The 261,056-nt window shown below is 37.3% G+C and overlaps 2 protein-coding genes, 1 long non-coding RNA gene and 1 pseudogene across 8 annotated transcripts; 1 reads left to right on the top strand and 3 right to left on the bottom strand.

Annotated features, from left to right (window-relative positions):
* Positions 1-40,855: 40,855 nt before the first annotated feature.
* LOC115512297 lies at positions 40,856-69,559 on the bottom strand. Its single transcript, XR_003968360.1, has 3 exons — positions 69,395-69,559; positions 64,281-64,385; positions 40,856-40,879 (listed from the first exon to the last, which is right to left on the bottom strand). It is a non-coding gene; the product is annotated as an uncharacterized LOC115512297 (long non-coding RNA).
* A 78-nt stretch (positions 69,560-69,637) lies between these two features.
* Positions 69,638-95,507, top strand: METTL14 (methyltransferase like 14). Of its 2 annotated transcripts, XM_030313171.1 has the most exons (11): positions 69,638-69,836; positions 74,112-74,200; positions 75,123-75,210; positions 78,006-78,086; positions 78,439-78,526; positions 82,685-82,775; positions 83,975-84,116; positions 89,308-89,400; positions 91,448-91,564; positions 92,742-92,952; positions 94,316-95,507. In XM_030313171.1, exons 1-11 carry the CDS (start codon positions 69,771-69,773, stop codon positions 94,618-94,620), a joined length of 1,371 nt encoding a protein of 456 aa, XP_030169031.1. In that variant the 5' UTR covers positions 69,638-69,770; the 3' UTR covers positions 94,621-95,507. The 2 variants fall into 2 exon arrangements, with proteins under 2 accessions (XP_030169031.1, XP_030169032.1); XM_030313172.1 differs by lacking the exon at positions 74,112-74,200 and having other exon boundaries at positions 69,758-69,836.
* Positions 95,508-105,731: 10,224 nt separating this feature from the next.
* Positions 105,732-213,087, bottom strand: SEC24D (SEC24 homolog D, COPII coat complex component). 5 transcript variants are annotated; one of them, XM_030313168.2, is made up of 23 exons: positions 212,863-213,087; positions 210,531-210,689; positions 199,597-199,726; positions 193,184-193,332; positions 191,675-191,950; positions 191,274-191,401; positions 182,633-182,744; positions 176,435-176,562; positions 152,347-152,485; positions 148,631-148,746; positions 140,883-141,007; positions 135,534-135,725; positions 134,853-134,946; positions 127,302-127,418; positions 126,298-126,468; positions 124,956-125,052; positions 124,681-124,826; positions 123,551-123,689; positions 122,616-122,734; positions 117,933-118,112; positions 115,424-115,615; positions 112,589-112,678; positions 105,732-106,571 (listed from the first exon to the last, which is right to left on the bottom strand). In XM_030313168.2, exons 2-23 carry the CDS (start codon positions 210,646-210,648, stop codon positions 106,431-106,433), a joined length of 3,099 nt encoding a protein of 1,032 aa, XP_030169028.1. In that variant the 5' UTR covers positions 210,649-210,689; positions 212,863-213,087; the 3' UTR covers positions 105,732-106,430. The 5 variants fall into 5 exon arrangements, with proteins under 5 accessions (XP_030169028.1, XP_030169025.1, XP_032448800.1 ...); XM_030313165.1 differs by having other exon boundaries at positions 191,274-191,404; positions 212,863-213,067; XM_032592909.1 differs by lacking the exon at positions 212,863-213,087 and adding an exon at positions 211,830-211,979.
* A 34,691-nt stretch (positions 213,088-247,778) lies between these two features.
* Positions 247,779-252,710, bottom strand: LOC115513017 (annotated as a pseudogene).
* Between the last annotated feature and the right edge of the window lie 8,346 nt (positions 252,711-261,056).

Genomic DNA, 261,056 nt, shown 5'->3' with positions numbered 1-261,056 from the left:
AAGAGCCGCATGCTCCACTGACTGAGCCAGCCAGGCACCCCAAAATTTTTATTTATTTTTTTAATGTTTATTTATTTTGAGAGAGAGAGAGAGCCCGAGTGAAGCAGGGGCAGGGAGAGAGAAGAATCCCTTCATGCTATCAGTGCAAAGCCCAACTCGGGGCTTGATCTCACGAACCATGAGATCATGAGCTGAACTGAAATCAAGAGTTGTAAGCTTAACCAACTGAGCCATTCAGGCGCCTCTGATTTATTTTTTAAAATTTATCTAACCTTGGTATAAAATTTATCTAACCTTGGTATAAAAACCCTATATGGAAACTAATTCTATAGATTCATTTTCAGGACTACTCAAATAATACACACTAGTAGATAAGGAATATATATATATATATATATATATATATATATATATATAGCATGAATTTCATATATATCTCAAAAAAATAGTTCCTTCAGCCTTGGAATCAAACTGATGCTCAGTCTGGCTCTAGCTCTAACTGGAGGATCTTAGATGAGTTCCCTTACTTCCCTAAGCCAAAGGCTTGACAAAAGGGACAGTAATGGTACTTGCATGATAAATCCCTGTGTGGAATAATTGAGATAATGCACATCAACTGTTGAACACAGTACTCAATAAATGCCAACTATAGTATGGTAGTATATTATCAGTAACTGCCTTTGAATTCTTAACCCCTCAAATTTAGCCACCCCATGAAAAGCTGTGAACAAAGCAGGAAAATTTGTTCAGAGCTCCCGTCCCACCAAGCTTGTGTCTCTTAGTATACCTCAGTAATTCCTCTCTTGGATCAGGGACAATCACGAGGCTGCTCTAAGCTCCACTCGAGAGTTTGTCCTCTCAGAGGTCTCTCTACCTCTCAACAAGTTTGATCCCCAAAAGTCAATGAAACACAAAGTATTTTGGGTTAAAACACTTTTCCTGAGGAGTTTGCCAAAGTACGAGTGATTTTCAATTCCTCAGTTGCAAGTGGGAATAAACAGATTGGAAGAAAAGCAACACTAGAACTGCTCGTGAGTGATCTGGGAATCACAAAACACAGTGCTGAAAAAGACTTAGAGCTCCAATTTTCTGTCAAATGCAGAAATCTTTGCCCAAAACCTCCTGATGAGTGGACTTCCAGCTATTTCTTGAAACTACTGATTGAAACTATTTCTGATTGAAACTGATTGAAACTATTTACTATCTTGAAACTATTTCTTGAAACTACTGATGGGGCAAATTCTTACTTGGGAGCCAGCATACTCCATCTGTAGAAAGTCCAAATTGTTGGAAAAATCTCTGCTATTGAGCCAGAAACCTACTTTACCTAGCTGTGATTCTGTTTCTGTTCTCCTACTGATTTAGTATTAGACCTGGGTTCAAGTCCCTATTAAGTTTTTTGTTTCTTGGCCTCCAGGGGGCACTAAAGACTCTCCCCCACTTCTCTTAAAGGACCTTCAAGATAGAGATTTGCTGGAGGGGCAGATCCAAGAATAGTAGTTAGTATACACTACTAGAGTCCTATTATCATTTAAGATGTAAATACTTCTGTATTCACATAAATAATCAATGCCCTATTTTCCTTCCTTATGCTTAGTGATTTTCCTCACTTCATCTTTGGATTCTTAACCATAATGTTGAGATTTGATTATGGGTTGAGGTTGAAAGGGAGAGACCGAAACTGGTTACCTGTTTGGCCTAGCTACTAGGAAAATATTTTGGGGTTTGGGGTCAAACCCCAGCTAATTGTAAAGGGCCTGCATTTGCCTGGTTTGTCCTCAATGCAAAAATGTCCTCTGGGGAATGAACTGCCTGAGGCAATGCATGTGGGTAGGGGTGGAGATAGGAAAAAGGGATCCTGGCTCCTAGTCATCCATCATTCACTACTAACCTTTCTAAATACAGTTTGCTTCTCTGTGATATAGAGAGAACAATTCCACTTAACAAAGTTGTGAGAATTAGAAACAGTTTGTTAAGTGCTGGACAATGAGCAAATGACTAACATTTGAGTGTGTGAAGACAATTATCAGGACCCTCCTCTTTCTTCTAGCAGCCAAAATGGCAGGCAATAAACAGTCACTGAACAAATGAGACCTTCAGATAAAATGCAAATGAGCTTATAATTTTTTTTATAATATGGTAGCATGGTGACTACAAGAGAGATCACAAACCAGCAGCCAGCAAGATGGATGTGCCATCCAGATATATTTTATTTGGTACAGAATCATTTTTAAATTAATTTTCATGCATTTTAAAAATCAGTCATTTGGGGTGCCTGGGTGGCTCAGTTGGTTAAGCATCCGACTTCGGCTCAGGTCATGATCTTGCGGTCTGTGAGTTCGAGCCCCACGTCGGGCTCTGTGCTGACAGCTCAGAGCCTGGAGCCTGTTTCAGATTCTGTGTCTCCCTCTCTCTGACCCTCCCCCGTTCATGCTCTGTCTCTCTCTGTCTCAAAAATAAATAAACGTTAAAAAATAATTTTTTTAAATAAATAAACGTTAAAACAAAATGTTTAAAAATCAGTCGTTTATCCATAAAATTATGGATCACCAGCTTCCCTAGTGTATCTGTTAGAATGCTTTTGGCTTCAAGTAAAAGAAACCTCAAATCCAACTGCCATAAAAGAAGGCATTTTAACAGATTTTATGACATCTTACAATAGGAAATACCAATTTCTCCAGGGTTGATGGCTTCAGTGCCTTACTGTGTCCTTGAAGCCCTAGGCTCTTTATCTCTCTGCTTGTTCATCTTCATGTTGGCTGCATCTTAAACTCTCAACAAATAACAAGATGTTACAACTAGATAGAAAGAGAAAAGGCTTGTTCTTTCTGTGCCTCTTTTCCTGAAGCAAAGAAATCTTTCCCAGAAGCTTCCTAAGAGATTTCTCCTCACACTCTTTTTATTACTAGATCACATGCCCATTCTTGAGCTGGCAGATAAGATAAACTTACTGTGATTAGCCTGGTCAAATTATCTGGAGTGTAATGGGTGCTTGGGAAGAGACTGAGCTATATATACTATACCTTGAAAAATGAAAAGATCTAGCAACATGGCAACCTAAATTCCCACAATTCCCAACAAATATCTATAGCTGTCTCCATCCTTAGGCCTTGGGAACAGTCTTCAGTTTGTCATGGCCACGACCTGCCCGGATTTTCTAAGCATTTATGTTTATTACATTTAGTTTATACTTTGTTATTTGGCAGAAATTTCATGCTATAAACTATGATGTTTCACAGGCATTTCAGCTGACAGATTCTGGTGACTAATGAATGGGCAATTGTTCAGTATCTATAGCAAGGTAACACATTTTTTGTCCCATAATTTAGCAGCTTAAAAACAATAAGCATTTATTATTATCTCGCAGAGTTTCTGAAAATCAGGAATCTGAGATTGGGTAAGCAGGGTGGTTCTGGTTCAAGGTCTCTCATGAAGTTACAGGCAAGATGTGGATGGGACTATAATCATCTGAAGGCTTACTAGCCTAGAGGATTGGCTTCCAAGCTCACTCATGAAACTGTTGGCTGAAGGCCTCAGTTCCTTACATATGAACTTCTCCATAGGGCCACTCACAACATGGCACTGGCTTACCCTAGTGCCAGTGACCCAAGAGAGCAAGAAAATGACCAAGACAGAGGCTGCAAAGACTTTTATGATCTAATCTCAGAAGTGACACATATTCTATCATTCACGTAGTAAACTAACCCCAGTACAGTGCAGGAGGCAACTACACAAGAGTGTGAATTCTGGGAGGTGGGGTCATTGGGTGTCATCTCTAAGGCTGGTTACCATAGTTATATTCTGCAAAATTGCTCTAACAGAAAATTTAAACCGATACTGTATTTGTAGGGTGGCTCTATGTATTTTACAAGTACTAAATATCTTAGGGAGTGCATTGTCGATTAAACAAATGTTTTACATAAAATACAGGGTCAGCTGCAAACAAAAGTGTCTGAGTTTCCCCACAATTGCATCTCCCATGCTACTTTATGAGCAGATTCATTCTCGTTCCTCGTCTGGTTGCAAGAAAATAAAAGATTTTATCAATGAGTTCAAGTATCCAGCCTCCTAGTAAAAAGACTCCCAAGTGTACTAGCTACCTGATTAAGACTACCTGTGTCAACCAGTCTGGAGTTATTAACATTTTAATGGGACAAAAGAATGCATGGAATGGACAAAGGAATTATGGGATTTCAGATATCCCTGAACGAAGTCCAGGAGAGCAGTAATTTGGATAAGGAAGATGCCTTTTGAAACTGTGTCATTTGTAAGGCTGTCCATATTAGAATACATACAAAGAAACATAAAGCAAAACACAAATAGCCATGGTTTAATTTGATGAGAAGACTATAATCCTTTTCAGTTAAATTGTATTCACTATCTATAAAACAAACAAATCCCAGCTTTAGTAATGCAATAAAGTTTCTTGTTCAAGAAATTAAGCTACATGGGGGTGCCTGGGTGGCTCAGTTGGTTAAGCGTCCGATTTCAGCTCAGGTCATGATCTCACAGTCTGTGAGTTCGAGCCCCGCATCAGGCCCTGTGCTGACAGCTTGGAGCCTGGAGCCTGCTTCTGATTCTGTGTCTCCCTCTTTCTCTGCCCCTCCCCTGCTTATGCTCTGTCTCTCTCACTCTCAAAAATGAATAAATGTTAAAAAAAAAAAAAATTTTTTTTAAAGAAATTAAGCTACACGCATTTCTGTTGTTTTCTATACACCCTCATCTGAACAAAAAACTCAAGGCATCAATAGGCCTATATTTATGCATAATGCTGCTGTAACAACTAGAAACAAAATTTGCTGGTAGAGATGAAACTGAAATCAGAAAGAATTTTTTTCCCTCTCCTTTCATAAAACAGTTATATTGTGAAGGACATATGCCTTCATTTTTGTACTGAAAGATAGATACAGTTTTGAAACAGAGACTCATTGGCAGTATTTATAGCTAAGTTATGTAATAAAACCAACTCAGGGCATTAAAAATATGACGTTACTCCAGACTTGTCTTTATTTTTAGAAGGCTTAGAAACTTCTACCCAGTGTAGAAAGGCTCTACATATGACTCAATGTTCTTTGCTATCAAATGGTCATTAGAAAGATGAAATGTGGCCCGTCAGTCAACACGCAAAACAATACTTGGCACGTAGCATCACTTATGTTGGACCTCACAGCTGAGTCTAAGCAGAGACAACTTTATGAAGATCTAAGATCCTAAAATAAGAAATATTAACTAGGAAGGTTTTGTTCTGTGATAGAATGGCTGTTAATGCAATGCGTATGTCTTGTGGAATGCCTGTCTTCAGAAATATTTTAAGTAAATTATTTCAAAAAATCAAAAATAACTTTGAATGATGTTAACCTTTGGAACATAACTAGCTCAACAGGGCATATAATGATTAAAGCAGAAGGAGGAAACCTTCCAGAAACAGACCTTTTGAAGTGAAGAGTTTAAAATGTTTAAACATTGAAAACCAACAAAAAAACCTGCACAATAAAATCAGTTTTAAGAAGATAAACAATGCCATGATTTCCAGTTTTTATCGTAATATGTAATAGTTTTTGAAAGCTATGATTTTGTACCTTATAGTTTTCCATAGTCTTTTTATTCTCAAAAGGTGTTTGATAAAGATTCAGAAAGAGAGCACAAAGAGTAAAAAATACCTTTAATGTACACTCATTTAGTAACATCCGATCAATCACTTAAAGATATATTGACTGCTTCATAATGAAGGATAATTCTTCTCCAGTGGTTGGATGAATTTGTGTTGGTTGTAAGTAGCACCTTGAGTGAGGTATTAGATATTATTCATTTCTGGATCTTCACTATCTAGTACAAGCTTCTCAATAAATATTTTCCACTGACTACCTCCAGTCTCTTACCTAGTTCTCTTAGTGGTCAATGGCTTACCTTTGTGATATGGCTGGTTGGAGTTAAATATATGAAACACAGTGGAATGCAGAGGGTTTTGTGGTTTTTCCCCCCACAAATTTGATGATTTTTATGAGAAATGTTAATAAAAACAAAGAAAATTTACTTTGTTTAGAATATTTTATTTTGCTACAAATATGCATTTTCCTGTTACATTTTAACTCCCTCACAAGATGAAATGGAACAATAATCCTACAGGGATTATAACCTATACAATTTAAAATTGTCTGGAGGGGCACCTGGGTGGCTCAGTCAGTTCAGCATTGGACTCTTGATTTTTGCTCAGGTCATCATCTCACATTTATGAGATAAGGTCCCACATCAGGCTCTGTGCTGGCAGTGCAGGGCCTGCTTGGGATTCTCTCTCCCCCTCTCTGTGCCCCTCCCCCACTCTGTCTCTCGCTCAAAACAAATAAATAACCATTAAAAAAATAAAATTGTCTGGAGATGCATTTGGGGCAACTTCAACACTTTTTTAAAAAGTGCTTTTTGTGAGGAGAATAAGTCATACAAATGGAAAATCATCAGGGAACTTATACAATCACAATGCATTTCTCTCTTATGAATGTAGAGAATTCTGAGATTTCACTATTTTTATTTTTGTTTTTATTATTCTTTTTAATATTTACTTATTCTTGAGGGAGAGAGACAGAGTGCAAGCAAGGGAGAGGCAGAGAGAGGGAGACACAGAATCTGAAACAAGCTCCAGGCTCCGAGCTGTCAGCACAGAGCCCAACATGGGGCTTGAACTCATGAGCCATGAGATCATGACCTGAACCAAAGTCAGATGCCTAACCAACTGAGCCACCCAGGCACCTCAAGATTTCACTGTCTTTATACAGCTTCACTATAGCCCACTGTAGCTCATGAAGCTGCGAGATTGTAAATAGTCTTACAAATAATTTTGAATGAAAAGTAAATTATTATGTTTAAATCAGCAAAAATGAACAAATGCTATGTTCAGGAAAAACAAATAAATCGATCCAAGATTTTTGGAAGTTATAAAGTTGAAAAAAGACGTTATTAACAACATTGCTATATTTAAAAAAGAAAGAAATGGCATTAATAATGGAAAACCTCTCATTCTACCTCTCAAAGGAAAACCCTCATTCTCTACACTTGATTATTCATAAACCTAGGTAACTTTAAAGGGGTTGAGAATTTTTATGGTTGCTTGCTTTTTATTTGCCAGTAATGGAGCCATGACTTTTCTCTTTTTGTTTACCTCCTTATCTACCATGATGTGCTCTAAACTGAACAATGTTGCAAGTGCCAAATCAAACTTTAGATAACCTAACACAAGAGTTATAAATAATAAACCTGATATGTAAATATCAGATTTTAAAATACATCTTTATTTTTTCTGATTTGTCAGCTAGTTGAACTCTAGCTCATTTTCAAAGCTTACTTTAGCAGCGTAAAACATTTTTTTTTAATTAAAAAAATTATTTTTTACATTTATTTACTGTCGAGAGACAGAGTGAGACAAAGCACAAGCGGGGGAGGGACAGAGAAAGAAGGAGACACAGAATCTGAAGCAGGCTTCAGGCTCTGAGCAAGCATTCAGCACAGAGCCCGACGCGGGGCTAGAACCCATGAACCGTGATATCATGGCCTGAGCCTAAGTCGGTCACTTAACCAACTGAGCCACTCAGGCACCCCAGCAGCATAAAATTTATAACAGGGGAAGAGTCAAAGTACTATCTTGACAATTTAGGCAATAATAAGGGTTGATATTTATTGAACACATTCTGTTCAAGTTCCTGCACTAACCACATTATCAATCATTTATTTTATATATATTAACGCTTTCCATATTCTGTAGTATAGCTGTTATTATCCTACTGAAAAAAGAAAAGAAAAGAAAATGGAGGCATAGAGGGTTTCATCACCTTGCCCAAATCTACACAGGCACTAAGTGACTAGCATGAGACGCCTCGGCAGGCCTGTAACCACTACATTATAGAACAGAAAATAAGTTTTATTTTTAAGTGACTTCTCCTAATTGTTATCATCAACTATAAGTTTCAGTACATACATTCAATTCACCATTTCGCAAAGGCAAAGGCAAAGATCCTGGTAGGCCTCACTAACCTACGAAGCTGTGTAAAGCTGACAGAGACAATCAGGCTCTAGTGACTGCAGCTATGCAGCCATACAACTCAGAAAAGCAGATCTGAGGGACTTGAATTCTTCGGGCCTAGTGACTGAGTTTATCAGGCAGGTTTCCACACTTGAGCACCAGCTGAATATATATACGGTATATGGCCTGTTGAAAAGAGGGACCACTACCTGCCACTGAGCTGAACACCTGACCTGGTTATGATTTTTATCACATAGTTCCAATGGCTAGTTCTAATGGCAGAAGTTGGCACTTATCAACGCAGCCTCTGGCCTCAGGATAGCTTGGGTTCAAATTCATCTCAGCAGCCTGATATCAATTTGATCATTTGGGCAAGTTACATAACCTCTCTAAGTGTCCTAAAATTATTATGAGAATTAAGTGGGATAATTTTTGTACAGCACTTACTTGGGACCTGGCTTGTTTGTTTGTTTGTTTGTTTGTTTCAGGGGGGATCAAAACAGTATTAATTAAAGAGAAATTGAGGAGGGTTTAGTTCATAAATTATTATTATTGAAAATAATAAATGGCTATTTGAAAACTGCTGGCCACTAACAGAAACACTTTCAAAGAAATTCTGCATTTATTATGCCATATTATGCAATGCAGTTATTAAGGGTTAAGCTGTTGACCCTGACTCTGCTTCTTACTACTCAAGTGGCATCAGGCAAGTTGCTTACTTGTAACTTTTAGCTCGGTTTACTCATGTATAAAATGAGGATAATTCTAATACCTATCTCAGAGATGATCATCGTTTGATGATTAAATAAACTAACACAATAACAACATGGTACCTGGCATATAGTAAGTTCTGGATAAATGATGGCTATTGGCATTATTTACTATTATTATTATTATTAAAAAAACAAGTACAGAATAAGAAATCTCAAGTTCTGGTGAGGGGAGATGAAAAGAATATTGGCTTTTCTTTACCACTTTTAACTGAATATGGCCACTCACTAGGTCACTAGGCTGTCTTTTAAGAAAGGGGCAGGAGATGTTCTGGATGTGGTTTATGAAACCACAAGTTCACTAACAAACTTGGCCTGCTTAGGAGCTGGGTGAACACTAGGTTCTCTGGCCTCAACTCATTGATATGCTCATTAAGAGCAAGCATAACAATTTTCTGCCAAAGGAAAATATTGATCCATTAACGTAAATGTTACCTGAAAGAGCTCCAATCTATCTGTGCTTACTTTCTTGTTAAGAAAGGAAAAACAAAGATTGCTTGTTTCTGAACATTTTAAGATACTCACTCTAGGCTTCTGCATGAATTCCTGGGTATTAACACCAAAGGAATTAAACTCCCTTTGCTCAACCCTGGATGGATAACGCTTTCAATGCTTCCTTGCAGGGTATAGTTAGCTGCAAACTATTTTATTTCCACCCCCCCCCCTTCCTGGGCCTCCTTCATCACAAACACTCTTTGAAAAGCATCTCTATCCTAGTTTCTACTAGTTAAATTTATCAATGGAAGAAGGGAGTGTTACAATTAATGTGACCATTGATAAGCTGAATTACTAATTTTTTCCTAACATTAGTAATTAAAATTGTTCTTTGTATTGTCACCATTTCATCTAAATAAGGGGATACTATGCTGTCTGGTGGACAGCACATAGATTGATGACCAATGGTCATTATGTCCAATTCTATGCAGCCATGTGACAGCTCAGATCTTTGCTAGCTCCTCTCTGAGTTACAACTGTGGTAACAACATCACCTCAGAGTGATATTGTGCAGAGACATGAAAAGTGCTGCGTGGACTATTTCATTGGCACTCTACAGATGGTATGTCTTATGCTCCACTTTTTTTCACCTTTGTAAATTTTGGGGTTTCTTTTTTAATGTTTAATTATTTTTGAGAGAGAGACAGAGCATGAGTAGGGGAGAGGCAAAGAGAGAAGGAGACACAGAATCTGAAGCAGGCTCCAGGCTCTGAGCTCCAGCCCCCTGACGCAGGGCTCAAACCCAAGGACCGTGAGATCATGACCTGAGACGAAGTCTGATGCTTAACCAACTAAGCCACCCAGGCACCCCCATTTTTTCCCCTTTGTATAAGCTCAATTTTTGCTCAATATTATTAGAAGTCTCATGGTTTTTTCCCTACCAAATCACGTGTCAAGAAACATTTTCATAAACAGTTCAGGAAAAGTCGTTTGAAGCCCCTTGAGAACACACTAACTTAAAAACAAACAAACAAAACCAAAAAACAAAAACAAAAACAAAAACCCCTCACCCAGTGTGTTTTTGGAGTTCTGAAGTTTAGTAAATACTATGTACTTAACTAAAATCTTAGATTCTTTGGGAAAGAAATGAACTTTGTCTTTTAGATTGGTAGACAAAGGAATTAAAATTTTTTTAATGCTTATTTATTTATTTTGAGAGAGAGCATGAGCAGGAGAGGGGCAGAGAGAGAGGGAGAGAGAGAATCCCAAGCAGGCACCACACTGTCAGTGCAGAGCGTGACACAGGGTTCAAGCTCATGAACCTGAGAACTGAGCTGAGACCAGATCAAGTCTGACATTTAACTGACAGAGCCACCCAGATACCCCTGGACAAAAGAATTTAGACCAAATTAAAATGTTACAAAGCCTTTGAAACATAAAACAAATAAAGTATTTGTAAGTGGTAAGTTCTATGAAGAAAAAAGAAAAGTTTAAAGGGACAGATAGTGACTTGGCGGGGGGGGGGGAGGGGGGGGTAGGTTTGATGATGAGTGTTTTAGGTAAGGAATGGAAAAGACCTATCTGTGGAGGTGTTATTTGATTGAAGTCTAAGACAGGAAGAGCTGGCCTTGTGAAGACCCATGCAAGGGCATTCTTAGAAGAGGGAGCAGCAAGTGTAAGAGGCCTGAAATAGCAATGAACTTGATGAATTTAGTCCTCTAAGGACTAAATTACGCATTGGTACTTTTTTTGCTTCCCACACAGGAATTTTACATTTTTAAAAAATTTATTAAAAATATAAAACACTGGGGCGCCTGGGTGGCGCAGTCGGTTAAGCGTCCGACTTCAGCCAGGTCACGATCTCGCGGTCCGTGAGTTCGAGCCCCGCGTCGGGCTCTGGGCTGATGGCTCAGAGCCTGGAGCCTGTTTCCGATTCTGTGTCTCCCTCTCTCTCTGCCCCTCCCCCCTTCATGCTCTGTCTCTCTCTGTCCCAAAAATAAATAAACGTTGAAAAAAAAATTTAAAAAAAAAAAAAAAGAAAAAAAAAATATAAAACAGGCCATTGAATTTTATATTAGGTAGTGTGTGTGTGTATGTTTGTGTATATGTGTGTGTGTGTGTGTGTGTGTGTATACACACAATGAATATTGTATACATGAATACAATGAATATATACATATGTATGTATATGTATACATATGTGTGTGTGTGTGTGTGTGTGTGTGTGTATACACACACACACACACACAATGAAGAAATCAGTGGTCATCATCTCCATTTCCCTCTGGATTTCAAGTACTAACTGTGGCAAGTACAACATCATAGTTGGGGTGGATCACTGGGATTCCTAACCTACTGGCAAGAGCAGCAGTGAGGGTTTTGTTTTGTTTTTTTTTCTGGGGCACAAATCTCTAAATCGAACTTTACTGACATTGGGTGTCACCCAGGTTTTAGCTCTTATTTTCACTGTTATATGGGCTCTATACCCCAGCTACCCTCTTTTCTCCATATCAGCATAGAATAATGCTAGTTTAAGGGACTTTGGCCTTTTCTGATTCTTCCCCGGGCCACAGCTGTCCTCTACTTTAATTTTCCCTTTAAATTCTTTGTGATTAAAAGAAACTGTTTCTGTGTGGCCTACCATGATGACTTTGTCTTAGACATTTTGTCCTTTGTTTACTTTCTTTGGCTATGCTGTGTTTTTACTGTTGCTGTTTTTGTTGATTTTGTCCTTCAAATTCATCAAGTTCATTGCTATTTCAGGCCTCTTACACTTGATGCTCCCTCTTCTAAGAATGCCCTTGCATGGGTCTTCACAGGGTCAACTCTTCATATCTTAGACCTCAATCAAATATCACCTCCACAGATAGGTCTCTCCATTCCTTACCTAAAACACCCATCATCAAACCTCCCCCCAAGTCACTCTCTGTCCCTTTAGACTTTTCTATTTTCTTCATAGTACTTACCACTATCTGAAATAATGTTTGCCTTTTACTATGTTTAATATCTGACTCCACACTCTGGATGGTAAGCTCCATGAGGGCAGGGATCTTGTCACTTTTGCTCTTTACAGAATCTCTGTTGTTTGGTACAAGGGCCATAGATATTTCACAAATGTTTCTCAAAGGAATAAATGAATGAATGAATCAATAACTGTCTTCTACCTCTTCTCTATCTATCTTTATCTTACCAATAAGTCAAAGTCCATTTTTCCCCCTATAAATATCCTTCCAGAGGATTCTAGCACACAATGTTGATTGAAACAGTGGCTATCATTTAAAAAAAATTTTGTTAATGTTCATTTATTTTTTTTTTTTTAATTTTTTTTTTCAACGTTTATTTATTTTTGGGACAGAGAGAGACAGAGCATGAACGGGGGAGGGGCAGAGAGAGAGGGAGACACAGAATCAGAAACAGGCTCCAGGCTCTGAGCCATCAGCCCAGAGCCCGACGCGGGGCTCGAACTCCCGGACCGCGAGATCGTGATCTGGCTGAAGTCGGACGCTTAACCGACTGCGCCACCCAGGCGCACCAATGTTCATTTATTTTTGACAGAGAGAGACAGACAGAGCATGAGTGGGGGAGGGGTAGAGAGAGAGAGAGAGAGAGAGACAGTATCTGAAACAGGCTCCAAGCTGTCCGCACAGAGCCTGATGTGGGGCTTGAACTCATGGACAGCAAGATCATGACCTGAGCTGAAGTCAGATGCTCAGCCGACTGAGCCACCCAGGCACCCCTCTCATTTTTAAGAGTACTAGATTACCTGTTAGAAATCCTCACCACTCTGCCCCAAGTTTTAGTTGCTGGTCAACTCTGACCCAAATGACCCCCTTGGTTTAGGTTGGAACCAATCAGTTATGATCCCCATCAGTTCTCAGAGACTATTCAGCAAGTATGTAATCCTTCAAGGCATTTTGCCCCACAATGTAGCTCAGAACTCTCAAGAATGCCACCAGCCTATTCTAGACAAGTGACTCTGAAGAACAAGAGCAGTATAATTAATCTCTAACTTTGTTTGTTTTTTAAGTAATCTCTACACCCAACGGGAGGCTTGAACTCACAACCCTGAGATCAAGAGTCACATGCTTTATCAACTGAGGCAGCCAGACTCCCCTAATCTCTAACTTTTCAACCAGCCTGCTCAAGATAGTGAGGAACCCCATCCAGGCCCATTCTAGTCTTGGCTATCAACAGGCATCAAACCAAGTATGTAAAATAGGTAAGTTAAAAAAAAAAAAACAAAACCTCTATACTTCTTGCTTTTCCACATTCTTCACTTTGGGTACCCTCTGGATCCCAGGTTTGCTTTCTTAGGTCTGGTGCTTTCCTGCTATTTAGAAGGTAGCTTCAGTACAACCATTAGGCTATAAGCTTTCCTCTCGGGCAATTCCCTAAGCACTTTTTGATGAACAATATCAAACGCTTAGTTTGCAAGTGGTTAATTTGATAAATTCCTTTGTGCTAGACTAAAAGAACCCTCAGGGCCTCTTCTCCATTTCCAACAGTCTTAATTGTAGCTTTTTAAGATAACCATCCACTTTGGTATGTCACCCAAAGGAATGAGAAAAGAGGTTAAAATTCTAGACCAGGTAAGAGGTGAAGGCAAAAAACAGGTTGAGACAGCTACTTCTGATGAGTAGCTTGTTGAGTAGCTCAAATTCTTCTGGGTATACAGCCAACAACTTTCACAGATTTCCAGAACTTCAAAAAGAATCGACTCGAACATGTTCTTTGGGGGAAAAAATAAAGTTATCCACTTAATGCTTTTGATTTTTATGGTGATTTCTAAACATCTTTATTCCCAATTGTTTTCTCCTAATTTCTTCAGCATTTTTTCCCCCTGAATGCTTTTGTTGTCTCTTCCCACGCCCATTTCAGTGATATTTTTTCTACGCAGATTACTCAGCCTGAAATTGTTCTCCCTCTGCACCGTCTGTATTTTCTCCTTTCACATAAATGCCCTTCATTTATAAAAATCCCTCTTTTGAAATCTGTTACTTGTATATTGGACACACCAGCTCTGAAATTTTCCCCTCAGGAATGAAATAAAGAGAAATACAGGAAGAATAAAGATGAAAGAAGCATTGGATCTGTTTCTCATCTTCCTCTATGGAGCTAAGGGAAAGGCAGAAATAGAAACCAGGCCCTCCCACTCTATGAAAAACCTACTAACCTTTCTTCATCCCTCTTGATGGACTGGAACCTTAATTATCTGTCTCAAGTCATTAGACTATTAAAGAAATAATTTGCCTTTTATTTATGCTCTACTCTATTAATATTAACATTACTGATTGATCGTAATAAAGAAAAATAATGAAATCACCTATATTCTTTGCCATTTACTTTCTTTAATCTGGTCATCATTTTTTGCTATCATAAAAACAGGGTAGTATAAAATATCAACAACATTAAAATAAGAAAACTATTGCCTCTTTTAGTTAGGCATGCAATGAATATTTTCACATATTAACATATCAATAAAACTATTTCCTACAACATAACTTTTCACATAAACTTAAAATGAAATTTATAAGTTCAGCTTTTTTTGACTGAGACAAAACCACTTTGAGATTTAAATTATAAAATATGTGTGGTGTGATTGTGAGATGTTATCTCAACTTTTCTAGAAAGCATGAAAAATGCAGCTGCATTTTTACCACAGTGACATTACAATTACTTGGTCTGCTCAAATTACAATCAAGAAGAGCCTTTTGTCTCTGTCTATAAACAGCTCTGTAGGACAGCAGTGTATTTCTTCAAGCTATTGAGGATGGGCTTGTTACTAAAGAGATTTAGGTTGCTATCTAGTGAGGCTTAGTTAGTGTGATAATGAGGGCACAAGGGAATTTTCAAACACCAGTTGGTTTTAAATAGACAGTGAGAATTTAGCTGGGAAGAGGCATAGACTGCAAACATCAAAAGACAAGAGGTGTATTTTAATAGCACAGTGGCCAAAGGTAGTAGTAAGTGAATAATGAACACCAATGTGAACAAATTCAATGCAGAGTGCCAAAAGAGTACTCAAATTTCTCCATTTAATTATGGTGTCAAATACAAAGATAAGAAATCACTTGTTTTTTAGAAAAATACTGACTATAAATACATTAATAAATAAATTTTAGTGGAGAAATGATATAAGCACTATTCTGGCCAACAGCACTATTTTTTTATTTATTTTATTTTATTTTTTATTAATTTTTTTTTTTTTTAATTTTACAGAGAGAACAGGAAAGCAGGGAGAGGGGTGGAGGGAGGGAGAGAGAGAATCTTAAGCAGGCTCCATGCTCAGCATGAAGCCTGATGCAGGGCTGGATCCCACAACCCCTGGGATCATGACCTGAGCTGAAACCAAGAGTGGGAAGCTCAACCAACTGAGGCACCCAGGAACCCCCTAAAGATTTTATTTTTAAGTAATCTTTACACCCAAGGTGGGGCTCGAACTTACAACCCCCAAGATCAAGCAAGAGTTGCATGCTCTACTGACTGCACCAGCCAGGTGCCCCAATAAGCACTATTTTGCCTAACAATCTTAAAAGTCTGCTTTACGTGTTGTGCTATTTAAATAATAAGTCCTGATCACTTTATTAATTCCTGGTAATGATAAATATATATTATCTTATTTAATCAACTCTGCAACCCTTTCAAGACAGACATTTTGTATGAGGATACTGAGGTTTAGTGAGATTAAATAATGTACTTAGACCTTAAGAGGTGAAACTGGGACACAAAGCCAGGCCTTATTAGATGCTGAAGCACTTGCACTTCACCGCTGCCCTGTGTTGCCCTGCCCCATATGTGGGTAGCTTGCAGGCAGCTTACAGGCAGTAAGAAGGGTACAGGATTTCTTCTTTTGAACAGATATGTTCAGGGGCGGCTGAGTGGCTCAGTAGGTTAAGTGTCCGACTTTGGCTCAGGTCAAGATCTCATGGCTCGTGAGTTCAAGGCTTGTGTGGAGCTCTGTGCTGATAGCTCAGAGCCTGGGGTCTGCTTTGGATTCTGTGTGTCCTTCTTTCTCTGCCCCTCCCCTGCGCTTGCTCTATCTCTCTTTCAAAAAAAAAATAAAAATAAAAATGTGAAAAAACAAAACAAAACAGATATGCACAGCACTTTGTGGGCTCACCAGTAAAAAACTAACCAAAGCAAAGTATAAAGCATTAAAGTTTAAAAAAAAAAAAAAAAAAAACTAAACAAAGCCAATGGATTTCAGAGTCTGAGCTTCGTCTGGTTTCTCTGGTGATGAAATATAGTTGCACTTGTGAGCCTCATGGAAAAATGGAGACATTCATGGGAGAAGGTATGCAAAACATGATAATCCTTAGATGGTTGTGCTTATAAAATATAGCCATCTCTTTCAGACAGCAACATTAGTTGTAACTTATACATTCTTTTTAAAATATATCACTAAGTCCATTTAAAGTTCCAAGATGTATTACTCAGCACAGAAATAGAGTAACAGTTGTTATAACCAAATTAAAGGCTCCCTTCAGATATCTTTTATTGACATTATGTTGGTACACAGGAATGTTAAAAAGCCTTTACATAAAGTGGTGCATTCTCAACCTAGAGGATTTGTGAGAAATAACTGATGTTTCAGTTTCAGTTATTCAATTCAAATGAATGTCTCACGCAAGTGGTTTTCTAGTTAATGAATATATTTATACATACTTTAGTTCTTGCTTAATGCGGTGTTTGTACTCTATTCTAGAATTTATTACAGTCCTGCAATTATTTGCTTCTCTATCATTCCCTCACTAAACTGTAAGCCATAGTGGTGCAAGAGCTGTGTGTGTGATCCCTCTTTGTGCAGCCATGGTCTTGGCAATGCCTACTAACTAGTAGGCACTTAAATTCTTATTTTTTCGAATATGTATATAGAATAGTTTCTCAACCTCAGCTTTGTTGGCATTTTGTACATTGTAGGTACATAGCAGCATCCCTGACATTTACTCACTTAATGCCAATAGTTCCTATCCACTCAACCCAAAATATCTCCAGACACTGCCAAATGTTCCCTGGGGGAAAAACCACCCCCACTTGAGAGCCATTGACATAAAAGGATGCAAACACAGAGAAATCAAAACACAAATAAAGTCTATAGGATCAATAGTGATGTCCCCTCTTTAAAAAGAAAAATAATAAAGTCTATAGGATCAATAGTGATGTCCCCTCTTTAAAAAACAAAACAGGGGGCACCTGGGTGGCTCAGTGGGTTAAGGGTCTGACTCTTGGTTTCGGCTCAGGTCATGATCTCACAGTTCATGAGATGTGAGGATCGAGCCTCACATCTGGCTCTGAGCTAAAAGCACAAAGCCTGCATGGAGCCTGCTTGGGATTCTCTCCTCCCCTCTCTTTACCTCTCCCTGCTCGTGCTCTCTCTCTCACTCAAAACTAAATAAATAAACATTAAATTTTTTTTTAAACAAAACAGGGGCACCTGGGTGGCTCATTTGGTTAAGCATCTGACTCTTGGTTTCAGCTCAGGTACTGATCTCATGGTTCCTGAATTCAAGCCCCACGTTGGGCTCTATGCTGACAGTACAGAGCCTGCTTGGGATCCTCTCTCCCCCTCTTTCTCTGCCCCTCCCCTGCTCTCTCTCAAAAAAAAAAAAAAAAAAAAAAAAAAAAAAACTTAAAAAACACAAAAACAAAAACAAAAACAAAAAAACCCAAAGTACAAAAAATATTTGGTAAAAGTAAAACTCTCCCTCCCTTGTCTCCTAAGCAGCTTCATGTATATTATTCTAGACCTGAGATATTCAACACAGTTGCCACTAGCTATACATGTGGCTATTGTGCACTTGAGATGTAGTCTGTTCTGAGATGTGCTAAGTATAAAATACACAATGAATTTTGAAGACTTAAATGAAATAGAGACTTAATGAAATAAAGAGACTTAAATGAAATAAAATATATCATTAATAATTGCTTTACATTTACATGTAAGAATGATAGTTTTTGATAATATTTTGGATATTTGGATAAAATAAAATATACAATTAAAATTAATTTCACCTTTAAAAAATCATTTTACTATGGCTACTAAAAAATTTAAAATTACATACGTGACTTACATTATATTACTATTATAAAGCACCTTTTTCGGGAAATTTTCTTTGGGGTTATAAACATACGAATATGTGCATTTAATGTTGTTAATATTTTTATATACATTTATATGTATGTTTTATTTTTTGTTTTATTTTATATTTAGCATAAACATAGCATATGGTACTTAGTAGATACTTAATAGATGTTTGTTGATCAAGTCAGTAAACAATTGAATGACTACATGTATACATACATAAATATGTGCATACCTATTCATACACATGTATAGCGTTTTTTTTTTACATAGGACTTTCACATACTTCATTTTGATTCCTATAACCTTGAATATAAATATTTTATTATCACCCTCATTTATCTTGTGTGTAAACTGGGTATAATAACAATATTGTTGTGAAGATTATATGTGTATTAATATAAGTACTCAGTTTTTTTTGTTTTTTTTTGTTTTTTAAGTAGATTCCACATCCAATGTGGGGCTCAAACTCATGCATGAGCCTGAGATCTAGAGTTGCATGCTCTATCAACTGAGCCAGCCAGGCGCCCGTAAGTACCACCTTACAAAAACTATGTATCATCATCCTTCTCTTCTTTGTTTATTGCTTTTTTTTTAAGTTTATTCATTTTGAGAAAGGGAGAAAGCAGGGGAGGGGAAGAGAGCAAGGGAGAGAGAGAGAGAATCCCAAGCAGGTTCTGCATTGTTAGCACAGAGCCCTACACCAGGCTAGAACCCACGAACTGTGAGATCATGACCTGAGACAAAATCAAGAGTTGGTCACTTAGCCGACTGAGCCACCCAGGCGCCCCTCATTACTGTATTTCTGTAAACTACTTTTTTCAAATGATGACACCATGCTGTCACCCTCATCCTTGTACCCTCATCTTGGACTTTCTAGCTTTCAGAACTGTGAGTAATAAATTTCTGCTGTTCAGTCTACGGTAGTTCATTACAGCAGCCCAAATGAACTAAAACACATGTTCTTATTCTTACAGTTTTCAAAACATACATAGGGAACTTTTAATTGTTCTTGGGAGACAGATAACGATATAGATAATATTAAGGTCCACTGATTTACACAAAAGCTTGAATCCCCTCACTCATTTAAGATTTTATTAAATCTTTTAAGAAATAGCAAAATGATGGACAATGTGATCCTCTGCTTTACTATCCCCAAACCACTCTTGGCAGATGTGCTAATGATTAGTGAAATGGCTGAACAGTCAGCAAAAGTAAGGCAGAGTAGAAACAAAATGCTTGTATAATTCCCAAACAGGATAATCAGCCACTAAATAATTAAGGTTTGACTATGTAATAGATGTAAATTATGTTTAACAAATCCCTTCTGCTCAGCCCTTTCATTACAACATGCAAAATGGATTGTATAGGGCAAGTCTTCCCACAAATGGTTCACAGTGGAGGATGTGCTGGGGTTTCAATGGGGACTCTATATGAATTAAATGACCTAACTACAGAGAAGAGAAAAAAGATAATGTGAAATGTGTGAAATGATTAGCCAGTACTGAAATCTCTAATACCTCTTCAGAGATTGCCTTTATGTTAATATCATTCTTATAAGGAAATGATAACAAATCAAATAGATTAATTACATCCACAGAAGGCATTTTACAATCACACAAGTGTCCTTAAATGGCAACTTAAATGAAATAAATCAAGGCTTTTTACCTCAGAGAGTCACAACCCACGGTTTTCTTAATGAGCAGAACTGCTATTGGGTCTTTACAGCTAGTCTTCCCACTTTGAATCTCTAAAGACATGAATGTGTATTGTTAGGCCAGTAACAATTTCCTAATACATTTCCTAATTTTTTTACTTAAAATATATCTAAAATATGTTCACTTGTCTGTGTGTGTGTGTGTGTGTGTGTGTGTGTGTGTGTGTATTGCATGTATATCTCAAAAGAGGTGTGACAGTCCAGAGATAGGTCAGGAAGTTGAGAAAATAAAGTTATCTTCTAAGATCTATTTCCTCTAATGAATAACAGTTGTTTACATTCAAGATCCCAAAAGTTTATGAGAAGAAATCAACATTGACCTTTTGATGTTACTCTCTCTATATATCTGGATCCATGTCTTTTTTGTTTAAATGCAATTACCAATCTAGATAAAATTTATTTTGTAAATATCATAGGGTCTGAAAGCATTTTCTTTTCTCCTTAAGCTATTATGTAATTTATGATTTTAGCTGTAATTTTAATGTGAGACCTCTTGATTTAAAGTGTTATATACTTTTGGAATGTAACCAATTACATCCAAACTATGCGCAGCAGCAGGATTATTGACAACATTCAGCACAATGAGGCTGATTTATAGATTTAGACATTTGGTTTACTTCTAATTGAATATAGCAGTTTTAAATTTACCAAATTATTTACCTTTGAAAATATTTTCCTTTTACTCTACTAGATCTAGTTCTATTCATTTTTTTAGTATTGGTCATTGCTATATTATCTTTCCTTTCCCTTAAGGTGATGCATTAAAAATTAAGCAAACATTTAATAAGAGTCAACTACACAACTTGCTTAGGGTAGGAAAAGTCCATATGATTGAGTTCTGGAAACTTCATTATAAAGTGGAAATCTTGTAAAGGAATCTGCATGTTCAAATTTGGAGGTATAATATTACAAGTGAATTAAAGAGTATGTCATTTTAAAAAGTATAGAAAAATATATTATGAATATCTAGCAATTAAAAACATCCTGGGGTACCGGGGTGGCTCAGTCGGTTAAGCTTCCAACTTCAGCTCAGGTCATGATCTCACAGTTCATGAGGTCGGGGTCCCACGTCAGGCTCTGTGCTGACAGCTCAGAGCCTGGAATCTGCTTTAGATTCTATGTCTCCATCTCTCTCTTTCCCTACCCCACTCACACTCTGTCTCTCTCTCAAAAATAAATAAACATTAAAAAGAATAAAAACATCCCAAACCAGGGGTGCCTGGATGGCTTAGTCAGTTGGGCACCTGACTCAGTCTCAGCTCAGGTCTTGATCTCAGGGTCATGGGTTCGACCCTGTGTTGGGCTCCACATCAGGCATAAAGCCTACTCAAGAAAAAAAAAAAAAAAATCTAAAACCAGCAAAATTGGGCTCTAAATTTATGAAATTATAGATTTGATGCTAGAGGAACTTTGTTAACCTATCTAATTTAATCCCCTCATTTTACAAATGAAGAAACTGAAGTGCAAATACGTGATTTTTTGCAAAGCTATACAATTACATTGTAGTGAAGATGGGACTAGAAACCAAGACACCAGACTCCCAGTTTGATGCTCATTTTAGTGCCACTTACTGACTCCCTGGTATCAGTAGTGTATATTTATATACCAAAAATCCATTAGGCTCAAAAGTAAATGTAATAATAAGTAAATAGATGCTGATATGTTATATTATAAAGATAGCACTTACAAAAACATAATTATTTATGTAGTCAAACAAAATATATTAAGAAAGTATATAATAACTTTAGTAATGGCTATCTTAAAAATAACTACTTTATGCATTTCTCAACTCTCAATAATCTTTCAGGAGCAAGATAAACTTTTCAGTCAATCATTCCTTTTCAAAAGACTAGACTTTGCAATATCTTAGAGGAATCAATAATATGTATTGAGCATCTATTATTGGGCCAGAGACTATTCTAGGCAGTGGTTAGACAAGGCAAAGAGGGTTCTTGTTCTTATGGAGCTTGTATTCTAATAAGTGTGTGTGTGTGTGTGTGTGTGTGTGTGTGTGTGTGTGTGTGTAAGCAAGCATGTGTGTATTGGGGGGAGAGTCAAACAAACAAAAAATAAGTATCACAGAGTGCATTTCACAGAGGGCTGTGAAGAATAAAGAATGCATAACAGAGAATAGCGATAGGCTACTTAGATTGAGTGGTCAATAAGGTTTCCAGAGAAATTAAGACCTAAAAACAAGAAAGGGCTAGTCAGGAAATACTGGGTAAAGAGTATCCTAACCAAAAGGAAAAGCTAGAGCAAAGGATTTAAACTCGGGATAAGGTTGATCCACTCAAGAAACAGTGAAAGAAGTAAATTCTAAAGATTAAATAAAATAGAGAATAGGAAAACAATAGAGAAAATCAGCAAAACCAAAAGTTGGTTCTTTGAAAAGAACAAAATTGACAATGTGAGTCTTCTCTCTTCTTTCCCATTGTCAATCTAGTTAAAGATTAAGACTCACATACTAAAATCAGAAATAAAAATGGGAACATTACAACCAAGTCTGCAGAAATAAGAATTCTGAGAGTACTATAAACAATTGTATGCCAACAAATTGGATAACCTATACAAAAAAAAAAAAAAAAAAACACAAAAAACAACATAATAACATAAAACCTACAAAGACTGAAATACAAAGAAATAGAAAATCTGAATAGACCCACAATAATTAAGGAGATTGAATTAGTAATCAAAAACATCCTGACAAAGAAAAGCCCTGGACCTAATGGCTTCACTGGAGAATTCTACAAAGTATTTAAAGAAGAGGGGCACCTGGGCGGCTCAGTCGGTTAAGCATCCGACTTCGGCTGAGGTCATGATCTCACAGTCAGTGAGTTCAAGCCCCACATCAGGCTCTGTGCTGACAGCTCAGAGCGTTGAGCCTGCTTCAGATTCTGTGTCTCCCTTTCTCTCTGCCCCTCCCCTGCTTGCACTCTGTCTCTCTCTCAAAAATAAAATAAAAACCTTAAAAAAAATTTTTTTAATGAAGAAATAACATCCAATCTTTTTCAAACTTCAAGACAATTGAAGTAGAGGAAATACTTCCTAACTCCTTCCATGAGGCCAAAATGGCCCTGCTACTAAAGTCAAAGATGTTATAAGAAAAAACTACGTACCAATATCCCTTAGGAAAACTGATGCAAAAATCCTCAACAAAATATAAGCAAACATAATTCAGCAGCATATGAAAAGGATTACACACCATGACCAAGTGGGACTTATTCCTAGAATGCAAGGCTGATTCAACATATGGAAATTGATCAATGTAATATACCACATTAACAAAATGAAGGAAAAACACCACATGATCATCTCAATTGATGCGGAAAAAGCATTGACAAAATTCAATACTCTTTCATGACAAAAACACCCAACAAACTAGAAATAGAAGGAGACTACCTCAGCATAAAAGCCATATATTAAAAACCCATAGTTATTATCATACTCGGTGATAAAAGACTGAAAGCTTTTCCTCTAGGAGCAGGAATAAAACAAGGATGCCCACTTTTACCACTTCTATTCAACATAGTACTGGAAGTTCTAGGTAGAGCAATTAGGCAAGAAAAAGAAATAAATTCATTCAAACTGTAAAGAAATAAAATTATGTTTGTAGATGACATGATCTTATATGTACATAACCCTACAGATTCCACACAAAACCTGTTAGAACTAATAAACAAATTTAACACAATGGTAGGATACAAAATCAACATGTAAAAATCAGTTGCATTTCTATTAAAAATGAAGAATTGAAAAAGAAATTGAGAAAACAATTTCATTTACAATAATATAAAAAGGAATATTTAAGAGGCACCTGGCTGGCTCAGTTGGTGGAGCATGCAATTCTTGATCTCAGGGTTGTTGAGTTTGAGCCCCATATTGGGTGTAGAGATTATTTAAAAATAAAATCTTAAAAAAAAAAAAGAATACTTAAAAGTTAACCATGGAGGTAAAAGACTTGTATAGTGAAAACTACAAAACTGCTGAAAGAAATTAAAGACAGAAATGGAAAGATATCCCATTTTCATGGATTGGAGGACTTAATATTGTTAAGATGTTGTTATCACCCAAACTGATCTATAGCTTCAATGCGATCTCTATCAAAATCCCAAGGACATTCTTTGCAGAAATAGAAAAAGCCATCCTAAAACTCAGATGGAATCTCAAGGGACCCCAGATAGTCAAAACAATTTTGATAAATAAGAACAAGTTGGAAGACTCACACTTCCTGATTTCAAAACTTACTGCAAAGCTACAGTGATCAAAACAGTGTGGTGCTGGAATAAAGACAGATATATAGACCTATGGGACTGAATGAAAATACTGAATATAAACCCTCATATATATGTTCAAATGATTTTCAACAACAAGTATGCCAAGATCATGCAATGGTGGCAGCATAGTCTCTTCAACATGTAGTATTGGAAAAACTGGATATCCACATGCAAAAGAATGAAATTGGACCCTTACTTAACACTGTATACAAAAATTAGTTAAAAGTGTATCAAAGACCTAAAAATAAGGACTAAAACTACAAATTCTTAGGAGAAAATTTAGGGGGAAAGCTTGATGACATTAGATTTGGTAATGATTTCTTGGATATGACACCAAAATCACAGGCAACAGTAGAAAAAATAGACAAATTAGACTTCATCAAAACCAAAAACTCTTGTGCATCAAAGGATACTATCAACAGAGTGAAAAAAGCAACCCCCCAAAATATTTGGAAGTCACATTACCTGGTGAAAGATCAATAGTCACAATACATAGAGAATTCCTAAAACTCAACAGAAAAAAAATTTTTTTACATGGATAAAGGACTAGAATAGACATTTCCCAAAGAAGATATTCAAATGGTCAATTACCACATGAAAATATACTCAACATCACTAATCATTAAAGAAATGCAAATCAAAACCACAATGAGATACTACCTCATGCCCATTAGGATGGTCACCATCAGAAAAACAGCAACAAAAAGAAATACATGTGCCAATGAGAATGTGAAAAACTGGAACCCATGTGCATAGCTCGTGGTTAAATGGTACAGCTCCTATGGAAAACAACATAGTGGATTCTCCCAAAATTAAAGATAGAATTACCATATGATCCAACAATTCCACTTCTTTATATATGCCCAAAATAATGGAAAGCAAGATCTTGAATAGATAGATATTTGTACACCCATGGTCAAAGTATTATTCATAATAGGCAAAAAGTGGAACTAACCCAAGTGTCCATCAGTGGATGAATGAATACACAAAATAAACAAAGAAATCCCGCTACAATATCGATGAATCCTAAGGACATTATATTAAGTGAAATAAGCCAGTCACAAAAAGACAAATACTATATATGATTCCATTTATCTGAGGTACCCAGAGTAGTCAAATACATAGAGACAGAACTAAAATGATGACTGCCAGAGGCTACAAGGGGAGAAGTGAATAGGGTATAGAATTTCAGTTCTGCAAGATAAAAAGAGTTTTAGAGACAGGGTGCAGAACAATGTGAATGTACATAATGTTATGTAACTGTACACTTAAAAATGGTTAAGATAGTAAATTTTATATTATATGCTTTTACCAAATTTTTTTAAATTTGTATTTTTAAATTTTTTAAGTAACCTCTATGCCCAACATGGAGCTCGAACTCACGACCCTGAGATCAAGAGTTGCATGCTCCACTTACTGAGCCAGCAGGTGTCCCACCAAATTTTCTTTTAAGAGACTATACATACTTTTAAGAAAAGAGACATCAGATAAATATTCTAAGTTATTTTTTGTTATTACCAAGTCTGATGACTTTGTGCATATTATTTACTCACTTTGCTCTCCATTTCTTCATGTGTAAAATGAGGGAGTTAGATTCAATTATTGGTAAGACCCTGAAACTTGTCTAATTCTGGCCCTAGTTGTATGATATGATTCTCTTGTTCGTCTTCTTTTTTGAGTTCAAGAAATATATAGAGAAGACATAATACAAGATACTCAAGAGATACAAAGATGAATATGAGTGGGTTCCTACCTTCAAGGAGCTTTCAATCTAGTATGGTTGGAGGAGGTAGGACCATAAAAGACACACTTGGTTTTTGTATTAAACATTTGTTTCCTAATCTCCACTAGGCCAGTCCAAAATCAAACTCTTTTGTCCTGTTCCCCACGCAATTTCTAAATCCTAATTAACATGTTTTTCTTATGCACAGCAATTTAGAATCCTCAAGGCAAGCTCAATAGTAAATCTCAGGGGACCCACAGGTCAGGGAGATGCCATCTCAGATGAGATTTACAAAGCATTCAGCCATCAGTGGGTATCTTATTATAGGGGGACTCATACGACCTGTTAAAGCAAGTAAGATTTTTCCAATATTGTTCTACATAAAAGAAGTAACAATGGAGTGCAGAATGAGTTAAGTGCAAAATAAAGACATAAAAAACATGCTATAAAAATGTAGATAAAAAATGTTTGAATCCTGGCTGGGGAATTAAGAAACGTTAGGTAGAAATGTGGCATTACCGGGGCTTGAGTAGCTGTAAATTTATTGAAAGCAGTTTTATTTCATCTTTACATCTCTGGAACCCTACTGAGTGACTGGTACATTGTACATAAAAAAACTCCATAAATAAAAGATATGTAAGATATCAAGAGTTGGAAAAGAGAAAAGACATCGTAGGCAGAGGGTTCAGCATGAAAAGTAGAACAATCTCCTACGCATGGCATTTTTGGAGCAGTAAATAGTCTAGGACCCCCTTAGTATGGAGATATTTAGTAGATCAGGCTAGAAAAGGAAGGCCAGACATTTATACCATAAGCTCTTAGAGAGGAGAGAGAACTTAATCTCCCACCTACTGCAGAGACTACCATGTGTCAGGTACTTAACAGAACTATTAAATCAATGAGTAAAGATTATGGAGCGAAATTTCCATATCCACTAACATGTCACACTATAACCACAGAACCTTCACATTACAAAAATTAAGACAACCTGGATAAAATATAATAAATGCCCTTTTAATACACAGATGAGCTCAGAAGAAAAAAAATCTCCAAGGATCAAAAATTACAGAAGAAATTGCAAACCAGAAGAATAAACACATGAATTTTTGAAACTGCTGTTCTGAAAGTTTTGCTGGATTCAGTAATGAAGGGGGTTGAGTTTTAACACTAAAGTAGGATCATAAGACAAGATTTTAGGTAGGTGCTGCAATTCCTGTCCAAAGCTGAGGCTTCATCTCAATAAAAGGATAAATTAGGAAAAGCTACCCTGCCAGCTCAGGAAGAACAAAATCTACCCTGGGAATTCATAAAAGCTCATGAAAAGGGAATCTGAGATTGTGTGAAAAAAGTGGAGAAGGAAAACAACTACCCCTTTTTGTCCTGATAATGGTCAGCATGATTACAGGGTAACTTCATGAGAATAGCTTCAGTGTTAGGGTTATAAAATATTCCTGCAAGGAAATGTGGGGTAATTTATTTAAACAATTTATTACCCCTATTTAGGTTGCTTCTACTTTCTTGTTAGGATAAGTAATATAGCAATGAATAACTGTGTTAATTAACTATTGCTGCCTAATACACCACCCCAAAATTTATTGGTGAAACAACCATTTAACACAAGTCTATTGATCAGCTAGGTCATTCTTTTTTTTTTTTTTTTTTTTTTTTTTTTTTTTAAGATTTTATTTTTAAGCAATCTCTCCTCTCCCAACGTGGAACACAAACCCACAAGCCCAAGATCAAGATTTGTATCCTCTACCAACTGAGCCAGCCAGACACCCCTAGCTGGGTCATTCTTTTGGCTCAGGCCAGATTGAACTGATTTTAGCTGGACATATTCATGAGTCTACCCTCATGAAAGCTGTTGGGCAAACAGCTTTGCTGATATCTCTCATATCACATGAGCAAACTAGCCTCTGGTCCATGGGGTCGTTCACTTTGTAGCAGGCTCGCCCATTTGTTTACATGGCACCTAGAGAGGATTCCCACAGCCAGCACAGACATGTGCAAATGCTCTTGAGGCCTAGGCTCAGAACCGGTTAGCACACCCTCACTTTCCTTGCATTCTGTTTAAAACTTATCATAAATACAATCTTAATTCAAGGAGAGGTTAAAATAGATTCCACCTCTTACTGGAGGGAGTTGCAAATTTACATGAAAAAGAACGAGGATATAGGGGTACAAAAAGCTGTGAGAATTTTGCAATGTATTGTAGCCATCTTCATGTTTGTAAGGAACATTTATCTTTTTCCGGTCAGCTACTGCATATTTGTTCTACTTTGACCAATAATATTCTACTTTCTTTTAGGTAAATATTTCCTGCCCAATGTGTGTACTCTTGGTAGGACTGTAAATTAAGTTGTCCTATGCTCCTATATAATTTAACTAGGTGTGACAGAGACTACTAATTATCCCCAGCATGGCCAGAACTAGGTACAAAATTTAAGGAACACATGCATCTGCACAACACTGAGTGTCTCTTTACATTTTGCACCTAGGGCAACTTACTTGCCTCTTCCTACTCTGTATTCTGGTCCCCAGCATCCATTCTCTTCTTCCTTCTTTAAGTAAGAGAGTATTTCCAAGTTTTAGTGTGGCACAAGGGACCACATTTCTTAACCTCACTTCCAATTCTGTGTATTTGTGGCTAACTTCCAATAAATGGTGGGAGATGAACAGAATCATTATATATAATTTCTGGGTCATATCTTTTAGAAAACGAAGCTTCTTGTCCCCATCCTTTCTATCCACCTTTCTGCAGGCTTGGATGCAAGGGTGTGACCAACCTATGACCCTGTGGATAACGTCAATTCTTCCTAGGGATGGTGGAACAATAAAACACAAGGAACTGGAGTCCTTGACTGATGTGAAACAGACTGCTAATCTGCCTTGAACTGTTACATCAGAGATTTCTTTCAATTTCCAACCCATTATATTTTGGGGTGTTGACTGCTCTAGTACACAAAGACAATGAGATGCCCTTCCCACCCACCTCCCCCTCCTTCCATGGATTTTGATCTTAAGTCCACTGAAACCAAGATAGGAAAAGCAGTTGGAATTTGCTAATTCTAGCAGTAACACACTGGAAATTCTTGTAGCTTGGACCACCTACCCTAAAGCTGTTTTTTTGCTTTTGTTTTTGTTTTTTTAGCTCCTGTCCATTCCTGAACTGATTTTACAAAATTTCCATTAACTTTGTCACTTTCCTGTTACCTTTAAAATAAATTTTCCTATTTGCTTAATTTTGCCAGAACTTATTTTGTTATTTGCAGCAATGCTTTCCATATTTTGGAAATATTTTTTAGGATAGATTTGTTACCATTGGGATTATTGAGTAAAAGTTCTTGATGGTTTTTGGCCTTTGATGTAGATAACTATCTATGTGATTTCAGGGGCTAGACTGAACAGAAAAATTATTCTTTCTACTCCTGCAGTAATATGAATGGTATGATACCTGTAGGAAATGACAAAAGCAATTGCTGTCTTCACTAGGTAGGCATTTTATAATAAGAAAAGAGAATTACTTTTTTATTCATATGCCTTTCTGTGGTAATGAGCAGTTATTGCAACTGTTCTAATAAAGTAATTGTGACTAGGTCCTTCACTAAAGATAACCTGCCAACAATAAACTTAAGACAATAGCTTTATACCAAAGGCACACTAGTGCATGTGTATGAGTATGTGATGTGCTGTGTTGGGAGAGGTAAGAAGGGATCTAAAAAGGGAAGGCTAGAGTGGAAAAGAGAGAGAAAAAAGAGATGTAATGGAAATGTGCAGGGCATTGGTATATGAATTGGTTTACCTCTCAAGGATGCATAAAGCAAAGACTTTGTTTATAAGACTTATTGATGTTGATGAATCTTTTTCTATTATTTCCAACCTAACTTGTAGTTCCTTTTATAAGTTACAATGAAAAGTTATTCCTGCTATTGTGTATTTAAATTAATTACTCTGGGGGTGTCTGGGTGGCTCAGTTGGTTGACTGTCCAACTTCAGCTCAGGTCATGATCTCACAGTCTGTGAGTTCAAGCCCCACGTCAGGCTCTGTGCTGACAGCTCAGAGCCTGGAGCCTGCTTCAGATTCTGTGTCTCTCTTTCTGTCTGCCCCCTGCCCTGCTCACACTCTGTCTCTCAAAAAGTGAATAAACATTAAAAAAAAAGAAAATTTAAATTAATTACTCTGCTTTGGAGGTCCAGTTACCGCAATGAATACAGTTGTGGATTTTAATAAACATTTGTTTAATAAACATTTGTTTAATAAACATTTAATAAACTGTTTAATAAGCATTTATTCAACAGTTGTTTAATATAATTAAATTTTAATAAACATTTGTTTAAACATTCCACTTCCTCATTTAACTTTGGGAACTTCTGGTAAACACTGTGACCAATGCATTCCTATGACTAACAGTTGTGGGAAAATAAAACCAGAGTAGGTTTGGCCCTGGCTATCTTATTATTTCTTTGTAGCTTTGTCTCTCCAAAAAAAGACCAAAGAGTTTATTTTTGAATTAAGAATTCTTACTTTCAGAAGATTTGAGTTATATATCACTCATTTATAAGGGCAATTTTTTAAGGTGTTAGAGGTTTAACTTATTTATTAGGAATATAGCAAATGAGGTCTGTAATAAATGAAAAACATATTTATGACTTTTCCACGAAGGTCAAGGAAACCACATTCTACAACCATTAACAATGCTGCTTGGTTGAAAGAGTTATGTCTTGAGGCGCCTGGGTGGCTCAGTTGGTTAAGCATCTGACTTTGGCTCCAGTCATGATCTCAGGGTTTGTGGGTTTGAGCCCCGCGTTGGGCTCTGTGCTGACAGTTTAGAGCCGGAGCCTTCTTTGGATTATGGGTCTTCCTCTCTCACTGACCTTCTCCCACTTGTGCTCTATCCCTCTCTGTCTCTCAAAGATAATAAACATTAAAAAAAAAAATAAAGAGTTATGTCTCTGTCATATCTTTTTTGAAGTAAGCATTATGCCCAAGGGCATAATTCACAACTCCGAGATCAAGGGTTGCATGTTCTATTGACTGAGCCAGCCAGGCACCCCTCTCTGTCATATTTTTAAGGCAAAATTCTTTAATTTACTTAGAAAGAAAAAAAAAAAAAAACATGTCATATGAGGCTTTGAAATTCACATTTCTTTCCTCTACAGATTTAGCCAAGATTTGGCTAACAAACACTTGGAAGTGTTTTTAAAAGTTGGGTTTATTTACAGAATTTTCAATATCTTATTATATATTATTTCTATTATATCAAATCTAAAAACAAAGAATCTTCACTGTTTATTCACTCAATTTTCATTCATTCAAGTAAGACATTTATTGAGCATCTATTCTGTACTAAATGGTAAATAAAGCAGAGAATAAAAGAAATGTCCGGGGCACCTGGGTGGCTCAGTCGGTTGAGCATCCGACTTCGGCTCAGGTCATGATCGCATGGTCTGTGAGTTCGAGTGCCGCATCAGGCTATGTGCTGACAGCTCAGAGCCTGAAGCCTGTTTCCAATTCTGTGTCTCCCCCTCTCTCTACCCCTCCCCCACTCGTGCTCTGTCTGTCTCTCTCAAAAACTAAATAAACATAAAAAAGAAAAAGAAAGAAATGTCATTTTCTCATGGTGTTTAAAGTCTAGTGAAGGATGGCATACAATAAATATAAAAACATTTAAATATATTATAAGCCAGATGGTGATAAATGTCATAAAAAATTAAATAAGGAGACAGTCACAACAGAGCTGACAACACTATTTTATATAGTTTGCTCACAATCTTCATTGTTATGATTTATAATCTTTTTTGAAGATCAACATAATTTAAGGGTTTTACTAATTCCAATGCTCAGGTCCTTCAAAGAATCTGCCATATCTAATACCTGATGTGCACACACACACATACACACACATCTCTTAGAAAGATAATATGAATTGTATATCTAAGCCCAATGTTATCCAGTAATATATGGATTATCAATATGAGGTTAACTAAGTATAGTTTACTTTTTAAACTTGAAGTCCTTTAATTATAAGCAAATTGTGTTGTTAAAAGTTCACTTGTAAGTACACATTTAGATCTTTGAAGTTTCCCCACAGAAAACAATATTAAGTATAAGAATATCTAGCCAAGTTTGTTATTTAGCTGAAATGCAATTTATTAAAATTAAAGATGTAGAAAATAATATTACCTCAGAATACAGTATTAAATAAAGTGGAACATTTATACAAAAGAATCAGATTTTCTTCTTGAAGGATGATATTCATGAAAACTGGGTTCATTGAAAGGAGAACAGAAAATGAAGAAGGGGCATTTTCAAGGTCTTCAGAGGTTGCTCAAATTGACTGTACTTTAATATTACAAAATAATTACATTTTAGGGAGGTTATAAAAAGGGTTTCTTAATGAAATATAAAAGAAAACATCACACTGTTTAGGTAAATATAGCTCTGTGAATTTTTTTCAGTTAGATATGTGTTTGTATTTGATTATTATTTTAAATTCCAGTACAACTAATTTTTTTTTAATATTTATTTTTGAGAGAGAGCACGAGCAGGGGAGGGGCAAAGAGGAAGAGGCACAGAATCCAAAACAGGCTCCAGGCTCTGAGCTGTCAGCACAGAGCCTGACACGTGGGGCTTGAACCCACAAACCATGAGATCATGACCTGGGCTGAAGTTGGATGCTTAACAAACTGAGCCACCCAGGGGCCCCTAAATTCCAGTATAATTAACATAGTGTTATATTATTCAGGTGTACAATATAATGATTCAGCAATTCTGATACATTTCTCAGTGCTCATCAAGATTAAGTGTACTCTTAATTCCCTTTATTTCACCCATCTCCCTAACAACTACCCTCTAGCAACAACTACCAGTTTGTTCTCTGTATTTAAGAATCTGTTTTTTGTTGTTGTTTTTGTTTCATTTTGTTTATTCACTTGTTTTGTTTCTTAAATTCTACATATGAGTAAAATCATATGGTATTTGTCTTTCTTTGAGTGACTTACTGCACTTAGCATTATACCCTCTATGTCCATTCATGTTGTTGCAAATGGCAAGATTTCATTCATTTCAAATAACTGTATTTTAAAGTTCTAGTTTTCCATTATTTTTAAGAAGCCATGTCTTTAGCACTACTCATATTAAGTCATGCTTAAAACTGATCCCCGCCCCCCCCCCCCCCCCCCCCAGCCAACCAATCTAATTAAGTAAGTAGAGACAAAAAGGGGGTAAGAAGACTTTGCTTGAGTTTGGAAACAAAGAGGCAGGAAAAGCTTATTTACAAAACTTAACATTTATTTGAAATAGCAGAGTTGGTACAGACTCAATGTCCAATAGTACATAAATGGGAAAGAAATTTAGACTTGAAAAACATTAAAACCACCAAAGGGATAGTTTCTTAAGAATATTTAATGAACTATGAAGAAAACAAAATATGTTCAATGGTAATAAAACAAAACAAAATTATTGACAAGACTATGAACCCATACAGGTTTTTCTGTAAGCTTTTCAACTAAAAATCGAAAGAATTATTTCTGGCTGGTAGAATAAATCATATTTTAAAGTTTTCTCTTTGTGTTCTTTATTTCTAAAATGTGCAATGTTAATTTTATTACTTAAGGTTGTTCTCTTTTTTTGTTTTTTTTCTTAGTATGCCTTGCCTAATAGGAAAAGTAAATAAGAGTTTTACTGTATCACACACATCTTAAATAATGTAGGTGGGATATAATATTCTTAAGAAAGAAGCAACTGTCAAAGACCTGTTTACTTCATTATTCCCTAAATGAAAGAAACAGCTTGATGATAAAGACACTATGGACAGGGGCACCTGGGTGGCTCAGTTGGTTAAGATCCGACTTTGGGTCAGTTCATGATCTCATGGATAGTGGGTTCGGCCCGCATGGGGCTCTGTGCAGGGCCTGGAGCCTGCTTCAGATTCTGTGTTTCCCTCTCTCTCTGCCCCTCCCCAGCTCGTGCTCTCTCTCTCTCTCTCTCTCAAAAATAAATAAACATTAAAGAAAAAAAAAAAAGACACTATGGACAGGAACTAGTGGCGGCCCCAGATTTCAGGACCTTTGTAGCAAATTCCTATATTAAATTCCATCTATTGTACTACCTCCTGTGGGTACTATTTACCTGACTGGATCCTAATAGGGGTACTTTTTTTCTAAAAAGCAGTACTCCCTCAATAACAAAACTGAGATGTGCAAACATCCACAATTGTATATTGAGCATTTGTCTGTCTCTCTTCCCCTGTACACACCCTGTACTCTCCTTTGTGCAATGTGTCTTTAAAGCATCTGCCACCTGCTGTCTTCAGCCAGCAACCAGTGACCCTGGACCAAAAGTAAAATCTGGAGTGGAATCAAAAAGAGTTTCAATCTAACTCAGAAAGAAGATTATGGAGGAAGGGGGCGCCTGGGTGGCGCAGTCGGTTAAGTCCGACTTCAGCCAGGTCACAATCTCGCGGTCCGTGAGTTCGAGCCCCGCATTGGGCTCTGGGCTGATGGCTCAGAGCCTGGAGCCTGTTTCCGATTCTGTGTCTCCCTCTCTCTCTCTGCCCCTCCCCCGTTCATGCTCTGTCTCTCTCTGTCCCAAAAATAAATAAACGTTGAAAAAAAAATTTTTTTAAAGAAGATTATGGAGGAAGAACCCTCACTTAAAAGTTGTCCAAAAACTCAAAATGGGAGCAGCAGTTTCCAGAATGCAGTTCCTATACTGTTGCCAGTATAATAGGTCATCAGGACCAGCTGATCTAGGCTCATGTTTCTGTTTGGCAAAATTTTCTCTGGCACCCTCACCTTAAATGAGTCCCCCAAATTTTAGGAATCATAAGATAACTGTCATATATTTCCTTGTATTTTGAAGTTTCTTTCAATGCATCTTAAGAAGCAGTAAACTTTTTTTTTAATTCATGTCAGTGGTTTCTTTAAAAAAAATTTTTTTTTAATATTTATTTTTGAGACAGAGAGAGAGAGAGAGAGAGAGAGAGAGAGAGAGAGAGAGAGAGAGAGAGAGAGAGAGAGACAGACAGACAGAGCACAAGCAGGGGAGGGGCAAAGAGAGAGGAAGACACAGAATCTGAAGCAGGCTCCAGGCTCTGAGCTGTCGGCACAGAGCCTGACATAGGGCTTAAACCCATGGAGCTCAAGACCATGACCTGGACCTAAGTCAGACGCTTAACCAACCGAGCCACCCAGGAGCCCCCATCTGGATGGTTCCTAAAACATGTCAAAGCCTCAATAGATTTCTTTGTTCAAAATATTGAAATAGAAATATAGTTTCCTCTGTAATTTTTTTTTCTTTCTAAACTGAAAAGAAAGGCAATACAATAGTAAAAATCAGTTACATTAAAGATAAAAGTTTTAAAGCACTGTCCTCCATTTTGTTCCATCAATACACAGAAAACTAAATGTTTCACTTGGTGAACTAATGTAAGAGAGGTGGGATCAAAAACCACTCTTCAAAAAAAAAAAAAAAATTAAAAAAAAAAAAAAGGGGCGCCTGGGTGGCGCAGTCGGTTAAGCGTCCGACTTCAGCCAGGTCACGATCTCGCGGTCCGGGAGCTCGAGCCCCGCATCAGGCTCTGGGCTGATGGCTCAGAGCCTGGAGCCTGTTTCCGATTCTGTGTCTCCCTCTCTCTCTGCCCCTCCCCCGTTCATGCTCTGTCTCTCTCTGTCCCAAAAATAAATAAATGTTGAAAAAAAAAATTCAAAAACCACTCTTCCATCTAAAATATTGCTGCCTCAATGCTGTGTATTTCTTTTTACACTCCTGGTAGTGGAACTTAGAAACTACACCAACATTAAAATGGTGTAGAAGCAGAATAATTTCTAGAACCAAAAACCAAAAAAGCAGCATGCATAGCAGCCTTGCATCTTTGAACTAAAGTGGAACAACAGTAGGCCTTGTCTCTGCGGATGCAACCTCATCGCCACAGTCACAGACTGTTGTTGATCTATGTAAAATGCAGATAGATGTTAGAAAGAGACAGATTGGACATCCATCATCTCATCAGAGCTGCTCTAGATTCTTAGAATTTTCACTCTTTACAATTTCTTTCAAGTTTCCCAAATTTTAATTCACTGAAAAGTGATCAGTTGTGTCACTGCTTTATTACATACATATGTGTGTGTGTGTGTGTGTGTGTGTGTGTGTGTGTAATTTATTATAATTACATTATAAATTTGGGGGTTTCAAAGAATTTTAGTTTTTGTAGAGAAAGTCACATCTTGAGCCATTCAGAAAGCAGCATTTCCTTATTTTAAATTCCTGTGAGGTAGGCCCGTTCCCATTCTAATTTTGCAGAAGTTTGGAGTGGGCCAGTGTTAACAACCCATGATGAAGTGAAAGAGACAGGATCTGGCCCAGAACTGACTCCAGGACTCTTGGAGTCTTAACACCTATAATTTGCTGCCTCACTTTGGAGGCTTATAATTTTTTACCACACAATCCAGATTGTAATAAAAATATTTTTAGAAATATATTTGATTATGTACCCTTGGAATAAATTCATAAAATGACAAATATAATTCAGAGGGCTCTTTGTCTACAGCCGTACTACCCTGAATAGGTCCAATCTCATCAGAGAGTTCTTACCTCTTACTACACACAGAGATCAATGTAGGGGTTGCAAGCCTGGCCTCCAAAGCTAAACTACCTGCATTTAAAGACTGCACTGCTACTCACGGCTGTATGTTCTTGGATGAGTTACTTCATCTCAACAGTCCCCATCTGTATGATGAAGTTAAAATTAGGACCTAACTCAGGACTATTGAGAGAAGCAAAGGAATTAATTCTTTTAAGTCCTGGCACATAGTTGGTTGTTAGCACATTACCAAATTACCCTCAAAACAGTGCATATGAATTTGCACTCCCTAGCAGCAAATATTCTTAGTATATTAAGCCACTAGAATTTTGGGTTTGAATTTAGTTCTCTGACTCATACAACCTCATGAGTGCATACCCAATTCCTGACCACTTTTGGTTCTCAAGTTCCTTATTGTCCCTGTCCTCTCCTTTTAATGTTCTCACAGTAAATCACCACCCACCTTTCCAAAACTGCCACCTTCACTATAGCATTCTATCACACTTGTACAGATTGTTTATACTAAGGATGCAAATGATTTGCAAGCTTTTGATCAGCTCCCACCCTTTGAAGACAGCTTCAAGCAGTCCTCAGGATCTCTTTACTTTTAGCCCTGTCATGGAGAGTTTACTGATTTCCCAAATCAGCAATGCCTTCTGAGTGTTCCATATATAACCGCATGGACAAGGCTTCACTTGGCATTTATTCAGCATGTGTTTACTGAGCACCACTATGTTTACTGAGCAGCACTATGCTGAGATAGGGATGGAAAATGAGGCAGGCATAGTCCCAGCCTTCCAGAAGCTTGCAATGCAGTCTTCTAATCATGTCCCACCACTGTCTCCAATTTATCAATTAATTCTAGGGAGGAAGTTGTATTTGGAGTGCATAACAATGCACTAGGATATCACAGTCCTTCACGAGCCTCCAAGATGGACCTAGATTCCTTCAAGCGGTTCCAGTCTGGAAGTAGAAGGACAGGTTCACAATATTCCTCTATCCTTGAAGGTGAGGACTGCCATTCCCCTTTCAAAAGGCCCTGAACAGGGGCGCCTGGGTGGCGCAGTCGGTTAAGCGTCCGACTTCAGCCAGGTCACGATCTCGCGGTCCGTGAGTTCGAGCCCCGCGTCGGGCTCTGGGCTGATGGCTCAGAGCCTGGAGACTGTTTCCGATTCTGTGTCTCCCTCTCTCTCTGCCCCTCCCCCGTTCATGCTCTGTCTCTCTCTGTCCCAAAAATAAATAAAAAACCTTGAAAAAAAAAATTAAAAAAAAACAAACAAACAAAAAAAAAAAAACAAAAGGCCCTGAACACTTCTGCACATTCTCAGAGGTCATCTCATGTGTGCTCAAGAATTTAATCATCGCACTGATCATTTCATGCCCTTTGTTGTTCTTTCTTTCCTGTGTTACTACCCTAGGAGGCTGTGCCCAAGCCAAATGGAGGGGTCCCACCACATTCACTGCTGACATTGTGAGAATCACTCCTCTCACTTTAACAATAAATTCTGGTATCTAGGTCTCAAACAGTAATGAAATAGGGTTTTTCTTTGCCAGTTGGTTGGTTGGTTGGTTGGTAGGTTGGTTGGTTGGTGAGAAGGGTTTTTGATATCTAGTCACCGTCCTCTCTCCCTAGAATTCATCTGTGGGTGAGTGGGACTGGAGGGAATCCCACCTGAGAGTCCCACCTTATGATTCTCTCTCCTAGCAGCTTCAGCAGGACCTAGAGATGTGCCCTGACATGTCTGAGTTCTGTTGTACTCACAGATTACTCTGAAATTGGAAGTTTTGCTCTACATGCTTATAAAAACAACTACATACACAAAACTTGATAGGAACAATTATATCAAATGTCTTAAGAAGACTGAATTAGGGTAATGGTATTGTGTATAAAATGTGTCATTATTCCCTAAATCTTCTAAGGTTCTATCGTGTAATTATATGGCTTTTATAATGAAAAAAAAAAAAAAAGGTATAGCTATATTGAGGAAAGGCATGGTAGTTCTAGAAAATTGTACCCTCCATGGCATGGCTTCAGCTGTCCTGGACATGTCTGATTCAGTGTTCTAGGGTTGGTGCTGGTATAGGGTTGCTGATCCAGCCCATTTGTGATAGACTGAGGTTCTGGGTAGAACTCTAATTATAGTTGGGAAAGGAGTGTTAAATACAAAAAATTGAGGCAGAAAATGAATTTTCAGGTCCTGGGAACATATCCCTAGCATGCTAAGTTCCAGACCAATTGTCAGAAGAACTAATCCCAAGTGTCACCAGCCAGTGAGGTATATTTCTTGCTGGGTTAGGAGCGGCTCAGCACTTGCAGGTGGGGCCTTTCAGTGACCCTAGCCCACAAGCAGAAGCGGAATGGAGCACCTTGAAAAGCTCTGCTGGCTACCTCCCAATCCCTTCACAACTCAACCCAGTAGAGACAGAAGTACAAGGAAGATTGGTGTTTGCTGAGTTTTATTCCCATCCTCTGAACATATTTTAAGCTCTTTCATCAATTTCTTTATCAAAAGAAATAATTCTTATTTACTATTTTTTTAAAACCTATTTTGATGCCTTTTTATGATACAATTACTAGTATTAGAAATTCAGAAAAGAAATAGGATGCTACTAATAACTCATGCCAAGTGTAATGGGATGACTTGATAATTTTACCCTATTTTAAAATGTGACCCAGAATTACAGTGTGGCTAGTTTATTTATTAGCTTACTTATGTCGAGTTTGTGGTCATTATGTATATTTAGACTTTGTCATTTATATCAACTTTATATGTATGATTTCACTTATTTCTTTTCTGTTTATAACTGTCACAGTCTATGGAGATTGCTTGGAAATTTTGAAAACTTAATTATTTTTATTATAAAAGCAAAACCTGCTTATTGCAGGAAACTTAACAAGTAGCACAACATGAAGAAGAAAATTTAAATAATCCATAATCTTACCACAAGAGATAATCATATTAATATAGTCATGCATCTTTCAATTTAGTGGTATTTTTAAAAATCACAATGCAATTTCTAGATTTACTAGATAAGCAAGACTCAGCATGCTTGCTGTGTTTATAACATCCTTCTAACTGGTTTCTTTCACCTAAATTACTCTGGTGCTACCAAATAACCTTGACCCCTAGCTAGGTCTGATTGATCAGAATGGGCACTGCTCTAAAGGGCAGTATGCTATGCATAACAAGCCCCCTCCCCTCAAATATGTCCACATCCTAGTCTCTGGAACCTGCTGGTACATGTTACATGGCAAACGGGAATTAAGGTTGCAGACAGAATTAAGGTTGCTAATCCCCTGACTGATTATCCTACATTATCCAGATGGGCCAAATTTCACAATTCCAAATATAAATCACAGATGCTGCTGCTGCTGCTACTACTACTACTAAGTCATGAGAAAAATCTCCAGAGATCTTCTGAGTTATCTCCACTCTTTGAAGGACTATACTACTTTACCATCTTTTATTCCTTCTAAATCCTTTAGAAAAGAGGAAATCTCACTATGTTCTAGAACTAATCTTCCTCTAGGGGCTAGAAAAGTTCTGTCTTTCAAAAAATCCCAGAGAATTAAATCAGAGCTTCCCAATTGGGTTGCTGGAGCACATATAGTTGTCAAAAGTGTGTGTGTAGGAGGTACCCCCTTCAACCGCAGAGGGGCAGGACCACAGGGCAGGTGGTTGCCTTGGCTACAGCATTTTCACAGGGTTTTCCATGGGTGCCCTACAATATTACCATATTTTATATTGCCAGGACGTGAAAAACACTGGAAAGAAGAACATTAGTATTCTCAAAATACTCATATACTGGCCCTTTTCCATGGGATAGAAAAGAATATGAACTTTGAATAAAGAAATCACATTAAAAAACACTAACATATATATAACATTTTTAGAAACATTTTTGACAAGCTGTCAGATATTTTAGTAGAGATATTTAACTATGATTAAAGGATATTATTTAAAATATTAATAGTGAAAATCATATTATTCCTAAAATATTAATGGGTCATAGAAAAAGGTGATTATATTGAACACTTACTTTCTTTTTAAACCAAGAGAAACATCCATGAAAACTTCTAAATGAGATTGGGCTATTGAAAAGTAATGCCCTGGGGCACCTGGGTGGCTCAGTCGGTTAAGTGTGTCGACTTCAGCTCAGGTCACGATCCTTGAGTTCGAGCCCCGCGTCAGGCTCTGGGCTAATGGCTCAGAGCCTGGAGCCTGCTTCCGATTCTGTGTCTTCCTCTCTCTCTGCCCTCCCCCGTTCATGCTCTGTCTCTCTCTGTCTCAAAAATAAATAAACATTAAAAAAAAAAAAAAGAAAAGTAATGCCCTTTGAGTATTTCAGTCCACTGACTTCAATCTTTGTTTGATTAATTCAAACTATTAATTAATCAATTAATTATTCACACTATTGATTAATTAAGTATGGTATTGATAGAAATGACATAACACATAAGAGACATTACTAAAGAGCCTAAGATTAATACCAAAAACACCAAAGCTATTGAATAACGCAGTGTGTTAAGCATGACAGAGCAGAGTCTGCAAGCTATAATTTGTAGTATATTGTTCACACAAGAAGTAATGATGGGGGGGGGATTTTATTGATGAATAACTGTCTTAGTCAGATGAATAACTGACCTAGTCAGAAGTCATGTGCAATGAGGTAATACTATAAGAACAAAACAAACTGATGCATTTTAAACTATTGCCTGATAAATTACATGGAAACCTAACAGAAGGCAAACTTTTGACAGAGTATCTTTGTATTTTCTAGATTTACAGAGCAATTCTCTTTGAATATTAAATAACCACATTTTTCAAAGTTGTACTGCTTTCTTAGACTGATTGCTGGAGGCAAATTTCAGATTACTTTCTAACACTTCTGCTGGAGGAATGTATTTAAAGCAAAGAATTTATACTAATCAAATATCCATCTGTCTTCTACATAAGGTCATTCAAACCCTCCAGAATCTGTTTTAAAACATGTACATCCTTTTACTGGGAACATTAATTATTCCTCCTCCAAATTAGGACAAACATGCTAATTATCCAGGAGTCAAATGGGTCTCAAATACACAGATTTCATATTCCACTATCATTAAAAGCCCATGAAATGTCCCTCTCATTTTATTTCATTATTCTTTCCCCTTTGTCTTACTCATTCTCATTTACATTGTCCTTCCCATCAGAGCTGTTCACACCAGCATATTCAGTATATGGCCTTAGGCATCTGAAAATATATCCCTGAGAAATCATAGATGGTTTTCTATGTGTATATGTGTTTTGAATGTACATAAATTGTTTTTCCCTACAGAATTCATAATTGTCTTTCTAAGATCTATTCCCTTTGCTATATATAAAGATGGTTAATTACTTTTTATGGCTGTATTGTATTCCATTGCATGTACACACAACACATCGTGATTATCCATTTCTCTAGGGACAGAGAGTAAGGCTTCCTGTAACTTCTTGCTAATACAAATAATGCTCTGCTTTTATCCTCATAAATATCCCCTTAAAGACTTGTACACAGTATAAACCCAGATGGGGGAATGATACATATATAGAAAATACTGATAATTAATTTCACTAAATAGTAAAAGTTTATTCTCCCACAAATAGTGAATGAGATTTCTCATTTCGGCTCCTTCTAGTCAGCACTTGGTATTAGCTGACTTTTTAAATTTTTACCATTTCTATGTTGCTTTATTTTGAATTTCTCTGATTTCAAGTGAAGTTAAGCATTTCTTCACATACATATTGGCTATTTAGGGTTCCTCTTCCATGAATTATCTATTTTTATTCCTTGTCCAATTTTTGTTTATTTCCTTGCAGATGTGAATGGGTCCTTGGTATATTCTATCTGTTAATCACTTTTCAGTTTTACATTTTGAAAACATCTTCTAATCTGCCACCAGTCTGTTATGTTTATCTATCATGTTTTCTTTGTATAGAAATAACTAATATGATCACATCCATTGATCACCACCACCTACCCTTAAGTTCTGTACTTTTTAAATCTTATTTGGGGTGCCTGGGTGGCTCAGGCAGTTGAGTGTCTGACTTCGACTCAGGTCATAATCTCACGGTTCATGAGTTTGAGCCCCATGTTGGGCTCTGTGCTGACAGCTCGGAGCCCAAAGCCTGCTTCAGATTCTGTGCTTCCCTCTCTCTCTTCCCTTCCCCTGCTCGTGCTCTGTTTCTGTCTCTCTTTCTTTCAAAATAATATAGGGGTGCCTGGGTGGCTCAGTTGGTTAAGCATCTGACTTCAGCTCCGGTCATGATTTCATGATCTCATGGTTCATGGGTTCGAGCCCCATGTCAGCCTCTGTGCTGACAGCTCAGAGCCTGGAGCCCACTTTGGATTCTGTGTCTCCCTTCTCTCTCTCTCTCTCTCTCTCTCTCTCTCTGCCCCTCCCCCCATTCATGCTCTGTCTCTCTCTCTCCTTAAAAATAAACACTAAAAATAACAAACATTAAAAAAATTTTTAAATGTTTTAAATTTTATTTAAACATCCTTTCCCACCCCAAGTTCACAAAGATAGTTCACAAAGATATATTTTAATAACTTTATATGTTACCTCTTATAGTTTGGTTTTTAATCTATTTGGAGTTCATTTTTGAATTTGTTGTGAGGGTGGAATGTAAATTTACTTTCCCTATCTACTGAACCATATACTAAATAATCCCTCTTTCCCCCTCTGATTTGTAATGCTAATTTCTGCTACATTACACATTCTCATATATAACATGGGCTTGTTCATTTTTGTTTTTGTTTTTTTATTGTTGCATCAATTTTTATCTGTGCCTATACCAGAACCATCCTGTTTTCACTGCTGTGCTCTTATAAAATGTCTTAATACATCCAATAGGACAATTTCTCTTTGTTTGGCCCATTATCCTTCCAGTTCCTATTGGTCCAGTTCCTGAAATTTTCACTAAAACTGCATTGAATTTATAGATGAACTTATGGAGAATGGTATTTTCACAGTGTTAATTTTTTCCTACCCAAGAACTTGGTATTCTTCTCTTTTTACCTAGATCTTGTTTTATGTCACTTAATACAGCTTGAAAAGGTCTTTGCGAAGTGCATTCTTTATTAGGTTATATCCTATGTACTTAGCCGTTTTTGTTGCGATTGTGAGTGAAGTCATTTTCCATACTAATTTCTAGGTCGTTGCTGCTGACATTAAACAATGTTTGAACGCTTACATGAAACTTAAATATATATAAAATATTTATAAAGTTTCTTATCTAGTACTTAGTATTCACTATTATTATAGTTGTTGTTGCCTATTATTGGTCTTGCATCTCCACAGTATTTCTGAACTCTCCTATTAGTTCTAGTAGTTTGTCTACTGATTCAACAGGGTCTTCTCATAGAAGATCTAATAATCTGCAAACAGGGATCGTTATCCATTCCATTCAATGCTTATACCTCCTATTTTTTCTTTTCTTGTTTTATTAAGAACCCCTTACTAAACTGAATGGCATCTGTGCTAACAAGGCTTTCTTTCCTGTTCCTAATCATAATGTGTCACATATTTGCCCCACTACATTTGCCAGGAGCTTTTTGCTAAAAGCTTTTATCAAATTAAAGAAATCATCTTTTCTTTCTATTTTTTCTAACACTTTAAAAATGTCATAAATGGATGTTAAACTTTATCAAATGCCTTTTCTGTATATATTCAGGTAATTTTGTTCCTCTTTAGGGCATTAATGTGCTAAAAGATATCTTTTCTGGTGATGACCTTCCTTACATTTCTGAAGTGAAACTTATATTACCATGTTTTGTTTATTAAAACATCATTGAACTCAGCTAATATGTATTCAGGATCTCACATTGTATGCATAAGGGAAACGGGCTAATAATATATTTCTTGTATTGTCCTCACCACTGTTGGTCTGAAGATTATAATTAATGAAATAATTAATTTGAATTGAGATTCAAAATGAGTTGCACAGCTTTTCCATGTTTTTTTTTCTGGAATACTTCATATCAGCTGGAATTATCTTTACCTTGAGAGTTTTAAAGAACTCAAAACTTTAAAACTATCTGAGCCTGTGGAATAATTTTTTCAAACTCATTCTAACCCCTTTGTAACATGTAGAAACTGAAAGTAAAATCTACATATTTCAGATTCCCTGGCAGTTAGGATTTCTCAATGTGATTTAAGTTCTGACAGTAAGATTCATGTGGGAAGTTCTGATTCAAGATTGGGTCATGTGAAAACAGGGTACAGTGCATTCATTTTTATGGTACAGATTGTGGAGGTAGAGGTGTTAGACTAAAGCCAGTAGTGCTGGCAGCAAATTTCTGATCAGAGTAGTCATCATGGTTCTTTTAGTTACCAAGTTCTGCTGGGTTTTTGAGATCATTCTTGAAAGTTCAGCCAGAGTCTATTATGTCACTCTTTCCAATAATTCTGTGGTTTATATAAACCTTAATAAACCCTTTTCAGATTATATTAGTGTGGATTTGCTTAGCTAAAATTAAGAACCTTAACCATAATTTAAAAAAAAGAAACTTGACCATAAAAATTGCACTTAGACTGGAGGCCTGGTGAATGATTAAAAATCTCTTTCATGGTTAATGGGTGATCCAAGTTTTCTATTTCTTCTCAGGCAAAGTTTTCTGGGAAATTAATTTTTTTCATTTAGATTTTCTTTCTTTTTGTTTTTTTTTTAAATATTTTATATTTAAGTAATCTCCACATCCAACATGGGGGCTCAAACTCATAACCCCAGGATCAAAAGTCACAGGTTCCACCAACTGAGTCAGCCAGGTGCCACTCATTTAGATTTTCAATATTATTGCTATACAGTTCATAGTTTTTGCTATTTCTAAAATCTCTATTTTTCTACAGTTGATTTTCTTTTTTGGAGTTAAGTTTTAACTTACAGTTGCTTTCCCCTTCCCCTTCCCCTTCCCCTTACCTTGCCCCTTCCCCTTCCCCTTCCCTTTCCTTTCCAAGTTTATTTATTTGGGGGGTGGGCAGAGTGAGGGAGAGAGAGAGAATCCCAAGCAGGCTCCACACTGTCAGCACAGAGCTCAACATGGGGAATCTATCTCACAAACTATGAGATCACAACCTAAGCAGAAATCAAGAGTCAGACGCTTAACCAACTGAGACACCCAGGCACCCTTAACTTACAGTCTCTTTTATTTCATTAATCACCTTTATCAGATATTTTATTTTTTTGTTTGTGTTTTGTAAAAAATTTTTTTGAGTAAACTCTACCCCCAACATGGAGCTTGAACTCATGACCCCAAATTCAAGAGTCCTATGCTCTCCTGACTAAGCCAGTCAGTCACCCTGATGTTTTACTTTTTAAAATCTCTTTAAAGAAATAAGGTTTTGATTGTTAATCATCTCTATTGATTTCTTTCTTTCCTACTGACTTTCCCTTATTTGTATTATCTTTTCCCTTCTGACTTGTATATGTTCATTCCACTGTTTCCTTTTCTAGTTCTTTGGGTTTAATGCATGCTTTATTTTCCTCAATCTTTCTTTTTTTCTGATAAGTGTATTTAAAGTCAGTCATTCAGCTTAAAGAATTTCCTGATTTCCCTTACAATTTTTTCCTCTTCTTTTTAATCCAAGGGTTGTTAGTTATTTTTAGTTTCTAGACTTATGGGATTTTTTATCCAGCCACTTTTTTTAGTGTTTAGTTTTAAATTGTTAAATGATGAAAGAACATAATCTACATTACATGGATTTTTTTAAATACATAGAGCTTTCTTTATGACTTAATTTTTGGTTAATTTTTGTGGATATTCTACCTGTGTTTGAAAACGCAGCTGATCCTTGAACAATGCAGGGGTTAGAAGCATTGACCCTTCATGCAATCAAAAATCTGCATTTAGGGGCACCTGGCTGGCTCAATAAAAAGAGCATGTGACTTCTGATCTCAGGGTCATGAGTTCAAACCCCATGTAGAGATTACTAAAAATAATAAATAAATAAACTTTTAAAAATCCATATACAAATTCTGACTCCCTAAAAACTCAATAGCCTACTATTGTCCTGAAGTCTGACTGATAACAGTCAATAAACACATTTTATATATTTATTATATATTGTACTCTTACAATAAAAGCTATAAAAAAAGTTACTAAGAAAATCATAAGGAAAATAAAATATATAGTACTATACATGTTGTTTTGAAAAATTCACTTATAAGTGGAACTGTGCAGGTCAGACCTGTGTTGCATGGGTCAACTGTAATATATGTTGTCTGTTGAGTGTAAGATTCTATATCTTCATTACTTCATTTCAATTTATTAATGTTATAATTTTATATAATTTTGATTTCATTGTTGGCTTGTTCTATTAGTTTTTAGAGGGATGACTCAAAACCTCCAGCTTCAATTGACTTACTGATTTCTCCCATACTTTTTTATATATTTCAAACGTACATTGTTCCTAATACATTCATATCATTATTTTATTGGTATATTGCTGTTTAAGGGGAGCCTGAGTGGCTCAGTTGGTTAAGCATCCAACTCTTGATTTCAGTTCAGGTCATGAGATTGAGCCCTGCGTCGGGCTCTACACTGACAGCATGGACCCTGCTTGGAATTCTCTCTCTCTCACTCTCTCTCTCTTTCTCTGCCCCTCCTCTACCTCTCTCTCTCACAGTAAATAAATACGCTTTAAAAATTTATTTTTAACTTTAATTTTATCTTTTTGTTTTACAGAGAGGGAGAGCACAAGCTGGGGAGAGGGGCAGAGGGAGAGAGAAAGAATATTAAGCAGGCTCCATGCTCGGTGCAAAACCTGACATGGGGACTTGATTCCACAACCCCAGGATCATGACCTCAGCCAAAATCAAGAGTCAGAGGCTCAACTGAGCCACCCAGGCACCCCCAAAAATTATTTTTAACTTCAAATTCTATTTTGCTATCATGGATTTTTTTTTTTAATTTTTTTTTTCAACGTTTATTTATTTTTGGGACAGAGAGAGACAGAGCATGAACAGGGGAGGGGCAGAGAGAGAGGGAGACACAGAATCGGAAACAGGCTCCAGGCTCTGAGCCATCAGCCCAGAGCCCGACGTGGGGCTCAAACTCACGGACCGCGAGATCGTGACCTGGCCGAAGTCGGATGCTTAACCGACTGCGCCACCCAGGCGCCCCTCATGGATTTTTTTTAAAGGGGATTGGTTCTTATATGTCTGCTACATCTTTTTCTATCCTTTAACACATGATCTTCATAAATATATTTGAGGTAGGTTACTGAAATTTTTCCCCCCACATAAAATCACAGGGTGGCTCAGTCAGTTGAGCATATAACGTCAGTCTAGGTCATGATCTCGTGGTTTGTGGGTTCGAGCTCCATGTTGGGCTTTGTGCTGACAGTGCAGAGTCTGCTTCCAATTCTCTGTCGCCCTCCCTCTCTGCCCATCCCCTGCTCACATGTGCATGCGCTCTCTCTCTCTCTCTCTCTCTCAAAAAAATAATAATAACAATAATAAAATAAATGTTAAAAAAAAAAAAAAAGGACAGACGCCTGGGTGGATCAGTCAGTTAAGCATCTGACTTCAGCTCAGGTCTTATCTCATGGTTTGTGTGTTTGAGCCCCATATCAGGCTCTGTGCTGACAGCTCAGAGCCTGGAGCCTACTTCATATTCTTTGTCTCCCTCTCTCTCTGCCTCTCCCTCGCTCTCGCTCTCCCACTCTCTCTCAAAAATAAACATTAAAAAAAAAAAAAAAGAAAAGGTAAATGGGCAAAAGGGGTAGTTAATAGTATCTTGGGCTGTGGCCAACTAATCTTTGACAAAGCAGGAAAGAATATCCAATGGAATAAAGACAGTCTCTTCAGCAAGTGTTGCTGGGAAAACTGGACAGCAACATGCAGAAAAATGAACCTGGATCACTTTATTACACCATACACAAAAATAAACTCAAAATGGAAGAGAGACCTAAATGTAAGACAGGAAGCCATCAAAATCCTCAAGGAGAAAACAGGCAAAAACCTCTTTGACCTTGGCCACAGCAACTCTTACTCAACACTTCCCGAAGGCAAGGGAAACAAAAGCAAAAATGAACTATTGGGACCTCATCAAAATAAAAAGCTTCTGTACAGAGAAGGAAATAATCAGCAAAACTAAAAGGCAACCAACAGAATGGGAGAAGATATTTGCAAATTACATAACAGATACAGGGTTAGTATCCAAAATCTATAAAGAATTTATCAAACTCAACACCCAAAACACAATTCAGTGAAGAAATGAGCAAAAGACATGAATAGACACTTCTCCAAGAAGATATCCAGATGGCCAACCGACACATGAAAAAATGTTCAACATCACTCATCATCAGTGAAATACAAATCAAAACCACAATGAGATACCACCTTCACCTGTCAGAATGGCTAACATTAACAACTCAGGCAACAACAGATGTTGGCGAGGATGCAGAGAGAGAGGATCTCTTTTTCACTGCTGGTGGAAATGCAAACTGGTGCAGCCACTCTGGAAAACAGTATGGAGGTTCCTCAAAAAACTAAAAATAGAACTACCCTACGACCCAGCAATTGCACTACTAGGCATTTATCCAAGGGATACCGGTGTGTTGTTTCAAAGGGGCACATGCACCCCAATGTTTATAGCAGCACTATCAACAATAGCCAAAGTATGGAAAGAGCCCACATGTCCATTGACAGGTGAATAGATAAAGAAGATATGGAGTATTACTCGGCAATCAAAAAGAATGGAGTCTTGCCATTTGCAACTATATGGATAGAACTAGAGGGTATTATGTTAAGCAAAATTAGTCAGAGCAAATATATTACTTCACTCATATGAGGACTTCAAGATACAAAACAGATGAACATAAGGGAAGGGAAGCAAAAAGAACATAAAAACAGGGAGGGGGACAAAACATGAGACCCTCAAATATAGAGAACAAACAGAGGGTTGCTGGAGGGGCTGTAGGAGGGGGGATAGGCTAAATGGGTAAGGGGCATTAAGGAATCTATGCCTGAAATCATTGTTGCATTATATGCTAACTAACTTGGATGTAAATTAAAAAATAAGTTAATTAAGAAAAATAGTACCTTGGGCTGTCTGTTTTTAGAACACTTACATAGGTCTTACTCAGCTCAATAATGCTTTGTCTAGGGAATTTTTGGTTTCTTTCTTTTCCAGTTGTACTTGGCCAAGCACTAAGATTGGAACAGAAAACATCTCGTTTTGTCCATGTTGACAATGATATCTCAGTATCTACAGAATAATGGGAAACCATTAGAACTCTCCTTTTGGACTGAACCAAATAACACACCTAAAAGGACTCAGTCACAAAGCTGATCTGGTTCACTATGAGCAGAAGGTAAGGGCATAATTTCTCATCACAGCTTTGGAAATTTGCTTAAGAGTTGGTCACTGTGACCAACTTCTACCATCAACTCCTATCATCTGGAAACTGTATTCTGGGGAACTTCTTTCAAGTTTCCCAGTCATCTTCATCAAAAGGATGTTAAACAGACAACTATGCCACTGAGCCAATCTTAATGAAAAACTTAAGCAGGTCTGAAAGCTAGTCAGATGTCATATATCAACTGGAGTTAACAGAGGCATTGTAATCCAGGTCATATGTCCAACCCTGGAAGAATTAGAGGTACTTTCATCTATGTCAGCAATGTTATCTATGTACACAGTCTTTCTAATGATATTCCTTGGCAGCTTGAGACTTCATTATTCCCTAGGATATTTAGATGAAAGTCCCTCATGCTCCTATTGATAGCATCTTTCCTTATTCCTCTTGATGACATTCTTTTGATTTTGTTAGACTTTGGCTCTAGTGCATGTGGCTTCCCTGAAGTCTGCAGCACTGATAGGGAAGGATTGGAAATGGTGCATAGTGAGCTGGAGTTATCAACTGGAGTTAACAGAGGCATTGTAATCCAGGTCATATGTCCAACCCTGGAAGAATTAGAGGTACTTTCATCTATGTCAGCAATGTTATCTATGTACACAGTCTTTCTAATGATATTCCTTGGCAGCTTGAGACTTCATTATTCCCTAGGATATTTAGATGAAAGTCCCTCATGCTCCTATTGATAGCATCTTTCCTTATTCCTCTTGATGACATTCTTTTGATTTTGTTAGACTTTGGCTCTAGTGCATGTGGCTTCCCTGAAGTCTGCAGCACTGATAGGGAAGGATTGGAAATGGTGCATAGTGAGCTTGTTGCTGTTGTAAGATCTATCCTTGATCACACTGAGAACTGGAATTAGCTAGAAGACCTCTGAATGGCCAGTCAGTAATGAGATGGGAGGGGGAGCTCTCCTTTTAGCAGTTTTGGCTTTGACAGCAAGGGGCATGCTCGGTCTGACAATTACTGTATTTAAATTCCTTCTCAGTGCCAATTTGTCATCAGCTTGCAATCTCCTATTTTTGTGTTTTTTTTTTTTTTTGTTTTTATTCTTTTTGTTTTGTTCTTTTTGAATGCATACATGCATGTGCTCTGGAGGGGGAGGGGGCAGAGGGACAAGGAGAGAGAATCTTAAGCAGGCTCCATGCTCAGTGCAGAGTCTGATTCGGGGTTTGATCTCACAACTGTGAGATCATAACCTGAACTGAAATCAAGAGTTGGAAGCTTAACCAACCGAGCCACCTAGGCACCCTGTCAATCTCTTGTTCATAACACTGTCTCTTTTTATTCAGGCAGTCCCAATAGTTTTATTGATGTGTTCAACAGACTTTGAGGCACTTTTCCATGTAAATCATTGTTTCTCAGAGTTTGAGGGCCTTATATATACCAATTGATGTGCTTCTAGGAGTGGGAGCTCTGAAGAGAACTTTTCTGATGTAGAGTTCAACCTCAATATTGAGGTTTCCAGAAAGCTTTGGTAATCATCTTGACAACAAATATGGTTAAATTGAGCTTGACAGCAAATACAGTTAAATCGAGCTGTAGGTTCCAAATGCTCAGTAAAGGTGCAGAGAAGTGCTGTGTACTCTAGTGGGGATAAAAAGCTCACCCATGTACCTCTCTGGGAAAGAAAAGAGTCTCTTTTAGGAAATGTGTTTCATAAATTGTTGTATTTTTTAATCCAATTTGAGAATTTGTCTTATAATCTGTGCATTTAACCCACTGATATTAATTGAAATTACTGTAATTGAAATCTTTTCTGACACACCTTATTTACTGTTTTGCAATTACCATATTCTTTTCTTCCTTTTCTACTTCCCATAAGATAATGCAAAGATTATCTTATCTTTCCATAGGATAATGCAAAGATTATTATCTTCTGCTGATTGGAAAGTTACATATTGTGTTATTTTTGTTTCTTTTATCTCTTCCTAAAACCCACATGGTTAGACTCAATTTTCCCTACCAGTTAAGCTTACCAATATGTATGTCTTGTCTCAAACAAGATGAAACCTTAAATTAGCATATGCCCATTTCTTTCTGTTCTGCCTCAGCCCTTCACTTGGCCACATTGGTGTCATCTAGGATTTTTGTTCAAAATTGATATGGATATATTTAAAATTTTTCTTTCCCATTCTTTTTTCTTGAATCAACGCTTAATTAACTGTTCACCTTTTAAAAAAGTATTTTGCTGTTGGGGCATGTGGGTGGCTCAGTTGGTTAAGCAGCAGACACTTGATTTTGGCTCAGGTCACACATCATGGGATTGAGCCTCACAATTCTCTCTTCCTCTCTCTCTGCCCCTCCCCCACGTGCTCTCATTCTCTCTTTCTCTCAAAATAAATATTAAGAAAATATTTTGTTGTTTTCTTTAGGATTTATTTCTCTCTTGATTCCTCCAGGAGTACTTTCAAGAAAGATTTTTGAGTGATGAACTGTTTGTCTCCTGGTACTGTTAAGCTCTCACATGTGAATGTAGTTTATCTAGAAGTAAAAATCTAGGTTAAAAGTTATCTTGCTAAAATCCTTTGAAATTAGTACTCCATTATTTTCTTGCATCAAGGTCCTGGGCAGTACTCTTTCCTGAAACTGTTTCCTTCAGCTTCAATTATCTAGCCAAAGAGTTGAGGTGAAGGGAATGGAGGGGAAGAATAAATGCTCAGAACATGGCCACCCTGCCTGCATTTGTTGCTATATGCTACCATGTCATTGCCCTGGCTGGCACTGAGCTGATGCCACTGTTTTTCTGCCCTGCAGAGGCACTGAGATGGGAAATGATTGGCCAGAACAATGTAGGAGAGGGAAAAGGGCAACTCTTCCTCCAACCAAACCTCTATTCCTGATGCCTAGCCCTTTTCACCTATAAGCTGTCATTCCTTGCTATCACTTCCTTCCTTTCACTCCCCTCTCCCCTCTCCCAGACACACACATGCTTTTGTATTTCAAAACAGGTACATACAGCCTTAGAATAAATTTTTTTTTTTTTAATATCCTCAGATGATTCTGAGACACTGAGAGGTATTTAAATGTTTGGAGCACAGATTAAGTTTATTTGCTCATGACTGAGCAGGCAATAATTGGACAAGAGAAAATGAGACAAAGCAGCCACAGGAATATCTGAGACTGAGAAAGAATGAAATAAACAGCGAGAACAAGGCGGACCAAAGATCTGAGTAGGAAGCTTGCCAGAATGAGGTCCAAAGCATGTACCTGTTGTGCATTCACCATTTATCTTTATTATGAAAGTAGGTGGACTTGCTGGGTCTATGTCCATGAAGAACTGTAAAATCAACTGGATGGTCTAGCTATTTTTGATAGCTATTCTCTGGCTCAAATATAAGGTCTTTAAATCATCAGAGAACATGATCCAATCTTTAACCCTTTAACTAGATTTTAACTAGATTACTAGATTGAAAAGATGGATTGAAACTAGATTGAAACTCTCAACATGGAGAATGGAATACAGCCTTTTTGAGGAGTATGTCTGTCCTAATGGCATAGATGGATGAGGAGCAAGGTGTGTCTTTAAATCAAGGAAGAACAAATGATCAGAGATTTTGTAATAGAGGACCCAGGAAGCCATTATTATCAGGAACAGAGGAGGGAGGCTGCTAAGAGGGGACTAATAAGACTTAGAAGGTGAAAAGATCTACAAGATATACTGGGTGCTTCTTGGTTCTGAAAAATCTAGAAGCTAGGTTCCCATGATTCTGCTGATAGGATTTAATCAGAGCATTATTCCATTTTTACTATTACTGTGACTGTATCTAACCACCGTCATTGTTCTACTCTCTCCCTTCCCCCACCAATCTCCTTATATCTTTCAGTTTGGAGATACTTACAGAATTTCACAGACTAAATTAGTTACCATTTTACGATGATATCTAACTATCTATTTATCCAAGTTTCTATCTACATAGAGACTGTCTTATTATTTTTTCTACCCTTGAGAAAATTTACCAAAAATAAATATTTTTATTTATTTATTTTGAGACAGAAAGAAAGGAAGGAAGGGGCAGAGAGGGAGAAAGAGAATCCCAAACAGGCTTTGTGCCATCAGCATAGAGCCCAACATGGGGCTGGATTTCATGAACTGTGAGATTATGACCTGAGACAAAAACAAGAGTGGAACACCCAACTGACTGAGCCACCTAGGCACCCCCTAAATAAATATCTCTTAAAAGTAAAAGAATATTCAGTGATGAAAAGTAGCTAAATAAAGATAAAGGGGAAAAAATGTCCTTATCACATCACACTGCAGTGGTATACTGAAGGTGGCACAATCTCTGTAAGTTTTTTCAAGCCACTCCCCATTTTCTTTAATGTGAAAAATTCATTACTATGGTTTTAGATTTCACATAGCAACTGGGCTTTGAGAAATTACCCATGTCAAGTTTCCATGTAATACAAAGAACATCCATTATTATCTGAAAAGAATATTAAAGTTTTAAAGGCTTAAATTTCTTTCCAAATATCTGCATGAGGCCCGATTTTCTTCATATAATTCAACTAAAACAAACACACCACAGCAAAATGGATGCAGAAAAAATATGAGAATCCAACCAACCTTTAATCCAGACATTAAGCAGATTTGGAAAAAATGTAAACAATGCCACTCTTCAAATTTTTTTTTTGTTTTGGAAAATAGTTATTTTTCATAAAAATTACTTACGCTAATATAAAATGGGATAGTTATTTTTAGATGAGTAAGTAAATATCTTAAATTTTTCTCAGTTTTACTTTCTAATGTTGTAAATAATGATTAATATAATCTTCACAAACATATATTGGGCTCTTTGAGGTCCCCAGTTTTTAAGAATGTAAAGGGGTCCTTGACCAAAATGTTTGAAAACTACTTAATTATTTCATTCCTTTTGAATTGCAATTGAGGAACCTGGAATACAAAATGGTTAGATGACTTGATCCAAGTCACAGAGCTAGGTCATTTACATGGTTTTAAATACTTGTTAACATTTATATGTGTACGTGTGTGTATATATATATATGTGTGTGTGTGTGTGTTTGTATATATACATTTTTTAACTGTTTATTTATTTACTTAGAGTGTGTGCACAAGCTGGGGAGAGGCAGAGAGGGAGGGAGAGACTCCCAACAGGCCCCACTCAGAGCAGAGCCTAAAGCCGGACTTGATCCCACAACCCTGAGATTGTGACCTGAGCCAAAATCAAGAGTCAGACACCTAACTGACTGAGTCACCCAGGCACCCCTAAAATTTTTTGTATTTTTATATTTTTATAAATATTTTTACAACTATTTCACAAAATACATTTTTTATTTAGCTTAATTCTCTCTTCCACAATAGTGCTCCTAGTTATAGTAAGATAAGTATAAGGCTCTTCCGACATTTTTTAACTCTTTAAAAAATTCCATAAAGGCACCTTATGAAACTATGTATTTGAAGTTCCAGTTTCTTTGAAGAAGATTAATAGTATCATATTTTCAGAATCAGAGTTACATCTTGGAAAAGTTGACAATTCTTTTTCCAGTTCTATTATTTTGCTGAGTTCCACAGGATCTCAAGTAAATGAGTACTAAAAATATCAGGAAGTTTTTTAAATTTCAAATAAGGAATGTGTCTGCAAAGTTCTATTTATATATTCATATACATACAAAACCATATATAAGTTTATGAGGCATATTTCATTGATTTTTCTACTAAAGTTTTGAGCCTATCCTGAGTTATCTAAGAGTCCTATTCTAAAAACACAATTAAAAATTATTTGAGACAATTTTTCAGTCTAGCTAAATTCCAAATTTATCTTCATTTTAACCACAACACAATCCCCAAAATTAATTTGTCACATGCAGTATAATCCCTCTAGTATCTCTAAGAATGTGGCATCCTTCATGGCATGGTCTTTTGATACCATCAAATAATAAATGTGTGCTCCACACTAATAGAGACACAAAATCACACAGTACTTGCAATAAATAGAAACTGTAACATAGCATCTTGATGAGGTAAGCTTGTGTTATATTCTTCTAACAGAACAAGAAACTAAGCTATAAAGGCCTGTTCAGACTTGCCTAGGGTAAATCATAGAATTACTGGTGAAGCCAAAGGATAGGAATTTCTACAGTTTTTGGAGCTTGAGACAACACAATGATGGTATCCTCTCTTATAGTTAGAATCAAGATATAGTTGAGATAATATTTTGCTCTACGTTATATCTGTGCACTTCACTCAACAACAAATAAAGGACATGACTTGGTGGCAGCATGAGTTGGATTTATCAGAAATCAGAACTCACTTTTCTTTATTCCCCTAATTAATTAGCAATATTATAAATAGTCCCTTCTGAGGACATATTGACTTTACTAGCAGTTGAATAGTCCAAAGGCAATTTGCTTTTTGGAAAAGAAATGGAAGTGCTCAACATTTAATAAATATTAATTGAGTGATCCCTATGTGTTAGGTATTTGAGATGTGATGAATATGATAGGCAAGGCCTCTGCTCTGGTAGATTACCTCTAATGGGGAAAAAGTAAACACATAACTTCAGCCAGTAAAGTACAAGATAATAAAACAGAGTGATGACACAAAATGACAAGAGAAAAGCAAACTTCTTTATATAGGGCCATCAGTGAAGGCGTCTTATAGCAGCTAACCTCTGAACTGTGGAGTGACTTGAATGAGGAGAAGCAAGGCCTACAAACAGTGGTGGAGGCAAGGCCAAAAGTGTGAAGGAGCTTGTTGGTGTTTGAGAGGCACACAAAAGGGAGCATGTGTGTAGTTTACAGCACCAAGGTGAGATGAAGGGAGGTCAGAAGTTAGTGCCCAGGATGAGGTCAGAGAGGCTAGGCAGGCCAGATGTGGCAGGTTCTCATAGGCTGTGGTAGAGTTCAGATTTTGTTCTTTGTTCTAAGCCTAATGGAAAACTTTGAAGGATTTTAAGTTAACGAGCTACATACTATAATTTATAGTTTTAAATTAAGGGCAGGGGAGCACCTGGCTGGCTCAGTCAGTGGAGTGTGTGACTCTGGATCTCGGGATTGTGAGTTTGAGCCCCATATTGGGTGTAGAGGTTATTTAAAAAAATAAAATCTTTTAAATAAGTAAATAAATAAATAAATAAATAAATGGGAGGAAGAAGGAAGGGGAACCAGTTAAGTGAATGATGATGGTGATCTGAACCTGAGAGACAGCTGTAAAAATGGAGAAAAGTAGACACATTTAGGTTCTATTTTAGAAGTGCTTCTTACAGGAAATAATGTTTGGACACGGGAGGTGAAGGAAAGAGTGAATGTATTTATTTCTACACATAAAATGTTAACTACTACTTTACACCAAAAGTACAACCTATAAAAACAAAACTTAGATTTTATCAAAATTAAAACCTTCACTCTGTAAAAGGCTCTGTTAAGAGAGGAAAAACAAAGTATAAATTGGTAAAAAATATTTGAAAGCCATATATCTAACAAAAGACTGATACCTAGAATAGATACAGAACTCCCAAAACTGAACAGTAAAAAAGAAACAATCCAGTTAGTACATGGGCAAGAGACATGAGGAGACATTTCACCAAAAAAGATACACAGATGGCAAATAATCATGTGACGTTCAACATCATTATTCACAAAGGAAATGCAAATTAAAACCACTGTATGTGTATGTGTGTGGGTGTCTTGGAATGGGTAAAATAATAAATAGTGACACTGTCAAATGCCAGCAAGGATGTGGAGAAACTGGAGTACTCACACAATTCTGGTGGGAATATAAACTGATACAGATGCTCTGGAAAACAGTTTGGCAGTTTCTTTAAAAATTAAACATGCTGGCACAAAAACAGACACACAGACCAATGGAATAGAATAGAAACCCCAGAACTAGACCCACAAACGTATGGCCAACTCATCTTTGACAAAGCAGGAAAGAACATCCAATGGAAAAAAGACAGCCTCTTTAACAAATGGTGCTGGGAGAACTGGACAGCAACATGCAGAAGGTTGAAACTAGACCACTTTCTCACACCATTTACAAAAATAAACTCAAAATGGATAAAGGACCTAAATGTGAGACAGGAAACCATCAAAACCTTAGAGGAGAAAGCAGGAAAAGATCTCTCTGACCTCAGCCGTAGCAATCTCTTACTCGACACATCCCCAAAGGCAAGGGAATTAAAAGCAAAAGTGAATTACTGGGACCTTATGAAGATAAAAAGCTTCTGCACAGCAAAGGAAACAACCAACAAAACTAAAAGGCAACCAACGGAATGGGAAAAGATATTTGCAAATGACATATCGGACAAAGGGCTAGTATCTAAAATCTATAAAGAGCTCACCAAACTCCACACCCGAAAAACAAATAACCCAGTGAAGAAATGGGCAGAAAACATGAATAGACACTTCTCTAAAGAAGACATCCAGATGGCCAACAGGCACATGAAAAGATGTTCAGCGTCGCTCCTTATCAGGGAAATACAAATCAAAACCACACTCAGGTATCACCTCACGCCAGTCAGAGTGGCCAAAATGAACAAATCAGGAGACTATAGATGCTGGAGAGGATGTGGAGAAACGGGAACCCTCTTGCACTGTTGGTGGGAATGCAAATTGGTGCAGCCGCTCTGGAAAGCAGTGTGGAGGTTCCTCAGAAAATTAAAAATAGACCTACCCTATGACCCAGCAATAGCATTGCTAGGAATTTATCCAAGGGATACAGGAGTACTGATGCATAGGGGCACTTGTACCCCAATGTTCATAGCAGCACTCTCAACAATAGCCAAATTATGGAAAGAGCCTAAATGTCCATCAACTGATGAATGGATAAAGAAATTGTGGTTTATATACACAATGGAATACTATGTGGCAATGAGAAAAAATGAAATATGGCCCTTTGTAGCAACGTGGATGGAACTGGAGAGTGTAATGCTAAGTGAAATAAGCCATACAGAGAAAGACAGATACCATATGGTTTCACTCTTATGTGGATCCTGAGAAACTTAACAGGAACCCATGGGGGAGGGGAAGGAAAAAAAAAAAAAAAAAAGAGGTTAGAGTGGGAGAGAGCCAAAGCATAAGAGACTGTTAAAAACTGAGAACAAACTGAGGGTTGATGGGGGGTGGGAGGGAGGGGAGGGTGGGTGATGGGTATTGAGGAGGGCACCTTTTGGGATGAGCACTGGGTGTTGTATGGAAACCAATTTGTCAATAAATTTCATAAAAAATAAATAAATAAATAAACCAGCAACATCTCTGAAAAAAAAAAAAAAAATTAAACATGCAACTACCATACAATGCAGTAACTGCACTCCAGGCATTTATCACAAAGAAATGAAGACATGCATTCATATAAAAACCTCCTATGAATGTTTACAGTCACTTTTTCTTTTAAAGTTTACTTATTATTTATTTTTGAAAGAGAGAAATCATGTGTGCGCAAGCAGGAGAGGGACAGAGAGAAAGAGAATCCCAAGTAGGCTCCACACTGTCAGCATGGAGCCCGATGTGGGGCTCAAACTCACAAACCATGAGATCATGACCTAAGCCGAAATCAAAAGTCAGACGCTTAACCAACTGAGCCATCCGGGTGCACCCCCTCATTATCGTTTTAATGCACAATAACAAAAACTGGAAACAAACTATATGTCCTTCATCAATCATATCATCAGACATGTTACCACACATGAATGATTGAACAGATTATGGTACATCCAATTCATGGAATACTGCTCAGCAATAAAAAAGGAACACACTATTGACACACACAACAATCTGGATGAATCTCCAGAGAATCATGTTGAGTGTAAAAAGATAACCTCAAAAGGTTACACACTGTACTATTCCACTTATATAATATTCTTGAAATGACAAAATGATAGAAATGGATAACAGATTAGTGGTTTCCAGGGGTTGAGGAGAAGGTGTGAGTGGGAGAGAAGTGAGTATTGCTATAAAGGAACAACATGAGGGGCCCTGTGATGATGGAAATGCTCTATCAATGTCAACATCCTGGTTGTGATACTATATTACAGTTTTGAAAAATGTTATCACTGGGGGGAAATGGATAAAGGATCACTGGATCTCTCTGTATTATTTCTTACAACTGCATGAGAATCTATAACTATCTCAAAAACAAAGTGTTTAATATATATAAAAAGTTTAATTTAGATACACAGAAGGACATCTTCCACTTAATGTAAAACAGGACTTGTGGAAGTTTTGGCTAAGACCCCAAAAGAGTAAATACTACATTCCAAAGTGAAGATCATAAGCACCCTGTAAAGATTTGTACGAAAAAGTTGAGGATAATTGGATGTAAGACTCTGAATGACTTCACCCACTTCAAAGGTCTCAAATGACTAAGAATTAAAGATTGGAGGAGAAGGTTTTCAAGAATCACTGTTGTTATGCTGTGATAGCATCCTTCCTCTCAAGAAGAGAAGTAGATGGTAGTCCCTCTTCATCCTAAATGAAGAGAGAAGCTTTAAGGAGGCCATTAGCAGAACTTAAGGTCTGGGGGACATGGGTGTGTTTACTTCCCATTTTGAAAATCCAGAAAGCTAGAGAATGGCTGGGTAGTCCTCAGAGGCCAGAGACACGCAGGGGTAACATGGCTGTTGTCGAGTGGTAACTCTGTAACAGGATTTCTGCTTTTCCTGAATTCCAGTAATAAAATCCTATTCCCAGAGTTTGTTGGGGCAAACAATGTGATTTCCCAGTGAACCAAATGTGTACCACTCACTTAAGAAAGCCAGCATGGAGTTTTCTTAGGTCCTGCCCACACATGGCTAAGATGGGTAAATAGTTCTCTGCAAAAAGGGGGAGCCTGGGTGGCTCAGTCAATTAAGCATCCGACTCTTGATCTCAGCTCAGGTCATGATCTCACGGGTTTGTGAGTTCCAGCCCCACATTGAGCTACACGCTGTCAGTGCAGAGCCTGCTTGGGATTCTCTCTCTCTCTCTCTCTCTCTCTCTCTGTCCCTCCCTTGATCACTCTCTCTCTCAGAATAAATAAACTTAAAAAAAGAACAGTCTTCTGCAAAAAGAAGCTAAGTAAATAAATAAAGCCAAGGACCAGAAGGACAACATGCATTAGCTCTTGTTATCAGAACCCACAGGGAGAGTGGAGTGGGTCTTGGAAGAACCCATGAAAATGCTCATGAGAACAAGAGTCTATTTTAAACATCTGCCAAGTCCAGAAAGTGGCAATGCTAGATCAAGAAGACAGTACTAGTTTAGTAGGAAATTTTCCTGTAAGCTGCTTCCAATAAAACTCCTCTGTCCCCACACTCCAAACTTCGGAGGGCCTGTAGGCCTAACCAACATGGAGTTGGAGTATCCTTGTGGAGAAAGAGAAGCAGCAGACTATACTTTCCTTTCTCTACCTCATGGACTGATAGCTTTAGGCCTGCAACTCGCCTGGAGGCGGGCAAGGAGAGAAGCCTTAAACTCAAAAGCCAGAATTAAATTTTGACCTTATACTGTTATTGTTAAATGGAGACTGAAGCTTTAACATATAACTCTTCCTAATACCTAAGAATGACCAGAAAAAAACATGAAAACTGCTTAAATTTTCATCCAGGGATAGGGGAAGAACAAGCCTTCCAGAAAGGCTAGCAGAAGAAAATAATTAATTAGTTTGATGAATGAATCCTTATTCAGTATTCTAAATACAAAAGTACTGTTCCTATACATTTTAACAATTTTTCTTCCAAATTGTCCTATTACCACATATACATATGTGCATATATGTGTATACACATGAGTACAGAATTATGTACTTTTTCCTCCTACTATGAATATCTGTTTTCAGCAAAAACCAATCTAAACTTAGAAATAGATGTGGGAGAGTTGCTTCTTCATAATATGATTTCCAGTTTTTCTGAATTATTTGACTTACTGAACAGTAAATACAGTACTACAAAAGTGAAACGGTACATTTTGGCTTGAGATAAGTCTTACCATATGCAAGGTTCAGTTTTTAGAAGAATAGCAAACCATTTTAGTTGGAAATTTAAGTTAGAAAATAGCTACTATCCAGGGTGAGAAAATGTCCATGTTTTTCCCCTGAGTAAAGATTTTCAAATTTTTGTGGCCAATGGCCAAAGCTGTATTTCTTTGCTAAATTTCACCAGGATCAACATGCTTTGATTTATTGTACATGTGACCCATAAATGGATGGGAGAAAAACATTAGAGATAATTCAAATCAGAGTGAATTCTGAATAACCAATGACTGGCCAGTAAACACTAATTCTGCACATTCCTAGGTCATCTGACATAAATGCCCAGAGGAGAATCCTGGGAATGGAGAATGAAGGGTGACTCTAACAATTTCTTTTTGATGCACTCCTTTATAATACGAAACAGATTTAGCATGTTAGCCATAATTTGCTTTCAATATCTTCATTAGGATTGCCTTTTAATATTCATTTGAAACAATTCTTTGCAATTCAGAAATTTAATTCTAAATATTATAAAAACTACAGTATTTGCATTGGCTACAAAAATATGTCACATGCTTTAAAGAATGTATACCATTGAGGCGCCTGGGTGGCGCAGTCGGTTAAGCGTCCGACTTCAGCCAGGTCATGATCTCGCGGTCCGTGAGTTCGAGCCCCGCATCAGGCTCTGGGTTGATGGCTCAGAGCCTGGAGCCTGTTTCGGATTCTGTGTCTCCCTCTCTCTCTGCCCCTCCCCCGTTCGTGCTCTGTCTCTCTCTGTCCCAAAAATAAATAAACGTTGAAAAAAAAATAAATAAAGAAAGAATGTATACCACTAAATCTATTTTTACGGTAGTTTAGTATAAAGTTACAAAAATAATTTTTAGTATTTTTCTAATCCAAATTTCTACACTAGTACCTTTCTTTATAATAATAATTTTTTTAACATTTATTTATTATTGAAAGACAGAGAGACACAGAGCGTGAGCAGGGGAGGGGTAGAGAAAGGGGGAGACACAGAATCTGAAGCAGGCTCCAGGTTCTGAGCTGTCCGCACAGAGCCCGACGTGGGGCTTGAACTCACAAACTGCAAGATCATGACCTGAGCCGAAGTCGGTCGCTCAACCAACTGAGCCACCCAGGCGCCCCAATAATTTTCTTTAATGGTATAAAGTTCAATAGTACTTTGTAAATTCTGAGAAGAGATCTTCTACCTTTTCTTTTTTTAGTTATAAAATAATAGAAATATCTTAAATCCCAAATAGATCATGAAAAATATAATCAGTATTTCATGATGATATTATACCATTAATCTCTCTTTATATGTGGGTATTATTTTTGATTCATCACAGAGTACACTTTCATTTTCTAATTGTTTTTACCATTTCAAATTCTGGAGGGAGAGAATACTCAATTTCAAAGTAAGAATTAAGTTGTAAAAACAAACAAATTAAAAACAGCATAAGGCTATTAATTTGAATGAGCTACATCACAAAATTTCATATTCTTTTAAGAACCACAGAATAAGAATATGATGTGTTTGTTTCATAAACAATTTCATCTATGTAAATAATTTTATAGTAATCTTCTTAGAGAAAAACTGTACATGCTCTTATATATATTTCACTTAGACAAGTTTTTAACTCAACATTTTCTATAATACTAACAGATACAGCGACCTATTAAAGAAAATAAATTATAAAAGAGATAAATTAGGAAAAAACTACTTTAATTACAAAGGGATATTTACTTACTTAGTCTTCTATCTCACAGATCTTTAAAATAGTTGTAATTTTAGTGTATTTAAATAAGAATTGATTTACAGGAAATGTTTCAGAAAATGTGCACAAATAATAAAAACTTTTATAGAAAGTAGTGTTCTATATGCATTCCTTCCTAATTATAAGTAGTTTTAAAGCCTCTTTCTTTTCTTGATACTTTAAATGCTTTAAAATGTAATGAGCATTAAAAAAAACCTATTGCAATACTATGTAGAGTGAATTAAAAAGAATTTCTAGGATTAGTCCACTTGTTGGAAGAGCATTTCCCTTCATTTGGATTTTGTTGTGTTTACCTCTGATACAGTTATTTTGGTCACAGCAATAAATAAAGTATAATTGGTATCAAAGATATATATGCAACACTGTCAAAACTCTGAGTCTTTCCTTTATCTTGTCTTTTTCCCTTTTCCATTAATCAATTTAGAGAAAAAGAAATATTTTCCACATTTTACCTTTTGGTTTGCTCTTTACTTGCCTATTTTTGTCTTTTAGTATCTAATGGATACAATTTATGACTGCCTTCCTTTCCCCTTCTCATACAACATTAGCTTATGCTCTACAGTTCTATGTTGTTATTTTTCTAAGTTTCTCCTAGTTGTCATGGGGAATTACCTTGATGCAACGGTGGCCTCCAAGTACACTGCAAGCCAAGCTATCCCAGGGGTCACAGAACAGACAGGCTCAAAGACCAAATGGAGATTCTCAAATCACGCATCCCTTTAAAGCAAAGAGGAAAGAGATGGGGTAAGTTACCACACTTAGGTTGCAAGTGGGAAGGACTACACTCCATGAATCCCAAGTTATGCAATGTTTATATGTGTACGCTCTCCCTGTGTGTGTGTGCATGCATGCTATATCAGCCTTCCTCACTGATGAGCTGGGGACAGACTGACATTTAGGCAGGGAGGTCAACAGAGAGAAGGTGCGTGGGGCCAGTGATAGACACTTGTTCTGTAGAGAAGCAGTGACAAATATTCTTGTCCATAGCTGCAGTTTGCCAGTTAGCCTGCCAACAGTTATTGGTATCATTAGCAATTCTTAGGCAGAGTACATTTGGGTCCAGAATATAACCATGGATGGACCACATAAGGGTAACACTGATGAGGGACAGAAGCAGAAAAATGTTCACCTTTAGCCCAGATGGCTAACCTATAGCCTGCATAATTTCAATAAGGATCAAATACATGCTGGTTGATACATCCTTAAAGAGTCTCATGACTACCTGTAAATCTTACCCATAGTTAATATTGAACTGAATGATAAGTACCACAGAAATCTTGCAAGAGCAATTTTATGATTCAAAATTTGAAGACATTTTATGATACAATATGCTCTGCACGTGCCCCCACCCTTTGAGCACTAAGCATATAACCACCAGCTTCATATAGCAAAAATGCAGCTCTTTCTGCCCACAGGTCCTATCCCAAAGCTACTTAAATTAGAGACTGTAAAACATCTTAAAAATTCTTTCTGGACCATCATGCTCAACGATCCTACAACAACATGGCTGTCAGCCTAGAGATGGCATGATCATAATTTGGTCTTTCCATCCCTTTCTATCTATAAATAACACTTTTGCTTGTTCCATCATATAGTCTTTTAGTCTATCTAGCTTTACATCTATCAGTTACTTAATATCTATTTTTAGCACATCTTATGAATCCTGCCTATGTCTCACGACTACTTGCTTATTATCTATACTTACCACATCCTATGGGATTCATCCATTCCATTCTGTGCTCTCTAGAACTGATTTTCTCCAATAACACAGCAAATTAACATTACAATAACCAAAATTTAAGTAGTTTTCTTCATCTATTCAGTGAAATGTATTGACATTATAAAGTCTGTATTATTTTTACTCTTTTCACCTTGCCTTTTCTCACTTTCCTGTCAGTTTTGGTCATTTTGACCAAACAATTGGGTGTTTTGTGCAAATTCCCCAAATAAATCAAGCTTATTCAATTCTCCATACATTTCCATTTGATAATGACATATAGTTTCTGAAATGTATCTCTTCTTACTTTATACTCCAGGAAATCAATGCTTTAAGATGTTTTTATGTAATCACAATACTCTTTAAAAAAATCTATTGACAAGTGATAAGAAAAACAATCTTCACTCCTGTTTCTTACGTAGTCCATGTATTTGACAAACAAGGCTTGTAAAATATTCTCTTGTGCCACAGATGCACTGGATCTTAGCAACTGAGCACAAAAAAATACACAGACTTGGAAAGTTTCTGCACCTAATGGCAATAAATGAATTTCCAACAATGATGTAGACACAGAATGCTAACTGGCAGTCTCCTATCCCTCCCTAACACAGCTACTCACAACCAATCTATCCAACAAAGCTCAGGTAAGTTAGAGAGAGTTAGCCCTAATCAACAGGTTCATCAATAAGCATCTATTGAGTGTGTTCTTTACAAGGCACCGGGAGAAAGCAGAAGTTATCACCAGATTCTGACATTCATTTTACCGTTAGTGCTTTTCTAAGAAGTTCTACTTACCAAATATTGTAGTTTTTAAAAAGTCATTTTGGAGCCTCTCTCTTTAATTTAGGAGAATTTTTCTCTTATTCAATTATAAATTCATAAAAAGGACAAGAAAGAGGCATGTTTGGGGAAAAAAGACAAAACTTTAATATGCCTGAAAGACTGGGTTCATACAGGAGAACAGAATGAAGCTGGGCAGGGTAGCAGAGGATTGCTTAGCATGTAATGCCAAGTGGTTTAGATTTTGAACCCCTTGAACCTAAACCTGTGCTGTCCAATATGGTAGTCATAGTCAATATGATTAATTAAACTTAGTCAAAATCAAATAAAAAGTCAGTACCTTGGGTAAACTAGCCAGGTTTAAATGCTCAGTGGATACATATGGCTAGCAGCAACTAAATTGGTTATGAGGTCAAATATGATTAATTAAACTTAGTCAAAATCAAATAAAAAGTCAGTATCTTGAGTACACTAGCTAGGTTTCAAATGCTCAGTGGATGAATATGGCTAGTAGCAACTAAATTGGTTATGAGGTAGCACATTTCTATTATTATAGAAAGTTCTATTGGACAAGTGCTGCCCTAGACATTGAGGAAACATGTAAAAATTTTGAGCAGAGTTGGAAATGATAAAATCATAGTTTTCCAAAAATCTCTGGGAAGAATTTGATAAACTGGAAAATGGTAGGGCAATTAGGATATGAACCAGGACACATATTATTCATAGGTTGTGGTTGACTATTATGTGTGTTGGTGTTAGGGCTGGCGTCAGGGAAAATGCTACAGTCACAGAGTAGATATGGAGGGTAAAGGAGAGGCACAGTGCTTCTTATTAGGGAAAATGGGTGGAGATATGTATACAAACATACATACATACATATATATATATATATTTTTTTTTTTTTTTTTGAGAGTACTGGGGTGGATGATGAATTTAGGCTATATCCCTGTGAAGTTTGAGATTGTGAAGGACATTCTAGTAAGATATACAATAGGACGTTGGATATACAGGTTTTGAAGACTCATTCTCAAGGAGTTTAGGAGGATATACATAAATTGTTACATCGATTTCTCATTACTTCCTTAAAATAAGTATCTAGAAGTAATTTTTTTTCAAAAAGTATAAATTATATGTGGAGACTTTCCAACTTTCTTCTTCCTCCTTTCCCCACAACACACACTCCCTGGAGACCTTTAGGTTGCCGTGATGAACAGATATTACTGATAGGCATGTACAGTACTCTACGGGTGAGCTGACGTGGTCTGGAGTTTTAAAGTTCATTGGTAGGGAGAAAGATTTCAGAGTCATATCCCTTTATTTGTAAAAACTACAACAATCCTCCACTGGATTCCAACGGCTGTGTAAATACTATAACGTAGAACATATTTGCATCTTTACAAGTCTGAGTTCCAGGCAAGAATACAGAAATCATTTTTAAAATTCTAAACAGACAGTATTTGCTATGGGGAAGCGTTAACATGGGAGCTGAAGGCTAGAAGAGCAAAAAGGGGAAAGTGAGATTAAATTAGAAATTCTTAACTGCTTGCAAGTGGCTACCACTTCTAAAGCTGGTAGAACAGAGGGTGGGGGTAGTGTTATCAAAGTAGAGAGCAAACTCAGCGCTGGGGATGCCACATGAGGATGGGAAAAGGGAAGACAGACCCACCAAGGAGGGGCTGCTACAATTGGCTCTGGGACTTTTTAAGGGCACAGATATTCCCCTGGAGACCAGAAGCAGAGAGTGAGAGGAAATGAAGAATAACAGCTTTCCGTGTTCCACCTTTTGCTTTTCTGCCTATGCTTCCTCTTGGAAGAATCTTACAGAAAGCCATTTGACAAGGCTGAGAAATGTAGTTTGCAGACTCACACTCAGGTCAACTATGATCACAGAGCAGAGTTTAGGTGCATATGGGGCTCAAGGACCACAGGCAAATGACCTACACTGCACTTTACCAGAAAAAAAATAGTAAATTCTACAAAAACAAACAAACAAACAGCAACAACAACAAAACAGACTTATTTGGTTTCTAGTCTTTGATAGACTTTATAGACTCTAGGGTCTATCACGGTTAAGTGAAACTTAAAATGCTCAGTAAATATGGATAAATGTTTGAATGAACAGATGCCTATTCCTATCCTGTTAAATAATTCAAATCAGTACTCAAATGATTGGCAGGAGATGCAACTGATTTTAAAGAAACACTTTAATTCATATGTACAAATTAGTACTGTCTTTTAAAGTACCGGCCACTTGAAAGTTAATATACTTTCAAACAGTGTTGCTATTACCCAAGGGATTTTCAGAACACGTCTGAAATTGCCATTCAGAGCTAGTTCTTGAGAAACACAGGATAATTAGTAGAATCTAGTCCTGCCCACTTTTGGCCTCGTCTGAGTCACCTGGTTCTAATCTGGAGGATTTAATAAATTTCCAAAAGAAAACTCACTCTCACAGAATAAAGACTTGTTACTAATGGTGGTAAGTACTTGCCACCATTTCCAATTAAACTTGAGGCAACATGATGTCTTAGTCTACTTCTGCTGCTTTGAATTTGGAATAAGACGACAAATGTGGATAATAATAGTAATAATTTAAGAATTTGGCCTTTGTTGCCGTTCTACAGAGAATCCCCACTGAGCCCTGCCCACCCTCACCCTCCCTAATTCCAGTAGGGTGTTTTATATCCCAGGGTTATTTCCAGCTAAGACAAATGTATAAGCACAAAAGTGGTCCCCTAGTCTCTGACGTCTAGGACATGAACCAAGACCACATTTTACTATGCTCCACCTACTTCCCTAAAGGGAAGAAACCATATAGTTTTCCATACGCCGTATCCATACGGCATTATGATGAAATAGGAAACTTCTCAAGAGGTAGTGAGGTAAGGATCACAGGTGGTTCCCAGCTTGAAGGGAAACATAAGTAATAATAAAAATCTTAAAACATCTCCATGGTGCTACGTGCCAGGCCCTTTTTATTCTTGCAATCTTCACAGTTTTGTGAGATAGGCATTTATTATTCCCATTTGGCAAATGACAAAGCTGGGACTCAGGAGGCGATTAACTAGACAAGGCTATTCTCCTAGTAAAGGATCGTCCAGGGTTCAAACTTCGCACTCTGCTTCGAGTTTGTGCTTCCAGTGAAAAACTGCTATCTGGCAATTTTTAAACCGTTAGTACTGGCAACTGGAGAATTAATGGAAAAAAGAATTAACGAAACGCCCCACACCTCGTAAACAGTGCTGATACACCACAGAAGAGAACGCAAGCGAGAGGTGGGCTGATGGGCCCACACGGTACCACCTCAGAGAGACGCGTTGCTTAACCTCCGAGTGCCTTCCGAGACTCCGCCGCCGCCACAACATCCCTCATTGGGCCCCTTCCTGGCGGCGCCAAGTCGCGGGCATCCAGAAAGAGGTGGGACTTCCGGCTAAGTCGAGCCAATCCTGGCCGCACCGGAAATACCTATTGAGAAAGGGCTAAGGGACATCCTGCTGCTTGAAGGTCCTGGCGAATCTTGTTCCACAGACTCCGGTGAAAAATTGGGAGGGTACTCATCTGCTAATTGTCAAGTTTTCGGGGCAGTGGGAAACAAGAGTTGAGATATGGACAGCCGCTTGCAGGAGATCCGGGAGCGGCAGAAGTTACGGCGGCAGCTCCTGGCGCAGCAGGTCCGCGGCCCAGGGAGGGATCGCGAATGCGCGTGCGCGGTTCCCGCTTCTCTCCCCTGCCCTCCGCCCCGCTGTCTTTCCCTATCTACTGCGGAACCTGCCTTTCTGGTCCCGCGACCATGATCCTAAGGCCTACCTACCCTTGTTCTCATCTAACGCAGTACCCCGAATATTCTCCATTTTGTGCAGCGATTGTGGTGTTGCTAAACCGAATGCCACTCTTGGTCTTCAGCAACATTATGGAATCGCCTAGTGTCTGGCGCAGGGCTCAATGATGGGGATACAAAGATTTGGTCTTTGTAAATAAATTACCGTAGTTCACGCAAGGAGTGACTTGTTATCCACTAAGTTTCTTTTCACTGTTTACATCGTATTCTGTGTTTTGCCTTTCTTCTTAGCACCTCATTGTTGAGATTGTGGCTTCCTTGTGAAATAGATTCATAGTATTTTCTTTGGGATCATGTCTAAAGACTGCATCGGAAGTAGCCTGAACGTAAATTTTAGATTGTGCATCTTTTGTGTTGCAGTCCACTGTGCTATGTGTATGGTGTCTTCGTCATCACCCACCGATCATGTATGAATTCGTAACTCCTATCAGTTGTAGCAAATCCTTGAAACAGGTAGCATTATCTTCACTTACCGAATAACGAAAGAGAGGCCAGAGAGGTTAAGTAATTTTTGCTTCATGTCACTCATCGCTAGGCCAGAAAATTGACCCCAGGTTTGTCTCTCCAAAGCTTGTTTCACCGCTTCTTGTGTATAAGCTAACACTTGATTAGGAGAGTACACATGCAGAAAATGCAGATGTACACTTCTACTCTAAGAGGCTGTGTTTCCCATTCTGTCATTCATATTAGTAAAAGTGATGGAGGAAATGCTAAGAGGCTGTAATGAGACATCTTAATGTTATTTTTTTTTTCAGTAATGAGACTTAGTTTTAGTAAATGGAAATCTGAAACCTATACTCTTATGATCCAATGAAAACGTTTATGGTATAGTGTTTAAAATGTGGGAATTTGGAATCAGATCTGTTCTGTCCCTCTGGCATGATCTAGGACAAATCCGGTATCTTTTCCAGGCCTTCTTTTTCCCAATTTGTTTTAGCATGTTGTCTTCAAAATGTTTAATAGCTTTGTTACCACGGAAAAAGGTTCTTATTCTTTAGTTTTCAATTCGAACTTCCATTTGAGTCAAAATGCATCCATAAACAATTATTTGAGTGTCTTACTATGTGCCAGGGGATCTAGTAGTCATTGGCAATTCAACTGTGAAAAAAAGTAGTCTCTACCCTAAAAGAGCTTACATAGTGCATAAAATTTAATAATGGGTGCTGTTTATTCTATGTATCCCTTCTATGTATCAAGACTCTGCTAAGCTTTTTATATACATTATCTTCATTCATACAAGTCAGATACTATTTGCATCTTATAGATGCAGAAAACAGAGGTCAAAGAATTTAAGTTGCATGACTAACGGTTTCCTGAATGACCCAGTCAGTAGAGCATGGGACTTTTGATTTTGGGGTTGTAACTTCGAGCCCCATATTGGGTGTGGAGATTACTTAAATATTAAAGAAAAATTAGGGGCGCCTGTGTGGCGCCGTCATTTAAGCGTCCGACTTCAGCCAGGTCACGATCTCGCGGTCCGTGAGTCCGAGCCCCGCGTCAGGCTCTGGGCTGATGGCTCAGAGCCTGGAGCCTGTTTCCGATTCTGTGTCTCCCTCTCTCTCCGCCCCTCCGCCGTTCATGCTCTGTCTCTCTCTGTCCCAAAAATAAGTAAACGTTGAAAAAAAAATTAAAAAAAAAAAAAAAAGAAAAATTAAGTTACATACTGAAGTCCACAAAACTGGTAAGTTTACAAGCTGCAGTTTTAGGCCTTTCTATGCTCTCTCTAGTACACTAGCTGCCTCCTACTCTTCTTGTTGGATAGGAACCATTTCACTTAAGTAAAAATGTCCAATATCATTGACAGACTTCCACTTTACCAGCTAATTTCAGCCTTTCTTTCAGTTGTCCTTCTCCATATGAACAATACAGAATGGTTTGTTACTCTCCAGAATGTGATTTGTGCAATAAATACTTTATGCTTTTTGTAAAAATTGTCCTCCTAACTTTCTGATTCTGTCCATCCAATATAGCACAGCTCAGGTCAGAACTTTGTAATGAAAGCTATTGTGATCTCTTTCTGGCTTATTAAGCTCTTCCATGGAGCTTATGTTTTCCTTACTGTTAAGTACGTTATTTATGTTACTTGTTACTTGTTAAACATCAGCCATTTATGCCTGCTTTTTACTTAGCTGTACCTTTATTTTAAAAAATCATACAAGGGTGCCTGGGTGGCTCAGTTGGTTGAGCATCAGACTCTTGATTTGGCTGAGGTCATGATCCCAGGGTCATAGGATTGAGGCCTGGGTCAGGCTCCATGCTGAGCGTGGAGCCTGCCTAAGATTCACCCTCTGTCTGTCTCTCTCCCTCTCTCTCTCCCTCTGCACCCTGAAATTTTTAAAAAAAAATTTTAAATTCTATATGCTTTTAAATGATACCAAATTTTCCTAATTATTCAAATAATATATTTAGTGCTTCCATAATGGAAAATCTATGATTTACCTATTCCAGTCATTCCATGATTTTGGAGGGGGGGCATGAGATAACAATTATATATGAACAGAATTTTGACTTAAGGCATTTCTATTGTAATACATTGTATTCTAATGTAGGCTCTAGTAGGAAATCTAGGTTCATTCAAATATTGAGCATCTACTATGAGTCAGGCATCATACAAGGTGCTAAACATACAAATACGAAGAAGACAGAGTTCATCCCTTTAGGGAGCTTACATGTCACTTGGGGAGAAGTAAACAAAAGTAAAGATAAAATAATTGAAGTATAAAAATACTTGGAAGTTGTGATAGACGATGAAACAATATAAATAGGGAATAAACAAAAGTAAAACGTAAAATCATTGAAAGCTGTATTAAGTGCTATGATCTGAATAGGAAATAAGATAAAAAGGAGAAAAGTGGAAGCAGGCTATTCTATGTACTCTTTAAGGAGCTAACTTGTACTCATCCAAACAGAGAGGAGTCAGTCATGGGAAAAAAGTTAACATTTAACTATGGGAAGTAGATGTGTCTTCTAACTAATGAGAATAGGGTTCAGGAAGATTTTATGGAAGAATTAAAATTTCAGCAACAGTTATAATTGGAAGAGATTTAATATTGGAGAAACCTTAGGGAGGTCATGAAGTGGGCAGACTAAAAAGGCAGTGACAATTATTTAAGATCAAGGCTGGGGACTAGAAGCTCAGATATTTTAGTGTGTCTTCTTCCCTTTCCTGAGCTAAAAGGCTATTTAGTGCAGATTTCCTCCTGTCCTTCTTGTACTTAAAAGTATTAAATGGTTCCTCATGGCCTGCAAATTGCATTCTGCACTTGTTGGTTTCGTATTTATTTATTTACTTATTTAAGGTTTATTTATGTATTTCGAGAGAGAGAGCACAAGTGGGAGAGGGGGAGAGAGAGGGAGAGACAGAATCCCCAAGCAGGCTCTGCACTTTCAGCACAAGCCCAAAGCAGGGCTTGAACCCATGAACTGTGAGATTATGACCTGAGCTCAAGTTGGACTCTTAATCAACTGAACCACTCAGGTGCCCCTGTTGGTTTGGCTTTTAAAGTTTTCCATGAACCGATCCTATGTAGCCAGCCTATCTCAACTAGTAATTTGTTCTATTTTGCAAAACTTCCCCAACTGTTAAACATAATTTTCATACCCATTTTTTAGGTATTAAAATTCAGTATTGTGTCTGTAAATCACTATATAAAGGCTTGGCTTGAATAAAACTGGATGGATATTTATTACAGCATGGGATAAATAAGGTATAATATGTGAGCTGATGGATGCAAAGTGTTTAACATAGTGCCTACCACCCTATGTATACTATATGTTAGTTGCTTTTTTGTTGTTATTGCTCCTACTACCAAATTATGTTTTATTATTTACTTAAAAAGTAGAGGATTGGCTAAAACTGTCTTAATTTCAAATATAATGAAAGTATAAAATGCTTGCCAACTCTCAGATTTGTTCTTAATTAACATAGTTTTGTTCCAAGGTATTTCCTGTTTTTCCTGCAAGGTAATTAAGACATTTGCTTGCTGAGGTAGTTAGGGTTTTTGGTTGTTTTTTTTTTTAAATACTTGATATATTAAATGTTGCTACAAATGTCTGGAAAGGCAATCCAATGCATTATGATCTAATTTTTCATTTTGCCTTTTCTCAGTTGGGAGCTGAAAGTGCTGACAGCATTGGTGCTGTGTTAAATAGCAAAGATGAGCAGAGAGAAATTGCTGAAACAAGAGAAACTTGCAGGTCAGTTGAATAGTTTTTGTTTGGGTTTTTTTAGTGATGTTACTGTTGTGAAAGGCTTATTGTTTTAATAAACAGATAATCCTAGGTATGAAGGTAAGTAAATCATAGATTTTCCATCATGGAAGCATTAATGCTTGTTGTGACAAGCATCAAAATAAAGATTTCAGGGGTGCCTGGGTGGCTCAGTCAGTTAAGCTGATTTCAGCTCAGGTCATGCTCTCACGGTTTGTGAGTTCGAGCCCCACATCAGGCTCTCTGCTGTCAGCACAGAGCCCACTTCAGATCCTCTGTCCCCCTCTCTTGCTCTGCCCCTCACCTGCATGCGTGTGTGCTCTCTCTCTCTCTCTCAAAAATAAATAAACATTTAAAAAAACAAAAAAATAAAGATTTCAGAAACATGGGTTTTTATTATTCATGAATTAAGAAATACTTATTTTTCTGAATATGTTAAGTTCCCATTCATAAAGTAGTTAGAAAATGGAATGTTAGACTAAGGGTTAGCTTAAAAACCATAAATAAATAATTATAAGTTTCTTATAAAAGAAAACACACTTTACCCTAAAAATGGTATTCATTTGGTAGTTCACAAAGCACTTCAGAGTTTTTCAGTATTCTAGTTCTTAATTTGAACATCAATTTTGCTTAGGACAAATTATATGATATGTAATATGGAAGTTTATTTTTGCCATACGTTCCTTATAAAGGCTTAGTTTCTGATTTGGTTGCTTTCTCATAAAAGTAAAATACAGAATTATCAATCAAAAGTTGTGTGACTTTTTAAATTTATAAACCAGATGGATAGATTCTATTTAATCAGGAAAAATGTACCTTACTCTGTTTTCATAAACTGTTATTTAATATTAATAGCTGCACTGGTACATCTTTCTATATCTGTGTATGATACTTCAGTTTTAATTTTCAGGGCTTCCTATGATACCTCTGCTCCAAATGCAAAACGGAAGTATCAGGATGAAGGGGAGACAGACGAAGACAAGATGGAAGAATACAAGGCAAGTAGAGAACAGGGAAGTTTTATAGTCAGGAAAAAATAATTCCTTACAATAATAGATTGTTATCCAGGAAAACAAATTTGATTAAAAACTTAATTTTAAACTTTCTAAAATAATCGTCAGTAGCATATGTATACAGGCATACCCCAGAGATATTGCAGATTTGGTTCCAGACCATCACAATGAAGTGAATATCACAATAAAGCAAGTTAAATGAAATTTTTGATCTCCCAGTGCATATAAAACTTAGGTGTATACTATCTTATAGCCTATTAAGTGTGCAATAGCATTATGTCTGATAAAACAAGGTATATACCTTAATTTAAAAATACTTTATTGCTAAAAAATGCTAGCCATCATTTCAGCTTTCAGCAAGTCATAATCTTTTTTTGTTGGTGAGGGTCTTGCCTCAATGTTGCTACAGCTTCTACATCAGCACCTGCTCCTTCACCTTACACTTTTATGTTACTGAGACGGCTTCTTTCCTTAAACTTCATGAACCAACCTCTGTTAGCTTCAGACTTTTCTTCTGTAGCTTCCTCACCTCTCAGCCTTCATAGAATTGATGGGAGTGAGGGCCTTGCTGTGGATTAGGCTTTGGTTTAAGGGAATGTTGTGGCTGATTTGATCTTCTGTCCATATTATTATAGCTTTTTCCATATCAGCAATACAACTGTTGCCCTTTCTTACCATTTGTATGTTCACTTTCTTATCATTTGGGTGTTCACTGGAGTAGCACTTTTTAATTTCCTTCAAAAACATTTCCTTTGCATTCACAACTTAGCTGTTTAGTGCAAGGGACATAGGTTTTGGTCTTTCTCAGATTCTGCATGCCTTTCCTCATTAAGGAAAATTAAGCTAGTAATTTCTAGCTTTTGACTTAAAATGAGAAATGTGCAATTCTTCCTTTTACTTGAATACTTAAAGGATGTTGGAGGGTTATTAATTGGCCTAGTTTCAGTATTGTGTCTCAGGAAATAGGGAAGCCCAAGGAGAGGGATAGAGGGGGACAGCCAGTTGGTGGAGCAATCAAAACACATTTATTAAGTTCACCATCTTGTATGGACTCGTTCATGGTGCCCCAAAACAATCACAATAGTAACATCAGAGATCACTGATCACAGATAACCATAACAGATATAGTAATGAAGAAGTTAGAAATATTGTCAGAATTACTAAAATAAGATACAGAGACATGAAATGAGCAGATACTGTCAGAAAAGTGGTGCCAATAGACTTGCTCAAGTCTATTGAGCACGGTTGCCACAAACCTTCAATTTGTAAAAATTGTAATGTCTGAAAAGTACAATAAATTGAAGCACGATAAAATGAGGTATGCCTGTAATCGATTAAATTAAGATCTTTATTTCAGTTTCCTCATTTTAATGTAAGAGGTGACATATAAAGCATAAGGCCTAGTAGCCACTGACAGTAATATTCTTTAGTAAGAGTAAGGAAGTGTGTGTATCAGAAACTGGATAATTGGATCAGGTTTCAAGTGGCTAGAATATGGTCTTTTTTGAGAGTTGTGTGATTCCATGTTTATTATATTGGGTAGTACAGTTAAAATATTTTGACATCTCATGCGCTAGACAGCAATGTAGAATTGTCTCTGAAAGAGGCTGAAGGAAAAAAACCCAACTTCTAAACCTATAATTGCAATATTTAGTTGAAAAGAAAGTATTATGGGGGCACCTGGGTGGCTCAGTCCGTTGGGGTTCCAGATCTTATTCTCACCTCAGGTTGTGAGTGCAAGTCCTGTGCTGGGCGTGAAGCCTACTTTAGAAAAAGAAAAGAAAAGGGGCCCCTGGTGGCTCAGTCGGTTAAAGCATCAACTTTGGCTCAGGTCATGATCTCATGGTTCTGTGAACTCGAGCCCTACATCAGACTCTGTGTTGGCAGTGTGGAGCCTGCTTGGGATTCTGTCTCTCCCTCTCTCTCTCTCTGCATCTCCTGTGCTAGTGCATGTTGCTCTCTTTTTCTGTCTCAAAATAAATAATGTTTTGAAGATATAAAGTATCTTGATATTTTGAAGATATAAAATATAGATATAAAGATATTTTGAAGATATATAAAATATTTTGAAGATATAAAATAATAATATTTTGAAGATTTTAAAGAAAAGTATTATGTTTAAAAAGCCTATCTCCATTTTTTAAAGTTGATTGTTGTACAACTATATTTAATAGAGAAGGGAATAAATAGTTTCAGTAAATCTCTAGGAATTTCAGTGATATAATGGGCCAATCTCATGAATACAGTTTTGTGCATTGCATTTTGGTATATGTTAATATGCAACTTAAAATTAGTGATTATTTTATTGTGATCACTTTATTTTATTTACTTACTAAATATTGTGATTGTATAAATATGTATATTTTACCATATACAGTTCCTTATATTTTAACATTTTTGATTTATAAAAAGAGTTTCATATGGTTTTTAATAGAAATAAAATTGCCCCATTGGTGGTCATATCTTTCATGATTTGAACTAAATTCTAATGTTAATAGTATGATATATGAGATAGTTCTAGACAATTCAGTCAACAAAATTAGTAGTTATATTGATTTATCAATTTATTGATAAGATGAAAATTTTTACTTATTATAAACAACTAATTAGATAATGATGAGAATGCAGTCTTCAGTGTTTGACTTTAATGATAATTTGAAAAACTTACTGTATCTCAGGAAAAGAAAATATTTATATTGAGTCTTAATACTCAAGATATCATAAATATATAAAATATTCCTCGTATACATAAAATGTCTACTTAATCTTCCTTTTCCAAGGATGAATTAGAAATGCAGCAGGAAGAAGAGAATTTGCCATATGAAGAAGAGATTTATAAAGATTCTAGTACTTTTCTGAAGGTAAATTTTCAAATCATAGCCCTTCACATTTCATCTCTGCATGAAAAGATTTTAAATGCTTGTTTTCAATATTTTTTCAGTTATTGAAGGATCATTATTATAAAATAAGAATCATTTAAAATTATTCTTGAAATAGTCTGATATTTGGCTATTTGGGATAAGATAATGCTGTGTTAATGTCTGTAGCTACTGAAGAGTAATGCTGTCAGTTATTGTGTTTTCACATATTACTAAATTTTTTTAATCTATCAATTTCGATTTTGTATGGTCTCATAATAAAAAATAAAGTACAGAGTTAGTGCATCTGCCATTAGAGTAAATGCTCTTAATTTAATTTTGACTTTTTCTTTAGGGAACGCAGAGTTTAAATCCCCATAATGATTACTGCCAACATTTTGTAGACACTGGACATAGACCTCAGAATTTCATCAGGGATGTAGGTATGTTAGATTTGTTGGGAATATGCTATTGCTAACCCTTGATTACATTCATGTGATTTATCCATTTTGTGGATTATTTCTAACAAAATTATTTTTCCTGGCTTGGCTTCCCATTTCCAATCTCAGTACTTCTAGTATCCCTCCTTTTCTATCTAGCAGTGTTTCTCTCTTCCCTTCCTTCCCTCCTTCCTCCTACCTTCTTTCCTTCTCCAGTTTGGTTCTGTGACTATACTTGCATTTTTATTTTATCTTCGTTTATTCCCTCTTCATTGCTTTTCCTTTCTTTCTGTAGATCTGATTTTCTCATCTATATTATTTTTTTTTCTTCTCCCTAAAGAATTTCTTTTAACACTTCTTGCAAGTCAGGTCTGTTGGCAACAAATTCCCTTAATTTTTGTTTTTCCAAGAAAGTCTATTTTTCTTTTGCTTTTGAAGAATAATTTCACAGAGTATAGAATTCTTGGTTGGTGTTTAATTTCTTTCAACACTTTAAATATTTTACTCCAATCTTTTCTTGCTTGCATGTTTCTGAGAAGTTGGATAATTGTTATCTTTGTTCCTCCATAGGTATGGTGTCTTTTTCCTCCGGTTTCTTTGGGATTTTTTCCTTTATATTTGATTTTCTGTAGTTTGAAAATGATATGCCTTAGGTTTAGGGTTTTTTTTTGGCATTATCCTGCTTGGTGTTCTCTAAGCTTCTTGAATCTGGTTTGATGACATTAATTTGGGAAAATACTATTATTTCAACTATTTCTTCTGTTCCTTTCTTTTTTCTGGTATTTCTGTCATACATCTTACATTTTTGTACTTGTCCCACAGTCCTTGGATAATCTATTTCGCTTTTTTTTTTTTTTTTTTTTTTAGGTTTTGTTCTCTTTGCTTTTCAGTTTTTGAGGTGGCTGTTAAGATATCCTCAAGCCCAGAGACTCTTCTTCCCTCAGCCCCTGGTCAGTCTACTAATAAGCCCGTCAAATGCATTATCCCTGCATTTACAAAAACAGCTTTATTGAGAGAATTCATAGAACTCACCCATTTAAAGGATATAATTCAATTTTTTTTTTTTTAGTAAATCGAGTTTGTGCAATCATTACCACAATCTAATTTTCATCTCTCCTAAAGAAATTCAGTACTCATTAGCAGTCGGTTCCCATTCCCTCCCCTACTACTCCCCCCAGCCTTAAGTAAGCATTAATTAACTTTCTGTCTCTATCAATTTGCCTATTGTAAACATTTCATATAAATGGAATTAGACAATATGTGGTATCTTGGGACTGGCTTCTTTCACTTGTCACCTTGTTTCTGGGATCACTGATGTTGTGGCATGTGTCCGTACTTCATTTATTTTTACTGCCAGATAATATTCCATTGTATGTATATACCACATTTTATTCATTAATTTGGATTGTTTGTACTTTTTGGCTGTTATAAACAGTACTGCATGAGTATTCATGTGAAGTTCTTGTGTGAACATACGCTTTCATTTCTCCTAGGTATATACCTAGGAGTGGAATTCTTGGGTCATGTGTTAATTCTGTGTTTAACTTTTGGAGAAACTACACAACTGTTTTTCAAAACAGTTTATATTCTTGCCAGTTTCTTCCTGTGCTTGACATTTATTATTATATATCTTTTTGATTATAGCCATCCTAGTGAGTATGAAATGATATTTCATTGTGATTTTGACTTGCATTTTCCTAGCGACTAATGATATTAGGCATCTTGTCACATGCTTGTTGGCTATTTAAATACCTACTTTGGAGAAATATCCAAACCCTTTGCTTATTTTTTTTTTTTAATGTTTATTATTTTTGAGAGAGAGAGACAGAGAGCAAGCAGGGAAGGGGCAGAGAGAGAGGGAGACACAGAATCGGAAGCAGGCTCCAGGCTCTGAGCTCTCAGCGCAGAGCTCGACGCGGGGCTCGAACTCACAGACCGCGAGATCATGACCTGAGCTGTAGTCGGCCGCCCAACCGACTGAGCACCCAGGTGCCCCCCTTTGCTTATTTTTTAATTGGTTATTTGTCTTTTTATTTATTACATTATAAGAGTTCCTCATATATTCTCAGTATAACTCTTTTCTCAGACCTATGGTTTGGAAATATTTTCTCCCATTCTGTGTAGTGTCTTTTCATTTACCTGATGGTATGATTTGCAGCACAAAAAAAATTTTAATTTTGATGTAATCTGATTTTTGTTGCTTATAGGCAGTGTTACTTTTGAAGTAGAAACTGATTTTAGTGTTTTCATGAGTAAAATTTAGATGCAGCATAAAAAGTCATGATAATGCTAAGTGAAATAAGCCAGTCACAGAACAAATATGCAAGTACTTACAGAGGTACCTAAAATAGTATATGTAATATGATAAATACCTACACTTTCATGAGATACCTACAGAGTCAGATTTCTAGAAGCAGAAAATAGAACAGTGGTTTTCAGAGACTGGAGGAAGGGGAAAATAGGGAGTTGTTAATTGGTGTAAAGTTTCGGTTATACAAGACGAATTAGTTCTAGAGACTTGCTGTATAGCATAGTGCTTATAGTCAACAATGTTATTGACTCTAGTCAATAAAATTTTTAAAATTTGTTAAGGGTAGGTCTCATCTTAAGTATTCTTACTACACGCGCATGCACACGCGCACCCTCACACACACACACACATACACACACCAAGAGGAATACAAGAAAACTTTTAGAGATGATGGATATGTCTGTTATACCTATGAACGTGGTAATTCATAGGTGAATGCATATATCTAAATTCATCACATTGTGTACATTAAATATCTTTGGTTTTTATATATCAATTATACTTTAGGAAAGCTGTTTTTTAAAGACACCTGACTCTACTGTGATTAAAACCTGACTATAATAACATCTTCAAACTTGCTTTATTTGAAATTTGTTTTATAACCACTGATTGAGGAGGCTTTACAAAATCTTTCATTTTTACTCTTTGATGTTAAAGTTATTAATATCTGTACTTTTGGTTTTTAAATTAAGTTGCTTATATGATTTATCCTGTTAGGAATATGTTTCATGTGGGGGGGAAAAGAAAACCAAATAAGAGCTTTTAGGAATCCTTGATATTCGAGTGCACTTATCCCTACAGTTTTTTAAACAGGCAATATGCTGTTTTACCTAAAATCTTTTCTGAGCTCAAAGATCTAAAATATTTTTGAGGACATGGGAACAGAGACTCTCCTGTTTTTAAGTACTCTTTGCAGTACTTATACATGTTTTTTTTAAGATCTTAAGCCTGAAAATACATGTGAAGATTTGGTTTATAATATGGAGATGTGAAATCTTTACAGTTATAAATAGTCATAGAGAAAACAATTTGTCTTGGAGGTGAGAGCTGATCGACTACTAGGGACTCATTGTCTTCTTTACTAGATTTGTTCCAGGATTGTGTCCATGAGCCATAGCCAACTAATTTAAGATCATCAGCAGGGTTTCTCTTACCTGTAACTATTCTTTGTTTCTCCTTGTATGTAATCACAAAAAAGAAAAGAAATATTGTCTATACTTGTAATAACTATTTAAGAAGCTAACTACCAACCTCAATAATCACTAGATTTTTAAGGGAAAAGAATTCTTCTAGCTAAAAAAAGGGGGGAAAAACTTGATAGAAGGCAGTGTTTTTTCTTTTCCTTAGAACAGAATGGTGAAACTTAGTGCTATGTATGAGCAGATTTAACTTAAATATGAGAAATTAAATGGTGTATTGATTTGAACTGGGCTTTAGAACATCTGGACCTTTGCCTGCATATGGGATTAGGGTCATTAGATACGAACTGTTTTAAAAATACTCAAAATAGGGGTGCCTAGTTGGCTCAGATCATGATCTCACTGTTCATGAGTTTGAGCCCACATCAATTAGCTGCTGTCAGCGCAGGATCTGCTTCGGATCCTCTGACCCCCTCTGTCTTTCTGCCCCTTCCCCTCCCCCACTTGTGCTCCCCCTCTCAAAAAATCAACAAACATTTTTAAAAAATCAGTGCAAAAAAATACTTAAAATTAATTTTTTTTAAAAGGACAGGAGACTAAAGTGGTCGTTGTCTATTGTTTTGTTTCTTGAGAGGGCCCGTAACCCTTTGAATTCACTGATATTAACTTAAAGAGTATTAAAATTTAGAATTTACTACTTTTTCTCCTCAGGTTTGGCTGACAGATTTGAAGAATACCCTAAACTGAGGGAGCTCATCAGGCTCAAGGATGAGTTAATAGCTAAATCTAACACTCCTCCTATGTAAGTGTGTTTTCTCAATTGTTTTTTATTCCCAACTCAGCCTTAAAATAGCAGTCTTTTTATCCTGTAACCTTTCTATTTGAAAAAAGTTCAGCACCTATATGGGGTTAACACACTGTGGTTTTCAGTTTGGTAAAATAGATGTGTTTGAAACTCCAGTGCTGAGTACACCAGTAGGTTCTCATTTCTTTTTTTTTTTTTTTTTTTTTTCAGTTAATTTCCTGAAAATGTCTTTAAATGTTTTCTTCTTAGAAAAATCATTCGTGTTTGTTGTATTCTTGAGTTTCCTAAAATGTTTTCAAGTGATTTTTTCTCTCAAAAAGTAATTTATTTATTGAAGGAAGTTTAGAAAACTTAGATGAAGGAAAAGAACAAAAATTAATTATAACTCAGCATTCAGGGATACTATTCATAGCATTTTGGAATATAAAAATTCATGTTAACCTTTGCTAACCAGAACGTTTTTCTCAGAAATGTATAAAAAGTCTTTGAAATTGGAGAATCTGCCTATTTCACATTTAGCTTACTTCGAACAGTTTGCTAAAATGTGTACTGTTAGTGATGAAGAGCCGCAAAGAAGTCTGTGTGTGAAGAAAAATATTAGCAGACTCTAATATTCATCTAATTTAAAAATAGTCTTACATTTAAAGTAGTTTATATTTAAATTACTTTCATACTATGTGGAAATAACTTTTCAGTAATGACTAGTTGTAACATACTAGTTAGCCATAAAAGACCATTAATAGAGAAATAATTTTACTAATAAACAATAAAAGAAAATTACATCCATCTTTAGAAACAGTGTTTCTAAATTTTAAAGCTTACAAATAGTTTTTCTTACTTAAGAAAGAAATAATGTGATATTCCTTAGAGAATTCAGATGATGATGGAATGGGGCTCAGAGACTTACATAGTAGTATGAGTTTTCACTGTAAAAATGAGAGAAGTACATTCTGGATATGCATGGGGGAATATGCTATTGGCTTGTAGTGTGATTATATCCATCTTCTAGGGAAGAGTGTTGGTAGATGGTTTACTATCTATACTGAAGAAAGATAGTCCTGCATAAAAAGGTATTCAGTAACTAGTTTATGATTACTTTGTAAATAGTGTTTAGTAATATTTACGAAATTCCTTTCTTTATTATCTGTAAGGTATTTGAAAAACTCTTAGTCACTTTTTATGCCTTAATCAAATAGGTACTTACAAGCAGATATAGAAGCCTTTGACATCAGAGAACTGACACCTAAATTTGATGTGATTCTTCTGGAACCCCCTTTAGAAGAATATTACAGAGAAACTGGCATCACTGCTAATGAAAAATGCTGGACTTGGGATGATGTATGATGAAACTTTCTACATTGTAATTATTTATTTTTCAAATGAATATATATTATTTGGTGAGAAGATTATAAATATTCTTACATTTTTAGGAATCATAATTGCAGATTTATAGCGTATAATGTGACAGAAGATCCAGGGTACATTAACAAATACTATAATATCTTTGGGGGTCTGATTCTTCTTTTTGGGGCTGAAGTTGAGCAGGCAGTGAGTTAGTAGTCTGTAGAAGACTCACAATTCCAGTCTTAGAGTCCTAGCTAGAAAAGTCTAAAACTAAATGATTGATAACTCTTTCTGCATTTGCCTAGTTTTAGTAAACATTAGAGTATAATACAGAGATAGATAGATATAAAACGATTTCTACTTTTCAAGCAACTTATAATGGATAAAAAAGATACGTAATTTCAGTATAATTGTGATAAAGCTACATTTTCCTAAATAAAATTAAGCAAGCTGGTAACTACAGTTAGTTACGTAAAGTCATCTGTTTTTACTGATCAGTAACAAAAATAACAAATATTTGTTGAGTACCACTCTGTACTAGGCAATGTGGTAGGTATTGGAGATTCGAAGATGAATAAGACTTGGTACTTGGACTAAAGGAGCACATAGTTAAATGGGATAAATATTGATCTAAACAGATAATTGCATTATTATTTTGTTCGATAACAGAGGATTACATAAGATGATCTGAGACAAACTGACCAAGCCTTGGAGGATGGGTCACATGAACAAAGAGGAAGTGACATGTTAACAATATAAATAGACTAGTTGGAATTGGCCAGATGAAGAAAGGGATGGGTTAGTGATTCCAAGTGAAAGGAACAACAAGAGCAGAAGGGATGGTGGGAAAGAATATCTGGTTTGTAGGTTGATGTTGTTAGAACACAAGTTGGAACTCTTCTTGAGATGATGTCTTCTTAGAAGCTTAGACTTTTTTCCTGAAGACATTAAGTTGTCTTTGAAGGGCTTTAAACAGCTTAAAGTGTCATATTAGTGTATGGAGAATGGACTAGAGGAAAAGTCTGGAAAAGAGAGAGCAGTTAAAAGACTGTTGCAGTAGCCCAGTTAGGAGATGAAGGGACCTTGAATTAGAGTGATGGTAGTAAGAACAGAAAGGTGATAAATTTAGTAATGTTTTGTAGATACTTGGGTGAGATCTAGTGATTGGACTGAGGGGGAGAGTTAAGGATGATGCAGAGGTTTGAGTCTTGGGATAAGTGAGTTGAGTTTTCACCAGCTGAGAAAGAGTGGATTTAAGAGTTGGATTACAGGGGCACCTTGTGGCTCAGTCTGTTAAGCGTCCGACTCTGGACTTGAGCTCAGGTCACAGTTTGTGAGTTCAAGTCCCGCATGGGGCTCTGTGCTGACATTGTGGAGCCTGCTTGGGATTCTCTCTCTCTGCCCCTCCCTGCTTATGTTCTCTCTCTCTCTCTCAAAATAAATAACACTTAAAAAAGCTGGATTAAAGGGATTAGATCATATTGAATATGTTGATTTTGACGTGTATATGAGACATCCGTGTGGAGTCATGATAGGAATATGTAATTCAAAGGACAGACAGATCTGGTCTCAAAATACAGATTTAGAAGATTAGCACATAAAACCCATGAGAATGGATGAATTTGTTCAGAGATAGTGTCTCAATTAAGATAAAATGTGGATTAACAGTAAAGCCTCAGGAAACTTTTACATTTAAGAGGCACATGTAAAAGAAGATCAAAAGAATGGGTCAGAAATGAATAAGGAGAACCAAGAATATGAATGTCCTAGGGGCCAAGGGAATAGGGAATTTCAAGGAGAGAGTAGGCAAGAGTGTTAAGCACAGAAGGGAAGTAGGGAAAGGAAAGGACTGACACTGTAAAGCTGCTGTTTCATAGGAAACCATGCTGAATCCTTGCATGTCCTCTTCTGAGTTAATGATAGTTACTATTATTAATATTATTTAATCTTCAAGATACACCTCCAGTTTTTCCTCCTGGAAGCTTTTCCTTTTATCTTTCTTTGATCCCACTGACATTTTTATTTGTATTTTTATGGCTCTTACCACTTTGAAAAAATCTCATCCTCTGATGATGAATGTAATTTGTGCTTATTGTTGAAATTCAGAAAGTTATACAGTATATTATATTCCCAAGACTTAAGGTAAAAGACATACTGCTCTTGATGCTTATTGCTGAGAAGTTTTCCAGATAGGTTGCACAAATTTACATTCCTTCCGGCAGTGTTTAAGAAATACCTATTTAACCATTTCCTCATCAAAATTGATTAATACATAAAAACAATCTTTGTGAGTTTAGTCAGAAAAAAAATTGAAAAAAATAAATCTTTATGTCTTTGATTAGTATAGTTGATCCTTGAACAAAGTGGGTTTGAACTGCATGATTCCATTTTTGTGTGGATTATTTACAGTGGTGTAAATGTATTTTCCTTATGATTTTCTAAGTTACATTTTATTTTTTCTAGCTTACTTTAAGTATAGAGTATACAATACATATAACATACAAAATATGTGTTAATTGTCTCTTTATGTCATCAGTAAGGCTTCCAGTCAACAGTAGATTATTAGTCGTTAAGTTTTGGGGAGTCAGAAGTTACCCTTGCATTTTCTATAGGTGGTAGGGGTTGGTGCAACCAGCCCTTATGTTATTCAGGGGTCAGCTGTAATTAGGTTGAACTTTTTTCTCTGGCCAGTCTCTGAGGTTTGGTCACTGAAGGCACAGGAGCTTCACTTATATGTGACAGAACAGACCAATAGGATTTCTGAAATAAAGGAATTCCATTTTATATGCATATTCTTGATTTCAGTCTAATTTCACTGAACAACTCAGGCTAGCATATTGAAAAGTATTGTCTGGCCCTAGGCCCTAAGTTCTTAACTTTTATATGATAATATCCTAAAGAAAGTACCAATAGTTAAAATAATAAATAGAATATAAATAAAGAGTATGAATAAGAAAAGTGTTTGGATTTCACAAGGTATTCTCTTTCACATTAGAGAGTCAGTAGTGATCAATGGATTTTGGTAAAGGATATTAAAATACCAGCTTTTTAAAATGCCAGCACTTAGCATTTAGAACTGCAGTGTTGAGAGAGTAATTTGCTTGATGCTCTTCACTGTTGTGTGTCATCTCTTATTTTAGCTCTTTCATGTATAAATATGTAGGAATATGTGTATGTATGTATTACATATTTACTTATTCATATTCCTATGAGAATATTAGATGAGAGATTTCAAGATTTTAAAAGAAGTATAAAACTCAGTAGGTTAATACATATTGTAACTTATTTACATAATTATTGCCAAATAATGTTTTTCTATTTAGATTAAGTTAGAGATGATATGGTTATAACTCAAATGGATGTTACTAAAGTTAAAATTTTTTAAATAAATGAAATATAAATATCTGCTTGAACCATGGTCTATCTCTGAAATGTGGCAGAAAGCTAGAAGAAAAAGAATGTCATAAAATGATTGGTTTTATAGTCTTTTATATGAGTATGTATTATCCCAAAATTTACAGAATTATTGAGGAACTTTTTTTTATTTATTTTTTATTTTTTTTTTTCAACGTTTATTTATTTTTGGGACAGAGAGAGACAGAGCATGAACGGGGGAGGGGCAGAGAGAGAGGGAGACACAGAATTGGAAACAGGCTCCAGGCTCTGAGCCATCAGCCCAGAGCCCGACACGGGGCTCGAACTCATGGACCGCGAGATCGTGACCTGGCTGAAGTCGGACGCTTAACTGACTGCGCCACCCAGGCGCCTCGCGGAACTTTTTTTTTTAATGTGAATACTCAGCACATACAAGGCAAATAAAATTATAGACTGTAATTTTTTTCTTAGTTTTTTATTTAAATTCCCGTTAGTTAACATACAGTGTAATATTAGTTTCAGGAGTAGAATTTAGTGATTTATCACTCATACACAACACCCAGTGTCACTAGTGCCCTCCTTACTGCCCATTTCCCATTTAGCCCATCCCACCACCCACCCCTCCTCCAGCCACCCTCAGTTTGTTCTCTGTAGTTGAGTCTGTTTTATGGTTTGCTTCTCTCCTTTTTCCCCCTATGTTCATCTGTTTTGCTTCTTAAATTCCACATGAGTGAAATCATATGGTATTTGTCTTTCACTATTTCACTTACAGCTTAATACACTCTAGCTCCATCCACATCGTTGCAAATGGCAAAATTTCATTCTTTTTGATTGCTGGGTAATATTCCATTCTGAATATATATCCCATCTTCTTTATCCATTCATCAGTTTATGGACATTCGGGCTCTTTTCATAGTTTGGTTGTTGTCAATAATGCTGCTATAAACATTGGGGTGCATGTATCCCTTTAAATCAGTATTTTTGTATCTTTTAGGTAAATACATAGTAGTGTAATTGCTGGATCCTAGGGTAGTTCTATTTTTAACATTTTGAGGAACCTCCATACTGTTTTCCAGAGTGGGTGCACCAATTTACATTCCCACCAACAGTGTAGGAGGGTTCCCCTTTCTCTGCCTTCTCGCCAACACCTGTTGTTTCCTGTGTTGTTAATTTTAGCCATTCTGACACATGTGATGTGATATCTCATTGTAGTTTTGATTTGTATTTCCCTGATGATGAGTGATGTTGAGCATCTTTTCATGTGTCTGTTAGTGATCTGTAGATCTTCTTTGGAAAAATTGGGATATTTTTTTTTTTTTGGCATTTTAGAACTAAAATGGTCATTATAATAAAATGTGCATATTGATTTATTTTTATCTAGAATTCTGTAGATGCTGGAAACTAAATATTCCCCAAACATTTACTATATTTCATTTTAATTTTGCCCCTAACTTTGGGATAATTTAAACTAACCTCTTTTTTTCAGTTTATTTTTCTGTAAATCATAAAGTATTGCACTCAAATTACATCTTACAAAAGTCCATAATTCTATGAATATGGTTCCCTGTAACCTCTTTCTGTATAAAGTCAAGTGTATGTATATGTGTGTGTATGTGTGTGTGTCTTCTTAATATAGAATAAGAAAACAGTAGAATAAGTTCTAAGGATAAAATTTATTTTCTAATGAAAATTAGTACATCTAAAAATAGATCTACTGAAAGTCTTGATAAATCTCAGGGGTTATTCTTTTGGATTTAGAATGACTGGGAAACAAAATACTTTTATGCAATATTGTTTTGGTTTCCTACAGATTATGAAGTTAGAAATTGATGAGATTGCAGCTCCACGATCATTTATTTTTCTCTGGTGTGGTTCTGGGGAGGGATTGGACCTTGGAAGAGTGGTAAGATCATTTTTTTAAAGTGGATTTTTAGTCATAAGAAAAAATATAAAAAGTTGGAAGATAGATGTTATTTTGTCCTTTGTTTCTTGAATAGTTGCTAAAATACTCAGAAGGAAAAAAATGTGATTAGAAAAGAATGTACAAAAGGCAGTAGTACCCTTTGGTTAGCTAGCATTAGGGTTCAAGAAGTCAAAATATGATTTATTACAACTTCAGGAGAACAGTTTAGGCATTTGATACTGCAACTCAAAAACAAGCTGCTTAGTGTCATTTACTGCTCATTATGAATAGCTAAAAAGTATTCTGAATAACATTAACTCCTGAATTCCAAATAGAAGCCAAATCAAATTGGAAAAATAACAGAGCATCCGGAACACATAGTTTGAATAATTGAGTAAGAGTGACAAGGAAGTTACATAACACCTCTTTTTTAAGCGCCTTATGTTTACTTTATTTCAGAACTCTTTTTTTTATTGCAATATTTTGAATTTCTAAATGGAAACAAAATAGCGTATGCTTTTTTACCTAAGAATAATGGGAGCATTGTGGCTAAGTATTAGAAGGCTTCATTCAGTTTTGGTCTCAGTTCTGCTGTCCAGCAGTAAAACTTTGGATAAAGAGATATTTACACTTGTGGGTTTCAGTTTCCTCACTTGTTAATAGATGATACCTTCCATTTTTAAGACATATTACTTGTTATACAGCAGACGATCTCATTTAATCTTGGCAGTTTTAGGAAGTGTCCATTTGACAGGTGAAGAATTTAAGTAGGATTATATTGAGATAAATTTGTTCTAAAATCCTGAAATTTTACAGTTACTTTGTATTTATAAAATAGCAAGTTTGAGACTATTGAAAAATATTATTGCTTGTGTCGTTTATTAACTCCCAAGGTAAGACTATAACTATTCTCATTGGGAATAGTTACTTTTTGCTGATGCCTTTCCAAGATGTTCTGGAAAAGCTAAGAAAATAGAAACATACTATATGTTTTTACAGATATGTTGGTATTTACCCTTTGTAGCTCTAATGCCTGGCTTGGGGCTTGCCTTCTGCCTCCCAAATTAGTTTGAAAATGATTAGGAGGTTTTATCGTTTTATTTATGCAGCAGTCTGTCATATTGGTAAAAGCAGATTTGGGCCAAAAACGATTACAAAAATAATTCAGCATAAGAAATCGTGATGAGCTTTTGTTAATTGATCAGGGCATGAAGATATAGACCCTTGTGATGTATAAGGAATTTCCAGTGCTAAACAGATAAATGTCAACAGGAACAGATACTGATCTTGATTTTTAGATTTTAAAATAAAAATCCAGGTTTTCATTTTGAGGTGTTTCTCATGATAAGAGTTTACACAATAAGAGCATTCCTGACGTGAACAATACCAACATTATCGTCCTGCACTATTTGCTTATTTCCCCCTACTTTACTCTTAAATCAGTGAGGGGGTAAGGACATATCTTGTTTTTATTCCCACCAGCTAGTCAGCACCTATATATTGTAGTAGCCCTCAGTATTAGCAAGTAATGAGGTACGTAATTTTAAGTATTTGAGTTTTTTGAAGTTGTATTAAGTATATAAAAATAACATAAGACTCATTTGAAAACAAGCTATCAATTAGAATATGTTCAATAGTTTTTAGCTTTGTCAGGATAGGAAATTGAGGTGCTAGGAATCAAATCATATTGAATTATTTTATGATTAAAGAGGGACTGAGTGTTTTATGATTTAAAACCCACTTTCTGTTGATGACAATGGAAGGTAGTATTAAAGGATTGGAGTACTATGTAATCCTTTCTATGTTTTGATACTTAACTATATAGATTATATTAATATCTGAAAGGTATTTATGCTTTCTATATAATGGCCATATATTTAAAGACTTTAGTATTTCCTTTTTTCTGTTTCTGCACTAAAAATTACTGTAACATCTTGGATTTAGTGTCTCAAACCTCTAGGAAGTTTTTTTAATACTGGTTGGTTATTTTAAGTACTGTTTATTTCTTTTAGTTAAGGATTTCTTTTTTTAATTCTTTCATTTCTAGTGTTTACGCAAATGGGGTTACAGAAGATGTGAAGATATTTGTTGGATTAAAACCAATAAAAACAATCCTGGAAAGACTAAGACTTTAGATCCAAAGGCTGTCTTCCAGAGAACAAAGGTATTGCCTTTACTGTTTTGTTTTCTTTATTTTCATTATTTTTCCTCAAGCTTTTCCAAATGACTGTATACTGTTTAATTTTGGTAGAAAGATTATTTTCTTAGATTTGCACAAATGGCATTGAACAGTATAGAATTACATCAAGTTTAATTTTTAAATTCACTATGTTTTGTTTACTGTGTTTTATTCACTATGTTAAATTCAACCTTCACTGTGCGGGAGAGGGTAGTATATATTTTTGTATGTCCTAAACTGCTGTTAATTCTAAATCACTTTATGTATGGGCTTTTGGTACCTCTGAGCCCCACCAGACTTTTTCCCTTTCCCTGAGCCCACAAAAAAGAGGCAGTAGCAAGACTTATAGCTGGCTGCCTTGGAAGCATATTTTTCTCCTTCCCTTTTTCCTATATAAGAACCCTGAGAACCTACACAAGAACCCTTGAGAACCTCTGCTCTATACAACTTCCCTGTTACTATCAGGCTTTAAAAGTTTGTCCCCCAGTCTTTCACTCTTTAGGGAGCCATTTGTGGGAGTCTTTCATATTAAGTCTTTCTTAAACTGGAAAATTCCAAATTCTTTTGAAAATTCTATGAAGGGAGCCTAAGCTACTCTTGCCATGGTTCATGGAGTCAAGTGAGAGATTAATTTAACCCATACTCCTGCCAGTCAGATTAAATAGAGAAGGTCAAAAAACAAATGAAAAAAAAAAAAAAACTGTTTAATTACTCAACATAAGAAAATGTGAAAATCAGAAGTCTGTATCCATGTTAAAAGGCTCTTCTCCATATAAAAAGGCATCTTGTATATAGTTTTGATCTTGGATTATTTGAGGCCCAGTATAACATCCTTTTAAGATTCCAAGGTCAAGTGCCATGTTTCCATAACTGGTAGAAACAAGTTATTATCTAGTATTGCAGAAAGAAAGACTCCATGGTCATTGATGCAATTCTAAAATGTGATGGCCCCAAGTTTAACACTGTTGTCTCTAGCTTCCCTGGCAATCTTCCCACATCCAGAGATCCAGGCTTTCCTATAGTGTTTTTGCCCATAGAACTATATCCCAAAGATTTGAAGAAATGAAGTCTGTTTTAGAATTGGGGACATCAGAAATGTAAAATGTTATGAAATATGACTGTTGATGAAGAGATTAATTGGCCTGCTCTTATTGTTTTTTAGGAACACTGCCTTATGGGGATCAAAGGAACTGTTAAGCGTAGCACAGATGGGGACTTCATCCATGCTAATGTTGACATTGACTTGATTATCACAGAAGAACCTGAAATTGGCAATATAGAAAAGCCTGTAGAAATTTTTCATATTATTGAACACTTTTGTCTTGGTAGAAGACGCCTTCATCTATTTGGAAGAGATAGTACAATTCGACCAGGTAGGACCTCAGAAAAACTCAAAAAAATCTTTTTGGTCCCTTGGGATATAGGTGTCAAGAAATGGTACAGAGTGCTCTGTAATATAAAATTCTTACGATGTATTTGATTCCTCTTGCTGTACTTCACATATGCCGAGTTCGTCCTTGTCTCTTCATGGTCCTCTCCTTTCAAATACCTGACAGACCTTTTCTCACACCTCTGTCTAAACTGGCCACCATCCTGCTCCATTCCCCTCCTTCCACTCCTGTCTTTCCCCTTACTCTGTTTTCTTTTTCTTCATAGCACTTACCATTAGATGAATTACACATTCATTTGGGCTTATGTTTATAATCAGTTTCTCCAACATGCAATCTCATAGAAGGCAAAGATTGTCTTCCTCACTTCTTTATACCCAACATTCAGATTATTCAGTAAATAATATAATGAAGAAATGTATAAATGAATGAATCATCCTGAAGAAAATAACCATATATTTAATAACCATATATTTAAAGGTCTGTGAAATACAGACCTTTGTTTTATTAGTAACTAAAATACCTGGCTTGTTTGTATAGTGGTGGTGTCTTTTCAAAATTTTAACTTTTAATAGTGTTTTTTTAATATTTATTTATTATTGAGAGACAGAGAAACACAGAGCATGAGCAGGGGAGGGGTAGAGAGAGGGGGAGACATAGAATCCGAAGCAGGCTCCAGGCTCTGAGCTGTCAGCACAGAGCCCGACGCGGGGCTCGAACTCACAGACTGCGAGATCATGACCTGAGCCGAAGTTGGTCACCTAGCCAACTGAGCCACCCAGGCGCCCCCAAAATTTTAACTTTTTGTGAAATCAGTGTAATGTGAATTTACTATTTTGAAAAAAAGAAAAAGACTTATGTTTGAGGGTGGAGGTAGAGATGGAAAAATGGGAATGAATAGGAGCAACATGGAGGTTAGTGGTTGAATTTCTAGCACCTATCATCTGGGGTAATATTGTTGAGAGTAGAGGCAAAAGTTGGCTCCAGGATTTTAACCAGAAAACAATGGTATCATTTCCCCAATTAGGAAGGTGAATAAAGTTTATTACATTTTCACTGAGCCCAAACTCAGTGTAGTGTGTATTTTTTTTCTAAGTGCTACTCTCACAGAATGTGAAACAAGGATGGAGATGAGGAAGATAAGTTATAGTCATGCAGGTGAAATAAAAGATATATACCTATGAAGTCTGTATGACCATTATTAAATACCATGTTTTCTATAAAAAAGATGAATATGAGGTGATAGGGGCATCTTTAAAAATGCATTAGAGATTTGAAATAGCTCCTAAGGGACCAGTAAGAAAGAACTGGAAACAAAAAAGATAATCTTTCTTTCCCCCTATTTCAGGCTGGCTTACAGTTGGACCGACTCTTACAAATAGCAACTATAATGCAGAAACATATGCATCCTACTTTAGTGCTCCTAATTCCTACTTGACTGGATGTACAGAAGAAATTGAGAGACTTCGACCAAAATCACCTCCTCCCAAGTCTAAATCTGATCGGGGAGGTGGAGCTCCCAGGGGTGGAGGAAGGGGTGGAACTTCTGCTGGCCGTGGTCGAGAAAGAAACCGATCTAACTTCCGAGGAGAAAGAGGTGGCTTTCGCGGGGGCCGCGGAGGAGCACACAGAGGTGGCTTTCCACCTCGGTAACTTTGTTAAGACACTGGTCTATTAATACCCCTCCACCTTCTTTACTGTAGTTTGAGTTCTCATTGGGAGACTTAGTGTAGTACTCACTTCCACCTGGCACTCTGCTATAGTTTCTCTAAGCTGCAGGAACACCTTAGCCAATCTCCCGTGCAGTTGTCACACACACTGTTGTGTGTCACACACACTGTTGTCCAGGATCATCATCATCCTGCCTTTGGTCGTGTGCATGTAACTGAACAATGCAACAAATACCTTCCTTTCAGAGACCAGTTTATTCTGATAGATTCCAAGTAATTACAAAAGCTTTTGCTTTTTAGAAGTAGTTTAAGTGAACAGTGAAAAAGAGCCATCTGTAGTATCACACCAGTGCCAAGACAGATGATAGTAGCCATCCTGCCACTGCTGTCACAGCAAATGGAAAGCTCTTTGGGAGCTTTGATGGAATGGATTTGGGACAGATGGTTAACTTCTGTCAGGGTTTTAACATTTTCTTGATGAAACAATAAAAAACTTTTTTTTTCTTTTTTAAGAATCTTGAACTCATACGATTTGACTGCTACTCAGACATTGAGAGACTCTGAACAAAATCACCTCCTCCCAAATCTAAATCTGCTGGGGGAGGTTGGTGCGCCCAGCGGTGGGCAGAGGGAAAGGTAGAATTGAGTAGGCAGACAAAAAAAAGAGAAAAAGCTCATTATAATTTCAGTTGCATTGCTACAGATGGCTGTTAATCACACTTCTTAAGGTGATTAACAAATCACCAGGTGTTAGAACTTTGGTGTAGACTTGAACTTGGATTGACCTTGAAAGCAGCTTCATATCCCTTAGCAGAATAAAGAAAATGGAGGCAACAACAGAGAGACCTGGTTATCAGGTGTTTTGGGGAATAAAGTAATTGGTGATGAGGAAATAACATCTTTAAAATTGTTATGGAGAAAACTTAATATAAAAACTAATTACAGAAAACCCTTAAGACACCTTAGAAAATGGAACTGTAGTTGCCTTTTATTAAAACCATATGGTGTGTTGTTTTTAAGAGACTGGTTTTGCAGATCAGTTGGTTGTATACAACTATGCTGTCATTTCTCTTTCTGTACTGTAACTCATGTTTTAAATGAATTTGATGAATGAAATAATACCATTATTCTTGAAAAATATATTTTTTATTCTGTGTATAATTTTTCTAATGAAACTTTAAACCTTTGAAATGTGGTAGTATGTTTTCTGTAAGTGCAATTGCGTTTGTTACCAAATGAATAAGGACTGACCTAAGATCAGACTCTTGTTTTGGTCTGTGATGCATTTTAGTAGCCATTCTGAGCTTTTCATTGGCTCGGATTATATGTAAAATAAGGTTATATTACACACACTAAAGACTCAGTTTGAAGATAAGGACTGAAAATAGATACAGGGTTGAGATCCTAAAAAGCCTGCTGAATTTAACTTGTTCAACCTGTTAGTAGTTTCTAGTACAACTATTGCATTTGAGTAATGCCTTTCTTGATGTAGGTATGATGATATGAATCACAGTTGGTTAGGCTTTTTACTGAAATGATAGTTAATTTTCAACTTATAAAGTATCTGTAGAGAACTGTATTTGTCAAAGTTGATGTGAGAATAAAGAAGATGTTCTAATTGCCCAGTTTGGGTCTTTAGAAATACTAGTTAGGAGGTGACCCTGTCCTGTAAATGAGACTCCCTAGTGTGATCCACACCCCAGGCCTAGCCAAGGGAAGGCAACATTCTTAGTGCTTATATGGCATAGTTACCTGTGAGATGTGTATCACAAAGTCATCTTAGAGTTAGGAATGGCTACTTTGTAGGTTGCAAGTTAAAGAGAACCACTTCCTACCTATTTAGAGCAAATAAGAAAGGAGTAGGTGATGGGAAAAAATGCAAGGCCTAGAATTATCTCTTTAACAATGTATTGTGGAATTTTTATAGCATAAGATGGTTTTGGCTCACTAGTTTTGCTACCCTTCACACTTTCAATAAAGTTTAGGGTATCATTTTTATCATAGAATCTTTATTCACTGAGGAAAAGTTTCCAATGAAAACTCATTAATCTGACCTCTTCTGACTTCTGATCATCTTTATACTTACATGTCTTAAATTTTCAACAAATTGTCTAGGAATTACCCCAAATAATTTATAGTTGCTTCACTTACTGATTCCTAATTGGGGACACAAGCTAATAACTGTGAAATAACCCTACACTTTTTTTTAGTTAAAAAAAAAATTTTTTTTTTTTTTTTAAAGTTTGAGAACAAGCAAGCAGGGGAGGGACAGAGAGAAAGGGAGAGAGAGAATCCCAAGCAGGTTCTGCACTGTCAGTGCAGAGCCCGACGCAGGGCTCACACCCACAAATTGTGACATTGTGACCTGAGCCGAAGTCAAGAGTCAGACGTTTAACCAGCTGAGCCACCCAGGAGCCCCAATTGAGTTTAAAAATTCTAAGATCAGCATACCTATTATATATAATTACAATTCTAAGTATGCCAGTCCAAATGTTGATGTTTATTTTCATTGGCAACAATTCTCTCCCTGTTAACCTATTTCCCTTCAAAGGATGAAGATTAGGGGGCCTAAAGTACCACAGTTCTTTTGGACTTTTCTTCACTGTGTAGAATAGAAAAGGGAAAGAGGTTGATGCTGTCAGCGACAACAGATTTTGTGGTGGAGAATATTCTACCCAAACACTGCTGAATCAGATTAGACCAAGGAATTATGGAGATGTCAAAGAGTAGAACGGTTACCATGACACCGCACAACTGGGGAGGAGGGATCAAGCATGGAGGAGAGTCTAGTATGGCAGCCAGGTCACATATCCAGAGTTGGAATGGGTCAGCCCTGCAGCAGCAACGTACTGTTCTAAGGCTTCGATAAGTCAAAGAGCCACCTGAGCCCTTAGCCCATAAATCTGGAAATTTAAACTACAAATCTCTGTTCTAAAGCTGAGTGTCATACCATCGTTTGATTTTAAGTTGATGGAGCTGTAATGGCAAGGTGTGTGTGGGTTAGTGTGCTGTCCATAGCTGAGATCCTGTCTTGGCTGTTACTAGGAACGATTCCTTTTTGTGTCTTCCAAAATACTTCCTACTCATTTTAGTTCCTAAATTACAACTTTCTGATTAGTTTCAGCCACTTATTTTAAAAGCTGTACTGCTTTCATCCTGAATTTAACTACCAAGATTTGGTCTTTGCAGTATAGTTCCAGATTTTACTGATTGTTTAATCTTTACTAACTTGACTGAATGATGGCCCAGTGGGACTCATTCTAAATAGTTTTTGATCTAAAAGTGTCTTTTATTTTTGTGAGCTATTAAAAACATAAACCCTTACTTATAAGAAGGGCCTTCCTTAAAACAATCCAATAATCTTGGGGTTCACATAGGACTTTTAGCATTATCCTGTCTTTGATATTTGGTCATAAGGACTGAACTTTAGCTTGGGTCTCAAGTATATGTCGTCAGTTCTGAAGCTATAAATCTAGGACTTCACAGCCATGGAAGACTCCATTTCTGGAAAAGCCACCTTGCTTCTGTTCAAAAGGCCTTCATCATTTACTCAGATATAAACACTGCTAGCTATAGTGAACACAGAGAAAACTACCTCATTTAATCTAGATAACTCTTTTCCAGCAAACCCTCTTTCCAGTATTAGATAAAATGTTAAAATAATCAGTTTGTATATGTGTTACACTTCTTGTCTCTGAAACTTGAGGTGCTAATAGTGAAATTCGGTAAGGTAGGTTTTTTCCTAGATCATGGAGAATCTAGAGGTCAACAATGTAAAATGTATATAGGAACCAAGCATATATAGACTGGTGAAGCAAGCCATGAGTTTGTTTATAGTGGAATAATTATCTTTTTAGACATATTTTGTTTGCATATTAAACATGGAGATACTTTCATTTACTTTCTCACATTTATCTCGTCTGTGCTGTTTTCCCAATTTGATGTTTTTTTTCAACTCCTCTCTAAGAAAAGCAGAGCAGCACAGAGTACTTTAATAAATAGCCACTGACTTGATCTCAGGCCCATGGAGACTAGAGAGAAAGGTAGGGACAGGAGAGCTCCCACCCTGAGTAAGGTGGACATCACTACTCAGCTCTCCATAGGTGTCAGCACACAGGGAAGACAGTAAGTTTGAGAGATTTGTGTGAAATCAACCTAATTTTTAGACAGTGTTGGCAATTAAATTTGTGTCCTTTGCTACTTTTCATGGAACTAAAATTTTGTTAAAATTAGCTTGGCTAGCTAAATCTTGCGTGCATATTTTAAATTTTGGCGTCTAAACACCAGTGACCAAATTTCTTAAAAGAAGAGGTAAAAAAGTTACTCAATTGGGACAGGACACCATCAGCTTTGGAAGCATGTGATACAGTCAATGTACTTTGGAGCATACATAAAAGACTGCAGACGTGGGCTAATTACTTTCAAGTTGCACACAGTGATGTGACTGCAAGCCATTTGTCCAGTGGGAGAAAATACAGAGCTCTAAGCCCCTGTTGTCACAAAAACAGACCTTTTATAGAATCCCATACCTATTCAAGATTTTAGTTTACAATTACAGTTGTGAATATCATAAAAGAATAACTACATTATTATTTTGTTTTGTCGTAAAGCAGAGGACAAAAAATCAGTTTTGTTCAGAAATACAGTTTAGTAGTTTATGCTAGTTGAATTACTAAGGTAATTGCCTAAATATCTTAGGGAATTTGCTGTCATTTCATTTCATAGGTTTATGTTTCTCAAGACAACTTCTGGGTAAGTACATACTTTAATATTTAGTAAAGGAGAGGTAATAATATTGACTATAATTCGTATGAACTATACAGGTGGATGGATTATTTGGCCTTGTCCAAAAAGCTAGGCTTATAAGGCATGGTGAATAGGAGCTCAAGCCTACTTTTCTACTGCTCTGTCTTATTGAACAACAATGTGTAAGCATATAGCAGTCCCCCCCCCCCTTATCCATGGGGGATATGTTCCAAGACCCCAGTGGATACCTGAAACCAGGAATAGTCCCAAACCCTATATATACTAAGTTTTTTCCTATGCATACATACCTAGATAAAGTTCGATTTATAAATTAGGTATAGTAAGAGAGGAACAATAATAGAACGATTATAATAATATACTGTAATAAAAGTTACATGAATGTGGTCTCCCTCAAAATATCTTCTTGTACTGTACTCACCCCTTCTTGTAATGATGTGAGATGTTAAAATGCCTGTGTGATGAAGTGGAGTGAGTGATCCAGGCACTGTGATGTAGTGTTGGGCTTTTGCTGACCTCTGACAATATGTCAGAGGATCATCTGCTTCTGGACCATGACTGACCTCAAGTAACTGAAACCATGGAAAACAAAACCACAGATAAGGGAGGGATACAGCAGCATCATTAAGAATACTGTATAGGAGCACCTGGGTGGCTCAGTCAGTTAAGAGTCTGACTTCGGCTCAGGTCATTACCTCGCAGTTTGTGAGTTTGAGCTCTGCATCGGGCTCTCTGCTGTCAGCACAGAACCCACTTCAGATCCTACATCCCCCTCTCTCTCTCTCTCCCACTTGTACTCTCTCAAAAATGAGCATTAAAAAAAAAAAAGAATACCATATTTATAAAAACAATTCCAAAGGAAATTTTCAGCAAATATAAGCACAAATGTAAGCTCACCAGCCACAAACTTCCTGAATCTTGAATCCCATCTCTGTGAGATGATGCTAATGAGAACTGAATCAAGACAGCATCAGGACCTCTTTGGGGATCATGCCCACTTCTGATTGCTTTCACTTGTCCCAGATCAGGTGAAAGATGGCCACCATTCCAAAGATTGTCTACTCATTTAGACCTTACAACTCTGCTGCTTGTGCTCTCAGAAATGAGTCTTTGTCATTCATAAAAAGGCAACAGTGTGCTTTCTCAGCTTTTAATATATGGTTCATAGTAAGTGCCTAATAAATAGTCCCATACTCCTTTGCTTGCTTAATAATTGGAAGTAAGGCCCAGAGGATTTTTAATATTCTTCTCTTGCCACTTCCTTTTCCTTCTAGTGGTGCTTTCTTGGCCGTGTAAGAGGACTGTGTTTTTCTAATAAGGATTTTTTTTTCTCTCAACATTATTTTTGAGACTCAAGAAACAGTAATTTCCACTGACTTACCACTTAGCAGATTTATAGAATGAATTTCCCCTCATCTGACTTTAAAGACACCTGATTCTTTCCTCAGATAATAAATTTTCTCTACCAAGTGCAACCTACAAAGTAAAGAGTAAGGGAAATGGTTTAACTCCATCTGTATCACCTTGTTGATTATAGCTTAAGTAAAAAGTTACACTACGTTCCTCCCATAAATAATAGTGGAACTAAGAATAGGTTGCCCAAGAGTGGGAGGACAGGATAGTTGAGGACTGGCTTAGGGTGACACTCAGAAGTCTTGGGAAACTGCTGCTGGCAGTAACACTGCCTCAGAGAGGGAGGGCCTCACTGGGAAATAGCTGAATGGTGTACTTAGGAAAGTGATGGTCCCTAGACTACACACACATTTCCCAGAAGCACACTATGGAAGCAGAGAAGTCCTGAAATTCAGGAGCTGTGAGGAGGCTTTGACACAAGTCATCAGTGTGAGCCAAAGATAGTAAACCTTCCCTGCCAGTCCTGTGAAAAAGAGATTCAGATAAAAGATTCATTTTTAAAACGTGACACCTTTTTTGCACACTAGAGTTTACTGTTGTAAATTCATATCTGCTATATCTGCTTTCCCGTAATTCATAATGTAGTAACCTCTTTTTCCAAATAGGCATATTGGGCCCTAAAACATTGATTGGGTAACATTAAACCCCATGGGATATCCTAAAACTGTATTTTTCAAACATGAGTAATATGTATTTAAAGAAAGTGTTTTGTGGACTCACGAAATAACCTGTTTGAAAAATACGGACTTAAGAAACTGAAGTCTTATATAAAATATCTTAAAATGGGAAATTCTTATTGCAAAAGAGTTTTGTATGTGTAATTGGTAAAAACTTTATAATGCTCTCAAAATAAAAAGCACACCCTGAAAGTTTTCGCATAACCATGTACTTGAGACCATCTGCAGTCAAAGCATTTCCTTAACTGGACACTGGTCATTTTGCTTTCCCAAATTGACTTTGTTCTTTATGTGAGTTAAAACTGGATTTTCATGTATTAAGTTGGGATGACAATGGCTCTGGAAATCATGTTTACAAGGAAATGCTTTGGGAATTGGGAGGGTTTGGCCTGGAAGGGACACAATAGTAATATATATTAGCTTTAAACTCTGAGAACTATTATCAAGTGAAGGAAGACTTCACCTGTGGCCTCAAAACACAGCTAGCACCAAAAAGAAAAATTTAAGGAAAACAATGTGCTAAATATAATTTTCTTACAGAGTTGTTCATAAATGGCTGTTTGGGAGTAAGCAGTAGTAAGCTTTTTATCAGTGTCTTAAGAAGAGGCCAGGAAATACCCATTAAAGATGATGACTAAGGGATTTCTGTTGCCTCTTTCCTCGGAGATTTTCTTTCTTTTTATCTAGTGTGGTCAGCATTACATCTTGTGTTTCCAGCAATTAAAATTTACAAAGTCAATTCTCTGCAAAGAATTACCTTTTCTGGAAGATTATTGACTAACCTTTCTGGAAGGTTTCAGACACTTTAGTATATAACGCCTCCTAGTGGAGCTAATATACAATTTCAGAATATCTTGCCCTATTCCAGAACATGATCTAAAATTTGATCCTTACTCTTCATTGGTTTATTAATAGGAAACATGTCCCCATGTGACTGAACATTAAAAAAATATATTAATATATCATTCCTAATGATGCTCAGTCTCCTGTTATCCGGTTACTTCTAGGAAGTGAAGGTAATGCCATTTAGTAACTTCCTCAAAGATATGCTTTATTGAGGGAGTAAACTCTTATTTTTCATAATAGTTCCTCAAAACACAAAATACAAATTCTTGTCTTTGGTTTATATTTTACAAGTTTGGGTTTTTAACACTTAAAACAGCTTAAGTAGTTTTCTCATTGATAAATTTAATTTCTGAAACCGTCATTTAATTGGACATTTCTACAGCATTTAAAGATAGCTTGATTTCGAGGATACCAGTTAATATACTCATGGCATCAAGAGCAAATACAATTAGGAATCAGAGTAGTCCTAGTTTTCGTGATCCTTAGCAGGTTTAACAAAAATAAAAAATAAAAAATACTAATATAATAATAGCAATGAACACTTAAATAGCATTGTGTATCAGGGACTATTCTAAACCTTTAACACTTATTAACAAATGAGTAGGAAACCAAGGCAGAAAGGTTTCTAACATGCCCTGACGTTCAATTTCAGGGTGGAGCTGGTATGGAAACCTATGTCATTGGTTCCAGAAACCATGATGCTCTATTGCAGAACACCTTAGAACAGCACTCAACATTTTTGGCAAATTGTCCTTCAGGATTTATTGGAGCACCTCCATTATGTATTGGGTTTCTCTTCCCATTGAAAGCTAATCTGTTTGTACTCTGCATTATATTATCTTCTGCCTTCTAAGAATCTTGTTCTTTTAAACCTTTTTTTGTCTTTAGTCTTCAACATTTTTCGAACTGTTGATGAAACAGTACTGCCACTATTTATTTTTCCAACATAATACTGGCTTCTTTCCACCAGCATTTAAATGTCAAATCCCTGTCTTAAAAAAATCCTGTCCTTCCTCTGTGACTCTCTCATCTCTTTCTTGAGTTGCCTCCACTCTGACTCCCATTGTTGAACATATTCCAATGTAGCATTCAAGTTCACTGACCCTATAAAACTGCTCTCACCAAACTCAGCCATGACTTTTTTTTTTTTTTTTTGTTACTAATTCCAACAACCCTTTTAGTCTTTAAGTTCCCTCTAGGAAGGCTGTTAATTTGGCTGCCCCACTCTCTGCATGCACCCCTCTTACCTTGGCTTTGTAACATCCTCTTGCCAAGTTTTCCTTTTTTACCTCTCTGGCCCTTCTCCCAGTCTTGTCAGAGGTTTTTTCATCTTGTGCCATTTCTTTTTCTCTGTACGTAGATGATTTGCAAATTTCCAGCCCAGAGTTTTTGCTTGAGCTTCAGGCCTTTACTTTTAGGTATAGTTTATCCCACCTGCATAGGCTGCAAGCTACCTCAGCATGGACAGCTGTAAACTACTGCCTCTTGTGCAAACAGAGACACACATACACACAGTCCGCATCTACTCCGGTGTTTCCTTTCTGAGGGAAACACTTCTCCTTCACTAACTTCATCTCCTTATCTCCCTCTGTCAAAACCCTCTGTTATTTTAGTGCAGGCCGCCATATACTCCAGTAGACTACTCAACCTCCTAAGTGGTGTTTCTGCTTCTAGTTCTACCACTTTACAACCCCAGAGTGATCTTCCTAAAGACAGTCCTGTCACTGAAATCAGTTTGAATGTCTTCATTTTGCCTTTAGGATTAAATCTAAACTCCCCCTTGACTAGGACTCACTCTTACTATCCCTTAGGCTTTATCTTTTGCCACTTTGTCTCTCCCTAGTAAGTTCCAGCTAAGTTTAAGTTCTGCAAGTTTCTTGAAAGGGTGATAGGTGCTCTCTCCCGCTCTGAGCCTTCATACATATTTACCAATACTCTCATTTACCTGGCTAATGTCTACTAATTCTTTCAGGTCCCAGCTTTAATATAACTAATGGGAAATCTTTACTAACTATACGTGCCCGCTAGCTAGCTAGACTAGGTCATATCACATATACCTGATTTTATTTCTATGTTACATATGTAAATATATATTATAAATTTATATATATATACACATAAAATGTATAATATAAAATTTATATATGAAATAACAAAATACTATGGCATGTCACAGCATTTATGAAAACTACTGTAATTATAGAGATGGAGAGGATTTTGTTTGTGCTGCTCACTGTTGTCTGTCTCTCCAGTAGAGGGCATAGCGTCTGGCACATAGAAGATGTGCAATAAATAAATATGTAGAACACACTACCTCCCAGAATGGCACACTCTTTGAGCATCTAATTACTTAGTAGGTTCTTCTTTCAACTGAGTGGCACCTTGTCACTTCTACATATTGTTTCTGGTCTTCTACCCTAGGGAACATACAGAGCAATCAGAGACTTATCATCGAGTGAATCAAGGAATGTGCTCTGGGCTTCTAGTTCACATGGAGCATGGTGCCTAGAACTGAACACGCATCTCAATGTGGTTTCACCTCAGAGTAGCTCTACTCATCTGAGAGGTTATTCTGGTAATAGAGTAACTTGAGATCACATTTGCTTTCATCTCACTACAGATTCATGCTGACAAACTCCCTCGGTTCTGTTTTAAATACCGTTGTTTCCAAGGAGCATCTGCATGTTCATTTTTCTGGACACAAGTTCAGGATCATACATTTCTTCTTGTTAAACTCATCTGAGTCAGTCTGAAACATCATGCCAGTTAACATGGGAAGAGATTTTAATTCTGTCAGTGTATTTGTTATTCTACTCAATTTCATGACATCTACTGATTTATAAATAAACCTTACTAGCCATGCAATCATAGACAAGGTCCTGATTTATTCACTTCAAGCCTATCTCTTCATCTGTGAATGGGGCTGGTAATAAGATTAGGGTTGCTGTGAGGAATAAATGTTCTCAAAACATACAGTGCACTTCTTACAACATTATATGTACTCAGTATACTTAACTCTTATTATTTATTCATATCACTAGTATCAGAGTTGAATTAGGGCGGATACAGGACAGATGCCTGTGTCATACCACTCAAAACCACTCTCCTAGGTTTATATTTATTTATTAATAATGATCTCATATAACCCATTTCTATTATTTGCCCATAAGGACATACTGGAGAATTTTTAAAAATGCAATTCTCAAGTACATGGTCTCTGATATTTCCTAGACTGATTTATTCACTTAACACTTCCCAACCCTCAAAAAAAAAAAAAAAAAAAAAACAGTTTTCCCCATTTTTTCTTAGTGAGCCTTGTAAACAACTTTTATCCAAGACACAGTATGACCCTTATTTTAAAATCTCAAAATACCTAAAAAATGATCTCTACCTGTTGAGTAAGAGCATATGAAGTGATTTATTGGTACTGGTTAAGATCCATTATATACAGGTAGAAACCCTCAAAATTGTACAGAGAACCATTAAGAATATAGATAAAGACAGTTTTATAGACAAAACAACAACTGGAAAACAGTTTTAACATACACAACATATAATTATGAAAAAAAAATGTAGAACACAAATTGTTCTACCAAATAGATTCCAAGGTTATTAAAAGTCTGCTATGCAAACCTTAAGTTGAAAAACATGTTCAAGGGGTGTTACATGGTTTTAAAAAATTAGGTATAATGTAAAAATTGTTTTTTTCCCTCACTGCAAATGGGAGAGCCAAGACAACTTTTTACCCCAAATCTATACATTTTGAAAAATAATTTATATGTCTAGCACAAAGAAAGAAAATTAAGAATGTTTACAGTTCTGTAAACTATGCCTTTCATGAAATGCAAACTGTATCGATTTTAACAGTTAAAAATTGTGCAATCAGAAATAGACTGTTCCCTTTAAAAGGTACCACTGTACCTTCATTGACTTTATACCTGAGCACCAAAGCTGAAGTCCTAAATGTCCTCTTGGAAAGCTATTTTGAAAATGAGCAAGAAATCAAAACTAGCCTGTTATCATTTGGAGAATTAGGCACCAAGAAGGAGATGATCTCCTTAAAAATGCAACATCAACAACAGAGAAGATTCAATTAATTAAGCAGCTGGCAGATCTCTTTGTGAACACAACAAAGGAAATCCACATAAGATGATCCTCCATAAAGTCCTTTGTCTTCTACCAGGTACTGTCGGAAAACCATTTCTGGCTGCTCTCGCTGCTTTACTATTGTCAGCTAGGAAAAATAACAAGGTAGGTGATTTATAAACATTCTCCGAATGTGGCTCAATTATACATGCTTCAATTTCACCCAAATTACATAATGTCCACTGTGTGTGAGGCCTTGTAAAATGATGGGACAGTGCTTATTATCTAGAGTGGAGGGAGGCACTGACCCCAAAACCATAAAAACCCAAGACATACAACTGTAAGTTTCAACAATGAAACATGAAAAACCATTATGTGAAAGGCTTCACAGTGGTAGTTAACTATCGCTTGAGCCTTAAAGGATAAGGTAGGATTTCCTTAAGGATGGGGGTGGGGTAGGGTTTAGAGAGCATTCCATAACGGGGTGCCATGTACCATGTGCCAAAGACAGACATGGCTAGATGTGAGTTAACAGTCTTAAAGTCAGTGGAAGGTTAGGGACAAACTACCTTAATGAGTCTAAGCTTTCGTAGGGGTTGTGATCCAGTGAAAGTGCTGCAGAACAAAATGAGACAGTGAACTGGTAGCATACAGAATGCATTAGGAGATGAGGGAAGCTAGGTAGGAAACAGTTGGGAGGTGTCTAGGTGGGAGATGGTCAGGACCTGAATTACAGAGCAGTGATGGTGGAAAGGGAGGAGATCTGAGAGGCACCACCGAGGTGGATCGCACAGGGGACTCTTGTTCCCTGCTTATAGAAATTATCTAGGGCCGTGCTGTCCAGTACTGTAGCCACCAGCTATGTGTGATTATTGAACACTTGAAACATGGCTAGTATGAACTGGGTTGTACTATAAATGTAAAATATACGATGGATTTCTAAGACATAGTAGGAAAAAGAAAATGCAAAACTCAGTAACTGCTTATACACGTGGAAATGATATTTTGGATATACTGGATTAATAATATATTATTAAAATGACTTTTTTTTTTTACATTTTTAACATGGCTTCTAGAAAATTTAGAATTACATCTGCAGCTTGCATTATTTGGACAGTGCTGCTCTAGGGGAAGAAGCACAGGGGAAAGAAGCCCAGAAGCAGGTAGCTTTGTCATGAACACTTGGAGCCCTTCTATCTAGCTGGTCCCTACTCACTCCTGTTTCAGGAAGTCAGAGATGATGGTCTGATGATCTGATTGAGCTATGAGTGGAGTTAATGGAGCCACACATGCAAAACAATGTCCCCCTGCCTGCTTCCTGTATAATTTGGAGGAGCCATGGTATCCCCTCACTTCCTCTCACCAGGTGAAACCACCAGAAAGGTCTGCAGTTACCAGCTGCAGCAAGGAAGGTATCTGCCATTTTGATTAGGAGGGCCTGACCCTCCCCACTTTTGCTTTAGTTATCAAGCAGGATAATTTTGTCAACACAGTTTGCTTTTTTCCTTTATGTTATTTTGGCCTGGGCCCTAGGCTGATAAGCTTTAAACCACCCCTGACCTGATTAAAATACAAAACTGCTGCTGCTGCTGCTGCTGCTACCACACAACTCAGCTAATTCTATGTGGATATGGACACGTGTGATGTCTTGGCTTTCAGGTGTCAGTGCCTGGCACGGGGAGGCAGCACGGGAACAGCTATGTTGGACAGGTGTGCTCCACTCCAACATGAGGGAGCAAAACTAACCTTCGAGGGAAACTTCTCCAAAGGAGTTTAAGACTTGCATCCTGGTGAGCCTGAAGCCAAGGCCATTTTCTTTTTTACTGGTGGTATACACTTTTTCCCACATGCCACTAGGATTCTACTATTGGCCGTGATGGGCAACGGCAATGTGTTTGGCCTCAGTGAAACAGCCCAGGCTGAGGCTGGGCAGAATGAGACATTATGAAGGGAAGAATTTGAGGATCCAATTTCTTTAGAATTTCATTTCTCTATGGAAATTAATGGGAAGAAGTTCATACTACACATCTGAGGGGTATTCTCTGTTGCTGCCATTTTCCCATGATGCTCACTGTAAAACCTCCTTTGATGAAGTGTGTTTGGCTATGATCTGAGGTGGGAAATAGAATAGGAAATGAATTTCAGCCTTGAGAGAAACTGAGCTTTAAGTAACAAATATCCTGCTGTACCGTTTGAGTCTCTACGAAGTTGAGCCGGCCACCAGTCATTCCAGGATGGCACAGAAACTATAGTGGATGGTCTCAGGAAGCAGATTCATGAAAGTATGGCAAACTGTCTTAGCTGTCTTGACATGTTGGTGGTCTTAGACCACACAAGGATGAGGAAAAAAATACTGGGGTTGATTGGGGAATCCATATTTTATAATCCTTCTCCCTTTACATTTCCATAGGGAGGGACATAGCTTTGTAGAATAGGAAGAGAATATTAAAATGATCATTGCTGGTGTCCCTCCCAATCTCTTAGGTACCCTCTTCATGGAAGTACTATTTCAAGTGGTCCCAGTTTACATTTTCCAGGTCACAGTACCAGTGGCCTTAAGGAATCATTGTCCTTCAGGGGCACCTGGGTGGCTCAGTCGGTTAAGCGTCTGACTTCGGCTCAGGTCATGATCTCACAGTCCATGAGTTCGAGCCCCGTGTCGGACTCTGTGCTGACAGCTCAGAGCCTGCAGCCTGCTTCAGATTCTGTGTCTCCCTCTCTCTCTGACCCTCCCCCATTTATGCTCTATCTCTGTCTCAAAAATAAACATTAAAAAAATTTTTTTAAAAAATTAAAAAATTTTTAAAAAAGGAATCATTGTCCTTCAAAGCCATTCTCATTTCTCATTGCCTGCCTCATAAGAAATAGATAAATGATGAGAGTGATTAGGGTGGCCCCCAAAGAATGAACTGAATGGGAAGAGAGCCACAAACACAACTAAGGGGAACACCAGCTCTTCTTAAGGGGCAGATAAATGAAAGGAAGCCAAAGAAAAAGTTCAGTGAGAAAGGAGCATCATAAGAATATGATGCTCTAAAAGCTGACAGAAGAGAACATTTGAGAAAACAGGTAGCATTTGATTTTGTAAATGCTGTAAAGGGACTGAGAATCAATTTCTTGGAGGTTTGGCCATTTTCAGATAACTGGAGACACGGGAATAAGGAAATAGAAGCAGTTAACAGATGACTTTTTCAAGAAACATGCAATGCCTGGTACATTGCTAGCATTTGATACAAATTTGTAGAATGAAATAAAAGGAAAGGGAAACAGAATCTTGGAGAAAGAAGATTCAATGAAAGTAGATTTGAACAGCTTATAAACTAGAAAGAAGCCAGTGGGAGGGGAGTTATGTAGAAAACACACGAAGAAGAGAATGGCAAACACTTGGAGCACAGAGAACTTTGAGCAGGGCAGGACTAGAATTTATCAGTGAGACGTTTGAGGTAATATTCCCAGATATACTGTGAGAGAAATCTTTTTTTGCTCCTCCACAAAGTAAGACTTATGCAGACAATGATGAGGTCTAAAAGAGTCGATGGTCTGAAAAGCTGATTAGCGTAGCCTAGAAGGTAGCAGTGGCTTCTGGATTTGATTTTGTGTTCTTGACCCTTCTAGTCCAGTTTTTGTTCTCCTATTCAACCTTGACTCTTTAGAAGAGATTTAAAGATTCTATAAATGTGTTTTTATTTCCTTTATGTAGTCTACTTTCAAATGTCAGAGACAAAGGTATCAATGCTGAGTGCATTGGAGTTAGGCCTGCATCTGCCCTGATCTAGCTCTGAGACAGTAACCAAGTGAGTGAGCTCCTCTGAGTCTCACTTTACTATCTGTTAGATGGTGTTAGAGGGAGCTGAAAGGCAGCAGGTGAATGAGGTATCTTCTAGCTTCCTTTCAACTCTAACATCTGTAGATCAAATTTGTTATACAGATAATATACCTCTTGAAGAGGCCAAAGAAATCTTATAAACAACAGATACATTTGCAAGTGGCACATAAAAAATCTGATTTAAGTATTCAAGCCAAAATTATTTAACATGCAACTGCTTTTATCTTATTCACGTATATTCAGAGCTTATCCCAGATTGATTGATTGATTGATTGATTAAGTAGGCTTCATGCCCAATACAGAGCCCAATGCAGGGCTTGAAATCATGACCCGGAGATAAACACCTGAGCTGAGATCAGGAGTAGGAAGCTTAACCCACTGAGCAATCCAGGTGCCCCCCAGGTATTTTTATAATTAAAGCTAACATGACCTCCCACTATTGGAGCAGGTGGGAGAAAGCAGAGAGACAAGTTTTATCTTTCCTAGACGGAGAGGCTCTTGGGCACATGATCTCTATGTTTAGTCTAGACTCTTCTCTGCAAATGAGGCAGGTTGTGGGGATGTAGCTGCTGCAGCTAGGATAAAGGTATACGGATCATCACTGCTATGTATTCAATACCAGTGCTTTTCAATGTTTGTTTCATGAGACCTTAGGTTTCATTACATGCCTCGAGGGTGTTCAGTGTCATGTGAAGAATGTGTTTAGTTTGAGCCTTCTCTGCCATCTCTAGGTCTTTCCCTAAAACTGAACCCAAGTAGGAGAACCTGGGTGGCTCCGTTGGTTAAGCATCTGACTTCACCCAGGTCATGACCTCACAGTTCATGGTTTCGAGCCCCACATCAGGCTCTCTGTTGTTAGTGCAGAGCCTGCTTGGGATCCTCTGTGTCTCTCTCTCTCTCTTTCTCTGCCCCTCCTGCAAACATTCTCTCCTCCCCACCCCCTCCTCTCTCCCTCAAAAATAAACATTAAAAAAATTTAAAACTGTGTGTGGTGTGAAAATAGTTCTGGAAAGGTTCTGTGCTCACCGAGGCACCCTAGAAGTTATAAAGCTCTTCATTAGTTCAATTTACCTAAGCTCTGCCTAAAGTTGATGTTTGCATGCATGAATATCTTTCACAGTCAAGGATACTGACTTAGATTACTATCATATTTATGTTTCAGGGGAAAATGGCCCATAATATCCTGAATGTTGTAAAGGCCTGCGTCTAGGTGAATGTCTTACACTTCTGCAGGGAATAGCACCGTAATAAACCACCATTATCTGTACATTTCAAATTCTAGGAGACTTTAATATTGAATCTTCTCAATATTAACTTGAGAAGGAAAATGGGTGAGTAGCTGGGACTTGGTAATAAGGCATAATTTTCCTGAATTATAGATATTTTATATTCTTTTACCCAAACTTGAGGCCTTGAAGGGCTTGGAAGGGCTAGGATAACAAAACTCAGAGATCACAATTCTGAAGTTATAAAAAAATTTTAAAACATGTTCTGAATGATACTTCTGTAATTAAGTAGTTTTAAGCACTGAAGCAGTCATTCCACAGTCTGTTAATGAAATCAGTTGCTATTAAGCCATGAAGATCTGCATGATTACTAAGTTAGTACTTACTAAAATAATCCATGGTTAACCTGTGGTGATATCTATTTTTTTTTATGTTTGTATCTGTTAAGTGGGTAGATTTTTAAGGTCAGTGTGAGTTTTCTATCAAAGATCATGTTATAAAAATATAGGACATGCATTTTAAAAGTCTGTAATGAAATTAAAAAAACAAAAAACTTGAATAGCCAATTATGGAAACAGCCCAAATGTCCATTGACTGATGAATGGATAAAGAAGATGTGGTATATATACATGATGGAATATTACTTGGTGATCAAAAAGAATGAAATCTTGCCATTTGCAACAACATGGATGGAACTAGAGTGTATTATGCTAAGTGAAATAAGGTAGTCAGAAAAAGAAAAATATAATATGATTTCACTCAGATGTGGCATTTAAGAAACAAAACAGATGAACACAGGGGAAGGGAAGGAAAAAGAAGATAAAAACAGAGAGGAGGCAAACCATAAGAGACTCTTAAATATAGAGAACAAAGTGTTGTGTTGCTGGAGGGGAGGTGGGGGGATGGGCTAAATGGGTGATGGGCATCAAGGAGGGCACTTGTTAGGATGAGCATTGGGTGTTATATGTAAGCAATGAATTACTGGGTTCTATTCCTGAAATCAATATTACACTGTATGTTAGTTAACTAACTTGAATATAAATAAATTAATTAAAAAATAATAGTAAAATCTTTTTAAAAATTTGAATAAAGGAAAAAAAATCTTATTCTTACCTTCATTGAATATGGCCTCTTTTGTTGGATAATACTCATTATCATTCTGAGTGTTTGAGAGTACGGGTTTCCAATCTCAGGCAGTAATGTCTAAATTTGAGAAAATCAAAGTTTAAGCTTCAGTGTAATTGGTAATGAGATTATTAGAATGTTAAAGTTAAAAAAAAAATCCTTCTACACCATATATTTGATTTTTGGCTTAGTCTGTTTACCTAAAAACCAAAAATTGTGAAAAAATGCACTGAAAATTATTCATTCTTATTGGCATACATTTCCACCAATTTACTCTCCATCATTTAAAAATAAATATTGTCTGAAATTTGACACATGTACATCACTTAAATGACACAACGGGTATATGTTTTATGCAAAGGATATCTTTGGATCATACACCATGATGTTTAATCCCTCTGTAAGATGTCTCTTTCAAGGCTTTGTCACAGGAGAAAAGGATGTACTTTATTCCTTCAGTGGATCAGTTGCAGGACCGTGAATCATGACCATGTTTAGAAAACACCATCCAAATACCACTGTTCCAAGATTAAAACAAACCACCAAATGCTGATTTCTCAAGGGGAATGTGCCCCCTGAGATGTTTCTGAAATCTGGCTAATAGTTTATAAAAGATAACTACTGCACATGGCCTTCAGGGGACATAAAGAATCTGAATTTCATTTCTTCCAGTAAGACAGTAAAATTCAGGGCACCTGGGTGGCTCAGTCGGTTAAGTGACTTCAGCTCAGATCATGATCTTGCAACTCGTGAGTTTGAGCCCCGTGTCGGGCTCTGTGCTGACAGCTCAGAGCCTGAAGCCTGCTTCAGATTCTGTCTCCCTCTTTCTCTGACCCTCCCTCACTCATGTTCTCTCACTCTCAAAAATAAATAAACATTAAAAAAAATTGTTTTAATAAAATAAATGGGGAAAACTTAAAAAAAATGTAGAACATTTTACCACAAAGTCTCAAGCCTCAGGAAAAGATCATGGACGGTATTTTTCACAGGAATTGTAAAAAAAAGAAAGAAAGAAAAAGGCAGAAAATTCATTATTTATATTTACATTCCATCCCCTATGTGTATTTTTTGACATTAAGGTAGATCTTTTTATGTAACAAACAACATAAGTATACGTCACATACATATTTCGAAGTGCCAACTGTCTCTAAAATCAAAGTGACATTTGCTTTTTCTTTTGTTTTATTTTTTTGAAGAAGGTCAAAGGAGGCACACTGGTATAAGCACAAACCTACTAATCTGCTGCTCTGTGGTAGAGAGACTGGTAATTTCATATGTACATTCAGCAAATTCAGCAAATACACATTTAACACTTACTCTAACAATACATTGTGACAGATGAGGAGGCTTCCTTAAATTTTATATAAACATTCTTCAGATTCACAGTCCTTTGTCTATTGAACTTGAACTTTTTTATTTTTTAAAAATTGCATTTCTAATCATTCCTTAATTTTAACCACATGAAAAGATCTTACTATTTCTAAGTCTTTAGAAATAGTCTCTTAATGGGATATGGACACCTTTAATTCTTTTAAAATATAAACATATATATGTACACACACACATACACATATATATATACATGTACACACACACACACACACACACATATATATATATATATATATTTTTTTTTTTTTTTTGAGAGGGAGAGAGTGAGAGTGTGTGTGGGGGGAGAAGGGCAGAGGGAGAAGTAAAGAGAGAATCTTAAGCAGGCTCCACATCCGGTACGGAACCCAACTCGAGACTCAAGATCACAACAGTGAGATCATGACGTGACCTGAAGTCACGAGTCAGATGCTTAACCAACTAAGCCACCCAGGCGTCCCCAAAATATATTTTTGACATTCATAACAGATATGCAGCTCCCTAAGCTGACCACCTACAGAGGTGGAATTTTGATCCTGCTCGTTCCTCCAGGATATTATGTATTTACCTTCGCAACAGAAATTGGGGAATTAACTAGACTTAATTCATCTTGCCATCATACAAGTGAGGCCTCAGGGAACAACCTATCTGCTGAGTTCTACATGTGAATTCGTAAGAAATGCACCATGAAGTACAATAAGACAATAACCTTCATAGCAATGGTGCTCATGCAACAATGGTCTACAAATAAGATTTGCAATAAATACTCTCAAACAAATTACAACTGCTGGTTTTTCCTAGGATACTTTAAAAATAAACTCATTTGTATTCATTTTACAACAAATCCACAATCTCTTTTGTAATGAGTGGAGTATATAACTTATTTAAAACAAAGGGGAATAAAACCTGTTTTTGTGAGGTTGTTATTTTGCAACTCATTAATCTGACACAGTTTTATTCTGTAGCTAAATATGGATGCAAGATTTCTGCTTTCTTTTGAATATTGAGTTCAACACCAGAGAAGAGTACCGGGTGTAAGAACTGAATTCACTTTCTATCTCTGCTACTTGCTACCTGAAAGAACTTGTCTCCAAAGCTCAATCGATTCATGTACAAAATGTTGATGATGATGTCTGTCTCATCACTGATTTGTGACAGAATTAAATGCAATGGTGTATTTAAAGTATTTAGAGCACAGTGACTAACACATAGCAAATGATCTGGAAGTTCTGGCAATCCCTATTTAAAGTCATATATTTTGGTTATTTGATAATACTTTATACAAATAACTTTATACCAGCTCATTGTTATTCATTAAAACATGAAATTCTCTTTCTTATAAAGAACGGCATGCCATTATCGTTTCTTCTACTTTGTATTATATGGTTGCACATGAGCACAAAACATTCAAGAGTTTGTGTGTTACCACAAAAATAATGAAAAAAAAATACTTACCATATCTGCGTTCACATGTGCAAACGATGGCACGTTAAATATTCCTTGGATCAGTTCTGGTGGGCTACTAACTCCTAACCATAAGAACATGTTTAGACCATTAGCCAATAAGAATATCCCTTCTTCTGAAAGACGGGCCTCAGAGCAACGAATAGAAGCAGGTAGTGTAGTACTCTTGATATCTAACGTGTGCTGTGCAGGCAAAGGCAAGAGAGTTAGTAAGTGTGTTCTCCTTCCCTTCCTTTCTTCCCCTCTCCCCCTTTTCCTTTCACCTCCCTCCTCCCTTCTTTCCATCCAGGGCATATTTAAGAAATGCCCACCATGTGCCAGGCATTATTCTAGCTATTAGACAGTCAGTTTAAGCTGCCTTGAACAGTTAATATTTTTTTTTTGGAAGAAATAAGAAGCAACAAATAAAAGAAGTAAAATACATCGAATTTTAAGTGGTTTTAAGTGCTGTGAAAAAAAGAAGCAGGAAAGTGGGATAGGGCATGTCAGTGCTGGTGCTGGTGGTTACAATTTTAAATAGGGTAATCCAAGAAGGCTTGTTGGGAAGGTAACTTTTTTGAGTAGACCTAAAGAGGTGAGAGAAGGAGCCATAGGGATAACTGAGGAAAAGCATTCCAGATGGAGGGGACAGGTGGTGCAAAGGTCCAAAGCAAGTCTGTCTCCGATGTTTCGGGATCAAAAGATGAGGTCAGATAGAAAGGAGGGGAAGATAGTATAGATGACACTTGGCAAAGGCAGTAGGAGATTTGGTGTTTACTGAAATGGGAAATCCAGAGTGTTCTGAGTAGTGGAGGGATGGCCAGTTATTTTAAGAGAATCACTCTAACTTTTACGCCAAACACAGACTGAAGAACCAAAGGTGCACACATGAAGGCTTGTTAGGAGAGTACTGCAGCAGTCCATGGGAGAGATGATTGTGCTTGAACTGGGTATGACAGATGAGGTGGAGAGAAAGTGGTCAGAATCTGAATATTCTTGGAAAGGAGAACTGACGTGTTTGCTGGTTAATGAGATGTGATGGATGAGGGAATGAAAGCAGTCAAGAGTGACCGAAGTTTTGGCCTAAAGAATTGGCATGAGAGAGTAGTGGTAAATGGGGATGGAGAAGACTGCCAGAGAGCAGGCTTGGAGAGGCAATCAGGGCTTGGTTTAAGGTGCCCATTGCACACCCACAGAGAGATGCTCAATAGGCTACAGGATAGACACATCTAGAGTTCAGGACCCATATGGTATGGATGGACATATAAACATGGGTATCATTAGTATATAAACAGCATTGAAAGGTCAGATGAGGCCTACACGGGATTGAGCGTAGATAGACAAGAGAAGCTTCCCAAGGACTGAACCCCAGGGTAGCCTGACAGAAAGAAGAGGACAAGCTAGCAAAGGCAGAAAGGAGAAGTGGCCGGGTAAGCAGAGAAGCTAGGTGAAGAAAGTGTTTCTGGAGGGAGAAATAAACTGTGTCAGATGCTGCTGACAATAAGAGGAGAGAAGGACTGAGAACCGCCCTTTGGATTTAGCAACATGTCAGCCACTGGTGACCTTGGTAAGAGGATTTTATTGGAGAGGTGATGTTCTTATCCCTCAGAGTTCTAGTTTCTCTGGCATACAGATTGTTGCCAATCCAACTTTATCTGAAAATCAATCATTTTGTAATAATTTATACCTAACATTCATATTGATTGAAAGAATTATAGCTTTCAATTTCCAACCTAATTTAAGTCTTTCTAATACTGACTGCATTGTTACTGAGAGCCTGAATACGAGTTTCAATATAAGAATTTGAAATAAGCCATCAGTCTTCCTCTCTTTTATCTCTCAATTATAAATTGAACTTGTTAGGTCTCAAGGGGAAAGGGCTTAGTCTAGATTACAGGGGCATTCAAGACATTAATGACTGACTTCAAATAAGTAGAATACATTGCAAAGTAAATTGTCTGAGGGCAAGTGAAGTTGGTCCCTTATACAATGCAGGTGCCCTCAAATATATGCTGATTTGTAAATCCTTAATTGTATTTGGTCAAGGCTAATCATAGCCATTCTAATGAAATGTTGTGACTCTTAGACATTCATACATTGTATAGAAACAAATACATGTGTGCACATGAGATCCCATACACAGATACAAATCAGTTGCCTTTAATGCTGTAAGGTAGATTTCTTGAACAATTGAAGCTTGGCTTGCTCCAACTTGTTACTGACTTTTCAATCTGCCAATGTGGGAATGAGGAAAAGAAAAGCAATCATCTGAGCAATTCACTAAAGTAGGAACACCTCAAATCCCCCACCATCACCATCACCATCACCATCACCATCACCATACTGAGCACATGTTGACTCACGTACACAACTTGCTCAAAGAGCCCACATACACATTCTGAAGGCATTTGTGACTTTAAACTTCTTCTTAAGAAAATATTCCAGACATAACATATGGAAAGGACAAAATATGATTCCCTTCCAGACTCCTCTAGGAAATGCACCACCACAGTGTACTTACGATTGGCAAAAGCTGTGGGTAGAAGAAAAGCTGAGAGTCGGCCACACCCATGGTCATGACCAACTGCCTCTGGTACGCCCGCTCATCTGTTGAGATCTCTGGTCTGCTAAGCAGCACACAGTTTTTTAACAAACAGTTCATGTACACTGGTAATACTTTCATGGAATCTGGTAAAATAAGCTGAAAAAGAAAGTCATTTGTTTCATGTGCTTGACCTTTATGAGAAAGAACCCCTGAGCTTTTATCCTTAAGACAGAAACATCAATTGTTTTTGAGGTGATTTTGAGGATTAAATGATAGACCATACAAAGCACCTGGACCATATAAACTGGCACACAGTAGGTACTCACAGAATGGCACTTAGTTTTATCTAGCACTTTGGCAGCTTGGCATGGTGGCTGTCAGCACACTCTGCCTAGAATGCAATCTTGATTCTGCCTTTTACCAGATGTGTGACCCTGGGCAAATCATTCTCTTTTCCCAGGTTTTCTCATCTAAAAATGGAATAGCCATGATCAACAGCATGATCATGGGATTAAATGATTATTAATTTGTGAAGCACATGTAATGGTACTTAGCATATAGTATCACACACGTTTATTAGATAAAGTTAAATAAATGATTCCTAATCAATTTTACCACCTTCTACCTCTTCAGTTCAAAAACAGTGTTTTTTTCAACTGCCTGTGAGATATCTCTTCCTTTATGCTCTTCATGCATCTTAAACTCACACAGTTAGTCATAAACTCATCAAACACTTATTGAATGCCACTGTGTCACGTGTTCTATAGAGCAAAGTGTCAACAATATTCAGAGGAACGAGGGATAGTCTACGTGACAAGATGCCTGAAGTCCAATAAAGATGACAGACATATAAATAGATAAAACCTAACAAGAAGATTGCAATACTACAGATACAAACTAAAATAGGAAATGCTTCCTGGATTTAGGTATGTCACTACTGAATGGTAACAAGCAAAATCAAACTCCCACAATTCCACAAACATGTTCTTCCTCTTACGTTTCCTATTTGAGATACTTAACTACCAGATGAACCCTAATTTCATTTTTTCTTTACCTTCAATTAGTAAATGAATTATTTTAATTTTGTCTTTATAATCCACCTGTACCCTCCTCTCCATCCCCACTTTAGCTTATGTGACCTCATTCTACTTCAAAATACATATTGTAATGTGATGCTGCAAATAACAACATAATGCAGCACTTGTAGAAACATAACTTGATGGGTAAAAAAATTACAAATAATCTGTCTGTGTTGTTTAACCTTCTCTCAACTCAATTTTATAAAAATAGGTAAGAATCAAGATTGATCTGAGTGTCACTTCCTTCTGTTTAACAGTTGGTCAATGGAAAGGATATTCTCAAAAGAAAAGGAATACATAGGGAGATAATGACAATTTACAAATAGAAATATCTGGTCTATAAATTCACGATTTATTTCTTAGTGTTCTATCTTAATGATGAAAAAGAATATACACTGATCAGAATCCACCCTGAAAAGAAAATTTCCTTTGGGGCTCTGTTAGGATTTACTCCTCAACTTAAACCTTTACATCCTAAGTTTCTTCTCATGATCTACTAAGTAAGGAATGTGTAAGACAGTTTTCCAACTGGTTTAGTAAAACATTTCAGGACAATTCTACTTTGCAGTTTGTTCCTCCTCTTCTAATCTCTTCAGAGAATCAAAGACAGTTAAATGCATGTTTCCTCATACTCTTCTTCTAATTTTTTTTTCTCTAGCATAAAAGATTTTTATTTGACAACACTTGCTACCACTTTTTCAACCAAGGAAAAATATAATCAAATATGTAGGAACCAGATCATAATCATATCCCAGAGCCATCCGGCCTTACATATTATGGATTAAGAATATTCTTAGAAAAACACATGGTTTTTCAAATATTATCTAGTAATCTCACTGGTTGCTTCTCATTAACCAGGCCATTTTAAGACAGTTTAGAAATCTGTTGACCTAAATGCCACCAAGGGATGAGCCTGGCCCATGATGACCCTACAGGACTAAAAGTCTGATCAGAGGAGCCTGGATGAGAAGGGGTAGAAAGAAGAAAACTGAGGAGGTAAATAAGGAGGAAAATTGATATAGAAGAATGGAATTAGGGTGAAAGAAAACAAGGAGATAGTGGGGAAGAAAATGTGGCAACAGATGGACACTATTCTTGGGGAAAAAAAGTACAGATGAGGAAGGAGTGAAAACGAGGAGTGCCTGGGTGGATCAGTTGGTTGAACGTCTGACTCTTGATTTTGGCTCAAGTCATGATCTCACAGTTGGTGAATTCAAGCCCCACATGGAGCTCTGAGCTGAGAGGTCAGAGCCTGCTTGGGATTCATTCTCTCTCCCTCATTCTCTCTCTGCCCCACCCCCACACTCTCTCTCTCAAAATAAACAAACTTAAAAAAAAAATTCACGTAAGTCCAGTTTGCTTGAATTTGGAGAATTCTTCTGTAGTTTTGAAATGACAGTAGTGAATTAAAAAAAAACTATTACATTGCAGTTACGTCCATTTGACTTTCCTTTTGAAGTCACTGTACTCCGATATGATGTAACATACTTAAGTTCAGAACAGTGAGTTATTAGATTTAAGAATCTACCTTGCTTATGTAAGCTTAACAAATTGCTTTAATGTTGTTTGTAGTTATATGTGTTAAACCAGCATCAATAATGTGACCTCCAGAGTAGGAGCCTCCTTAAACTTTGCACACTAAGTGCCTCTCTTGTCTCAAGCTAGTCCTGGCCCTGGAGATTCAGTAAAAGCAGATCTTCTGAGATCCAGTGTCATATAATCCAAGTATCCAGATCCCTAATAGTCCTGCTTGGATCAAAGAAACTTTGGACTCTACAGTAAAGGAGTGGAATTCCTTAGGAACTTCTCCCCAGATATTATTTCTTACAAATGAACTCTGGAAGGGCAGCACATTTGAAGTTACATTCTCTGAAGAGAACCCCAAGTCCAGCCATTTCATGTATTTAAAATAATGCTATATTTTAATATACTATTGTTACTAAGTTTTATAAGCCCTACATTTTCCCCACTCCATGCTGGGTAATCATATCTAAATTATGTCATTTCTTAAAGCACATCATTTGTTGAAATGTACCGTTTACATGTGCTCATGGAGAAAGTAAAATCTCATCATAAGAAAAATAATTTCTATCAACTTTTTCAGAGAAAATTTGGCATCATAATATTTTTCCTGCAGAAATAACTAAACTGCATGAACAGACGATCTAGTAGTAGAGACAAAGCTTTTCACTTTTAAATCAGAAGGAATGGACAGATTTCATTTCTTTTCTTAAATAGGCAACAGATTTGTTTTTAACTTAAGGTCTTTGAATCCAATTGCTTTAACGTTAGCAAATAAACTTTCTGAGGACACTAACTGTACCTGTTCTCCTTCAACTAATCCTTCTGAAGCGTGAGACACTCCAGAGACAGACTAATGTTTCCAGAGCCATAAAACAAATAGTAAAACTGGGGGTGTAAAGTGCTCATGATTGGACTGTATCCAGGTACATCTAGTGGGCTCTGTATAAATTGAACAAGTACACTGTGAAATAGTACTGGTATTGGAGTTTAGTTACTAAAGTTCCAAATCTCCTGGATAATAAACAAGATCGACACTCACATATAGATTCAAGAGTTGCTTATGCGACTGTCAACACCAGGAGACAGAAGAAGAGATGGCTAATTTAATCACTCAGAACAGCACAGAAAGGAATTTTTGTGAAAGGTCCAAGATAATAACTGTGTTTTATTTTCCTTCTTTACCAAGATTATGAAAGTTGGCCCCCAATTTTATCTACATGATCTCTGTTGCTAAGGGCTTACTTTTGAGTGGGGTTTCAGATGTCTTCTCAGCACCCACTTTTGACAATGAGCTAACCAGAAAGTTTCCCCATCTGTTGCTCCCTGTCTTCTCTTTCAATCCAAATTCTATATTCGTATATTCAACATAAAATTATGAAAAGTGGCATCTAGCTTTGACTGACATAGGGAAAAATGTGAATAAGAGAACAGATGCAAAAATAAATGGGAACATGAGGTTCTGCTTTTTCTTTTACAGGAAAGAGTCTAAATGAGATTTATGTAAAGGATCTTCTAAAATTTTCATATTAGTAGACGGTACCCAGAGACATTTCCTTTAAAACTCTTCATACCTATTATTAACCTTTAAATATAAAAAATTCTAATATTTATAACTTATATTCATGTTTATAAAATATAAAGAGGTTCTTCCTGCCATTTGCTCATGTCAACTATGATTGTTAATATGCCAAAATATATTTATGCATACACATTTCTCAACTAAATATCCCTCTTTATAAGCAAAAGAGAATCCCATTTATATTATGACATTTCTTACATATAACATTCTGTTATTTATATATAATGTAGTGACTGTCAACCCAAAATGCACACATATTTTTTGGTTCATGCATCTTGTAAAGCCACTGAGTTTTTTAATGTTGGCTATGAAAAGACGATAGCCTCTCCAAATAGCAGACTCAGTCTTCTTAGTTGTATAGTTTACTACGTATAGCATCCAAGTGCCTGGAACAGCATAAGCTTTCGGGAGCTAAATGCTGAAAGAACATGTAATCACTTGTAATGCTTTAGAATCTAAGTACAACAGGTGGCTTACCTGGCTTGCTGCAGATGGACTTGCACAATTCTTCCGGTAACATGCCAACATGTGGGCAGTCTGATTAACCAGAATTTCCCGGATGACCTTCAAGGGCTGGTATAGAACTGCTTTGAATGCTAGTTGCATAAAACAATGAAAAGAGCATGAAAGCTCTGACTCAGAAATCAGTCCCTTCAAATGGTAATAATAATAACAAAAAAAATGCTCTTATCTTCAGACCATCCAGCAAGGAATAACAGTGTTTAAAAGGTTAAAGTCATCTGCTAATGTTCTCCATTTTACTAAGTATGACAACATACCCAATGGAGAACAACGGCCAACCTCTAACAAAAGGTAGGTCATTAGTCCAGACTTTTTCCACAGAATATTATAAACAGAACTCTACACACAGAGAAAAGAAAGACCAACGTGCCATCTTCTGATGTCCTGAATTCCTACTGACTGGACTGCTGTTTCTTCTAAACCTTGGTGTAGAATCTCAAACGGGGGTTATGAAGGGGAGAAGGAACCAAAGAGGGGCCAACTCAGACCCGTGGAATTTCATAATTATCATGGTGTGGATAAGCAAGTTCAGCCTAACATTAGGGACAGTCTCCTTCCATTAGCCCCAGGTGCCAGAGGGCATACTCATATACCATAATAAGAGTCTAAGTATCACCTTCCTAAATTTCAACTCAGAATGCCCCCATGCCCCCAAGAAGGAAACTTTGAATAGAACTGTATAGTGTGGGCCTGACGGAGATCTCTCATTATTAACCTGGAATTGGAGATGCTGAGTATTCTCCTTGACACTCTGTTTTTATAAATTCTGGATTTGCCCACCAAAAGGCTGTGCTTCCACAATAGTTGTCAATTACTAATTCAATTAACCAACAAGTCTCACTGAATTCTTAGGCAAGATACACAGCAGCACAGGATTAGTGGAGTGTTACCTGACTTGGCGAAGAAGTTGATAAGGGCATCTGTCTCACAGCTCTTATAGAGATCAGCCAACTGGGAGCTACAGTTCAAGCCAAGATTGTGAATCCGCAGTCTTCTCTGACCTCCGACGGTTGTGTAAAGCACAGCACACTGCAGAGGCGACATCAAGGACACATGCTTTTATGCTCAGCCATGTCCACCCACGCTAGTCTGATCTTAGATTTACAGAGCATTATATATGGGTCAAAGACCTCTAAACCCCTCCACAGACTTTTTTTTGTATATTGTTGCTAATGACTGAATAACAACAAATAAGGGAGGAATAATGACAATTCATACATTGAGCGTCTACGTAGCATTTCACTGGTTTAAACTTAAATTTTAACTGGGCTTTCACGCATATGTAACTCTGGGCTTTCACGCATATTAGTGTACTTTCACACATCTCAGATTTTATTACCAGGGGTTCAGGTCCAAAAATAATACTTTTCATGTTCAAAAACAAACATCTAACTTTGATGATGTACTTAAGTCTTATGCTGATGACATATATATTTCAAGAATGCAAACAAGTATCCACTTCTTCAAATGTCTGTGATCAAAAATAAATATTAGAGTTCTTCCTCAACTTAATGACAAACCTCTTTATTATTTAAGGGTGATGACAGTATCTGAAAACTATAACCATTCGATACAATTGTTCTTAATTCAAAATCTCCATGGCTTCGACTTAATTTTATTTACTACAAAACCAAATTCTATTTATAGCTGCATATAACATAATAATGTACTTAACATGGTGTCTAACATTTGGTAGGAATGCAACAAATGAATGAATGGGTTCTAAAGCCTTAAAGAATTGAACTCTGCTGGCAGTCAGTTTGCTAATGCTTACAATACTGACCACAGTTTGCTGGGCTCTCATGTGAGGACTTACAATTATTACTTCATACAAGCAGCACATATAAATCAGGCTCTGGAGAATACACAATGGAGTGCTATAATCTAATGACTTTTGTCTTTGGAGAAATAGAGTTCAACTTCTTTACAGAAAGACTGACATAGTTGATGGTATTTTAGTCTGCCCAGTGATCGCTGTAACAAACTAAAACACAAAAGATGGGAATAAGCTTTAAATCACCTGGATTAAGGCTCCACTGTCTTCACCAAGTTTGTCATCATGCTTGAACTCCACAGTCACTGCCTTATCACAATCAATGGCTGCCATTTCTACATCAGTGGTGTTGTTCATAAAAATTCCACCAAAGAAATCAGTGGCTCTGAAACCTAATGATGAGGAAAAAGGGAATTTTTCTTCTATTTAATTTATTGTTATTTTCTCTGTTGGCCTGTTATTAATTTGAATAGGAAACAATTACCAATGGAGACCTGAAAAACAGTATAATTGAAAATTACCTGTGCTGGTACGAACCCTCATAATAGCATCGAATCCTATTTTCTTTTCAATATCATTTCTGAGGTCATTCAAAAATTGTTGGCTATCCATATGCATCTAAAAAATAAAGTAGCATTAATCCCCACCAGATGGCAGCAAAACATTTAAAATAACAATCCTTATTTTTTAAAATCTTGATTAAAACTCTTATCCAGAAGTCTTAAAAAGGGTTCTTAAAACTTCTTCAATTTTATTTCATTTGCAGTCTTTGGCCTTAACAAATCCCTTAATTAGTTTACTGTATAAATCTGTAACTAGGTGATTAAAAATAATTTTATTGATGATAAATAAAAACAGATGATGATTAACATTTATCATTTATGTTGGGGGAACACTTATTCTCACTCCATGTTTCCATGTATAGGTACGTAAGTTAGAGACATTCCCCTGACCCCTTCCTCTCAGGTGAGGGCAGGTGATTTATCTGATTAGTAAGTTTGAGTAAAGGAACTGGGTGGACATAGCTCAGTCTACTCTGTATCTTTTTTCTGAGGAGGCAGCCTGCCTGCAGGAGGCACACATTTATTACCTTTCAATTTGCTAAGTTTTGAAGGTACAGTTGTCCACAGGAGAAGCTTGTAATATGCCCACCTTGTGCCTGGGTATACAGGTTTGTCACATTGAAAGGTAAAGCATTAGCAAGCCCACTTGCCCTCAGACATATGTCTGTACAGTGCTGACATTTTTCCTATCTCATGACTCTCTCAATCCAGGGTTGGAAGAGAGAGGTATAATGAACTGACCCCAAAACTGTAACAATTTAAAACAAATACACAGTCACTTTTAAAAACAATTATCTCAGGGGCGCCTGGGTGGCTCAGTCAGTTGAGTGGCCGACTTCAGCTCAGGTCATGATCTCACAGTCCGTGAGCTCAAGCCCCACATCGGGATTTGTGCTGACAGCTTGGAGCCTGGAGCCTGTTTCTGTTTCTGTGTCTCCCTCTCTCTCTGCCCCTCCCCCATTCACGCTCTCTCTCTGCCTTTCAAAAATGAATGTTAAAAAAAAATTAAAAACAATTATCTTAAATATATTTAAAACACTAAACTTTTTATATAGAATATATGTTTCCTCATCATGGAAGCTTACACTGAAATTCACCTCTGAGACTAAATGAGCTCAATCTGTTCCCAAACACTTAGGGAGTAAGAAAGCAATTGCCTAATCACATATACATGGTCTCCACTGGCTCTAGATTTACATTTGTCAGTTACCCACAAGGGGGCACAGCGTTCTTATGATTTAAGCACCAAAAGTTAAATGGCAGTACAAAAACCTGAGGTGAACGTATTGCTGGCTTTTACCTGGAAATTGTTGTATTTGTAAAGGGTTCCTCCAGTGAGGTGAGGCACGAGACCCAAAGAGGCTACATCCACATACTGACTGGGAAAGAGGAAGAGGGTCACACAGCAGCCGTGAGCCACACAGTCCTTGGCCAGTGCGTCGTAGACATTTGTTTGGGGCTGGAAAAGTATCTGAAGAAAAAGATGCACAAAGGGAAAAAGAAAACCACAAAATGTTTTTGGTTTCAATTTTTTATTTCTGTTGAATTCTTTTAAAATGAAAGAAAATTTTTTTCCAGTCAAGTGAACTGGGCTGAAGGAATGAATTACGGTAATCATCAGTGCAGCAGCCATTTATTGAGCACCCAGTGTGTGCCAGGCTCATGTTGTGTGAAATGTGTGTGTGTGTGTGTGTGTGTGTGTGTGTGTGTGTGTGCGCGCGCACATGCACGCAATTTTATTTGATCCTCCGACAATGCTAATGAAACGGACATTGCTGTCTTACCTTTACAGACCTAGAGGAAACAACCTGTCTGGTGTTATGTGGCCAGTAGCTGGATGCCTATATCCTGGTCTTATCCTTCCCACTGATTTGTCTACCCCCCACCCCATGGTGATTCTGTCAGAGGGTTTGAGCAAAGCACACTGTGAGCATCAGGCACCTCTATTTCCTGTCTCAGGAGTGCTATTATATGGCCTCAGCTACATTCTCCTTCTACCTTTATCTTCTTCCTGCATTTCCCCCCATTTCTCCCATTTGTATTATCCCAGTCTCATACTCAGTTTATACATGAAAAGTTTGAGGCCTTATTTTAAGTTTATTTCAGACATTGGTTTCTCTAGGAATATAAAATTTCTTAAATTATTTGCAATTCAAAATATTCTCGTTAATATACAATGTCCCAGATTTATACATTACATTTAGCTTCTCTCCCTTTCTTACTCAAAGGACACATTCCCTCTTTCTTTACTCCCCTTTACAAACTGACATATGGATACTTCAAAGAGCCATTGTTTACAAATACCTTCTCTTTGTCCGTATTAATCAGTTTTTTGTCATCTCTGTTTTTGAGCTTCCCTGGTGCCTCTGCAGTGGGTAAGGAGGAATGGAAGATGAACAGCTTCCCAGGACAATCTGCTGCCTAAAAGAAAAAAAAATTACAGAAAATGTTTTGGGTGGGAAAGTTCTACTTTAAGGGACTCAGAAAATAAATTAAAATACAGGTATTTTCTATAAGCCAAGCACTATACATATCTCATTTAATCCTCTCAGTAACTGTTGTGTCCTTAGGCAGGTACTATTCTCTCCATTTTATAGACTAGGAAACTGAGGCTTAGATAGGGACTTGCCTAAAGTCACATAAGTTGTAAATGAAACAGCCAATATTTGATTGTAGGTCCATACACATGATGCTTTGATAAACTAAAAAGGATGTACTACAGGGAAAATACTTTCTTGTTTAGCCTAGACTTTCAGGGTCAAGTGAATCCCATGATGCAAAAGTAAAAGAATTTCTAGGATGATGATGCAACAGAAACTCCTCTTTGAAACCTTTAGTAAACATAGATTAAACCTAAAGTGGTATTTCAAGGAAGAATGCACATGAACGTAGCAACAGTAGATATAAGGAACCAGCTATCAGACAAAATGACAAAAGGGAAAATATGTGATCAAGATTATGTATCTGTAGTCCCTGGGAAGCAATAAAAAGATGAACTTAGGTTCCACAAAAGTAAATTCCATATTAAGAATATTTAAAATCTTAAGGACGTAAGAAGTAATCTACTAAGCAAAATTTACTGGGATTAAATGATTCATTATATTGACCCCTCCAATCTTGCCTTTCTCCAAACTATCCTGGCATATTGCTGCCAAGGCACTCTCTGAAATAAAGCTAACTGTTCTGATCATGTATGGGGCAGTTCTCCCTAAAAATCGTGGAGAGTTTCTACTATGTGATAAAGTCCACATTCCTTTATCTGTGTGGGAACAGGAAGGGTAAAAAAAAGTGAGATGAGTTGCTGCAAGCAATTGCTGTGTGCAGCTAGCTCTGTGCCAGGCCCTTCACACACATTTCTTATTTAATACAACCTTGTGGAGAGGAAACTGTTTTCTGCATTCTAAGGCTAAAAAAAACTGAGGCTCATCCACTATGCCCCAGGTCACACAGCCAGTGACCCTCTTGCCTTTCCAGGCCCTCTGGAGTTTAGCCTGAATATACCTTTCAAGTCTAATCTCTACATTTCCTCACCCCTGCCACCCCTTTCAGGGGAAGTTTCTGCCACACAAGCTTCTTGCTTTCCTGGAATATACCACGTGCTTTATATACCTCCACATCTTTGCACATTTTGTTCCATTAGCCTGGAATCCATCTCTCCCTCTTCTTGGCCTGGAGCTGTTGTGTGCAAAAGACGGGTTTAGCAGCACACAGTAGTATGTCTGGGTCAGCGGTAAGATGTGTTGTAAATTATTTGCTATTACTAATAAGACATGTGAGTCTGTGCCTACTTCCCTAAAATACAAATGGATAAAATTCAAGGTTAGCCCTGTCCTAATGTGTCTCACTAAGTGACATTCAACATGTGTGGTGAGTGGGTCACAGAGGTGGGGGTCACAGCTGACACATGGGGAAGGGTGCATAACCCATGCCCCGTCTTGTGTTCGTCATGCCCAGCAGTGAGCAGTGATTTTATCGCTGCACTAGTCTTCTACTTCTACAAATTATCGATACAGGTAAATGAGAACAAAGGCATGGATGAGTGAAGAAGCAAAGATAGTGACCCTACATGCATACATAGGAAAAAGATGCTAACAACACTGTGGCCAATTAAGACACATTAGTTCCTATGACCTGGGTAAAATTTATGGCAATAATGAAAAAAACATGCTAAAGTTTTTAAATTCTATGACTAATTTTTTCATTTATATCACTTTCATTGTTATGAAAGTATTGTTATGTATTTCATTGTTATGAAAGTTATTTTAATTGAAGTAGCAGAAAAGGTATAAAATGTTTAAGTTCATTTATTTATTTTAAGAGAGAGAGAGAACGAGCAGAAGAGAGGCAGAGGATCCAAAAAAAGCTCTGTGCTGATAGCAGAGAGCCTGATGTGGGGCTCGAACTCAGGAACCGTGAGATCATGACCTGAGCCAGAGTCAGGTGCTCAATCGACTAAGCCACCCAGGTGCCCCTAGAACATTTTTTAAAAGTCCATCTTCTCCCCAGGTTTTCTTGGCTGGCCCACCCAGTTCCTCTAAGGAGTTCACTGTCAATCCATCTAGATATTCCCTCACTTCTATCCATCTAGTCTCTGCTCATACAAGTGTTGTAATTGTATACCACAGTACTTAAGAGCATGAGTCCTGGTTCCTATCTGCATGGATAAGAGTCCCAACCATTTTATTAGCCGAGTGATACTGGGAAAATTACTTAACTTCTCTAAACCTCAGTTACCTAATATGCAACACAGAAAAAATAGTAACTATATAAAATATTGTTGAGAGAATTCAATGACCCAGTACATGGCGTTAATCATAACTAACTATATATAATTGCCTTGCTAAGATTACTCATCGAGAAAAATCAGGCTCATTAAGAAAACAAAGTCAAATACTGAGAAAAATAAAGTAACCGTATTTATTTCTAATTCATTAGCCAATTATAATGGCTTAATTTTAGATTTATAATTTCATTAATCGCATACTTACAAAATCTTCTGTAAGTAGCAATAAAAGAAAAAGTTCCTAGGGCATTAATGCCTTACATCCCTATAAAATGTTATGTTTTTACCAAAATCTTATTGTGCCCACACAAGTGTATCATATAGAATTGATAAATGACAATGACATATGACATTTTTATTACAATGGAAAACAGTTTGAGAAAGGCTGGCCTGGAGAACCCATTGTTCAAAATTTAACTCCAACGTCCATTCCTCTGACAGATGTGTTAATATCACCCTCAACAGAGTTGGCTGTCTCTACCTCCATGTCCTCCCTCTACTTTGCAGATAAGACTTAATAACACCATATCACAATTTATGTGTCTGACTATCTTCTATAAGTCACAGGCTCATGAGAAAGAAAGGACCTTGATTTTTCTACAGCGAGTTTCTCCAAGCCCTACAAGGTCTAGAACTTTCACTCTATAGGTGCTCCATAAATTTTAGAAGGAATGGAAGAAATGCTGTGACGCATCAACTGGAAACCAAATTTAGATATACATGAAGATACGTTAAAGATAAATTTCCCAATTAGTGATATATTTGAAGCATAACCATTAAAGGCCACTTCCTTCCCATTTTTTGCCTAATACTACTTATTTAGTTTTCTGGTAGAAGTAATAAGTAACTCAGAAAACTATTGTTTGACCAAGTTAAAAGACAACACCAGAAATTCACACATAATTGAGTTATGAGTGTCAAATTTTGAGAAGAGATGCAGATTTTGAAACACTGTGGAAAAAAGACACTAGAGAACAAGATGCTGTGATCACAGAAGCATGTGCAACATTAAAAAGTGTATCAAACCCTGCAGTTGAATAGTTCAGGGACTTTTAAGAAAGTATGTATAAGAATTTTCCAAATCTTCCCTCTTTATCTTTGTGACAAATCAGCACATGTTTTTTGTTAATTTTTGTCTACTTTCTGTGCTTCAAGAAGTTTATTACAGATAATTATATATGGATTTTACTTGGCATCTATCTAGTAGAAAATAAAGCTCTAATTCAAATGGGGGAGTCCAGTTCTAAAATGTCTTCACTTGGACACATAAAAACGCCTACATTTGGATGTTCTTTCAGTTTCTACTCCCTGTCCACAGAGGGTGAGACTCTCACCTCTGGCCTCTTGTGCATAATACCCTGAGCAATTCAGCTGAACACCCACAGCCCTGGGCTTTCCAAAATTATTCTCTGCTCTCCTCCCCCCACCTTTTGAGGAATACAAGCAATAAATATCATGTCTTGTGTTACAGAGTTACATCTCTTCTAGCACACTGTAAGCAACTTAGAAGTAGAAACAGTAGTCCTGACATGCCTCACAAAACATTTAATAAATCTTTCTTGATTGAAAGAACAAGTAAATAAATGATGAGGTCTCCTTAATATTTAGATAATACCCTGCAAATTCTCAAAAATGTTAGCTCTTTGCCTAATACTGACTTCAGGCAAGCATTTTAGTGCCCTTGTATACAAGGTACCCAAATTTAAGTCTGACTGCTTGTTGCCATAGAGGGCCTAAAAAGATGATGAGATAGTTTCACTGTCAGAGGTAGATAATCATACATACACCAGGTACACGTGTGCGCACACACACCCATACACATTTTGATCTTATTTGGAAAAATTTGTCTTCATCCAAACCTATAAAGCTGCTACAAGGCAGAAAACACAAACTGCAGACACAGTCCAATTATATTACAGCAGTTTCTGCTCTTGTACAATGAATTATAATGACCCAGAATCTTTCTGGCAGATGCAGGGGAAACTTTTTCATTAATCTTTTTTTTTTTTTTTATCAACTATCTATTATTTATAGAAAAGTTTTGAGGAAACAGGGGCACCTAGGTGGCTCAGTCAGTTAAGTGAAGGACTCTTGATTTTGGCTCAGGTCATAATCTCACAGTCGTGGGATTGAGCCCCACGTCAGGCTCCACGTTGCATGGACCTGCTTAAGATTCATTCTCCCTCTCTTTCTCTGCCACTCCCATGCTCTCTCTCTCTCTTTCTCAAAAAAAGTTTTGAAGAAACAGATTAAAGATACATATACAATGGAATCACCAAAGCAAATGTAAAGAACTAGAAATCAGGAAGGTAGTCATGGAAAGAAAAGAATTAAATTTAGAAAATTTACCCTAAGTATCATTGGTATCTTTTTTGGTAGTTGAGGCTAGAAGAAACATTAAGAGTTAGAATGCTTATAAAATCTGACTCTAGGAAACCAGCCAGTGAATCTTTCTACATGTAAGAAATTGATTAATATGCAATAATCATTTAATGTTCTACACAAGGAAGAAACTGTCTTCTTAGTGTTTGCTCTTAATTTAACCATTAATGAAAAGCTTAGGGCAAGATGTTAAATCATGGTTAAGTGAAAGCATTCCTAGTACAAAAGTAACATACAAAGTTGTACGGGGCAGGTATGGGTCAGGCAATTTGCTGGTGAGTTAACATAATGTGAGGATGTTCTCAGAGACTGCAGAAGGAATAATTCCTTGTGCTGGTAGTCCTCAAATATGGATGATCAGTAGAACAAATTGAGGAGTTAATGAATTAGAATGTCTAGGAGTGGGGCCAGAAATCTGCATTTTAAAAATGTAGCCACCCTTTAACACATGACTCTGTGACTCCTTGTTGAGGAGTTATTGTGTCCCTTACCCTTGCACAGAGCGGAGCACCATTCTGCTCTGCATGAAGACATGTGCTGGTGGAACAAGGTCTGCTCTGCCAGCAGGCACACGACAGCAACTGCCACCAACATGATGTCCAACAGTGTCACTTTATAGGCAGTTCCCTATCTTTTTAATAAGACAATTCTTTACCTTTTATAAAGATAGTTCTTCTACTTTGTAAGAAGAATGCTACTTATTAACTTTGATATTTGTGAAGTTATTCTGAGTTGCTACATTTAGATATGAATTCTTCTCATTTTTAAACTTCAGTGTAAAAGTATACGTTACTCTAACAAAAGAATTGCAAATACAACAAAAAATAACATGCAAAAGATACAAAAATCCACCGGATGAAAGGAACTGGCCTCTGCTGCATGAGCACTGAGACTGCTGACTGCTCCAGCTGTGGTGAACGAGCAGTCTCAAAGAACATTACAGTTATTACCAACACAGTGGGTTTGCAGTAATGCATCATAAGGAACATCACATTTTGGACACATGGAATGCATGTAGGCAAATTTGCTTTACCTATATTTTTCTTTCAAAGCTGCCTCTAGACCTCTTGTGTACTGCCAGTGTGAACCCATTGTTACAAGACAGTATTGTTCCCTTTCAGAAAAAAAGGGGGTTGAGCTCGGATTCTGAACTTCGGTGCTCTAGAAGACATGCCCATATTCTCCTTTCCACTCTACTGTCTTAACTGATACACTGGCTTATGGATATCCATTCATCTTTCCTCTCAGGCACTAGCACATGAATACAATTCCCTGTACTAATATCTGAGAGTAGAAAAACTCGTTGGGCCATGTACAATGATCATAAATCAGGAAATTTACATGGCAGTTCTAGACACCTTACTGGAAGAGAGAACAACAACAAAACACTTTCAAACAGAAATAGAAAATATTTGCTTTTTGTAATGTGGAATAAAATAGGAATTCTCAAGTCTTTCTGTAGTTCAACCAAGATCACTGTTGGTTTCGACTACATGGACCTAACATGTCCAAATCACTTTATGATGTAAAATTTATTTTTAATTTTATCTTAAATTGACATGTATTCTGAGGCTTTTTGAGGGACATCTGCAAGAGTAAATACTCTGAAGATCAGAAAATCCAGGTAAGAATCAGTGTACTAAAACCAAACCACAATGTTTAGACACAAAATTTATGTGGAAGGGTTTCATAAATTCAGTTTTATAGCATTACTATTGCTGTTATTATTGCTATTGTTATTACCAATAGCCATTATATTTTAGAAGTTAATTTCAATTTAACTTTAATAATAAAATTAAAAAATAAGTTTTTAGGAACTAGCTATGCAGGCTAAAGTGATCTGACTCTTGTGCTAAGGTAATAATGATGAACAGTCAGTACCTGTCAATCATTTTGCCTTCTTCAGATTGCTGTCTTTATTACTATGAAAATGGCCGGAGTCATTAGGGCCCGGCTCCCCAAGTGAAGACATGGCCAACCTCGCATCTGCTTTTGGCATTCAGCAATGCCCTGTGTGGCATTCACATCTGTCATTGTCAGAGGCCTTGCTTGCCCTTGCATGTTTGAAAACCCCAAGGAAGGAGAGGATAATAGGGGTATTTTTCCCTTCATATCTGGTAGTTCTGATACTGCTGAAGTATTTTTAAAATAGATCATATAGGGCACCTGGGTGGCTCAGTCAGTTAAGCATCCAACTTCAGCTCAGGTCATGATCTCACAGCTCGTGAGTTCAAGCCCTGCGTAGGGCTCTGTGCTGACAGCTCAGAGCCTGGAGCCTGCTTCCAATTCTGTCTCCCTCTCTCTCTGCCCTTCCCCTGCTTGCGCTCTTTCTCTCAAAAATAAACGCTAAAAAAATTTAAAAAATAAAAATAAAATAGATCATATAAAGTTCATATAAAAGCCAAAGGGAGGAGCTAAACTGGAAATACTGACAAAATCAGTTACTCAGATGATAACAGTTCTGGAATGTAAACGCTGGGAGCAATCCATGATTTTGGCCATTTTCCTCCTGAGATTTGTAGGGAAGTTTGGAACGCGCCTCTAGCAAACTACATGCTCTAATGAAGGCTGTAATTTCTTTCATAGATGAAACTTCCTGTGTGTGTGTGTGTGTGTGTGTGTGTGTGTGTGTGTGTGTGTGTGTCTGGTTTTAAAAATTTATTTATTAGCAATTAAAAAAGACTTCTCACCTTTAGCGCTTCCATGCCAGCCTGGATGACAGGAGCAAAGACAGTCTCATTCTCATTAGAGTCTGCAAACATCTCTGGAATCTGGTCCAATAAACTGTAATAAGTGAATGAGTAAAAGGTTTTAAGTGTTAAGCATATTTGTAATAAACTTCAAGAAATAAGTCATTAACATTTCAAGCCTGAACACATACAGTTTTATTTTATGCTGAACACCTATGGGTGACCTTCACAGGTCATCCCTAAGGGAATGATATCTTGATATGTTCTGGAACCAAAATTTATGACTTATTTGTAACATTTACAAAAGCACACTCTTTGTAAATATTTTTTCACTATTTACATATTTGACCTCTTAGACCATTAATTCTTGGAACAGTAGCTATATCTTTAGCTATTACCATCATCATTGAATAGACTCATCAATATGCAGGAAATATTTCCTTTGCATAACTTTTTTAGCAAAGAGAAGGGACTGGTTGAGTGTATCAAAAAAAAACCAAAACAAAACTCTTCCTTCTAGATACTGGTGTACATTTAAAATAGAACTAACATAAACGACAGAGTTTTATAATCCATACATTAAAACTCCCTTGCTAATGCCAAAACAACATGTGATTGAATCAAAATAATTCAGAACAGATACCTGATTTTTATCTAAATTATAAAATACTTGATATTTACTTGTGAATCACAGATTGGGATTCTTGATAGTTGACAAGGAAACCATCCAACAGTGGAACAAAGACCTCTCCAACATCAGTCACCACCATCATCTGAGGCTGGGCCAAATTACTCTTTACATTAAAGAAATGCAGCACTTTGTTATATGTGATAAAACCAACTCGGATTGCAGAAGTTTCTTCTTGCTCTTCCCTATGAGAAAAACACAGTGTTTGAAGTTCTTTCATATATTTATGAGACATGTTTCTATCCGAAATTCAGTAAGTATACCTTCTATAAAATAAATGGAAGACATGTTTAAAGTTTTGCTCTTAATGAATGTTTACCGTATATAAACAATACTGAGTCACAGTAGGGGGTGGGGGATATTACAAAAATAAGTAAGCTGATAAAGGAAAAAATTCTCAAAATTCTAGGCAAAAAAAAAAAAATCAAACAGATATGAAAATACATTTCTTTAAAATATTTATTTCTTTAATATATGTATGCTCAATCCATAGCAATTACAAGATGTGCTTTTTTTTTTTTAATAAACAAGCTAGGCTTATTACATTCTTTATAAACAAAGTTCTCTCAGAAGTCACAACAAGGTCAGAAGAACAAATGGAACATCTGAAGCAAGAGAAAGGCACATTCAGATTACAAACAGGATAGCTATTTTTATCAAGAAAGGACTTGCTCCTTCTGTGTGATTCTTTTCTTACAGATTCTAGAGAATCGCAATAGAAATTGGACTAGATTTTCACAGCTATATGCCATATAAACATATAATGTAAATATATTTAAAAAGTCACATACATGAATTGATGATATAATTCTAATTAAGTAAACATTTGTGATGTCTTGGCAAGACAATAAAAGTAATAAAAACTCTAAAACTGTATTCATTTTGAGAGAGGGAGACAGTGCACGTGCAAGCATGGGGGTGGGGGGGCGTGGGGGGGTGGGGGGAGAGCAAATCCCAAGCAGGTTCAGTGCTGTCACCGCAGAGCCCAATGCTGCTCCATCTCAGGAACTATGATGTCATGACCTGAGCTGAAATCAATAGTCAGTCGCTTAACAGACTGAGTCACCCAGGCACCCTAAAAAGTAAATTTTTTAAAGAAATCCAAGATAAGGCCTTAATCTTCCTGAAAAGAGTATAAGGCATGAATGTTTATTTAAGTCTACACTTGAATTGAGTGGTCTAAACTCTCTTTAATGTTTACCCAGGTTTCTCTTTGTCTCCCTTCCCCTCCCCCTTCCAACAACACTTCCTGATTTTCATTGGTGTATACAGCAGTGCTCAATGACATGACGGCCACAAAAGATACATGCCGTTTTCTTTGATCCTTAGATATCAGTAAAACTTATTTTGCTTAGGGACAATTTTTTTTAAAAAAAGAACCTAGTATGCTCAGCTCCTAAACTTTGTACATAGCATAGTTACTCGAGTATGAGAGAAAGGAAAATAAAGTACATAGATGAAAGTATCTGAAGTTCAAATTGTTGATCCCACTGCAGACTTCCCAATTTCAGCACAGTACATGATGACAAACTATTGACTTTATTTTTTTTTTTTCAACGTTTATTTATTTTTGGGACAGAGAGAGACAGAGCATGAACGGGGGAGGAGCAGAGAGAGAGGGAGACACAGAATTGGAAACAGGCTCCAGGCTCTGAGCCATCAGCCCAGAGCCCGACGCGGGGCTCGAACTCACGGACCGCGAGATCGTGACCTGGCTGAAGTCGGACGCTTAACCGACTGCACCACCCAGGCGCCCCACAAACTATTGACTTTAAACTCTTTATTTCTTCTCTACTTCCTTTGCTAATTGAAGGTATTTGTTCTTCATTGTGGCCTTCATGAATGGGTGGGCAGTTTAAATAGATCCTCATAATCCGTTCCAAAAGTACCTGGTAAATGTTTATATTATGGACTCTTAGAACATTTTCAGAAATAGTACCTAATCCTTTGTAACTGCACATACACAGACATACACACACACACACACACACACACACACACACACACACCCTTGAATATCCTAAACTGGATGATTTCATGCAACTAACCATTATATGATACTGTACTCATGTTCTCCCTGCCCCCCTATTCATTAGAATTTTACTCTTTAAGACCAAGCACAGATACTCTTCCTCTCTCAAACCTCCCCTGATGCTACCAACCAGAAGTTATTTCCTCTTCTAAATTTCTACAAATCATTCTCACTGGGTTCTTAGTATATAGTGCCTGTTAGTTAACATAGCATGAATCCTTGACTATAAATCAATAAAGTCTCAAAGTTTATGTTCCCTGCTCCTGAAGGGTCTAGTATAACGCAAAGAATTAGAGGTTTGCTCAGGATGATTATCGTGAAGGTGAAATGTTGTATTTATTTAGGATGGCAAGTTAGAGCCCAGATTGATAAACTGATTGTATGCATCTTTTCCCAACTCCTGTTTAGTGATGTCGCCTTGCTAGTTTAAAATCAGCATGGCTGGACATATTGTACACCACAGGAATGAGCAAACATTATAGTAAAGGCTTTATTTATTTGAGATCCAGTTTACCAGCGCACCACTGGTTAAGCTCCCATTTCCGAGTAAACCTTTTATTACATAAGGTGATAAATGTCCGGCAAATCCCAAGGGCATTTATTCTCTTTTAATAGTTAATTTAGAGTCAATTAAGGCAAAAGACACAAAAGAAAAATTACAGAGAAGAGTCTGGATTGCTATTTCCCATTGGATTTGAACATTTTCAAGTGATGGGAAAGGAGTATCCTGGGATTCACAGGGTTCACTTAAAATCTAAATTAACATTTTTAAAAACATCTAATCAGAACATTTCACATTATTGCAAAATATTATAACATGTTTTCATGGGAACATATTTGTTTCAATTTGTTTGAGAAACAAAGAACTATCTTAAAATTTTCTTTTCAACAGTATAACTGCCTTGTTAAATCATGACCAGAAGAAAATGAAATCTCAGCCTCTCCTTCATATTAATTCTATGCAAATTTTATAAAGGTATATAAGGGATATCACAGAAAACAACATGTGTTTCTTCTTCTGTTTTTCAATTACCACTCCCCTCAACACTTGTCCTTATTATTTAAAAAAATTTTTTTTTCAACGTTTATTTATTTTTGGGACAGAGAGAGACAGAGCATGAACGAGGGAGGGGCAGAGAGAGAGGGAGACACAGAATCGGAAACAGGCTCCAGGCTCCGAGCCATCAGCCCAGAGCCCGACGCGGGGCTCGAACTCACGGACCGCAAGATCGTGACCTGGCTGAAGTCGGTCGCTTAACCGACTGCCCACCCAGGCGCCCCTTGTCCTTATTATTTTAATGGAATGAATCCGACAGAGCAAAACTGAAGATGTTAGTAACTGGATGAACTGTAATATTCCAAAGTTAAGCATTTTGAACATTTTTGCTACAGGAGCATTAAAAACAACAAGAAAAAAACCCGATTGCTTGATCTGAACAACAGATAAGATATTTCAAATCTTTTCTTTCCTGTTTCAGAGAAGTCAGACAGAAATGACATCTGGCAAAATCAAAGATGTAAATTCAAAGTTAAATAGTAAAGAATGGGGCCTTTACTTTTCAAAAGTTCAGCTAAGAGATGAACATACCTTAGACATTAATCAAGACTTATACTGTGCCTTAAAAACACTATTTGGCATATTACCTGGTTCAAAGAAGTAAATCAAACTGATGGCTATCTTACAATAAAAAGTATAAAATTATATATCTACAGATATATATTATATATATTATATATAATTATATATCTACAGATCCCAAAATAAACTTTGGGGAAGAAAAAAAGCAACCAGATTTGTTTCAAAATCGTTTTATTGTTTTCTCCTATCTTTTTGCTGAAGCCACAATCTGCTCTCCAATGAGATATAAGTCATAATGACATCTCAGGAAGAAGTGTGATTTCATAACTCATATCAATAGGTTATACACTTCATATCAGCATTGTGTTGAAAAGGAGCTAAGGGTTGGCAAGGTAACCATGAGAATAGCATAGTCTAATTTAACCAGTTTGAGAGAAGGGAAAGAAAGAGACACCATTTCCAGAAATCATAGTTTTCTTTCATATGAATCAAGCTCCAACTTCAGATTTAGAATTAAAACAGCCCTGTGAGAGAAGTCTATTATAAAGTAAGTCCTATTCAGCAGAAAGTCCACAGTTCTCAAGCATCCGGGAGAATGAAGTAACAGAAACTAGAGTCACAAAGTGTCAGCAGGCATCACATGCCTTTCTTATGCCCCATCTTCAACTTGCTCCCAGCTCATTCTTCATTTTAGAATTCAGTTTGAAATCACCTCAATGTTTTTTAAACATCCCCAACTGCTTTTCCAAACCATCCTTGAGAATATTATGACTTTAGCTTCACAGATACAAACAAAACTACTCCTGGGAGGTCCAGAGTTCATTCATCTGAGCCTCACATGCACCAGTGCAGCAGCCACATGTGGAATGAATATAGAGGAATGGACACCCAAGGACTCAGGGAGCCCTAAAGGCTATGGATAGCCCATCCCTCAAAGCATCCCTTTTCAGAACAGAGATCATTCAGGAGATACGGAGGGGTGGAAGATGCTGAGACTGGTATAGACACTAGGTTTCAGATGATATTTCTTAGACTCTTTTATTTTCTTAAGCATGTCTCCTCTCATAAAGGAAGACTTTCTCCACTCCCAGGTCTCCTTACTGGATGGCAGCTCCCATCTTAAATAACTAGTTTGTATATTATGAAAAACAGCCATGTTTGCTGAAATACCTTTCCACCTTTCCTTTTGTGCACTGCTCCCTGTTGTGGCAAGGAAAGTGATCTACCTTATGCTTTAAGTCATAGGACCTAGAAGCAGTAAAGTGACAAAGGGGTTTGACGGTGTATAATACAGGAAAAAAGGAAATTTGCCTAAAAAGCTACCACGTCTGCCATACGACAACGGTACAATTTCCTGGCACCCCTTAGAACTCTACCTACCACATGTCACAACTAGCAGTTTCCACTGAAAAACCAGCCCCTTTGAAAGTGGATAACAGACTTCCAAAGTCTTTCCCAGCACACTGTTGGGATTCTCCTTATAATTAAAATGTACTCTGAATGTTGTTTACCATAGCATTAATTTTTATCAGTTTGTTTCTTTTGCTTTGCACAAAAGATAACTCTGACTTTTTAAGGACTCAACGAGCTGGTGGCTGTTTAATTTAGAAATACTTACCCAATGTCCTCATTAGCAAAAGATATCCACGGGGCATTCAGCACTTGCTTTCTGGCCAATAAATTAATTCAGTAATATTGTGCAAATTAGAAAAATAATGGCAGTTCCCTTACTTTGGAAGTTTTTCCAGCACAGTCTTCAGTTCTTCACATATGAGCTTCACAAGTCCATTCTTGATGTTACTATATGAAACATCAATCATGAAGATAAAGGCTGGTGGGTTGGGAGGCTTATTTTTCTATAGGAAAGCAAACAAATCACATAAATGTAATTAAAAAGTATATACATTGCATAATCAAATTAAAACACTCAAACCCTTGAAGATATCATCAAACTTTTCATTTAATATTTTAGGATATAACATCTGGGGAATTAAATCATTTTTTAGAACACAGTCTCTGATGCTATAAAAAAGATAAAAGCTGTTTGTTTTCCAGGGTACGACCTGCGACACTCTATTGAATTCGGCAGGATTATGATATCTAACAGTGAAGCTTCATTTTTGTAGCACCCTGAAGACTTTCTCACTACAATTACCCAAGGGTGAGTACAGTCTAGTGACCAGCCTTGCTTACAACCCTCTCCTTCTAAGAAGAGGTGTGTCTGGAAACTTGACAAATTGTGCCCCCAAAGAATACATACAATAATTGGTATTTGTCTTGAAACTAGTAGAATTTCATTAACTGGATCATGCCATTTTCAAATCTCTTCCTTTGTAAGCTCTCCCAGTTTTAAGGATATGAAATTGTATACTAAAATATAATTGTATGCTTTAAAATTGTACTATATTACCAAATATTTACCTATTCTTTACATATTTATGTTAAAAATAGAATATTGGGCCTTTTCTCTATCTGTTTCAAACAATCACTACAACATAAAGCAGCTGCTATGTAAATGTTTGATAGCTGTTGGTCCCTTTACTGGCTGGTGTTCAAAGAGCTCTTAGGAAGTGATTATTCAGTTAGGTCTTACAAAATATTTAGAAAACAGCCTCAGGCAAATTTAGTGACTAAAAAAAAAAGAGTTAAGGTTAATTCAATTTTTAACTTTATGATAAATGACAAAAAAATGTTCCAAAGTAAAATTGTCTTTTAACTATTATAATTATAAAATTAGATGATGATGTCTCCAATTCATCTACTGGTTCATTCTCTAGCCACTACAAGCTTAGAGGTAACAGCCTTCTAATAAAAGTCTACCATTTGAAATAAGAAAAGAAGTGCAGGACTTAAAAATCATCAACATAGAAGCTTCATTGTTTTGCCACATTCAAAATCAGGCCAACAAAGAAATGAAAGAACTCTACTGCTGTCTATCTGAGCAACTTTTTTGCAAATCATTCCTGATTCCCACCTAATCTAACTTATAACATAGACTTACATTAATTTAAATCAAATAAAAATCACTCTCATTTCCATTAATTAAACCAAAGCCTCTTTGTGACCAACCCAAATGTGTGTTACCATTCTGTGATCTCTTAAGTTCAGTTCCCCACTGAACAGTTTCCATAAATCTATGGAGTCCTTCACTGTAACTTGTTTTCTATGTATGTGAAACTAATTCATCATTCCTCTAAATGATATTCTCTTCCAAAATCTCTATCAATAACATCACTACACATCAATTCAAAGGCTTAAAAACATAAAATTAGATTTAACTATTCCTTTTCTTTCAACCACTGAGTCCCATTGACTATTCTTTCAAAATGCTTCTTTTACATGTTTTACCCAGTCCCTACTCTTAACCATCCAGAAGCTTGTCATCTCATGCCTAGAAAACTCTAATGACTTCATTATTGGTTGTCTTTTTAATCAATTACTCCTTTTAATCCAGCTCGCTTTGTACAGTCAAGCCTAACAGGTATGAACTTTATAAAACCCTGGTTTTCCATGATACTTTACCAAAACCGCTGTTAAGGGTCACAGACCTCTTGACTGCAAATGAATGACTTTAAGTAAAATCCAGCTCTCATCCCTAACTCTCTTTTATCTATCCAATTTTAGGCATCATGGACCATTTTCACTTTAGCTATCACAGCGCTGTGGTGTCATTTCCTCTCCCACTTTTCTGACTGCTTTTTCATTTTCTTATCTTCCTCAAATGATTCATTCTCTTTTGTTACCACCTGCTTTATCACAGAAATCTCTGTGCACCTCTTTTAACTAGCACCTCTATATAGGCAACTCCTCAAATTCTTTCCTATCATGGTCTCCTTTCTGAGCTCCAGACCAGCACTCCATTTAACTATAGCACACCTCCACATAAAGATCCTGTCAGCATCTTCATTCAGAATTTTGTAAGTAAGACAACATTTATCCCATTATATTCTTTACAGAAAGCATGATCCTCAAAAGTAATCTGTGTTTCAAATCTCATTTTCTCTGTGGAATTGTCCACCTTCCTTACCGTCCATAACCAGCTAATTGTGAAGCTTTTCTGGTTCCAGTACCCAAATTTGGACCCTCATTTACTGTTTTTAAAATTATTTTTATTGGGGCGCCTGGGTGGCGCAGTCGGTTAAGCGTCCGACTTCAGCCAGGTCACGATCTCGCGGTCCGTGAGTTCGAGCCCCGCGTCAGGCTCTGGGCTGATGGCTCGGAGCCTGGAGCCTGTTTCCGATTCTGTGTCTCCCTCTCTCTCTGCCCCTCGCCCGTTCATGCTCTGTCTCTCTCTGTCCCAAAAATAAATAAACGTTGAAAAAAAAAATTATTTTTATTTTTCATAGTAAGCTTTTTAAAAGATCTTATGTATGTATGTATGTATGTATGTACGTACGTACGTATCTTTGAGAGAGATAAGAGTGAGCATACGCATGTGAGCTCAAGCGACTGGGGAAGGAGCAGAGGGGGGAGAGAGAGAGAGAGAGAGAGAGAGAGAGAGAGAGAGAGAGAGAGAGATCTTGAGCAGGCTCCACCTCTAGCATGGAGCCTGACTTAGGACTCAATCTCACCACCATGGGATCCTGACCTGAGCCAAAATCAAGAGTCAGATGCTCAACTGACTGAGCCGCCCTGGTGCCCCCCAATTTGATTCTTATTGTGGTAAAATATACATAAAATTTGCCACCTTTACTATTTTTAAGTGTACAGTTCAGTGGTATTAAGTACATTCACACTGCTGTGCAACCTTCACCACCATCCATCCCCAGAACTTTTTTATGTTGTAAGACTGAAACTCTATGATCATTAAACAATGACTTAACATTCCCTGGTCTCTCCAGATCCTGGCAACCACCATTCTACACTTCTACATTCTTGTCTCTATGAATCTGACTACTCTAGGTGCTTCATATAAGTAACAAGTAAAATCATAGTATTTGTCTTTCATGTGACTGGCTTATTTCATTTAGCATAATATCCTTAAAAGTTCATCCATGTTTAGCATGTGTCTACATTTCTTTCCTTTTAAGGCTGAATAATATTCAACATATGTATATACCACGTTTTGTTTATCCATTTATCCGTGTATAGACTCATGGACTCCTACTCCTTTTGGCTATCATGAATAATGCCACTATGAACGTGGGTGTGGAAATATCTCTTTGAGACTCTGTTTTCAATTATTTTGGGTATATTCTATTTTTAACTTTTTGAGGAACTGCTATACTCCTTTTATTTTCTCCTGCATGGACCACTGCATTAATTTTCCAATATCCTTCTGTCTCCAATCTCTTTCCTCTCATTATACAAACTGCTGTCAGAATAAATGGTCCAAAAGACAATACAGATCACAGTACCACTGCCTCTGAGGACAGGATGTTTACTGAGTCCTCAGAGTCAAGCACAGAGCATGGCACAGAAGAGTGCTCAATACTGCCAAATGAATGAATAAATGTATGGATGAAAGGATTAAGGAAACAACTTCCTTTTTACCTTTAAGGATCCTCATGACTTACTGAATTAACATAAATTTCTCTATGCCCTGGCATTTAAGACTCCCTATAATACCCATTTAACCAACATGTATAAAAACCAGGAGATCACAGCTATGATGCCAAACCCAGTGGAATATAAAAAGTTAGTCTGTATCTCCAAACAACTTACCAGCTTTACTTCCCATTATTTCTCAATACACATTCCTTCAACTAATTTAAGTGTTTGCCATTTTCAAAACATTTCCTATCCAGAAGTCACAGTCTAATGGGTCTGGGCCAAGAATTTGGCCAGAAAAATATTTTGTTTGGCATAGTGTTTTAAAAAATATTTGAATATGAATGTGTTTTGGGGGAAAGGGAACATACTCTCCAATTATCCTAGTCCCCATACTAACTCCACGTCACTCATTTACAATACCGGCCTTGCCCCTGAAGAAAGTGGAGTAAATGGCAAGTCCTCTGCTTCTACTGACTATTTAGTTTTCTCTTTCATTTCCACATGTCCAGACTCTGCTCCTGGTATAACCAGCTCCAATATCACTTATCCCTGATCCTCCAAATCATACGTTATTGCTTGTCTGTTTTGTTATGGCACTGTAATTATTTGACTCTTACAGCATTTATCATATTTGGATTTATATCATAATTATACACTTACCAGGTCTATATGGGAAATATCTTGAAATCAGGTTCACTATCTTGCTAGCTTTGGTATCCCTCATAGCACATAACCAAGTGTTTTGGACACGTTAGGTATTCGTTAAACATCACAATGAATTAAAATTAAGTGGAGGGGTACCTGGACGGCTCAGTCCATTAAGCATCCAACTCTTGATGATTTAGGCTCAGGTCATGATCTTGCAGTTCATGAGTTTGGGCTCCATGCTGATAGCATGCTATCAGCCTGCTTGGGATTCTCTCTCTCCCTCTTTCTCTACCCCTCTCCCTCCTTCCCTCCCCTCCCCCATTCTCATTCTCTCTCAAAATAAATAAACAAACTTTTAAAAATAAAATAAAATAATAAAATTAGGTGGAGAGATGATATCTTTATTTAGAAAAGAAAAAGGCTGGCTTGGAATGGGGTTTTATATTTCAGGTACACTTTGTATGTAGATATATTCTGTAAAATTTTACATGAAAAACGTAAGCAACAGAGCTGGGATCTTTTCTTCCAGGGGAGCACCATGGTGATTTTCTAAATAATTGCTTACAGATCCACCCTATACTGATAAAGAATAAGGACATGCCAACACAGTTTTCAGTCTGGCTCCAGCACTTTCTATGTGTGTGATTTGAGTATGGCATGTAAGAGCTCTAGGCCTCAGGTTCCCCATGTAATGGTGGTACTTGCCACATGGGGTCACTTGAGAACTAAACGAAACAACACATAAAAAGCACTTAGCACAAAGCATCACAAATAGTAAATATTCAATCAATGCTAATTTTATTATATAAAATTGGTATCAAGATAAAATAAAATTAATACAGAAAAATGTAATTTTGTAATTCTCCTTTAAGTTTGCAGTTAAAAATTAGATGGCAAAATTAAATAAAACCTTTTTCATTGTCCAAATCCCTAAAGCAACTAATTATTATACATTATTTACATTTTTAATTATAATTAAATTTGAAGATACTTACACCATCTTTTATTTTAAAATTTTTTTTTTTTCAACGTTTATTTATTTTTGGGACAGAGAGAGACAGAGCATGAACGGGGGAGGGGCAGAGAGAGAGGGAGACACAGAATCGGAAACAGGCTCCAGGCTCCGAGCCATCAGCCCAGAGCCCGACGCGGGGCTCGAACTCACGGACCGCGAGATCGTGACCTGGCTGAAGTCGGACGCTTAACCGACTGCGCCACCCAGGCGCCCCAATCCATCTTTTATTTTAAACCTTATTTGGAATAATAAAAGGTAAATTAAGCTTACAAAAAAATTCTTCAAAATGTATATAGATATTTTTTATTTGGTTCCTTGCCTGCTGGGTGAAATTTCCCATCAATTAGACATCTGGAACGTTTCCAGATAACAGAGTTTGAAGATACTGAGACTTTTGTTCCCAGAAATAGATTTGACTCTCTGCCTGAGTTTTTACTAAAAAAGCATAAAATCAAGATAATATAGCCTTTTTGGCAGAGAACTAGTAACTGAGAGCATAGTTATTTTTGTACCATGGTTGCAAAGATCAATCAATAAATTTTCCATATCACTAGTTATAATGGTTTTATTACATTTAATTAGAATGCAAGTATTTATGGTCTACTTAATCATTCACCTTCAGTCAATAGCAGTAAAGAACAACAGTAGTTGGTACTTTAGGATTTTTTTGGTCTGTTATAAAGCATGTATACCAATAATGTTCTTGTGTTTCTCAAAATATGTTCAAAGGTTACATTTTGAATTAATAAAGTATTAACTCTTCTTTAATAACTCGTTATAGGTAATGTAGTGAAAAAATCATACAAAACACTAAAATACATGCAAAGTTATATTAACTGAAAAAAATGTAAATCCAATCAGTTCAAAACACTTCTATTTAGGAAAAATGTTCTTTGCAACTTATACTCAATATGTGGACTAGGCCTGTAGTAAACACCTGATAGAATCCTGTGGGTCGGAGGCTGTTTTCTGAGAACTGGGCATCAGTAGGCATTGATATTTGGAAGGGGAAGTAAGAAAAAAAGTCAGGATGACTCTTTCTTCAGGTCTACCTACATATGGTACTTCGGATATAAGCCGAAATCTGAACTGACTGATACCCAAGAAAATATTTCCAAATCACTGAAGAATTTTAAAGGCCTGCAAGTTACCCATAATGATGTCACTTTCACTGTGACATTGGAAAAGGGAAATAGCCAGTCCTAGGAATAGTAACAGACCTGCAAATTCATTCATTCGTTCATTCATTCATTCCACATAATCTGATCAACTGTCTTTCCTGCACTAGACACTGTGGTAGATGCCATAAAGACAAGATTCTTGTCACCAAGGATATTGAAATCTATGAAGAGGGAAAACATTTAAGAAGATTTAAATTTCATGGAGATAACTGCAAAAACAAACATATGAACCAAATTCTATGGGGAAGAAAAAAAATAGAAGACTTAGTAAATAACTACCATAGTGAAATCAAATAAAGTTGTGCATGTGCACACATGCACACACACTCACATAAAATAAAATTTCAGCTGGGTATTACACAAAGAGTAGGAGTTTGCTACGTGGAGTATATATAGATGTAATAGGAGGATGCAAAGATAGTCTGGTCAAAACAATCTTGTCTAAAAGCATGGGGATGTAAAAAGGAGTGATGAGTTCAGAGTACGTGGTGAGTGTTTTATACAACTGAAGACATAGCTGAGGTGGGCGTATGGTGTCCAACAGTTAATGTTTTCTTATAAGGAAAGCTAAATTTTTGAATTTAATTTTTTAGATTAAGGACGTGAGGAGGAGTCTCATGCATACATCATAAAGGAAAGAAACCAGAAGCCAGAATCCCAGGCTCTCAGATAGTCCAAGGAAGATGCTAAGAGCCTTAAATCATTGTGGTGACAACTAGCGTGCAGAAAGGCAGTAAAGAAACCTGTCATTGTCCTATTGGCCATATTGATTGAGCTTCTGCCCTGAAAGGGAGAATTTTCTGAGAGTATTGACAAAACAAAAAAAGCAGAGGCACTATATGGAACTGTTGCTTTAAGAACCCAGATTACATTATCTGATAGGGATATAACAATTAAATTACTGTTTTCTATTTCTGACACCACTTTTTAGTTTTTAAAAATAATCACTGCACTGAGCAGTTTGGCAATTTAATCATGTCAACAGCCTAGAAGCCTTGATCTGCGTCTGAGGCATTTCTACATCCCCATGACACCACCAAAATGCTTTGGTTGTGAATCAAGAGTCAGTTCTTTACATATGAAAGTTATTCACTTGAATTTGACATCAACATATAAACACTTGAAGTCCTGGGAACACTTACTCTGCAGTAATCCAAAGTAGCAACATATTCATAAGATCCTAGAGATAGTTCCGGCTTCTCATAGTGGTCCAGTCTTCTCCCGATGTGGTCCAGATGTTGGAAATAGAATGGTGGAACTAATAAAAACAAAATAAGAGAGGAAATCTTTTGTTTTCATAACACAGACAACTTAATAAGTTCTTAAAATTTATTATGGGAGGAAAAGAATTAGTTGAGGAAAAAAAAGTATTTTAAAGCTAGAATGTAGTATATTCTAAATATCCACTATTTAAAAATCATGTGTTGGAAAGTACAAAGGTTTTCTAAAAAATCCTCTTGCAAGTTACTGATGACACATAACATTTATGATCTGGACCACTGTGAAGAAACAGGGGATAAAAGTACTGGTGTTTTTTAGTTGTCACAAAGAAAATTTAACTACCCCTATTTAATTACCTCTTTTAAAAGGAATTCTGGCTTTTCTAACTATTTAAATTTTCAATACACCTAACAGAAATATACATTGGTTATCTGGACTGTACTATTAACTACAATATTTATTATCCTTTAATTAATAGACGTCTTCAGCCATGGAAAGTTTGCATGGTAATCTTTTAATGTTTGGGCTTCAGAGTAGAGAGGATTACTGTATTAGGGAAAGACTATACCACTAAGACCTCAGCTGAGGAACTCTTAATTTGATTCAAATGTCTAAGAAGGTTAGTTCTGGCAAAGACCTGGAAGTCATCCAACAGCACAGGAACACTTATGAGTCACACACTGAACACTTGGACAAATATGGCCTGGTATCTCTGTGAAAACAAACTCCTGTTGCCTTGAGATTAATAGGGCTGGCTATTAAACCACTGACAATAGAAGTATTTAGAATAACCAGCAATACTCTGGCTTTAAGCGTTTCATAAAGAACAACATTTTCATTTGCAAAACCACAGAAGTAATATGTTTTCTGTTAAAATGAACAACTCAGTCTACTTTATTTTTAGTTGTGAACTAACACTTACAAGACTATTTTCGCAGTTTGGACTTAAAAATAATCACCAAGATTTTTCTATTTTCTTACTATATCATGGCCATTTCTTTTAAGCAAGTTTTATAACATTCTTATGTACATATGGATCTCTGAATTTGGAAAATTCAATGTTTTGAAAAGATTAGGGAAGTGGGAAACTAACAGTCTCAGCTGAGATAAGTAAACTATGAGGGCCTAATCCTGCTATTTTGTTACTTTTAGTTGAGGTAGATGATGTTGGCTATTTAGGATTATGGTGTGATAAATTCTACATAGTGTAACCTATAGTTAAGTTTCATTCACACATCTACATGTAACGCATGAAATTTTTCCTTTTAAAATGAATTTCAGGGGCGCCTGGGTGGCGCAGTCGGTTAAGCGTCCGACTTCAGCCAGGTCACGATCTCGCGGTCCGGGAGTTCGAGCCCCGCGTCAGGCTCTGGGCTGATGGCTCAGAGCCTGGAGCCTGTTTCCGATTCTGTGTCTCCCTCTCTCTCTGCCCCTCCCCTGTTCATGCTCTGTCTCTCTCTGTCCCAAAAATAAATAAATGTTGAAAAAAAAAAATTTTAATAAAAAAATAAAAAATAAAAAAAAAATAAAATGAATTTCACATTCATTAGCATTTAATATTATCTGTTGTGTTTATAAGACAAAATTCAAGTCACACTGTAAATTATGCACTACAGTTGTCTCCTGCATGCCTTTTGACCCCACATGCTTCCCACCGTGTAATCTCTGGACACTTTGAAGGGAAATAGAGTGAAACCATGTGATCAAGCTTGCCGGGTTCTTTCTAACTTCCATAAACCTCTGTCTTCTTTAGACCTAAATGAAGAATGCAGGTGTCAGTGTAAATCTATGGGAGTCTGGCTCCTCTTAGGGACAAATGTTTGAGCCTAGTATGAATAACCCTATAGGAAAATGAACATAGCAGCCTCCTAGAAGCGAATACCCAAGGAAAGAGAATTCATTACGGGGAGATACAAGAATTCTGAGTGGTTTTTCTACCAGGAAGTGGCTGTGCTCTGAGCTGACACTTTGGGTGTGAGGCCAGGGTGTTACACCAAACTGAGGATCTTGGATCTAGAAGCCACACAGATTTCTGATCACCTTTCTAAGAAAGTTGAGGGCTTGGATAAAGACACAGAGGTGTGGGTGATTTTGGTGGAGGCATTTATACAAATGCTGCAGGAGAGGTCTCTGCCTTCTCATCACTCTTCCCCAAAAAACTAAAGTATAGGGAAATGAATTGTCACAGGGCTCCTGAAATCCAGGTCCCAACATTAAGTAGTAGACAATGACTTGGTTGCAGATTTCATCCAAGATGAAACAAGGAATAAATTCTTCCCTAGAAAGAGAAGTAAGGGTGGAGAACCAAAAGAATCTGGCCTCACAGGGAGACCCAACTTGCACTGAGTGGATGCCACAGTTATAGCAAGGAGAGAGGAGAGCCATCCCAAGAGGATGGCAGTTTTTGAGATGAGGCTAGAAACCAATGCTTCCATTCCATAGCAAGGCATTTTTAAGAACTGACCAAAGGTTTTGTGAGACTCACAATGCCACTTTCTAGCCCTGTAAGTAGGACAAAACCATGGGCTGTAATAAGGGGGCAGGGAAACAAGGAGCTCTCCCACCAGAAAACACTCACGGAGCTGAGGTGCCATGAATGCAATGACATAGGCAGAAAGTTGTGCCTTAGCTCACTCATCAGTAGGGAGTAGCCAGCAGCCACAGGACACATGGCTCCTGGGCAGATAGGGTACTATACATTCTTCAGATTTAATGATCTGCAGGGAAGCATGTCTACAAAGACAAGGAACAAAGGAAAACATGTAGAAAGTTCATGCTCTCATAATCATTACATGGTTCTAGAAAAACTCTAGAAACGTAAATGAATGTGGGAATGTTTCAGGCTGAGTATGTGCTTTACTTAACACAAAAAAACTAAAAAAAAAAAAAAAGACACATTATGAATATAATAAATGCTAAGTTGCTTTTACCAAGTTTGTGGGGTTTTTTTTCCAACATCAGTTAGTTCATACCGGAATGAAACTGAAAATACAAAGAATCTGGAAAAGCCCTTCATAATAATGTTTTTTTTTTCCTTGTTAAACAATGCAACATTCATACTGAAGGGGAAAAAAAAATCTATACACATATTAAAGCCCTTAGTTAGTTATACCAGAGTTTTCCTAAATACTGATGAGCTCACATTCAGGAATAATTCAGAGGAATAAAGAGAAAAAAATCTCTCCAACTTATCATCCATAAACACAAATAAAATAAAAGTTCTTTATAATTTCCATAGAAGGAAACCAATCAGAACGTGCCCTATGCCCCTCCCAGCCTCATATAAGCGCATTCATTTGCACCTGCAGTTTCCCACATAAAGTTTCTGTGTTTCTCATTTTCATAAGAAACATTTCAGAAGTGGGTAAGTCCTTTTATTTCCTAATCCCCTTCCACAAAGGCTCAGTTAGAGGCAAAATAAAATTTTACCTCTCATGCTTATAGATGATAAAACTGAGAGACTTTTTCTTTCACAATGCCTCTGAGTTTTTCTTGAATGTGAGCTCACCAGTAGTTAGGAAAAGCTCAGGTGTAATTAAAAGCTTTAATATATATATATTTTCCCCTAAACTAAGAAGTATAATATATTTCAATTAATGAAGAGCTTTTACTAAGAGCATTTATTGGCATCACTTACCATCATTCACACAGTTGCAAAATCCACACTGATACCTCCTTCCTCCTTCAATGAACTGCATAAAGGGGCACATGTAGGCTTTGCACCTATTGCATCTGACTGGTCCATTCTCTCCATGATTTACCAAGTAAAGGGGAGTCTAGAAGAAGTGAAATGAAGAGACAGGTGGGTATAGGACTTCAAGGTACTTCAGAATGCTATGCAATAACTGTAATTTGAAAAGTCTTCCAAGGGATTCATTAAGGAACTCTTAACTCTTAGTGTTTGCCAGGAAGGTAAAGATGCCTCTCTTGATACCTGCTGAATTCAAGGCCATACCCAAACAAAAATTAATTTGTATTTTTATCTCACTAATAAGGACACATGTGTGTTTGTGTATTTATGTATATGTGTGTATATATATTTATCTGTAAGTGCGTGAAGACAGAGAAAAAATACAATGATGGCAATAATATTTAATAAAGCATATGTTAAAAATGTCCTGGACACCTTGTATCACATATTTTGCAAGGTTTGTTTATTGATTATAAATAAGGCAGCGAATTGGGTCTGATTTTAAAAGCATTCGTTTGTATACAGGTCTAGTTTGTCTAGATAGTTCCATCAAAGAATACAAAATGTTTCTTCAAAAATGCAACTATCTGAATAAATATGCAATAATATCCACTTATTTAGGCAAGAACGCTGATTCTGCCTTTTCTGCTTCTTTATCCCATGACAAAATGTACTTTCAGTGTCATTGGTCATGCGTTGCCAGAACTGAAAAAATAAATATTTCCACTGCTCTTCCTATAAACATGCATAAAAACCATTACAGAGCTTGAACGTGGAAAAACTCAGCATTAGAGTCTGCCTTGTTTTTCAGCCCTTCTGGCTTTCAGAATAAAACCACAAAGATTCTTCTTGTTTTTATAAATCTCCTTTAAAGATAACATTTCTAGAAAAGCTTGAAAATTACAGGGTTTGGCATGTTAACTGTGTTTTTCTTTAAAGAAAAAGATGTAGCAGACTGCTTTTTAATGGAGACCTGAGGAGGAGGAAGAAGGTGGCGGATGAGGCTGGGTCATAAGGCCATTTTCTACTCAACTTACAAAACTGAGATTTATTGTTTGTCCCTGTCCAGATGTTCAGTGTGAAAACTAATCTACTGCTGAGGTTTGAGAAATGAGTTGTGAGGTTTCATAGCAGAAAACAATAACACAACACATATCAGAAAACAATAACAACAACCACAGGTTTAGTATAATACATAAAAGAATCAGGGAAAGGATAAAAAAAAAAAAAAATTCAGGATCACTTCCCATTACCTCTGCATTGGCCTCTGCCCCTCCTCTTGCCTCAAGGAAGCCAGAAAATGGATTGGATTTTCTTATATGGGGTCTCTTCTGATCCACACCATGGGCATAGCTCTCGTGCCCCACTGGTAGGATTGTGACAAGGGTTAAATGATGGATACATGAGAGCATTGTGCCTGGCACAAAATTGTTGGACAAAAGGTAACTGGTGTTGTCGTATCTATCTATACAGAACAACCTTTCCTCTCACAAAATCACTCAGCTCAGAAGAGACTGTGTTTAATGAGAGAATTATAGTTAGATAGGTTTGAGTTTCTAAAGGCATTTGTTTATATAAACATGTTAATTAGCTAACTTGTTACTGTAAACTGCCACTGTTAAAATGATCTAGAAGAGAGGGAACCTACCTTCCAGGATATTCTGATACAGGCTAATGGCTAAAGTTGAGAGCCATGGAAGATTTTAAAAACCCTCCCCAGGAATTTGACTTAAATGCATACATATTCAAATATTGACACATACAATACTTTTTAATATACACTGTGTTTGAGAGGCAAAAACTGACAAATGTTTGTCCTCTTTAGCTGGCAATAATAACTAATCTGAGGGAACAAAAGGAAAGCAAGCAGAAAGATACAGGACCCAACCAGAAATTGTCAGGACAGTGAATGGAGGATTAGAATAAGAAGTGAAAGATAACAAAAATGCAATAACAACATAGCTATTTCTGGATCAAAACTATCAAGCATGATTTTGTTGCTGTTCTTCTCTACAGCTGCAACCTCTGAGATCAGAAGATGTTTTCAAGAATTAAACCAGGGAGAAAGTCTGCAATTTGCCTGCACTCCAGCCAACTTTACTTCTCTCATCCTTTTATTTTGAGAGTTCAAAGACTATAATCAATTCCCTGAGAGACTTTAGAAATATGATGCCATTATTTGCCAGACAAAGCAGAGGTAACAGGAGGAAAATTAACCATATTTTTACTGATATGATTTACCCAAAGACAGGCCCAGCCTAAAATTACTGTGAAACTGTCGGCAGCTAACACCTTAGCATTCCAGTCCTGGCAGATTCAAACTTGCAGAACCAAAAAGTAATGTCTAGTAATAAACTGGAGTCGAGTAGTGACTGTATCTAGGCTGTTAAATACATTTACATTTTTTTTTTTCTGTTTTCACTCTTTGGAAACTGGATGATGGATAGGTAAGTAAGGTCTTCAGACAATTGAGGTGACAGTAAAGAATGTTAAAAGCTTTTTAACTGTTTACATTTTCTTTGGGGGCAACAGAACAAAGTTTCTAAGTTACACTGCCTTGTTTCATCTCTCTCAGGCCATGCTGAAAACTATCAGAGATTTTCTTTGCTCTCTCCAGATGTCCGCTTATCTGTTGTACAGTAGTCTGTGTGAGCTCATAAATAGCTAATCTCACTTTTCTTCTCAGTTCAACTTTAGTGTATATGGCTTTAAAAAAAAAATCTAATTAGTTTCCCAAAAAATCTCTAAGTTTTTTTTTCCTTATCAAGAACATTATATCATATTTACTTTAAACTCATTTCCAGATTTTATAATTTTGTTTATAAATGGGCTTTAATCTTTTGGCTTCTAGTATATTTCTGCCTGCTCTTTCTTTTCTGTTCTCCTCTTAAATAGAAAAAGTATTGTTGGTTCTGATCCTGTGTGGCATGAACTTATACAACATGAAAGTGATGGGGAAGCTGAGTTAGGAAGAGGAAGAATAACATTTGAATCTTTTGCTTGTAGTTTTGGATTACCAGGGCTATGCCAAATACTTTACTGATACTAATTTTAATTAGGATGCTTTAATTGAATAAAATGTCTCTCTTTTTTTTGTGCATGTATAATACCATGCTCAATTCTGGGCCACAAGAAAGTATATAACTCACTGAGAAATAAGGTTGAGTGTTATTTTTTTTTTTATTTTTATTTTTGGGACAGAGAGAGACAGAGCATAAACGGGGGAGGGGCAGAGAGAGAGGGAGACACAGAATCGGAAACAGGCTCCAGGCTCTGAGCCATCAGCCCAGAGCCTGATGCGGGGCTCGAACTCACGGACCGCGAGATCGTGACCTGGCTGAAGTCGGACGCTTAACCGACTGCACCACCCAGGCGCCCCTGGTTGAGTGTTAAAATGATGTAACTTAAAAGCAAAGCAAACAAAAAACCTTGGGGTTATTTTTCCAAGTAAAAGGAATAGATAATAAGATGTATCAATCAATAACTCCTTGGTACTACTACTACAATTTAAAATGTTTTCTCATATTAATATATTATCAGTTTTCCCAATATTCCTGTCATTCTCTCAGGTAACTGTAACATTTGTACAGTAGGGGCTGGGTATATGATGTGCCTTGGTGGGGTAGTCAGTTGATCAGGATAGAAAATACACGAAACAAACAAGCATGTAAATATGCAATTAAAAGAGCAAAGTAGAATTAGAATAGTTGAGAAATAGTCATTAATAAGAATTGTCTTTAGCTTAAAAAGCAATGTTAAACTATTTGAATCGCATCCCCAAAGAAAAATACTCAAGAAAAATGAAGTACAATGTAGAAAGATCCCACATGAAGAATTCTTATAATTTGTAGCCTATGTCCTTTGTTTTGGTATCTCTATAACTAAGAAAAGTCTGAATATACAAGTCCTGCTGTGTAGTCTCTCTTTTAGGCAAGTAATGAATACCAGAAATATTAAATACCACCTAAATATTAAAAGCTTATAACCAAACCTGGAAAGCTAAGGAAAATATGAAGGTGTTTTTATAGCACAGATCCAGTAGATGGCACTGTGCGACTAAAAATTAAAACAAAACTACATAATTTACCCGGTAGGTAATAAAATACTCAAGATAATTATGCTACATTCATTTAATGTAGCTCTAATAACATTAAACTTCTGTCAGCTATTACTGTCACAAAATTAAGAAACTTATACTTCTCTTGAAAGAAAAATTAACAGTTAAAAATATTGAGGGAAACAAAATTAAACAACATGAAATACAGGTTACTTTAAATATAAATTACATAGAAATTATAGAATCTGCCTAAATTACTGAAGATAATAGTCCAGAAAAATTTACGTTACGTTTCTAATCCCCTGCCAACTTTTCCTTGACTCCATGTGGGGAAACAGGCAGCCCCAAAGCACAGCGAGCAACCTGAAGACAGCCCAGCCCGGGAAGAGAAGGGCATGAGGAAGCTGATGCTCCTGCTGCCAGCGTCTACCTCCTGCTTGCCACATTAGCATTCCAAGCACAAAATAACAAAGCAAAGTCAGAGAAGCTTGCATCACGGTGCTCAGGAGCACACTGTGATGAAGAAATTATTTTCTAAAGCAAACATCTATCTTCCTGCTGGAACATCAAACCATAGGCAGTGGTGTGCGTGAAGGGAGGGGTAGGGCAGAGAGGCCAAATCGGAGATTTCAGGAACACCCTGCTGTAGGAAGGTTACACTTGCCCATATCCAGGATATGGCTGGGCAAAAACTGTCTCACATTGCCCCACTACCTGCCTCCTTATTTTTCAGCACCAGAGTTCTAAGTAAGAGTCCTAGAAGTTCTAATCACGCACACAAAAATTCTGTAACAACCTACCCTCCCTCTGTCTTTTAATACTTGTTTACTAATTGTGAAAAAATACATATTTTCCATTTTCAACATACACTTCTCTTCCCTTTTTTCTCCCTTTATTTCCTTCAGTAGAAGTATCAAAAGAGGGGCGCCGGGGTGGAGCTATCGATTAAGCATCTGACTCTTGATCTCAGCTCAGGTCATGATCTTACAATTCGTGAGTTTGAGCCCTTCATCAGGCTCTGTGCTGATGGTGCAGAGCCTGCTTGGGATTCTGTCTCACTTCTCTGCCCCTCTCCCACTTGTCCTATCCCTTCTCTCTCTCTCTCTCTCTCTCTCTCTCTCTCAAAATAAATAATAAGCTTAAAAAAATTTTTTAAAGTATCAAAAAAAGTAATCAGTCTCCTTCCTGGACTATAACATTGTCTTCACATGACCAATAGTCTACTTTACTTAGTGCCTGAAAGAAATACCTTAACAGAGAACAGAAGAGAACAGAAAGAGCAGGCAGAAATATACTAGAAGCTAAAAGATTAAAGCCCATTTATAAGCAAAATTATAAAATCTGGTAATGGGAGAGAAATTTTTTTGCTTATAGTGGGCCCTAAATCAGATCAAAAGTTTTATTTTTTTTTAAGTGTATTTATTTTGAGAGAGAGAGAGATGGTGAGCAAGGGAGGGGCAGAGAGAAAGAGAGAGAGAGGGAGACAGAGAGACAGAGAGATTGAGAGAGAGAGAATCCTAAACAGGCTCTGCACTGTCAGTGCAGAGTCTAATGCGGGGCTCACATTCATGAGCCATGAGATCCAGACCCAAGCTGAAACCAAGAGTCAGACGCTTAACCACTTAACCGACTGAGCCATCCAGGCGCCCCTCAGATCAAAAGTTTTAAAGTAAGATAACCTGCTGAAATGTAACACAGTCCTCCAGCTTGATAAAGGGTCATATTTAACATCAATTATATTCCCCAGTAAACCTCTATAAATAGATATCTCTAGCAGCAATAGTTTCGTACTGTCAAATGTATTTTGGCATGTAGCTACTTCTTGGGATTGGAGTACTGCTTATTTTTTGGATCTATATCAAGAAGAGGTCAGCTGATAACTTAGATTAATCAGGGGGATGTAAGGAGAAGCATGGAAATGGTATGTGAAAAGATAATCCAGAACCTGTGATGAACAACTACCCTTGAAAAATGTTAAACATTCAGACTATTAGACATGCTGGAAGACGAGCAGGGTTAGATTCCAGAGGATTATGCCCAGAAGCTAAAATGAAAAGAGAACCTGTATCAAGTGCACTTAGTAAAGACATTTCCATAGGACAGAGAAATAGGAAGCAACTTGTACATGTTTTCTATTTCTAGCCTTGCCATATAGGATATTCAGTCAGCTTACATGGAAAGAAAGGGTACAGAGCAATAGGTACTTACTGTACACATATTTCCTAAACAGCAGTACTGTTTTGTTTGACTTTTTTAAAATAACAAATATAGCATGAAAGAATATTTTCTGAATGCCTTTTAAAAATGTTATGCATCTTCTGAAAAGAAACAGAGCTTGATAATAAAAACATTCAGTGCACTGTACTAATTCTAAACATACACTTTCTTTTTTTTTTTTTTTTAGAGAAGTATGTTTTATTTATCATACACACAATGCACCATAAGAAAGCACGCAGATTATAATTGTCTATGATTTCAGTCCAGGGTTGTCAAACTGTATTTTGGAATGAAGCAATCTTAACGTCTCTTGGGAGTCATAAAACTTCTTCTCATTTTGTGAAAATCTTTATCCACCTTTTTGCCCAAAAGTTATTGCCTATACACAAATGTAGCCAAACTCTATTACACCACACAATGAGATGTTAAAAATGCCATGACGATGTTCCATATTTACTTTCATAGATTTCCTATATCAGCATTTTTATTTATTTTTTAATATGAAATTTATTGTCACACTTTCTAAGGATGTTTGTAGTTGGCCTTTGTTAACCTAAAGCTTTGTGTTTTCATATTTCCAGAAAAGTATCCTCTTGTTAAATGCACTTCAAAGATTGTTTTCAGCTTTTTTCTCTTCAACATCACTGTAAGCCTATTTATTCCTATAGCTATATCTAGAGCTTGTGTTGGATTTGAACATCTTTTTAATTTGGAAATGGATCCTTTGCATTGAGGGGATGTGTTTCGTCTTGTCTATCCAGCATTGAAAAATTCTGAGAAATTTTACCGATTAAAACCTACAATACATGTAAGACCATAACTATTATGTATTATCTATAGTTTAAAATGCTTTCAAATATATGAAAATATCAATTTGATATTGAGATACTCCACCTTGGGAGTTGGAATTGCCATCCATGGGTTCAGAAGGGAATGGAGGGTCCATGATGAAAAGTGACTTGTCCAATAAATTGCAGGACTGCAGCTTGAATTCTCACTCATTTATTCCATCTATTTGCCTTCTCTGTGATACATATACAGAAACTGCTTTGCAGACTGTTTCTATAGAAAAGCCTATAGTTTCAGAGAAAGGCTCCATTATTCATGATCTTTGATTTGAATCAAGCACTCAGTGATCCCTGGTAACCATTAAATTTCTCTTGTCATTTTTCTCTTCCTCTACAGCAGCTACTTTATACCTTTCCAAACTCCAAATAAGCTCTCTTTCCACATCCCTTAGCAGATAATTTTGCTTCCTTGTTCAAAAAGAAAATAGAAGACCTCAGACAGGAACTTCCTTGACTTTCCTCCACCAATTTGCCAGCTTCTACCTAATATTTTCCTTTCTCTCCCTCTCGTTACAAGGGAAGGGGTGTCCTCCTCCTGACTTCACAGAGACCTTGTCTCAACCTGGCCCCTGAGGACTGGCTTAGACATTTGAGCTGTACATTCCCATATTATCTTGTGCCTGACAGCACTCATCACACTGCTTTACTTTTCAGTATCACTACTAAATTCTCAGGTCCTTGACTTGCAAGTCTCATTTGTTTATCATTGTATTTCCAAGAGCACAATACCTGCGAGAGTGGGCAGTCAACAGTTTTTGAATGAACAAACAAAACATCTATCAGGTACTCACAGACACACTGTTGTAAACCCAGGGCAGCTCATGATAGGCGCGTAAGCAAAAGGTGCAAATAAGAGAAGAAACCACTTGTGCTGAGGGTCAACAAAAGCGTCTTTCAAAAAGAGATAAGCAGTTATGAGGAGTTATATTTTCAGTGATTGACAGAAAAAGACAATTTCAATCAGGAAGAATAGTGTGACACAGGAGGAAAAGCTTGGGTATGTTGGTAGTTAGTAAGCAAGTAGTTAGCTGCAAGTAGCAGCTGAGATGGAGGGCGATAAATAGGAAAGCTGGACTGATTTTGAGGAGAGCTTTCAAAACCAGGTATGTCCCAAATGGCTGTGCTTACAACACGGACCACAAAACAGACTATATGGTAATGATTCAGAAGATAGCTGAGATTTCACCATTCAGTAAATGATGCCTTTAGAAAATTGGTTCATTCGGTATAGGTCTTAAAACTTTCTTATAAATTAGTGAATTCTATCATGTTTTACAATCAACACGAGAGACTTGTAAAATTTGTTTCATCATCTCCTGTATTTTATTCAATTCATAAAACTCTTTAAAAAATAAACTCAAAAGATATTTGAGTATTAGTTCCAATTTTTATTTTTATTTCTTTAAAGTTTACTTACTCATTTTGAGAGAGAGAGCACAAACAGGGAAGGGGCGGAGAGAGAGGGAGAGAGAGGGAGAGAGAGGGAGAGAGAGGGAGAGAGAGGATCCCAAGCAGGCTCTGAGCCTCTAGTACAGAGCCATGCATGGGGCTTGAACCCATGAACCGTGAGATCATGACCTGAACCAAAATCAAGAGTCCGATGCTTAACTGAATGAGCATTTTTAAAGTAAGTATTTTTTAAGTAAAGTAAGAATTTTTAAAGTAATTTTCTAACGTAAAGAATTCACTCCTTAATACTATATGTAAGTTTCAAGGTCACCACTGATTCCTAGGGCCTTAATTACAGAGTAAATTCTCAAAAAATACTTGCTGAATGACTGATAAGGAGGGAAAGATAGAAGAAGAGAAAAACAGGTTTAAAAGAAGTCTGAACAGGGGTGCCTGGGTGGCTCAGTCAGTTAAGCATCCGACTTTGGCTCAGGTCATGATCTCATGGTTCATGAGATCAAGCCCCATGTCAGGCTGCAGCGCGGAGCCTGCTTGGGATTCTTAGTCTCGCTTCTCTTTCTGCCCCTCCCCCACTTGCAGTTTCTCTCTCTCAAAATAAATAAACTTAAAAAAAGGTTTTTAAATAAATAAGTAAAAAATAGGGGCTCCTGGGTGGCGCAGTCGGTTAAGCGTCCGACTTCAGCCAGGTCACGATCTCGCGGTCCGGGAGTTCGAGCCCCGCGTCAGGCTCTGGGCTGATGGCTCAGAGCCTGGAGCCTGTTTCCGATTCTGTGTCTCCCTCTCTCTCTGCCCCTCCCCCGTTCATGCTCTGTCTCTCTCTGTCCCAAAAATAAATAAACGTTGAAAAAAAATTAAAAAAAAAATAAGTAAAAAATAAAAGAAGTCTGAACAACAAGATAACTAAAAAATGAAGGAAGAAGGAAAATACAGAAGTCATGTGTAAGCCTGAGGATAATCACAGAAGATTAGGCTTGGATGAAATAAATCCTAATATGCTAAGTTCACCCTAAAATATGCACAAATAGGAGACTCTTTTCCTACAATGGCCAAAAGCATCTCAAAGCAATATAGCTGTAATCTTTCTACCTGGGGCCTCTAATGCCAGGAAGGCTCTTTAGTGGAAAGGCCAAATTGGACCATATGCTAAAGTTTAAGAAGGGGTGCTTTTCTAAGAAGGTACCCATGGTTTCAAAAGAGAAAATAAATACAGTGAAGAGAGCATTATATCGGTTTTCCTGACTGGCAGTCCTACTTCATGACTAGATTATAAATGGTAGATAATGATCCTAAAGCAAAAAAAATGGTCAGTTTAGATTGGTTTTGCTGGCCCAGGTTTTCAAGTTACAGGTATATTTGCAAAGATCAGCACCACTTTTCTTGCTGGAACAGATGTTAGAAACTTCTGAGTAAGACACTCCTTCTTAAGGAGCTATGATATTTAGGAATTCTACAGTTGAGAGATATTTTCCCACAATGCATTTAAACCTTGACCTATTATAGTTTATCTTTTATCCCTAAGGAAGAATTCTATTTTGTTGTCTAATTATAGACCAATTGCAGAAGATATATTTGCTATAAGAATGTGTGGATGAAGAAAATATATTTTAGACTTAAAAACTCTATGAATCAAGTTTGTTTCTTCCATAAAAAAATAAGTGGCAGTTTTCTGTTCCTCAAAGGAAAGTTATAAAATACACTTTAAAGGTGAAAGTGTTAAAAATAATAAGCCTAGGAGCACACTCCCTTTGTCTCTCAGCAGAATTGTAAGTTAACCAAAGTCTTCCCTCATTTATATCACTTCTTCATATGGCCATGAAAACACCTTCAAATCACTGTCCTCTGTGCATGAGTCAAGTCTCTATTTAAATGGCAGCTTCTCAATCAGGCCTATCCAACCACCCAACTTAATCTGAAACCTGCCAACTGCCCTTTCCCCAGGCAGCCCTCATCTTCCTAACCCTGCTCTGTTTTTTCCTTTCTCCATATGTTACATCATTTTCTCATTTTCAGGTTCATAGTCTTGTCTTCTCTCAGTTAAAATGTAAGCTCCATGAGGGTAGACAGAGATCTTTATCCATTTTGTTCACTGACATGTCTCGAGTAACAAGAACAGGAAGTGGCACATATTGGGTGAACAATAAATGTTTGTTGAATTAAATCTTCATTCAATAAGGCAGACTAAGTAAATTACTAGTTCTTCATGCAATCCAATCTGCTGTCAATGTAAATACTGCTCAGTTACCGTCCCTGGTGGGCAGCCACATCTACTGGCTAGACCGCTTCCCAGTGACACAGGATATCATCCTTTATGAGCTAATTTCATTTGGGCAAATAACCACAAGTCATTTGGAGGAAAGACTTAAAAACAGGGTTAAAAAAAGTTGAGAAAAAAGTTTTCACTTAAAAAACGCATGTGACCAATTCAAAAGCATCTGGAGGAGTAAGTACATCTATATATTTATTATATACCATTAATGAGCTGAAAGGAGAGGGAAGATGGCTGCATAATTTATCAAATAAATAAAATTGATAAATATGATCTAATATACATTTTATATCATTTTCCTTTAAGGAGAAATGTGGGGAAAAAAGGAGAAATATAGTCAAAATTATATATTTGAAGTATTTAAATAAAAGATTGGTTCAAAACTTGTAAAACTGTAGCAGCAAGAGAGTATGGAACAAAGTAAGCCAAAAGAAGTTTAGATCTCATCCCATGTTCAAGACTATGATACGCTACTTCAGTTTATCTCCGTAGTTCAGTTTAGGTCTAATAAAAGTGATTTCTGGTGGAGGAGTTCTATGATATCTACCTACACTAGATTTTATAATTATGGCTCTTCTATTTTACCTGCTTTTGCAGAAATATCGTCCCAGGATGCTCTTATTTTCCCAAACAATGAATAACATTTTAAAGATTCTACTTTTTTTTTTACATGTCTCATATATACCACCTTTTTTCTCACTCTTCATAAATATACACACATATACACAGTATATATTTTCACATTTATAGTGAAATAATACTGAAAGAAACAACCATCGGAGGGATAAAATTGAAACCTAAGCTAAACTTAGGAAGAATTTAACTGTCCAGGAAATTCTTTAAGCAACTGTTACCCAGTCAGCACAGGTGGTTTTGTCTGCCAGCAATACTAAAAGCAAGGATAATTTGCAGTGAGTCTCCAAATGGTGATTTTTCTTAAGAACATATGTGTGGGAAATAAAACATTTTCTTTGATATAGAACACAGAGATGCAAGTAAATGTCAGATGCCTGGATAGAGATGACTCCAAAATGCAAGTCCTAGCCTTAGCTTGGTTCCTAGATAGTTCAATTTTATTTACTTTTAACTCATTTGGTTAGAAATATAGCATTTACACATGAAGTGGATGTTCAATAAATGTTTACACAAAGATCTCTATTCTGAAAATCTCATCAAGTTACTTGGCTTCAAAATTCTAATTTTACTCCCAAATATAAATGATATTGTGTAATGAAAATGTATTAAATATTTATTTAGTGCAAAAATGTTCCAGGAACTATTTCAGGCCTTGGGAAAGCAATAGTGAGGAAAAGTCACATGTGGTCCCTTCCTTCAGTCAAATACACAAGCATAAAACCACAAACTGTGATGTGCTATAAGGGGAGCTACAAGGAGTATAAATGTGGGGTATCCTGGAAAGCTCTCCTGAGAATGTGACTTTGAACCAAAATCTGAAAGTTGAATAAAAACTAATTAGGCTAAAAATACAAGACAGGGTGTGAGAGATTGAGGGGAAATTATTCCAGCAAATATCCATGAAGCATCTTATGGAAAATCAAAAGTTACATAAATGTTTATGTAATGGTGAGTGTTTATCATTTGAATAAAAAGAAAATTATGATATACTATCCAATGACAGGTCCTATGCAACACTTCTTTTTAAAAATATAAATGAGCAGCCAACTCTTTCCAGTTATAAATGAATATAAATGTGGCATATATAACAGTTTCCTCCTTCTTATGTAAGATGTATAACTGGAATCACTGAAGGGGTGTGATAACATCTCTCTTAAATGTCCATTTCCAGTAGACCTAAATCACTGTAGTTTTTGTTTCTCTTCCTTATATATAGTAGACTCCCAAAATCAGTGATTGCTGAGTTAAAATTTTCCATGGAGGAATTTAATATCATATAAAAAATAACCACAACAATAATGTAAAGATGATAATAAGAATAGCTATCATTCCTTATAACAGCTTATTTTATTTTTAAGTAACTATCATGTAAGGAGGTTATCATAATTTCATTTATGAGAGAAATGAGACCCAAAAAGTTAAGTAAATTTTTCAAGGTCACACTACTAGAAGTGGTAGAGTGAATTTGCAGACCCAGCTTCGTGTGATTCCTACACTCCTGCCCTTATTACCTTACTTGTAGTTATGCTAAACTCCTGACAAAGAACTGCTTCAAAACTCCCTTGTGGTTCAGACAAACTTGGGAGTCATTTTCAGATATGAAAGGTTTGCGTAAGGTTTTATTTCTTCTCTCCTTTCCTAACTACTCTCCTGCCCTCTTTCCTTCCTTCTCAAAATAGGATTTAATTTAAGTTTTTTGGTTTTAACCAGTGGGATGCCTAGTAAATTTTCAAATATGAAACTTTGAAATATTTGCTTTTCTCATACTTGAGCACTACAAGGACAACTGTATACATTTTAAGCCCTTGTATTATCAAGTCCACAAAATTTGAGCAAAGTTAGTAAAGCAAGGCATAATTAGTGCATTTCACTAATTCTAAAATCTCATCAGTTATAAGAGACAGAGAAGCTTCCAATTGAACAGGACACAATGCTAAGAAGTCATTGTTAATAGGAGATATTCCTGTTTTAGAAATGTTAAAATGTGAGGAAATGTGGACCTTAGAATTGATGAAGGGGCTCTTGGGTGGCTCAGTCGGTTAAGCATCCGACTTCAGCTCGGGTCATGATCTCACAGTGTGGGTTCAAGCCCTGCATCAGGCTCTGTGCTGACAGTTCAGAGCCTGGAGCCTGCTTCGGATTCTGTGTCTCCCTCTCTCTCTGCCCTTCCCCCACTCACACTGTTTCTGTCTCTCAAAAATAAATAAACGTTGAAAAAAAATTTAAAAAAAAAAAGAATTGATGAAAACGGTAGCAAGAGGCACTAAAATATTTCCTCTCCAGTGCAGCGCCTCATGAGTGCCCAGCGCTCTATGTCTAATGAAACTGGTCTTGGCTCCTACGTTATGGATGTTGCACACTAAATCACCAGGCATGGAAAGTCATAAAACCCACAGCCACTGAAAATTAAATCAAGACATGATATTCTCTTTTTTATTCTTATTTCTCCTGAAGGTATTCTCCATTTAGTAAAAAAGATTCATGTGAATAATTTAGTGACTAAGAAAATAAGCTTGGTGCAGTTAGCTTCTAAACTATAACTTAAAATAGAATTCTAACAACCTTTGCCCTGACAAATGTGACTCTTTCTGTATGTCTGCTATAACACCATTCTAAAAAGGGACAAGATTCTGTTCTTCAGCTGCCAAACTTTTTCATAGCACTATATCAACAGTGACCACAATCATCAGGGGATAAAATTCAGTTTCTAAAGTAACTTTATACATTAAAGTATTTTAAATGTTATATTCATAATTCTACTTCTATTTGAGTATATGCATTTTATTTTTCCAAGTTTTTATGTTAATACCTTTTTAAATACTGCATTAAAGCAGACAACTTCAGATTATAATGCTCATATTAAAAACAGATTCAGACTCTTGAAGCTTTCATGTCAGAATGAAGTGAAATAACTTCTAATTTAAGTTATAAGCATTCTTTAAGTTTTTTAAAGGACACAATATTATGTTGTAATCAATTTCATTTCAGAGCATGTTTTTCAGTAAAGCTAGCTAAATTTGGGCTATATGTAAAAATGCATAGTCTCACAACCTTCATGTGTTTTTTAAGTGAATAATACACTTCAGATTTCTTTTATTAAAAGTATAATATAAATGAAACCACTTTGGGTTAGATTTGTGTTAGATTGTTCACAAGAATTTCTAACAATATATAGGATGTGTGATAAGTTCATGATAATCCACACTGAATGCACCATAGAGTGGAAAAGTAGACACTAGCAGTCTTCTAGATCTATAGGACATCAAAGCCAGACTTCTCCCTCTTGGGAATAAACACCCAAGATCATAATATAAGGCACAGCAGAGACCTAAGTCATTTCCTGGATCCTAACCCTGTGTCCCACCATTTGGTTACCATCTATTGTACTTTGGAGAAGATAGTCAATTTTTATTGGTTCTGGACGTATCTTTATTATGATCAAGATTTCTTCCTACTTGTTTCACTGTTCTGCTCTTTATAATGAAATATAACCCCTCATTAATATGTGATGGAATATACTGATATGTGTATTCATTAGTATGTGCTAAAATACATCTATAATCTCTCAAATGATTTTTTTTTCTTTACCCACAAAGTCTGATCAGACTGTAGTCATTCAAAAGTACAAAATAAAATCAGATAGCCAAAGTAAGATAAAACCCTTACTTCATTAAGTGACATGTTTATCAACAGACTCAAAGTGCTACCAAGGAACTTAATAATTAAGACTTACTGTACAAAAAATATTATTAATTTAGAGGCTTAAAATATCTAGATATCAACCACCACTCTATAGTTTGGTTGATCTTTGTCTTTTAAATATCTATCCAACCCTGAGAGTGTGTTTATTCAACTAGTACCTTTACTGAATGCCCAGCCTATGGATTTTGGATAGCCTTTGCCTTCAAGGAGTATGAAGCAGTAGCTTAAAGTCACAAGGCTGCAAGAAAAGAGGTTAAGACAGACATTTCACAATAACTCACAAGTTTACAGGAGGAGCAAGAAATCCACTGCTAAACTGACTGCCAGCAAGAAAAAGGAATGCTATTTTATATGTTTAATTAAATAAAACCTCAACAAGCTCATTTATAGCCAGATGTAGTAAAAGAACTTGGAATCTGAAATCTCGAATTCCAGCAGCATTGCTCATTAGCTCTAACTTTAATAGCCTCAGAACCTGTACAGCTTCTACATCTATAAACTTGAATAACACCTATTTCACAAGTTGCTATCTTCCTGAAAGAAGGGTAACACACAGACATAATACTATAGTGAGACAGAATTGTTTTTCCTCTGATGCTTAAATTGCAGTGTAAACTCTGCCAAAATGTTAATTCATGCCGGTAAGACTGAAAAGTCAAATGCATGACCAAGCAATCCCTCCCGCAAATGATGCATAGGAAGTCCAGCCCTGATGTAATGTGTTAGTGTTGGGTCTAATCTCTGACAGTCTTTTCCTTTTTTGTTAACCCCATTTGTCAGTTCTTTGACATTCATTCCTTTTTCTTTGCTATCACTTCTTCATATCTACTGAATCTATCAGAATATGAATAATCGTTAAAGAAAAAGAATTTAGGGGCACCTTGGTGGCTCAGGTGGTTGAGCATCCGACTCTTGATTTCAGCTCAGGTCATGATCCCAGGTTCATGGGATCAAGCCCCACATCAGGCTCCATGCTCAGCATGCTTAAGATTCATTCTCTCTCTCCCTCTCCCTCTCTCTCTACCTCTCTCTCTCTCTCTCTCTCTCTCTCTCTCTCTCTCTCTCTCTCTCTCTCTGCCCTTCTCCTCCACTTGCACTGTTTCTAAAATTTAAAAAAAAAAAGAAAAAAGAATTTAAATAGTATTTAATAACAGAACAAGCTTCTTCATTAAGTCATAACTAAGGTAAAACTTCCTGAAACCTAAACTCCACAGAACAAAGTTGTACCCATCAGAGTTTTTTCCACACTGCACCAAAATTAGCTGGGTACTTGGAAATTTTCTGTAAGTCCTAGACAAGAGTAATTGTCTTGTCTTCCCTCATAACCCTAAAGTTCACCTCAGTTCCTAGCACAGAGTATTAGGGGATTATAAATCAAGTGAAATTTAAAGACTTGGATAAAAGCTTATCTGCACTATATTAATTCAGCAAGAAAAGAAATTACTTTGACTATTATATCCATTTACAATTTTAAAAATATACACATATTTCAAATTTCTAGTCACAGATGTAGTAAAAGCTTCTGTCATCTGGTTTATAGGTGAAATTACTAAATGCCATGTATAATTAAATCTACACACTTGTCTAAAATGTAAAGATTTCCTATTTTGAAGAAAATGCAAAATTAAGTATAATCTTCAATCCTTTTGCACTGAAACCTGTGTCTACCTCCATTTTTAAAATACAGCATCAAAGGGGCGCCTGGGTGGCGCAGTCGGTTAAGCGTCCAACTTCAGCCAGGTCACGATCTCGCGGTCCGTGAGTTCGAGCCCCGCGTCGGGCTCTGGGCTGATGGCTCGGAGCCTGGAGCCTGTTTCCGATTCTGTGTCTCCCTCTCTCTCTGCCCCTCCCCTGTTCATGCTCTGTCTCTCTCTGTCCCAAAAATAAATAAACGTTGAAAAAAAAAATTAAAAAAAAAAAATACAGCATCAAAAATAAAATCACAAGTTACTAAACAAAAGATAACCAATTACTTTCATAGTTAATTACACTGAATGTGGCAATGGGTTTCACTTGAAAAACATACAAAAAATTAAAATTTATGGTAAGGAACATGAAATCTTAAACAACGATGATATATATGCTCTTGGAAATAGCATACATCTCCAAAGCAAATGCTCACAGGGAACATTCTCTGATCATAACTGCTTGGATTAGGTTTATTTTTATCGGCCGTTGCTAACACAGTGGCATGCTTTAAAAGGTTCTGTCAAATAGAAGCAACTAAAAAAAAAAAAAAAACTGTATTATATCCTTTTGATAGATGCCAAATCAAGATATCTTTAGAGATATCCTTTTTTTAAATTGCAGCAATGATGGCAATTATTACTCAGATAAGGAGTAAAACCTTAAAGTTTACTATACCTAAAAACAATAAAATATTGTTCATATGGAGAATAAAAGTATTCATATAACCCACTACCTTTAAGAAAGATACTTTAAATTTTATTTACTTGATTATAGATTATAAATATCAAATTTCAGCATGTTCCTCATTTTCTATTATTAACTATAATTGCTTATTTAGTTTTTGGTTTCTGGCTCAAGCAGTTAAATATATAATAGTATCACTTATAGATACATGGAACAATGAACTGATTTAGGGTTAGAGATCAGAAATCCACCATTGAACATATTAAGCTTGAGGTTTCTATGAGGTACCTAAGGAGAGATTTCAGAAAAGTATTTGGGTATGTGATTAAGTAGGAATGACTGAGTGAGACAGTAACAGCACAGTGATTGGAGTTAAGGACCTGGGTGTCTGACTGCCTGGGTTGGAATCCTACCTCTGTGACTTAGTAGCCATTGGCCTTAATGAGTTACCTGACTGTGCCTCATTTTCCTTGTCTCTAAAGTGGGATAATAAATAGGTTGATGTGAAGAACAAATAAATGAACATACATTAAAAAAAAAAAACAAAAAAAACCCTTAGAGGAGTGCCTGGATGGCTCAGTCAGTTGAGTGTCAGATTTTGCCTCAGGTCATGATCTCAGGGTTCATGAGTTTAAGCCCTGCATCAGGCTTCATGCGGACAGCCTGGAGCCTGGAGCCTGCTTCAGATTCTGTGTCTCCTTATTTCTCTGCCCCTCCCCTGCTCACACTCTGTCTCTCTCTCTCTCTCTCTCTCTCTCTCTCTCTCTCTCTCAAAAATAAATAAACATTAAAAAGTTTAAAAAAAAAAAACCTTATAGGGGCACCTGGGTGGCTCAGTCACTTAAGCCTCTGACTTTGGCTCAGGTCAGGATCTCACAATTCGTGTGTTCAAGCCCCACATCAGGCTCTGTGCTGACAGCTCAGAGCCTGCAGCCTGCTTCAGATTCTGTGTATCCCCCTCTCTCTGCCTCTTCTCTGCTCACATTTTGTCTCTGTCAAAAATGAATGAATGTTAAAAAATTTAAAAATTAATATAAATTTTTTAAAAACCCCTATAATTTTACTCATTAGTACTCTGTAAGACTGACTACTATTATTCCCTTAAGTAATATACCAGCAGCTGTTACAGATGATATTTGGTCTTCGGAAGGAAAAGAATCCTAAAGAGAGAAGAGAAGATCCCAAGTCCATGCCTTGGTGAACCGCAATATTACATCAGGAAAAAAAAACACAGGGAACTAAAATGTTTCCTGCCTGTGAGGTAGAAAAAAATACACCAGTAAGGTGTCATGGAAACCACAAAGTGAGAGTCTGTCAAGGAGCCCTAAATCCTACTTCACCCAGCTCATCAATGTAGTGGAGCAGGGATGGTTCCTTAATGCTAGTGGCTCGCCTCATTCAGGTGAAGTTAATCCCCAAAGAGGAAGACAATTTTTTTGAGAACACAACCTTTAGGAACTTCTTCCTGGTGTTTTAATATCCCTTTAATATTTCTTATTTTTTTTTAACTCTAAGCCTATTTCAACATATAAAAGTAAATGTAGTTCTTTAAATAGAGAATGTCTTCATTCAACCCAGGAGACACTGCTATGTAAGAGACAGTAATCCTTTCTAAATATAGGATATTCATTAAATATCTTACAATTTTATTTGTCAATACATATATATATGTCAGTACACATATATATGTATACACACACACACACACACACACACACACACACACACATAGTGTATTCAGAGTAATCCTGTTTTTAAAGGTCTAAAGAAAAGGAAGAGCTTCTGTGGAGAGAACTGCAATAGAAAACACAGTACTGTCAAAATACATTTACTTAGTGTGCAGAGTCTCTAGCAACATGAAAAGAATAGAGTCTGTTATTTTCTCAAGCAGAGCTTCTCCCTAAGTCAGATTCCAAAAATAAGCCACCACTCTAAACTCATCCATTTATTACTTTGGGAAGCACAAGACTAAAATGCAGCATAAATTTTCACCAAAGGAAGGAAAACCTCATGCTGGTGAGGAAACAGTATTTGGTCAGATCAAACAATTTTGGAAAATAGAAAGCACACACATTTGGTCTGTGTGAGAAATGTGTATATGATGGGACGCCTGGGTGGCTCAATCAGTTAAGTATCTGACTTCAGCTCAGGTCACAATCTCACGGTTCATGAGTTTAAGCCCCACATCAGGCTCTCTGTTGCCAACGCAGAGTCTTCTTTGGGTCACCTGTCTCCCTCTCTCTCTGCCCCTCCCCTGCTTTTTTCTCTCTTCCAAAATAAAATAAAAACTTTTAAAAAAAGAAAAAGAAATGTGAATACATATTGGGGGTGGGGCTTGAACTAAGATTTGAAAGCTTTTCTCAATTAAATACTACATTTCATTTTCAGGAACCTATTACTGAATAATTTCATTGTTAATACTAAATGGTGATAACAAGAAGGTGGTTACAGATTCTGGTTTTGGGTATGAATAGCTGTTGAGTTTTGTTTTGTTTCATGGGAGCTTGGCCTGGGACACCTGGGTCATGGGGAGGAGCAAGGAGGAGAGGTTTTCACTAGTGTGTAGCTGAAAACTGTGCAAATTCATTGCTGTGGACAAAGTGCACAGAAGCTAATACTGCCCAGGGGCAGAAATCCCACGTAGCACACACACTGATACATTACAAAACTGCTGCACAAGCCTCTTTCAAGGTCCAAGTGTTACCTTCTTATTATGAAAAGAATAGATTACTGCAAAATGATTCAGGTGGCATAGGAATGAGTGAGGTAGAGAGTGTACATCCAGAGCAATCCTCCCTCCCCTGCCCCCCTGCCCCACCCTGCCGGGAGATGTGTCAAGGGTTTGATCTGACATTCTTTAAAGCACACTCATATTACTATATTTCCCTCAATTTTAGGACTCACATTTAAAAACTGTAAATCCCTGGGACCTTACACATTTTAAAATTGATACATACAGTTGACAACAGTGGTTATCTTGCTAATATATCATGCCACACAGCTGTTGGAAAGAATAAGGCAGCAGCTCTGTAGGTAGCAACATGGTAGGAGTGCCAGATGTTTTTTAAATGTTTATTTTATTTATTTTGAGAGAGAGAGAGAAGGGCAGAGAGGGAGGGAGAGAGAGAAAATCCCAAGCAGTCTCTACATTGTAAGTGCAAAACTGGATGCGGGGCTCAAATCCACAAACCGTGAGATCATGACTTGAGCTGAAACCAAGAGTCGAACATTTAACAGACTAAGCCAACCAGGTGCCCCCCAGACACTTTAATTGAAAAAAGAAATGTGAAAAAGAGTCTCTATGCTATACGACCATTTATATATTTATTTTTTTAAAGGATGTGTACCTACATGCTGGTATATGCATTTTTCATTTCTAGAAGGAATCATAAAGAATAGGTAAAGGTCATCTGTAAGGGGGAGGATAGAATGGTAAGAAGAGACCTTTTTTAACTGTATACCCCTTTCATATAAGTTTATATTTTACTTATTTAAAATTAATTGATTCATTAAAAAGCAAAATAATACTATGTATTACCATGGACCCATGAGCATGAAGTCTATATATAAAGTCACATATAGGAAGGATAGATACAAATTCATTATAGCATCTGCCCCTAAAGGGGAGGGAGGAGAGGAATGGCCTGATAAAGGAAATACCCTATATAGCTAGGAAGCTTTAATTCCCACAAAATTATTTTAAGAAAATATCACAAAATATTAATATTTGTTAATGATGGGTAGTAGGTATGTGAGTGTGATATTATTCACTAGTCCTCTTTTAATTTAAATTTGTTCAAAGTATAAAACTTGAAATTAAAAATACATCTCACAGTTACTACTACAGAGCCATCAGAACTTCCTAAAATTAAAAAGACGACAACAGCAAACAGAGAGGCTCTCTGATACAATGTTAGAAAGACTGTAAAGCGGTACACCCATTTTAGAAAATGATCTGGCGGTTTATTTTTCTTTTCTTTTTTTTAAGTTTATTTATTTATTTTGAGAGAGAGAGACAGAGAGAATGCACAAGGGAGGAGCAAAGAGAGAGGGAGAGAGAATCCCAAGCAGGCTCCACGCCGTCAGTGTGGAGCCTGACTTGGGGATTGAACTCACAAACTGTGAGATCATGACCTGAGCTGAAACCAAGAGTCAGATACTCAACTGACTGAGCCACCCAGGTGCCCCTGGCAGTTTCTTATAAAATTAAATAAACATGTACCTCATAAGCCAGCAAACTACTTATAGGTATTAATCCAAGAGAAATGACTATATGTCCACAGAAAGACTTGTACGAGAATATTCATGGAATTTTCACTCACAACAGCCAGACACTGGAAACAGCCCAGATGTTCATCATAAAAGACTAGCTAAACAAACTGGTATGCCCATACAGTAAAATACTATTCAGCACTAAAAAAGAGAACACATTACTAATACAGGCAATAGCATGTTTATGGTGCTCTAAACATTAAGCTGCTGGCAGAAGCCTAACACAGAAGAGTGCATACCCTAGAAGTCTGTTTACATGAGCACCTGGAAGAGGCAAAACAAATCTATGGTGGAAAAAAAATCAGAACAATGGTTGCCAAGGAAGAAAGGTTGTTAGGGGAGGCTGGTGGAAGGGGCAGGAGACACTTCTAAGAATGACAGTAATGTTTTTCATCTTCAGAGGGGTTTGAGTTGCACAGATATATCCATTTGTCAAAATTCAGTGAACCGTATTTAAGATATGTGCATTTTACTGTAAATCAATTTTACCTCAAAAGGAAAAACAATCTGTAAGAAAATATTGAACTCTCATTAATGCCATGAATGCTGGAGTATTTAGGGGGAAGTGTACTAATTAATGTCTGCAATTTACTCTGAAATGCATTTAAAAAAGGCGGATTGATGGACAGATGACTCAAAACGTGACAAAGCCAAGAATAGTTAAATATTAATGGTGGAATCTAGGTGGCAGATATATAGGTGTTCACCATAAAATTCTTTCAAATTTTCTGTACGCTTGAAAATTTTCATAATGAAATGTGAAAATAGCTAAAAAATTATTTCTAGCTATTATTTTAAACACATATCATATTTAAACATGGATCTCTTTGCCATTACATATTGGTCTACCTTATCCTTATTAAGCATAGGGATTCAAAGAGGACTTTATAGACATTATATTAAATTTCTGGGTCCATCATATAAGAGACCACACTTAAAATAAGTATAGTAAATACTGAATGTACTTCTTGATTTACAAATATGAGACCATAGTGCATGTAATATTGGCTTCCAGGAATAGACCCTTCTATGCTCCGCTCTAAGCCAGTTCACTCCACTCCCAAAGAGAGGGCAGCATTCTGCCATACTACAAGGAGAATGAGTGGACATCTCAAAGGGCATGAAAGCCAGTGTCCACACGGACGCATTCTCTCTCCTGTTTCCTCCATCCCTGAGGTGATGTAAAGCAAACCCCTCTTCCCCTTCCCCATGCCACCATGCTGCCCATAACAGCTGACCACGAAAGGGGACAAATCTGTTCTCCTGTGCAGATGGTCTGCCTTTTGCTCAGATGCTGTTAGGTGTTCACTAGATCAGCCAAGCTCAAAGAACCATTAAAGGGAAGCTGAGGGTTCAGTTGGGAAGAGAATCTGGGTGCAGCAAAAGGAATCCAGGGTTCAATGTAGCTGACTGGACTAGTGCAATAGGGTTATGGCCAAAGCTCCAGCCAGAATTAAAGCTTTTCCTAACCTATTTTACTAGCTCTACTATAGTACCTTATATCTCTGTGTGTATGTGGGTATCCACCATTCAGGACATGAAAAGAAGGAATCACAGCAGTGTGGGGGGATGTTTTAATCACAACATCCATTAACTCCATCCTAATATCAGAAATTTAAAATAAACACCCAAATGAATTATATATTGGGTACATCTTTCCAACTCAAGACATACGCTTTCTAATCATACCGACTTTTTAAGCAGGAGTTTATGAACAGCTTGGCCCCATGACTATTAAAGCAGCTTAATAAGACGATGAAACTTGGGCTCTGTTAACTTCCTTCACCAGAACCCTAGATGCTGGGGCTTCGAACTAGGCTATAAGGGCCACATGAGAGGTCTGAGTATATGACATTCCATATTTTCTGAGTATTCACATTGTTACAACAGAGCCACAAGTGATCCAGTCCATTAGTATTTGGTACACAGGTTGCCAAAAAAGATAGCTTGTCAGATTTTTGTCTTCCTTAGTGAATTGAATAGTTATTCTATTGAATATTCATCTATTTAGATATTTTTGCACTATATAAATATTCTCCAATTTTCTGTTTATAATACAGAATAAAAAAACAATAATGAAAGAAGGATTTTGAATTGGTAAATTGTTGAATTGCTTTTTTTTTAAGATTTTATTTTAAGGAATCTCTACACCCAACATGGGGCTTGAACTCACAATCCCAGGATCAAGAGTCGCATGTTCCACCAACTGAGCCAGCCAGGCGTTCCTCGAATTACTATTTTCATCATTCTTACCTCATTTGAAGGAACTGTGGCAAAAGGTTTGATGACAGCAGCTAATGGAATCTGAGCTTGCTTGGCCATATCTGACGTGCATGGGAAACAGTAAGTTGTGCAACGAATGTATCGAGGACTAGCATTGCCTAAAAAGGTCAAAGGAACACACTTAAAATTTGCAGAGAAAAAAAATCTGCCCTATAATGTTTAAATATTTATCAAGGTAATTCTAGATAACACATTGCCTTATTTATATAACTTTCTTCATGATTTCTAAAAATAAGTAGTATTATGCAATTCTACAATCTATGCTCATATTTATATTTATTGAATGTCTACTAAGTTTTAGACATTGTCTAATTGCTTCCTTGTAGAGCTTATGTTCTTACAGAAGATACAGACAATAACTATAAAACCTAGTAAATGCGTAAATTACATAGGTCATTAGAAAATGATAAATGCTATGAAAAAAGCATATCTGGTTAAGGTGAACTTCGGTGGGAGGCAGATTGCAACTTTAAGTAGTTATAGAGTAGGCCTTATTTAAAAGGTAACATTTGAGTAAAGACTCCAAGGAAGCAAGGGATTTACCCAAGGAGGTGCCTGGGGGCAGGGCTTGTCTGGCCTGATGGAAGATGAGTATCAGGGAGGCCTGTGTGGCCGGCATGGAGCATGTGTCGGGCACAGCAGCTGTTAAGGAGTTCAGAGAAGTAACAAAATTTGTACAGGACTGGTGGTGGAATGGTGGTGGTAGGGACCAGCCTGATAGCAGTAGAGGTACTAACAAATGGCCAGAATCTGCACACATTTTAAAAGTCCATTGATTGTTGATAGGAGTGATGTCTGAGGTGTGTGTGAAGATGGGAGGTGAGATAGAAAGAGATCAGGAATGAGTCCAAAGTTTTTGGGTTGAGGAACCAGAAGCATGAAGTTGCACCAACTGACAGAAGAAAAGCAGGAAGGGAAGGAGTGTGCTAATGGGTATGTAGGTGGAGATCAGGGATCTGGCTTTGGACATGTCCACTTTGGAAACTCTATTAAGCAATCCCACAGTGAAGCTGAGTAAACAACTAGATATGTGAGTCTGGGCACTGGGATGAAGATATACACTTGGGAGTTTTCAGCATATAGATGGTATTTGAAGCCATGAAACTAGGTTAAACCACGAAGGGAATAAGTGTGGCCAGAGAAGAGAGGATGGCCAAGAACTAAGCCCTGGGTCCTCTAACATAAAGAAGCCAGAGAAAAAGGAGAAACCAGTTAAAGGATTGAGAAGGATAAAAACAAGGACTATCTGGTGTCCCAGAGGTGAAGAAAGTACATCAAGGAAAAGCATGATTATCTGTTCATGGTGGTGCTGCTGGATCAATAAAACCACTGGATTTACTTGTCATTTGAAATGACGTGGATGGAGCTACAGAGTATTATGCCAAGCAAAATAAGTCAGAAAGAGAAAGACAAATACCATATGATTTCACCCAAATGTGGAATTTTTTTTAATGTTTATTTACTTTTGAGGCAGAGAGAGATAGGGTGCAAACAGGGGAGGGGCAGGGAGAGAGGGAGACACAGAATCTGAAGCAGGCTCCAGGCTCTGAGCTGTCAGCACAGAGCCCGACACGGGGCTCAAACCCGTGAACGCAAGATCATGACTTGAGCCGAAGTCAGATGCTCAACCGACTGAGCCACCCAGGAGCTCCCCCAAATGTGGAATTTAAGAAACAAAACAAATGAGCAAAGGGAAAAAAAAAGAGAAAGAGGAAAACCAAGAAACAGACTCTTAACTACAGAGAACAAGCTGATGGTTACCAGAGGGGAGGTAGTTGTGGGGATGGGTGAAATAGGTGATGGGCATTCAAGGAGGGCACCCATTGTGATGAGCACTAAGTAACCCATAGAATTGTTGAATCACTATATTGTACACCTGAAACTAATATAACACTGTATGTTAACTAACTGGAATTTAAATATAAACTTAAAGAAAAAAAGACCACTGGATTTAACAACATGGAAGTTGCTAGAGATCCAGAAGAGAGTTTTGGCAGAATGAGGGTAGGGTGGGAAACCTGACTATAGTGAGCTTGAGAGACTCCTAACTTTTAAGGAGAGGAACTGGCAATAATCCTTCCAAGTTTTGTTGTGTAGGGTGGGAAAGAAAAGAAGGGTAGCTATAAGGAAAACAGGTCATGAAAACATTTTTATTATTTAAGAGGGGAGAGTGTAACACAATGGGATAATCGTGTAAAAAGAGAGATACTGATGGCATAAAAGAAAGAAGGGAGACTTATTGCAGCAATATACTTGAGTACTGCACAGCAAGAGAGGCTGGCTTCTGACTGGAGCACAGATCATTCCTTTTCAGCCAAAACAAGAAAGGCAGAGCACAGGTGCACATTTCAGCAGGGGCTGATATGATGGTGAAAATTCATGGAAGGGTACTCATGATTGTGCAGTTCTCTCACAAAGGAGGTCGTATGAGCAGGTAAAAGAAAGGTTGGGAGAGGAGTTGCAGGTTTCAGGAAGGAGTGTGAAACAGGAGAGTGGAAAAGTGAAAGGACTTGGCAAGTACAGTGTGCTGGGAAGTGCATGGTCCTGAGTTTGCATGGTTGACTGGGTACTGTGGCAGGGCTGGGAGCCTTTCCCTGGCCAGGTTTTGTGGCACAGGTGGGCCTGGAATGAGTGAAAGGTTGGACATAAGAAAGCTGAGTTTCTTCTATTTAGCTTTAAACTATTATTGCCAAATTTTACTTTTTAGGACTAGCTAGAAATCTGGATTTTACATAAAATATTCTGATTTTACATAATGGCAATGACTTCAAATAGAAATAAGACAAAATACTGTGCATGACAAATTAACATGACTGCAGGCTGAATCCAGCTGTTGTTGGTACCATGTTTCTGTTGTCTCTCAGATCCTCTGTAGCAGAACCCAAAACGGGACTCATAATTATGACAGTAATTGCCAGTATATTAAGCATCATTCTAGGATGGTTACATGTGAACCATTTTAGTCTCACAACTGCCCTATGAGATTGATACCTATTTTACAGAGGAGAAAACTAAGGCACGAGGAGGTTAAGTAACTTGCCAAAGATTAAGGAGTCAGTAAATGACAAAAGTGGTATTAGAACCTATCACAACTCTTTACTATATCCCAAGTAGGTTGCTTCCAGGTTATGAAGGCCTTGAATTCTGGATGAAGAATTAAGATCAATCCTTCTGCCCACAGGCAAAGATGGGACCTTTTCTTTTCTTTTTTTTTTTTTTTTTTAGTGCAGGTAAGGTAATACTTGAAAAAAAAACTAAACTAGCCAGGCAGCTTCTGGAGGCAGGAAAACATTGGAGACAGGTGGGCTGGTCATTACTGTTAAGAGTCCAGTTAAATACCAACATGGAGTAAAACAAGAGTTTTGGCAGCAGTAATAAAAGAAAAAGAAATATTAGCAATAAATGTAAATATGCTCGAGCCCAAACCCTATTATTTTACACATTTCACATAACTCAAACCAAAAAAAAAAAAACCAACTTAGAGAAGATCTTCCTCATCACACGATTTTACAGACTGTGAAATAAAGATTTTTGAAAATTTTCAAGTATATTTTAATTTTTCATTGTACTCAATTTTTACTAGCCAAAATTACCACTAACATATTGAAATTGAGTATTTGTTCTTTGAAAGGGTTAGTTCTTCACAGTGCAATATGCACACAAACGAGCTCCCAACAGGGACTAAACAAACTTTTGTTTCAGGAAGATAATGTGCACAAAGATAATTTTTAAAAAAGCCACTGAGCATTTGTTTTCATAAATTGGTATGCAAAAGTGGGGCATGAAAGATATGGCTACAGTAGATAATTTTGCAAGTCCAGTAATTAAGATTCAAAACTCTTTGAGATGCTTAATAAAGAGCATTATGGGATAATCTGACTGGAAAACATTCAACAGATTAATCATTCAATAAATATTTATGAAGCTAAGCCCCCTGCTAGAGGCTTAGGGACAGAGCTAATGAAGCCTTTGGTTTCAAAGTCTGGTAGGAGACAGCTTTGTGCAGTGGCAGTATTGTAGCCAAAGAGGTTTATCAGTGATTCGATTATTGCTAATTCAAAGTCTGGTAGTAGAGAGTGATAACAAAAACAGGTAACTGTAATACAGCATAGTAAGTATCATAGAAGAGCAAATTCATTAAGAAGTGGCCCAGGGAGGCAACGAGCCGCCATGTGGATCAGAGGTGACTATACAAAGTATGTGGTACCTGAACAGGGTCTCATAGGATAGGCAGAAGCACAGAATCAAGGGACAAGTTGGGTCTTACATTCGATACCATAGCCAAAGAAACATTATCTACATTTTTTGTAGGCAAAGAAAACAGTGTTTTTTAAGTAGATGCTTTTCTTTATAGGTGCCACTCCTAGATAGTTGTGGAGTTTTGGCAAGTCGCTTAAGCTCCTTGGCCCTTAGTGCCCTCACACCTGTAAAGTGGAAGAGCTGAGCAAATGGAGGCCAAGGTTCCTTCTGCCTCTATATCCTACGTGTGTCTGTGACTTTCTGCACATGTCTGAGATTTGGGCTCTATCCTGAAAAATGCACTAGTAAGTATTGGCTAATAAACCAGGCCGGACAAAGGGTCGTCACAGCAAAGGGGGTGTGGCTGGACCAACTTCAGGGCTCCAAGGCAGGCAGCTGTGTCTCCCCACCGTGGGCGGGGCTACAAGAGACATGATGAAGACCTGCACCTTGCCACCTCACCAGTCCTTCCTTCTCTTCCTAGCCTTCCTCGTACTCTTCCTTACTTCTTCCTTATGTCTGTATGATCTCAATTCCATGTCTCGAGATACACCCCAAATAATTGAAAACAGGGACTCAAACACATACATGTACACCAATGTTCACAGCAGACATATGGCTGCTATGGCTATTCACAATACCAAAATGTCCAACAACAGATGGATGGATAAACATAATGTATTTACATAAAAGTGAATATTATTCAGCCTTAAAAAAGAATGAAATTCTGATACATTCTATACCATGGATGAACCTTGAAAATATTATGCCAAGTGAAATTAGCCAGACACAAAAGGATAAACATTGTATGATTCCACTTACATGAGGTACCTAGAAGAGGCAAACTCATAGAGACAGTAAATAAAATAGAGGAGACCAGGGGCTGCAGGGAATGTAGGAACGGGGAGTTATTGTTTAACGGGTATAGAGTTTGAGTGTAGGATGATAAAAACACATTCTGGAAATACATAAATAATGATGTCATCAGGCTGTGTTTTAACTTGCCACAAGCGGTAGAAAAATAATATATTCCTGGAAGGAACAAACCTGTACAAGGGCAGATACATTAAACTGGCGGCACACACAGAGGACATCTAGGTAGGGATAGAGCTCAGCCTTTACTCATCCCAATTCAAAATTGGAAAAACAGAGCACCCATGTTAAAGAACCTAATGAAAAAAAAATATATCACTGGGGCTAGAATCAGGTATGCTGATTTCTCATGTTCAATCCCCTACTGCTCTACTCATGCTATCTTTGCCATGTTTCTAAGGTAGTAAACAAATTAAGCCAAAGTACAGCATGTACTACTTTAAGCTCATAACTTAAAATAATATTCTTAAATTAGTACATTGAACTGTATCTCACCAGATACTCTTTAGACTTCTATAAGCAGAAAATAGAATTAAGTTGATAATACATTCTCAGAACTTGAGCAATTGATGGCAAAATTGGTCCCCATTATCAGCTATAAAGAGGTTCCCTGTCAATGATAGGATTACTGCAGGGTGTCAGTGTGTCTGCTTTTTTTAAATGGTGAAAAATTTTGGGGCGCCTGGCTGGCTCAATCGGTTGAACATCTGGCTTCGGCTCAGGTCACAGTCTCATGGTCAGTGAGTTCGAGCCCCACATCCACTTTTTTAAAATGGTGAAAACTTTTGGGGTGCCTGGCTGGCTCAGTTGGTTGAGCATCCAACTTTGGCTCAGGTCAAGATCTCATGGTCAGTGAGCTTGAGCCCCGCATGGGGCTCTGTGCTGACAGCTCAGAGCCTGAAGCCTGCTTCAGATTCTGGGTCTCCCCCTCTCTCTGCCCCTCCCCAGCTCATGCTCTGTTTCTGTCTCTCAAAAAATAAATAAACGCTAAAAACTTTTTTTTTAATGGTGAAAAATTTTTAAACCTCAATGAAAAACGTTTTTGAAAATAAATACCTTGGTCTTGTATCACACAATCTGTAGTGACCAGGGGAGGGACTTGGCCTCTGGTATTGGTGGCATAAACTTGTCCTCCTCTGGTGGCTCTGTCATTCTCGATCACTTGAATCTGATATGATATCAAGAGCAAGTTAGTTAAGACTCTTCCAAACATTTCCTCTCTCTCCCTCCTTTCCATTAGTCACACACATACAAACAAGTATTTTCTAAATCCTTTCAGTTCAGTTCAGATCAAATTCTCACTGAGAGCCTACCAGGCCTTCAGATCCACCTTTGTTTACTTTCATAATTTTAGAGCAGTAGCTGCTAAATTCTGTTCTGTGATACTCTGAGCTCTGACTTTTCAGAGAACTTTTACTCAATTTGGTCACTGGGACCTTAGATAAGCATTAATATATATAAATATATATATTGTGGTAGAAAAAGAAATTGAAAATAGTTTATAAAGAAAATAACTTTTGTAGTTAAAGGAAAATATACAAGGCTAAAATCATTAAATGCAGAATAAATGATTTACAATATAACCTAAAACACCTTTTTACTTTAAGTTCCTCTTGATCCTCAATTTGCCATTCAAGTTCTTCCACCCCCACCTTGAGACTGTAAAAAACGAACAACATAGTGTTTCCACATGGAAGTTGCCTATTGTACAGATACGAGAAGTCACGAAAGTCCTTAGGTTTTGTCATCTAATTTGGACACATATGTCTCTAAAATAAATATTGATGAATAATGTAGAGATAAAAATTTGTCTTTCTGTTGTAGTTGTCTAGGGATGAAAATAATAAGCAAAATCTAGTAATTGGAGTTAAGAAGAAAACAAGAAGGCATCCTAATAATTACCTTCCTCTACCTCTTTATCTTCTCCCTGCCCTCACTTCTTTTGTGACAAGAGACAAGGGGTTAAAAAGTAAAGAGGGAAAAAACAGAAAAATGTGACAAGTGCCCAGACTGTACTACACAGCTTTGGAGGATATATAGTTTTTAATATTCCTAAAGAAACTATTAATATGAAAATTGTCTTCCCCAAACTCTGAAATGTTACCTTCTCCATTTTCCCCTCCCATCTCATCCAATCCAGGCCCTAGCTGGCATTGATATCATTGGTTTTATGGCATTTCAAAAATAAATTTAAACTGCCTTAAATCCACACATTTCTGTTTTTTCTAATTTCACAGGATTTGAGTTCTTATTAATGATATAGAAAGAATATGCTCCAAACAGAACTACCGTAAGATACAGAAGAGACCAAAAGCTACCATGGACAGAGACAAGAAGCAAACAGAAAAATCAAAACACTATTACATCCTATATTTCCACCCTAAGGTTAACCTGGCTCCTTCAAAATTGGAGTACTTTTTATATAATCAAAATTTATGGTAATCACTTCAACCAATGAAGTGTCAAATATGAAAGCAAATTAAAAGGCATAGTAATCTACATATTGAACAGTTTCCAACCTTAAAATAGACTATATTTCCAAAAAAAATTTGTTTTTAAATTAGTTGTCTGCAACTTATAAAGCACAGGCTCCAAAGAAACAATGTCATATGTGGTAATTATATTTCTAAACTAATTCACATCTTGGCTAGAATATTATAAAGGGAGTAAGAAATATTAAAACACTTCTAGTAATTTTGAGGGTGCCTGGGTGGCTAAGTTGGTTAAGCATCCGACTTTGGCTCAGGTCATGATCTCACAGTTTGTGAGTTTGAGCCCTGTGTCAGACTTTGTGCTGACAGCTCAGAGCCTGAAGCCTGCTTTGGATTCTGTGTCTTCATCTCTCTCTGACCCTCTCCTGCTCATGCTGTCTCTCTCTCTCTCTCCTTCAAAAATAAACATTAAAAAAAATTTTTTTTAAAAACCACTTCTAGTAATTTTTAAAAATATACTATAGGTTTTTAATTTTACCTCAAATGCATGTTCTCGAAAAACAGGCCTGGAGATTTAACAATGCATGTAAATTTCAATAGAGATATTTTACTATGACTTGGTACTTAAAGGATTTTGATTTGATGACAGTGACTTTTGATAATGTCAAAGATACCTCAAAATGTATAGATTTCTTTTCCTTCAGAAGATCTGCCACTAGAGTTACTTTTATACTTATCTTCTATGAATAGAGTATTCTGGGATCACAGAATTGGGAAAGAAAAAAAGAGTGGTTCTCTTGAGATAAATGAACAATAAGGGAGAAGCCAGGTAGGAGATGTGTGCACATTTAAGGCAGGTTGCTCAAAGCAGAATTATGTAAGCTTCAGGGTGGTGAGAAAGAGGGGAATAGGAAGAGCCCCACTTCTCAGTGATCCTCCTGCAGATACAGAAAGGGAGTGAGGAAGAGTTTCAATGGTGACACCAGTGATCTCACTCTCAAAAGGTGGATAATAGCACTACCCAAAAGGATTAGAGTGAGCACTTAGCTCAGGACTAGCATGTAACAGGAATTTAGTAAACATGATTTTACATTTTCTTTCCAGAAGGAAGAGATTATTTAGTCAGTTGAAGCAGGTAACTTTGGGAATAGGAAAATAAACAGGCTCTATCTGATATTGTTATTTCATTACCTTAATGATAAAAATTACACTGGACTGACCTGTATGTATATATTTTAAGGGTCTCAGATGAATCCCAGCACTACTGGTTATTATTGCTTTTGTTGTTAACACTCATTCATTCATTCATTCAACAACTGTATGAATGTATATACTATGTACCAGCCTGTGTTCTAGCTGTTGGAGACACAGTAGAGAACAAAACCAAATTCTTGACCTCAGGGAACTAACACTGTATGGAAGACAGACAATAAATAAATATATAAATAAGATGGATCTATGTCAAGTAATAATAAGTACTGTGGATATGAAGTGATATGTACAACAGTATAAGGGACACTGGTGATGAGTAATGAGGACAGGAAGGAAATGAGGAAATGAGCCATGTCCTGTATATATCTAGGCAGAGGAAATATCAAGTGCAAAGATCTTGAGGCAGGAGTACACTTGGTATGCTTAAGGAATAATAAGGAGGCTGGTGTGGTTGAAGCAAAGTGATGGAGAAGAGGGGTAAGAGACCAAGTCAGAGGGGTGGGGTGTGTGTGTGTGTGTGTGTGTGTGTGTGTGTGAGATGAGAGGCATGAGGGAGTCAGAGGTGGCAAATGATGTAGGGTCTTTCGGGTCATTGTAAGAACTTTGGTTTTTAACTGGAGGAGTACTGGAGAGTTTTGTTCTGAGTCACAGCATGATCTGATTCAAAATCTGAATGGATAAACCTGGATGCTGTGTGCAGGCTGGAAGATCAGAGAGATGAGTTATAATAATTGATATGGGAAGATGATAGTGGCTTGAACGAGGATAGGCACATAAGGCAGGGCCAGGACCAGGACCAACAGAATTAGGTAAAGGACAATGTGCAAGAAAGAAAGTACAAAGGATGACTCCCGGATCTGGGTCCTGAGGAACTGGAAGAATGGGATTGGAATCTGGATTTCAAGAAAATACCTTGACTAGGAATATCTGAATCCTCATTTAAAGCCATGTAAATAGATGAGATCACCTACATCAGTGCTTCTTAGTATAACTAAGAATCATCTGGAGAGCTTATTTAAACACAGATTCCAAGGCCCCACCCCTAAAGATTCTGACTCAGTAGGTCTGGGGTAGAGCCTAGGAATAGGAATTTCTAGTGATCTCCCAGCTGATGCCGATGGTGCCATCCTGGGAGCAGCACGCTTTTGAGTGTCAATCTATAGAGTAAATGTCGACAGAGAAAGGGACAGGTCCAATGACGAAGCCTTGGGACACTTCTAATAGTAAGAGGTCAGAGAGACAGGGTGAGACCAACAAAGGAAATAAGAAAGAGCCACCAGTGAGATAAGCAGAGATGTAAATGAGTGGTGGTATCCCAGAAACCAAATGAAAAAAAGTGTTTCAAGGAGGATGGAATGAGCAGATGTGTCAAATTTCTGCTGATATGTTGAGAAAGATGTGATCTGAGAATGGACCATTAGATTTGGTAATGGAAGTCACTGGTGACCTCGACAAGCACCAAGTGTTGGTGGGGCTGTGGTAAAGAGATCTACACTGGTGTAGGTTCAGGAGAAGAAGGGAGGAGATGAACTGAATACAGCAGAATCAATTCTTCTGGAGATTTCTTGCTATAAAAGAACCAATAAATGAATAGAAACTAGATAGAGAATTTGAGAAAAGCCAAGGGAGGCTTCTTTTATTAATGATGAAGGTATTACAGGATGTTTATATTCTGCTGAAAATGATCTAGACAGTGAAAAATTAAAGTTTACCGTGAAACAAGTATAAATGATGCAGGAAAGAGGAATGTGATGGTTAATTTTATATGTCAGCTTGGCTAGGCACAGGTTTTGGTCAAACACCAATTTAGATTTTGGTTATTTTTGTGATCTACCCACTTATTCTATATTTATTTGAATATAAACTTGAAGTTCTGTGATCAAGTATCTGATCCTATAACATGTTAGAAATTTAGGTTTAATGACTCTTAGTGCCTTAGAAAAAAAAATGTTTTAATATATTTAACATTTAATCAGTGGACTCTGAGTAAAGCAAATTACTCTCCATAATGTGAGGACTTCCAATCATTTGAAGTCCTTAAGAGAAAAAGACTGAGGAATCCCAAGAAAGAGGAAATTCTGTCTCTAGATGTCTTTGGACTTGAGCTGCAAAATCAACTCTTTTCTGTGTCTCCAGTCTGCTGGCCTGCCCTTCAGATTTCAGATTTGCTAGTTCCCACAGCTGAGTGGGTAACTTCCTTAAGATAACTCTCTCAATAGAAAGATACATGGATAGATGGATAGACGGATGGATGGATAAAGATATACATACACATCCTGTTGGCAGATAGATAAACAGACACATACATCCTGTTGATTGACTGATTGATTGATTGATTGATAGCTAGACAAATAGACAGACACATACATCCTGTTGATGATACATAGATAGATAGATAGATAGATAGATAGATAGATAGATAGATACACACACATACATCCTGTTGGTAGGTAGGTAGGTAGACAGAGATACATACAAATATATCCTGTTGGTTCTGGTTTTTTGCAGAACTCTAATATAGGAGATACATGCTGAAGAGTTATCCTTGAGAGGCCATAAGGAATCTAGGAGGTGATAGCCTTGGTTGGGAGGAGAAGCTCATTCACAGTAATGGGAGAGGGGGATAAATGGGCACAGATGCAGGGAGACGTGGCAGCGGAGCATGCAGAGGTTCTTTTTGGATTGCTACTATTCTCTCACTGAAATAACAAACAAGATTATCAGTAAAGAGTCAGAAAGGGGAAGGAAGTGTTAGGAGTTTGAAGAGAGAAGAAATGATAGTCACCAGGAAAATGAGTGATGGTCTTCAAACTTGCTACACATTAGAATCAGCAAGAGAGCTTCAAAAAAAAAAAAAAAAAAATCTCCATGTCCAGTCCATATCCCAGTCTAATTAAATCAAGTTAGCAGGGGGCAGCAAGGCACCAGAACTTTTTGTTTAATGTTTACTTATTTATTTTTGAGAGATACAGCAGGGGAGGGGCAGAGAAAAAGAGAGACAGAGAAAGAATCTCAAGCAGGTTCTGCACTGTCATTGCTAAGCCCAATGTGGGGCTCGACCCCACAAACTGTGAGATCATAACCTGAGCCAAAATCAAGAGTCAGACACTTAACCAACTTGAGCCACTTAGGTGCCCCAAGGCATCAATATTTTTATGGCTCCACCATCAATTCTTTTGTGCAGCCAGGTTTTAGAATCACACAACTATAGGTTCACCTTAGTTCAGTGGTCAGAAATTAAAAGTACGGTGTGACTTTTCTCAAGTACCAGGCAGCATCTGGGGTGCAGGCATGGAGTAGGTGGAGAGTTGGTTTACTAACAAATGGGATTTTTCTAGATGAATTCAGTGGAGAGAGAGGGGCAAAGGAGCTGAGAGTAGAGGATATAAGGGACAGACCTATAATCATGGATCAAATAATCTAAGTTGCATAAGATAAGTGAGAAGATGAAGGCGGTATAAGAGAAAAGGTGGTGAGTTATGTCCTGATGGGTGAATCATTATTCAGGTTTGAGTAGTCCTAAAGGGGATGAGCCAAAAATATATGAGGCAGTGGTTGGAAAATAAGATGGTTTCAACTGAGATGTTGAAGTTCCCTGTAATTGGTTATGATAAGATTAACGGTAAGACTATGGATAACTGAGGTGGGGTGGATGAAAAGAACACTGGGAGCAAAGAAGATCAAGAAATGAAAGTTTCTAAAGATGGATAGTAAAATTGCCAATAATTGTGACAAAAAATAGTACTGGAGAGATTAACAGTGAACCTGGAGCTAAAAACTTCAGAGAACAAAGTGGAATGAGCCAGAGGGTCTATAGATGTTATATAGAAGCAGAGAAACAAGAAGTTAAGATAAAATGATGAATTCAATGTAAATATAGGATATTCCTTTAACTAGAATAATGAAATAATATTAAGCCATAAAAGTAATGGCTGGTAACATAATTATCTATAAAGGCACTAAGAGTCATTAAACCTTAATTTCTAACATGTTATAGGATCAGACACTTTATCACAAATCTTCAAGTTTATATTCAAATAAACATAGAATAAGTGGGTAGACCACAAAAATAACCAAAATCCTCTACCTCTGTGTGCCTTTTTCAAGGACTTTTCAGGTCCTCCCATCAAAAGGCAGAGTCTTATCTTTCTACTCCTTAACTCTGGGGTGATCCTATGACTTGCTCTGACTAAGAGAATGCCACAGAAGTGCAATGTTCTAGTTCCAAGCCAAGGAAGGCCTCAAGAGGCCTTGCATATTCCTACTTTCCCTCTCAGATCTCTCCCACAGTCACATGAACAAACCCAGGCTAGCCTGCTTGGTAACACAGTCCAAGCATTCCCAACTAACAAATGGGTCCAAGTACCAGGCACATGAATAACACCATCAGTGGTGGCCCTCCCAAAAGATATGTCCATGTTCTAATCCTTGAAACCTTTGACTATTACCTGTGACATGGTAAAAGAACTGATTAAATTAAGAGTCTTCAAAACAAGCTCTTCTCCTGAATTACCTGGGTGGGCCATGAAAGGAATCATGCATAACTTCCTCATGGAGAGGAAGAAAGAGTTTTGAGATGGCAAGAGAAGACACAAAGAAGAGGAGGAGGCGACAAGATGACAGAGGCAGAAATAAAAGTAATGTGGCCATAAGCCAAGAAATGCCTGCAGCCACCAGAAGCTAGATGAGACAAGGAATGGGTTTTCCTATAGAGCCTTTCAAGGGAGCACAGCGCTGCCAACACATTGATTTCAGACTTCTGGCCGCCAGAACCACAAAAGAATAAACTTCTATTGTTTTAAGTCATCCAGTTTGTGTAATTTGGCACAGCAGCCACAGAGAGTTAATATACTATCCTGGGCCATTCAGGTTCCAGCCAACCCTCCAGCTGACAAGCAAGCTCAGACCAAATCCATCGAACTTGGCCCAGACTAGCAGAACTGCCCAGAGGACCCATGACTCATGAGTATTAATAAATAGTGGCTGTAGGGTACTAAGATTGGTGATGGTTTATTACATAGCAAAAGTTGGCTAATACGGTAGCTCTTTGTACTCTTTGGGCTATCTCTAACTTTTTCTACTCATGTTTATAGAACCACTTCAAAGACCCAAGTTAACTGTATCAATTTCATTATTCTTCCAAAAGGACTATACATGTGGGCTCATTGATACAGACTTGCAGTTTCTCCTGAAGCAGGAGTATACATCCCTGCCCCATTGACCCAGGGCTTTGTTATGACTTGCTTTGGCCAAAGGCATGTGAGTGGTTGTGACATGTACCACATCTGAGCAAAAATTTTAAGAACTCTTGCACCTTTTGGCCAGTTCTCTTTCTTTTCTCCCTTTCTCGTGATAATAACATGTCCCAAACACAGGATGCCCCTTCATGCTGGTTTCTGGAATGATAAGGACACACAGAGCAGCACCTAAAGCCAAACTGCAGCTGCTACAGCCTACAGGTCACCTAAGCAATCAATAAATCTTCATGTTTGGAAGTAAAACTGGGGACTGTGTGTTATGGAGAATAACCTAATAAAAGCTGACTGATACAATTACGAAAGAGTAATCTTCCAAAGAAAATCACTTGGATGGAGAAGAATGAAGTTATAGCTCTAATTTTATATAGAACAATTTTCAATAGGCAAAATGTAAAATACCTTGTGCTTTCACTTCCTATGGGTATCTTACCCTTATTGAAAAGGGTCCTTTATTTATTTAAACTAGCATGTTTATATACTCTACTAATTATTCATTAAATAATCAATAAACACTGCTAATATATGCCAATATAAACATCAATAGTATTATTAAGTTTATGTGATAACAACAACAACAACAAAAATCTACACAGGCTTTCTGTGATGGAGATCCCTGATATGCCAGAACCCAGTTTCCCCACCCCCATACATAAAGAAGGAAGCCTCTATGTGATGGGTATTGTGCTTCAACAATAAAGGACAGGATAAATGCTAACAAACTGAAGAGTTTCCGAGACAGTGAATAAAGAATGGTCCTTTGTGAGGGAGATGGTGGGAGTGAGAGAGAGCACTTACTGGGCTGGGGATGGAGTCAGGATCCAGCTTCTTCTGAAGTTGTGGTGGACCAGCCATCTGTGCAGGACCTCCAGGGAAGCCTCCTGGGTAGGAGAGCTGCCCACCTGCCATCTGGGGACCATAGTTGGCTGCTTGGAAAAAATTTAAAAAAGAAATGACTAGAACCCAAAGTCCCAGATGCAGTGTTCACTGACCATATTACACTATTCAGTCAAGCATGCTGCATTTTTTCATCTTATTATATAAAGGCAGAGAGTTAAGTGTGAATGTCTATAGGGGAAGAGAGTTAAGTGTGAATGTCTATGGTTCCCCTTTTCTCTACATTTGCCACGCTAATCGAAAACTAGCTTTCCTTAAAAGTAAGTGATGGATGCCTAGTAACACAGAGCAAAGCTGCTTACCCTGCTGCGGTGGATATCCAGTGCCCAGGCTCTGTCCTGGAAGAGGCTGGGGCTGGTACTGGGTATTCGGAGGAGCAGGCCCAGGGAACCCGTCCTGCCTGTGCGTTGACGGAGGCAAGGGTGAGGCCCCAGGGCCATTCAGTGTGGTGGGTGGTGGTGGGAGAACTTGAGATCCAGGCTGCATAATAGATGGTTGCGGAGGTCGTGGAGGACCCTGGAAGGAAGGCGCTGGTGGAGGGCCGGGGGGCCCCTGACCAGGGGGAGCCATGCCTGAACCTGTGTGAGAAAAGAAGACCAGACCACTGAACACTGAATTTCTCAACTCTCCAACTTCTACAAAGTACGTAACAGGGACACCTCTTTTCCTGACATAAAACAAGAAGGCACACTTATACACCAATTTCTTTTTTTTTTTTTTTTTTTTGCCACAAGATGAATTTTCATTCAGAAAGCTATACAAATGCTATTTGGGGCATTTTACACAATTGGAGAATTTTTAAAGAGTAAAAGCATTTGGTGAGAAAATTAATGGGATGAATTTTAACTATGTTGCATTAACTTTACATGATACATGTCACTAATTAAGGAACTGTATTTTGGTACAAAACCTAAAAAATCATATAGAAGAAAATTTTATCATGTAACAAGCATGATCCAGGTAACTCATACATTCAATAAATTATTTGTGGCCTGTGCTTGACTTGGTCAAATAGATTTCAGAATCAGGTAGAAATAACAAGGGAGAAGAGATGGGCCACTAACATGTTTTCTAATCATATTGGAAATAGATGTGACACCAGATTATTTTTTCTATTTCTGATTATGTGAAATTTAGTTGCTTCACTGGAGACTTACCCATCTTGAAATCAATAAAAGATAGGAAATAGAGGGGGTTTTTTAACAGATACTTCCAGAAAACTAACTTTAAGTAATGGAAACATTCTTCATCAAGATCAATGGCTGACTATGCTCCTATTACAGTGAAGATTCCTATGACACTTGGAATATACAGCATTTCTATTGATACAAATCTCAGTACTGTAACTGTTTTCTCTCCTATTATTCTCCTTTCTGCCTCACAACATCTGAGCTTCCATTCTTTTCATGATTTAAATACAGAATCAAAACACACTGTGAAACAAGGAGTATTATATTTTTCATTTTAGGGCCCCATTATAAACAACACAAGGGTAAACCTAACCTCACATTTCTTAAAATAACTTCACTGTTCTATGTTTATTTGTAAAGTCAGAAATTTTTTTTTATTACTCTAATATTGAACGTAAGGTTTTCTGAGGGTCTTCAAACTATTTCGAAATAAATGGCAGCATCATCAGGAAAAAAATTAATTATAGCCATACGTAATAGATGATTTATATAAAAATGTCAAAAAAATTACTTCAGTATGGTGTGCCAGAGTTATGTATGTTTTAAAGATGGAGAAAACCTTCCTCATTAAAAATGCTAATGAAATAGACAGTCAGTGAACACTACTAATGAAACTGTTACCATAGCTGTTGATGTGCATAGCATTGAGCTGACTGCCCAGCTGGGTGATGGATGAAGTGGATGCAGGACTTGGATAAGACGATTGTGTAGAGGGTGAGTATGGTGCATAGGAGGATGCTGCACTGTTGACAGGTGGAGGACCTGGAAATCTATGAGAGAAAAAAGAATGTTAAACAGTATCATAGTTTCATATGAAATGATAAACAACAAATGTCAAAAACTTGTAAAATTAAATAAGCCCATCTTGTGGGCACTAGGGCAATGACTGATATTTTAGGCTAAGTCTTTAATTAATCTGAGTGTAAACTTAAAATGAATCATGTAACATCATCTCATATCTATGCTCACAGGCTCAACATGTCAAGATACTTAGCAAAAAATTCCTAATGTAAACAGAGAACCAGCTTTGGAAATGCAGTTGGAAGCTGAGTCCACCACAGCCTTATCTATACCAGGGTTAATGATCAACAGAACGGAAACTAGAAAAATAAAATGCTTTGTAGTTGTATCTTTATGATCATTATCCTTATACCCTACCCAGCTTTTTAATTTTTTTTTTTCAACGTTTATTTATTTTTGGGACAGAGAGAGACAGAGCATGAACGGGGGAGGGGCAGAGAGAGAGGGAGACACAGAATCGGAAACAGGCTCCAAGCTCTGAGCCATCAGCCCAGAGCCCGACGCGGGGCTCGAACTCCCGGACCGCGAGATTGTGACCTGGCTGAAGTCGGACGCTTAACCGACTGCGCCACCCAGGCGCCCCATACCCAGCTTTTTAAAATAAAATGTCAACTGCACACTAATTTCAGCAATCAGGACATTCCCTGCAAAACAGGACCTGAAAGTGAACAACTCAGTAAAAAGTTTTGAAGTCATTCTTTTTCATCTAAAAATTTCACCATGCTTTAACCTTTAATTTAGTTTGGACTTACTGTATGTTTATTCCATCTGAACAGTGTTCCTATTGTAGTTCATCTGCTGAATAAAGTTAAAACTTTCCCTTCAAATTACATTATAACTTCCTTTTAATTTTTAGTGTTAAATAAAAATGTTAAATGAAAATTTCCCAGATAGTATACTCTGATTTCAATTTCTCCATAAACTGGAAACTATATCCCTAGTGGCCCACGCTCTTGCCTTCCATCCTTCACTGCCACTGAGGGAGGCCAGTGGCTTGCCTGAAGTCCCAAAATTTGTGTGTGACAAAACCAGGACTAACCTCTCCCTAGGTCTTAAGCAAGCACACTTTCCAAAACATCACACTAATTCTCTTCTGTCATTTTCCTCCATATATCTTAAACTGAATAATTACTATAACAAAACTTACAATTAACCTTCAGACCATTATGCTGTATGGTGTTAAGTATATTACAGAATGATGATATCCCACACTTTGAGTTAAATGGATGATGATCAAAATGCTATTTCTATGTAAAAGTACAAGCTATCGTATAGCAAATACTTGGTTATAAAGGGTTATAAAGTTACAATGATTAACACTTTAGCCCAAACAATATTGCTTAGCAAAGCTGTCAATTTCCTCTCCTGTCAAAAACTGAAACCAGACCAATGCAGTTACATTAAGCATCTTTTGATTTAAATAATTTGTGTAACAAAACTGAATAAAGATAGAAAATATAAAAGTTAACTTCTCACATAAAAGTTTCCTTTATCTCTCTAATTTATTAATGACACTAGGAGTAAAAAAGGCAGGGCAAAACATAACTCTAGTGTTGACACATTTAAAATATTGTTGGTCACTTAGAAATGATTTCAAGAATTGTCTTAATATGTTTTATAAATTCACTGATTAAAAATCTTTTTTTGAAGAAATGGTATTGTCTTTTTAAAAAAGTTATGAGAGATACATACATGAAATACTTGCACACAGGCAGAATGTACATTCTATATAAGAATATATTAGTAGATGTAGAATGAGGTATTGTTATAGGAGTTGGATCTAATAAGCAGGAACTGAGAACTAGCAGTTAAATTGAGTGCAGGGGGACATTATTCAATTGCTTAAGAAAAAAATTATCTAAAATATATTAACAAATATTTCACAAATGTTAATCATATTTTTAAAATATAAAATTATATGAATAATTTATTATATAGATAGTACAAACAGGATGAAGTATGTTTCAAATCGAAGTTATGACACAAGCAACCTTCAGTATTTTTTAACTTAACAAAAGGCTGATGATTTAAAATAAAGAATGAGAGAATACACAACCATTAGGCCATGCTTTTAACCCATAAATGCCACTTATCCTTCATTGCTTAATATATGTCCTGGGAATGAGGCTTTAGAAATAAATTTTTTTTCTAACCAACTTAAATGTTATAAATCTTAAACATATTTGAATTTTAAAAGCAATTTTAATACTACTTAAGAGTAAAGTAGTATTAAAGGGCTAAATAAATAAGGGAAAAGAAATTAACAGAACATTTTAAACATACAAATATATATTTTTTAACGTTTATTTATTTTTGAGAGATAGAGACATGGCACGAGTGGGGGAGGGGCAGAGAGAGAGGGAGACACAGAATCTGAAGCAGGCTCCAGGCTCTGAGCTGTCAGCCCAGATCCTGACGTGGGGCTCGAACTCATGAGCTGTGAGATCATAACCTGAGCCGAAGTAGGACGCTCAGCCGACTGAGCCACCCAGGAGCCTCTAAACATACAAATATTAAACATGGTTTAATATTTTTCAATTTCATTTCTTTACTAACTTAGTTAATCCAAGGTCACACAGCAGGGAGGTATCAGAGTTTTAAGTGTGAATCCAGGTCTTAAGGCTCCCAGCCTGGAGACCCTGATGTGTGACTACAGGCAAGCCACTTAATCTCCATAGCTCTCAGCTTTCAAACTGAAAAAATGAGCAGATAGAATTCAAAGATCCCCTTCTGTGCTATAAATATAATGTGGTTAAAATTAAGAATCCTATGATTTAAATATTTCTCATGTTCATTCCTTCATTTAATAGGTTTCTGGCCTAAGAAAACATTCAATTCTATATTTTAATTTATTGTTTCAATGAATGTCAGAAAAGGGCAGATTCACCATAAAAAAAAAAAGTCAAAAAAAAGTTTTTTAAACGTTTATTCGTTTTTGAGAGACAGAGAGAAACACAGTGTGAGTGGGGGAGGGCAGAAAGAGGGAGGCAGAATCTGAAGCAGGCTCCAGGCTCTGAGCTGTCAGCACAGAGCCTGACATGGGGCTCGAACCCACAAACCGTGAGATCATGACCTGAGCTGAAGTTGGACACAACACACTGAGCCACTCAGGTGCCCCCAAAAACAGCAGTCAATAAAGAGTTACTATCAGAGGGTTAATAAAACATGAATATTTAGGCTCAGTTTAGTCCTAACCCTCTGGAGAGTTGACTGCATTGTCTGTGGCCTGTTCAACTTCAAATACTTCTTATTTTTAAGTTTGCAATGAATTGTTCAAGTAGTGAGTTTTGTGCTGAAGTTTGTTAGAATGTGGAGATAACAATTTTTTCAAGATTGGCCTGAAGTAAAATGGCCTGGGTTTTAAATACTCAGTCCACAGAGTAAACAAAACCTGTACCAAACATCACTGCTTTACACACACACACACACACACACACACACACACACACACACACACACAAAGAAGAAAGAAAAGAAAACAAAAAAGAAATAAAGAGAAAACAACTATTTCTCTTATTTTTCCTGATACCTCCTTTTCACTGCAACCAAGTTCTTAGCAGATTTCACCCTATCAGCTTTAATGGGGGAAGATGAGTCTCCTCTTCATACCCTCTCCACCCCAATCCATCATTTTTTGATCAAAATAGATAACTTAAAATTGACTTTTCCTCTTCTAATTAAAAAATGGATTTTTAGTTATAGATTTTATTCATTAGGTTAATCCCACCCAGCAGTAACAGTTTGAAGATAACTTTGGTACCATTTACACGTTTAAGACATTTATTCTGCCTCAGCGAAGATCAATAAGACAAATGACTAAGTATGATTTTTAAATTTTATGAAGCATTGCTTATGAAGGAGCAATATTTAAAACTAAAAATTATTAATTTTTAAATTTTAATCAACATAACTGATTTATATCTTGTTTTTAGTAGACAGTTTAGATATGGTAAAAATTAAGAGATTTTTTTGATGGGTTCTCTAAGTACAAACAACACCTATGAAGTGCTATAATCATCAAAGAAATTGTGATGTCACACGAAGATGTCGCGAGCCATCTATACTCTCTGACCATCCCTGTGTGATTCACCTGCATAATCATTGTGTCCTTTGCCCTTTCATTTAACTATATACACATAAATATGTCCCATGAGGGCAAATTAACATGGAAAACATGGACGCTGAGTCTGAATACTTGACTTTTCCATGACTTTTTCATTTTTAAACCCATTTCCAATCTTTAATTCAAGTTCAAGTTGAAGTAAGCAAATAGTAGGGGGGGGGGGGAATCTGTCAAGGTTTCCCTGGGAATCACAATAAAACCAAATTCCTAAGCTAGAATGAATGAGTAGGAAGGACAAGCTACAGACAGTAGACTTTCTATATCCACTGAAAATGGTACTGATAACTGCTAACACATATTGAGTCTTTCCTGGGCATTGCACACTATGCAAGATTCTCTGCAAGCATTAATCATCAAAATCCTTACAACCACATTATTATTGTTAAAATTGTGATGAGGGAACTCAGGAACAGCTGCCTCAGCCAAGAGTAGCAAACATGTCCTGACTCTACACAGTCTACACTCTTCACTGTGCCAGACTCTGTGCTGAGCTCAGAACCACACGGCGAAGGTCTGTCTTGATGGCAAAATCCACAGTTTACTTATTTCTAAGGAACCTAATTCAAGTGAAACAAATGGAAAGAAACAAAAAGATCAATACAATCAAGGCTAATATCAGTCACCAAAAGCTTTCTTAGCTTCAAACCAGATGTTTAATTTCTGCATTTCTTCTTAAAAAAAAAAAAAATCTGAAATGCTGGCAGTTCACAATAAACTTTTCCAGATCTTCTCCTCTGTATTCTGGACTAGGAGTTCTATTTCTACATTTTACAAGTGAAGAAAATGAGGAGGCCTAGAGGCCCAGAAACTTCACCAGCATCACACAACTAGTTTGTTTTTGTTTTTTGTTTTTTGTTTTTTGGGGTTTTTTTGAGCCAGAAAAGACATCTTCGTTCTTAGCCTTTCTACTCTGATCCTTGTGCCCCACCACCATTGCTAATGAGACTACTCAGGTCCTGAGTTAGGTCCATTGACTTTGTGCTCCTTGTTAAACCACACATAAACCAAATTACTTAGACTCACTCATCCTGTTTCCTGCATTAACCTTCACTCTGTATCTCACAGCAACCGTTCCAATGGTAGAAGTTATCATGACAAACGAGCCAGAAAGTATGAACCTCACCAATGGCCTCTAAGAGAATTAACTTGCCGATTTTTAAAATTCCAGAGAGTTTTCCCACTAACAGGGACTACTCTCAGGCTCCCTGAAAGGATAACTAAATGGCTTCAGCAGCAGCAGGGTCCAGATTCACACTGAGGGGTTACTCCTCCCACCCAACCCTACAGCCTAACAGCCTGGGAAAGGAACCTGGGAAATGAAGCCTCCAGGTAACCCTTGGAGAAATTCCAAAGTAAACACTACATACAGCTTGGCACTAGGAGTCTCAACAGTGGCAGCTCACAGGACAAACAATAATGGGACTTCCAGCAGGGAAGGTGTGATGTTGGCTCCCCTCCCAGGTGACAGTCCCCAGTGGGGTGCACATCTCTACATATCTCCTACATCTCCTATCGTGGCTTCTTCAGGCCTGCCTCCAACTTTCAACTTTTTCCTTCCTGAATTCATTATAAAAACACAAACAGAAGATTTATTTCCTCTGTTGTTTTTACTATTGTCCTGCAAAAATCCTTCATCGGCATCTGTGTACCTTCCACATCAAATCCAGTTTTTACCATTGGCCACAATATGATTTAATTTTTAAAATATTTATGAAGCACCTACTGGCACTGAGATCTGTTCTATGAAAGATTCAAGAGGATAGAGAATTTAAAATTTATTGGGGAATACAGGCCATAGACATCTGAAGGAATTAGAGATTAATACAGAACTCTAAAACAAGAGGAATATAATCCAAAATTAAAATGTGTGGTATTAATACAAGTAATTTTTTATATATTTTTTAGTATGTACTAGCATTGTTTTTTTCTTCCCCCTCCTACCTTTTCTAAATGCTTTGTCTCCTAGGGCAGTCTTCTAGCAAGTCCTTTCAAGGGTGTGGGCAGAATCAAGAGGTCAAACTTTCAATCAATAAACATGCAAGTTTAGAAGGGACTTGTGAGACCATTTTAGTAGAATATACAAATGAGGGTTGAAATCTACCTAGCTCACCTTTGGGGAGGATGCCCTTGGGCATGAGCTCCATTCTGGCCAAACTGATGGGGTCCAGGAGGTGAAGGGCCCTGAGGCAACATCCCCCCAGGGACAGCAGCCCCCAAAGGCCCTGCTGGCTTCATCATACCTGCAACAGAAGGGCATGAATTTAGAAGAGTATGAATGTGCAAAGAGAGAGGATGCCATGCCATTAGGTTAAAAATGAAAACTAGGAGGGGAAGGAGGGGAAAAAATGGGTTAAGACAAGTTCTCCTTTAAATTTGCATTAACCATCACAGACCTATCAACACCAGGTTCTCCCATAGTTATTTGACCATCATAATGATAGGAGAGCAGAAAGAAGAGAATTATCTCAATACTAAACAGAAACTAAGGGACTCCTGGGTGGCTCAGTCGGTTAAGCGTCCGACTTCAGCTCAGGTCATGATTTCATGGTTCGTGAGTTCGAGCTCCGCATCAGGCTCTGTACTGACAGCTCAGAGCCTGGAGCCTGCTTCAGCTTCTGTGCCTCCCTCTCTCTCTGCCCCTCCCCTTCTCATGCTCTGTCTCTCTCTGTCTCAAAAATTAAATAAACATTAAAAAAATTAAAATAAAATAAAATAAACAGAAACTAAAACAGAAGAAATAAACTTGCATTTGGTAGAAAAACCTTGATAGAACACACAATCACACAAAGAATGCTAGAATATGCAATGAAAAATGCCATTCTGGATTTCAGAAAATAACTCCAAGAACAACAACAACAAAACAATATGAGGTATCATAAAGAGCCTAACTCTAACTATGGGAAAAAAATTCTCTGAAAATGCCTTTGTGTTTTATTATTTTTTTTTTTTATTTTTGAGAGAGAGAGTGTGTGCACATACACAGGAGGTGTAGAAAGGGGCAGAGAGAGAGAGAGAGAGAGAGAGAGAGAGAGAGAGAGAGAGAATCTTAAGTAGACTCCACATTCCGCAGAGCTGGACACAGGGCTCAATCCCATGACCCTGGGATCATGACCTGAGCCAAAATCAAAAGTTAAAAAATGTCTTTGAATTACAGCATGAGGAAAACAAAAGGAAAGTAGCATCTGTTTTTCTAACAAAGGCAAAGCAAGCCTTCAGAGTTCATAATTCTTCCAGGATTCCAAATAGCTGGGTGCTAAACTGCTGAAGTTATCACACTCAGTCATACACAAGGTGGGACCCCTTGTGATGACGAAATGCTCCTGGCAGTAACTGTTTTCATTTACAAGCAGCTCTTGTCAAATAGATCTTTAAAGGTCTCTCTTTAGAACTATTTGCAGACATTTTTCTCTTCTAGAGTAATTGTGGTACAGAAGAAAAATCACTGAGTGTGGGTCAGAGGAGTTCAAGGCCCCACCTGGCCATTTACTAACACATGCATGGTGTGGGTAAGAATTTTATCTTTAAGGACCTCAGTTTCCCTCACTGCAAAATGAAAGGCTTCGATTAGATCATTTGTGACAACATATGTCTTTATTTGTTCTCTCCACTTCCAACCTGCTTGGTTTGTACCAACTCATTCAAATTACTTTTTCTTTTTAAGTTTATTTATTTACTTTGAGAGAGAGAGAGACAGAGAGGGAGAGAGAAATCTCAAGCAGGCTTCAGCACTGACAGCGCAGTGTAGGGCAGGAACCCATGAACCTCAAGACCATGACCTGAGCCAAAACCAAGAGTTGAATGCTTAATCGACTGAGCCACCCAGGCACCTCTTGTTCAACTTACTTTTGACTCTACCCTTCTCTCTGGCACCATTATCAGTGACCTCCTAGATGGCTTCTGTGCACTCCTCCACTTGATTTCATGATGATATTTCATATCCAACATCTCCTTTCTTCTTTTATCTTCCTCTAGAGAGCCTATTCTCTCAGATAGCAAGAGAATTAACTGGATGACCATGTAGTTGCCCAATTAAAGTTTCTTATATTATCATCATAATACTTTTGACAGCAAGCTTTCAGATGCTTGGGTAATACAGAATGTAATATAACCAGTGAAATGGCTGTATTCATGATTATTATCAAAACTTTCAAAAAGGTTTTATTTTCTTAAAACAGCATTCCTCAAACTTAAGAAAAATGTTTTATTAATTTTACAGCCACAGTCTTACTTAGCAATTTTTTATATACTAAGAAGAAAAACAACAAATATTTTTTAATGCTTATTTATTTATTTTGAGAGAGAATGAGCTAGTGCAAGCATGGGGACAGTCAGAGAGAGAGGGAAAGAGAGAATCTTCAGCTGACAGAGCAGAGCCTGACTCAGAGCTCAAATTCACAAACCGTGAAATCAGAACCTAAGCAGAAATCAAGAGTGGGACACTTAACTGACTAAGCCACTCAGGCACCCAAATAGTCTTATAACACCACATTTTTATACAAAGTTCTAAACTCCAAAGCCAGCAAAGTTAGAAAAACATGAGATATGCAGTTACATAGACTTGGGTTTGAATTCCTTCCCCCATCAGTTAACAGCTGTGACCCTGATAAGACACCTCTGTCTTTTGAAACCTCAACTTTTAACACTGTGTCATGGCAGTAGTGTTCCCTGTCTCCAAGGACTGTTCTGAGAATTGAATAAGACAATAGGTATAATAGCACCCAGAAATGCCTGATAAATAAGGTAACTGATCATCAAATGTTGGTTTCCTCTCTTCTGACCATATGCCCCTGTCCTCCTTTTTTCAAGGATTTATATTCTAACAGAACATATACACCATAATTATATGTACACTTGCATTTTCATTTTTGAAACATTATTTTGGACAAAAGTAGAAAATCCACAACACTAGTGCCAAAATAATAATTATATGTACTACAAGAAACCAGAAATATTGGATTCCTTAAGTAATAGCTAAATACCAATTTCATCAACAATCCTCATATATAGTTCCAGAAAATAAAAAAAACAGTTTTCAGCATTACTTCTGGCTGAGTATTCCCATATGTATCCATGAGACACACATGTTAATAAATTTCTGGTTACAAAAACAAAATTAAAAAAAAAACAGCTTAATATATTCAAGCAGTATTGTTATATACCAATTTCACTAAAATGTTCTTTCCTTTTTGTTTTTGAAAATCAACTCTATGGCAACGTTTCAAACTCATTCTTGTTCAATATACATTCAATGTGCCTTTGAGACACTGAGAGCTCTTATGGAATTCACAACCATGTAAACAAATAATGACAGTGTCATGTGATGAGTGTTGTAACATGCAGAAAGACAAGCTAACTCTTCCTAAAGAAATCAAGGAAAAGTTCAAAGAGAAAGGACTGGTTGAGCTGAATCTTGCAAGACAAGCAAGAGTTTTCTTAGTGTAGAGACAGGAGAGAGGGTTTCAGTCAGAAGGGAAAACTTGAGCAAAGATATGAGAGAGCATGGCATGATCAGGGACAGGCAGAAGGTTCAGTGCAGAGAGATTATGAAGGAAAGTGGCTGGAACAGAGGTTGTCCAGGTTGGTCGGGTCAGGCTGCAAAGTCCTGTGTGCCACTTGGACTCTATCCTCAGGGCAAAGGGAAACCAGTATCACTTTTATCTGCAAAGTCACAGTCTTCTCCTGATCACGTTACAGGTATTTGCAAAAGTGGTCAGAGATAAAGAGAAATTGAATTCTTTATAGAGCAGTACGATAATTTTAATAAGAAAAACCATACCAGAAGAAAGAACTAATAACTATGCTTATGCCAAAAGAAAAATATCTAAAATCACAAACTGGTCTTTAATATCATGGCAGATGTAGATTGGCTTACTCAATACCAATTCCATTTTCCTTTCTGGCTTGCCCTTCTGTATGGTCCTGAGCTAGAAAGACGGAACATCCATTGCATAAACCTCTTACAAATGTAGTTGCCATGTATTCTAAATTCAGCAAAGCAACACATCACTGGGAGACCCTGGCCAGGAAGCGGAAATGGTGGTTCTGGGGTAGAAAGGCAGTGGCTGCTAATGGAATGGTCCTGTGTGGAGTGTGCATTTCTATGGACCATGGACTCCCAAGCTGGTTCTGGCTTTCTCTATATTCTCTTAGCTTCCTGATACCTTTAACAAATCACTTTCTACTATAATAGTCTCTGCTACCAACAAAAAACTCCTGACCAAAACAACATCACAGAAAAGTATATCTTGGACTTGGCCCTGGATCTGATAAACTAAAACCAAAATTAAAAACCACTTGTGAAAAAAAAAGTTTATCCCTTTTATTGTTTTCTGTTGTCTAATTGCTGTGGCTAGGACTTCTAGTACTGTATTGAATAAAAGTGGTTAAGAATGGACATTCCTGTGTTGTTCCTGACCTTAGGGGAAAAGCTCTCAGTTCTTCATCGTTGAGTATGATATAACCTGTGCATTTTTCTTATGAGGCCTTTATTACATTAAGGTATGTTCCCTCTAGACCCACTTTGCAAAGAGGTTTTATCATGAATGGATGTTGTACTTTGTCAAATGCTTGTTCTGCATCTATTGAAATAATCATATGGTTTTTATCCTTTCTCTTGTTGACGTGATGTATCATGTTGATTGTTTTGCAAAAAGTGAACCACATTTGCATCTTGGGAGTAAATCTCAATTGTGATATATGATTTTTTTTGCACTTTATTTTTTTATTTTTTTAATATAATTTATTGTTAAATTGGCTTACATACAACACCCAGTGCTCATCCCAATAAGTGCCCTCCTCAATGCCCATCACCCACTTTCTCCTTTCTTCCATCCTCCATCAACCTTCAGTTTGTTCTCTATATTTAAGAGTTTCTTATGGTTTACCTCCCTCCCTCTCTGTAACTATTTTTTTCTACTTCCCTTCCCCCATTGTCTTCTGTTACGTTTCTGAGGATACACATGAGTGAAAACATGATATCTGTCTTTCTCTGACAGACATTTCACTTAGAATAATACCCTCTAGTTCCATCCACATTGCTGCAAATGGCATGATTTTATTCTTTCTCATTGCCAAGTAGTATTCCATTGTATATATAAACCACATCTTCTTATCCATTCATCAGCTGACGGACATTTAGGCTGTTTCCATAATTTGGCTATTGTTGAAAGCACTGCAATAAACATTGGGGTACATGTGCCCCTATGCATTAGCACTCTTATATCCCTTGGGTAAATTCTTAGCAGTGCTATTGTTGGATCATAGGGTAGTTCTATTTTTAATTTTTTGAGGAACCTCCACACTGTTTTCCAGAGAGGCTGGACAAGTTTGTATTCCCACCAACAGAGCAAGAGGGTTCCTGTTAGTGTATGATTTTTTTAGTGTATTGATGGATTTGGTTTGCTAATATTTTGTTGAGGATTTTTGCATCTACATTCATGAGAGATATTGGCCTGTAGCTCTCTTTTTTTTTTTTTTTTTTTTTTTTTTTGTGGTGCCTTTATCTGGTTTTAGTATCAAGGTGATACTAGCCTCATAAAATGAATTTGGAAGTTCTCCTTCCTCTTTTATTTTTTGGAATGGTTTGAGAAGAATAGGTATTAACTCTAGCAAAATTAGAGAAAGAAAAATGCCATATGATATCACTCATATGTGGAATTTAAGAAACAAAACAAATGAGCAAATGGGGAAAAAGAGAGTGATGGAGAGACCAACCAAGAAATAGACTCTTAACTATAGAGAACAAACTGATGGTTACTAGAGAGATGAGTGTGGGAGGACAGGTGAAATAGATGATGGTGATTAAGGAATGCACTTATCATGCTTAAATATATATATGTGTGTGTGTATGTGTATATATATGAGTACATACATACACACACATATATAATTTTAAATAAATAAAACAAAGATAAATTCCCTATTGCATGGACATGTAATGACTACTTTTCCCGAGGCACTGTGCCTGGTAGTGTATGTATATAAGTTTGCTATTTATTATAAGCCTCACCACTTCCATCGCCCGTAGTTCCAGGACATCAATATTAGTTCTTGCCTCTCAGCTTCCAGACCAGTGGTCCTCAATCAGGGATGATTTTTCCTCTGAAGACACATTTGGGCAATGTCTAAGATTTTTGGTTGCCAAGGCGTGGGGATGGGGATGGGTCAGGTGGGGATAGGAGGGGGAGTACTGATATCTACTGAGTAGAGGCCAAGAATGCTATTAAACATCCTACACTGCACAGCACAACCTCCCACGACAAAGAATTAACTGGCCCCAAGTGTCAACAGTGCTGAGGATGAGAAACCCTATTCCAGAAAGCAGTATGTCCAGGTCTGATGCCTTCTCCATCCTTTCTAATGTAGAATATAACTCTTTTTAAAATATACATGGGATTATGACCCTTCCTAGCTTAAAATGCCTCAGTGGCATCCTACTGACCTTAAAATAAAGCCTAAATAAAGTCTTAAGATGGCCCTGCTTTCCACTCCAGGCATACCCCTCACTGCTGGCACTCTACATCTCAGCCATGCTGAACCTCTTGCAAATGGCTCAAAAGTGCCACCTCCTGACCCCACTAAGCTGCCTCACTACCTGGCCAACTCTTACTCATCTTCCAGGTCATTTCTTCCAGGAGGATTCCCTTTATCCATAAGTCTTGGTTGTGTGCCCCTGACATGTGCTTCCATACCACCTTCCATCTCCTTTATCATACTACTACACCCCCTGTATTGCCACTATCAAGGTACTTGACACATGTCCCACTAGGTAAGTAAGTACTCTAAAGGCTGAGATTAGGTTTATTTTATTCATTGTTATATTGCTGCAAGTATTTTTCTCACTCAATAAATGTGTTAAATTTTACTACATAGCCCTAGCATCACACAATAGGCACAAATGGAGGTATGATCTGTGAGAAACACAAAACAAGAGTTAGCACTGCTCATATCTATGGTAGAACAGATACTTCAAAGAACCACAACTAGATTGCCTGTATCTGCCACAAAACCAATAAAATGGTCACCAAAAGACTAGAAAAGAAGGCACCTGATGACTGAAGATTAGGAGATCTAGGGTCACTCAGCCCAGAGAAATAAAGGCTAGGGTAATGTAGTAACAGCCTTAAATAATTCAACAAAAACACCATATTTTACAAAAAGGTATATTTATAGAGTCTGATAGCCCGGTATCCATCTGAGAATTGAATAAGCAGAAAAAGGCTTAAAGTGTGAAGGTTTTAATCCAACAGAGGAAGTTTCCTTGTTATTATTGTTTTAATACTGGTAAACACCAGAGAGTTGCTGATGAATGGAGCGGCTTGTCATTCACACACTCATTTAATGGGTACCTTCCCTGCTCCAGGCACATCTATCAAACTACAGTGTGGCAAATGGTATAGAGGCCTGCACAGATGTTAGAAGAACACAAAAGGAAAAAAGGACTTATAGACAAGCCTGACAAAGAACAGTGGTCAGAAACATCCGTAGGCACAGCACTTGAAGTGAGTCTAAAGCAGGAGTGTGGAGGACAACATGAAGGCATGGATCCACCTTCTGGTAGTGTGGAGTGCAAATGAGAGCACCAGTACAAACCAGACTCTAAACGACTAATGGCTTAGTACCACTGCAATAACAGGTATGATAATTTGGCAGATGAAAAAAAGAAAATGGGTAAATTAATGAAGGTCTATGGAGCCTAAAATTCAATCAGAGCCAATGGGAAGCTATAAAAGGTTTTAAGAAAAACAAAGGCAAAATCCCTCCAGGGGCACCTGGGTGGCTCAGTGGGTTGAGTTTCCAGCTCTTGATTTTGGCTCAGGACACGGCCTCACAGCCCCACTTTGGGCTCTGTGCTGGCAGTGCGGAGCCTGCTTGGGATTCGCTCTCTCTTTCTCTGCCCCTCCCCTGCTCACATTTGCATGTTCTCTCTCTCTCTCAAAACAAATAAGCTTAAAAAAATAAATAAATAAATATCCCTCTAGCACAGGACTGGATGGTCTGGAGAAAGGCAGTACTGAAGATAGAGAAGGTTAAGAGACTATTTTAGTAATCCAGATGAGAAATGGATGGCTTGAACAAGACGAGTGACAAGATAGAGAGGAGGAAGCAGGTAGGAAAGAGGTTTACAATTTCCCCAAAAGAAATAGGGAGGGGGGCGCCTGGGTGGCTCAGTCAGTTAAGCATCCAACTTTGGTTCATGATCTCACAGCTCGTGGATTCGAGCCCTGCATCAGGCTCTGTGCTGACAGCACTCTCTCTCTCTCCCTCTTTCTTTCTCTCTCTCTCTCCCAAAGTAAATAAACATTAAAAAAATTGTTTTTAAAAAAGAAATTGGGAGGACAGTTGGATTGAAGAAGGTAAAAAGGAGAGAATGTTTTTAATAGTGAAAGTTTCTAATTTGGATAACTGAGTGAATGATGATGATGCTGGGTGAGATATGGAATGCCAGGGAAAAGTAGGTTTTATGAAAAACATTCTGAATTATTTTGGATATGATGAGTTCAATGTGCCCACATACACAGGTGGGCAATTGAAAATAAGAGTCTGTAGCTTAAGAGAGACATATGGGCTGGAGAAATAGATCTGAGAGATTAGTACTTCATATGGAAGGTTACAGCCTAGGGAAATACCTATAGAGTGAGAGAAGAGGGGTGATGACAGAACAAAGAAGGAGAAGGGTACCTCGCTGGCTCAGTTGGTAGAGCATGCGACGCTTGACCTCAGGGTCATGAGTTCAAGCCCCAAGTTGGGCATGGAGATTACTTAAAATTAAAAAAAAAATTAAGAAGAACAAAGAAGGAGAAACAGCAATACTTATGGTCATATAGAAGGGGTAGGGGACTCCTTAGAAAAAGATGTCCAAAAAGCCACCAAGAAAAATAATAAAATATGGTGTCACTGGAACCAAAGGAGAAGAGAGTTTTGTACAAAGAAGAGCCATAAGCAGTGTCAAATTCAAAAGATGACAGGAGAGTGTCTACTGCATCTGGTGTTAGGGCCACTGATGACCTTGGTGGGAGAAGGGGAAGAGTGGATGGGGCCCAAGCTATGGAGCAGACTACATTGAGCCATGGAGGGACTGAAAGGCAAGGATGGAGAGTCACTGAGGAAAGCAAGTAATTTCTTAAAAACATGGCTGTCTTGAAGAGAGGAAGGAAGAGTGAATGATACTGAATGTTCTACTTAGGTGTGTATTAGAGTTTGTTGTTTGTTTTCTTGAGATACTTGGGTATGCATCCTGGCTACCCCACCAGCTCTGTGACCTTGGATAAATCATAGTATACCAGCCATTCAGTTTCCTTAGCTGCAAAACAGGGCTAATAATCTATTGCATAGCATTGTGTGAGGATTAAATAAAATAATGCACGTAAAGCTTTTAGGACCAGTTTTTGATACATGGTAAGCACTCGAAAAGAGCAGTTTATAATCTTCATCATATACAAATGCAGAGGGGCAATGAACCACCTGATAGAGAGAAACAAGAAGAAGTTCCTACAGGATCCAGATCTATAAATATTATGGGGAAGATTGGTTCTGGACAAGAGGGGGATGCCTCATCTGAAGGTTTTTAAAAATGAGGGGCAGACTAAATCACAAGAGTCACTGTCCACAGGAAATTCACAGTCTTTAGAGCATCTTCTGAAACGAACTTTGTGTGGCTGCTGCAGTCAAGCCTCCCTACAGGGCATTCCCCAGCCCTCAGTGATTTGCACTCCATACATGCCATCCAGCAGAGCCCAGATTCTACATATCTGAGTCAGTCCTAGTGATCCCCAAGAGACACTCACTGATTTACACAACAATTTGAGATGAATTCCTCAGCATTCTCTCGGAATTCCTAATAACTGTCTTAAACAAATATTTTTAGGAAATTTGGGACCATTAGACCTGAAACAAGCTCTTATTAGCCTCACCCCTGACCCTGAAACTTGGGTCCCTCAGAGCAGCCTCTTGATAAAGGGAGGTGGCTTCATGGTGCCAACTTCCATCAGAGCAATGGTAATCCCACTCCATTAATGATTTCAATCACTAATTATTTCAAGGTAAGGCCATGTTTTTGTTATTATCACTTTGTAATCTTTGACATACGAATCTAATCATATTTTTCCAATATCAAGCCTGATTTTTTATGATTGCCAAAAGCACTTTAGTGTATGTATATATATATATATATATATAATATATATATATAATATATATATAATATATATAGTATGTATGATATATATGTACATATTTAATTTGGTTTTTTATTAAATGTTTAAATAACCCCACACAACTGATTAATAGCAAGAACAAGTCTAACAGTAAAAACAAAACATTCAGGAGCTTCTTTGTTTTAATCTATTTTTTTTTTTTTGTAATAATCAAAGGTCATATTTATTTTTTTAATTATTTTTTTCATTTTTTTAAAATAGGAAATTTATTGTCAAATTGGTTTCCATACAACACCCAGTGCTCATCCCAACAGGTGCCCTCCTCAATGCCCATCACCCCCTTTCCCCCCCCCCCCCCCCCCCCCCCCATCAACCCTCAGTTTATTCTCAGTTTTTAGGAGCCTCTTATGGTTTGGCTCCCTCCCTCTCTAACCTTTTTTTTTTTTTCTTCCCCTCCCCCATGGTATTCTGTTAAGTTTCTCAGGATCCGCTTAAGAGTGAAAACATATGGTATCTGTCTTTCTCTGTATGACTTATTTCACTTAGCATAACACTCTCCAGTTCCATCCATGTTGCTACAAAAGGCCATATTTCATTCTTTCTCATTGCCACGTAGTACTCCATTGTGTATATAAACCACAATTTCTTTATCCATTCGTCAGTTGTTTTAATCTATATTTTAAAACCAAACTCGTTGTATTCCAAGCAATAACCAAACTGATGACGCAGGCTTCTTCTATAATATACTTTTCCAAATAAGCCTATACTCTCAAACCACTGCATTATATAATGACCATTCAACACTCCCAAAGCTGCTCTTTCAGAATATCTTAAGTCTCCGAGTACTGAGAATCAATAATCACATACAAGCCAAAACAATGCACTTTACCTGGTGGAGAACCTGCATGAGAGGGGTCCACATAGTGTCCATAATGTGGTGGAGAAAGACCTATTCCAGGCTGGGACTGAGAATAGGGGGGTGTAGCCACATATCCTTGTTGACTCATTATGAAAATATCATCCCAAGGGATAGCTCTACAAAAGAAGCCTGCAACAGAAGAAAAAAAAAAAAAAGTCAACAAGAGATTTTTGAGTTACTTAATGCTATTAAAAATAAGAATGCCGTTAGTAAATATTTACAATGGTTTGAGGAAAATATCAGGTGCACGAGACGTCTGCATATCACACAACATATCATACCATTATCCCCTAAACAGGCTCTAATCATAGCTCTATGGAACTCAGTAACTCGCTTCTATAGGCAAATTCTCAGGCACAAAATATGAATAACAACTTGCCAATCACTTTTTCTTTGGAAGAATGAACTATTTCACAGATAGTCTCTCCTATGTTTGTGCCTTTGGTTTCCATGGCCCTGTTTCAGCGCAAAGCATGCCACTGGCAATAATCACAGTCATTCAATTCACTGACCAGCACAACTGCCAGTGGTCTGCAACCAAATGTTTTTTGGCTTGTGTCATTTCAGTGCTATCCTAATTAGTAATTTTCGTTAGGCAGTTAGGACGAAGAGAGATCAATAGTCCAACAAATACAGCAGAAGATAAAGGAGCGGATAATGGACTCACTCTGTGAGTCATGAAATGACTAAGGCAGGTTGCAGCCTACAACAATTTGGGAGTTGTCAGTGGTTTCTCATTCAGAGATGACAGACTCTCTTTCTAATTTAAATATCACACCTCTGAAAACATATGCACATATATTTAAGGAACAAAGAAAAAAAGCAATTTCATATATGTTCAGGCAACACACACACACACACAAATGTAACATACCCACCTTGATTCTACTCAGAAGCTAAACACCAATTTGTTTTAAATTTTCCATTTTTTCCAGGTTTCACAAGACAAGAGACATTTCACAGAACTATTGTCAAAAAATCTTTTGTAACAAAAAAGGCTGTGAATCCTAGCAAAGGAAGTAGGCTTTCACTATAAATATACTAATACTTAGCTGTGTGACATGGGATAAGGTGAAGAACCTCTCTGGGCCTCAGGTCCCTCTTACAAAATAAAGTTTCTAAAGATTTGGCAGATATAAAACACTGATACTACGATTTCTCTCCGGTTTCTTTTACCTGGCATAGAAATACCCTTCCTGTTGTTATTTTACGATACTACCTTTTAAGGTAAATTTCGGTGATACCTGCTAAGCCTTGAAATAGACCTACCTACATTCAGGAAATGTCATTCTTCATTCGGTTTCATTTTCCTATTAAACTATGCGTTTCCAAAATTAAAAGGACCAAGCAAAAATATCGTAAGATCACTTTCCTCTCCTTGGAAGGCAAGAACTGCAGAGAGGAGAGACAGGAAGAAGCCTGCTGGTCCACTTTGTTACTGACAACACTTTTTTCCCTCCTCCCACTTCAGCAGAGAGAGACGTGGCAGCCTGAGCTTTGGTCAAGCTCATCCAACCAAGCACATTTCGGAAGTCAGCAGGAGCACACACCTACGTAGCAGCCTGTTGCTGAGTGACGGAGAGGCAAGGCCGGGATGTTCACTCCGAACAGCAGGAAGCAAGCAGTCGGGTCCCTCTCTACTGGTCCTGACAGGAATTTGCTTCCTCACGCAGCCCGGTTTGCCACGTCAAACTTCCTCACACAGCACCAAGTTACAGAAACCTGACTCAGCTTCAAGCGGCGACATGGCAGAAAGCCACTTGGCAACAGCAGGCCTAGGATCAAAATCTGGGGAGCCCCAGGCCATTGTCACTGGTCAATTATCGCCGAGGTGTGCCTCTCACCCTGGACCAGGTTCGGATTTGGACAAATTGGTTGCACTCTCAGGATGTCCCGAAGCTTGAAGATACAGTTGCCATTTTTACTATCAATATTTCCAATATTGCCTTCCTCCAAAAAGGAAATTAAGTTGATACGGAGACAAGAAAACCGCTGGCAGTGTCCCTGGAATCTTGGGGCTGGTGAGGACCCTAAGCACGCAGTCCCAGCATCCCAAGACAAAAAGATGGGGGCGGGGGCGGGTAAAAAAAATGCCCACGCCCACCCACCCCACCCCTATTATTATTAAACTGCACGAAAGGGCTGTAGGAGCTAAGTATGAGGTCTCCTCCGCTGCCCTGCCACAGCTTAGCATCCAGCCTCCCGCCAACCCCCATCCCAGGCCCCGCACCGCACCCCGCTCCAGCTGTGCCTGGGGAGGGGCTGTCCCGCCAGAGCGTAGCTAGGCAGGGCGAGGCATTACCTGTTCTGCTCCCGCACGCCTCTGGACTTCCGAGAGCCTGCGCTCTGCTCCTAGCGCCAGCTGCCCCCGGTGACCCTGCTCCCGCTGCGGCTGCTGCTCCCGAGGCGCCTTTCCCCCGGCCCTGTGTCCCCACAGGCTGGTCTCGCGCACAGAGTTGCAGCTGGGCTGGGAACTGCCACGTCAAACACTCTCCCGGCTGCGCGCCCCCAGCGCCGGGGCTCAGACCGGCTGCCGCGCACCCGCCGGCGCACGCGCACAGACGCGACGGGGCGGGGCGGGGCCGGAGGCGGGGCCTGGCCGAGAGAACTGCCGGAGTTTGGGCAGCCCGTCCTTCCTTTTTTTTTTTTCTATTCGCCTCTTTCTGTGTGTTTTGTTTGTTTCTTTGTTTGTTTGTTCCCCTATAACAGGTCAAAATGTTAACGCTTTTGATAAATCAGTGTTTTCACAGCGGAGCCGTGTAGGAAGGCGGGAGTGCGTAATGAGGGTTCATTCATTCTTGCATTCAACAGGTTGCAGCTTCAGCTATTCATTACGTATTACTTGAGTAACTGATATTACAGGTATTGCTTGCTAACATGGAAGGTACACGATTCAAGACTCCGAAGAGATGAGAGTTTAAAGGCGAATCTGGCACGTGTATACAGACAATTTGATGACGCATTTGTGCAATGCACTACAGAAGAAGGAACGTCCGAAGCAGCTTGGCAACGTGTAAAATAGGTAGAAAAAGATGTCCTAACTGAAAAGTGTGGTAAGAGGTGCCTTCATTGAAGCTGAAATTGCTAGACTTCTGTGTATTCCTTCAAGGAATGCCTACAGATTCATTGTGAGGGAGAACGATTGAACCCACCCCAAACAGGAATCAATTCATACATAAGGACCCAGTGTTTAGCTCACTGTGTTGTTAAGAAACAGCTGAGAAAGACAACCTATGTGAGACCTGGGACTTGACTTCTCTATCCAGCCTTAAAAACTAGGACCATCTCGCTGGTTTCTCACAACGCCCCACTGCTAGATAGAAAGGCCTTCAGCCAACCCTAGGTTTGGTATAGCTACCAAACTTAGACAAAGCAAACCAAATCAGTGTTTTGTTTTAAAAATATGCTTTTCTCTGGACTGCAAGAAGATAAAGACTGCTTGACAAATCCCTTTACTGATGAAATCCTTGGGCAAACACTTGCATGGGTATAATGCTACTGCTGAAATGCTACATGAGTTTTTGCAGGCATTTTAAGTTATTCCAGCATGGTGAAGTCTAATGGTCTCTTTCCCACTTCTCCTTTTTCTACAGCTTTAAAGTGTGATGCCCTGCCCATTGGTTAGACTTGAAAATCTACAATAAAAAAATTTTTTTTAATTTGTTTCCTGTATTCTCAGTATAATGAAAATGTCTGATGAAGTTTAGGAAGCTTTGATCTGTGTTGAAGCAACACAGCTTGTAAGAGCAATAAATAAAGTTGTCATGTCACAGTTATGTCACAATGTAAGAAACAGTAGTCTCTCAGAGATAGGAGAGCTGATTCCTATCAGCTGGTTGGCTTGTTGCCTCTATAAAACCACTAAATTTGAATTTGTAAATTCTTTCTAACTCTTTGTTCAGGGATACCAGACAAACAACTTGTGATTTCAGTACTAAGTGTTGAATTCCTAAATATTTAAAGCTGGAAGGGATTAGATATATGGATAAGTCAGTATTCAGTGAGAAGTGAATTCAACTTAATCACTTATAGATTAATAAACCAAATTTCAGAAAATGAAAATAACCTCCTAGTCTTTTAGTTGGAAGTCATGCCTTCTAATTGTATTTCAAAGTAATTTTTACCTCATTTTTCTTTCTCTTAATATTACTCTGATTTGCTCTTCTCTATTAAATGGGTTTGCCTTTCTCTCCTGTAACTGCCTTATAGTTAAGCTTTCAAATAACTAAGACCATAATAGACCATACAGTTCCACCAGTTACTGGAGTTACCAATCACAAATTTCTTTTTCTTATGAAATAGACTTCTGGTTTCAGGCCAGTTTCCCTTCTCGTGACCTTATATACCACCCCTTTAGTGACTAACTTCTGACATTACGCTTTTTGTAGGATTATTGGCCTTTACCAGACAGGAGGATCAGCCTGGATTCCCAGCCTTCCTTGGTCCAAACTACCCCACTGTCACCTGATGTCAGCCTCTGATGTTCCATGTGTAATTAATGTGGTCACCCTGGTAACCAAATCCTAATTGAAAGGTGAGGTCACAGGGAGTGTCCATGTGCTGGAGTTCTGTGTTCTTTAGGGTCTTTCTGTTCTAAGTTTATTCTTATTTATTTACTTTTTAGTAATCTCTTCACCCAACGTGGAGCTGGAACTCATAACCCTGAGATCAAGAGTCACATGCTCCACCGACTGAGCCAGAGCCAGGAACCCCTCTGTTCTAACTGTAAAAGGAAAATAAAGAAGATAATCGATGGTGCAAAAGATTGTATAGAAAGAGAATGAATTACCTGACAATACTCAGGGTTCTGTTATATATATCCTTTGGAAAAAAACTATGGTGCTCTAAGCATTTATGTAACTTAAGAAATTTGGAGTCTCTGGTTGAAAAGCTACAGTTTGAAGAGGATTTATATTTTTTAAAAATGAAATAGCCAAGACTTGGACTGTATTAAACATCTGAAAACACAATAAATAAGGCCAAATTAAATGGTGGTGGCGAGAAGGGTACATGGTAGGCTAACTTGAGCAGCAACCAATAACAGTAAAAATACAGTTTAAATGATCATCAAGGGCCAGACGCAAAGGTACTTCTGGAAATTACTTCTTTCTCTGTTTTTTTAATACCAGTTTTATTGAGATATAATTAACAATTCACCCATTTAAGGTATATAGTCCTATGGGTTTTAGTATGTTTACAGAGTTGTATAGCCATCACCACAATCAATTTTAGTATATTTTCATCCCTCCCCAATAAACCCTGCCCATTAGTAGTCACTGCCTTTTCCCCACTACCCTCCCATTCTACAGCCCTAGGCAACCACTGGTCTACTTTTTATCTGTAAAGATTTCCTATCCTAGACACTTCATATAAATGGAATCATATAATACGTAGCCCTTTGTGACTATCCTTTCACTTAGCATAATGTTTCCTTTTTTTTTTTTTTAAGTTTATTTATTTAAAGAGAGACAGAGACAGCACACGTGGGGAAGGGCAGAGATAGAGGGAGAGAGAGAGAATCCAAAGCAGGCTCCATGCTGCCAGCACAGAGACCAATGCATGGCTAAATCCATGAAACTGTGAGATCATAACATGAGCTGAAACCAAGAGGTAGACACTTAATGGACTGAGCCACCCAGGTGCCCCTAGCATAATGTTTTCAAGGTTAATCCATGAAGCAGTATGTATTAGTACTTATTTCCTTATTGCCAAATAATATTCCATTGTATGGATATAACACATTTCACTATCCATTCATCAGTTGATGGGCAGTTAGGTTGCTTCCCCCTTTTGGCTATTATGAATAATGTCATGAACATTCATGTACAAATTTTTGTTTAGATATACATTTTTAATATTCTTGGGAACTTCAAATAAACACCATAGTTTCAACGTAGTTTTTGGAGCAGTCTGGCTCAAAGGCTGTGCACTTAGCAATTAGGCAATGTTGCCACTCTGTATGAGATTTTATTTTTAAAATAAAACAGGCAATATCACCCCCCATACAAAAAGACAATAACAAAATAATTAAAATTGAAATCTCTTGTGAAAATGTAACTTACCAAAGCTGATTCTAGAAGAAATATTTTCTTAGAGTTAAAATATAGAGTTACCATATGGCCCAGCAGTTTCACTCCTAGCTAGAATTACTTTGCTAATATCTTGAATATCTTGCTCTGAGTGTACTGCATTACTTATGTCATCAGCCATAGATTGGGCAGTGTGACATCACACTGCCAGGTCAAGTTGACTCAGGTTTGAATCCTGAAACTATCACTCACTACTAGCTATATGAGTTTTACTTATTTAACATTTATTAAGCACTCACTATAAGCTGGATGCTGTACTGAGCACTGTGGATATGAAGTTGGATAGACACTGCTCTAGCTATTAAAAGTTCATGGAAGAGTACAGGGATTGGCAAACTACAAAATCTGGCCCACCTGCTTATTTTTGTAAAGGCTGCAAGCTGAAAATGGTTTTTATATTTTTAGATAGTTGAAAAAAATCAAAAGAAGAATAATATTTCGTGACACATAAAAATTATATGAAATTCAAATTTCAATGTCCATAAATAAGGTTCTATTGGAACACAGCCATGCTTTTCATTATTATACTCTCTGTGGTTGCTTTTGCACTACAGCAGCAGAGTTGAGTAGTTGTGACATTTCCCACAAAACTCAAAAAACCTAAAATATATACTACCTGGCCCTTTAAAGAAAAAGCTTGCCAACACTTCATCTGGTGGGACCTATAAGTATGGTAACAGTGGATTAGAGTTCTATGAGAAGACTAAGTTGCCATGGGAAAATGTAAGAAGAGACATTGAGCCCAGACTTGGAAAGTGAGAGATATCTCCCTGATGGAGGTGGCATCTGAACTGAGTCCCTGAGGACAAAAATAAGTTAGGGAAAAAAGGAGTGAGAGGTAGCAGGAATAGCAGGAATGAAAGAGAGAAGACAAGGAATCTGGGGCATTCAGAGGTGAGATGGTCTAGTACAGCTCAAAGGGGGGGTTCTAAAGGAGTGAGGAGAGGAATGAGATAGATAGATAGATAGATAGATAGATAGATAGATAGATAGATAGATAGATAGATAGTCTCATCTCTATGAGAGCAGGTAGGTGGGCTAGGCTAGCTCTTGAGGGTTCTCAGAGGCTCTGGAGAGGCAATGAAAAATTTTAAGCAAAGGAATGATTCAATGATTTTTCCCCCAGAAATCAATCTGGCAGGCAAGAGATAAGGCTCTGCAGTCAGACCAAGTCATGACTTCTGTTTCTGCCAGTTACTGGCTATGTGTTCCCTTCCTAAACTTCAGTATTCTCATCAATAAAAATGGGAGTAATTATAATACTAATCACAAAATTTTTTGTAGTAATTAAAGGAAATAATGCAGGTAAAGTACTTGGTACAGTGTTTGGCACATAATACATGCTCAATAATGTTGTTATGGCACCATCAAAATAATTATCATTATTAACAGCATGTCTGTGACAATGGAATTAAGGAGATAAAGTCTAAGGATGAAACCCTGGGGAATCCTGTAATGAATGCACATTCTAAGCTTACTAACCTTGGTGTACTCGTAAATTTGGGATATTACATTCTTCTCATTGTTATCATGAACATTTAATGATATGAAACAAAGTGTTATGGAACAAAGTAAAAGTAGAGCAGGGTGAGGGGGATTGGGAATGCCAAGTGGGTGATGGGTTGTTTTATGTGGGATAATTAATGATTGTAGTATTTCATAGAGTACTTAGGGTAGGGGTCTGTGGTGCCTGAAGGCATGCCACTCAGAGCTCCCTCCAAGATTACCTACTCCCAGGCATGTAAATGGATGACATCCTTCAGCTGTTATGCCTTTCACAACACCATTCATCCCAAAGCAAATATTCTTCTCAGCAGTTCAAGCCAATGACTGAGCATAGTAAGCCTACTGAAGTCAGACTACTTTTTCCCAGCATGGGACCCCTCTAGTAAGAAATCTTTCCTCCGGGGTGCCTGAGTGGCTCAGTCGATTAAGCGGTCGACTCTTGATATTGGCTCAGGTCATGATCTCATGATTCATGAGTTCAAGCCCCACCTCAGGCTCTGCACATTGACAGCGCAGACCCTGCTTTGGATTCTCTGTCTCCCTCTTTCTCTTCCTCTCCCCTGCTTACTCTCTGTCTCTGTCTCTCTCAAAATAAATAAATAAACTTAAAAAAAAAAAGGAATCTTTCCTGTGGGGTTTCCATTGTCCTGGCTGAGGTTTTCTCAGAACCGCACTGCAATATGAGGCTCATCCTACCCAGACCTCCTACCTCCTTCTCCTCTTTTCACAGGTGTTGGATCTGCATAGTACCAGCAGCCTTTTTCCCTTTTTCTCCTGCTCTTGTTCCCTCTCTTCTACTCTTCATAGGTGGTTTCCCCAGTCACTCTGTTGTGTGTCTAATTCCATGTTGGCATCTGCTTTTTGGGATACCTGGATTGACACACCTGACAGAGGTGAGATTTGGAGACCTTAAAGGAGGTAATAGAGTTAGCCACGCAGATCACCTGGGGGCAGAGTATTTCAGGCAGAAGAGCCCCCAAAAGTCCCTAAGTCAGAAAGGAGGGTGCCTGGCATGTTCCAGGAACAGGAGGCCGGCAAAGCTGGGGTGGAGGAAATGAGGGGAAAGTTGTAGGAGAGGAGAGACAAAAGGTTAAAAAGGGAAGTGAATGGTGTAGGGTCCTTTAATCCATTTTAAAGAGTTTTGGGGGTGCCCAGGTGACTCGGTTGGGCATCTGACTCTTGATTTTGGCTCAGGTCATGATCTCATGGTCTATGAGTTTGAACCCCGTATAGGGCTTTGTGCTGACAGTGTGGAACCTGCTTAGGATTCTCTTTCTCCTTCTCTCTGCCCTTCCCCCCCAGCTCTCTCTCTCTCTCTCTCTCTCTCCCACCCCCCCTCAAAAATAAGTAAAAATAAACTTAAAAAAATAAAGAGTTTTGTTTTTTCTCTGATTTAAAAAGGAGTCATTTCAGGTTTTAAAGTGAGGAATGAGGGAGCACCTGGGTGGCTCAGTCAGATAAGCCTCTGACTTCAGCTCAGGTCATGATCTCATGGCTCATGAGTTCAAGCCCCATGTAGGGCTCCATGCTGACAGCTCAGAGCCTGGAGCCTGTTTTAGAGTCTGTGTCTCCCTCTCTCTCTCTCCCTCCCCCACTTGTGCTCTGTGTCTCTCTCTCTCTCAAAAATAAATAAACATTAAAAAAATTTAAAGTGAGGAATGACATGATCTGACTTACTTCCCTCTGTGTGTGTGTGTGTGTGTGTGTGTGTGTGTGTCTGTGTGTGCATGCGCATGTGTGTGTTTGCTAATATGGGAAGCAGCATCTCTTTATAAAGAATATGGTGTTCAGAAAACATTTATTTTACAAAGTCTCAGTGAGATTTTAGGCCTCAGAAATTTATCCTTTAATCATTTGGTTTCTCACAGGTTTTCTTGATGGTGGCTAAGATTTGAGGAGGAATAGTAAATGTAGTTTTATAACCTGCTTTAAAAGCTGGTGGAAAATTGAGTCGTGCCTGCTGCACAGCCATAGTTCTATATTCATAGCTCACCCCTTACTCGGACCACATTTCTGACTTCAAAGATTTTCCAATTGATGAAGTCAATGATATATGTCTCAGTATTTTCACTGCACTGATTTTCTTGATCAAAGAAGGAGAGCAGACACTTAAGACATGGATGAAACCCAACTTTTGTTTAACAGAATGCTTACAAGAAAGGTACTCTCACCTTTCTAATATTGAAAGCTTGGGGTGTAGCAGGTTTCTCACACAGAGAGTTATGACACCGAGGCTTTTCTTTCCAGGAAGCAACTTTATTTGTGCCGGTATGTGCTCAGTTGGTTTGTACCCAAAAAACTGAGCCCCGAACACCAGGTGGCGTAGTCTTTTACACATTTTCTACTTCTTTGTTTTCCAAATATGGATAATGTATAGGCATACACTCTGATGTTACAGGCTCATGAGGGAAGTCACACTAGCCAGGTTGCCTTCCCTTAACGTGAGGTCTATTTCTTTAGGGAGGGGACTCTACCACAGGGGCACCTGGCTGGCTCAGTTGGTGGAGTGTGCAACTCTTGATCTCAGGGTCCCGAGTTCAAGGCCACGTTGGGAATGGGGCCTACTTGAAAGAAAGAAAGAAAGAGAGAGAGAGAGAGAGAGAGAGAGAGAGAAATAGGCACTCAAAGTGCCCTGTATACCGATTTGAAAGCTTATGATGTGCTGTATTCTGTAACAAATATTCTGTAACAAATATTTCCCTTTTTGCTATCAGGATTGAACTGAGAAATAAAAAGGACCAGATAACTCACTGAATAATGGTCCGAAGAAGTAGCAATGGTACTAGCTATTTGAAGTCACTGCTTCGATATATGCTTATTAACAAGAAATTATTTTCTTTTGATTCCTTCCTCAAATCCTCTTACCTGATTATCTAGAAGTATAATGCAATTCTGTATTGTTATTCTGCGATTCTATATTGTCATTGTAAATAACAATATAGAATTGCATTATATAATGTTAGAAATTTAAATTACCAGAAATTTAGATTTTGGAATATCACATTGTGGCAGAAACTGCTAATATTTCTGGAGTATCCATCCTTCTTCTGAGTTTTAGCTGATATGGGGCTGCGCAGCCAGGAGACTGTGGCTCCAGCCTTCCTTACAGCTGGTTGTGGCTCTGGGACTCACTGACCAGAGTGGAAATTATATGCAACTTCTTTGTTTCACCCTTAAAATTTTCAGCCTGATGAATTTTCTCTCACTTTCCTGCAGGCTGTAATGTAGATGGTAGTGGTCAAGCCAAATGAACCCTTGGGATAAGGACAGTTCTCTGGGATTGGTGGAAAGAATGTGAAGGAAACTTTGGTGCCTAGGTAGCTTCATGAACCAGAGTCACCAACTCACCTTGAGCCCCATGTCTGCTTCTGAGCTGTTACATGAGAGAAAAATAATTGTATGAAGGTTGAGCCACTGGTTTTGTGTGGGGAGGGGGACCTCTTAAACAAATAATCATATTCTTACAATTATATTAAAAAAAATTTTTTTTGGATGTTTATTTATTTTTGAGAGACATAGAGTGGGTGGGTGAGGGGCAAAGAGAAAGAAGGAGACACAGAAGCCAAAGCAGGCTCCAGGCTCTGAGCTGTCAGCACAGGGCCCAATGCGGGGCTCTAACTCATAAGCCCTGAGATCATGATCTGAGCCAAAGCCTGATGCTTAACCGACTGAGCCACTCAGGTGCCCAAAATTAGTGTATTTAAAAATTAAATAAGACACTTTAAAATTTTACTTATCAGAGTAAATCTACCATAAACCAACATACAGAACAGCATATAGACTAGAATCACAAAAGAACTGTCGATTAGAGTGAATTAACCACAGAGGAGCAAATGAGTGGACAGTTTGGCAATTCTATTGTTTTAATGGAGTCTCATGTTGAAAACATACCCTAATGGGTAAGGGTGGAGTTTTCTTTTGAAAGGAGCTGATGTTTCTATTGTTCACGGTTCACTAGCCAAGAACTAAAGGTGACTTTTTGGACTTTCTCCTTTCCCCTAGATCTAAGAGTTGATTCTAAATACAAGAGACACAAAGAAGACTCCAAATATACTGATCGAACTGGGAGTAGGTCTGGAGAGCTCATCCTGACCTCATAAAGGTTCTGTGTTGGCAGCAGTGAGAGTGGGAGTCTGTTTCCTCTGGTGCACCCTTCAGCCTCCCAGGAGCCCCATCTCCATGAACGCAAGCCAAGAGCAACTGTTTAGAAGTGAGAAGGCCAGGCAGGGTTCTCTTTACGATCTGAGGAGTGGAGAAGTCATAGGTGACTGAGCATGGTGGCAAGACCCAGTCAGAATGGACGAATCTGAGGACTGTATTCAGAAGTGTATGGAATTCAGCACCCAGAGGAGCCTTCAGAAACAGCTGCATCGCCCTGAATGGGGACTGAATTTAGTGAACGGGTGGCTTATCCCATAATAATTTGGGCTATTTTTAATTTTTTTATGTTTACTTATTTTTTTTTGAGAGAGAGACAGAGACAGAGAGACAGAGGGAGACACAGAATCTGACACAGGCTGCAGGCTCTGAGCTGTCAGCACAGAGCCCCATTCAGGGCTGGAACTCACAATCCTGGAGATCATGACCTGAGCCGAAGTTAGACACTAAACAGACTGGAGCCACCCAGACGCTGCATGGGTTATTTTTTAAAGTGTAACTTTATATTACAATCACAGGCATCTAAGATTTTTATAGATACATATACAATTGTGTTGGAGAAGGTCATCCAGAGGACATGACCGCCAGTTGACCCTAGAGCTGAATCCAGGCAATCAGAAGCTCCTCTTCCCAGCCCCTGTCCTTGCAAGTATGTTCTGCCCACAAGGGCAGATGGGACCAATTTTCAAGGATACAGCCTTTAGAAAGGTTGTTGTTGAACTATCTGGACAGTGTATGTGATCAAATCCCATTAAGGCCTCTATATAAACTTTAAAGATTCTGTCAGCAGGTGCAGAAATCTACTCCTCTAGCGGCAGCTGAAGACAAGCCTCCTAAGTAAGTTCCCTTACTTTTTCTTTTTTTCTTTTAATGTTTACTTTTGAGAGAGACAGAGTGTGAGCAGGGGAGGGACAGAAAGAGAGGGAGACACAGAATCTGAAGTAGGCTCCAGGCTCTGGGCTGTCAGCACAGAGCCCAACTTACGCAGGGCAGAACCCATGAACCGTAGGATCATGACCTGAGCTGAAGTGGGACCCTTAATCCTTAACTGACTGAGCCACCCAGGTGCCCCAGTTCCCTTGCTTATTAAAACCGCCACCTTGCTATCTGGAGTGGCCGCTCAGTCTCTCCTTGCCCTCTGTGTACTCCACCAGTTTGTGGACCAACAACTATGTGTTTACTTCACTAACAAGTGGTATTTTATTGCCTCCTAAGGAAACGCCTTCTTTTTAGAGTTAGGTTTTCAAGACTTGTTTAAAAGTTGAGAGTTTTCTCATCTGGTGCAACTGTAGGTTCAAACTTTGTTCTAACTATTAAAAGGAAAATGGAATGGGGGTTGTGAATTGCCTCAGAAATTGGGAAAAGTCGAATTGTTTTTAAATGGTTAAAGATGCTGAACGAATATCTTTGTTGAAGAACTAATAAAATGTCAATATAAATTTATGTTCACTGCCTTTAACAGACATATAGGAGCATAATTAATTACTTATTATCTTTCTTTGGACCTTCTATCTAACTGTTCAGGATTTATAGGCAACTGGTTTGAACAATAGTACACTTTACTGAGGTGGAGAAAACTATGTGAGGAGGGATGAGGGTGGGGAATAGGGTTCAGGTGAGGACATGTTATATTTGAAATTTGTATGAGACATCAAATATTAATATTAGGTATGAATTGCAATATTTCAACCTGAGGTCAGAGAAGTCTGGTCTGGAAATACCAAATGTAAGAATAATCATCTTGGATAAGAAGTTCTGACTGTAATATTTAACAAACTTAGTTTAGGTTCATGGGATATCTAGTTTTATTTCACATTAATTTTTTTTGTATTCTTTTTTAAAAATTTTTTTTAACATTTATTTATTTTTGAGACAGAGAGAGACAGAGTATAAACGGAGGAGGGGCAGAGAGAGAGAGAGAGAGACACAGAATCCGAAGCAGGCTCCAGGCTCCGAGCCATCAGCCCAGAGCCCGACACGGGGCTCGAACTCACAGACCGTGAGATCGTGACCTGAGCTGAAGTCGGACGCTTAACCGACTGAGCCACCCAGGAGCCCCTTATTTCACATTTAAATGACTAACAGATTTGGAGTTCAGGAAAGAATTGAATAGAAGATAAAGAATGCAGCCCTATGTACATCACCAGAGCCCTATGTACATCAAAACAGAGCCAGCTGAGTGGATGCATAAAAGATGTTCTAAGACCATGTCATTTCAATAAAACAAAAGCAAAAGTTGTTTTCTGAAGGCAACAAGTTAGATTTAGTTTGCATTCTTCCATTGCTTTTTTTGAATTCTTGGATTTTAAAGTGTACTCATATTTAATTTTTATTGCTAATTAATATTAATATTTAGTTAATTGAAAATTTCATTAGTTGAAGAGTGTTTTAAGGTGATATAAAATGCATACATCTTAATTTAACTTGAATAAAGGTTTAGGCTTCAATGCAGCGTAGAAAAAAGTAGGAAGGAAATGAAAGAACAGTTCTAAGTTGAAATAATTCACTCAATAGTTTATTTTTTAACTGGTTATAATTTTAGACATATTATGTAAATATTAGTGAAACGCAAATATACATTTTAAAATATTTTGTCTTGTATTTCACATCAGAAAACCAATTTTTAAAAAAAATTTTCAACATTTATTTATTTTTGAGAGAGAGAGAGAGAGACAGAGATAGAGGCAGAGACAGATCACAAGCAGGGGAGGGGCAGAGAAAGAAGGAAACAGAATCTGAAGCAGGCTCCAGGCTCCAAGCTGTCAGCACAGAGCCCAACACAGGGCTTGACCCCACGAACCGTGAAATTATGACCTGAGCCAAAGTCGAACGCTTTACCAACTGAGCCACCTAGTTGCCCCCAGAAAACGAATTTTAATGAATGCTTTCATATAAAAAAGCCATTGTTCAAAAAAAATAAAGTTTTAATTAAACTAATATATTCTCTGGAATTGAAACAAAACCTAAAGGATGATTTATGAAATAATAAATATTAAATTCATGTTGCTAGTATTGAACTTTAGTTATAGCTCCTATATTATTTTTTAACATCTTTATTGACATATAACTGACATACAACAAGCTGCACATACTTAAAGTGTTCGATTTGATGTTTTTGACATACATACATGCCAGTGAAATCATCATAATTAAAATAACAAATCCACCACCCCTAAAAGCTTCCTTGTACTCCTTTGTAATCACTTCTTCCTTATTCTCTCTACCCTTCAGCTCCCAAGAAACCATTGCTCTGCTTTCTGTCAAAGATTTGTTTGTGTTTTCTAGAATTTTATACAAGTAGAATCATATTGTATATGCTATTTTGGGGATGGGTGGGATGATTTTCTTTACTTAATTATGTTGAGATTTATCTATTTGTGTATGTGCACTGGTAGGTCATTCCTCTTTATTGTTAAGTAAGTTGCCATTGAATGGATGTATCACAGTTTGTTTATCTATATTGGCTGATGGACGTTGGATTATCCACTTTGGGGCTTTTCCAAATGAAGCTGATATAACCATTTATGTACACATCCTTGTATGGACATATCCTTTCATTTCTTTCAGAGAAATACCTAGGAGTAGAATAGTTGGGTCACAATAGTTGGGTTGATGTACGTTTAATTTTTTAAGATATTGCCAGACTCTTTTCCAAAGTGGCGTGGCATTTCATGTTATCACCAACAGTAAGTGAGAATTATAGGTGCTCCATATCCTCTCCAGAATCTGGTATGGTCAGTGTTTTTGATTTTAGAAGTTCTCATAGTTGTTTAGTGGCATCTCATGGTAGTTTTAATTTGCATTTCTCCAATGCCTAAGGTTGTCAAGCATATTTTCGTGTGTTTATTTGCCATCTATACATCATACTTGGTAAAGTGTCTGTTCAAATATTTTGCTCATTTTCATTTGGTTGTTTTATTTCTTACTATTGAGTTTTTGGGATTTCTTCACAAGTCCTTTATTAGACATGCTATTTGCAAATATTTTCACTCAGACTGTGGCTTGGTTTTTCATTCCTTTTTTTTTTTAAGTTTGTTTATTTATTTATTTATTTATTTATTTATTTAGAGACTGATATAGCATGAGCAGGGGAGGGGTAGAGAGAATGGGAGAGAGAGAGAGAATCCCAAGCAGGTTTGGCACGCACAGGGCAGGGATTGACTCATAAAACTGTGAGATCATGACTTGAGCCAAAATCGAGAGTTGGACACTTAACCAACAGAGCAACTCAGGCACCCCAGTTTTTCATTCTTTAATAGTGTCTTTTGAAGAGAATTTCTTAATTTTGATGAAATTCAATTTACTAATTTTTCTTTTATAAATCATGCTTTTGGCATTATATCTAAGAAATCTTTAACTCAATCACAAAGACATCTATGTTTTCTTCTAGACGTTTTATAATTTTAGGTTTTTCAGTTTTGTCTGTGATTTATTTAGAGTTAATGTATGAAGATAGATCATTCTAAGTCATGAAATAAATCACAATAAATTTAAAAGGATTTAAGTCATACAAAATTTATTCTCTGACTGTAATTGAATTAAATTAGAAATCAGTTACAATGATCTGGAACAATCCCAGATATTTGGAAACTAAATATTATATTTCTGTGTACCCACTGGTCAGTAAGATCAAAAGGGAAATTAAAAATGATTTTGAGGTAAATGAAAGTATGGCATGTCAAACTTTGTGGGATGTGGCAGAAGCATTATTTAGGGGAAAAATCTATAGCACTAAAATGCTTATTAGAAAAGAAGAAAGACCATTACATTAATGATGCCAGTTTACATCATAAGGCACTAGAAAAAGAAGAACAAATGAGACCTAAAGTAAACTGTAAAAAGGAAACAATAAAGATCAGAGTTGGGAAACCCGTCAAATAGAGAACAGAAAGATAATAGATAAAAGCAGTGAAAATCAAATGATGGCTCTTCAAGACAGTAAAATTGACAATCTTCTAGCCAGACAGATCAGGAAGGAGAGAGATGGAGTTGGGAGAGAGACAGGACTAGAGAGACAACACAAATTACCGTATCAGGAATGAGACATAACATCACTATAAATTATACCAATATTAAAAAATAATAAGAGAATATTATGAATAACTTTATGCCAATGAATTTTATAGTTTAATTAACAAAGTTCACTGAAAAAGAAACAGATAACCTGCATAGTCTTACATCTATTAAGCTGAAATTGTAATTTAAAACTTTCTGAGAGATATATTCTAGGCTCAGATGTCCTCATTACTAAATTCTACCAAACATTTAAGGAAGAAAAAAACCCAATTCTATAAAAATTATTCAAAAAATTGAATAAGATATGATAACTCCCAAATAATTCTGTAATGCTCCATTACCTAATACCAATACCAGATAAAGTCATTAAAAGGGAAAAATATACAAATTAATATTGCTCATCCGTATAGGTACAAAGATTAACAAAATTTTAGCATGTCAAATGAAAAAAATATGTAAAAAGGATAAATATATTTTGACCAAGTGGAGTTTCTTCCAGGAATGCAAGACTAGTTTAGCATTCAAAAAAGCAATGTACTTTACCATATAAGGAGATTAAAAAGAAAAAAACTATATGATTATCTCAGCAAACACAGAAAAAGGCATGTGACAAAATCCAGCATCCATACTGATGAAGATTCTCAGTGAACTAGGAAAAAAGAATGAACTTCTTAAACCTTATAATAGGCATTTTCAAAAAATTTTCAATGATGAAAAATTGAATTACTTTCACCAAAAATGAAAAATGATACTAGAATGTTTGCTCTTATCTCCTCTATTCAACACTGTACTAGAGGTTCTAGACAGTGCAATATGGCAGGGGGAAAAAGAGCCATCTTGTCTGGAAAAAAATAAAATAAAAACCCTTGTTTGCACACAATGTAATAGTTTATATAAAAATTCATTGGATTCTATTTAAAAAAGCTGCTAGAACTAATACACAAATTTTGCCAGGTTGGAGAATATATTATCAATATTTGAAAATCAATGGTATTTCTATATATAGTAGCCACAATTAGAAATTAAAGTTTTAACAAATTTTAATGAAGGAATGCCATTTATATTAGAATCAAAATATGAAACATTAGGGTTAAGTCTGACAAAAGATGTGTAAGCCCTATACATAGAAAAGTTCAAAACATTGCTGAGAGAAATATAGAAGATTTGAAATTTTCTAATAATTTAAATAAATGCAATATACTATATTGATGAATTGGAAGCTTAGTATTTTTAAGAAGTCAACTCTTTCCTAATTGATTTATAGATTCCATACAATTTCAATCACAATGCCAGAAAGAGTTGTTTTGAAACAATCATTAGCTATTCAAAAATAAACATGGAAATACAAAGACCTACATGAGTTAAAACAACTTTGAAGAAGAACAAAGTTGAGGGTTTTATACTACCTGACTTTAAGACTTATTGCAAAGCTACAATAATCAGATCAGTATGGTATTAGCATCAAAATAGACACAAACATTAAGGAAACAGATTGGTAGATTTCAGAAATAAATCAACAAAAATATATAGTTAATTGATTTTCAACACAGGTATAAATAAAGGAGGACAGATACTCTTTTTGTCTTTTTGACAAATGGCGCTGGAACAATTTGATATCCACATACAAAAAATGAACTTTAATTCCTACTTCCTACCTCACACCACATAAAAGAATTAATTCAACATAGAACATAAACCTAAATGAAAAACTCAAAACTTAAAAGTCAAGATCACAAAGATTTTTCTGCTGTTTTCTTCTGGAGACTTTTAAGTTCTGAAAACAAAAACATGTCCATACAAATACTCATACACAAATGTTCCTAACAGCTTTATTTGTAAAAGCTCAAAACTGAAATTAACCCAGATTTCTATGAACAGGTGAGTAGATTAACGAATTGTGGTATATCCATATAATGGATAACTCTCAAAACAATTATGTTGAGTGAAAGAAGCCAAACCAAAAGGAGAATAATATATTGTAAGATTTCATTTAAATAAATATTGGGGAAATGCAAACTAATTTATTGTAACAGAAACTAGATCTGTAAGTGGCTGGAAATGGGGAAGGAGGAGAGAGAAGTGAGGGGGAGAGATTACCAAGGGGCAAGAGTTATACTTCTAAGGGTGATAGATATGTTCATTATCCCAAGATAAGATACATCTTATAGATGTATGTGCCTGTGTTGTATCTCAAATTTCATATTTAAATATGTACAGTTTACAGTATTTCAATTATACCTCTATAAAGCTGTTAATATTCTTTCATTGAATTTATTATTTTTTCCCAGAGGCTTGATATTTTTGTGATGTTAAGATTTCCCAACCCAAAACATGCTCTGTTATTTGCTTTGTCTTTGGGCCCTTCAATAAGTTAGGATAGATTTTTGGGGTTTTGTTTTTTTCAACATATAGGTTTTATATTTTTCTGTTTAACTTAATTCTTTATTGTTATCTGTTTTATGTGGTTTGCTTTTTTCCATTTCTATGTCTCTTGATTGCCAGTAAAGAAAAAACTATAGATTTTAAAATATATATTTATATGAGTAACTGATCAAATTATCAAATTATTTGTTTTTATTTTATTACTTTAAAACTGTAATTTTGGGGGGTTTTAGATGCACCGCTGTATCAACAGCCTACATTTTTTTTGTATTCCAGTGGTGTTATAAATAATCATTTAAATTTTTTTATTGCATTTAGTGGAACTCCCAAAATAATATTGATTAATAAACATGATGGTGAATATTTCTGTCTGCTTGTGCTCTTAAAGGAAATGTCTTTAGCACCTGTGTTTAGAATGATGTTTTAGGTAAAGGTGATAAGCATGCCAAATACAGATGCACCAGTTCTGGTTTGTTTTCCTTTGCTGAAAAGTCAGAAAGCTAAAACTAAATTTTCCAGAATTCTGCGCATTAAGGCTTTTTCCCATACCTTGACATTTTCCTATATTTTCCAGAATAAACACATAGTTAATGTGCCCATGTACACAGTGCCAGTAAGTGATAAGCTAAGTAAATAGACATAAGCAGATCTGTCAAAATGCTGTTCTATTAAGTGTTTGCTTCTCACTAGATTACTATTTTATAATTGCATTATTTGATATGTAAATTTTATATGGATTATCTATTTTACTTGAAAGATTTAATAGGGGCAGCCTTGCATACCTGTTGGGATTTGTCTTTTGGTGACCTTAGGTATGTGTTCTTTGGCTTTACTATTTTTAGCCCTGTTCACTTGTAAAATATACTACAAGTGTCTATTAATTGATGCTTTTGTTCCTGTTACAAAGCAAGCCACTCATTTGAAGTGAAGGGGCAATTTCAATATTTCGGAAGTTGATTTTGTTCCTTCCTGCTCTTACACTTTAGGGATGCCTCTACCAGGTAATGACGTGCTACACGAAAGGTGCCTCTCTGCTTAACCAATTTCACAGAGCTGGAAGAAGCCCTAGACATGATTCTAGTCCAATACTTTCATTCCCCAGATGGGAAACCTGAGGTTCAGGTAGTCAAGCCAACAGTCACATGGATTTTGAAAAGCTGGGACTAGAACCCAGATCTTTTGACCTGCACTCCAGTGTCTTTTCCATGACTGCAAACTCTCTCCACCTTTTCTATACTTTCATTATAAAGGCTATTTTAAGAGTTATGCAAACTGAAGTATAATTGCATGTCAAGAGGATACTTTGAAGCAAACTTTTTAAAAAAGGAATCAGCTCCTAAAATACATATACATTAAGATGTATGTATGCATGCAGACACGTGCTCCTCATCCCCACCTCCACACACAAGTCAGAGAGAGGGGAGGGGCGGAGGAGGGAGGGATAGGAAAGTCTTCCATTTATGGCTTACTTTAACCCAACACAGTACACAGTCCTTGATTTCCTGGAATTTGGCTCTCAGCTTCTGTCTTTCTAGGCGCTATGCCTTCTTTCCGTGGCTTGCATAGACAGTTTCCAAGCCATCCAAAAGAAGGTGTAAATCCGCTTTTGTAGCATGGTGCTTTAATTATAAAAGTCAATTCTTCTGCCTCCAAATTTCAGCTTTAAGATGTCATCTTTACATAAAGCAGGCACAAAGTGTCTCTAAGGGAGTAGCAGAAGGTAGAAAACCAAAATCTTCTTGGGATGGTCCTGCAGCTACTCTCACAGAGAGATGGGACAGCCTCCTCCTTTTTATTTCTGAGGTTGAGAGCTTTCTGTCCTATTTAAAAGTACAGTGGTCCCCACCCCCCCCACCCCCCGCCCACCGCCCTTATCTACGTTTCACTTTCCGTGGTTTCAATTATCTGCAGTTACCCACAGCCAACCACAGTCCCGAAGCAGATGATCCTCCTTCTGACATATGGTCAGAAAGTCAGTAGCAGCGTAACACTACATCACACTGTCTGCATCATTCACCTCACTTTATCTCATCACGTAGGCATTTTATCATCTCATATCGTAAGAAGGGTGAGTACAGTATAGTAAGATATTTTGAGAGAGAACATTCACACAAATTTTATTACAGTATATTGTCGTAATTGCTCTATTTTATTATGAGGTATTATTGTTAATCTCTTCCTGTGCTTAATTTATAAACTAAACTTTATCACAGGCAGGTATGTATAGGAAAAAACATAGTTATATAGGGTCCAGTGCTCTCTGCAGTTTCAGGAATCCCCTGGGGGTCTTGGAACGTGTCCTCCATGGATAAGGGGGGACTGCTGGGTTACCATTACCATTTGTACCACCTTCCCTACCATCGTTTCAAAATGTGGTGCCCTAATAAAGTGACCATGCAGCTTCAATGAAACAGAAACTTTTAAACAGAAGAATAAATGGAGAAAAATGCAATTTTTCAGAGATCTCATCACTCTGTCATTAAACTTTTGCTTCATTAAATCTTGATTATTGTCATTCTCAACATTAAAGGCCCTAACTTCTAGAATCCTATGTTCTTTCCACAAATGCTGGATAATTTCTTAGTCAGTTTTCACATCTTTTATTCTTTCCTAATTCCTAACTGTCTTCACTCTATTACTTATTTCTTGCCTCCCTCCATAAACCCTTTAAAAAAAACAACACTCCCCTGCTTTCATGCATAAGATACTTACAAGGCACTGAAAAGCATCACCAGCATTATAAACCTATGAAAAATCTCATGTCAGCAAATCACCTGAATAACAAATAAGTGATGCTTCCCCTGCCTTTATGATGATTATTTCTACTCTTAAAATGAATGTGATGGCCCTGAAGTCTGTATCAGTGAATAAATGTGTGACCTGTCATTTCTATAACTGGGATAACGTTTTCTTGACATAATTAAGAATAAGAGCTGTGAACATTCAGCATCTCCTCAGTAATTTATATATATTTATATATTTCCAATCAAATTTGTTTTACTAAAGACAAGACAATAGGCTCAAAATGGAGTTGCTCATGCTAAGCTCCATGACACCAAACAGATGTAATTTAGTTTTAGGTTTCCCTACAATGGAATCTTAAACCAGTCAGTTAGAAGTTGCCTGATCATCATTAGTTAGGTAGTCTGCCTGATGGACCCCCACCATCTCCTAAAGGAAAGGAACCTTGCAATAAGCCAATCCACTTTTGCCCTACTATAACTTCCTTCTTTCTTTCTTTCTTTCTTTCTTTCTTTCTTTCTTTCTTTCTTTTTTTTTTTTTTTTTTTTGCCTATAAAAGTCTTTCATTATGTTCAGCTCTTTGGAGCTGTTTGTATCTGTTAGATTGGATTCTGCCTGACTCACAAATCACTGAATAAAGCCAGGAAGATCTTGAACATTTATTCAGTTGAATTTTGTTTTTCTAAGTCTTCAACAAGTCATTTCTAGCTCTCTGTTTAGGCAATTTTTAAATTGATAGAGTCTCCAGGCATCTTATTAAGAACATTGTGCCAGCATTCTGCCTTTATGACCAAGAAAACAAAAGACAACAAGGATATGAGACTAACAGCCTTGCTGGTATCACTATTAGCAATCTTTTTTAAAACAGAATTCTTATTAGTTGTGTGTGTGTGTGTGTGTGTGTGTGTGTGTGTGTGTGTGTGATAGAACTAGAAATGCCTTCAGGAAGTTCAAATTATTAGGAGTTCATATCCAATGTTAGATATAAGTGAACCGTTTAACTGAAGATACTGTATGAAACTAAGCATGTTTCATTTTTTTCAAATTGACTTCATCAAACACAGTTTCAAGTTTTTATATTTTTCACAGAAAGCTACAAGGGCTCACTGCTTTTGGGGACTGGAGCCCAATGATGAAGTGAGTCTCTGGCAGGCTTATCTGTACCTCTGATATCACTTGAATTCAGGAGATGGGCAAATACAGCTATGATGTTGCTGCTTAAGAATTTTAATCCTTTTTAAAGTGAGCTGTGAATGAATAGCTATGTTAATATGAAAGACTAGAAATTTAGCTCCGCTTGAGAATAAAAATCTCTCAAAACAAAATATCTTCTGTGATATAAAAGAAGATCTTCTGTCAAATCTATTAAAAATTAAATTTGCATATTTAAGGAACTCCAGCAATACAAAATCATTTGTGAAATACGTTTTCAAGGGACACGATACATATTTAGATATTGCACATGTAGTCTATAAATCTTAGCTCTTTGTTTACCAGTTTATATATTGGAATGTTAGAATAAAAAGCCTATTTGGCTTCTTTCCCCTAGATAATGAAATCTTCTTTGCTTCTTATTCAAAATGACATGAGGTTATGTAAAGTGCTTCATATGGTAGAATTTTGTGCTGTGGAGAGGGGGAAATCAATAAGAATCCTTTCAGAAACAGATTTTAAATTTTCATAATCACTTTAAAAATGTTATAATTAAAAGAGGATTAAATATATTCTTTTGCTCAGTGTAAAGAAAATGATTCTTAAAGGAAATCATGAGAATAATCATAAATTGGTAGTCTTTGTTAATGGCAATTAACATGGCAAAGTAAAACAACCTGGAGACATTTGGAGGACGCCCTCGTGCTTTTTGATATGGCAGAAGCAAGGGATATGTTATGGGTTGAGGAGGGTCCTGGCCAAGCATAAAGAATGGAAAAGTAATCAATGCCAGATAAGGGTTGGCATTTTATGTTCCACTAAGATGCTAAGAATTCCTGGAGGGGGCCACAAAAGGGTTTCAAATTAGGGAAACAACAATATTATATTTTATGTGTTGCTCTCATACTATTGGCTTTGGCAGCAATATGGAGGATGGAATTAAAGATTGTAAGACTAGTGGCAGAAAGAACTAAGAAAATAGTCAAAAGTTACAAACTTCTTTTTTTAAATGTTTATTTCTTTTGAGAGAGAGACAGACAGACAGAGAGCACGAACAGGAAGGAGGGCAGACAGAGAAGGAAAGAGAGAATCCCAAACAGGCTCTACGCTGTCAGGGCAGAGCCTGATGCAGCTCTCAAACTCAGGAACCATAAGATCATGATCGGAGCTGAAACCAAGAGCTGGACACTCAAACAACTGAGCAACCCAGGCACCCCAAAAAGTACAAATTTCTAGTTATAAAATAGATAAGTCACAGGAGTGTAATGTACAGCATGGTGACTATAGTTATCAATACTGTATTGTATATTTGAAAGTTGCTAAGAGAGTAGATCTTAAAAGTTCTTATCACTAAAAAATATCTGTAATTATGTGTGGTGTTGAATGTTAAGTAGATTTATTGTGGTGGTTATTTCATAATATATACAAATATCAAATCACTATGATCACCTGAATTAATATAATGTTATGTCAATTATATCTTACTATAAACAAGGGGGAAAATGGTGCAATAGTATAATAATAATAATATATATATATTATATATATATATATATATATATATATATATGAGAATAACGGCACAACAGTGGGATGGAATTGAATGAATATGGCGGACTAGGGGGATTCTGCTGTTTTGACCTGAGCGACTCCTGAATGGAACATGCCAAGAAAAGGGATGTAGGAGAGACAGTGTTTTCCAGGAAGACCTTTATTCCACATGAGTTTTGTTGTGTTTAAGAGGTTCAGAACATATAGTTCTGGAGCTCAGGAGGGAAGGTAAAATGAGTATCTAGGATTTGAAGCCAAGGAGTGAAGTTCCAGTTTTGAGGATGGATGTGATTGGTGAGGGACACTGTTAGAGTGAGAAGAGAGATCCAAGGACAAAGCCATTGGAAGCATCAATATTTATGGAGTGAGAAGGAAGAAAAGCCAAAAAAGAGACAAAAAGAATGGTTGGAAGGTAAGAAAAGAAGCAGGAAAGAATGGTGTCTTCCTTATATTTTAGCAAACGGAGCTCATCACTCATTATTACCTGAGAATATCATGTGCTTTTCTGTTTCTATGCCTTTACTTGTGACCTCTCATTCTTTTAAAAATAGTTCCTATTAAGATCCTAGCACTTCTCAGAGTCTAATTGACAGACTAGGTCTTTTGTGAAAAACTTTCCTGATCATTACTGCTATAATCTTTCACCTGTTTTCTCAAAAGCCCCAGTGTTATGAAATTGGATTCAGTTGTATTATTTAAGGCAAACTTTATTTATTAATTCATTTAAAAACAGCAATAATAAAGTCATTACCTGTCAATATAAATAAAATTTTAATGAAAAAAATATAAAATAGAACAATTTGTGAGAAAAATGGCATTGTCTTACATTTTTGCAAATCTCTTTAATGGCTGGTTTAAGAGAAGATAGCTGGATTATTGTAAACTTTTCTGTGTTCGGTCTGTCATGATTAGCTATTTTGGTTAAAGCACAGGAAGAAAATTCAGCCTTACACAGAAATGTTGTTGGAAAAAGAAAGCTATGTTGTAACAGTCTTTTCAGAAAACACTGAATATTCTTTATTTTTTTTGGATACTAAATCAAAACTTAGCAAGGTGCTGTGTATTAAAGGTTAGTCATAATGTGTAATGGGAAACTATATCAATAAAATATTCAAATTGTTATATTAAAATCCATTGGTCTGTCTTGCGATTTGAATGGCCATGCATGATTTTGTAACATTACTTACAAATTTGTCATTTAGAAAACAATGATTCACTGAGTTATGCAAGTCTTTGGAGTATTGACATATTTTATGATCACATTTGTTACTATTACATCAGTCTCATCAGAAAAACCTTTAAATATCGGGAAACTCTCAAACTCACAGTAGTGAATATAACTTTTCCAAATTCCCATTTTTTACTTGAAAGCTCAAGTTTTATCGTTGAAAACAAATACCATCAGTTACTTTCTTCAATGTAGGAGGCTCACTTCCTTAATTTTCCAGAAAATGTCATGCCATTCTACTCTGAATGTGAACCCTTGAATATATTTCCTTTCTAGAGGTAAGAGGAAGGAACTAGCTTAATTCCTAATTGTCTTTCTTTTCAGCTTGTAGCAAAGGTCATTGGGATTAGTAGGTCCTGAACAAAAACCTGGGAATTTGAATTAAATTTATTTCTGCCATGAATTTAGACTGCTGTATGGTTTCCATATGTCCCAGTTTACCTGAGGCAATCCCCATTTATGCCTATTCCTCAATGTACCATCCAGTTTAAATTATTTTTTCCTGATTTAGGCAAGTAGTATTCAGTATTATATTAAAATAAGTGAGGATCAATTTGATGGGCCTTTATTTTGTACTTGCAATTTCTACAATAGTTTCATCTAGAAGTGTGAGACTAGTATACAGGAACAAGAATTCTCACCTTAGCACATACAAAAACAACCAGAGATAACTTATCTTTCTATTTCAGAACGTTTTAAAATGCAAAATAACAATTGTTCAGGATAGTGTGCAGAGTCTTCACGATAAAATGATACGTGCTTGCACTTGAACTCAAGTGGCTAGAAACAGTTAAATCCTTCTAGTCTTGGGGGTGGAGGAAGAAGCATTCAACACAGTTGCCCCTACAGTCTATTTGGTGTTCTAGCCAGTTATGCCATGACCCATGCTACAGGTTTCAAGATGTAACAAACTTCCAGGCTGCTAATCAGAAGGATCTTAAGGAAATGTGGATAATTATAGAGTAGGTGTCCATGAAATACGTGCAGGAAATAGAAGCTGGTTACCATAATGTAAAAATACTGAAATGATTGAATGCTCTTGCTCCTGCAGTTTTCTCAGTATCCTATGGTATAAATCTTCAAAATTCTGTTTATTTTGTTATCAGTACTTTTTTTTAAAAAATTGCAATAAACTCTATGGGCAGTAATGAGTTAAAAGCCAAGACTATTTAATGATAAACTAAGTACTAACTTTCTGTTTCTCAAGAAAGCTTTTGCAAGTGTTAAAACTCCCTATCCAACTAGAGGGCCCTAATGACTGACCACCTGAAAACTGAAAGAATCCACTTCAAAAATTAATATTATTTTAAGATGATTATGCGTGTAGGTCATGATTTAACGTGCAGTTGCAGAAGGTGTATTTACAGTGTCACTCTGTGAAGCATGACTTTTCATTTGGATCGAATGATTTAATTTTAGATTCCAAATTTTCTTATGACCATACTTTTTTTTGTATTACTATTGTATTTTGTATTACTATTTTTAGCTATTACTTTATTGGTTCCTTTAACAGAATAACTTCATGGATAATTAAATGATGTAAGTCTTATAACAACATATCAGGTGTTACAAATAGGACACCAACCAGTTTAAAATGGTTCAGTTCCCCCTGCCCATACAAATCATGGAATAAAAGTAAAACAATTTAAAGTTCATTTTGTTAAGACAAAACATCTGACAATATTGTTAAAGCCATTATAAATTTAATTTAAAAGTTCAACATTGAGATAAAATTATTTGTTTTATATATTAATAAAATGAATTTAAATTGTGACGGAGAACCTTGTAAAAACATGGTAAAAATAATGTTCCACTAAATTAAGAAATATACATTGAATAAAAGTGATTTTGTATTGGTTGTGGTACCTACAAAATTCATAAATGCATCTTAAAAAGGCTATGATAATCTAATAACTTAAATAGAAGCTATAGTTATCAAATTTCATAAATATTTTGTACATACGTGCATTTAGAGTAACTGAACTTTACACACACACACACACACGCGCGCGCGCACACACACACACATATATAAAATAACATATATATGTTATTTTATTTGAGAGAGAGAGAAAAAGAATGAGTGGGGGAGGGGCAGAGAGAGAGGGAGACAGAGGATCCCAGTTGGGCTCTGTGCTGTCAGCACAGAGTCCAAGGTGGGGCTCAAACTAACAAATTGTGAGATCATGACCTGAAGCTGAAGTCAGACGCTTAACCAACTGAGCCGCCCAAATGCCTCAATGTATATTTTTTACAAGCTTGATGTTGAAATAAAAAATAATTCAGATTCAGTGTAGAAGTAGGTGCTTTTTCTCTTTGCTACTCGTTATTAATCAAAGTTTAGAAATGTTTGAACCTTTAAAGACGTTCTTTGTAAATCAGTATAAGTGTAGTACAATAATATTGAACTCACTTGTAAGTGTTTAAAATTACTTGGAAATGTGAAAACAAAGTACTCAATACATCAAATCCCCAGAAGTTCAACTTTTGAAATGGTTAGCAAGCAGCAGTTCCTAAAATCAACACAGTTGATACTTGAAAAATTGGGTTTAAACTGCATAGGTCCACTTATATGCAGGTGTTTTTCAATAAATCAGTTCAGCACTGTTAAATGTATTTTCTCTTCCTCATGATTTTCTTAATAATATTTTCCTTTCTCTAGCTTACTTTATTGTAAAAGTAAAGTGTCTAATACAGCATACAAAGTATGTGTTAATCAACTATTTATGTTATCACTAAGGATTCTGGTCAACAGTAGGATATTAGGAGTTAATTTTGCAGGAAGTCAAAAGATACAGATTTTTTACTGTGCAGGGGTGTTGGGACACTTAAACCCTACATTGTTCAATGGTCGACTGTACTTGCCAGTAGATGACTTTGCAATTTATTTTTACTAAAACAAAAGAAGAATTAAACATATTAAATAAAAGCTCAAATGGTGCAAAAGATTTGATTTTCAAATTAGATCTTTGGGCTGTCTTGAATGTCTTTTGATTATGCTCTTACTTTTATTTGGAGAAAGTAATTCTCTCTGCCAAAATAGAGTGAAATTTGAAAGAATTTAAATTTGGCAAAACATTCAAAGGAATCACAGAGAGAGATAATTTGATGAATTTTGTTCGGGAAAACATTTATTGAAGCAAATATACTCTGAATGAAGGCGAAAGATATTGAGGTTGTTTCCAGTAACTGTGCTTATTAATCCTAACAATTAGTTCATACATTCATTTGGGTTTTTTACATACATAATCATGTTATCTGAAAATAATGACAACTTTACTTTTTCTTTTCTAAAAGAAGTATTTTTGTTTTTTCTTCCACCTTTTGTTTCTTTTATTTTTCTTACCTTATAGCACTGATTCACTAATTCCTCTAGTACAATGTAGAACGGAAATGGTAAATAGTGATCACTCCTGTTTTAATTCCAACTCAAGAGGCAAATATTCAAAATTCACTACTAAGTAAAATGTAGTTGCTGATTTTTAGAAAAGATACTCTTGATGAAATTAAGGTAGTTCCCTTCTTACAGATGACCTTTTACTTACATGGGTATGAACTGCATGGGTCCACTTACACACAGATTTTTTTTCTTTTATAAATGAAGTGCAGTACTGTAAGTGTATTTTCTCTTCCTTGTTACTTTCCTTTTTTTAAATTTTTAATGTTTTATTATTTATTTTTGAGAGAGAGAGAGCGTGAGCAAGGGAAGGGCAGAGAGAGGGGAGGTACAGAATCTGAAGCAGGCTCCAGGCTCCAAGCTGTCAGCACAGAGCCTGATGTGGGGCTCCAACTCACAACTGTGAGTTCAACCAACTGAGCCACCCAGGCACCCTGCTTCCTTATTATTTTCTTAATAACATTTTCTTTTCAGGGCACCTGGGTGTCTCAGTCAGTTGAGCGTCTGACTTAGGCTCAGATCATGATCTCACAGTTGGTGAGTTCAAACAACCCCTCAGTCTGGCTAGGTACTGTGAATTTGGGATTCTCTCTCTCTCCCTCTCTCTCTGTCCCTTCCCTGCTTGAGTGCATGCTCCCTTTCTCTCTCAAAATAAATAAATGTACTTAAAAAAAGGGTAAAAAAATTTCTTTGCTCTAAATTACTTTATTGAAAGAATACAGTATATAATGCATATAATATACAAAATATGTGTTAATCAACTATATGTTATTGGGAAGGCTTCTGGTCAATAGTAGGCTATTAGTAGTTAAGTTAATGGGGAACCAAAAGTTATATGAGGATTTTTGAATGCACAAGAAGTTAGTTCCACTAACTGCTACATTGTACAGAGGTCAACTGTAGTTAGTTGATGTATTTTTTTCTTGATCATACTTTCTCTGTATCTATTGAGATAACTGTATATTCTTTCCCTTTATTCCATTAATGAAATGAGTTACAATGATTAAATTTTAAATGTTAAACCAGTCTTGCATTTCTGAAATAAACCCCACTTGGTCTTGATGTATTATCCTTTTTATATGTCCTGTATTAGATTTGCTCATATCTTATAGAGAACTTTTGCATCTATGCTCATGGGGATACTAATCTATAATTTTATTTTCTTATAATTGCACTTAAGTCATTTTTAAATGTTCAGATAATCAATATAAAAAGTTTTGAATTTCCTTTAATGTATAGATACGTATTCGTTTTTTCCTGGAAAGACTTATATTTGAAAACAATTTTTGAATAAAGCACTTTTTGGTGAATACATAAATATTTAAAGTGTTAAAAATATTAAAATAAATATTAATGTATTTAATTTTCATCAGTTTTACTTTTCTTTTAGTTCTCATAGGTGTCACGGATGAATGATAAATTTTTATGGTCCTTTACTAATACATAGAGAAACTGTTGTGTTAGGGGCAAGGCTGGTTCTTCCTTGCTTTTAGGCTCTTTGAAGAGCCTAAAAATAACTTTTTTTCTGTTGAAGCATGACCCTCTGAATGTTTTGCTGGAACCTGAACATATATCCTTTATGAGTCTTTGCTCTTGCTATTTCCTCCACTGGGAGTACCCTCTGAACTCTTACAGTCTTTGCATTTTGGCATTTTTCCTACACTTTACATTTCAAATTAAATGCTCTCTTTTTCCTCCATTCCAAAAGTATGAGATTTACTTCTCCTCTGAATAGACAATATTAATAATTGAATGTTTACATGACAATCGCTATGTGTCATGTACTGTATATTCTAAGTGCTTTAAATATATTAACTCATTGGGACACCTGGGTGGCTCACTTAGTTGAGCTTCCACCTGTTGATTTTGGTTCAGGTCATGATCTCAGCATTTGTGAGATCAAGCCCCACATTGGGATCTGTGCTGACAGCACAGAGCCTGCTTGGGATTCTCTCTCTCCTCTCTCTCTGCCCCTCCCCCTGCTCTCTCAAAATAAACATTTAAAAAAATAAAAAATAAATATGTTAATTCGTTTAATCCCCTTAACAACCTTATGGGTAGATATTATTTTTATTACTCTTTTACAGAAACTGAGTTATAGAGAAGTTAAATAACGCAAAACTTTATGCCATTAACAACTGGAAATTAAAGAATCCAACCTAAGCTGCTTGTCCCGGAGCCTGCCATCACACTACATCACCCCTCAAAGCAATAGCTGGTAAGTATTTTCCATTTCTGTTGTCATTGATGTAGTTTGTTTGTTTGTTTAATTTTAGAGAGTGTGCTCAAGCTTGGCAATTCTTAGACATTTAATTTGGGGGGCGGAGGGGGCTAAGGGAGAGAGAGAGAGAGAGAGGATCCTAAGTAGTCTCCATGCTTAGCATGGATCCCACACCTCTGGGATCATTCCCTGAGCCAAAATCAAGAGTTGGAAGCTCAACCAAGTGAGCCACCCAGGCACCCCTCACTGATACAGTTTAAATCCTCTCCTCTGTCAGTAGCTACTTTTCAACATCCAATTCATTGCTATTAGTAGCAGAAGCAGTATAGAACATACTCTCCCTCCCATACTATTCCCAGAGTAACTTTCTAAAACATGCATCTAAACAGTAGCATCTGGGACACCGGGGTGGCTCAGTCAGTTAAGCAGCTGACTTTGGCTCAGGTCATGATCTCATGGTTTGTGAGCCTGAAGCCTGCTTAGGATTCTGTGTCTCCCTCTCTCTCTGCCCCAACCCCTGCTCGTGCTCTGTCTCTCAAAAAATGAATAAACATTAAAAAAAATTAAACAGCAGCTTCCAAAACATAACAAAACAAAACACATAAAAACATAAAACACATAAAAAACATAAAAAAACCCTCAATGTACTATTTATTTGTTTAAAAACATTTGTTAGCTCTTCGTTGCTTCAAGATAAAGTCTAAAATCGAGGGGCACTTTAATCTTATCCCAGTCAACTCTTCCCACTAGCCTCTAGCACTTGGGACACCCCTCAGTGTCCAGCTTTTATTCTCTAGCTGCACCTGTCAGTTAGTCCTTAAATATTCATGCCTACTTGTGTCCCCGTGTTCTTGTTAAGATCTCTCTGCCTGCAGTATCCTTCATTCTTCCTCTCTCTCTCTTTCCTTCTCTTGCTTTCTGCTTTCCTCCTTGCCTACCTCCTTACCTTTTACCTCCCTTCTACTCTCTCTTTCTCCCCCCTTCCTTTCCCATCTCTTTCTGTCTACAAAAGCCCAGCTCAAATATCAGATTTTCTTTTGGCAGTGTCCCATAACCACTCCTTTCATCACCAGCAAATTTTTTTATTCTCTTCTGAGATACCAAACCTCTACTGTCGCACATATCCTATTGTATATTGTGATTTGCATTTCTTCCTAGACCCAAAGATTTCTTTCTCTATAAACTCTTGCTTTCCCAGTTACATAGGCTTTTAGATGCAAAAACAGAAGGTATATGTCCAAATCAGTTTTAGGATACCTGGTTCAGGGCCTTCCAGTATTGACTCCCTTCTCAGTGGCTTCGCAAGTCAACATAGAGCATGAACCCCTTGTGATGTTACCACATCTACAACCTTTCTTTGAATAGTCATGATTCCTGCAGTCTTGAAATTATACAATAAATAAGCCCGAGTGAGGCATGTGTTTCAGATGTCCATAATTTAGCCCAAAGGTGCTTGTTCTATCAAGGTTTATAGTCACCAAAAAAACCCAAAAACCAAAAACCAAAAAACAAAAAAAACCACCCTCTGTAGTTCAAACTTTCAAACTTCCAGTTTGAGGTCCACACTATGCCTACACTATAACCACCCTCATCCAATAACAAGTAATGGAGGTCTTATCTGGAGGCTCTATGAAAGGGTGAACTTGGCTGTGAGTTAAGCCTCAAGAGGCCAAACCTTTTCCCATGATTAATATCAATTTCAATGAACACCAAAATTTTATATATCCCTCATGTCAGTTAGGGGAAAAATACATTCAAAATGTTTCAAGATAAATGCAGTTACATCATTCTCCAGTTGAATAAACAAGACGATGATGGCTATAATAATGCCAATTTCTGTATTTAGTAGATCTATTAAGTAACTGAAAAGACAAGTAAGAACACCTGGGCATTATGGAGTTAGCAAGTGCAAGAAGGCAACTCTGTCCCTGTCCACCAGATAGGTCTAGGGGAACAAAGGGAAGAAGGTGGAATTACTAAAACATGGAAGTTTGAAGGTGGGACTAAGTGGGGCTGGCCCAGACCTCTGAGGGGGGGGTTGCCGTTTGCCTGGTGCTGGTGTTTCTGATGGGAGTCATAAGACTGTTTCTGCAAGTGTTTGAATAGGTACAGACTGGAATTAATGGCTGCTACTGGAACTTACTGCTGTAGGAACAGGAAACAATCTGATAGGAGCAAGCTGCTTCTCTCTTATCTGGCTTTGCACTCTCCCTCTAGCGCCCCCTATTGGCAGACTTAATAAGGAGCTGCAGGCAAAGCCAAAATGCAGTTTGAGAGTCCTAACCCAAGCTCAAGATCCTACCCAAGAATGGGTGGATTTGAAGCCAAGAAGCACAGTATGATAATTGGTATACTGAACATAGAACCTTGAGGGGCGTATTTAGTGGGTGGGGTGGTGAAGGGGGAAAAAAGATGATAGAAGGAGAATCAGCTTAGTAAATGTAGAGAAGGACATAGGAGGCTTTTAGCAGCACTAAGTACTGTGGCTAAAGGAAGACTATTGGTTTCACAATTGAGATTTGGCTAAGAAGGCACTTGTAGAGTCACTGAAACTGACATTAGATTATAATAAAGTGGACAAAGTACATGTTGACTCTTTTTTCAATAACTGCAAAAGGAAGGAGATAGGAGAATAATCTAAAAAGAAGAAAGACTATTAAAGATGGAAAAAAATGAGTGAAGTTATAGAAAAAATTATGTGGAAAGGAAGGAAGTAGAGCCATTTGTAGGATGATTTTAACCTCATCATTAAGGTAAGTGATAAGGTGCTTTGCTGAGAACGAATGTATCTGTAATGGGATTGGGACCTAGAGGAATGAAGATGTGGAATTTAATAAGGGCAGGAATATTCCAGACCTGAGACTGTAAGAATATAACACAGTGATTTCTAGAAAATGTCTAACCCAATTCAGGATTAAGAATTATATATACTTGGGGGGTATGTGTGTGTAAGATTCTAAGCCTCTAATTTGTTCCCATAGCCCAGGGTTTTTCAAGTTAGGTATTGTTGGCATTTGGGGCCACGTAATTTTTATTGGGAATGGGAGTTCTGTGCTTTTTAGGGTATTTAGCTGCATCCCTGGCTGTTACTCACTAGATGCCCAAAGCAAACCATCCCTTCCCCCACACCATGATAATCAAAAATGTCCCCAGACATTGTCAGATGTCCCCTGGATGCAAAATTACCCCTGGCTGAGGATCACCGAGGTAGCTCCAGGAGGTCAACAAAGGTTCTGCTGATTTGCTGGTTCCCAGCTGTAGTGCCCCCTTGGCAAGTCCATATTCTCAGCTTCTCATCTTCTCTGGAACCTCCTTATCCTGATTGGTTCAGCACTTCTGATGTCTTTAAATGGATGTTTAAAAAATTTGGCTTGTCTGGTAGCCTCTGTGACCATTTTGTTCTGCTGAAAGATATTCTGCTAATATTTAGAAACACAATTCCAAGGAAATATCTTTTAATGTTATTATTTTGCTAGTTAGTTATATTATTTTTCCTTTATTCTAACTACTGATCATCAAGCTTCAGCTCATAGGCCAAATACAGCTCTTGCCTGTTTTGGAAATAAAGTTTTATTACAACACAGGAACACTATCACTTACAGATTATCTGTGGCTGCTTTTGTACTAAGACTGCAGAGTAGTCACCACAGAGAGCTAAGGCCCTCACTTCACAGTTTGTCAACGCTTACTTGAATACCTTGAAGGTAGGAACCAAGAGCTTGTGTCTCTAGTGTCTAATATATTGTAGCCAAATGACTGCAGTTTTGAATTTTCTTAAATTTATCCAAAAATATACATGGAACTCAATAATTTTCTTCTAAATGTCTAAAGGCAATGAAACATGTCACCATATTTGTCTACATTATTATGTGTTGTTTAAATCAAATGGCATGATTGGTTAAAGAATAATGCCAAAGTTTTATTTTAAGAGTAGAGACCCAATTCCTGGATGTGCCCATTGTTTTATTTTTTTGTTTTCAGTCACAGACCACCCTTTTCACTATCTATGTTACAAAATATATATATATTATTTGTGGAGTGCCTGGGTGGCTCAGTCGGTTAAGCATTCAACTCAATTTCCGCTGAGGTCATGATCTCATGGTGTGTGAATTCAAGCCCTTGCTGATAATGCAGGACCTGCTCATGATTCTCTCTCTCCCTCTCTCTCTGCCCCTCCCCCACTTGTGCTTTCACTCTCTCTCAAAATAAATAAATAAGCATTACAAACAAAGGAAAACAGTTTCATCAAAAATAAATATATTATTTGTTACAAGGAGAATAGGACAAAGTGAATAAATTCTTCAGTATGAATCAGTCATTTCTACAGAATTTTTAAAAACTGTATTTATCAAAGGTGGTCATTTACTTCCTTCTTCAATTAACAGAACAGTTCCACATGCATCTTTTATATGATGCATGCACTTATCACACGTTTTCTCTGAAATTCTTCTGAACAATATAATAATTTATATTTGATATATTTGATAATGTATTACTTAATAAGAATGTCTTCTATGTAGTTTCCTTACCTTTTTCTTTCCTTCTTTCACAGAAAAATGAAATAAAGGTAATTAGTATAATAGTAGCTCACAAATGGACTCACGAACCAAAGAAAGGAAATTATTTACTAAGATTTACAAGGTTGCTGAGATTAGTTGTCCTTGGACCAAAATATTAGTGTTGTTGTATATACATTTGTTACCTGTATGGTTCCACTTAAAAATCTTGTAATTCTTATTAATGATTTCTTCTACTAATTTTTAGTGATGAATATTATTAGTTGGATGTTATCCTAAATTCATTTTGCATCTTGAATATTAACATTTGTGTATTTGTCATTCCATTAATTCTGTGAGAAAAAAGCACATTTGCCATACTATAAATCTTATCAGTCTTTGAGCAAAAGTTACTTAAAACTCTGAGACAGTGTTATTTATGATTTTGGGTTGTACCTGGGTAGTATCTATCATTTATTTACTCAACTCCTGAGTGCTATTGGTAACCCTTAATGATTTACATCCCAGAGTTTCCTTAGCTAAAGCAATTTTATAAAGAAACTAAAGAGTTTGTTTTTGAAATCGATGGTTATACTAACTAGAAAGCATGCCTCTGCTTTACAGGGCTTAAAACAAAGTGTCTTGCATCATTCCAACATCTGGATTTCATTTCTTGTTAAAGCAGTATAAGATGGATTTGGAAAGAATGAAGTGAAATCAGTTCTAATGATCATTATCTTAATTTTGGACTGAAAATTTCCCTGCAAGTCAGGCTCTGTCATGTTTAACTTTGAATGTGCACGTCATAGGAATAAAAGTTGCAGTGACCTAATCCACTCCAATGCTCCCTCTGACTTTAAAAAACTACTTAATGAAACATTTTGGAGTAAGAGACATAATCTTACTTGAAATTTCTGTGCAATGGCGCTGTTGGATTTCACATTTATATTTTTCATTGCCTGTACTTGCTAAAAATACTTTATTCCTCCAAAAGTACAGTACACTTGCTCTAGATTTTATAGCTTTTTAAATTGATTATCTAAATTTGGGTAATTCTTGGATTTTTAAAAAGCATTAATAAATGAGATACCTCAGAAAGAATGTGTTTGAGGTATCTCATGTGTGCATTAAATTTTCCTGTAATGATAACATAACATTTTTAAACCATCAATCTATGCAAATGTTCATGCATGTTTATGCATGCCTTTCAAAAAAATTTTCCTTTCTTAATTTTATTTTTGATGTCTGATCTTATTTATTTGTTACTCTTTTAAAAAATCTCATTTTTTTTTATTGGACTCAGACTTAGAGGTAGAAGCTCTCAGAGAAGACAACCTCTGTCTCTTGGCAGTCTGTTCCAGGCATTTTTCTTCGGCCTCCTTCATTCTCTTGGCCAAAAGTTTGGCATATTCTGCAACCTCGTCCTTATTTTTCTTAGTACTCTGTTTCTTTAGAGGAATACACCAACATTTATGCTGGAGGACACGTGGAGTAACAAGATGTTGAATCTTGGGTGCTTTGGTTCTAGGTTTCCTACCTTCTTTGTTTAGGGACTTTCACAACATACTGGTGAATATCATCTTTAGAAAGACTGAAAAGGTTGTGGATTCTGCTAGCTCTTTTGGGCCCCATGAGACAAGGCATAGTAGTATCAGTAAACCCAGGAATATCCTTCTCCCCCCCTTTTTTTTCTTTTTACAACAACCAAGTTGAGCACAGTGAGATTGGCATCCACAATGCAACCCCAAAGAGATTCATGCTTTCTTTCCCAAATGCCCCCCATCCCCACCCAGTCCTCCTTGGTCTGTAGCAGGAATGCCTCTTACTCAGCAGTAGTCAGACAGGGCCATGGGTCACAACCCCCTGCTTCATGGGGAAGCCTTGTTTGTCATTGCCACCACAGATTCAGCCCACAAAACCCTTCCAGTCTTCACCTAGAGCATCAGCAGCCATGGCCGTTCACCTCTCATGAAAGATATGAAGTTTGTGTTCCTTGTCCACTTCAATGAGTTTTGGGCAGCCAGTAGCTGGGAAAGAGATGTTCTCTTCATCCTGAAGCAGGCTACTGCCTCCGAGGTGCCACGAAAAAGAGCTCAAAAAAACTTTCCTTAAATTTTTTTGAAATTCTATAAATGCTTGACAGGTGACTTTCTCAAACATGACTTTAAAGTTTTTATTTTTGGGGTGCCCGGGTGGCTCAGTCTGTTACGCTTCTGTTCAGGTCATGATCTCACAGCTCATGAGTTCAAACCTGGCATTGGGCTCTGTGATGACAGCTCAGAACGTGGAGCCTGCTTCAGATTCTGGGTTTCCATCTCTCTGCCTTCTCCTGCTCACACTCTGTCTCTCTGTCTCTCTCTCTAAAGAATAAATAAACATTTAAAATTTTTAAGATTTTCTTTTCTTTTTTTCTTTTATTTTTTTAAAGTAGGCTTCACACCTAACTTGGGGCTTAACTCACGACCGTGAGATCAAGAGTTGGATGCTCTACTGAGGCACCCAGGTACCCCAAAAAGTTATTTTAAAAACTGCTTTTTAATTAAAAATGGAAAGAAAGACTTTTCAAAGACATTTAAAATTGTTTCAGAGAAGGAATTTTTCATATATGATGCTCCTATTCCCAGTAATCCTAACCATTACTAGTTTCAGCAGTAAAAAGGAAGAAAAAGATAGGAAGAGTAGAACTAGAGATATGATAAGAGACCTGGAAATTTTATTTCAAATGACAAACTTCTCCTGGAAGTCAGAACTCTTAGATGCTGGCATAATTACACAGATTGAAAAGAAGGAAAATGGAAGGAATTGCTATCCTTAGATATTTTTAAGGCCAAATCTGGCAAAGCGCTGGAAAACAAAATTCAGGAAAATACCCAGAATGTGTTGTCAGGGCAATGGCCTAAGTAACTTCCATATAATTTCTCTCTGTGTACCACTGATGTGAGAAGAGGGCTCTGGAGTTTGGTTTGCTCTCTCACTGATTTCAGTGTGACCTTAGGCAATTTATTTGATCTGACTGCCAGTTTTCCCTCTCTCCAGAGAGTTTAGAAAATGACACATACTTGGTGGGGCTTAATGTTTGTAACCACTTCAAGATTTCAAAGAGAATATTTTCATGATGGAAAAAGTATTGTTCTTTGTCACTCTATGTGTTGGTTTACGAAAGTTGAAACCTGGAATTAAAGTCCAAACCAGGTTTAATATGTTAGTTTAAGACTGCATTTACTGTGTTTCCATTGCATTCAATGTATTTCTATGCAATTTCATTCCATGTGTACTTACTGAGGAGCCACTATTGCTTTCCAAAAACTCAAAATCTTGGGCCCATAGAAATTGGTTCATTGACCATGTTGGAAGTCCACAGGGTTCCCTTGCTTGCAGAGCAGAAAAAGAATCCCCCAAGTCCCTATCTGGTTTAGCAATTTCATTAAATCTGGATGTGATGCACAGTGGAAGATAGTATAGTCGCCCCATCAGCAAATATATACTATTTGAGATGCTAGAGAATTAGGAGAACCGAAATGAAATCCCAGTCATGGATGAAACCAGGTTCTCTCTCAGGAGCTCATTTCACAGTTCTGCTGAAGAGTATAATAATATTTCTACTACTTCATGTTCTTCTGAGAAACCTGAAAGATAATGAATTGGGAAAATGTCCTTAATCAAAAAAGTAATGAATCACTACGAATTATAATAACAACCAAAATACCGAGTGCCTCCTGTATTCCAGTACAGTGCTAAGCATCAATTTGCCTCATCATTTCTTTACAGTGCATGTAATTTTTTCTACACATGAGGAAACAGAGGCCGAGGAGCCACAGTAACCAGCTAGTGAGGGTGGGGTGTGGTGGGGGCAGAGCCAGGACACAAACCCAGGCCTGTCTAATTCCAAAGAGATATGAAAAGCCATGAATTCCGGTCAACTGAACATATGGTCCTCAAACACAGTAGTGGCCATTTTACTTTCTCTTTCCTCAGTTATTGCTAGCTGCCTTGTAAGTAATTATCAATTTTCTAGGAAATTCCTCACTTTTGTGGGAAGCCTATTGCACTGACCTGCAATGGAAAGCTATTTCCTTCCAAAACCTGTCAGCTAAGGCATCTGTGTTCCCATCCAGAAAGATCCACCTTAGATAGCCAAGGGAGATGTTAAAGGAAAGGTTTAGGAAGCAGTTACTATATGCCAGGCACTTGTTTAAAAAATAGATGTTTAAAAATATTTCACTTATTGCTAGAATGACTTTGAAAGAGAATACCAAGGTTCAGGAGAGAAAATGATGCATCCAAGGCTGGGCAGTAAATAGCAGCAAAGCTGGGGTTTAAAGTCACATCAAGCCCCTGACTCTTCATCGCCTCCTCATGACAAAAAGCTTTCTGCTGAAGTAGCCAACCCCATGCCCACAACTTTATTGTTCTTCATAGCACTTGTCCCCATCTGACAGAATATAGGTTGTCTTTATTGTCTGCCCTACCTACTGCAATATGAGCTTCTAGACTTGTCTTGTCTGACTTGTTAATTTCCATGTCCCTCATGCCTAGAACAGTGACTTAAATAAATAATAAACATTTTTTATGTGAATAAATAAATTAAGGCAGATTTTAAAAGCCAGGGTAGATACCAAGCTTGTGACAGGTTGATAGCAGAGTATAGTTTAGTCTGGAAAGCCTTACTTTGATACAAGAAAATGCAGCAATTTGAATCTATTTTTGCTTAATAGGTTAAAAGTGATTCCTAACTTAAACTACGACCCATATTTAAAATTTGTCTTCAATATAAAGTTTCACTTAGGAACCCCCTCAGTATTATTTATTTATTAGGCATTATTAATACTACTATTGAAACTTCTAGGCGTTTTGACATTATAAATGTAAGCGTATCCATTTTTAATATTATTAATTTCCAGAAGCCTAAGGGCAAAGCAGATATTTTAATTCATTTTGTGAAGCTTTGAAGTAAAAGAGGAGATGGAAAGATTGATGAAAAATGAAAAGATCAGAAGAGGGACAACTAAGTTATGAAAATCAAAAAAGTGTTTGTTTTATCTATTTAAAAAAGCCCCACACAAATTAGCTAACTCCCACAAACATATCAAAATTCAGATAAATAATATATATATATTTAATATGAAATTTATTGTCAAATTGGTTTCCATACAACACCCAGTGCTCATCCCAAAATGTGCCTTCCGCAATACCCATCACCCACCCTCCCCCCCTCTCACCCCCCCATCAACCCTCAGTTTGTTCTTAGTTTTTTAAGAGTCTGTTATGCTTTGGCTCTCTCCCTCTCATAAATAATATTTTTATTAACTATGACACACCTCTTTTTCCCCTACTTTTCTTCCTTGAATGTTCTTTGATCTCCTCTCTGTATAACAAAAATTTCATGATACCAATTTTTCTATTAACATGTAGCATAGTTAACTGATAGCAGTTTTTATTATTGGTAATTGGGTTGCACACAACATGGGACTTCTCATACAGAACTAATCACTGTAATATGGCTACAAGTTTGTGCCCATAAACATAAGAGTTCTAATAAATTCTGTTTTTTATAATAGCCGTAGAGAATGTATGGTGCATTTATAATGTGTGTGCTGCATTATCTGGCATATTTCTGGAAGGGGGCACCTTTGCATTTGAGTAGGCATCAATAAGAAATGAATTCTTCCCTGGAAATTCTTATATTTAGCTATGGGAAGAGTCTTCCACAGATAGTTTGTGGCACTGGACATTTCAACCTGTTTTCCTCTACTACACAAATACATAGTGTCAGCACCCTAGTATGGGCTGATGCTATGATAGGACCTCTGGCCCTGCCCTTTAATGTTGTCACACCAGGCGAATGGACACAGCACATGGTGGGACTATGCCTGGAAGCTATTCATTCCTATGCTGGGCAGCTGGCAATAACTTCACATGAATGTGGTTGTGAAGCACATGAACATATTTCATGAAACCCAAGCTCAACAAATCCCCACCTCGTCTTCCATTTAGCTGGATTCCAGAAAGGCTCATGGCTCCTCCACCATTACTTGCAGGGGAAGTTGGAGCGAAAAAGACAACCATCTTAACCGAATTTGGTTGAAGTATTTTACCTTGGCAAATTTTACAGCGGCATATGAACATGTAAACACATTGCTGGTGTTCCTTCCAGAGACTTGGAAGGGATCCCAGAAGGGAGGGGTCATGAGCTTGAGGTTCACTAACTTCATATTACATTCTCCAGTAATGGGCACACATCTACTACAGTTCAGCTACACTAACCTTCATCTCTTTTTTGTACAAAAAGCATATTCTGCCCTTCCTGCCTCTCTTCCAATCAAATCCTTATTTGTGTCTCAGCTCTGGGAGGTTTTTCTGATCTCCTGTGTGTATTACTCCCCTTACTCTCTGCCGAATCATCCCGTTCTCTTTTTAGCCTCTATTTCTCTCTGAAGCTATTTTGTTTACGTACTTATTATCTGGCTTCTCTGGTAAAATGTGGGCTCCGTGAGAGCAGGAATGTTGTCTGGGATGCTCACAAAAAATCATTTGAATGAATGAACTATAAGCTTAAAAATGTGTATCTTTTTAATTAGCTCAAGACTATTATTTTATCATTTTAATAAATTTACTCCAACTCTGGTCCCCATCTCACTGAATTGGCCACGTCCTTCCCGGGGTTTGCAAAGTTGTTGGGATTCAGCAGAGCAACTGGTCATCAATCATTTTCCTTCACTGGTCACTGAACTGTCCATGGTCTTGGCCAGCAGTCAGGTACCTAACTGCAGCTTCTTGACATGTATGTGGCTGAAGAACGTTGGCAAAGGTTGGGAGCCCTCCTCTTGGTGTCTGGCCTCCCTCCAGAGACCCTATAGCTGTTGCCCTCTTGCCGTTAGTTCCCTGGCAGCAGCATGGTGATCAGCATTGCTGGAGAGACCCACAGACAGTTAGACAATCCTAGCTAGGACTAAAGCCCTGCCTTGCTTTTCTCAAGGGAACTTTCTTTGCTTTTCTCCCCTCTTGGGATCTCTTGGAAAGTCATTTCATGGAGGTTAGGCCTTACAAAACAGGGAATCACTGGTGTTACCTTCTATTCTCCCTCAGCAAAAGTCCCTGAGTTAAGGAAGTTGTAAGGGTCTGACTACTTTCTTAGAAGAGGAAGAAGGGGGAAATCTGAAGAACAAAATTATCAAAATCTCAAAAATTATTCTGTCACATACCTTTTGTATATTGCAAAGGAAACTAACTGGTACTTAGTTACATACTCTCTGTAGGCTCTGCCTCCCTGTTATGGGCTGAAATTTATCCCCCAAATTCATATGTTGAAGTTCTACTCTCCAATATCTCAGAATGTGACTGTATTTAGACATAAGGTCTTTAAAGGTAATTAAGTTAAAATGAGGTCACTAGAGCAGGCCTTAATCCAATATAACTGATTCTATATAAAAAAGAGGGGGTTAGAATGTACAGATACAGAGAGAAGATGATGTGAAGGCATTTGGAGAAGACAGCCATCTAAAAGCCAAGGAAACAGATGACTTCAAAAGACTCTGTGGACACCTTTATCTCAGACTTCTCATCTTCAGAATTGTGAGACAATGCATTTCTTTTCAAGCCACCTTGTCTGTAGTACTTTGTAAAGTACTTTGTAGTACTTAGCATCCGCCTAGCAAATGAATATACTACCTCATGCTGCGAGGTTGGGTAAGGTAGCGTCTCTGGGCTCCACGTAAAGGTAGGAGTTGCCGGTGTATCTCCTTAGCTCTGCAAGCCTCAGTGTTGGGACTTTGAGTCACCACCAGCAGCAGTGGTAGTTTCTCCTGAAACCACATTCAGTCTCCAAGCAAGAGAGGGCATGTAGATGAGCAGGGAAAATGCTGTTGGACTGTTGGAGGGTGTCTTCTTTCATACTGCCCCTTCTCTCTCGTACTGGAATGCGGCAAAGCAGCATCACCACCTGCTCAGATGGCATTTCATGCACGTGCATTCCAGGAAACAGCACAAATACTCGAGTCACAGCAGGCCCTAGTGGGGTCAGCAGATAATGGATTAGTGATTCTCCAATAGTCGGAAAGTTTCATAACTGCTTAATAGGAGTTCGCAAATATTTGTCATCATGTTGATTATCTGTGTATGTATTTTTTAACACTTAGGATAAAATTCTGTTATCTGTAATTAATTCCAACTATCATGTTTCATCCAAATGTTAAGAATGATCATTTGAAAAGATCTTGTTGTCTTTGTCTGGGATATGAATTTCTTCCCACATATGCAATTTCATGCCTAATTGCTCTCAGTCCCTTTTTGCAGAAGGAAAAATTAAAACAAAACAACAATAACAAAATACATTATTTCAAAGCTCCAAATTTTAATCCTGATTTTGGAGGTTAAAATTTAGTGACAGTTCCAAATATTGATTATAACCCATGGAAAAAATGATTTTGTTTGTTTAAAAATATAGATGCTATCATTTAAATTTTATCTTTAATAGTTCATTGACTTTACATTTTACTTAAACATTATCTTTACTCTTTCTTATGTTTCAGATAATGCTATCCGAAATACAAAACATGCATTATTTACTAGCAAAGTAGCAAAATGATATAGTCAGTAGACATCATGAGTCACATTTTCAGTTCATTTTTTGAACTGAATGCCCTCCAGTCTTTTGGAGAAAACAGATGTCTGAAACTATTTTTTCCTAATATATTTATTTAACCCCATCTTCATTGTCCTAAAATGTACACACACACACATGCACACACATTGCACATTTATAAAATATGCTTTTGAAACTAAAACTTTTAATGTGTATGTATCCCATAGGGACTTTAATCCACGTGGTTTCATTTGGTGATTTATTCAGATTTAACTCAACATAAATACATTAGCTAATGTTGTAAGATACCTGCTAGGTTTCTGTTTTGTTTTTTTAAAGCCCCTTTAAAAACAAATGTTTAATAAGTTCTTTCAGAGAGAGAGGGAGGAGGGTGGGGGGGGGGTAAGGCAGAGAAAGAGGGTGAGAGAGAATTCCAAGCAGGTTCCATGCCATCAGTGTAGAGACCAGAACCCAATGTGGGGCTCAGTCTCTTAGTTCATTAGATCATGGCCTGAGCCGAAATCAAGAGTTGGATGCTTAACCACCTGAGCCATCGAAGCACCCCAAACCCTTATAATTTTCTAAGTGATAAGAACACTTGGAGTGCCTCTTGTTTTTATATTGGTCTCTGGCCTTTGTTCCTGATACAGAATTCCTGAAATCCTTGTAATTTCTGGGGTGGTGAGAGTGTCTTTTGTTCTTATGAGGTGATTCTGGGTGGACTTCTGGATGAGAGCTGGTCATTGGAAAGATCAAGCCATGCTTAGAAACTTGAATTTTCAGCCCTGCCACCCATTTTCTTGAGAAAGGAAAAGAGCTGAAAATAGAGCTAATGATCCATCATGCCTACATGATGAAGTCTGTATAAAATTCCATAAGTACTGGGCTTGGAGAGCTTCTGTATTGGTGAACACATGGAGGTGTTGGGAGAGTGGTGTGTCTGGAGAGGGCATGGGAATTCTTCATCCCTTCTCGTATACCTTGCCCTACCTATCTCTTCCATCTGGATGGACATCTGTATCCTTTATTACATTGTTTAATAATCAATAATCATTAATTAATTAATCAAATCCAAGGAGGGGATCTTTGGAACCTCTGATATATAGCTGGTTGATCAGAAGCAAAGGTGATAATCTGGACTTGTGACTGGTGTCTGAAGTGTGTGTGTCGGGGGAGCATGTCATGTGGGACTGAGCCCTTACCTATGGAATCTGATGCTATCTCCAGGTAGATAGTGTCAAATTGAGTTGAATTCTTAGATATTTTGCTGGTGTACTGAGAATTGCTTGCCGGTGGTGTAGGGTACACTACCCACTCCCACCTCCACATATTTTTGAGTAAAATATTGAATTAGAAAAATAACAAAGAGGCATGAGCCAGCATAGGTAGCCAATGTGAAATTATTGTAGAATAAGTCATTCCTAATGCAAGATTTTTGTTTTATAATGTGGCTTCGCAATTCATGTTAGGCTCAATAATCTTACTGTGTTGTCAACATTGGGAAGGATAATATAGGTATTATTTGCTGAATGAATAATAAAGTGAAAGAATTAGTGGATGGTAGTATAAAACAACAGATGATATATTGTTAAATTTTTTAAATGGCATTGAAGTAGAGTTAGTCTAAGAAGGTAATTTTTTAGTTGAAGTATAATTGACACATGTTACATTAGTTTCAGGTGTACAAGAAAGTGATTTGAAAAATCTATGTTATGCTATGCTCACCATAAGTGTAGCTACCATCAAAGAAGATCATTTTCAAAAGCACTTGTCACTTTTTTTTCCCTTAAGAAAAAGAGTTTTTACACTTGCTTGATTCTTATATCCCAAATAAAATAAAGAGCAGGCTGTGTGCTGTTTGACCAGGGCTCTACTTCCATTTCTCCACTAACGTCTTGTTTACTTTGTTGGGTCTGGGACTTGATTTCACCCTCCTTGCAGGTGACTCAGTTAGCTTGTGTTTCATGGATGCTGGAAGAAGAAATGAGATTCTTCAGTCAGAGACAAAGAGCTTTCTTTCTCAAGATATAACAAGCAGCATGAACATCACCATACTTACAAGCTTATATTGCCTCAAATTCCATTTATAGGAAATGACCCAGATGCATGCTACACACACACAAAGGATTTCCGTATCAGCTAAGGTACACTAAGCCTGTTGAATCCATTGCTTTTATTTTACCTTTTGTTTGCAATCAGCTTGCTCTTTGACCCACCTTGAGATATTACCACATCCTGCTATAAACATAACCCTGAGAAATAGCTCAGGAAAAGAAGCATTAGGACCTTGAATTCTGACACATCCAGAAAGACCTTCAGGAGCACTGAAGAACCAAGGAAGATTCTCTCTCCCAACATATCTTGTGGTAGTTTCACCTTCACATTGACTTCTCCCATTGGATGTTATCAATATCTATGGGGGTAATGATATTGCCCCTGACAGCTTTCTGGAAGGCTCTTAAGCTTCCCTGTGGTTGGACCATATACAAATTAATCACTAGAGCTGGGGGAATGTCCTTGACTCAAGCCTAGGTTTTGTAGCCATTCCTGATCTAAGCTCTGTGTTACAGAGAAAAGATTACTCTGACTGTCTTAGATCAACCAGCTTGTCTGTGCTGCTGGGGTGGAAGGATCAATCTTACTGAATCTGGTAGTTACTGCCCAATGGGGGACAGGCAAGATGTTAGGGAGACAGGCACGAAATATTCAATATGGTCTCTAAGTGGTAGAATTCAAGAATTTTGCTCTCTTCCAGATTTTTTTCCAAGTCAAATGAAGTAAGAAAAATAGAAAAGAAATGAGAACTCTTTGACTCTCTCTTCTACACCTTTATTCTGGGAAATCATATCTAGTCTTTCATTCTACTCATAATGAGCACCAGTTTGGCATCAAGAATTGTATTAGACCTGGGGATACAATTTCCAATAAATTGGGGACATCTGCTAATCTCACAGGGTTAATAACCTAGTGTTGGGTTCAGACAATTTAAGAGACCATTCGAATGAGAGGGAAAGTGCAGAGTGATGGCAGCACACGGAAGGAATACCTGTGGGGGAGGTGCGTTAAGAAAGGCTTCCTGGAGAATGTGACCTGTAATCTGAGGCCAGAAGGATGAGTAGGACTTATCAGGTGATCTATGTGTAGGGTGGACTAGATAGCTTAGAAGAATGACTTAGCAGATGGAACCAAAAAAGCAGGTTATAGAAAGGAAAAATAGTTCTGTGTGTCTGAGTCATAAAATTCAAGGTGAGAGATGAGGTGGGAGAAGAAGTGAGGAATGGGGGGCAGAATGTGTTCTCTATTGCAAAGGAGTTCGGGCTATTCTGAAAGTCCTTGAAGACTTTATTATTTTTTTAAACTTTTTTTTCATGTTTATTTTTGAGAGAGAGAGAGAGAGAAGGAGAGGGAGAGAGAAAACAGGGGAGGGGCAGAAAGAGAGGGAGACACAGAATCCAGAGCAGGCTCCAGGCTCTGAGCTGTCAGCACAGAGCCTGATGTGGGGCTCGAACTCACAAACCACGAGATCATGATCTGAGCCAAAGTCAGAAGCTTAAGGGACTGAGCCACCCAGGTGCCCCAGCCCTTGAAGACTTTAAACAGAGGGATAAAACAAGATAAACGTTGCATTTTAGAAATTTCACCCTTGCTGTAAAGTCAAAAATGAATTGAGGGTGAAACAAAGCTGGGACAGATTAGTTAGGAGATTGCTGAAACCAGGGCCAGAGATGGAAATAACCACAGTAGTGGGAATGGAGGGAAGGGGCGGATTTACATTCTACTTATAAGTTGGATCCATAGGTCTTAATGAGCAGTTGGATATAGGAGATGTGCATTAGGGAATACACAAATCGTGGAGATAGGATGGCAATGATAAGAAGAGGCATTTTAAATTCAGGCAGGCAAAGGTTCAAATCTCTACCATGTAGAATCTAAGACTGAGTTAATTACCAGTAAAAGGGAGACACTGATAACTACCTAGCATGGTTACTTTAAAGATAAATAAAATACTCTATGTCAAGGTCCTGACCCAGATTAAATCTTCACATTAAAGCAATATTTGAGCCCCCGGTTGTCCGGAGGAACTGGTTGGTTAGATGGAGAAGCTATTCCTCCAGTTAGCAGATAGGAGTGTACCTGCTGCAAGTAGGGATGAACTGGACCTACAGCAGGTTAAACAAATAGGGTCATTTTTCTTGCACAGTAAGGAAACTGGAGGTGCACAACTATTGGCATTAATTTTATCAGCACTGGAGTCTTGGCAGTTTTCTTCAGCTTTACCTCATGGTCACAATATGGCTACCCCCGTTCCAGCCTCCAGCATCACATTTACATTTAAGTCAGGGTTGAGGGGAACCAGACATAAGAGAAAGGTAATAAGTTTGCCGATTATCCTGAGATGGGAAACACAGGAGGAAAAGCAGAATTTGGAGGGAAAAAAAGGAACTTGATTTTGAGTATACAGAGTTTTAGGTTTCTGTGATAGGTTCACATAGAAACAGGTTAAATGAGCAGTTGCATATATTGGCCTGGAGTTGAGGAATTGTATCTGAGATTGAGGGGGAAGGTTAAATTCTATGGGGTGAATGAAAGAAGCCATAGAAAGGATGTAAAGTGAGAAAAGTAGACGGGGACATAGCCCTGGAAGAGAACACACACATTTACTGAATTAGTAGAGGCTGAGGACTACCCAAGGCCAGAGAAGAGTGGCTAGAGATGCAAGAGGAAAGAGCGTGTTGTGTCCTTGAATCGAAGCCCAAGAGAGAAGACAATCTAAGGGGGACATGGTTAATAATCTCAAGTGCTCACAAAAGCAAGGAGGTAGTAAGTGACCTTGCCGAGAGTTTTCCCTCATGTGGGGATAGAAGCTAGACTGAACTGGGTTGAGGAACAGGAGGGACACGAGAAGGTGGAAAAAGAACATGTAAAAAGTTCTTTTTCTTTTGTTCTCAGAAGTCATACTTTAGGATGTCACTTATAAAATTAGATTTTTTCAAAGAAAGACTTTGGGGAAGCCAATTCACCTCTCTGAAGAGAATCAAACTTGAGATGCCTGTCTGGTCCTCATGCCCTTCAAAGGGTCTCTTTGAGAGCCAACAGTCTCTGGTTATGTTGTCTTCCTTACCCCAGTGAGAAAGCACAAACAAAATCACTTGACACGTTTGGCTTCTGGGGAACAAGGCTGTATGGATGTTCACTGCACAGTGCTTCCTAGTACTGAAACAGGCAGAGCGTCTGGAAGTCAATTTTGTTTGGTACCACATGTAACACAAATTACCGTTCCCTACAGGGATGAATGTCATGGAAAATAAAAACATTATGGGAAAATAAAAATGTTCCATTTGTACGATTTTTGGTAGATTGTATTCAGATTTTAAAACATTGAAATCAACTTTTATTTTGGACCACCCAGACTCAGGAGAAGTGATGAGGGATTATAAAAATAAGAAACTTGTAGGTGACATTGTATGTAGTTGGCTATTTTGGTTTAAGAAGTTTCCTTCCTGCTGAACAGGGAAGAAAATGAAACGCTTATTCAAATTTAAAGCAATCCAAACCATTCAAGAGCGCTGTTAAAAGAATGTAATTTCCAGGGGGAAATCCTTCCCCTCACCTTTTCTTCTCCTCCTTCTCCCTCTCCTCCCCCACCCCCCAACCACATCCTCCGGCTCTAAAATGTGTATACCTACCTGATAGTTCAAAAAAAGCACTTTTCAGAGTAGGAGGTTTTGAGGGAAAAACTCAAATGTTTTGCTTTCTTTTATTTCCTCTTATGGGATTAGTTCTGCAGGCCGTAGACAGTAAAAACTTAGAAAAATAATAATTTCACCCACTTTCACTCCCTTTTGTCTGTTTCAAACGTCAATGTGGTTCTTCTTAAAACATTTATTTGAGAGAATGGAATTGTCTAGTAGTTGAGTTCTCAGAGCTCATACTGGGAGATGACACTCGTGGCCTGGAGATTAAAACCTTCACGTGT

The sequence above is a fragment of the Lynx canadensis genome, chromosome B1 (genome assembly GCF_007474595.2).
Source record: "Lynx canadensis isolate LIC74 chromosome B1, mLynCan4.pri.v2, whole genome shotgun sequence".
NCBI lineage: Eukaryota > Metazoa > Chordata > Mammalia > Carnivora > Felidae > Lynx > Lynx canadensis.
This window is presented reverse-complemented; position numbering and strand designations above follow the sequence as displayed.

Excerpts from the sequence above, each read along its gene's own strand:
- METTL14 (XM_030313171.1), top strand. The coding sequence starts at position 69,771 with ATGGACAGCCGCTTGCAGGAGATCCGGGAGCGGCAGAAGTTACGGCGG. Across the intron at positions 75,211-78,005 it reads ACAAGATGGAAGAATACAAG|GATGAATTAGAAATGCAGCA; the intron begins GCAAGTAGAGAA and ends TCCTTTTCCAAG. Across the intron at positions 82,776-83,974 it reads AAATCTAACACTCCTCCTAT|GTACTTACAAGCAGATATAG; the intron begins GTAAGTGTGTTT and ends TTAATCAAATAG.
- SEC24D (XM_030313165.1), bottom strand. The coding sequence starts at position 210,648 with ATGAGTCAACAAGGATATGTGGCTACACCCCCCTATTCTCAGTCCCAG. Across the intron at positions 127,419-134,852 it reads CTGGCATGGAAGCGCTAAAG|GCAGCAGATTGTCCTGGGAA; the intron begins GTGAGAAGTCTT and ends TTTTTCTTTTAG. Across the intron at positions 106,572-112,588 it reads AGAGGCCATATTCAATGAAG|CTGACAATAGTAAAGCAGCG; the intron begins GTAAGAATAAGA and ends TATTTTTCCTAG.